General features: G+C 32.6%; 34 protein-coding genes across 70 annotated transcripts; 15 read left to right on the forward strand and 19 right to left on the reverse strand.

Moving 5' to 3' along the window:
• Positions 1-25,365: 25,365 nt before the first annotated feature.
• LOC112782359 (probable calcium-binding protein CML11) lies at positions 25,366-25,866 on the reverse strand. The gene has a single exon (XM_025824717.3). It carries the CDS (start codon positions 25,864-25,866, stop codon positions 25,366-25,368), a length of 501 nt encoding a protein of 166 aa, XP_025680502.1.
• LOC112784782 (ABC transporter B family member 2) lies at positions 25,810-42,709 on the forward strand. 7 transcript variants are annotated; one of them, XM_072229971.1, is made up of 12 exons: positions 25,810-25,943; positions 26,020-26,174; positions 36,923-37,251; positions 37,864-37,918; positions 38,054-38,690; positions 38,767-39,307; positions 39,397-39,776; positions 39,975-40,378; positions 40,679-40,920; positions 41,004-41,251; positions 41,343-41,755; positions 41,873-42,709. In XM_072229971.1, exons 3-12 carry the CDS (start codon positions 36,964-36,966, stop codon positions 42,433-42,435), a joined length of 3,771 nt encoding a protein of 1,256 aa, XP_072086072.1. In that variant the 5' UTR covers positions 25,810-25,943; positions 26,020-26,174; positions 36,923-36,963; the 3' UTR covers positions 42,436-42,709. The 7 variants fall into 7 exon arrangements, with proteins under 7 accessions (XP_072086072.1, XP_072086071.1, XP_072086073.1 ...); XM_072229970.1 differs by lacking the exon at positions 25,810-25,943 and adding an exon at positions 29,737-29,858 and having other exon boundaries at positions 26,045-26,174; positions 36,926-37,251; XM_072229972.1 differs by lacking the exons at positions 25,810-25,943; positions 26,020-26,174 and adding exons at positions 29,532-29,665; positions 29,737-29,858 and having other exon boundaries at positions 36,926-37,251.
• An 837-nt stretch (positions 42,710-43,546) lies between these two features.
• LOC112785068 (RING-H2 finger protein ATL29-like) lies at positions 43,547-44,410 on the forward strand. The gene has a single exon (XM_025828478.2). It carries the CDS (start codon positions 43,547-43,549, stop codon positions 44,408-44,410), a length of 864 nt encoding a protein of 287 aa, XP_025684263.1.
• Positions 44,411-46,250: 1,840 nt separating this feature from the next.
• Positions 46,251-47,469, forward strand: LOC112782287 (protein TORNADO 2). The gene has a single exon (XM_025824633.3). The coding sequence runs from the start codon at positions 46,411-46,413 to the stop codon at positions 47,215-47,217; it is 807 nt and encodes a 268-aa protein (XP_025680418.1). The 5' UTR covers positions 46,251-46,410; the 3' UTR covers positions 47,218-47,469.
• Positions 47,470-49,435: 1,966 nt separating this feature from the next.
• LOC112786910 (protein WEAK CHLOROPLAST MOVEMENT UNDER BLUE LIGHT 1) lies at positions 49,436-52,468 on the reverse strand. The gene is made up of 4 exons (XM_025830289.3): positions 52,014-52,468; positions 51,687-51,761; positions 51,463-51,591; positions 49,436-51,358 (listed from the first exon to the last, which is right to left on the reverse strand). Exons 2-4 carry the CDS (start codon positions 51,711-51,713, stop codon positions 49,619-49,621), a joined length of 1,896 nt encoding a protein of 631 aa, XP_025686074.1. The 5' UTR covers positions 51,714-51,761; positions 52,014-52,468; the 3' UTR covers positions 49,436-49,618.
• Positions 52,469-52,672: 204 nt separating this feature from the next.
• LOC112786911 (plastidal glycolate/glycerate translocator 1, chloroplastic) lies at positions 52,673-56,775 on the reverse strand. Its single transcript, XM_025830290.3, has 8 exons — positions 56,230-56,775; positions 55,829-56,144; positions 55,496-55,757; positions 55,299-55,414; positions 54,422-54,531; positions 53,790-53,967; positions 53,324-53,453; positions 52,673-53,035 (listed from the first exon to the last, which is right to left on the reverse strand). Exons 1-8 carry the CDS (start codon positions 56,506-56,508, stop codon positions 52,885-52,887), a joined length of 1,542 nt encoding a protein of 513 aa, XP_025686075.1. The 5' UTR covers positions 56,509-56,775; the 3' UTR covers positions 52,673-52,884.
• An 8,012-nt stretch (positions 56,776-64,787) lies between these two features.
• On the reverse strand, positions 64,788-68,082 carry LOC112782253 (uncharacterized). The gene is made up of 2 exons (XM_025824597.3): positions 67,587-68,082; positions 64,788-66,267 (listed from the first exon to the last, which is right to left on the reverse strand). Exons 1-2 carry the CDS (start codon positions 67,910-67,912, stop codon positions 64,956-64,958), a joined length of 1,638 nt encoding a protein of 545 aa, XP_025680382.1. The 5' UTR covers positions 67,913-68,082; the 3' UTR covers positions 64,788-64,955.
• Positions 68,083-70,912: 2,830 nt separating this feature from the next.
• On the forward strand, positions 70,913-82,144 carry LOC112783544 (DNA (cytosine-5)-methyltransferase CMT2). 5 transcript variants are annotated; one of them, XM_025826527.3, is made up of 23 exons: positions 70,913-71,440; positions 73,450-73,484; positions 73,585-74,272; positions 74,519-74,550; positions 74,654-74,756; positions 75,305-75,409; positions 75,490-75,609; positions 75,723-75,816; positions 76,095-76,237; positions 76,333-76,398; positions 76,483-76,728; positions 76,983-77,041; positions 77,119-77,185; positions 77,280-77,609; positions 77,748-77,816; positions 77,899-77,985; positions 78,054-78,141; positions 78,960-79,075; positions 79,152-79,253; positions 80,332-80,375; positions 81,131-81,200; positions 81,286-81,389; positions 81,545-82,144. In XM_025826527.3, exons 1-23 carry the CDS (start codon positions 71,087-71,089, stop codon positions 81,729-81,731), a joined length of 3,309 nt encoding a protein of 1,102 aa, XP_025682312.1. In that variant the 5' UTR covers positions 70,913-71,086; the 3' UTR covers positions 81,732-82,144. The 5 variants fall into 5 exon arrangements, 4 of the variants coding, with proteins under 4 accessions (XP_025682312.1, XP_025682313.1, XP_025682315.1 ...); XM_025826528.2 differs by having other exon boundaries at positions 71,007-71,440; positions 73,453-73,484; XR_003193448.2 differs by lacking the exon at positions 81,131-81,200.
• An 843-nt stretch (positions 82,145-82,987) lies between these two features.
• On the forward strand, positions 82,988-86,642 carry LOC112783545 (uncharacterized). The gene is made up of 9 exons (XM_025826534.3): positions 82,988-83,406; positions 83,549-83,614; positions 83,763-83,943; positions 84,293-84,489; positions 84,624-84,674; positions 85,394-85,485; positions 85,692-85,756; positions 86,075-86,166; positions 86,285-86,642. The coding sequence occupies exons 1-9, from the start codon at positions 83,194-83,196 to the stop codon at positions 86,525-86,527; spliced, it is 1,200 nt and encodes a 399-aa protein (XP_025682319.1). The 5' UTR covers positions 82,988-83,193; the 3' UTR covers positions 86,528-86,642.
• Positions 86,635-92,060, reverse strand: LOC112783546 (isoflavone reductase homolog). The gene is made up of 4 exons (XM_025826535.2): positions 91,515-92,060; positions 87,438-87,678; positions 87,157-87,360; positions 86,635-86,996 (listed from the first exon to the last, which is right to left on the reverse strand). The coding sequence occupies exons 1-4, from the start codon at positions 91,842-91,844 to the stop codon at positions 86,833-86,835; spliced, it is 939 nt and encodes a 312-aa protein (XP_025682320.1). The 5' UTR covers positions 91,845-92,060; the 3' UTR covers positions 86,635-86,832.
• Positions 92,061-94,224: 2,164 nt separating this feature from the next.
• Positions 94,225-95,477, reverse strand: LOC112782427 (isoflavone reductase homolog). The gene is made up of 2 exons (XM_025824794.3): positions 95,029-95,477; positions 94,225-94,952 (listed from the first exon to the last, which is right to left on the reverse strand). The coding sequence occupies exons 1-2, from the start codon at positions 95,356-95,358 to the stop codon at positions 94,344-94,346; spliced, it is 939 nt and encodes a 312-aa protein (XP_025680579.1). The 5' UTR covers positions 95,359-95,477; the 3' UTR covers positions 94,225-94,343.
• Positions 95,478-96,863: 1,386 nt separating this feature from the next.
• On the reverse strand, positions 96,864-99,907 carry LOC112782428 (MOB kinase activator-like 1B). Its single transcript, XM_025824795.3, has 7 exons — positions 99,710-99,907; positions 99,146-99,194; positions 98,879-98,987; positions 98,654-98,747; positions 97,809-97,942; positions 97,546-97,709; positions 96,864-97,274 (listed from the first exon to the last, which is right to left on the reverse strand). The coding sequence occupies exons 1-7, from the start codon at positions 99,847-99,849 to the stop codon at positions 97,200-97,202; spliced, it is 765 nt and encodes a 254-aa protein (XP_025680580.1). The 5' UTR covers positions 99,850-99,907; the 3' UTR covers positions 96,864-97,199.
• A 657-nt stretch (positions 99,908-100,564) lies between these two features.
• Positions 100,565-102,599, reverse strand: LOC112782429 (cadmium-induced protein AS8). Of its 4 annotated transcripts, none has more exons than XM_025824801.3 (4): positions 102,335-102,599; positions 101,769-102,015; positions 101,320-101,580; positions 100,565-100,788 (listed from the first exon to the last, which is right to left on the reverse strand). In XM_025824801.3, the coding sequence occupies exons 2-4, from the start codon at positions 102,007-102,009 to the stop codon at positions 100,778-100,780; spliced, it is 513 nt and encodes a 170-aa protein (XP_025680586.1). In that variant the 5' UTR covers positions 102,010-102,015; positions 102,335-102,599; the 3' UTR covers positions 100,565-100,777. The 4 variants fall into 4 exon arrangements, with proteins under 4 accessions (XP_025680586.1, XP_025680584.1, XP_072086257.1 ...); XM_025824799.2 differs by having other exon boundaries at positions 102,262-102,542; XM_072230156.1 differs by having other exon boundaries at positions 101,359-101,580; positions 102,335-102,504.
• A 2,440-nt stretch (positions 102,600-105,039) lies between these two features.
• On the reverse strand, positions 105,040-110,857 carry LOC112784758 (mechanosensitive ion channel protein 10). The gene is made up of 5 exons (XM_025828077.3): positions 109,352-110,857; positions 106,238-106,361; positions 105,846-106,139; positions 105,565-105,767; positions 105,040-105,487 (listed from the first exon to the last, which is right to left on the reverse strand). The coding sequence occupies exons 1-5, from the start codon at positions 110,587-110,589 to the stop codon at positions 105,214-105,216; spliced, it is 2,133 nt and encodes a 710-aa protein (XP_025683862.1). The 5' UTR covers positions 110,590-110,857; the 3' UTR covers positions 105,040-105,213.
• Positions 110,858-111,848: 991 nt separating this feature from the next.
• LOC112782543 (uncharacterized) lies at positions 111,849-116,446 on the reverse strand. 7 transcript variants are annotated; one of them, XM_072230556.1, is made up of 6 exons: positions 116,219-116,446; positions 114,850-115,235; positions 114,223-114,536; positions 113,404-114,120; positions 112,257-112,707; positions 111,849-112,151 (listed from the first exon to the last, which is right to left on the reverse strand). In XM_072230556.1, exons 2-5 carry the CDS (start codon positions 115,193-115,195, stop codon positions 112,639-112,641), a joined length of 1,446 nt encoding a protein of 481 aa, XP_072086657.1. In that variant the 5' UTR covers positions 115,196-115,235; positions 116,219-116,446; the 3' UTR covers positions 111,849-112,151; positions 112,257-112,638. The 7 variants fall into 7 exon arrangements, with proteins under 7 accessions (XP_072086657.1, XP_072086658.1, XP_025680767.1 ...); XM_072230557.1 differs by having other exon boundaries at positions 112,257-112,703; positions 116,223-116,391; XM_025824982.3 differs by having other exon boundaries at positions 116,223-116,391.
• A 48-nt stretch (positions 116,447-116,494) lies between these two features.
• LOC112782544 (uncharacterized) lies at positions 116,495-118,525 on the forward strand. Its single transcript, XM_029296179.2, has 5 exons — positions 116,495-116,587; positions 116,669-116,891; positions 117,092-117,267; positions 117,439-117,730; positions 118,295-118,525. Exons 1-5 carry the CDS (start codon positions 116,542-116,544, stop codon positions 118,356-118,358), a joined length of 801 nt encoding a protein of 266 aa, XP_029152012.1. The 5' UTR covers positions 116,495-116,541; the 3' UTR covers positions 118,359-118,525.
• Positions 118,526-118,815: 290 nt separating this feature from the next.
• On the reverse strand, positions 118,816-124,402 carry LOC112782542 (probable methyltransferase PMT21). 9 transcript variants are annotated; one of them, XM_072230551.1, is made up of 11 exons: positions 123,935-124,197; positions 123,739-123,827; positions 123,398-123,486; positions 123,013-123,220; positions 122,539-122,835; positions 122,295-122,443; positions 122,002-122,197; positions 121,558-121,768; positions 120,211-120,883; positions 120,028-120,105; positions 118,816-119,472 (listed from the first exon to the last, which is right to left on the reverse strand). In XM_072230551.1, exons 5-11 carry the CDS (start codon positions 122,809-122,811, stop codon positions 119,250-119,252), a joined length of 1,803 nt encoding a protein of 600 aa, XP_072086652.1. In that variant the 5' UTR covers positions 122,812-122,835; positions 123,013-123,220; positions 123,398-123,486; positions 123,739-123,827; positions 123,935-124,197; the 3' UTR covers positions 118,816-119,249. The 9 variants fall into 9 exon arrangements, with proteins under 9 accessions (XP_072086652.1, XP_072086655.1, XP_072086653.1 ...); XM_072230554.1 differs by having other exon boundaries at positions 123,925-124,117; XM_072230552.1 differs by lacking the exon at positions 123,398-123,486.
• A 4,753-nt stretch (positions 124,403-129,155) lies between these two features.
• On the forward strand, positions 129,156-133,287 carry LOC112782501 (protein NPG1). Its single transcript, XM_025824909.3, has 6 exons — positions 129,156-129,410; positions 129,842-130,004; positions 130,546-130,786; positions 130,876-132,086; positions 132,288-132,432; positions 132,621-133,287. The coding sequence occupies exons 2-6, from the start codon at positions 129,852-129,854 to the stop codon at positions 132,938-132,940; spliced, it is 2,070 nt and encodes a 689-aa protein (XP_025680694.1). The 5' UTR covers positions 129,156-129,410; positions 129,842-129,851; the 3' UTR covers positions 132,941-133,287.
• Positions 133,288-134,019: 732 nt separating this feature from the next.
• Positions 134,020-136,453, reverse strand: LOC112782502 (probable polyamine transporter At1g31830). 3 transcript variants are annotated; one of them, XM_025824913.2, is made up of 2 exons: positions 136,151-136,453; positions 134,020-135,792 (listed from the first exon to the last, which is right to left on the reverse strand). In XM_025824913.2, the coding sequence occupies exon 2, from the start codon at positions 135,742-135,744 to the stop codon at positions 134,329-134,331; it is 1,416 nt and encodes a 471-aa protein (XP_025680698.1). In that variant the 5' UTR covers positions 135,745-135,792; positions 136,151-136,453; the 3' UTR covers positions 134,020-134,328. The 3 variants fall into 3 exon arrangements, with proteins under 3 accessions (XP_025680698.1, XP_025680697.1, XP_025680695.1); XM_025824912.2 differs by having other exon boundaries at positions 135,890-136,330; XM_025824910.2 differs by having other exon boundaries at positions 135,953-136,233.
• Positions 136,454-137,117: 664 nt separating this feature from the next.
• On the reverse strand, positions 137,118-137,624 carry LOC112782505 (RING-H2 finger protein ATL52-like). The gene has a single exon (XM_025824917.2). It carries the CDS (start codon positions 137,622-137,624, stop codon positions 137,118-137,120), a length of 507 nt encoding a protein of 168 aa, XP_025680702.1.
• Positions 137,625-138,583: 959 nt separating this feature from the next.
• Positions 138,584-147,253, forward strand: LOC112782503 (LRR receptor-like serine/threonine-protein kinase FEI 1). 2 transcript variants are annotated; one of them, XM_025824914.3, is made up of 14 exons: positions 138,584-138,938; positions 140,195-140,428; positions 140,656-140,791; positions 141,568-141,639; positions 141,747-141,818; positions 141,951-142,022; positions 142,282-142,353; positions 142,457-142,528; positions 143,645-143,724; positions 144,066-144,227; positions 144,327-144,659; positions 145,421-145,666; positions 146,158-146,291; positions 146,573-147,253. In XM_025824914.3, exons 2-14 carry the CDS (start codon positions 140,332-140,334, stop codon positions 146,789-146,791), a joined length of 1,767 nt encoding a protein of 588 aa, XP_025680699.1. In that variant the 5' UTR covers positions 138,584-138,938; positions 140,195-140,331; the 3' UTR covers positions 146,792-147,253. The 2 variants fall into 2 exon arrangements, with proteins under 2 accessions (XP_025680699.1, XP_025680700.1); XM_025824915.3 differs by having other exon boundaries at positions 138,589-138,938; positions 140,661-140,791.
• A 2,422-nt stretch (positions 147,254-149,675) lies between these two features.
• Positions 149,676-153,302, reverse strand: LOC112782504 (uncharacterized). The gene is made up of 7 exons (XM_025824916.3): positions 152,865-153,302; positions 152,634-152,779; positions 151,775-152,023; positions 151,427-151,561; positions 151,171-151,353; positions 150,614-150,775; positions 149,676-150,414 (listed from the first exon to the last, which is right to left on the reverse strand). Exons 1-7 carry the CDS (start codon positions 153,229-153,231, stop codon positions 149,989-149,991), a joined length of 1,668 nt encoding a protein of 555 aa, XP_025680701.1. The 5' UTR covers positions 153,232-153,302; the 3' UTR covers positions 149,676-149,988.
• A 3,562-nt stretch (positions 153,303-156,864) lies between these two features.
• LOC112783401 (aspartic proteinase CDR1-like) lies at positions 156,865-158,139 on the forward strand. Its single transcript, XM_025826337.3, has one exon. It carries the CDS (start codon positions 156,865-156,867, stop codon positions 158,137-158,139), a length of 1,275 nt encoding a protein of 424 aa, XP_025682122.1.
• Positions 158,140-159,690: 1,551 nt separating this feature from the next.
• On the reverse strand, positions 159,691-161,976 carry LOC112782508 (protein NUCLEAR FUSION DEFECTIVE 4-like). The gene is made up of 2 exons (XM_025824918.2): positions 161,508-161,976; positions 159,691-161,007 (listed from the first exon to the last, which is right to left on the reverse strand). The coding sequence occupies exons 1-2, from the start codon at positions 161,844-161,846 to the stop codon at positions 159,814-159,816; spliced, it is 1,533 nt and encodes a 510-aa protein (XP_025680703.1). The 5' UTR covers positions 161,847-161,976; the 3' UTR covers positions 159,691-159,813.
• Positions 161,977-170,099: 8,123 nt separating this feature from the next.
• LOC112782512 (pectin acetylesterase 8) lies at positions 170,100-174,269 on the forward strand. 2 transcript variants are annotated; one of them, XM_072230558.1, is made up of 13 exons: positions 170,699-170,833; positions 170,957-171,120; positions 171,468-171,589; positions 171,997-172,079; positions 172,172-172,301; positions 172,397-172,476; positions 172,577-172,663; positions 172,730-172,854; positions 172,928-172,988; positions 173,063-173,116; positions 173,201-173,278; positions 173,494-173,599; positions 173,674-174,269. In XM_072230558.1, exons 3-13 carry the CDS (start codon positions 171,469-171,471, stop codon positions 173,946-173,948), a joined length of 1,200 nt encoding a protein of 399 aa, XP_072086659.1. In that variant the 5' UTR covers positions 170,699-170,833; positions 170,957-171,120; position 171,468; the 3' UTR covers positions 173,949-174,269. The 2 variants fall into 2 exon arrangements, with proteins under 2 accessions (XP_025680710.1, XP_072086659.1); XM_025824925.3 differs by lacking the exon at positions 170,957-171,120 and having other exon boundaries at positions 170,100-170,833.
• Positions 174,270-176,654: 2,385 nt separating this feature from the next.
• LOC112782511 (pectin acetylesterase 8) lies at positions 176,655-180,326 on the forward strand. Of its 2 annotated transcripts, none has more exons than XM_025824924.3 (13): positions 176,655-177,120; positions 178,039-178,185; positions 178,280-178,362; positions 178,483-178,612; positions 178,694-178,773; positions 178,856-178,942; positions 179,021-179,145; positions 179,216-179,276; positions 179,379-179,432; positions 179,516-179,593; positions 179,673-179,778; positions 179,860-180,005; positions 180,081-180,326. In XM_025824924.3, the coding sequence occupies exons 2-13, from the start codon at positions 178,062-178,064 to the stop codon at positions 180,207-180,209; spliced, it is 1,203 nt and encodes a 400-aa protein (XP_025680709.1). In that variant the 5' UTR covers positions 176,655-177,120; positions 178,039-178,061; the 3' UTR covers positions 180,210-180,326. The 2 variants fall into 2 exon arrangements, with proteins under 2 accessions (XP_025680709.1, XP_072087676.1); XM_072231575.1 differs by lacking the exon at positions 176,655-177,120 and adding an exon at positions 177,195-177,390.
• A 1,257-nt stretch (positions 180,327-181,583) lies between these two features.
• On the forward strand, positions 181,584-184,779 carry LOC112782510 (pectin acetylesterase 8). Its single transcript, XM_072231576.1, has 14 exons — positions 181,584-181,845; positions 181,972-182,054; positions 182,174-182,303; positions 182,384-182,463; positions 182,542-182,628; positions 182,712-182,836; positions 182,907-182,967; positions 183,063-183,116; positions 183,188-183,265; positions 183,345-183,450; positions 183,516-183,661; positions 183,727-183,814; positions 183,942-184,010; positions 184,550-184,779. The coding sequence occupies exons 1-13, from the start codon at positions 181,722-181,724 to the stop codon at positions 183,983-183,985; spliced, it is 1,206 nt and encodes a 401-aa protein (XP_072087677.1). The 5' UTR covers positions 181,584-181,721; the 3' UTR covers positions 183,986-184,010; positions 184,550-184,779.
• Positions 184,780-184,951: 172 nt separating this feature from the next.
• Positions 184,952-191,151, reverse strand: LOC112782509 (rop guanine nucleotide exchange factor 14). The gene is made up of 8 exons (XM_025824919.3): positions 190,908-191,151; positions 189,901-190,025; positions 187,328-187,720; positions 187,046-187,200; positions 186,880-186,954; positions 186,528-186,797; positions 185,823-186,176; positions 184,952-185,438 (listed from the first exon to the last, which is right to left on the reverse strand). The coding sequence occupies exons 2-8, from the start codon at positions 189,980-189,982 to the stop codon at positions 185,067-185,069; spliced, it is 1,701 nt and encodes a 566-aa protein (XP_025680704.1). The 5' UTR covers positions 189,983-190,025; positions 190,908-191,151; the 3' UTR covers positions 184,952-185,066.
• A 1,998-nt stretch (positions 191,152-193,149) lies between these two features.
• LOC112783776 (NDR1/HIN1-like protein 13) lies at positions 193,150-194,298 on the reverse strand. The gene has a single exon (XM_025826844.3). The coding sequence runs from the start codon at positions 193,985-193,987 to the stop codon at positions 193,370-193,372; it is 618 nt and encodes a 205-aa protein (XP_025682629.1). The 5' UTR covers positions 193,988-194,298; the 3' UTR covers positions 193,150-193,369.
• Positions 194,299-196,495: 2,197 nt separating this feature from the next.
• On the reverse strand, positions 196,496-198,491 carry LOC112783775 (pentatricopeptide repeat-containing protein At5g15010, mitochondrial). Its single transcript, XM_025826843.3, has one exon. The coding sequence runs from the start codon at positions 198,184-198,186 to the stop codon at positions 196,711-196,713; it is 1,476 nt and encodes a 491-aa protein (XP_025682628.1). The 5' UTR covers positions 198,187-198,491; the 3' UTR covers positions 196,496-196,710.
• An 18,823-nt stretch (positions 198,492-217,314) lies between these two features.
• Positions 217,315-225,580, forward strand: LOC112784202 (long-chain-alcohol oxidase FAO4A). Its single transcript, XM_025827328.3, has 4 exons — positions 217,315-218,165; positions 218,257-218,526; positions 223,551-224,016; positions 224,129-225,580. The coding sequence occupies exons 1-4, from the start codon at positions 217,827-217,829 to the stop codon at positions 225,466-225,468; spliced, it is 2,415 nt and encodes an 804-aa protein (XP_025683113.1). The 5' UTR covers positions 217,315-217,826; the 3' UTR covers positions 225,469-225,580.
• An 873-nt stretch (positions 225,581-226,453) lies between these two features.
• On the forward strand, positions 226,454-228,858 carry LOC112784969 (protein MODIFYING WALL LIGNIN-2). 2 transcript variants are annotated; one of them, XM_025828359.3, is made up of 4 exons: positions 226,525-226,666; positions 226,746-226,963; positions 227,150-227,331; positions 228,167-228,858. In XM_025828359.3, the coding sequence occupies exons 1-4, from the start codon at positions 226,603-226,605 to the stop codon at positions 228,390-228,392; spliced, it is 690 nt and encodes a 229-aa protein (XP_025684144.1). In that variant the 5' UTR covers positions 226,525-226,602; the 3' UTR covers positions 228,393-228,858. The 2 variants fall into 2 exon arrangements, with proteins under 2 accessions (XP_025684147.1, XP_025684144.1); XM_025828362.3 differs by having other exon boundaries at positions 226,454-227,063.
• Positions 228,859-231,426: 2,568 nt separating this feature from the next.
• LOC112783627 (uncharacterized) lies at positions 231,427-236,176 on the forward strand. 4 transcript variants are annotated; one of them, XM_025826657.3, is made up of 9 exons: positions 231,427-231,833; positions 233,285-233,606; positions 233,727-233,795; positions 233,887-233,916; positions 234,116-234,148; positions 234,956-235,026; positions 235,372-235,453; positions 235,646-235,738; positions 235,846-236,176. In XM_025826657.3, the coding sequence occupies exons 2-9, from the start codon at positions 233,463-233,465 to the stop codon at positions 235,894-235,896; spliced, it is 573 nt and encodes a 190-aa protein (XP_025682442.1). In that variant the 5' UTR covers positions 231,427-231,833; positions 233,285-233,462; the 3' UTR covers positions 235,897-236,176. The 4 variants fall into 4 exon arrangements, with proteins under 4 accessions (XP_025682442.1, XP_025682443.1, XP_025682445.1 ...); XM_025826658.3 differs by having other exon boundaries at positions 235,849-236,176; XM_025826660.3 differs by lacking the exon at positions 233,727-233,795 and having other exon boundaries at positions 231,473-231,833.
• A 7,416-nt stretch (positions 236,177-243,592) lies between these two features.
• On the reverse strand, positions 243,593-246,613 carry LOC112783178 (abscisic acid 8'-hydroxylase CYP707A2). Its single transcript, XM_025825987.3, has 7 exons — positions 246,249-246,613; positions 245,823-246,138; positions 245,104-245,493; positions 244,844-245,018; positions 244,445-244,551; positions 244,197-244,315; positions 243,593-244,103 (listed from the first exon to the last, which is right to left on the reverse strand). The coding sequence occupies exons 1-7, from the start codon at positions 246,443-246,445 to the stop codon at positions 244,007-244,009; spliced, it is 1,401 nt and encodes a 466-aa protein (XP_025681772.1). The 5' UTR covers positions 246,446-246,613; the 3' UTR covers positions 243,593-244,006.
• Positions 246,614-257,149: the final 10,536 nt, after the last annotated feature.

Consider the following 257,149-nt stretch of genomic DNA (forward strand, 5'->3'; position numbering starts at 1 on the left):
TTCTAAGGCTTTCTAGGGTTATCTAGGGTTTTCTAGGTGTTTATAGAATTATCTAAGGTTTTCTAGGGTTATATAGGGTTTTATAGGATTTTCTAGGTTTTCATACGTTTTCTAGCGGTATCTAGAGTTCTTTATGATTTTCTAGGGTTTTTAGGAATTTCTAGGGCTTTCTAGGGTTATCTAGGATTTTCTAGGCTTATCTAGGATTTTCTAGGCTTATCTAGCGTTTTTAAGGATTTTCATGGGTTTTCTAGGTTTCCTAGGGTATTCTAGGTTTTCTAGGGTTTCCAAGGATTTTCTAGGTTTTCTAGTGTTTTCTAGGGTTATCTTGGGTTTTCTAGGGTTTTTTCTAGGGTTTTTAAGGCTTTCTAGTGTTATCTAGGATTTTCTACGGTTATGTAGGATTTTCTAGGGTTATCTAGTATTTTCTAAGGTTATCTAGGGTTATCTAGGGTTTTCTAGGGTTATCTAGTATTTTCTAGGGTTATCTGGGGTTATCTAGGATTTTCTAGGGTTATCTAGGGTTTTTTAGGATTTTCTAGGGTTATCTAGGGTTTTTTAGGTTTTCTAGGGTTTTGTAGCATTATCTTGGGTTCTTTAGGGTTTTCTAGGGTATATAGGAATTTCTATGATTTTCTAGGGTTATCTAGGATTTTCTAGGGTTAACTAGGGTTTTCTAGTGTTATCTACGATTTTCTAGGATTATGTAGGATTTTCTTGGGTTATCTAGGGTTTTCTAGGGTTATCTACGGTTTTATAGGATTTTTAGGGTTTTCTAGGGTTATCTAGGATTTTCTAGGATTTTCTAGGGTTATCTAGGATTTTCTAGGGTTATTTAGGGTTATCTAGGGTTATTTAGGGTTTTCTAGGGTTTTCTAGGGTTTTCTAGGATTATCTAGGTTTCTTTAGGATTTTCTAGGGTTTTCTAGGTTTTTAGGGTTTTCTAGGGTTATCTAGGGTTTTCTAGGACTTTCTAGGGTTTTCTAGGGTTTTCAAGGATTTTCTTGGTTTTCTAAGATTTTTTAGGGTTATCTAGGGTTTTCTTGGGTTTTCTAGGTTTATTAGGGTTTTCTAGGGTTTTCTAGAGTTATCTAGGATTTTCTAGGGTTATCTAGGTTTTTCTAGGATTATCTAGGGTTTTTTAGGGTTATCTAAGGTTTTAAAGGATTTTTTAGGGTTTTCAAGGATTTTCAAGGGTTATCTAGGGTTTTCTAGGGTTATCTAGGGTTTTCTAGAATTATCTAGGGTTTTTAGGATTTTTTAAGGTTTTCTAGGGCTTTCTAGTGTTATCTAGGGTTTTCTAGGATTATATAGGGTTATCTAGGATTTTCTAGGGTTATCTAGTGTTTTCTAGTGTTATCTAGAGTTTTCTAGGGTTTTCTAGGGTTTTCTAGGATTTTTTAGGTTTTCTAGAGTTTTCTAGGGTTATCTTGGGTTCTTTAGGGTTTTCTAGAGTTTTCTAGGGTTATCTAAGTTTTTCTAGGGTTATCTAGGGTTTTCTAGGGTTATCTAACGTTTTATAGGATTTTTAGGATTCTCTAGGATTTTCTAGGGTTATCTAGGATTTTCTAGGATTTTCTAGGATTATATAGGATTATCTAGGGTTATCTAGGGTTATCTAGGGTTTTCTAGGTTTTCTAGAGTTTTTAGGAATTTTTAGGGCTTTCTAGGTTTTTTTAGGATTTTCTCGGGTTATCTAGGGTTTCTAGGGTTATCTAAGATTTTCTAGGGTTATCTAGGGTTATCTAGGTTTTTCTAGGGTTATCTAGGGTTTTTTAGGGTTATCTAAGGTTTTAAAGGGTTATCTAAGGTTTTTTAGGGTTATCTAAGGCTATCTAGGATTTTATAGGGTTATCTAGATTTTTAGGATTTTCTAGGGTTATCTAGGATTTTTTAGGTTTTCTAGGGTTTTCTAGGGTTATCTAGGATTTTCTAGGGTTATCTAGGGTTTTCTAGGGTTATCTAGGGTTTTCTAGGGTTATGTAGGATTTTCTAGGGTTATCTAGGGTTTCTAGTGTTATCTAGGGTTTTCTAGGATTATCTAAGGTTTTATTGGATTTTTAGGGTTTTCTAGGGTTTTCTAGGATTTTCTAGGATTTTCTAGGGTTATCTAGGGTTATCTATGGTTATCTAGTTTTTCTAGGGTTTTCTAGGGTTATCTAGGGTTCTTTAGGATTTTCTAGGGTTTTTAGGAATTTCTAGGGATTTCTAGGATTATTTAGGATTTTCTAGGATTATCTAGGGGTTTTTAGGATTTTTCTAGGGTTATCTAGAGTTTTCTAGAGTTTTCTAGGACTTTCTAGGATTTTCTAGGGTTTTCTAGGATTTTCAAGGGTTTTCTTGGTTTTCTAGGGTTATCTAGGGTTTTCTTGGGTTTTCTAGATTTATTAGGGTTTTCTAGGGTTATCTAGGATTTTTTAGGGTTATCTAGGTTTTTCTAGGGTTATCTCGGGTTGTTTAGAATTTTCTAGGGTTTTTAGGGTTTTCTAGGATTTTCTAGGATTTTCTAGGGCTTTCTAGGGTTATCTAGGGTTTTCTAGGTGTTTCTAGGATTATCTAAGGTTTTCTAGGGTTATATAGGATTTTATAGGATTTTCTAGATTTTCATGGGTTTTCTAGCGGTATCTAGGGTTCTTTAGGGTTTTCTAGGGTTTTTAGGAATTTCTAGGGCTTTCTAGGGTTATCTTGGATTTTCCAAGCTTATCTAGGATTTTCTAGGCTTATCTAGGGTTTTCAAGGATTTTCAAGGGTTTTCTAGGTTTTCTAGGATTTTTTAGGGTTATCTTGGGTTTTCTAGGGTTTTTAGGGCTTTCTAGGGTTATCTAATATTTTATAGTGTTTTTAGGGGTTTTCTAGTATTCTCTAGTGTTAACCAGGGCTTTCTAGGGTTTTCTAGGGTTATCTAGTATTTTCTAGGGTTATCTAGGGTTTTCTAGGGTTATCTATGGTTATCTAGGGTTTTCTAGGGTTATCTAGGGTTTTTTAGGGTTATCTAGGATTTTCTAGTGTTATCTAGGGTTTTTTAGGGTTTTCTTTGGTTATCTAGGGTTTTTTAGGTTTTCTAGGGTTTTCTAGCATTATCTTGGGTTATTTAGGATTTTCTAGGGTTTTCCAGGGTATATAAGAATTTCTAGGGTTTTCTAGAGTTATCTAGGATTTTCTTGGGTTATCTAGGGTTTTCTAAGATTATCTAGTATTTTCTAGGGTTATGTAAGATTTTCTTGTGTTATCTAGGGTTTTCTAGGGTATATAGGAATTTCTAGGGTTAACTAGGATTTTCTAGGGTTATCTACGATTTTCTAGGGTTATGTAGGATTTTCTTTGGTTATCTAGGGTTTTCTAGGGTTATATAAGGTTTTATAGGATTTTTAGGGTTTTCTAATGTTTTCTAGGGTTATCGAGGGTTTTCTAGGATTTTCTAGGGTTATCTAGGGTTTTCTAGAGTTATTTAGGGTTATCTAGGGTTATCTAGGGTTTTCTAGGGTTATCTAGGGTTATCTAGTGTTTTCTAGGTTTTCTAGGGTTTTCTAGGGTTATCTATGGTTATTTAGGAATTTCTAGAGTTTTTAGGAATTTCTAGGGTTTTCTAGGGTTATTTAGGATTTTCTAGGATTATCTAGGATTTTCTAGGTTTTTCTAGGACTTTCTAGGGATTTCTAGAGTTTTCTAGGGTTTTCAAGGATTTTCTTGGTTTTCTAGGGTTTTCTAGGGTTATCTAGGGTTTTCTTGGGTTTTCTAGGTTTATTAGGGTTTATTAGGGTTTTCTAGGGTTATCTAGGATTTTCTAGGGATATCTAGGTTTTTCTAGGGTTATCTAGGATTTTTAGGGTTATCTAAGGTTTTAAAGGTTTTTTAGGGTTTTCAAAGTTTTTCAAGGGTTATCTAGGGTTTTCTAGGGTTATCTAAAGTTTTCTAGGATTATCTAGGGTTTTTTAGGATTTTTTAAGGTTTTCTAGGGCTTTCTAGTGTTATCTAGGGTTTTCTAGGGTTATATAGGTTTATCTAGGATTTTCTAGGATTATCTAGGGTTTTCTAGTGTTATCTAGAGTTTTCTAGGGTTTTTTCTAGAGTTTTCTAGTGTTATCTTGGGTTCTTTACGGTTTTCTAGGGTTTTCTAGGGTTATCTAAGTTTTCTTAGGGTTATCTAGGATTTTCTAGGGTTATCTAAGGTTTTATAGATTTTTAGGATTCTCTAGGATTTTCTAGGGTTATCTAGAATTTTCTAGGATTTTCAAGGATTATATAGGATTTTCTGGAGTTTTCTAGGGTTATCTAGGGTTATCTAGGGTTTTCTAGGGTTATCTAGGGTTATCTAGGGTTTTCTAGGGTTATCTAGGGTTTTCTAGGGTTATCTAGGTTTATCTAGGGTTTTCTAGGGTTTTCTAGGTTTATCTAGGATTTTCTAGGTTTTTTTAGGTTTTCTAGGGCTTTTATGGATTATCTAGGGTTTTCTAGGATTATCTAGGGTTTTCTAGGGCTATCTAGGGCTTTCTAGGGTTATCTAGGGTTTTTTAGGGGTTTCTAGGGTTATCTTGGATTTTCTAGGGTTTTCTAGGGTTATCTAGGATTTTCTAGGTTTTCTAGGATTTTCTGGCAGTATCTAGGGTTCTTTAGGGTTTTCTAGAGTTTTTAGGAATTTCTAGGGCTTTCTAGGGTTATCTAGGATTTTCTAGGGTTATCTAGGGTTTTCTAGGGTTATCTAGGGTTTTCTAGGGTTATCTAGGGTTTTCTACGATTTTCAAGGGTTTTCTAGGTTTTCTAGGATTTTCTAGGGTTTTCTTTAGTTTTCTAGGTTTTCTAGGGTTTTCTAGATTTTCTAGGGTTTTCTAGTGTTATCTAGGGTTTTCTAGGGTTTTTAGGGTTTTCTTGGATTTTCTAGGGTTATCTAGGATTTTCTATGGTTATGTAGGGTTTTCTTGGGTTATCTAGATTTTTCAATGGTTATCTAAGGTTTTATAGGATTTTCAAGGGTTATCTAGGTTCTCTAAGGTTAACTAGGGTTTTCTAGGATTTTCTAGGATTATCTAGGATTTCTAGGGTTATCTAGGGTTATCTAGGGTTATTTGGGATTTTCTAGGGTTATCTTGGTTTATCTAGGATTTTCTAGGGTTATCTAGGGTTATCTAGGGTTTTCTAGGGTTATCTAGGTTTATCTAGGGTTTTTTAGGATTTTCTAGGGTTATCTAGGGTTTTATAGGGTTTTTTAGGTTTTCTAGAGTTTTCTAGGGTTATCTTGGGTTCTTTAGGGCTTTTTAGGGTATATAGGAATTTCTAGGATTTTCTAGGGTTATCTAGGATTTTCTTGGGTTATCTAGGGTTTTATAGGGTTATCTAAGGTTTTATAGAATTTTTAGGATTCTCTAGGGTTTTCTTGGGTTATCTAGGGTTTTCTAGGATTTTCTAGGATTTTATAAAATTTTCTAGGGTTATCTAGGGTTTTTTAGGTTTTCTAGTGTTTTTTAGGGTTATCTAGGTTCTTTAGGGTTTTCTAGGTTTTTCTATGGTTTTTAGGAATTTCTAGGGCTTTCTATGATTTTTTAGGATTTTCTCGGGTTATCTAGGGTTTCTAGGGTTATCTAGGATTTTCTAGCGTTATCTAGGGTTTTCTAAGGTTTTCAAGGGTTTCTAGGTTTTTTAGGATTTTCTAGGGTTATCTAAGGTTTTCTAGGGTTTTTTAGGGCTTTCTAGGATTTTCTAGGGTTTTCAAGGGTTTTCTAGGTTTTCTAGGATTTTCTACAGTTTTCTAGGGTTATTAGGGTTATCTAGGATTTTCTAGGGTTATCTAGGTTTTTCTAGGGTTATCTAAGATTTTTTAGGGTTATCTAAGGTTTTAAAGGATTTTTTAGGATTTTTAAGGGTTTTCTAGGGTTATCTAGGGTTTTCTAGGGTAATCTAGAGTTTTTTAGGATTATTTAGGGTTTTCTAGGGTTTTCTAGGATTTTCTAGGGCTTTCTAGGGTTATCTAGGATTTTCTAGGTGTTTATAGGATTATCTAAGGTTTTCTAGGGTTATATAGGATTTTATAGGATTTTCTAGGTTTTCATGGGTTTTCTAGCGGTATCTAGGGTTCTTTAGGGTTTTTAGGGTTTTCTAGGATTTTCTAGGGCTTTCTCGGGTTATCTAGGGTTTTCTAGGTGTTTATAGGATTATCTAAGGTTTTCTAGGGTTATATAGGGTTTTATAGGATTTTCTAGGTTTTCATGGGTTTTCTAGCGGTATCTAGGGTTCTTTAGGGTTTTCTAGGATTTTTAGGAATTTCTAGGGCTTTCTAGGGTTATCTAGGATTTTCTAGGCTTATCTAGGCTTATCTAGGGTTATCTAGGATTTTCAAGGATTTTCAAGGGTTTTCTAGGTTTTCTAGGGTATTCTAGGTTTTCTAGGGTTTCCAAGGGTTTTCTAGGTTTTCTAGGGTTTTCTTATCTTGGGTTTTCTAGGGTTTTTAGGGCTTTCTAGGGTTATCTAAAATTTTCTACGGTTATGTAGGATTTTCTAGGGTTATCTAGATTTTTCTAGGGTTATCTAAGGTTTTATAGTATTTTTAAGGGTTTTCTTGTGTTCTCTAGTGTTAACTAGGGTTTTCTAGGGTTATCTAGTGTTTTCTAGGGTTATCTAGGGTTATCTAGGGTTTTCTAGGGTTATCTAGGGTTATCTAGGGTTTTCTCGGGTTATCTAGGGTTATCTAGGATTTTCTAGGGTTATCTAGGGTTTTTTAGGATTTTCTATGGTTATCTAGGGTTTTTTAGGTTTTCTAGGGTTTTCTAGCGTTATCTTGGGTTCTTTAGGGTTTTCTAGGGTATATAGGAATTTCTAGGGTTATCTAGGATTTTCTAGGGTTATCTAGGGTTTTCTATGGTTATCTACGATTTTCTAGGGTTATGTAGGATTTTCTTGGGTTATCAAGGGTTTTCTAGGGTTATCTAAGGTTTTATAGGATTTTTAGGGTTTTCTAGGATTTTCTAGGTTTATCTAGGATTCTCTAGTGTTATCTAGGGATTCTAGAGTTATTTAGGGTTATCTAGGGTTATCTAGGTTTATTTAGGGTTTTCTAGGGTTATCTAGGGTTATCTAGGGTTTTCTAGGTTTTCTAGGGTTTTCTAGGGTTATCGAGGGTTCTTTAGGATTTTCTACGGTTTTTTGGAATTTCTAGGACTTTCTAGGGTTATTTAGGATTTTCTAGGATTATCTAGGGTTTTCTAGGTTTTTTAGGATTTTCTAGGGTTATCTAGGGTTTTCTCGGACTTTCTAGGGTTTTCTAGGGTTTTCTAGGGTTTTCAAGGGTTTTCTTGGTTTTCTAGGATTTTCTAGGGTTATCTAGGGTTTTCTTGGGTTTTCTAGGTTTATTGGGGTTTTCTAGGATTTTCTAGGGTTATCTAGGATTTCTAGGGTTATCTAGGTTTTTCTAGAGTTATCTAGGGTTTTTAGGGTTATCTAAGGTTTTAAAGGGTTTTTTAGGGTTTTCAAGGGTTTTCAAGAGTTATCTAGGGTTTTCTAGGGTTATCTAGGATTATCTAGGGTTTTTTAGGATTTTTTAAGGTTTTCTAGGACTTTCTAGTGTTATCTAGGGTTTTCTTGGGTTATATAGGGTTATCTAGGATTTTCTAGGGTTATCTAGTATTTCCTAGTGTTATCTAGAGTTTTCTAGGGTTTTCTAGGGTTTTTTAGTTTTTCTAGAGTTTTCTAGGGTTATCTTGGGTTCTTTAGGGTTTTCTAGAATTTTCTAGGGTTATCTAAGTTTTTCTAGGGTTATCTAGGGTTTTCTAGGGTTATCTAAGGTTTTATAGGATTTTTAGGATTCTCTAGGATTTTCTAGAGTTATGTAGGATTTTTTAGGATTTTCTAGGATTATATAGGGTTTTCTAGGGTTATCTAGGGTTATCTAGGGTTTTCTAGGTTTTCTAGAGTTTTTAGGAATTTCTAGGGCTTTCTAGGGTTTTTTAGGATTTTCTCGGGTTATCTAGGGTTTCTAGGGTTATCTAAGATTTCCTAGGGTTATCTAGGGTTGTCTAGATTTTTCTAGGGTTATCTAGGGTTTTTTAGGTTTATCTAAGGTTTTAAAGGGTTATCTTAGGTTTTCTAGGGTTATCTAGGGTTATCTAGGATTTTCTAGGGTTATCTAGAGTTTTTTAGGATTTTCTAGGGTTATTTAGGATTTTTTAGGTTTTCTAGGGTTTTCTAGCGTTATCTTCGGTTCTTTAAGGTTTTCTAGGGTATATAGGAATTTCTAGGATTTTCTAGGGTTATCTAGGATTTTCTAGGGTTATCTAGGGTTTTCTAAGGTTATCTAGGGTTTTCTAGGGTTATGTAGGATTTTCTTGGGTTATCTAGGGTTTTCTAGGGTTATCTAGGGTTTTCTAGGGTTTTCTAGGGTTATCTAAGGTTTTATAGGATTTTTAGGGTTTTCTAGGGTTTTCTAGGGTTATCTAGGGTTTTATAGGATTTTCTAGGGTTTTCTAGGATTTTTCTAGGGCTTTCTCAGGTTATCTAGGGTTTTCTAGGTGTTTATAGGATTATCTAAGGTTTTCTAGGGTTATATAGGGTTTTATAGGATTTTCTAGGTTTTCATGGGTTTTCTAGCGGTATCTAGGGTTCTTTAGGGTTTTCTAGAGTTTTTAGGAATTTCTAGGGCTTTCAAGGGTTATCTAGGATTTTCTAGGCTTATCTAGGATTTTCTAGTGTTTTCTAGGGTCTTCTTGGATTTTCAAGGGTTTTCTTGGTTTTCTAGGGTATTCTAGGTTTTCTAGGGTTTCCAAGGGTTTTCTAGGTTTTCTAGGGTTTTCTAGGGTTATCTTGGGTTTTCTAGGATTTTTCTAGGGTTTTTAGGGCTTTCTAGGGTTATCTAGGATTTTTTACGGTTATGTAGGATTTTCTAGGGTTATCTAAGGTTTCATAGTATTTTTAATGGTTTTCTAGTGTTCTCTAGTGTTAACTAGGATTTTCTAAGGTTTTCTAGGGTTATCTAGTGTTTTCTAGGGTTATCTAGGGTTATCTAGGGTTTTCTAGGGTTATCTAGGGTTATCTAGGATTTTCTAGGGTTATCTAGGGTTATCTAGGGTTTTCTAGGGTTATCTAGGGTTATCTAGTATTTTCTAGGGTTATCTAGGGTTTTCTAGGATTATCTAGGGTTTTTTAGGTTTTCTAGGGTTTCTAGCGTTATCTTGGGTTCTTTATGGTTTTCTAGGGTTATCTAGGATTTTCTAGGGTTATATAGGATTTTCTTGAGTTATCTAGGGTTTTCTAGGGTTATCTATGGTTTTCTAGGGTTATCTAAGGTTTTATAGGATTTTTAGGATTTTCTAGGGTTTTCTAGGGTTTTCTAGGATTTTCTAGGGTTATATAGGGTTTTCTAGGGTTATCTAGGGTTATCTAGGGTTTTCTAGGGTTGTCTAGCGTTATCTAGGGTTATCTAGGGTTTTCTAGGTTTTCTAGGATTTTCTAGGGTTATCTAGGTTTCTTTAGGATTTTCTAGGGTTTTTAGAAATTTCTAGGGCTTTCTAGGGTTATTTAGGATTTTCTAGGATTATCTAGGATTTTCTAGGTTTTTTAGAATTTTCTAGGGTTATCTAGGGTTTTCTAGGGTTTTCTAGGACTTTCTAGGGTTTTCTAGAGTTTACTAGGGTTTTCAAGGGTTTTCTTGGTTTTCTAGGGTTTTCTAGGGTTATTTGGGTTTTCTTGGATTTTCTAGGTTTATTAGGGTTTCCTAAGGTTTTCTAGGATTATCTAGGATTTTCTAGGGTTATCTAGGTTTTTCTAGGGTTATCTAAGGTTTTAAAGGGTTTTTTATGGTTTTCAAGGGTTTTCAAGGGTTATCTAGGGTTTTCTAGGGTTATCTAGGGTTTTCTAGGATTATCTAGGGTTTTTTAGGATTTTTTAAGGTTTTCTAGGGCTTTCTAGTGTTATCTACGGTTTTCTAGGGTTATATAGGGTTATCTAAGATTTTCTAGGGTTATCTAGGGTTTTCTAGTGTTATCTAGAGTTTTCTAGTGTTTTCTAGGATTTTCTAGGGTTTTTTAGGTTTTCTAGAGTTTTCTAGGGTTATCTTGGGTTCATTAGGGTTTTCTAGGATTTTCTAGGGTTTTCTAAGTTTTTCTAGGGTTATCTAGGGTTTTCTAGGGTTATCTAAGGTTTTCTAGGATTTTTAGGATTCTCTAGGGTTTTCTAGGGTTATTTATGATTTTTTAGGATTTTTTAGGATTATATAGGGTTTTCTAGGGTTATCTAGGGTTATCTAGGGTTATCTAGGGTTTTCTAGGTTTTCTAGTGTTTTCTAGGGTTATCTAGGGTTCTTTAGCGTGTTTTAGGGTTTTCTAGAGTTTTTAGTAATTTCTAGGGCTTTCTAGGGTTTTTTTTGGATTTTCTCGGGTTATCTAAGGTTTCTAGGGTTATCTAGGATTTTCTAGGGTTATCTAGGGTTTTCTAGGTTTTTCTAGGGTTATCTAGGGTTTTTTAGGGTTATCTATGGTTTTAAAGGGTTTTTTAGGGTTTTCAAGGCCTTTCTAGGATTATCTAGGATTTTTTAGGATTTCTTAATATTTTCTAGGGCTTTCTAGTGTTATATAGGGTTTTCTAGGGTTATATAGGGTTATCTAGGGTTTTCTAGGGTTATCTAGGGTTTTCTAGTGTTATCTAGGGTTATCTAGGATTTTCTAGGGTTTTTTAGGTTTTCTAGAGTTTTCTAGAGTGATCTTAGATCCTTTAGGGTTTTCTAGGGTTTTCTAGGGTTATCTATGATTTTCTAGGTTTATCTAGGATTTTCTAGGGTTATCTAAGGTTTTATAGGATTTTTAGGATTCTCTAGGATTTTCTAGGGTTATCTAGGATTTTCTAGGATTTTCTAGGATTATATAGGGTTTTCTAGGGTTATCTAGGGTTATCTAGGGTTTTCTAGGTTTTCTAGTGTTTTCTAGGGTTATCTAGGTTCTTTAGAAATTTCTAGGGCTTTCTAGGGTTTTTTAGGATTTTCTCGGATTATCTAGGTTTTCTAGGGTTATCTAGGATTTTCTAGGATTATCTAGGATTTTCTAGGATTTTTTAGGGCTTTCTAGCATTTTCTAAGGTTATCTAAGTTTTTCTAGGGTTATTTAGGGTTATCTAGTCTAGGGTTATCTAGGGTTTTCTAGGATTATCTAGGGTTATCTAGAGTTTTCTAGGGTTTTCTAGGGTTTTCTAGGGTTATCTAGGGTTTTCTAGGGTTATTTAGGATTCTTTAGGATTTTCTAGGATTTTCTAGGGTTTTTAAAAATTTCTAGGGCTTTCTAGGGTTATCTAGGATGTTCTAGTGTTATCTAGGGTTTTCTACGGTTATCTAGGATTTTCTAGGGTTATCTTGGGTTTTCTTGGGTTATCTAGGATTTTCTAGGGTTATCTAAGATTATATAGGGTTTTTTAGGGTTTTCTAGGGTATTTTGGAAATTTCTATGGTTTTCTAGGGTTATCTAGGATTTTCTAGAATTATTTAGGGTTTTCTAGGATTTTCAAGGGTTTTTTAGGTTTTCTTGGGTTTTTTAGGGTTATCTAGGGTTTTCTAGGATTTTCTAGGGATTTCTAGAGTTTTCTAAGGTTTTCTAGGGTTTTCTAGAGCTTTCTAAAGTTTTCTAGGGTTTTCTAGGGTTTTCAAGGGTTTTCTAGGTTTTCTAGAATTTTTTAGGGTTTTCTAGGGTTATTAGGATTTTCTAGGATTTTCTAGGGTTATCTAGGTTTTCTAGCGTTATCTAGGTTTTTCTAGGGTTATCTAGGGTTTTCTAGGGTTATCTAAGGTTTTATAGTGTTTTTAGAGTTATCAAGGGTTTTCTAGAGTTATCTAGGGTTTTCTAGGGTTATCAAGGGATTCTAGGGTTTTCTAGGGTTATCTAAGGTTTTTTTAGGAATTTCTAGGGTTATCTAGGGTTTTCTAGGGTTATCTAGGATTTTCTAGGGTTATATAAGATTTTCTAAAAGTTTCAAGGATTTTCTAGGGTTTTCTAGGGTTTGCTAGGGTTTTCTATAGTTTTCTAGGGCTTTTTAGGATTTTCTAGGATTTTCTAGGATTTTCAAGGGTTTTCTAGGGTTATCTAGGATTTTCTATAGTTATCTAGCGTTTTCTAGGGTTAACTAGGGTTTTCTAGGGTTAGCTAAGGTTTTATAGGGTTTTTTAGGATTTTCTTGGGTTTTCTAGGGTTATCTAGGGTTTTCTAGGGTTTTCTAGGGTTATCTAGTGTTTTCTAGGATTTTCTAGGGTTTTCTAGGGTTATCTAGGATTTTCTAAGATTATCTAGGATTATCTAGGATTTTCTATGGTTATCTATGGTTTTCTAGTGTTTTCTAAGTTTTCTAGAGTTTTTTAGGGGTATCTAGGGTTCTTTAGGGTTTTTAGAAATTTCTAGGGCTTTTTAGGGTTATCTAGGATTTTTAGGGTTATCTAGGGTTTTCTAGGGTTATCTAGGATTTTCTAGGGTTATCTAGGGTTTTTTAGGTTTTTCAAGGGTTTCTAGGTTTTCTAGGGTTATCTAGGGTTATCTAGGGTTTTCTATGGTTTTCTAGGGCTTTCTAGGGTTTTCTAGGGTTTTCAAGGGTTTTCTTGGTATTTTAGGATTTTCTAGGGTTATCTAAGGTTTTCTAGGAATTTCTAGGGTTATCTAGGATTTTCTAGGGTTATCTAGGGTTTTCTAGGGTTATCTAGGATTTTCTAGCGTTATCTAGGTTTTTCTTGGGTTATATAGGATTTTCTAGGGTTATCTAAGGTTTTATAGTGTTTTTAGGGTTATCAAGGGTTTTCTAGGGTTATCTAGGGTTTTCTAGGGTTATCTAGGATTTTCTAGGGTTATTTAGGATTTTCCAGGGTTTTCTAGGGTTATCTAGGGTTTTCTATAGTTTTCTAGGGCTTTCTAGGATTATCTAGGATTTTTTAGGGTTTTCTAGTATTTTCTAGGGCTTTCTAGGATTTTCTAGGGTTTTCTAGGCTTTTCTAGGATTTTCTAGGGTTATATAGGATTTTCTAAAATTTTCAAAGATTTTCTAGGATTTTCCAGGGTTATCTAGGGTTTTCTATAGTTTTCTAGGGCTTTCTAGGATTTTCTAGGATTTTCTAGGGTTTTCAAGGGTTTTCTAGCGTTATCTAGGATTTTCTAGGATTATCTAGGATTTTCTAGGGTTAGCTAAGGTTTTATAGGGTTTTTTAGGATTTTTTTTTGGGTTATCTAGGGTTATCTAGGGTTTTCTAGGATTTTCTAGGGTTTTCTAGGATTTTCTAGGGTTATCTAGTATTTTCTAGGGTTTTCTAGGGTTGTCTAGGGTTATCTAGGATTTTCTAGGATTATCTAGGGTTATCTAGGGTTTTCTAGGGTTATCTAGGATTTTCTAGAGTTTTCTAAGTTTTCTAGGGTTTTCTAGGGGTATCTAGGGTTCTTTAGGATTTTCTATGGTTTTTAGAAATTTCTCGGACTTTTTAGGGTTTTCTAGGATTTTTTAGGGTTATCTAGGGTTTTCTAAGTTTATTTAGGATTTTCTAGGATTATCTAGGGTTTTCTAGATTTTTCAAGGGTTTCTAGTGTTTTCTAGGGTTATCTAGGGTTTTCTATAGTTTTCCAGGGCTTTCTAGGATTTTCTAGGGTTTTCTAGGGTTTTCAAGGGTTTTCTAGGTTTTTTAGGGTTTTCTAGGGTTATCTAAGGCTTTCTACAAATTTTTAGGGATACTTAGGATTTTCTAGGGTTATATAGGGTTTTCTAGAATTTTCAAGGATTTTCTAAGGTTTTCTAGGGTTATCTAGGGTTTTCTATAGTTTTCTAGGGCTTTCTAGGGTTCTCTAGAGGTTTCTAGGGTTTTCAAGGGTTTTTTAGGGTTATCTAGGATTTTCTAGGGTTATCTAGAGATTTCTAGGGTTATCTAGGGTTTTCTAGGGTTAGCTAAGGTTTGATAGGGTTTTTTAGGGATTTCTTGGATTTTCTAGGGTTATCTAGGGTTTTCTAGGGTTCTCTAAGGTTATCTAGTGTTTTCTAGGGTTTTCTAGGGTTATCTAGGGTTATCTAGGGTTTTCTAGCATTATCTAGGGTTATCTAGAGTTTTCTAGGATTATCTAGGATTTTCTAGGGTTTTCTAAGTTTTTTAGGGTTTTCTAGGGCTATCTAGGGTTCTTTGGCATTTTATAGGATTTTTAGGATTAACTAGGATTTTTTTAGGGTTATCTAGGATTTTTTAGGGTTATCTAGGATTTTCTAGGGTTATCTAGGGTTTTCTAGGTTTTTCAAGGGTTTCTAGGTTTTCTAATGTTATCTAGGATTATCTAGTATTTTCTATGGTTTTCTAGGTCTTTCTAGGATTTTCTAGGGTTTTCTAGGGTTTTCTAGGGTTTTTAGGGTTTTCTAGGGTTATCTAGAATTTTTTAGGGTTATGTAGGGTTTCTAGGGTTATCTAGGGTTTTTTAGGGTTATCTAAAGTTTTATAGGGTTTTCTAGGGTTTTTTGGGGTTATCTAGGATTTTCTATGATTTTTTAGGGTTATCTAGGTTTTTCTAGGGTTATCTAGGGTTTTCTAGGGTTATCTAGAGTTTTCTAGGGTTTTCTAGGGTTATCTAGGGTTTTCTAGAGCTTTCTAGGTTTTCTAGGGTTTTCTAGGGTTAACTATGGTTCTTTAGGGTTATCTAGGGTTTTCTAGGGTTATCTAGGGTTTTCTAATGTTATCTAGGGTTCTTTAGGGTTTTCTAGGATTTTCACGGGTTTTTAAGAATTTTTAGGGCTTTCTAGGGTTATGTAGGATTTTCTAGTGTTATCTAGGATTTTCTATGGTTATCTAGAATTTTCTAGAGTTATCTAGGGTTTTCTAGGGTTATCTAGGATTTTCTAGCGTTATCTAGGTTTTTCTAGGGTTATCTAGGATTTTCTAGGGTTATCTAAGGTTTTATAGTGTTTTAAGGGTTATCAAGGGTTTTCTAGGGTTATCTAGGGTTTTCTAGGGTTATCTAGGGTTTTCTAGGGTTATTCAGGATTTTTTAGGGTTATCTAGGATTTTCTAGTGTTATCTAGGATTTTCTAGGGTTTTCTAAGGTTAACAAGGGTTTCCTAGGTTTTTTAGGGTTTTCTAGGGTTATCTAAGGTTTTCTAGGAATTTCTACGGTTATCTAGGGTTTTCTAGGGTTATCTAGGATTTTCTAGGGTTATATAGGGTTTTCTAGAATTTTTAAAGATTTTCTTGGGTTTTCTAGGGTTAGCTAGGGTTTTCTATAGTTTTCTCAGGCTTTCTAGGATTTTCTAGGGTTTTCTAGGGTTTTCAAGGGTTTTCGAGGGTTATCTAGGATTTTCTAGGGTTATCTAGAATTTTCTAGGGTTATCTAGGATTTTCTAGGGTTAGCTAAGGTTGTATAGGGTTTTCTTATGTTTTTTATGGTTATCTAGGGTTTTCTAGGGTTTTCTAGGGTTATCTAGGATTTTCTAGGGTTATCTAGGGTTATCTAAGGTTATCTAGGGTTTTCTAGAATTATCTAGGGTTATCTAGTATTTTTTAAGTTTTCTAGGGTTTTCTAGGGGTATCTAGGGTTCTTTAGGGTTTTCTAGGGTTTTTAGAAATTTCTAGGTCTTTTTAGGCTTATCTAGGATTTTTTAGGGTTATCTAGGGATTTCTAGGATTATCTAGGACTTTCTAGGGTTATCTATGGTTTTCTAGGTTTTTCAAGGGTATCTAGGTTTTCTAGGGTTATCTAGGGTTTTCTATGATTTTCTAGGGCTTTCTAGAGTTTTCTAGAATTTTCTAAAGTTTTCAAGGGTTTTCTAGGTTTTTTAGGGTTTTCTAGGGTTATCTAAGGTTTTCTAGGAATTTCTAGGGTTATCTAGGATTTTCTAGGGTTTTTTAGGGTTATCTAGGACTTTCTAGCGTCATCTAGGTTTTTCTAGGGTTATCTAGGGTTTTCTCGGGTTATCTAAGGTTTTGTAGTGTTTTTAGGGTTATCAAGGGTTTTCTAGGGTTATCTAGGGTTTTCTAGGGTTATTTATGAATTTCTAGGGTTATCTAGGGTTTTCTAGGGTTATCTAGGATTTTCTAGGGTTTTCTAGGGTTTTCAAGGGTTTTTTAGGTTTTTTAGGGTTTTCTAGGGTTATCTAAGGTTTTCTAGGAATTTCTAGGGTTATCTAGGGTTTTCTAGGGTTATCTATAATTTTCTAGGGTTTTCTAGAATTATCAAGGATTTTCTAGGGTTTTCTAGGGTTATCTAGGGTTTTCTATAGTTTTCTAGGGCTTTCTAGGATTTTCTAGGGTTTTCTAGGATTTTCAAGGGTTTTCTAGCATTATCTAGGATTTTCTAGGGTTATCTAGGATTTTCTAGGGTTATCTAGTATTTTCTAGGGTTAGCTAAGGTTTTATAGGGTTTTTTAGGATTTTCTTGGGTTATCTAGGGTTATCTAGGGTTTTCTAGGGTTTTCTAGGGTTATCTAGTATTTTCTAGGGTTTTCTAGGGTTATCTAGGGTTATCTAGGGTTTTCTAGCATTATCTAGGGTTATCTAGGGTTTTCTAGGGTTATCTAGGGTTTTCTAGTGTTTTCTAAGTTTTCTAGGGTTTTCTAGGAGTATCTAGGGTTCCTTAGGGTTTTCTAGGGTTTTTAGAAATTTCTAAGGCTTTTTAGGTTTATCTAGGAATTTTAGGGTTATCTAGGGTTTTCTAGGGTTATCTAGGATTTTCTAGGGTTATCTAGAGTTTTCTAGGTTTTTCAAGGGTTTCTAGGTTTTCTAGGGTTATCTAGGGTTATCTAGGGTTTTCTATGGTTTTCTAGGGCTTTCTAGGGTTTTCTAGGGTTTTTAAGGGTTTTCTAGATTTTTTAGGATTTTCTAGGGTTATCTAAGGTTTTCTAGGAATTTCTAGGGATATCTAGGGTTTTCTAGGGTTATTTAGGATTTTCTAGGGTTATATAGGGTTTTCTAGAATTTTCAAGGATTTTCTCGAATTTTCTAGGGTTATCTAGGGTTTTCTATAGTTTTCTAGGGCTTTCTAGGGTTTTCTAGGGTTTTCAAGGGTTTTCTAGGGTTATCTAAGATTTTCTAGGGATTTCTAGGGTTATCTAGAATTTTCTTGGGTTAGCTAAGGTTTTATAGGATTTTTTAGGGTTTTCTAGGGTTTTCTAGGGTTATCTAGGGTTATCTAGGGTTTTCTAGGGTTATCTAGGGTTTTCTAGGGTTTTCTAAGTTTTCTAGGGTTTTCTAGGGCTATCTAGGTTTCTTTAGGGTTTTCTAGGGTTTTTAGAAATTCCTAGGGCTTTTTAGGGTTATCTAGGATTTTTTAGGGTTATCTAGGGTTTTCTAGGGTTATCTAGGATTTTAGTTTGTGTTTCAAGATACCTCACTATAGAAGGAGAATCATATTCAACATATATTCCCAATTTTCTTTGGGGTCCCATTTTGGTGCGAGAAGGTGGTGCAATGAGAACATATCGCACACCCGAATATTCTTAAAAGCAAAACATTTGGCTGCTGGCCAAAAGCTAATTGCACAGGAGGGAACTGATGGTAACTTGTTAGCCTCAAATGAATAAGTGTTACAGCATGTAAAATAGCATGTCCCCAAGTAGGGCTGGCAATTCATACCCTACCCGCGGGTACCCAACCCGGTCCAATCCGTTCTGGTAGGGTAGGCTACCCTACCCGCAGCGGGTATGGTAGGGTATGGTCCGGGTATGCCTGCGGGTAGGGTAGGGTACGGGTGTACCCTACCCTACCCTACCCGCACCTCAAATATATAACACATATTTTATAAAAATTAGGTATATAGTGAAAGAAGTGAGAGTTGAACCTACAACCTCTCTTATGTAATGACTTGCAATAAATGAATAACCACTAAACTAGTTAGTTAATTTAGTAATTTAGAGTATTAGTTTGTTATTTTTTATGTTATTAATATGTATAAAATTTGAAATGATTGAATTTTATATTTACTTTGAAAAAATTTGATATATCTGCGGGTAGGGTAGGGTAGGGTATGGTAGGGTTTAGAACTTTAGGGTGCGGGTAGGGTTAGGGTTAAGAGATTCTCAACCCGCGGGTAGGGTAGGGTAGAGTTTTAATAGAATTTTTAACCCGCGGGTAGGGTTAGGGTAAGGTCCAAACCCTACCCTACCCTACCCATTGCCAGCCCTATCCCCAAGTCGAGGTTAGGAGATTTGTTCTCATAAGCAAGGGTCTAGAAATTAATTGAAGGCGTTTAATAAGTTTCTACTAACCCACCTTGTGTGTGAATATGAGCTATTGGATGTTCAACTCTTATTCCATTAGCCATACAATAAGCATTAAAAGTTTGGGAAGTAAATTCACTAGCATTATCAAGACAAATTGCTTTGATTGGATTTCCTGGAAATTGTGCTTTTAATTGAATAATTTGAGCAAGTAATCTCGCAAACGCCAGGTTGCGAGAAGACAATAAGCACACATGTGACCATCTCGAAGATGCGGCTATTAGAACCATAAAATATCTAAAAGATCCACATGGTGGATGAATAGGTCCACATATATCGTTTTGAATCCTTTTTAGGAGTTCAGGGGACACAAATCCAATCTTTACTGGTGATGACCTTAAAATTAATTTTCCCTGAGAGCATGCAGCACAACAAAATTTACTAGATTTAAGAATCTTCTAGTTCTTTAGTGAATGTCCATGGGAGTTTTCAATAATTCTTCGCACATTGTTGTTCCCGGATGATCCAATCCATCATGCTAAGTTATGAATTCATTTGGGCTAGTAAACTTCTGGTTTACAATGGCATGTGATTCAATTGCACTAATTTTGGTATAATATAACCCATATGAAAATGAGGATAACTTTTTTAATATAATCTTTTTATTTGAATCATGAGTTGTGATATATAAGTACTCATGGTTTCCCTCATTCATAATTTTAATATGATATCCATTTTGGCGAATATTTTTAAAACTCAATAAGTTCCTTAGAGACTTAGTAGACAATAGTACATTAGTTATTATGATTTTTTTTCCTCCAAGAAACAAAATTATAGCTCTTCCAGAGCCTTCTATCACATTGTCTAAGCCAATAATAGTATTAACATATTCTTCTTTTGGCACAAGATGGGTAAAATATATATTACTTTTGATAATGGTCTGCGAACTTGCACTATCCGCAAGGCATACATCTTCATTATATATCATTGCCATTTTCTTCAAAGATAAATAATAATAATAATAATAATAAAATGAGTAGTAGTACATGCACATTCAAATTGAATTCTTGATTGAAATTGTTTTTTTAAGAAGTATAATATATACTAAAAATTTTATTATTATTATTATTATCTTGGCACATTCAATAATTTTAAAATTCATAAATATTTTATTATAAATCATACTTGAAATTCATATGCTTAACAATTATTTGTTTACATGAATACTCACATATTAGACTATTCCACCATTGATCAAATTACCAATATTTCCTTCGAGATTCTCAAAGAAATCAGATACATCATAATGAGTAGTGGAATTTTTAGCATCATTTGAAACGAAATTTGTCTCCTTTCCTTTGTCGTCCTTTTTCAAAGATGCTTGATAAAGATAGACTAGGTGTCTTGGGGTACGACAGGTACGCGACCAATAGCCCTTTCTAACACAACGGAAACATTTATCATCTATTGATTTATTTTACCCAGTGTTTCTTTCTTTATCCCACTTCTAGTGAGATCCTTTCTTGTGAATATAATTTTTCTTCCTTCCATAATTTTTTTTGTTACCAAAACCTTGTCATTTATCTCTTCTAGAGTAATGATTTGCTGCATTTGCTTCAGAAAATGGGGCGGCGCCAACTAGGCGTGCTTCATGATTTTTTAAGAGCAACTTATTGTTGCGTTTAGCAACAAGACGGTAAGAAATTAACTCAGAATATTTTTTAAATCCTTTTTCTCGATACTGCTGCAGGAGCACATTCGAGGCATTGAAGGTTGAGAAAGTTTTCTCTAACATATCATTATCAGTTATCTTTTCCCCACATAATTTCATTCGTGAGGTGATTTGAAACATTGCTGAATTATATTCATTTATGGATTTAAAATCCTGTGAACGCAAGTGCGTCCATTCATATCAGGCTTGAGGAAGTATCACTGTCATTTGATGATTATACCTTTCTTCAAGGTTTTTCCACAGATCTGCATGATCTTTTAATGTGAGATATTTATTTTTCAATCCTTTGTCAAGATGACGACGAAAGAAGATCATGACTTTGACTTTATCCTTTTGCGATGCATTATTTTCAGCCTTAATGATATCTCCAAGATCCATTGAATCAAAATGGATTTCAACATCTAGTATCCATGATAAATAGTTGTTTCCAGATATATATCAAGAGCATTAAATTCACGATGAGAGAATTTCGACATAATGAAAATTTATTACCTGAGTCTTTCTAAAATTTGATCAGAGTCTCGTGCTAATAACGTGTTGTAAAATAAATAAGGAAGATGTACTAAATATAAAATAAGATGTGTAAATAGAAGACTCTAGTATTAATATAATTAACTCAATAAAATTATTTATATATTTATATGCAGTAAAGACAGAGCGAGAGAAATTATTAATAGTGTAAAAGGAGAAAAGAGTGTTTTTATTGCTTATATGTGTATGTTTCTTTTGCATCGGTTCATGCCTATTTATAGGCGTACAAGAATATTGCCTTTTAATTTTATTAATTTCAATCTATTTTGAGAAAAATGAATTCTCATCTTAAAAAGAATAAACCGTTCATTAAGCGCTTGTTTGTGCGTCATTATTTTAATAAAAAGAGATTTTTTTCAATGAAAAAATATCTTTTTAACGTATTTGGCAAATTTCTAGTAATAAAAATAAAAACATTAGAAAAATAAAAAATATCTTTTTTGAGAAATTGTAATTTACATCTTTTTTTAAAAGATATTTTTTCTTTAAATAAAAGATATTTTTCATGTAATAAATAGACAAAAAAATACTTTTATATTGTTATATCCAAACATAATTAACAGATAAAAAGATCTTTTTACATGAGAATATGAGATACCCAAACATAAAATTACTTTTACCTTTTTATAAAATTTTTTATAAAAAAATAATTAAAAAAAATCTTTTTTAAAAAATTCACCCAAACAAATCCTAAATAAATCCTAAATAGACATCCACATCATTTATCTCAACAATTTACTTATTTTCATCATTTTTCCAACCACCCACCCGGAGGCAATCAAACTTTCTAGATTGGAATAATCAAACTATTCATAACAAAATAATTAAGTTTTTCCACCGTCGCATAATTAAGTTTTTTATAAATATAAAAATAATCACTATAAATTCATTCGTAATTACGTATTTATTTATTTTAAATATTATCTCCATAAACTGTTTCTGCAAAAAATAAATACATGATTTAAATTTCTTTCTCAAATAGTAATATCTTTGTTTATTTTATTAAAAGTTAAATAATTGACATATTAAAATATAACAAATTTAATTAAATTATGTACGATAGAAGAGAACAATATACTTATATATTAATATTTTAATATAAAATTTCATAGTATTTTTTTATAGAGTAAAATATCGTTTTTGTCTCCAACATTTAGGGTAAGTCCCAAAGTTGTTCCTAACGTTTCAATCGTCCTATTTAAATCCCTAACATTTCAAAATTAACTAAATGTTGTCCTGCCGTTAGGGATCCGTTAACAGAATTGACGGCGGGACAAAATTAAGACAATTTTAAAATGTTAGGGACTTAAATAGGACGAAAACGTTAGGGACAAAAATGATATATAGAAATAAATTTTTGTTTTATCCTTCAATAATATTAATTTTTTACCGTACATAGTATTCAATTATTTTTTAATCACATATTCACATTTAAGTAAATTACACTTAATCACATTACTTTCATTCCAAATAATTTTTTTTATATAATTTTACACTTAAAGTTATAAGTTAATATAAAAATATATAAAAAAAATTGTTTAGAATGAAGGTAGTATGATTAAGTGTAATTTATTTATATGTGATTAAAAAATAATTATATATTATATACAGTAAAAAATTGATATTATTGAAGAATAAAATTAAAATTTATTTCTATGTATTGTTTTCGTCCCATTCCTAACGTTTTAAAATCATCTCAATTTTGTCCTGCCGTCAATTCTGTTAACGGATCCCTAACCGCAGAATAATATTGAGCCAATTTTAAAACGTTAGGGACTTAAATAGGACGATTGAAATGCTAGGAACAACTTTAAAACTTACTCCAAACGTTGGAAACAAAAATAATACTTTACTCTTTTTATATATAATGTTGACAGATAACATAAATTAATAATTAATAGATAGATAATATACCTATGGATATTTTTTATATATATGATTTATAATTTATTTATATAAATTTATTGATTATATTAATATTATTTGAGTTCATTTATGAAGTTTTGGTGACTCAAATTTGAACTTTACAAATAAATAAACTCGATTATTAATGAGTTAAATTATAAATTAAATTTAATTTTTATTAGTCAAACTTAAATTTGACAAAACTTAACTCAATTCAGTTCACTTTCTGCCATAATTATATAAGACTATTAATGATAATCTATAGTTATATATTAATTCAATCCATTTACAATTATTATTTCATTTGTTACTTAAAAAAATTATAAGTTTAACAATTTTTTTGCTGAATTAATTAAATTTTTACTTTCATTTTATTACTAATTTATGTTTCTTAATTAGTTCATTTATGTTTTTTTAAGGTGTGATTTAAAAAAATATTATAATTATATTTTTAAAAGGCATTCCAAAGCAATAAATTAAAAGAACTCAAATCATAAGAGTCTAATATATTAGTCCAGTCCATGTCAAATTTGCATGTTACTGTTTGGCTAATATAAAACCTACAATTCACCTAAAAAAAACATTAATTTTATGTGTCCAAAAATTTAATAAAAATGCTAGATAATTAATACTTTATTTTTTTTTCCACTAAAACGATTGATTCTCTAATATTTTCCAAAACTTAATTCATTCAAAAGTCAAAACTATTCAAATAAACTAATTATTTTATTTTATATTCTTTTATTATTTCTGAAAAAATTAAGTAATATTAAAGATAATAAATATAATATTACATACATAAAATTAAAAATACTAAGATAGATAAAATATTTTTGAATTTTTGTCAGTCTACTGCTATGAAGTACGGACACTTCGCTGAGTTATCATGTCCGTGAGTCGGACACATTTTGGACACGATACTCACCGATACTCGTCCGACACGCGTGTCTGCTGTGTCCAACCGTGTCTTAATAAAAAATAAAAAATTCTTCTCCGGACACGCTTGGACACACCTAAATACCGTTACGTGTCCGCGTGTCCATTCTTATTCTTAACATATATTTTTAAAATAAATTTAGATATAGTATATATTATTATTTATTAAAATAAAAATATTTTAAATACTTGATATAATTAAAATAAGATATTAAAAATAGTTAAAATTTTTATTTATATTTTAATATCAATAAAATATCAAAATATCATTACAATTTATCTAAAAAATACTTTATATTTTATATATATGCGTGTTCCCGTGTCATGTAAGATTTTAAAATTCACGTAACGGCGTGTCCTATGTTTTTTCGTGTCCCGTGTCCGTGTCAGTATCAAAATACTGTCTCAATTCATCCTATTTCATCAGATTCGGGATGAGATATGGTTCCGAAGGTTGAACTAAACAGTTCCAATAAGATTTCATTCTTGAACAAAAATTCATTTTTTGGTTTATTTCATCTATTCCATGAACGGAACAGGGGGATATACGTTACACCACGATTTTAAATCAGAAGAGAGATCTCAAAAAATGGCAGATCTATTCACTCTATCAATAACCGAGCCGAATCTGGTGTATCATAAGGGATTTGCTTTTTCTATTGATTCCTCCGGATTGGATCAAAAACAATTCTTGAGGGGGGTATTCAACTCCAGGGATGAGTCGAAAAATAAATCTTTATTGTTTCTACCTCCTTTTTTTTATGAAGAGAATGAATCTTTTTATCAAAGGCTCATAAAAAAATGGGTCCGGACCTCTTGCGGGAATGATTTGAAAGATCTAAAACAAAAAATAGTGGTATTTGCTAGCAACAACATGATGGAGGCAGTCAATCAATATAGATTGATCCGAAATCTGATTCAAATCCAATATAGCACCTATGGTACATAAGAAATGTATTGAATCCATTCATTAAAAATAATCGATTCGATCGCACCTTCGAATATGAAATTCAAAGGTATCAAATAGAAAATGATACTATGAATCATAGAACTATAATGAAATATACGATCAACCACCAGTTATCAAATTTGAAAAAGAGTCAGAAGAAATGGTTCGATCCTCTTATTTTGATTTCTCGAACCGAGAGATACATGAATTGGGATCTTAATGCATGTAGATACAAATGGTCCAATGAGAGCAAGAATTTCCAGGAACATTTAGAATAGCCGTTTTCAAGTAGTGTTCAATCGATTACGTATTAATCAATATTCGATTGATTGGTCTGAGGTTGAGGTTATGGAAAAAAAAAAGATTTGTCTAAGTTACTTTGTTTCTTTTTGTCCAAGTTACTTCTTTTTTTGTCCAAGTCTCTTCTCTTTTTGTCTAACTCACTTCCTTTTTTCTTTGTGAGTTTCGAAAATATCCCCATTCATAGGTCCAATATCCAAATCTATGAATTGAAAGATCCGAATGATCCACTTTGTAATTAATCAGTTATTAGAATTAATAAATTTTCAAATCGTTCATTTAAAAAAATTGAAATCCTTCTTATTGGATGACCCTTCCCAAAAATCAAAATTCTTGATCAATGATAGCTCTACGTTACCATTCTCATAATAAATACATTAATTAATTAACGCCCATCCCTAAACACAGACAGATCATGAGATCATCTACTCTATCCACATAATTGTCCGATAAAGACTAAAGAGGACCTTTTAAGCCACCGTATGAGTGGCTTGCTTCGTACAAATAGATTATATACAGTAGATTATTAAAAAGAGCAATTAATTAATGGTGGGTACTCCCATGAAGATATTATAATTGTCTTCATGTGATGATTTTTTTTTTTGACCCTTAGATGATGGAGTGTAGGGTTAGATTTTGATATGTTATAAAAGTGTTGTTTTTATTTGAAGTGTGGCCAAATCAATAAATCACACTTTTATACAAAGCATCTTCATAAAAAGATGTTTTTTGCATCTTCATTTGAGTAGCTCCCTTAATTAATACCATTTGTCATGAGCAGCTGATTCATTTATGAATGAGTACGTAGTTGGGGAGAACGAAGTTAGAAAGAATAAACTGAGGTACGATGGAATCATTTACACACCTAGGGAGAAATTAACGTGAGTGGCTAGGCCCATGAATTATCAAAAGCAGCAGAAGTGATAGCGTGAGAGAACTCCTGAAAATTGATGCGGCCATCACCATCGGTGTCAGCCTCCCGGATCATGCCAGTGAGCTCGTCGGCGGTGAGGGCATGGCCGAGGCGGGCCATGGAGTGCGCAAGCTCGGCCGCGGTGATGAAACCATTGCCATCGCGGTCGAACATCTTGAAGAGCTGGCGCAACTGCTCTTCTGTGTAGGGGGACTTAGCCGGGAGGATTTCAGGGGCTACGAGGGCGACGAACTCAGAGAACTCGATGAGCCCGTTGTTGTTGGTGTCGGCCTTGTTGATGAAGGCCTCCAGCTGGTCCCCGCTGGGCTTTAGCCCCAGCGACCTCAGAAGGGAGCTCAGCTCCAGCTGTGTCAGGCTTCCGTCGTTGTTCCTATCGAACGAACGGAATATCTCCCTCAACTCTGCGATATGCTCCTCGTCCAAACTCGTTCCTTGATGCTTCTTGTTGCCGCTCATTCTGCGATTGATTTCCACCTGTGCCTTTCTATCTATCTATCAATCAATCAATCAATCAAATCAATGATAAATTAATGGTCTTTCTTTTCTCTCTGTCTACTTTATTATTAATTAGTTTGAGGATGCAAATTAAAACTAATTAGCCATGACTAGATCAAATCATCCAATTCCAACAGGCAAGGACGGGATGGGATCGGAGATCAAAGCAAGTGCTTAGATGCAATGCGAGGTGATGTGATGGGATGTGGTTGTTCTCTCTCTTCCCTCCCCGGCCATATCCTTCTCCGACGGCGTCTCCGAACTCCCAGGTATGTTTGACCCAAATGTCGGATCTGTAGGTATTGTTTGAATCTTCCAAACAAACACTTTACACATGATTTTACCATCTATCGCGTCAAAATTCGTACTTATCAATTTTTGTTTGGTATAAATTTGTACCGAACTTAAATAATTGACAATTGGATTTAGCAAGAAGATGAACACTATTATAAAAAATTAAAAACCAATTTATTGCATATCAAAAATCAATTATTAAATTAATTATTTATGTAATATATATAAAATATAATATATTAAAAAATATAAAATAATACATATATTTATACATGAATATATTATGACTTATATCGTAGGGTCATAGATACATGAATTTTAATTTTTTTTAAGGTATTATATATAAGATAATTTTTAAATAAATTATAATAATATCATATTATTAATATTAAAATATAAATTAATATTTTAAATAATTTATTATTTTTTAAAATTATATAAAATATATTATTTTTAAATTTATTTCAAGAATACATATTAAAAATAATATTAAACAGATTGATATTTGATGATATTTAAATATGTCTAAATAAATATATTTTTTTATTTTTTATTAATACACAGTTAAACACGCAAAAAACATATATCAAACAAATATTGATTGAGTGTTGTATTCAAAATGTGTATCATATATAAATACCATGACTAAATAAAATATCCATACTTTAAAGATTGTGGCTCATTTTAACTTACAGGGACGGACTTAGGGGGGAGTAGTGGCCTGGCCTCGGCCCTCCAAAATTTTAAAAAATTATATAAGATATGTGTTTAAAAAATAAAAAATATTAAATAATTTAGTAATTTTATATGTATTATTTTTTACTATGTAATGAATTTATGTCTTAATTATTTAATTCAATAATATTTTTTACTTAACTAATTTGATATCATACCTTCAAAAATTTGTACCTTTCAAATTAGTTTTTATATAATAATCTCTATATTTATTAAAAAAAAAATCATTTAACTTTTTATATTAACATATTTAATATTTATATTATTATATTAATAATGACTTACGTAGTTATATTTTAATAATCACATTATGTACTTTGATATTTTTTTCTTGTAAAAAATACTCATTTTTCTTTTAAATTTACGTTGTTAAAAGAAAAAATATAGTGGTTTTCAAACAATTAATAATTTATAATTTATTTTAAATTTTTTAAAATTTTTGAAAGAATTAATTTTAATTAATAAAATATGTGGTAATTTTTAACTAAACACGCTATAACTTATTGGTATTTTATAATTTTATAATGTACTATTGATATTGTTATATTTCTTTTATGTAATATTAAAAATAAAATTATGAAAAAAATTTATAATTATATATATTGATAAATCTTTTAAAAAATTAACTCTAATAATTATATGTTAATTATTTTTATAGAATGAAAAAAATAATCTAAAATTCGACCCCTTCATATTAAAATTTTTAGATCCGTCTCTACTTACATATAATATAATATTTTTATATAAAAATATAGTTGATCCGTTAAATAGTTTGACTAAATTATTTAATATAATATATGTTTACATAATTACATCTACCATCTTGACAACATCTTGGTAAGGCTTCTGGTATGCTTTTAGACCTGCTTTTCATTTTTTCTACAAAAGGAAATGAAAGGACATCAATAAACAAGTCAAAAAAACAAATAATTATCTACAAAATTAAAAAAAAAAGGAGGTCACCTAGCTCGGTACAGACATAGTTCGGGGGTCCCGATAAGAAATTTTTTGGTGTCGAGGTTTGGAGCTCATCCCCAAGCCTCTCGGAAGAATTCAGCTACAACCTCTTTGACTTCATCCAAATCCACCAAATTATATTTTTCAACAGAGACTGCCTCTACCTAGTATAGTGCGAAGCGAGGCTCATCATTCTCGTTTAGAAAAAATGGATGGTGACCCTCTACGGCTTGGACTTTGAAAAAGAAATTCTTGAAATCATGGAAGGATTCGTCAAAAGTAGAAAAGACTTTCCGACCTTAAATAGCTCGGAAGGAAACCCATTGTTGGTTATTTTTATTAGAAGCAGTGCTGAAAGGCTTGGTAAGATGAAACAGAAAGAAAAATACCCGTAAAGAAATCAGAAAATCAAGCTCGCGACTGGCAAGCTGTTAGATTTTCATGAAACCCCAAGAATTTGGGTGTAGTTGGGAAGGAGCAACTATACAGTAAGAAAGGACTTCTGTTTCAAAATCAGAAAAAGGAAACGTCACCCTAAGTCAAGTGAAAAGACAATTATACATAAAAATAAAGGGGACTCAGAATCTACAACTCTGCCAAAGCAGACTCGGTCTTTTGGGTCAGGGGCAACTAACTCGTACTTCACCTTGTCCTCCCCAGAACTATAGAGCCTATGGTGCTTTCGAAACTCATCCACAAAAACACTATCTACTAAAAGAATTTCACAAAGAACTGAGGCATCTACCCATCTCAACAAATTCTCAGGAACCCTCGAAGACATTTTGAAAACAGAGGGACGAGACATATAGATGGCATACCTACATTACACAAAAGAAAAAGAATCATTACAAACAAGTTCGAAACAGAGACAGTTTCTTTAAAAGAGCAACCCACAGCCACAAAGAAATAATCTTTTGAAGAAAAAGCGAAGGTCCCTAATAGATACAACACTGAAACGACAACAAAGATACATAAAAACTACATAGAATTTCTTAACAAACACCTAGTCCATCAAGCAGAGATCACGAAAACAGTGGAAACACTATAAAAAGTATAGCAGTAAGAAACTAACCTTTCTTTGGGGAAGGACAAAGGGAGGAGAGTTTTCAACAAAGGAGAAGCGAACGTCTTGAGGCACCAAATGCTGAAGAAAGACGAAGAAAGCGCGAAAGAGAGAAAGAAAGTTTACAGAGGAAGACGAAAAAGAAGAAAGAGAAAAAGGGAGAAAGTATTTTTAAGGCACTAGGGGCAAAACTGTAAAAAGCCCCACTCATTTAAAGAGTGTGCCGTTACCAATGTAACTGCCCCCCACGTGTTAATGCGAAAAGCCAATGGACGCGACGGTTGGCAACTTGAAATCACATTGGTTTTTACTTCGAAATCACGTCGCTTTCCGACTTGAAGGAAGATACCGACCTGAACATCTCCGACTTACTCTATACTTGAATCTGACTCACAGCGAAGAGGCCGGACTCAAGTAGGACCACTGTTCATACCCTGACCCAAAACATAAGCCAAGCCCAATAAGGTTGAAAGGCCCAACTACAAGGATGGCCTCTAACACTCACCCGACCTCCTATAGAGGGCGGATTCGACGAAAACGGACAGCTCATGCTTACGCACGAAAGTAATTACTTCCTCGAATCTCTCACCCACTTCTAGAAGAGAGATCTCAACAACCCTAGGATAAAGGGGCAGTTATCCACCATAAGAAGTGGAACTATTTCAGCGGTAGTTATTGGCTCATCTCCTATAAATACCCTGACACACTCAGGTACAGTCAAGTTCCAATATACTTAAACCTGCTAAAATCCTTGTTGACTTAGGCATCGGAGTGTTTTGCAGGTACCACCCCCCACCTTCTGACAAACAACTCGGACGACGGGCACCGGACGTGGGACAAGTTGGAACTCACTCCGTTGAAGATTTGGGCCTCACTTACAAGACCTAAGGCAACCCAGTTTCAGGTAACTCTCGGAACAATTCCTATTTGGCATTAAGCCTTGTATCCTTGTAAATTTTTTTTTCAAAAATATTATTTGTACATTAAAAAAAATATAAAATCAAATAAGTGCGTCAAAATAAAAAAAATTAATAATTAAGAGAGAGAAATACTTATTTATGAAATATAAAAAAGATAATTAGGTTTATTATTTAGTCCTTTCAATTATTTTTTATTTCTTTAATATCTATAATAATGTATTAAATATTATTAATTAGTTTATCTTTATTATATCATATAATGAAATATTTATTGAAAAATTACTAATATAATAAGAGTATCTTCAATGTCAGTTTCAATTTCAATTTTATTTAAAATATTTGTGAGATCATTTGTCATAAATAGTGATTTAAAATTGAAAGTGAAATTTGTCCCTTTAATGCTTAGTTTCAATTCAATTAGAACTTTATATTTTTTAATTATTTTATTAACATAATTATACAAGTGGCAAAATTTTATTGGTTCTCTGTTAAGGTGATACCGTACAGGCGTACACTAAAGTGATAGTTCCAATGCAGATTTCAATTCTAAATCAATTCACTTCTTGAAAGTATTAAAAGTGATACTTTAAAAATATTCCATTAGAGATGCTCTAAATATCACAACAATAAAAATTTTTGAAAAAATATTGAATCAAATTTTTTTAGGACAAATAGACTTCTCACTAATTTGGTGTTAAAACTACGTCGTTTTGTACGAATAAATAGGGACAAATAGGCCCTGACCGATATAAGTTTTGAGACAAATCGGCTCCTGTCTTTTTCTAACCATCCATGTTGATACTTAACGTTCATCTCACTATCTTAACGTGCCAAATCAACAACTTCTTTTAGTGTTTGACGGCGAAACTCAAAAAAACTAAATTGTCTCACGAAAATCAAAAACAAAGATCGAATTGACTCTTTTTTGTCAAAAATCACATTATCCTTCATAAAAAAAAAGCAGGATGGTAAAACATTCAATATGACCAAATTAATTTATTTCAAAATTTAGAGATCAATTTGAATATAAGATAGAGACGTAAGGAGTAAATTGATTGTTATTTTTCTGAAATTCATTTTTATAAGTTGTTCGAAAGAGAAATGTACACGTAGTGCGGTAGTGGCGCTCATAAACTAAAATCTAATAATTGATGAGCTGCTGTTGTGATTTATGATATTTTAGACTACCAAAATCTTTTTGGAGGCCACTCAAATAAAGACGCCTAAAACGTCTTTTTTTAAAGATGTTTTTATGTTGTGTTTTAATTGGTTTCTGTATAATTTATTCGGTGTTCCTTATTACATATTATTAAATTCCTCAAAAGATTTTCTTTTCAAAAATAATAAAAAATATTTAATTTGGACTAAAACAAAAAAAGTAATAAATTAACTATTAGATTTTTTTAAAAATTATTTACATAAAAAAATATATCACATTCATCAATATATATATATATATATATATATATATATATATATATATATATATATATATATATATATATATATATATATATAACAAGCTCTTAAAATTTTAATAAATAAAAAAAATTAATTTATATTCGTACAATATATAAAATAATTACTATATTATTATTATATTATAGATTAAGATTCACTAATTTAAATTTTCTTTTTATTTTTAATATAAGCATTAGAAATAAATAAATTTTTTATAACTAAATGTAGTGTAACAAAATATATATAATATTAATTAGTTCTTAAATAATTCTAAAAAAATAGTTTCTTTCATTTTAGTAAAATAACTATTTATTAAAGTAGACAAATTAATTATTTTTTTTTCATATACAGTTTTTTTAAGACATAAAAGTAATTAATTAGGACATTGGTTAAGATAATTAAAATCACTATTTCATTAAATTTTTAATTTAAAGAAAAATCCTAGTTAATTTTGGTTTAGAAATTTCGAATTTGAAAATATTGATAAAAATTATGTTGAATTTTGATTTATTTGATTCTCATTTAAATTAATCACTACATAAGTTAAAGTTCTGTTTTGAAGTTATATTCGAGCTTTAATCTGATTTTTAAAGTTTCAATTTACTTAGTTTGATTTTTTAACTTAGGTATCTGTGACTCATATTAGGGTTTTAAGTGTTTAGTTGAAAAAAAAATAAGGTAAAAAAAATTTCAATTGTCACATCAAACAGTTGCTAGAATGTATAATGTAACAGTCGTTAGTCTATCTCAGAATGTTGTTAACGATTTTGTGAGACAGTGACAAAAATAAGATTAGGAACCAATGTGAGTCATAACTATTAAGCTAGGAGACTAAATTGAGTAAATCAAAATTTTTGAAATTAGATTGAAACATAGTTGTTAGAACCGAACCAGTGATCGAACCGGTCAAGCTACTGGTTCACCTGTTTATTGGTTCAACCGATAAATAACTGGTTGAACCGATAAAACCGGTCTCACGTAAATATAAAATATAAAATAGTTAAAAACTTAAAATTAAAATTTGAAATACATATCTTCACTAACATTTTATGAAGAATCAAGTCTCAACTTCTAAAAATAACTAATATAAAAAAATCATAAAATTTTAATTCTACAATAGTATCTTATTTTGACACAATAAAAAAATAATTAATTCACAAAGCCTATCATCTAACTATAATATCAGTAGATTTTAACACTAACATCAAAACAAATAACCTTAATCACAATACTAGCAATAAAATAGATCAAGTAAATTAATAAATTTTTAGTGAAATTTATATTTATATTAATAATGGTATATAATTAAAATATAATTAATTTTAAAAATAGAAAAAACAAAAATTAAATTAAATTAGATATTTATGTATACTATATAATTAGTATTTATCAAATATAGTACTTAGAAGTGCAATGGTTAAGTAGCAAGTAGAGGTTGTTTTTGCTCCAAGGTTCTTGGTTCGAGACCTTGTGGAGACATTTTAAAAAATTTTTCAAGCAGACCAGTTTGGTTAGACCGGTTTGTATCGGTTCTTATTGGTTCACATCGGTTTTATTCTTTAAACGGTCCAAGGAGTAAACTGAACCAGACTAGAATCCGGTTTAGTCTGGTTCACTAGTTTTCCGATCGAACCAGCCGATCCAGTTCGGTTTTTATAACTATGGATTCAAATACGAACATAATTTCAGAGACCAATAAGTATTATCTCTTTGTTGACAATTAAGTTGTTTTAATGGTAATTAAGATCTAATAATGGTTTATAATAAAAGAAACATTCTTTTGCAACAATGAACCTATAGTAGTAGTTAGAGGTGTTCATAGATTAGATCATATCCATATAAATTCACAGTATTTATCCGTATCTGATCTGTAACTTGAGGATATGATCTGATCTGTAAGATGATCGGATTGGATCGAATCAGATCCACACTCTAATCAGATAGAAGTAAATATGTTTACAAAAGTAAACAAAAAAAATTATTGACTTTTTTTATAAAAATAAATTTTTTTAATATTTTTCATTTTATGGATATATTTGATATCTGATCCAAACATAAAAAGTGCGAATATCGAATTTGATCTAATGAGTTTAGTGCAGATTGGATCAAAATTTTAGCCATATCCCATCTGTAAACACCCCTAACAATAATAACTAAAAAATTATAATGATTATATTTTTAACTAAGAGGAAGTGCCAAAAAAAAAAGTACTAAATACAAGAACATTTAATCAAATATTAAAAGAAAATTTTACTTTAAAACAGTTGGACTTTTTTTGCTCATATATATATATATATATATATATATATATATATATATATAGAATGTAATAATAATAATAATATGATAAATTGTTTTATATATCACACAATATAAACGTTTTTTTTCTATGATCTTAAGAAAGGTTTTGTAAGTCCCTAACCTTGTTATCAATTTTCGTAGTGTTAGCCCTCATATTATCAATTTGATTCATATATAATTCGGATGATAAATTATTTGGTGAGGTGCTTCCTTTTTTATTGTGATATACTTGTTTTTATTATTATTATTATTATTATTATTATTATTATTATTATTATTATTATTATTATTATGTACATTAAAAAATAACAGGCCAAATTATTGCCATAACATAATAGAAGTATGGAAGTTTATCATTCTTCTCTAATGGAGGAAACAAAATTCTTTTCAATAGTTTATTTAACGTTTAGTAGAATAAAAATAAATTTTATTAGAATAAATTTTAGAACGAATTTAATATTTTATTCATCATAAAATATTTATAGAATTACTCGTAGATAAATTTTGGAAAAAAGAAAAAAAAACATGATTTTTAATTTTATTTTTAAATAAACTTTATTTTTAATTTTAAAATAAATTTTATTTTTATTTTTTAATAATATTAATTTTTTACCGTATATAATTATTCAATTATTTTTTAATCATATATAAATAAATTACTCTTAATAAGACTTTTTTGTGTTATTCAATTATCTTTTTTTAAAAAAAATTAATTATTAGAATAATTAAACTTTTCACAAAAAAAAAATATGAACGAAAAAAATTAACCATCCTGATAATTTTTTATATTTTTATTCATATTTTAATTATAAACATAAATATAATTTAATTATATTATTTATGAAATATGACTATAGATGTAGATAAAATTTAGTTATATTACTTATATATAGTTTTATTGTATTGTATTGCTTATAAAGTTAGATTATAATTATGACAATATAATTGTTCTTGTATTTTTATGTGTGACTAATTGGTGGTGTTAAAACATTACTCTTAATTATAAATAAGGTTTATAATTTAAAAAATAAAAAACTCAATTAAAACGATACGAAAAAATGATGTTAAAATATTTTAACTCTTTAAAATAAAAATATTCGAAATTCAATTAAAAATCATTTAAAATTTAAACTCAATAAAAATTTATATTCAATGTGTTTTGTATTAAATATATTTAATAACCTATTATATCATATTGGTTGAAATTAGTTTTTATAGTGTTAATTTTTTAATAACACTTTATTAAAAAAAATCATCTTTTCAGAATTTTTTAAAAACTAATTAATATTATATATATTTTGTTACATTATATCTTGTTATAAAAAATTTATTTATTTCTAATGCTTATATTTAAAAAAAAAATTAAATTAGTAAATTTTAATCTATAATATAATAATAATATAGTAATTGTTTATATATTATACGAATAAAAATTAATTATTTTTTTATTTATAAAAATTTTAAGAGCTTGTTTTATATATATATATATATATATATATATATATATATATATATATATATTTTTTTTTTTTTTTTATGAATGTGATATATTGTTTTATATAAATAATCTTTTAAAAAAATCTAATAGTTAATCTATTACCTTTTTTGTTTTAGTTTAAATTAAATATTTTTTATTGTTTTTGGAAAGAAAATCTTTTGAAAAATTTAATAATATGTGATGAGGAACACCGAATAAATTATACAAAAACCAATTAAAATACAATATAAAAACATCTTTAAAAAGAGACGTTTTAGGTGTCTTTATTTAGGTGGCCTCCAAATCTTTTTTATTAACTACGATTTCATGTAGTTTAAAGATTTGATTTAATCGCTATCATTTTTACCTATAAATTGAACAAGACAAGCAGCTGTATATTAGCATATTTTTTAAAATGCTACATTTGGGTTTGAATTTTGGCAAAACCAAGTAGTAAATAGAAATCTTTAAAAATATTGGGTGTATGAGTGGGTAGTGTGGATGAGTTTGTGATGTAATATTTAGGACTGAAGATTGTTCGATCTATCCAGAAAAAACAAAGACAAGTATTACGTGTTTTTTCTTCAAAGTAAACATGGAGAGATGAATATGATTTTTATTGAAAAGCCAACAAATGTTTTAAACAAGTTAGAATTTTGAGAAGATGCCACATCACTGTTTTCACTACATGTCCTTGTTTTTGCAAAATCAAAAGTCACATTATTTTTAAAATTTATATTATTTTCATAAGAAAAATTTTAATACGATGAAATCATTTGATCAGATGATCTCTATACCGATGGTGATCGAGCGATTCTGTAGTGTATATGTGGCTGCTGTGTTTAATATATGATAGACGATTCGAGGCAATATATGATAATCAGATAATGTATGACATGTGATTATTATGCGTTAGCAATAAGTTGAACCAGGGTCATAAATTATTGCTTAAAATTTAAGAAAGAACGCGCAAAAAACGACAATGGTACTTAAGTGTTGCATGAATCATCTAAACTTAATTTCGATCTTTCTTACCCATATGATTTTCTTCTTCACTAAGTATAACTACGTACGTACAGACAAATTAAGCGGCTATGGTTAATCCATTCTCTTATATATGTAAATGCTCTGCTACTAAAGCGAATTCCATTCATTCCTTTTTCTCAATGCAAGAGGGAGATGGTGTAAATCTGCTCGCTACAACAATAATAATGGCTCGTCATCACTAATCCTCAAGACAAATACACAAACATAACCTCTTAGCTTGTGCCTCGTGTCTTGTGGTTCGCCAGAGAAGATCAGAGATCGAAGGCACCGTAACCACGCTCAAACATCAAACCTTTTTTCAGATTGAGTTCGCTTAGTTTATTTTGCATTTATATACTACCATTGATATCCTCAATCACATATGGCATTTAATTTTAATCTATATGTAGGTGTCCCTCTCAAATATAGGTGGAGATGGACACAAGTTGTAATCTACTCTCAACATATATATGTTTAGTTTATATCTCTAATGGTAAAAGTAGTTGATATTTTCGACCATAATTGGCGTGTGTGTGTATATATGCATATAATACTTAGTTGTCGATATCATGAAAAAATTTACGCAAAATATGCAAAATTAAACTCTGATCCCTTCTTTTATTCAACCTTATATTATGAACTAATTACCCACTACCACAGCCTCTTCTTCTCCATTCTTTCTATAATCCTCATGTTAGTTTTTTCAGTACATACGTTCGTAGCATGAATTTAAGAAAATCTTCTTCTTCTGCACAACTGATATAGTCACATTTGTTGTCACAGCAGCCTCTTGCAATTGTACAAGTTTATAGCGCTCAATTTATATGTCAGAGCAGGAGGAATCGTTCTCTGGTGCCTCGGCAATTGATGAGGCAGCAAATGAAGAGATAAAGAAGGAAGCAGGAAAGAGTAGAAAGGAACAGAGGGTTCCTTTACACAAGCTCTTCTCGTTTGCTGACTTCTATGATTGTGTCTTGATGGCTATTGGATCCATTGGGGCATGTGTTCATGGTGCCTCTGTGCCTGTCTTCTTTATTTTCTTTGGAAAGATGATCAATGTGGCTGGCTTAGCTTACCTTTATCCCAAAGAAACTTCCCATCGAGTTGCCAAGGTTTGTGCTGAACTATAATATATCCTTGTGTATATTCACGTTTTCTATTTTGGACATCATGTTAGTTACTATAGAAGGTCAGAAGTTAGCTGGTAGTTATGTTAGTTACATTTTCAGAATTAATAGTTAGTTATTTCAGCAATGCCAGCTGGTAAAGTTTGTTAAAAGCTGAGTTAACTTAAGCTAACCAGAGTTGAAGGTAGTTGGTTAGCTATAGTTAATGTGCAGTTAGTTGGTATAAGCAGCTGAAAACTGGTTCTGTAGTTGAGGCCTTCCATGATTTCAATGCTCATTTTCAGATTCACAAACTTCACTATCAATTCTCTCAGTTCCCCTTGAAGCTCAAATTCTGGATTGCCAAAGCAGAATATATCACATACATCATCATTACATTCAATATCTACTTTAATTTTTCATCATTTGAAGTGGTTAGCTAGCTAGTTAGTTGGTTGGTATCACTTTGCAGACCTTGTCAAACAACGGTTAGACTTCACTTAGAAGTGTCTGTTGGTCTTTTGCTAGTGCTAAACATGCTTATTTCTTATATGTATCAATGTATGTATATGGAAAATAAAAATAATAATAATACTTGTTTGCTGCGAGGTTTTGCAGTACTCATTGGATTTTGTGTATCTAAGTATAGTAATACTGTTTGCGTCTTGGACAGGTATGAACTTATTTCATGACTTCATTGATACCCAAGTAAAGTGCAATTCTAGTAGAAGTTGAAAAGTTACGTAGATCTTATTTGCTTAATTCTTTTATTATGTTAATTTTGCGTGCCGATGCTGAGTATATGCAGAGGTTGCTTGTTGGATGCACACCGGAGAACGTCAGGCAGCGAAGATGAGGATGGCTTATTTAAGATCAATGCTGAATCAAGATATTACTTTATTTGATACAGATGCATCAACCGGAGATGTTATATCTGCCATTACAAGTGACATTATTGTTGTCCAAGATGCAATATCCGAGAAGGTAGGAAATTTGATGCATTACATAAGCAGATTTGCAGCGGGGTTTGCCATTGGATTTGTGAAAGTGTGGCAGATCAGTTTAGTGACACTTGCAATTGTACCCTTAATTGCACTTGCTGGAGGTGCTTATGCATATGTCACATTTGGGCTAGTTGCCAGAGTTCGCAAAGCCTATGTAAAGGCTGGTGGGATCGCTCAAGAGGTGATAGCCAATGTGAGAACAGTACAAGCATTTTCAGGAGAAGAAAGGGCAGTGAGATCATACAGAGCGGCTCTCATCAACACCTATAGAAATGGCTATAAAGCAGGTTTGGCAAAGGGTCTGGGACTAGGCTCCATGCATTGCGTCCTTTTCCTCTCCTGGGCTCTGCTTGTTTGGTTCACTAGCATCGTTGTTCACAAGAATATTGCCAATGGCGGCGTCTCTTTCACTACGATGCTCAACGTTGTTATCTCTAGCCTGTAAGCCTAAGTCCAGCCTTTTTGTTTTGTTCCTTGGTAGATCGAGATCATTTTTATGTATGTTTTGCTCTTTCAGATCACTTGGGCAGGCAGCACCAGATATTTCTGCATTTGTCCGAGCAAGGGCAGCTGCTTATCCCATCTTTGAGATGATAGAAAGAGACACAGTGAACAAGACCAGCTCCAAGTTTGGTCAAAGATTGAGCAAATTGGAGGGTAACATCCAATTTAAGGATGTATGTTTCAGTTATCCTTCTCGTCCTGATGTACCCATCTTCAACAACCTCTGTCTTGAGATTCCTTCTGGCAAAATTGTAGCCCTTGTGGGAGGAAGTGGCTCCGGAAAGAGCACTATAATATCGTTGATTGAGCGCTTCTATGAACCACTTTCTGGTCAAATACTACTAGACGGGAACGATATTAGGGGACTTGATCTCAGATGGCTTAGACAGCAAATTGGGCTAGTTAATCAAGAACCTGCACTCTTTGCTACAAGCATCAAGGACAACATACTGTATGGAAAAGATGATGCAACGCTTGCTGAAATAAATCATGCTGTGACGCTATCAGATGCTCAGACTTTCATTAACAATCTTCCGGATGGATTAGATACAAAGGTAACTATGCATGCATGTAGACCTGGCTAGAGGCTGGAGGAAGCTAAGAGTAGGATGTTTCTAATATAATAATGAAATTAATCTTGCAGGTTGGTGAAAGAGGGATTCAACTATCAGGTGGACAGAAGCAAAGGATTGCAATATCTCGAGCTATTGTCAAGAATCCATCAATACTTTTATTAGATGAAGCAACGAGCGCTCTGGATGCGGAGTCAGAGAAGAGTGTACAGGAGGCACTTGATCGAGTGATGGTTGGTAGAACAACCGTGATAGTGGCACATAGGCTTTCTACCATTAAGAATGCAGATATTATCGCGGTTGTTCAGCAAGGAAAGATTGTGGAAACTGGCAACCACGAGGAGCTCATTTCTAACCCAAATGGTGTATATGCATCTCTTGTTGAAATCCAGGAGTCGGCCTCTTTGCAACACCACCCTCGTGTGGATTCTAGCATGGGACAAACATCCAGGTACCTACGTAACTCATAGCAGTTATAAGAATTTAGGTAATTAAACCTTAAAAACCCGCTACGCCAGATAGTATTAAGTGGGGTATCTATTTCTCAAGTCATTGTAATAAAAGATAATGCAACTCTTTTCTATATTCCACTGTCCACCAGGATAATACCTCAGGTCACCTACTAAAGTTTATTATTTGTTGTTTATAGCGTTTCCCGTACAACAAGCTTTGGTGGTAGTTTTCATTCGGATAAAGAATCTGTTGGCTATTTTGGTTCTAATGAAGCAGAAAGTAGTATTAGAAACAACTCAAGCCATGTCTCGATAAGGAGACTATATTCCATGGTTGGTCCTGACTGGTATTATGGAGTTTTTGGAACCTTGGGTGCATTTATTGCTGGTGCCCTGATGCCACTTTTTGCTCTCGGAATAACTCATGCACTTGTAGCATACTACATGGACTGGAATGCAACGCGTCGTGAAATTAGGAAAATAGCTTTCCTCTTCTGCGGGGCAGCAATTTTAGCCGTTACTGCTTATACCATCGAACATCTGTCTTTCGGAATCATGGGCGAGCGGCTTACCCTTCGTGTCAGAGAAACAATGTTTTCTGGTACTTGTGATCAACTTCTTCTTGTCATTCAAGTTTATCGCTGAAATGTTTCTTTTTACACTTCTGACTGGTCTGAAATTTGTTATACATGCCCAATCTGTAAAAAATTGAATTCTTAAACGTAGATTTATGACTTTACTTTAACTGTTGAATTTTTTAAGTTAAAACCATGCATTGCAATCACTTTACTTTATATAAGTCCTACACATTTTTCCTCTTGAGGTATGCAAAGATCAACCATATTATTTAGCAATCATTGGTTAAAACTTCATTTAACTTCCCTCACTCATCTGGTTGCAGCTGTTTTGAAAAATGAAATTGCCTGGTTTGATGATACTAGCAACACAAGTTCTATGCTTTCATCACGTTTAGAGGCTGATGCGACTTTATTAAGAACTATTGTTGTTGATCGATCTACAATTCTCTTTCAGAATGTTGGTCTGATTGTTACTTCATTTATTATTGCCTTCATTTTGAACTGGAGGGTTACGCTTGTTGTCTTGGCTACATATCCTTTGATCGTCAGTGGTCACATCAGTGAGGTTTGTTAATCTTGTTCCATGTTTTTTGACATTAAGATTTTGGTTCATTTCTTGGATCTCCATAATTTCTTCTATGATTTCAGAAACTTTTTATGAAAGGCTTTGGTGGAAACCTGAGCAAAGCATATCTAAAAGCCAACATGTTGGCGGGGGAGGCTGTGAGTAATATGCGTACTGTTGCAGCATTTTGTTGTGAAGAAAAAGTCATCCACCTTTATGCTCAAGAGCTTGTTGAACCATCCAAGCGTTCATTCAAACGAGGCCAAATTGCTGGCATATTCTATGGCATATCCCAGTTCTTTATTTTCTCTTCTTATGGCCTTGCCTTATGGTACATTATTTAAATATCTTCGATGTTATGTGACATGTAATATGTTAAAAGTGGGCTTTATGCTGACATTTGCATTGTATACCTTTTTCAGGTACGGATCAGTTTTGATGCAGAAGGAGCTTTCTAGCTTTAAATCAGTTATGAAGTCGTTCATGGTTTTGATTGTAACCGCACTGGCCATGGGGGAGACTTTGGCATTGGCACCAGACATGCTAAAAGGAAATCAAATGGCTGCATCAGTTTTTGAAGTGATGGATAGAAGGACAGGAATAAAGGGAGATGTGGGAGAAGAGTTGCATACAGTGGAAGGAACAATTGAGCTAAAAAATATCCATTTCCGATACCCTTCAAGGCCAGATGTGGTTGTTTTTAATGATTTCAACATGAGAGTTCCTTCAGGGAAGACTGTTGCCTTGGTGGGGCACAGTGGTTCCGGGAAAAGCTCCGTCATCTCTCTTATACTCAGATTTTATGATCCAACATCTGGAAGGGTGATGATTGATGGTAATTATACAAAATTTAATGTCTCATCAGTAGTCTTTCTGCTGGTTACTTATCATAATTGCTAGTGAAATCATTATCCTAAGTTCCTACAATGATGATTCATTATCTATCTTGCAGGAAAAGACATAAGGAATCTTAATTTAAAATCTGTTAGGAAACACATTGGTTTTGTGCAACAAGAACCGGTTCTTTTTGCAACATCGATTTATGACAATATTCTTTATGGAAAGGAAGAAGCGTCCAATTCAGAAGTAGTTGAAGCAGCTAAGCTTGCAAATGCTCATAACTTCATAAGTAGTCTTCCTGAGGGATACTCCACCAAAGTAGGGGAAAGAGGAGCTCAACTATCTGGTGGTCAGAGACAAAGGATAGCTATTGCGAGGGCCATATTGAAGAATCCTGCAATCTTGTTGCTGGATGAAGCCACCAGCGCACTAGATGTGGAGTCAGAACGTGTAGTACAACAAGCTCTAGACAAATTGATGAACAACAGAACAACAATTGTGGTGGCTCATAGGCTATCCACAATAAGAAATGCATATCAAATCTCTGTTGTCGACGATGGAAAAATAGTTGAGCAAGGGACTCATTCGAGTCTGATACAGAACAAGAGTGGAGCATATTATAAATTAGTTAGCCTTCAACAACAACATCTACATTTACATGAGCAACAAAATTAGTCATTTGTCCTATCCATAATATGATAATATATTTGATGATATTAACTTCTAACGGTCGTAGTAGCACTCTGGTCAATTTACAATTGTAAGCTACTTCTTTCCCTAAGTTGTGATGTATAATTTTGTTGTTCATTGCTTGCCTACTCTAGTTTCCGCGTTAGGACTTATTACGATTGTTTTTGCGTGGTATATGTATGTAAACGTAGTAATGCATAGTCATGAAGAACTAAAGATGGCGTTAAGACAAATATTCCCAGTTATTGTGTTACACTAACCAATTGAAACCAACAAAGGAGTGTATACTGTGGATTACTGAATGGAGTTTTTTTTTTTTTTTTTTTGGTTGACTTGAATGGAGTAATTCTAGTTGTTCAAGTCATATTTAACGCTAAAACGATTTATGCAACTATATTTATAAATATTAAATTATTATGTTTTAATTGCGAGTGATTCTATGTATAGTCACTTTTTCCGTTTTTCGATTATACATATACACGAATAATATAGGAAGACAATAATACAAATTTATTTTATTTAACTTAATATATATATAATTCTTTTTTATATATATAAAAGAAAAACAAATAAAAAAGAGTAAATTATGAGTTATGACTTTTAGTATTTAGTTTTCAAATTATGGCTCCCAAACATTTTGATATGTACACACGAGCGCATACAAAAGGCTACATTGTCGTGCACTCAAATATAATCCCTCCGGCCTCTCCTACTCATTAGGACTCCATAGAAACCAATCCTTCTTATTGAGGACGAAAAACCAATCCCTCAACATACAGCATCATCTCTCTGATATTAACCCACCATCTAGCTTAGCTATATTACTCATATAACGTACACCATGACATGTCTCCTTGATTCTCGCTATACATCTTTCTTCTCACCAATCCCACCTCTAGCCAAAGAATAAAAAGAAGGCTGGAAAATAAATTAAAATTAAGAAAGAAACAAAAATCATCACCTTGTATGTATGTTTGCGCGGGATCGAAGTCCTCTCATCGATGCAAAGAAGAATTTATAAGAATGGAAGGTCCGGAATAAGCGAGTCTCCGGCCGCCACATTTGCCGTGTTGATTGGTGTCTCATCATCTTGCCAATGTCATCGTCGGAGGCGGGCTACAAGACGCCCGAAGCAGAATACAATACCCCACCGGCGTTAATAGCATTCACGTTAGCCATCCTAGTGTTATGCTTCATGGCCTTCAGCGTTGTGTACTTGTGCAAGTACTGCCTTGTAAGCGTCCTCCACTCTTGGGCCTTCCACCAGAGTTTCTCTGGTTCATTGCTTCGTCCTTCATCAACAAATAGGTCTTCCTCAATAGGCCTTGATCCTTCCATGCTTCAAACGTTCCCAACCTTTGTGTATTCCTCCGTAAAGGACCTCCGCAGCCTAGAATGTGCCATTTGCTTGCTCGAATTCGAGGACGACAGCTTGATTCGCCTCTTGACTATTTGCTGCCATGTTTTCCACCAAGAATGCATTGACCTTTGGCTTTATTCCCACAAGACTTGCCCTGTTTGCCGCACAAACCTCGAGGAGCATAAATCAGGAGAAGGAGAAATCAGTGGTAGCAGTGGTGGTGCTGACATACGCATTGACATAATAACAGACATGGCCACCCAAGGTAGTGGGGGTCATCAGGGTACAGGAGGAGAGGATCATTCGTGTAGTGATGAACATTATCATAATAATAATGGGGTGCAGCAAGAACATAAGTTTGCAAGGTCACACTCAACGGGCCATTCCATAGTTTTTAGAGGAGAAGAAGAAGAAAATGATGATAAATATACCTTGAGGCTGCCGCAACACATTATAAGAGGGCGGCACCACTATTCTAAGAGTTGTACAAGTTTTCAAGAGATGCAGATGACGACTTCGACTAGGCCTTGTAGTAATTGTGGCTTTGTTGAATCTGTATCTAGCTGCTCCACCTCTCTCGCTCATATCCAAATTTCTTGAAGCTAGCATCTTAATCATTGTCCAATTACTATCTCTCTCCCCCTTTTGTTCTTCATTGATTTAAATTTACCTATACTTTAAGAAGGAACATACTAGCTAGGTTTTCTCTATTCTGTTGTAGTGTATATATGTGTTAGATATATATTATTGTTTATCATTATTATCGTGCATTTGGATTTTTTTTTGTTTTTACACTTTATTTTCCGGATGAAGAATGACTTCAATCTAAAATGGCCGGGTAAACGAAAACGAGAGATATAATCTTGGCTTAACGAAGAAAATAGTACATTATTAGTACATTACCATTGCAAATTAAGGAACATCATACCACCACTACATTTCACAGTTCACACTTTAAATTAGTCCACCCATTCAACATTGCAATCAAAGACCACCCAACCACACTTTACAATACACACCTAATAATTGTGTTATTCATGGTAAGTATGTCCTAATTAATGAATAATAAAGCATAATAATATAATGAATTTGTATGACAACCAAAATAAATATAAAAATAAAATTAACGAATAAATATGTAATTTTATACAATTCTAATATAAAAATTTTATGGTTTTTTTTTAAATAAATAAATTTAAATTTTAAAAATAATAAATATATTTTAATTTATATTATATTTTAGTTGAATAATTATATGAAATTATATATAAATTATCAAATAAATATTCTACAATATATTTTTAATATAAAACCATTCAAATTTAACATTAGAATACACTATATAGCACAATTAATTTACCTCTTTGCACATCGCGCAAGTCTCACTTTAATATATAATTTAAAATTAAAGTATGAATTGATATAGATTCTATTTTTTTTAATAATTTCAGGTGTAATTCAATTCATTTTAAATAATGAAAGATTTGGATTAATTTTTTTATAAGAATATTGAAGATAATAAAAGTTTTTATAAAATTTTGTAGAGATTCTAAACTAAATAAAAAAGGATTTAAAAATTAAGATCTAAAAAACGATACCATCACAAGAATATTATTGATTTGGAAGATATGATAATTGATAAGCATAACTGGAGAGTGTGCAATTTTTTACTCCATAAAATCTATTATTTTTTCTTACTTCTCTATAAGTTGCTAATTTTTTTTTAATTTTCAGAATAAATGAATTCTTTTAAATTGTTCTCTTGAATTTTTGTTCTTGTTCTACTTTTCTGATTTAATGAATTATGTGATTAGTTAATTATTTTTAATGTTTTCCATGAACCTTATAATGATTTATATTTCTAATTCATAAATGCGAGTTTATAAGTTAGAATAAGCTAAACAAATAATTGTCGTAAGTTAAAATATAACCTGTCAAATAACTTATTACGGCCTAGTTACCATGTATCCTAGAAAACTATTACGGAGAGGCATTTTAACAGCGAATGCTATAACTCATTCTAATTTGCCTTTTGAATTTTTATAGAGCTCAAAGCTGATGATTATATCAAAACTCGAAAAGGAAAAATATACAAGTGCGTCAAAGCCTCAAAGGAGGTTTGAAAGACACATGGACACATGGATTCTTCCTTCTGATTTTAATTTGTCCATGACGTGCACATACAACCCAAGGTATTCTTTGCTTTCAAAAAAATAAGCCTCAAAGTAACGCGTCCTAAATAAAGGATGAGAAACTGCAGAAAATCAATTTTTATTAATTAATTATTTTTTTGAATTATAATTTACAATCTAGAATTAAAAAATTATAATTTAGAATATAGAATTTAAGAGAAATAAAATAATTAAAAAAAATAAATTGAGTTAGCTTCTAAGCATTGCTTATATAATATATTCGAAACCAACTTTAACAAACTCATTCTTCATTATTCTAACTAGCTGGCTAGCTTTTGGGTATTGAAGGTTAGGAACAAATTTGAAGAAAAGAGACCTGTACGTGGCCTCATTATTCCTTTTGGTTTAATTTAATTAGCAGTCGATTAGACCATTATCAGCAATCAAGTACGCTGAGCTGTTGCGGATATGGCACTGAGCAACAATGTGATAGGAGGCATCACCTTAGGGGCGGTGCTGCTGTCGATTCCAATAATTGGGGCCGGGATATGGCTGAGCACAGAGGTAGCGGAATCGTGTGTGAAGGTTCTAGAATGGGCGGTGCTTATGTTGGGGATTGTGATGATGGTGGTGGGTCTGGCAGGATTGGCGGGAGCATTATTGTGGAGAGTCCAGCAGGTGAGGGTGATGATATTCTACCTGGTAGCCATGCTGGTGCTAATCGTGTTGCTGGTGTGCCTGGTGGTGTTGGTGTACACGGTCACCCTTAGAGGCCACGGCAACGTTCAACCCAACCGCTCATACTTGGAATACCACTTGGATGACTTCTCGCTTTGGCTTCGTCGAAGGATTAGAAGCTCTCGTATCAAAACCTGCCTTTCCAAAACCAATATGTGCGCTCGCTTGAACCAAAGTTACCGAATGCCTCAGGACTTCTTTAATGCGCATCTGACACCCATGCAGTCAGGGTGCTGTAAGCCACCAACAGAATGCGGTTACACCTTTGTGAATCCAACGTACTGGATAAGCCCCATCAGCACGGCAGCAGATGCTGACTGCACACGCTGGAGCAACGACCAGATGCAGCTCTGCTACAACTGTGACTCCTGTAAGGCCGGTGTCTTGGCCGCCCTCAGGAAAGAATGGAGAGCGGCCAATCTCATACTCCTCATTTCTTTGCTTCCTCTCGTTGCACTCTACCTCGCTGCCTTCTTTGCCTTTCGGAACGCAAAAACTGACCAACTCTTCCGCAGATACAGGCAAGGATACACCTAGACGACTACTTTTCCCACAAGAAACGCATCTTTGGTGCGTGCTCCTCAACTAAATGTATCATTTTGCTTCTAACATATCATTATTCCATCATATTTACTTATTTAGCATAATGATTGCATTATTATGTATTCTTAAAACAAAGGAAATTGAAGAAATGTTAATCATAGTCAATTAAATGTTAGAATCAATTTTAGGATTTAAACCAAACATCAATTTTCGACTATATAAATAAAAGCAAAATTATTAATTTTAGACTATGACCTATGTTGATATGCATGCTCTTATATATGCATAGACTATTACTCTGCAACTTGTGTCTTGGATGACAGGATGACAATGGGATTCTGTTAAGTGTGGGTATCAAAGACAGTAATGGGGATTGGACAAAAAATTACTCTGTAGAATAGGGGCGAGGAATTAATTTTTTTCTTTCGAAATTCATGGAAGAATAAATCGAGAAAAAACTTAAAAGTGGGACCTCTAAAAGAAAAAATCTCCTGGAAGTCAATATAAAACCTCACTACCCATAATACATGGTGTTCTTCGACTTATTGTTACTCTAAATGGTAAGGATGTTATTGATTGTGAACCATTATTAGGTTATTTACACAGAAAAATGAAAAAAATTACAAAAAAATTGAACAATTACACGATATATGCCTTAATTTTAGAGAGGGAGATGAGAAATGGACAACAATCGTCTCCGTCCCTGCTCTCCTATATTAAGATTGTCATCTCTATCCATGGCCATGGTCTCAAATTTTAATTGTGGGTCCGCGATCGAGCATTATGTACTAGGGATGGTAACGCAGGGGAGTATAGTGATTTTTCGATAAAAAAAATTTATGTAATTAAGAAACGAATTATCTAAGATAATAACGCAATATAAATATATATCTAAATATTAAAATTTTAAAATTAAAACAAACATTGTATGAAAATTATATATTAATATTAAATACTAATATTATTTAAATTGATTATTTTATGTATAATTATCTTTAAGAAAAGAATTCTCACGAAATAGAAATAATTATATTATGTATACACTAAATGTTAACCATTAAATTAGTTATCGATTTAAAGTATATATTAAAATATAAATACATATTAAAAATAAATTAAATAATACATATATTTTTTAATATATAATAACTAATTTAATAACTAATTTTTCGTATGTATATAGAATTTTTAAAATAGGAAATATTAATTGTCATCCCCACTCCAAATTCATGTTAGGAGATCTTTATTCATTTCCAACTCCACGAAAAAAATTTTGTTTATATTTCCATTCCTATCTTCAAATATTTCTACGGATACCCTAGTTGTGATGTGTACCCCTGCTATGGTTGCAGTGTGAAAACTGTGTTTATATCTAGAAAATTAGTTTGTCGGATATTGCACAACCTTTATGCAATTTCGTGACAGTATACAATGGTTGCATTATATTCTATTGACGTAAATAGTTGTTTCACGCAATAATTGATAATTTGATATGCTTTATGCTTCAATTTTAGAATTATAGTTATAAATATAAATAGAATTTTATTTCTTTTTCAAATTGTATTTATATTTTAATATATTTTTTTGTATATGAATAACAAATATTAATAATATCGATCTAACTAATTATACTTTTTTAACGGTTAGGGACTAAGCTACAAAATACCAACAGCATAAATAATAATTACCTTTGACTTATAAATATAAGCAATAAGCAATTAGTTAATCAGTAATGCTAAGAAAAAAGAATAATATAAAGTTATCTTATTTAAGTTAATATATATATATATATATATATAACATCTAAAATTACATATTTATTATATTTAATATTATGTATTTATTTTAAAAATAATTAATAAATATTAAATAAAATCATTTTAAATTAGTTTGAGCTTATTTTTATTATTTACCAAATATGTCTGTTAACTAATAATATATACAAATAATTCTAATTGAATACAACTTTTTCAAATAACTTAAAAAAAAAATCAAATTTAATATTAATTTTAAGATTTTTTATTAGATTTTTTTCATACATAAAAATTAATTCATTTTAATTCTACGTCAGGAGTCTAAATCTAGTTTTAAATCAAATGGATATGGGAAATGGGAAGTAGTTACTAGTTAGCATGAGGCAGGTATAGGTTATGTATGCTTCGTTACAGTATGAGTTATGATCATAACTGCTATTTGACTGAAACAGTCATGGTTAGCAAACTTTTTCGATACCTTATATACAAATACAGTAAATGATGATAATTAATTTGTTGTTGCAACCAAAGAATGAATACAATTGATCAGAAATGAATCGCAGGCAATACAGAATCCCTTCATCAATAAGGACTAGGTTAAGGCTTAGCTCACTAGTTTGACTGGAAGGATGAGAGACTCATCACTTGGCTGGGTGCGTCTTCCTCTTAGAAAAGAACATGACAACTTTTGTTGGGAATAGTGACTTGAGCTTCTTCTTCTTCTTGGTCTTTGTATCTGGGGCAGGGGCTGGAGCTTCTGGGGCAGAGGCAGGGCCGGTGCCTGGCGCTGATTCAGTTAGGACTGAGGCATCGTTACAGTTGGAGCTTGACAAATGTTGGTCGGGAAGAGGAGTTGCAGCATCAACAATAGCTTCAACCTCGGTATCAGTATCGGGACTAAGTTCATCAGCCTTTCTCTGCTGCTCCTCCTGTTCAGTAATCCATGTTCTCAACTCATATTCGATAGCTAGCTTTCCTTCTTTGGCCCTATCAGCGTTCTCGGTGGCAATCTTGAGAGACTCCCTTCTCACAGACAACTCCTCGTTAAGTTCTTCCAGCTTCTCCAAGCTCCTCAACTCCAACTCCTTTGCCTTCTCAATTTGAGCATTAGCAGCTGCAATCCTAGCATTGGCTTGCTCCTCCGCTTTGTAGGTTCGCTTGCTCAGCTCCTGGTATTCGTCCAGTGTCAGGGTCACCTTGGAAGGGTCGCTCTCATTCCCGCTTTTGCCTGTTTCCGTCTTTTCCAGTGCCTTGATTGCATCTCTTGCAAACTTCTCGGAGACCTTGGCCGATTCGATCTCCTTCTCTGTTGACAGCAGCTTATTCTCCAATGTAGTTGCCAGGGCCTTGGCCTGTTCAGCCTCCTGTTCTGCTTCCATAAGCTCTGCCTGAGCGGCCTTAAGAAGTGCTCTGGCCTCCTCAGCCTCTTTTTCCACTTCCTGAAGCTTCTTGGGCAGCTCTATCATCATCTCTCTGTCTTCTTGCTCCTTCATCCGCCGGAAAGCTATCAGGGACCGAGTCTTCTCCAGCTCCTCCTGGAGCGTTGTCACTGCAGTAGCTGCCATTTCCTCGCTCTGCCTGAGGCCGGAGAGGATCGACTTCTCATCTTCCAGCTCTGATTTTAGTGACATGGAAGCCTCCCTCAAGCTGTCAACCTCAGCAGCTGCCTTCTCAATGTTGAGTTTGACTTCCTCGAGTTCCTTCTTCAGCTCTAGATTGCCTTGCTCTTTCAGCTTTGATCCCATATATGCTGCTAATTCAGCCTTCAAATCGAGTAGTAACGAGGAAGATGCATCCAATTTGGATTTCAGTACCCGTGCTGACAACACTTGCTTGTTGAGCTTCTCTAGCTCCTCCTCTGCCTCTTCTAGTTCCAGCCTACACTTGTGGAATTCTTCATCAGCGATGCCCGACCTCTTTTCCTCTGCTTCCAGGTGTGCAGCTCGGGTGGCACTCAATGACTCCTTTGTTGCAATCAACTCATTAGTCAGATTCTCCAACGCCTTTTCAGCCTCCTTGGATGCAGCAACAGCATCTTCTGCCTTTCGGGCTGCCACATCCCTTTCACTCACCATACAAGTGTACTCCTTATTAAGTGAGTCCAGTTCCCTTTTGACAAATTCCAAGTCCGAAACCGCGGCAGCATGCCTGGCCTTCTCAGCATCGAGTTGTGCCTTGGCTTCCACACTGGCTTCACTCACAATATCCTCCTCCATCTCCTCAATCTTAACACTCAAGAGATCTGCCTCTTCTTTTGCTTCAAGCTCTTCTTTTTCTATCCTCTCTAAGTTAGTCTTCAGTTCTTCTATAAGTTTCTTTGTGTTCTCCAATTCCTCTACTGTTTCCGTCTTTGAAATTTCTTGTCCTACAAGTTTGCTTCTCTGTTCAGCCACAACAAAACCAATAGTAATTAATGACATCCATCCAAAGCATGCAAGGGAGAGAGAAACTGAAACAGAGACGGGAAAGGAAAACATATGTTTACCTCCAAACTCTGGGTTCGGCGGGACTTCCAATCAACTCTTCCTCCAAACTTGGATACAGCATCTTTGACAGATTCAAAAGGGGATGCCGTATCAATGAAATTCTTGTTATTGGCAGGTTCATCATAACCCTGATTGTCACAGTGAGCACGCATTACCAATATTAGTACCCATTAATAATATAATTGTTCTTGGCAAGTAATATCAAATATGCTAAGCAATTTACCCTTGGGGATTCTGGATGTGGCTCCATTATTGGAAGACTCTGAAGATGGTGACTCCTCCGAATTTCTCACAGGACCTGGTTCCACACAGAAAGCGGTTAGTTTACATGCAATAATGTGCCACGTCAAGCAGACATATTTACACACATTTATGGCGGTACACAAACATATGTATCCACACACATGAAATTTTAAATGGAGTTTGTCATTTTCACATAAATTCGACAATCCGTTGATGGATCATCAAGAGATGGGAAGATGAGCAATATATATAATATATGGCGATGAAAATAAAAGCATAAAGAAGGAAATGAAGAAGAGAATGAAACCTTGAAGAAGGCGGAAGAGGGAGAGGAATGAATGAATGAGGAGGAGCAGAGGAGAGGAAGAAGGAAGAGGGTATAAGACGATTGGGGTTGGGATTGGGATTGGGGTTGCCGTAGAGGCAATGAAGGAGGAAGGGAACGTACAACTCAGGATGGCGTCCTCCTTCTTGTGCATCCAACTCATGCCAACCTTCCCATTAAACTCCCACATTCTGTTAAACTAAATGACATTCAAACACGTGTTGGAACTACATATCTCATCATTTTTCCACCACAACTTTCCTCCCCACCTTACTACCACACGTCTCTCATCCAATCCTAAATATGCTCTAAAAGTTGACCCAATGCATGCTGTTTCTCCGCCTAGCATCTATACAATCTTCAATTTCCCATACCATTTCTTAAAATTTACAAGATAAATATAGTCATGCTAGTGTTCCATTCGATTTTGTTGGTTTTCTTTTTCCTTCTTATTTTTCATTTCCCAAATCTATAATTATAGAAAAAAGTACAAAAATCTCCTGTTCAAAACATTGCATTATTGCTGTGTCTAATTCCATTTTAATTAGGCAGGTGATCCATTAAGCTAGGACTCCATAACAAATTCAATATGACAATTCACCCAAGCGACGTACTAGTGACTAATGAGTGACGACATATCAGACGTTCAAAGTTGTATATATTGGAAGAAATTAAATAAAATAAATAAATAACGTTTGCTGTAATAACTAATAAGCACAACTTCAAAAAGCGCAACCCTCCCCTCGTGCCAAGAAGAGATTCTCGCCATTAGAGAATATTACATAATTCATTGCTCTATACAATTCTTTTCGTGCAGCCATAAGATGTGCAAGGGAAGTTGACATGTTCGGGTTCAGCCCACAAGTGCAAGCAAGCTTTGTCTTACTGCAGGAATTGAGCAGAGTATGGATCCAAATATACCATTCAGAGCATAAGCAATGGCACAAAATGGGAGAGCCTCCGGTTCCTTTGCTGACAATGCAGCTGTTCCAAGCCCATGGGCACTGAAATTTGATTCAAGAGCATGTGAAGAAGAAAATAGTTCGGGTGCTTGTAGGTTGCATATTAATATACATAATTTAGTATTAATATTGGTAAACTAAAACGGGGAATCATAAGAGGAACCCTTCCAAAAGCAAACCCAAAAGGAAAAAAAAGAGTAGTGCAGTGATTTACAAACGAAATTACTTCACATTAAACTATTCAAGTAATTAAAAGAAGAGTGCATTGAAAAAATGCAAATGAATTCTTGGTCAACAGACAACAAGTAATGAATGGTTCAGGAAATGTACCTAGATGCTGTTGCTATTCCTCGGGCAATTGGATCACGAAAACCAAGTTTATCAAGTGTTGCTTGTACAAAATTTGCTCCAACCAGACCAGTTACTACAACCACAGCTGCCGTAAGAGATGGATTGGTACCTGCAGGCATAAAAGGAAGTTTCAGAGGTGGAATTACAAGAAATACTAGAGGACCAATACTTTAAGAGGGAAAGAAAAAAGAGAAATTAGTTGGTGTTGGCTCAAATGCAAGGAAAAATGGTTGGTTATCCAACATTCGTGTTAAATTATGCAAACAAATGTTTGTTTAAGAGCTTCCCCTTCTTTGTGCGTTCATATAGGTCGTGTGACAGTATCTAAACCAAGTTTTGCTGGATAATCATTAATCTCTGATTTGCTCAATTAACTTTCACTGTGTTCTAGTGCAGGAAGATTTAATTACGTGATAAACTATTGCAGTGCAGATATAACATTTACCTTCAAACAAAGATACAATGCTGAGTGCCAGTGCCACTGTTATACATCTGGGTAGAATGGACACGGTTAGAGATTGTTCTAATCCAACGAGACGTCCAACAAGGGCAGTAGAATACAGTGAGAACACTGTTGAGATTATGACAGAGGTGAAAATCTCAGCTGCATGCCTTTTCACAAGCTGAATATGGTACACAAATCATTAGTTAATTATTTAACGGTTTAGCCATTATTAGATTTCAGAAAAAGTTACAAAGCATGTTATACAGTTGCCCATATATCTTGCTTATGATTCGCAACCTACAGTTTTAAGTGTATATAATCAAATCAATGAATTACTACACAAGTATAATTATACTTTACTTCTTGAACTGCTCTTTAACATCTCTTAATTATTCAGAACTGAATAACAACATATGAAATATTGCCCAGATAAAAGGTAGACCACAACCTGTCCAACAGTGAAAGAAAATCCAACCCAATTGCGAGCACTAAAACAACAACTATGCCTGTCCCGCTAGATAGGAAAGCCATTGAAGTAACAGTAATAACAAGATATTGTATTCATCTGGTTTACTATATAATTTATATTGCGGCATTATAGTACTAATGAACTAAGAAACCAAGATGGATACCTTTCTTTGTTTGAACATAGAGAAAGCAAACGAGAGAATAACAGATCCTAAAAATCCCATTAAAATATCACCAGCACCAGGATCAGAGGCTGCCTTTGTAAGGTAATGCCCTGTAAACAACATAAGGAGAGAAAAAAAAAACACAAAAAAAATTATTGATATTGAAATGCCATTAATAAAAAGAACAGCATAAGTTAAGGAATTGACAGAGAGAAAAATCATGCTGTGGATGAGAGAGCCAAAGAAAAACAGGTGATTTAAAATTGTTTTCCAAGCAACAATTTCTCACCTGAGTTACTGTAAGATCCTTCCTCAATAACCAAACTGGACTCGCAAACAGTCTTTAATAGATTTATGAGCTTGAAAGCAAATATTTTATTTTTTTTCAAAAAAGCAATCAGAAGGATAAATCATAAATGGGAGTCCATGAAGTGTCTAATATAATACTTGTGTGATGATACCAGTATGGGGATTATTCTGAAGTATAAACATTTCCATGGTTCCAATTTTCTTTCTGTTCTGTCAAAAACATATACTTCATCGAAATCAATGCCTTCCATCATCAAACCCTTAGAATTTTACTATCAGACCAACTATGTCCTAAATTTTACCGGTACCTTTTGATTTATGAAAAAGCATTTCAACTCTGCTGGAAAGCTTAGTAATGATTAGCAAACTCTTTGGATGTGAGTTACAAAACTCTAGAACATAGATTTGTTATGAACTTGAGGCTTGTTATGCCCCCTACGCATGTTAGTAACTTTGCACTGAATCTATTTTCCTAATTGAAGTTAGAAGCCAAAGATAGACAGACTTGTAGAACATAGTAGTAATTAAACAGTTCTACAGCAATCAAAAGACTGTCTCGAAGTTGTACCAAGAACAGGTTCAAACCCAGACTTGGATAGATAGCCAAAAGCATATGCTACGAGATCAGCTGATAGTGCACAGCAAATTATTGGATGGAAGACCATCTTCACAGTCGATGGTAACCTGTAAAAAATAAATAAACAAGAATAAGAGTAGTTGTAGTGAAAAGAGAAAGTGCAAGTGTGCAAGCTTTCGTTTATTTACCCAGAGCCAACCATGTAGCCTAAGACAGTTGCAGCAAGCAAGAATGGAAGGGACGTTCTGGCAGCTGTCCCCAATGCTGTTGGGTAGAACAATGCACCGAGGAACGAAGCAAGGAGAACCCCAGACCATATCCACACTTCAAAGGTAGAAAATGGGGAGGGTTTTCCCATAGGCTCGGCATCTACCATTTGTGTCTTCACTGCTTTTCTCACTGCTATAGCCGTGAAACCGGCAACACAAACCGTAGCTAGCCATCCTCCAACTGCAAATGAGAGTCAACAAGGTGCATAAAGAAATATGAATGATGAGCAGTTGTTGAGAGAAAAAAGGGACCTATAATGAGGCAAATTTTGATGCCAGAAGCAGGCGGAATATCTCTGACAGAAAGAGGCAGGACAACCAAAGATGGAACATAGAACAAAGGGAGATATCTCTGTATGAACATGAAGGCAGGCTCAAAGAAGTTCATCAAGGCAGTAGCCGCAGAAGGCAGGGTGGAGTCAAGAACAATCAGAAGCGAGAATATACAGAACATCCCGAACAATGCGCTGGGGAACTTAATGGCAGCAGCTACGAACGCTTTCTTCAAATACTTGTCCATTGCAAGAATAAGCCCCAGGGACACAATCAAATGGAAGAGCCCAACTACCTGATCATTGATCAACAACAAAATAAGGAATGATTGCCTCTTTCCTGTTTGTAGTGGTTCAAATAAAAATGAGAAGCTGACTGACACTTTGGGTAAGTGTGGAAGAGGAAGTGCCGCCAGATTCAGTGCCAGCTGATTTTGCTGAAATTTCTCTGCTTTTGCGAATTCCATCACCATGAGAGGCACCCATTTGCCTTTGGAGGAGGCGGAGGCCTTGGCCTTTTCCCTTGATGGCGAAGGGGATGACTGTATTGTGCGAAAAGGAGCCTTTCTGGAGGCCATTGGGAGCAAGAAGATGGTTTGACCTGGGGGCGACTGAGAGAGACGGTGGTCTCAGAAGCACGGTGGGTAAAAGGGTCGCCATACCTGCAGTTGGAGCTGCTTACTGAACAAGAGCAAGAGAAAGCATCGCACTTCACATACTGTGTGGGGCCTAAAAAGAGAAATTGGATGGACCAAAAGAAATGCTAAATTGCTCATGTTATCATTATCAAACAAGTTTATAGCCATAGATCGAGGGCACAGATACACTCTTCTCTGCTTGCTCCGACCTCACATCTTCTCTTACACCAAACTCCCACCCTCTTTCCTCTCCCTTCGTTGCTGCTGCCTCCTCCTCTTCTGTACCCTCAACCTCCCATCGTTTTAATTACTATTTTATTCCGGTAAATTTCTTTTGTAATTATTCAAAAAATCAGTTATTAATATATTTGTATATATGTTATTTAATTTATTTTTAATGTATATTTATATTATATATATATATATATATATATATATATATATATTAGGGCAAGTTACTTAAATAAATAGAATAGAGAAAATATTTATCCAAATGTGCAAAACTGGTTCTTGTTACCTGCATGTGCAAAAAGTCATTTCTATGTAATCCGTGGCAACCCACTACTGTTTCAAAACGTGCATAAACCGTGGCAGGTCCCAGCGGATTATGGCCAAAAGATATAGAGTGTAAACCGTGGTAGGTCACCACGGTTTACTAAGGAGAGATGGCGTGCATAAACCGTGGAAAGTCACCACGGTTTATGAAGAAACTTGTTTGCACATAAAACCTTGTGGGTCACCACGGTTTATGTGTGGTAAATAATGGCCAGAAAACCTTGTTAATTTTATGTCCAAGAGACACAACTTATTTTTTATTTTTTTTATTATTCTTGTTAATTTTTTATAATTATATTTTTTATTATTATATTTTTCATCTCAAATTTTTTTAATGAAAAAAATGAGAATAAATTAGATTTTCATAATTTGTTCTAGTTTATCACCAAGCAGAATTACAATAACATAAAATTTTGTGTCTCTGTCCATCAGTGTCTTGTCCTATCCTATTTTCAGTGTCTTATCCTATTTTGTTGTTGAAAACAAAGGCAGCCTAATAAATACACACTATATAGTACATTTTATAAAAAAAAAAATAATCTATTTCTATTGAATATTTATAATAAAATTTTTTCGTTTTCTTTATGTATTATTGACTAATATATACTATAAAATTTTTACATGTATTATCAATTATTTTTTCATTATGTTTATCCCTATTTTTCATTTTACACTATATTTAAATATTTATTATACTATAAAAAATATTAATGAACATAATAAAATAATTACTTATTAATAATTTTTAGAGTACTCATTAATATTCTTATAATATAATAAATATTTTTTATTTTAAATTTAACAAATACTAATGTATCAATATACACTTATATGTGAATTTATTAAATCTATATAAAAGATTTAATCAATAAGCATGTTAATGAATATTAATATACCAATATTAACAAGTAATTATTTTATTGTACTCATTAATATGTTATAGTGTAATGAATCTTTATTTTATAAATGAAAAAATAAAGATGAATATAATGAGAGAGGTCACCTTAAGCTTAAACGAACTTTTGAGTAGTTTTTATAAGTTTGCCTAAGATTTTGAAAACTTCATAAAAATTTAAAATAAAAAATAAAAACACAGATTTCAAACATTAATGTTAGTGTAATTTATTTTTAAAAATATTTTTTTATTTTATAATAGAAAAAAATCCAAAAATTTCATGGTATTTATTATTGGAGTCTAATTTTTTTCTAATTTATTTTACATAAAAAATTTTAAATATTTTAAATTTATTAAATTTCATCATTTTAAATTAAATATTACTTTTTTATTTTTTAGTAAATAGACATCAATTTTTTAAGCACTATAAAAATCATTTTCTTAGTATTATCTGATTTTTTTTCTATTGTACTCTTTCTATTATAAAAAGCTGTTGTTGATAAGACATAATTTAAGATTCTGCTCATAAATTTATTGTGCTAATAAATTCATTTTCTATTGGACATAAAATTAACAAGGTTTTCTGGCCATTATTTACCACACATAAACCGTGGTGACCCACAAGGTTTTATGTGCAAATAAGTTTCTTCATAAACCGTGGTGACTCTCCACGGTTTATGCACGCCATCTCTCCTTACTAAACCGTGGTGACCTACCACGGTTTACACTCTATATCTTTTGGCCATAATCCGCTGGGACCTGCCACGGTTTATGCACGTTTTGAAACCGTGGTGGGTTGCCACGGATTACATAGAAATGACTTTTTGCACATGCAGGTAACAAGAACCAGTTTTGCACATTTAGGTAAATATTTTCTCTATTCTATTTATTTAAGTAACTTGCCCTATATTTTATATTAATAATTAATTTTAATAATTAATTTTGATGTATACGTTGTATAATTTATAATTTTTTATTTGATTTATCTATTCCTCGCTCTACAAACATATATTAAAATTTTTATTAGAAATATAAAAAATTAAATATTTAATGTATTTATTTTATGTTTATTAAATAAAAAATTTAAAATTTTTTAATAATAATAAATTTATCATGTAGTTTAGAATATATATTACTCTTATTTATTATTTGAAAGAGACTAACTAAGATGCTAATTCTTATAATTTTATTAAATTTTTAATTAGATTTTTATATTTTTTAATTAAATTTTTATATTATTTTTAATTTTATAATTAAATCTTGTTTAGTATAAAAAATATTAAAATTAATTAAATATTTTTTTATAAATTAAATGTATTCATAATAAAAAATTTAGTTAGATATTTGATCATATTTTTTTGAATATTTTTTTTGTTAATTTTATGGTTTGATATAAAAATAGACTAATTATAAAATTAAAAATAATACATAAATCTAATTAAAAAATATAAAAATTTAATTAAAATTTTAATAAAATTATAAAGATTAATATAATAATTAAACTATTATTTTATTAGTAGTCGAGTATTTTGTAAACCAAAAGAAAATCTTAATTAGGAAATTTCTATGCCTTTATAAGATTATTTTAATCAAATTTCTATTAATTAATAAGACAAATATTAATCAAAATCCAAAATAGTTCAATTAACTAATTTAGAACATCTATTTGACTATAGGGGTGAGCATGGGTAGTGGGTACCCGATTATCCGTTCGAATCCGAATTGAACCAATTAAATTGGTTCTGAAATCAACGGGTAATCGGGTCTAATCCGAACCAAATCGATAGCTTTTGTTAGTGATTGGTTTGGGTATTGGTTTTGGGGTGTGGAATCCGAACCAACCCGCGAACCCGATCATATATTAATTAAATAAAAAAATAAAAAAATATATATAGCTTTTCTATTAGACAATGATTATTCATTATTAATATGTTTAGATTTTAATGAGTTTAGTTTTTAATGTATTTAGTGTTTAACATGTTTGGATTATTTCTATTAATATTACATGTTTATTGTACTTGTTGGATTTTTAAGATAAAAATTTGGTTTTTTTTATAAATTTCAAAGTCATTGGGTACCCAATTATCCGAACCGAACCAATCCGTTCTTAATCGGTTTGGTTTGGTTCGGATACATGTACAAAAAAATGCAAATCCGAACCAAACCGAACAAATTATATTTTAATCGGTTCTATTCTTATTTTACCATAAACTCGAACCAAACCGACTCGTACTCACCCATATTTGACTATATTAAAGTCTTAACTATGTCATTTTATAATTAAGATTTAACGCTCTATTTTTATACTACGTTAACGGCCGTTTAATTAAAATTAAAAGATATTCTCTATATATAAATTCAAGTATTAATTTGGTTATTTTTAAAAGTTGTGGATTGTTTTGAGCTGCACTCAAATTTTAGGAATCAAACTATGTATTATCTCTATTATTATATAAAGAAAAATAATTAATTTTAAATTTATTATTTAAAACAATTAAATACATAAATCTAATTATAATACTATATAATAATATAATTATTAATAAATAAACTACCATTTTTACTCATCTTAAATTTGAATTCAAGTTTTAAAGTGGACTTGTTAAGATTCGGGCTCAATTTTATCGAAATGGAACCTATACGTGTGCTTTTCTTGGATATGGAAGCATGGGGGACTAGACGTATATGTGGGACAGCTTTTTGTCAGTGTCACAGAGAAGAACTCGGACCGTGCGTTTTCTTTGTTTATAAATTTTGCTTATCAAATCGCACGGTCCGATTTGTATGCTAATGAGAAATAAAAATTTGGGGTGCTCTAAATCGGACCCTCCGTATTACCTTAACGTGGTTTTTTAATATGCAATGTAGTACAAGTCGCATGGTCCGAGTTCCATGCTTTGATTTTGAAAAGAACTCGGACCCTCCGTTTTGAGTACAAATAGAAATTATTTTGGTGAACTGAGAGCTGAAATCACATGGTGAATGAAATCGGACTGTCTGTGTGAGTGGTGTCAACTCGCAGGGTCCGAGTTGTTCCCTCCTAACACCACAAACATGTTAAGCACACCCCTTTTTCATAATGGAGTCCAGCACGTACTCTAGCGCCATATGTAAATTAAAAAGCGTTAAGATTCGTGGTTCAATTAATGTTTTGTGAGTGCACGTGATGTGGTTCTATAGAGTGTGATAGTGTTGATGGTAAAGAGCAGAAGGAAAAGGTTATATTGACCGTGGTAACTGAGGATACGAATTAAATGAAAAAGTATTTGGATGATGCTAAAAGATTGATATTAGAGTGGTGATAATGAAGACGATCTCCAAGGACAATTTTTACTTAAACTCTATAGTTTTTGAAAATTCGCGTTAGATATAAAAATTTGAGCATTCAAAAATGTTTTTGTTATTTTCAATAATAGAGCCCGTAAAAGTTACTTTTTCTAGGATAAGAAATTCTCTTCCTCATCTTTTTGATTATCATTGTTTTTTTACTATCCTTCATCAATATAAACCTAAGTTATTCAGAAAAGCCTCCACAAATTCAAATTGGCAACAAGCAATGCAAAAAGAAATATAGGCACTTGAAAAAGCACACACTTGGAATTTGGTTGATCCTCCTTTTGATCAGAAAATTGTGGGCAGTAGATGGGTATACAAGATCAAGACTCGCTCTGATAGCTCTATTGACCGTTATAAGGCTCGCCTGGTTGCTCAAGGTTGTACGCAAGAGTATGGTATTGATTATAAAGAGACTTTTACTCCTGTCGCTCATCTTACGTCTGTTAGAGCTCTTCTTACCATTGCCGCGGTTAAAAAATGATCTCTCAGTCAGATGGATGTGAAGAATGCATTTCTTAATGGGGATTTGAAAAAGAGAGTCTATATGAAACCATCTCCAGGATATCCTTATCCTGCTAGTAAGGTTTGTCTCCTTCGCAAGGCACTTTATGGACTTAAGCAAGCTCCTCGTGAATGGTTTGACAAGTTCAGCACTACCATATGCTGTCTTGGTTTTACTTCTAGCCCTCATGAGAATGCTCTCTTCATTTGTAAAAGCGACCATTGAGTTGTTCTTCTACTTTTGTATGTTGATGACATGATCATTATTGGAGATGATGTTGATGGTATCTCTGATCTTAAGGCCTCACTTCACCGTACCTTTGAGATGAAAGATATTGGTTCTCTCAACTATTTTCTTGGTCTCGAGGTCATCTCCACCGATGATGGCATCTATCTATCTCAAGCTAAGTATGCTTCAGATCTTCTTGCTCGCTCTGGGATTATAGATAGTCGCACTGAGTCTACTCCTCTTGAGCCTAATGTTCGATTTACCCTATGGATGGCACTGTTTGGATAATCCGACTATCTATCGACAGTTAGTTGGGGTCTCGTCTACTTGACTGTCACCCGACCATATATCGCCTATCCGGTTCATGTACTTAGCCAGTTTTTGTCAGCTCCTCGTACTACTTACTATGCGGCAGTTCTTCGCATTCTTCGCTACATCAAAGGTACTCTATTTCATGGCCTTTATTTTTCTGCCCATTTCTCTTTGTCTCTTCAGGCTTACTCCGATGCTGATTGGGCTGGTGATTGATGAACTGAAGATTGATGGTTTATAATTCACAATAAATTCTCGTTACAAGTATAGTTTCTAAACCAAGCAATAATCCTTTCATACAAAAATTTGTTTGTCACTTAAGCAAACCCAATAAAATTGATAACCGAAGTATTGAAACCTCGGGTCGTCTTCTCAAGGAATTGCAGGGAGGTATAATTTATTATTGGTTGTGTAAAGAGATATATTTTTGGGTTTTTGAAAATAGGAAACAAGTAATTTAAATGACAAGAAAAATAAATTAATAATTAATAAAATCTCTTGGCAAGGTATGAGAAATTGAAGTCCTATCATAGTTATCCTTATCAGATGTGATGAGAATTGGATTTTTGCTCCCACCTTATTAACCTCTAACTATGAAGGTAATTTAAGTGGATGAATCAATTTGATTCCTCAGGTCCTAGTCAATTCCTAAGAAAAGACTAGAGTTATTGGAATACAAATCAACTAGCAAAGATAACAATCATCAATCACAAGGAGTTTGATAACTCGAGTGTCTCCAATTACTTAACCAAAGCAAAAAGGGAGAAAATCTACTTGAATAAAAATGCCTTCAGATGGGAAGCAACAGTAACATAAATAAAAGAAAGAAATCTTAAATCTGAAATATTTCAAATTATATTAATTAAGAAAATTCAAATCTTAACATGAAAAGGTTCATAAGCTAAATTGGAACATTAACAAGTAAAAGCATTGGAATAAATAAAAATAAAAGAGAAATATTAATTAAAGGAACGTTGAACCTGGCATTGAAGTAGTAATCATAAAATAAAATAAAAGGAATCCTAATCCTAAAACTTAATCCTAATCCTAAGAGAGAGGAGAGAGCCTCTCTCTCTCTAAAACTACATCTAAATCTTAATAATTGTGAATGTGTATGTCTTCGTTGTTTGGGTGCATTCCCTCACTTTATAGCCTCTAATATGTGTTTTTTGGGCCGAGAACTAGGTCAGAAACAGCCCAAAAATCGTTGGGGGCATTTTTTGCAGATTCCTATACGTGGCATCTGTCACGCGTTCGCGTCATCTGGGAGTTTTCCTTGTCACGCGTACGCGTCGGTCACGCGTACGCGTCATTTGCGTTCTGCTCAAAGCACGCGTCCGCGTCGTCCATGCGTTCGCGTCGCTGAATTTTCGCGCTAGGCACGCGTTCGCGTCGCTGCCTTTTCTTCAAAACTCCATTTTTGTGTTTTCCTTCCATTTTTGTATGTTTCCTTTTTGTTCTTTAAGCCATTCCCGCCCTATGAGATCTGAAAATACTTAACACACAAATAACGGCATTGAATGGTATTAAAGGATAATTAAAATTAATATTTTTAAAACATAGGAAACATGTTTTTCACATATATCATAAAATAAGGAAGAAAAAGTAAAACCATGCAATTTACATGAATAAGTGGGTAAAGGATTGAATAAATCACTTAAATTGAGCACAAAATACATCATAAAATATAGGTTTATTAGTGATCCCACTGATCGTCGTTCTACTACTGGTTACTGTTTGTTTCTTGGCGACGCTCTCATTTCTTGGCGTGCTAAGAAGCAAACGTTCACTGCTTGCTCAAGCATAGAAGCTGAATACCGTGCCTTCGCTGACACCACTGCTAAGGTTATCTCGGTTCGTTGGCTTCTCGAAGATCTGAGTGCTTCTCAATCGTCTCCTACTGATGTTTTTTGTGATAATCGCAGTGCTATTCAGATTGCACATAATGATGTGTTTCATGAACGCACCAAACACATTGAAATTGATTGTCACTTTGTTCGGCAACGCATCCTTATTGATGCTGTTCGTCTCATTGCTATTGGAACACTGGATCAGACTGCTGATATCTTCACGAAAGCTCACCACCCGACTCGTTTTCGGACTTTGTTATCCAAACTCAAGTTGGTATCCTTAGCTCCACTTGAGTTTGAGGGGGATGTTAAAAAAACATTTAGACACAATTTAGATCAATTAGTATCGTTTATATTTATATAGCGTATCTGTATATTAATTATAGAATTCTATGCCTTTATTACTTTGATTCATTTAGCACCTATAAATACCCCTTATATATTGTACTTTTGATCAGACTGAATATACACAAAATACTTTCTTTAGTTTGGTCTCTTGTTTCTAACAATTAGAACAATTAATACAATTTTTTTTTTATATTATAAAATATATGAAAGAGATATAACAATAATCACATCCTTTTCTCAATATATATCATTCAAATTAATCAAGTACAAGCACCTTGGGTAATATAGATACGTCTAAAACAATTTAACAAGAACATTGGAATCATTTGCAAAGAATCATGTAATAATCACATATATAAGACGCAGAACATGAGGGTGTAAGCAAGTAAGCTTCATTCTTGTCTTATAAATGGGGCCGGGATAGGAAGGATGATATAGGAGTTTCAAACACTAACAGATTCCTTGGAATCTAAGCCGCTTGATGCACCGACATGGGAACGGGAAGGTCTCTCGCTGATGTCACCACTATTATCCTCAGCGACATGGCCAGCAGCAACAGCACCTCCGACATCACTCACATTCCCAAACAGAAGAACAACAATACCAGCAATACCAGAGCAAAATGCGGCCCCCAGAGAGGCCCTAATGCGTCCTGCAGCCACCGACCCCACCGTGAACCCCACACAGAGCCCCACGGATTTCACCCATCCGTACCACGCCGAGAACGCACCTTCTTTCCCGCAAGGCGCACAGTTTAGCACCAACACCCTCCCAAAAGCGTGTAGCAGCCCTGTTGCGGTGCCCTGAACCGCCCCAAATAGCAGCAAGTGGCTCCATCTCCAGCGGCTCTCCCAAAAGTAGAACCCTGACCCGGAAGAGAACATGGACAGCAGAAAACCGAGTATTTGCATCTTAACGGAATTCACCCTCATAAAGTGCTGCATGATCTGAAGCAGCGGCAGAGAAACCAAAGGGAAGAGGAAATACACCAACCACAAATAAAGCAGGTGCAGTGGCCTCATGCAGAGTTGACCCACCACAAATAGCACCCCTCCGGTGAATATGCTCATCGTGGCAAAAGAAGACAGAAAAACCCCAACGAGGCCTCCAATTGCATGCGGGTATTTGAACAAAGAAAGGGAGTGATAGAGCCTTGAGGAGAGAGGTGAGACGGAGCAAGTGGTGGTACTTCTGTTGGGAGAAATGAGGACAACATGCACCACCCCGGCGAGCCATATGAGGCCACTGAAGATTGAGACAACCCAAAGGCTCAAGAGGTTACGGTCGCTGGGTTCTCTAAGCATGTGGTAGGTTAAGGATGAGACGATAGCTGCACCCAATGAACCGAAAGCCGTGGCATAGAGGGAGAACCAGCTGGAGATACTTAATCTTGGGAAGAACCTGGTTCTTCTCCTAAGGGCGGGTGTTGGTTTTCCATAGGGACGAAGCATGAGAGCGAGATAATGGGTGTGTGCTGTGCTGGCGACGGTGGCGGCAAGGGCTATCCCAGCGATGTAGGGAATGAAGATCTTCGTGGTCTTGAAGAATCCGGCAGGCAGGCAAAAGAAGACACCAACCCCTGTGGCTGCAGCTGTGATAATTGCGTAGAACTGATTGGCATCCAGGTGGAAAGAGATGAATCCCAGAATTGGAGCAGCTAGGAGTAGGCCTCCTCCCCAAGCAATTGATGTCCATTCCAACGAAGATAAGTGTGAGCCTGTGATGTTTATTGTCCGCTTTGTCAGCTTGCTATACCTGCATTCAATTTCATCATCTTTGTCAACACACTTAAAGTATCTTTGTCAACACACTAGAGCATAATGTTCGGCGAGGAATTTTATATACAAAGTTTTGAAAGTTAATATTGCACCCTTAACAAAGAAAAAAAATATTTAAAATTGAATTTAAAATCTAAAATTTAAATTTAACAAAAGTTCATTTTTAGTAGATTTTATATTTGACTTGTTTCACAATTTTTTTATTATATTAATTAAAATTGAGTACTATATTATTATTTTTAGTACTATTTTATTTTTAATATTAAAAATTATTTATAAAAAGATAAAAAATTATATTTTATACTAAATAGAATGACTTTTTTTTTTCATTTGAAAATTACAAGTTTACAACACAGCCTTTTGTTTACTCTTGTTTCCCAAATTCGACATGGTAACACACATCATATTTGATTTATATTTTTATGATATAAAAATAATTTTTTATTTTTTCTATGCTATCAATTATTTTTAATATCAAAAATAAAAAATATATTAAAATGTATACATAAAAATAATACATATAACATTGTTCAATTAAAAAAAAAAGTTATTGGGAATTTCCAAATGATCTTGTTAGAGACACTTTTTACATTTTAAAAAATACGAAAATGAAATGAATATAAATAAATGGTGACATATGCAAATCAATGGCAATAGTGGCTATACTTCAACATTAAATTATTATCATGATATCTAGTGTTTAATCTCATCCTTCATTACTTTCTCTCTTCTATTAATTTTTTATACCATTTATAAAATTAAAAGTAAAAAATTACACTTTATTCTCTCAAATGTTAAGAAAATAGAGAGGATCTATCTCCTTCCTTTAATGAATTCAAACATTGTTTAAACCAGATGAATAAAGTCCACATGTTATACTCCGATTTGAAGAACACTCATAACCACTATAACTAACTAATTTACCGTAGACCTCCCCGAAATAAAATTGTTGTTCTTAGCATGTATTTCGTATATTAGCATGCAAATTAAAGTTTTCTTTAATTTGTAGAAGACGACTTTCACCTTAAGAAAATTTCAGATTAAAATATAGCAAAAGCCCCCCCAAAAAAAAGAGAGAAAAATATGAAAATATAAAAGGTCAAGTAGTTCCAGAGACAAAAAGTCTAAGGAGCAGCTGAGTTACTTCTTTTGGCCTTGGGTTCAAATTAGCCTGACAGCCTATTTTTGTGCATTGGCCTAGATTTTGTTTGAGGCAAGCAGCAGCAGGCCAGGCCTGGCTGCATGCATATATAAACGAATGTATAGTGTAGAGAGTAGAGAGACTTATTAGCTTACAGAAGAATTTGCTTTTGAGGACACGGCATGCCATGGTGGTTATTGATCCATTGGTGGCGAAGGGTTTCGTCATCAGTGGAGAGCTGCTGTAGCTGACTGATTATGAGGGGAAACACCACAGGAATGACAAGACTCTGAACCATGTAGGAGCACAACTCGTACACGTACCATCCCCATACCTCCAATCTTGATGGCTTCTCTCCTACTACTATTTCTTCATTATACTCATCATCATCATCATCGTAACTGCTTTTGGTTCCACCATAGTGATGAGGATGAGAATTCGCTTCCACCGGCCTTGTCGTCACTACTTCCTTCTCCATCATCAGGTTCAGGTTCAGGTTCTTGACAAAAGCAAAACAAGATCAGAAAGGGAAAGGCTAAGCAATGACATACAGTTCATAGTTACGTGGGGTGCTTATTATGAAGAAAGGTCAGAATAATAACACAGCTGTGTCAACGAAGCTTTCGAGGCTGCCAAGAGCCAGTAGGAGCTTTGTTTCATTTGTTAACTAAACATTACTTCATTGGAAGAATCATTCTCATCGCATCTGCCCTACGTTTCTCCTTGTTTTTTTCTCTCTATCTAACTTTCCTCGATCGATTTATATAATAATACATATTAAAAGTTAGTATGTCCGCCAATAGTGTTGTAGCTGGTACCAGAGCACTCATCAATTTTGCTTCATTATATTATTGGACCACTCGAATTACAATTTTAATTGTCTATCTATCTTACCGACTTTTTACTGTCCCATGCCCAGGTCTTCACTATTTTTTCCTTTATTTTAATATGATGGCTTATACATTTAATTTGTTTTGCTTAAAAAAATATAGGTAGACAATGAAAATAGCAAACAAGAAAGTCTAGAATTTGGCTAATATTTAACTATTAAAAAAAAAATGAGTAATTCTATATTATTAGATATTATTTCATGAGGAATGCTAGGGGATGATTTGTAGCCATCAAATAGTCATCAATGATAGTTTTAATAGTGTGAGATTGGTGTGAGATTTCATCCAATGGCTCACTTTTCTTTGTTGGTTACATGCTGGCCAAAATTTAACAAAATTGTTGGCTCCTAGACTTTTCCTTATTTCATACCATTAAAAATATGATAGCTAATTAGCACTTTTCATACTAAACAATGTGAATAATGGATATATCGGATATTCAATTCGCTAGGTGTACGAATGGTTATCCTAATATTAAGATTTAAGAGGATAATTTGGGAGTGCAATATGTTTTTACTTTATATATTAGGTCAATTTTAAAATTCATTGTTCATATTATTTACAAAAATCATTCTTTACCTAACAAAGTCCAGAATAATGTGAACAATAAATTTTAAAATTAGCCAAATAAAATAAAAATACACTACATCCCAAATTACTCACTTAAATCTTAATATTATAATAATCATCCACACATATATATATTACCCCGTATTTAATTTGTTTTCCTAGCTAGCAATGATTTCTCACTTGAGTTACCGTAAGATCCTCCCTCAATAACCAAACTGATGTATGTATGTATGTAGTCACAAATAGTCTTTTTATTAATTATTTATTTATAAGCTTCAAAGCAATTTTGTTTTATTTTGTTTATTTTTCCTTTAAACGCAACTACTAGAAGAAGCATATAAATGAGAGTCCATTGAGTGTCCAATACAATTCTTGTCTGGTACCAGTATGGGGATTCCTTATTCTGAAGTGTAAACATTTCCGTGGTTCCAATTTTCTTTACGTTCTGTCAAAAACATATAGTTCCTTGGTACGTAATCAATGCCTTCTACAGTTCTAACATACCCTTAGAATTGGAACAATTTGGTTGATATATATTTTTTTTCAAACAGCATTTATTTTTACTTGTTTGTATTCGTTTTAAGTAATTATTATTTTTCTTTTATTTTTAAGAAGAAAAAACTATTATAAACTAGAAGTTTTCTTTTTAAAAAAAATGCATCATCCATTATCCGACCTTTAATTTATTGCTATGGTGTAAGTCTAGTTAGTTACCACAGTTGATGATGGATGGTCTTGGACAAATTAAAACAAAAATGCAACAATCTATAATACAAATTTGAGTGAGAAAATAATTATGATACTATATATTTTTCTTCTTTTAAATTTTTGTCAAAATCCAGATAACACATTAAAATTCTAAGAAAATTGTTAAACGATGTGCGTGCTTAGAATATTGTATGAGACTATGAATCAATAAAATAATCTTTATATAAAATTATTGTTTTGTCGGACATGGATATAAAAAGATAAACATTGTCTGTAAACTTCAAACAATCGTTATATAGCATAAAGGAACCGAATTCGATTTCCTACTTAATAACGGTTACAAAAGACAATTTTTTATCTTAAGTATAATAATAATTATTTTTCTCTATTATTTCTTATGTAGTACAAATTTATAAACGTATAACATTAACAAATGATAAAAAAAATTGAGAAATATAATGCTATGTAGATATTATATAAACAAATATTTTATAGTGTTAAATAGTAAAAAGATAAATACAATCAAGTTAAAGAATTTAATTTTAATGCACTAAAAATATAAAAAAAATTATACAATCAATTAATAATTAGATTTATATCTTAAAAATAAATTTTAAATAATAAATATAAAATTAATTATTTTTATTGATATGATAATATACATAATTAATTATCTATATAAATAAAGTATATTATAATAGATAATATATTTAAAAATATTTTTTGGTACATGTAGAAATAATATTAAAATATTTTAATATGAGAAATGAGATAACGGACGAAATAAAAATATAAGAAATTTTAAAATTATTTAGTATTTTAAAAATAATTTGGTTAATAAGTGCAGTAGTTGTTAAAAATGCAAAAATAAAGCTTTTCTTATTAAAAAATGTTTAAATTTATTTCATATATTTTGAATTCACCTTTAATTTGTTAAATAAATAAAAAAATAAAAAATAAAAAATAATATTTTTTTTAGAACAAATTTTTTTTTATTAATTATCAATAAATTATAGTTCAATTGGCATAATCTTCTTATACTAATATGGTGGATTCAAGTCTCTTATAAAAAAAAAAAAAACCTTTTCTTAGTTAAATCTGAAAAATAAAAAAGCGAGAAAAATGTGGCAGAAAAAATTGAGAGTGACTCAGTGAACTGAACTGAGGTCTAACTGTCTGAGTGTCAAGTGTAGAAAAAGGACAAAGTTCTGTGCGGTAACTCAACGCCACTCTCGCTTTTTACATTTTCAGCTCACTAACTGCTATTGACCAGGAAAATAATATGTAAATGAGTAAACTAAATAATTAAATATAGCATTTTGCCAACAAAGAAATTATGAAAATTAGCAATAAAAGATTTTAATAAAAATAATGTTAAAAAACTTTAAAATTGTTTTTATCAGGATCGTAATCCATTAAAAAGAAATAGTGTAGCGGCTGCATTTATGTTGAGAACTTGAGATTTGTGAGCTGCTCAGCAAAATGGGATGGCAGATGGCAGGCAACAGAATGAGATGAGATCCGCAATGGAGACGGCGGCGTTGTTGAAGTCAAAATCCGAAAGCTTGAGCTTAGCCTTCACAGAGTCCGCGAACGGAGAGCTAGCTCCCTTGGACATGTCGTCCCCGCCTCCTTCAGACATCTCCCCCCGCACACACCTGAGGAGATCTCCCAGGTTCACCGCTCTCAATGCCACCGTGCCACGTGTTCGAATGCGGAGGCTCACCCATGCGGCTGAAATCCGGCGCTCTTCCAGGCTCAACGCGGTCGCCGTTGGGGGCTGCAAAAAGAGAAAGCCGGGGTCTCATTCTCAATCTCAATCTCATGCTCGCCTTCTTAAGGTCTGTCTCCCTCAAATCTAATCTCTCTCTCTCTCTCTCTCCTCTTCCCCATTCCATGCAAATTGCCTTTTACCCTTCTTTTTTATTTTTGGTAGTAATGTTCTTCTTAGTAAGAAATTATAGCAGGATTACTTGTTTATGCTCATGTTTGGATCGGACTTCAGAGATAATAATGCTTAATTAATGTTATTAACAAAGTGGGGGTCTGCTATTCGACGAAGATCCAGCAGCTGTACTTAACTCTTCCACTTTCAATTTGACCTCATTTTGGGTCTGGATTTCATTGACTATAAGATTTCAACCTGTGCTTAGTATCTGTCTTGGGTGCAATTGATTCATGTACTCCGATCACTTTCATGTCCTAAAACACATCTAATACACATTTCATGAACAATTATAGAGTTTATTTTTTATGTAGTCAATAAAATATTTTACACATTTAACTAATTTAGTTTTATTTGTTTTTTCTCTTAGTTGATTCTTTATGTGATTGATATGAATTATGAAAAATAATTATTTTTCTTGATGTGATCATATATAATTGTTTGTTTGTATACATTTTTTTTGTACTGACAATATATAAAAATTAAAAACATAATTATAATCACTTAATATGTTTAATTCTTTTTCCATATATCTTCTAAATAAGATGATATGAATGAATGGCTGCACCTATAATTGCTTTTGAATCGCAAGTGCTCTGGGAGCATGTAAAAGGGTCTCCTCCCTGTTAAGTGTTTAAGGGTGTAAAAAAAAAATTCGATCTGCCCAACCTCCATATCCAATATGTATCTGCTCCAGATTTGTTGATTTGTTGGGCTATCGGATATTATCTTACCCGCAGATACATAGGTATCACATCTACAAATTCAATCTGATAAAAAAAATAAAAAATAAAAAATAATATTATTTGTTAGGTTGTCTTAATCATTTTTTTGGTATTGATTGTCTTATTTATATTATTTCAGAAAATTATATTGAATAATAGTTTTGAAGTAAACAGGCTCAAAAAGGAGAAAAAAAAGAAGTATTTCATGAAGAAAGAATATAAGCCCAGGATGTATTTTGAAATACCTGTTATATCCGCATGTTTGGTTAGAAAATTCTCGGGATAGGATGGAGGTTAGAAACGTGTATATCCGATTTCTTTTCTTTGTGAATCGGATTGAGATTTTGACCAAATCCAATTGTATCTATGTACACCCTTTCAGTGTTTATGTTTAATTTTTATTTGGCCTAAATAAGTGCTATGTTAGACAATATTAATCATCAACAATCCTATTAAATAAATGTGTAAAAATAAGTGGAAAGATAGAGTAATATAAGAAAAAAAAAAGGAAATAATAAAAATAATTTTGTAATATGTTCTAAAATCATGGTATGTACAATCTTTTCTTATATATAAAACATTCACATGTTAGCTAAAAGTATGAAGAAAAAAGGAAAGCAAACACAAAAGCTCTACTCAAATACTACTTTGATTTAATATTTCACTTGTTAGGAACTTGATCTTAGTTTCGTTTAACATTTACTACTATAATCGTTAATCTGTATTTTGGACTAATATCTGTAGCTGATTGTAATGTGCGTCTATTTAGTATTTACAAATTTTTTTGGAAAAGAAAAAGCCTATGCCTTTTTGACTAAGCTGCATATTTCAGAATTTAAAGCATTGCATTTGACTTAAAACTGTGAGTTGTTGAAGCTTTTAACTCTGTACAACCAACTTAACTACATATTTAGGCTGCAGAGTTTCCCACCAAGGACAGACACAAGGAAGTCTCATCCCCATTATTTGGGTTGGTATATTGTGGGTTTTGCAGCCATTTATGCTCCCATTTTTGAATTTCTAATTTATGTTTTGGTAATTTCAAACTTGTTGTTTTCCTTGTGTTATAACCAAATAATACAATTTACAGCAATGTTGACCGTAGCTTATTTTGGTTTTGTGTTCGTGTGATCGTATCTCATGGTTTAAAATATTGTTGATTGATTCTTGAGTTATGCAGCAGCAAAGATCTAGGGGTCCACAATTACTATCGATGTGAGTGAAAACCAGAAAGCATGTTTAGTACTTCACTCTCCCATCATTGTATTTTCTTGGTTTCAATTCCAGGCCACGTTATGCTTCTTGTTTTCTGTAGTGCTGACACGAAGGACCAGAAATCAGTTTTGGATGGAAAATGCATTCAGGAAAAGAGCTGTAGGAGATCTCCAAGGTTGACACCAACTTCTCATTCTGAATCATCAAAGGCAAAGGACAACTTTGGAGCTGCATCAAGCAATAAGGAATTCATCAAGCTTTTCAAACAGTGTCATGCGAAGCCATTGAGGCAGTCTCCAAGATTAAATCCATCTGGTGAGGCATGTCTGCAACTGCAAGACGTGAAAATGTCTGGTGGAAACCTTAGGAAATCTCCAATACTTCCATCTTCAAGTGGCAGTGAAAACATGGACGTCATTTCGTTTCCAAGAAAAGAAATTTCTAAAGTAGTTCACCAAAAGGACAAGGACACCGAACTTCCGATTGAATTTAATTCTGATTCACTAGTTAAACCGAATTCTGAAGTTAAAACCATCACAAGAATCTCTCTTGAAATTGATGATACAGATTGCTTGAGAAGTTCCTCAGAGGTGGTGGAAAATGGCAGAACGGGTCCTGATTCCCTTGCCTTGCTAGAGTTTGATGACAGCCCACCAAGAAAGAAAAAAAAAAAAGTGGCTTCTACAACGATTGAAATAATGGACCATAAAAGCATTCCTTCATTTGTTGGCAATCCAATACCAGATGATGAAGCTCAGAAAAGATGGGGATGGCGCTACGAATTGAAGGTTAATGATCCAATGTTTTTGAGATTCTTTTCATGCTATCAGAATTTCAGTATGCTGTGGTATAAAAGAAAGAAATTGTTAGCCATTTTTGTTTCACATAACATGTTCATGAGTCCATCTTTTTTGTTCTTCACCTTTTTTTTTTTAAATTTTTATGAAATGGAAAACTTTGTTACTTTTAGTCTGAGCAAATTTGTTATTCTTTAGCTTTCCTTTTTATCTAATTTTTTCTGCTCAAGCATGCAGAACCAAAATAAAGGCCAAAAGTTCAAAATGAAGTAAGTTTGAACTACTAATTCACAAGCTTATATGTTGCTCCTTTTAAACTCGTAACTTAGATTAGATTATATAATTATTTCTTTCAATGTTGCTGATTTGTAGCGAGGATGAAGAAGACGAGATCATTGTAAATGTGAAATGCCACTATGCTCAAGCAGAAATTGGTAATTGCGTTTTCAGTCTTGGTGATTGTGCAATTATAAAAGTAAGTGCATAGAGTTGAAGACATGCATATTCCTGCCATCTTTGTCCTATTAAAATTTGTTGTGACTTTTAATTGAACTGTGTAACATCCTTTTTTTTTTCTAATTGGCATATTTGCATACCTGATAGTTTGTCAGATGTGACTGAACCACATTAAAATCTGTATCTTATTACTTCTTTCTTTATTTTATAAAGTACAGTGCTTTTTCTTTTTGAACAGGATATTTCCTGATTTCCCCTAAATTTAATTTCTAACTACATCATAATAGATTACGGTCTAGTAAGTAGCCTTTTATACTGTTATCTCCCCCTTTGATAACTTGGATTTAGCTGGGACATAGCAAGTGTACCTTTTGACATCTGAATTACTGATATATTGCACTGAGGAAATAGTTTGCTTAATTTATAACACCATATGAAACGGTTGCTTCTGCATATGGCTACTAATAGTAGTTTTTCTATAGCAGTACATTGTACAGCTGGTGAACCTTAAAATTTCAAGTGGACAAGACAAGAATTTATACTTATGTTCAAATGATTCTTGTGCAGGGTGACATAGAAGAAAATCATGTTGGCAAGATTATTGAATTTTTCCAAACAACTGATGGTCAAGATTATTTTAGAGTCCAATGGTTTTACAGAGTTCAAGATACAGTGAGTATAGAGTATGTCATGAAGTTTAATTGGTAATGTCAAAGGATGCGCCATGAATGTTGCTTCCATTTGCCTTTCAGGTAATCCAAGATGAAGGCAGCTTCCATGACAAGCGGCGTTTATTCTATTCATCAATAATGAATGACAACCTAATAGACTGCATTATAGCAAAAGCTAATGTAACACTTGTAACACCTAGGGTATGGCACATTTAAGGGACTTTCTCTATTGCATTTCTCTTATTGATTGTGACGTTTATGCTATTGCCTTAGTCATACTAATAACCAAATATTTTCTGCATGAGTTCTTACAGATTGATCGGAGGTCGATTTCTGTTTCACCATCTGACTTCTATTACGATATGGAATATTGTGTGGAATATTCTACATTCCGCAACATACCAGCAGGTGTGTCTTAGTTGACCCTAGGAAGCATTTTGGTTTTATTTTTTGTTCCATATATTACTGAAAAGAGGGAAAAGCATGTAGGATGGAGAGTCTTACTGCTGTTTAATTGTCACATGCATACAAGGATCCATGTTTGTTAATGGTCTCCAGTTTTGGCTAAAAGTTTTTTTATTTCATTCCCACTCAGCTTTTCAAAATGTTATTTTTTGTGTAGATTTGTAATCCTATTAAGAATAATTATTTATCATCACCTATTGGCCTTGAGATACTCTCAACAGAGGCCTTGGCAGTTTCCAAAAGTCCACCCGAATCTGAGCCGCGGAAGACAGAATTATTACTACTAGATCTTTATTCTGGCTGTGGTGGCATGTCAACTGGATTGTGCTTGGGTGCCAAAGTTTCATCAGTTAACCTTGTGACGGTACTGTGAAGAAATCTTATCTTTAATGAAATTCTGAGTATCCATGAACTCATCCATGCCACACTGGTTTTACTCTTGTTTTCTGATTTGGTCAGAGATGGGCTGTTGATAGCAACAAGTGTGCAACTGAAAGCTTGAAACTAAACCATCCAGATACATATGTGAGTGATGACTATCCCGTGCTACAACAAAAAGATATTTGATGTGAACTTTTCACATTCAACATTGCTTTCTTCATTGTATAGGTGAGAAATGAATTGGCTGAGGATTTTCTGGAACTTTTGAAGGAATGGGAAAAGCTATGCAAACGGTTTAAAGGAAATGATACAGAAAGGACATTACCATTACGGTCAAAAGGCTCAGAAGGAGTAAAGAAACAAGTAGATTCTTTAGCTCATGATCTTCCTGCTGATGAATATGAAGTTTCTAGGATAGTTGATATATGCTATGGTGATCCCAATGAAACAGGGAAATGTAATCTATATTTGAAGGTAATGAATCCGATATCAAAATTATTTTGTGCTTTTGTCTTTTTTTTATTAATAATAAATTAATAATAACATGCTTCTGATACCACCACCCCCTATGGTGGATAATTATAAAGAGCCTAATAATGCTTCATGCCTTTACATTAGCAATGAAAAATCGTTACTATCTAATCTCTTATCCATGTTGCTTGTTAAGTCTCTAGTAATGTAAGGGATCATAATTTGGTAGTGATTGCTTTCTCATTGTTGTTCAATAGGTGCGTTGGAGGGGTCACAGTGAAAGTGAGGATACATGGGAGCCACTTGAAAACTTAAGGTATATCTCTTGATTTTCTCTGTGATAGGTGATGTTACTATAGTTGGTGCCTTAGTACTCACTTCTTTATATCTTAGTAATTGTAAGGAAAGCATACAGGAATTTGTGAGAAAAGGGATGATCTCCAAAATCTTGCCTCTTCCTGTAAGTTGTGTAGTTGATAATGTAGATTTGATAAAACTCTTAAAGTACTTTTTCGCACTTTTAAATAGAAATCTGTGGCTTGAAATTATTGCAGGGTGAAGTTGATGTTATTTGTGGGGGCCCTCCTTGCCAAGGAGTTAGTGGATATAATCGCTTTAGAAATGTTGCTTCACCATTGGATGATGAAAGAAATCGTCAGATTGTAGTTTTCATGGACATAGTAAAGTATTTGAAGCCTAAGTATGTTTTAATGGAAAATGTGGTTGACATATTGAAATTTGACAACGGTTCACTTGGAAGATACGCATTGAGTCGTTTGGTACATATGAATTACCAAGCAAGATTGGGAATGGTTGCTGCTGGATGTTATGGTCTTCCACAATTCCGGTTGCGTGTTTTCTTGTGGGGTACTCATCCCAGTGAGGTCGGTTTAAGAATCTGGAATTTTGTTTGGAAAGATGGGATTGTTGCCAAAACATTAATCTTCCGTCTCTTTATCTTCAAATTCTTGGAAAGATGAACTTCTGTTTTATTTTGTTGATGATCTGTTATCCTTGAACAGGTTCTACCTCAATTTCCATTGCCGTCACATGATGTCATTGTTAGCTATTGGCCTCCAACAGAGTTTGAGGTACTAATCCTCACACTTCATCGAAAATAGTTCTTTCAGACATCATGTATATTCTTCACTAGCTTTTGACTTTTATTTACAGCGCAATACTGTTGCTTATGATGAAGGCCAACCTCGTGAACTTGAGAAAGCTATTGTTCTTCAAGATGCAATCTCTGATCTTCCTGCTGTACTGTTCTTCACTTGCTTTTGCTTTTCTATGTTAGCATGGTTTTAACCTAATTCAATGTTATATAGGTGACAAACCACGAAACTTGTGAAGAAATGCCATACAGAAATCCTCCAGAAACAGAATTTCAGAGATATATAAGGTCAACTAAATATGGTAATAATGTTACCCCTTCTGTACACTCTGACTAATCATAAAGTGACTTAAAAATTTCACTTGCCTCTTCATTTCATTCTGTGTTGTTGATTTATGCTGAACTCCCTTCTGTGCACTCAGTCAATTTTTGAAATTAGTTTTCAAAAAAATTCCTGAATGAAATAACCTAGATATTTTGTAGGATATTTAAACTGCATGTAATATGTTGGATTGTAGAAAAATCTAGTTGAACTCTGGGGTTTCTAGATCTTATATGGATCCTGGGTTTTTCAGTCGTGAAACCCAATTGTGTGTAGTTGGGTGGCCTGGCTATTTTATTTTATTAAATGGTAAGTGTCAAAGGCGAAAGCAAAGAGGTTTTTTTTAGTCTTAATTTCTAAGTTAAATGTATATGGTAAAAACGTTTTGAATGAACGATTGGTTGAACTCAAGTAGTTACACTAGAATTTATTATATATACTATAGACATATCGATTACAATTCTAACTGGTTGAATAAAAACGATAAAACCTAAACCTAGTCCTGGTTAAATAAAACAACTTAAATTTAAAATAATAACAAACTTGTATATTCTGCAACATATGGTATTTGATAGTTTATTCTTATTCATTTGTGAAAGAGTAATGTTAAGTAACCAACTTTTTCTGAATTCAGTTCATCTTAAATGTTAGGGCTCCTGTGCTTTGTTTATAATCACTTCATTTTTTTCGCTGTCTGCCGTTTTTCTTCGTTTTATCATTATATTTGTGTTTCTGGCCTGTAAAGCTCTGCAGCAAAAATAGCTCATCTATATTGTTCTCATTATGCATTTTGAGTAGAGATGACTGGGTCAACATTGAATGGAACAACAGAGGAAGGTTTACTACATGATCACCGACCCTATATTTTGGGGGAAGATGACTACCTACGTGTTTGTCAAATTCCAAAACGGAAGGTTGTAATCTTGATTAAGTCAATGTATTATGCTTTTGATGGATTCCTTGTCAACCCTTAATTTGATGCTACTTTAGGGAGCAAATTTCCGTGATCTTCCGGGTTTAGTTGTAATTGACAATGTGGTTAGGCGGCATCCAACTGAGAGTCCAACACTACTACCATCTGGAAAGCCCTTGGTAAAGTCTTTTTGTTGCCTTCACGCAGAAAGTGGTCTACATTCTTTTTCAGCTATTTCTATTTGCATTGAAATTATAAACATTTCAAATTTGTTTTTCACTACGGGTTAAAAATAAAATGATAACAAACTATTGATGCTTAAGTTAATCTGTTTTTATACTGGTTAAGAAATAGCTTTCAAGTTCCAAATCATATTTTAGATTAGGATATTAGGTGGGTTTCTAATTATCAAATGGTTCGTCTACAAGGAAATTACATGAGTGTATATGTTCCTGCCTATAGGATATAGGCTAATTTTTAGGCAAGCTTCATTCTGCTTGACCTGGATCCCCGGGGGAACATATATAGACGTAGCAGGCCTGATTGGCCATTATGTGGTCCACAACATGACTCTCAAGCTGGTTACACCGCCACATTAAAGTTAAGCATTTTACTCTGAGAAGGTCGGGTGAACAACAAGCAGGTCAGAGGGAACAAACCCAGATGCTTGATCTGGCCCACAAACTCCTCAGACTCAGGCATAATGACAAAACCTTATGTCACTCCAAGTCATACAACGGCCTGGTCTGTCCCAGAACCATATTTAGTTTCGTAGATCAGTGCAATATATAACCATGAAGCTTAGTACAAGTGGTAGTTAATTAGTTGTTTAAGCGTTACATTCCGGGGTTGATTCTTAGGGATGGCATGGAATGTATAGTCACATTATTTATTTAGCTATAATTTTAAATGTTATTAAGGTATAAACTAACTTTTTTGTTTAAATGTTTTAAATGTGTTGGTTCTTCGCAGCTTGTTATGCTTGAATTGTTATTCTCCTAGTTATGCTTTTCTATGGAAGTTTAAAAGAAGTGGATGGAAATATTTGCAGCATATATCACAAATTCTCGCATATAATATCACATGTGAATAAAAAATTAGCTTAGTAATTAGATGCTTTTGATATCTCCAAGTAGAAGTTGCTGGGTTTAAAATAGGCCAATCTGTGTTCCATTTTTCATATTTTATGTTCTTGATTCATGCCTATAGTGAGACAGGGTTAAAAACTATTCTTCACTGTATCCTTCTTGGTTTCAGGTTCCAGATTATGCCTTTACTTTCGAACAAGGGAGATCTAAGAGGTATATATTCAGTTCAGTTCTCTGTAGTATATGTTTTTATTTTCTTACTTCACATTTTCATGAATGTTTACAGCCGGTTTGGATGGATAAGGAAAACAGCTTAAATTATCCAAAAAAATAACAAAATTGTTTTTCAAAAAGTAGATGCATTTGGGTGGCTTCAATCAAAATTGTACTTTGGACAAAAGTGTTATTTGTACACTAAAAGCTGTGTCCATTTAGATACTAATTGTACTGCCTTTGATTAAAGTGTGGACTCTGCTACTCCTCACTCATCCCCTTTTTCCATGCTTGGATTTGAAGGGTAACTAAGTGGGCACCACCTTTTGGTGTGCAAAATATTTTTTTGTAATCTGAATATGATACCTTAAGTTGTCTTGAGGGAAATAATTTTAAGCAACTTTTTGAAACGGATGGTTACAATTAGAAGTTGACTATTTTTAGAATTGATATCATTTAGACGTTGATTATTTTTTGCAGTGTTATAATTTTACTAAATTATCCACAAGTATCAATAAGAACAATCATTCCCTATCCATTGTAGTAATTTTATCATAATGCAACATTTTCCACACAATCTAAACAGATTATTTTAAAATCACATTTCAATCAAACTATCCAAACATTATTCTCACATGAATTAATTTTCACACAATCGAATATATAAAGAGCAAATGTACAAATTAGTAACTATTGAAATAAGTTTAATTTTTAACTTCTTCCAAAAACATTTTAATTTGTATGTATATATGCAGGCCATTTGGACGGTTGTGGTGGGATGAGACAGTTCCTACGGCACTGACCTTCCCAAGTTGCCATAATACGGTCTTATCTTTGTCTTAGTTTTTATATTCTTATGTGTGTGTGTATGTGTATAAATTGATTTCTTATTTATTTTAAACTCTTGCAGAAAATACTACATCCAGAGCAGGACCGAGTCCTAAGTATACGAGAATTTGCTAGGCTGCAGGGTTTTCCTGATTATTATAGATTTTGCGGGACTGTTAAACAGAGGTTTGAAACTATTATTTTGATCAATATTATTACGGATTCATTTTTTCATAATTGGTTACTGGGTTTATACTTTGTAGGGAGCATATACATTGTGATAGCAGACACATACTAAGCATTATTATCATGATATGATACGAGATTACTATTATATGTAGGTACCGGCAAATTGGGAATGCGGTTGCTGTTCCTGTTGGAAGGGCTTTAGGATATGCTCTTGGAATGGCATATATGAAGAAGCTCAGTGGAAATGAGGCACTTATGACCCTTCCTCCCAAGTTCTCTCTCTCCAATTATCTTCAGTTATCATCAAAGGATCTACTCGGCAAAACTGACGCTGACTAGCATTCATCCTTCTGTAGTTCTGTTACTATTCTTCTTCTTCATTGATCGGTTTCCCGTAATTGAGCGGCATGCTGCCATTGCCATTGATATTTAAAACTCCTTGCTCAGCAATCTTTGTTTGTCTGATGTATCGGCAAATTCACTTGAGTTGGCTACGTAGTAGATTCTCATTAATTTTGCATAGCTGATGAGCTATTTGTTAAGTAACTTTATTCAGGATGTAACCTGAGGTCATTAATAGTAACTTTTTCTTTTGTAGTAGTAAAATAAATCTAATCTCATGTAAGTAGACACGCGATAATAGATTTGTGAGACAAATCACGAGTGTTATGTATTTTATCTACTCCCTTTTCATTGGTAACCCGTAACCAGCACTTTTTATTTTATTCTTTTAATATATTATTTTCTTCCCAGAGCATGCTCTTCGGGTGCTTGGTATATGTGTGAAGTGGAGTAGACATATTTCTCATGTTGTGTACTGAGTTTGATTTTCTAAAGAGCAGGGGATTTCCATATCCATGTCAAACTCACATTTTCAGTCCAAGAAATTTTCTAATCTGCATGAGGGGCTAAGAGTAACATAAAGAAGCTGGTGTATGGAGACATTGTTAGGCATTGCCTATTTCCATTCCACATTATGAAGAATGATGATTGTTATCCCAAATATATTCCAACAATGATGATCGAATACAACACTGTTCTTGATTAGTCAGGCAAGATAATGCTAGAATTGAATTATACTCTCTGATGTGCCTCATCCTTGAATAAAACTACTATGTTCTTGAGTGACTTCGGATCAAAAGCACCTAATTTCACTGCCTTGTTGTCAACTTATTTATCGACGAAGTATAATTCCTATTTTTTTTTTACAACATTAAAATATTTAAAAAATACTATTTATACACCAAATATTCTTGATACCCGTATAAAAAATACAGTTGTTACTAATGAATTGTGTATTTAAATTTTTTTAATTAACAAAACAAAGAAAATACGTGTTTAGTGATTAAGAAAATACTGGTATCAAAACAATGCTAATTATAAAGGGTGAAGACGTAACGGGATTGAAATATTTTTATATACATTAAAAGAAGAAATTGCGTAGTTACTAATATTTTTACTGGACACGAACTAATGATGTTAACAATATTGAGTCTATTTGAACTTTTTTCAGTCGATTAAGCAATTTTCTTAAGATTTCACTAACTGAGATTGATTTGTGAGTACATAGTAGTATAGGGATCCATTAACCCCCTTTTTGAAAAAGTTAGAAACATTGACAGAATAATTTAACCTGAAAAATAAAAAATAAATAAGAAAGTGCATAGGGCATGCCATAACAGAAGAAAAGAGAATGCGGTACTGCGGTTGCTGTACTTGTAGTGATAAATAAGACTAAAACCCTTGGTAAGTGTTAGGGGTTAAAGAAGGTGAGCGAGGGCGAGGAAAGGCAGTTACATACATGAGCATGATGAGGGCGAAGAGTGTATTAACATCATCTGCTAACACCCTTTTTCAGCTTCTCCGTTCTAATTCTAATTCCCATCTGGCGACACTGATGAGTAGGAGGAGGACTGGACTGACCTCCTTTTCTTCGTCTTCGTCTCCTTCTGCGCTCTCTCCTGACCATCGCGTTCCTGCTACTGTCATTACTGGTTTTCTTGGCTCCGGAAAGGTAACCCTCTTCCTTTTTCCCCCTCTTCGTACAATATAATACCGTAATAAACAATTTCTTCACTTTGAGACAGCACCTGCTTTGTGCATGAATAATTTCTTCTTAAATTATATATAACTTGTGGAATGTCGAATGCTTGCAGACTACTCTTCTCAATCATATTCTCACATCTCAACATGGCAAGCGCATTGCCGTCATTGAAAATGAGGTATCCACCTCCCACATATTTATCGTTTTCTAATCAAGTAATTGCTTGGATATTTATAATTTATCACTATGAGCTTTACAGAAGCTGCCCTTGTATGTATCATCGATTATGCTGTTAATTTGTGAAAACCATCTTCTTGAAAATGCAGTTTGGTGAGGTGGATATTGACGGATCCTTGGTTGCTAGTCATTCTTCCTCAAGCGAAGACATTATCATGGTTAACAATGGCTGCCTCTGCTGCACCGTGCGAGGAGATCTGGTTAAAATGCTCTTGGAGTTGGTCACCAAAAAGCGACACAATTTTGATCATATCGTAATTGAAACCACAGGTATGTAAATTGTTCATGATTTTTGAACGACTTATGCAGCACTCGGGATTGAGGCATTAGAGGCTCGCTATTTACTTACAAGGTGAAAGCTAAATTCACCATGCGTTAAGTTACTAGAAAGATAATTCTAGAAAGACCAAATTTTCTTTGTTCGTGACTTCTAGGATATAGTTGGAAAAAATAAGCAAAAGAAAATCAGTAAATGAGATTCTGCAAAATGGAGAACGTTTGGAGAAGCACAATGAGTCTTCTATAGTCCACATCTTTTCCCAGTTTCTTTTAACTGCATCTATTAGGTGTATGAAAAGGTTGAATGGAGCATATTGTTTCAAGTTTAAACCCTTCTCAGGTCTTGCAAAGCCAGCTCCAGTTATTGAAACATTCTGCATGGATGAACTGGTTTCTCAGCATGTGAAATTGGATGGATGTGTGACTTTGGTTGATTGCAAGCATGCTATGCGACACTTAAATGAAGTGAAACCAAGATTTGTGGTTAATGAGGCAGTAGAGCAAGTTGCATATGCCGATCATATTATTTTGAACAAGGTTATTGTCTTAAGATTCTGCGATCCTATTTATCTGCATTCATCTACTTTTTCTTTTGTTTAGTATGACATAGTTGTGGCTCTATTTCTGGATTGAGAATTGAGATTATTTATAAAATTTAATTGCTTTTGCAGATAGATTTGGTTACTGAAACCGAGTTAGAGATACTGACCAAGAAAATAAAGGTATGTTTTTGTTACGTATGGATCCTCTAGATATTTTATTTCTTAATTGAACTAGGATGGTAATTGAAATCTAGGGAGAAAGAGAATGATGTGGTCAAACATCAATCTTAGTCCACGAAATGAACATGTACGTCAGTTTTACTACAATTTCCTATTAAGGCATACCATGCTGATGATGACCCTGTGTTCTGTTATTTTAAATAAAATTTCTTTTTCTGAATGGATATGGATTCATAGTTGATTGGATTTGTCAACATTGATGTATTACCATAAATATTTAAGAGAAGAGAGAGAAAATATAATACAAAAAGATAGAGAGATAAGTGAGTCGTCATGAAATGATATGGAATAAGGATTTTTACTCCATGGAGGAGGATAGAATGTCTCATTTATCATACTGTTTGCACCTGTCCTTTTGGTTTGTTGAATATGGGTAGAACAGAGCTGTAGTTCTGTGTTGACTTTTGAATCTTGATCTAAGGCGAAAACAAATTAACATTTGGTGCTAGATGATTGAGATTTCATGCCGTTATCATGATACGATGAATGCTTTAATGATAAAGGGATTCCATTTAATTTCTATGATTAGATCAGACTGTTGTCCAATAATTTTGTTGTCATTTATAAGCTTCTGTAGATTTTTTTTACAGAAGTTCTTGGGTCAATGAGAAAAGTAATACTCGTGGAAATATATATCTCTTTTTGTGAATTGTTGCCAGCACATCAATGGGATGGCACAAATTAAGCAAGCTACATTTGGAGTTGTGGATGTGGACTTTGTTCTAGGAGTTGGAGGATATGATCTTGAGAGGTAATAAGTATCATGTTAATTTGTATCTTTGAAATATTGGTACTTAAATCTACCTTTTATGATCCTGTTTTAGTACTTAATACATTTCTTGTTCCCCTTTTTCCTACAAAATAATGTGGCTATTGGTATGGTTATAATGAATATCTATAGATGCATATTAGCTGCAACCTTATCTGTTTTTCAATCAAAATGCCTTGATATTTCAGAATTGATTCTGAGGTGCATGGAGAATGTTCCTCTTCCGCATGCCATCAAAATGATTCTGGACATGGTACTCTTTCTAAACCCTTTATTATCATTTTTAAAAGAGGTTATCAGAGTCTGCTGCAATACAAGGTCAATTATTTTCTAATGGAAAACAGAGGCATTACTTTTTTTTTATGTTGTAGACAGATGTTGCAATTGCATTATTCCATAACGTTATATTCTTAAAATATTTACATTTCTTTTTTGTCTGAAAAACTCTACCATTTTGAAGTAATAACAATGCCTCTCTGACTTAATTGATGAAAGTATTTCCAAAGTCCCCCTCCCCCCTCATTACTCTTGTGGTTCTGCATTGTTTCGTGATTCTAAAATTTATCCACAGATCACAAAGGGCATCATCATGATGATCATGTGCATGATTCTTCTGTCTCTAGCGTTAGTATTGTTGCTGAGGGAACTCTTGATCTTGATGAGGTGAGTCAATAAATTGTTTTAAACTCTTCATGAACCGTGTGTTTGTTCTCAAAAGTCACTGAATTGCTTTGTGTAGATTTGACGGTTAATGCTTCAAGTTTATGCTTTGTTGACGTAGGTGGATGATTGGCTAGAGAGATTGATTGAAGAAAAAGGAGAGGACCTTTACAGAATGAAGGGTGTGTTATCAGTGGATGGTTCTGATCAGCGATATGTGTTTCAGGGGGTGCATTCCATGTTGGATGGCTGCCCGGGACAAACATGGGAACCAAATGAGAAGAGGCTTAACAAGCTTGTATTCATCGGAAGAAACTTGGATGAAACTGCCCTCAGAAAAGCCTTCAAAGGTTGTCTACTATAGTCTAGTCTATTTTGTGTGTATGTTTTGTGTGTATGTTGTGATTTACGAGTTTTGATAGACAAATATATATTGTATCTTATATTTGAATATTTAGGTAAAAGCAAAAGTTAGATAAGTAGTATTCTTTCCATAAAATAAACCATAAGATGCTTTAGTTCCATCTCTATTGGTAACCACTACTTATGTCTCATTATTCAATTGAGACAAATGAAAATCACCTACAATACAACAGGCGGTCCTCATTGGACTTTTTGCATACTATTGCTCGTGGAATAAGAATACCATGTTTGAGGCCTTAATTATTATTATAGGTATAATTTTAGGTATTCATTCATGCGTGTGTATGTCACCTCTGGATAAAGCTCTGAGCCTTCTACTCCCTCATCTCCTATTTCAAAGTTTGTCAAACACCCTTCATAGAATATGTGGTAGTAATGGCCCACTCCCACTTGGCTTGCATAATCCAAACCTGCAATTTTAGCCAATCAACTATGGTGAGCTAGGTTATTTCTTGAAAGAGTTGTGTTATACTATTATAGCCTATAGGTACCAACTCTTGTCAAGATCAAAGAGTCATGCACCTTCCTCTAGTATCAAAAGGTATTAAGAGATTTTTTAATATATTTGACCTTCCATAGAAGAAAGAAGTTCTTGCTTGGATAAGAAAGACTTGTTTAGTTTCCTTTGTATGAGTTTCTCCCACATGTCAATGAGCTCTCTCTGGGTGAGAATGTTTTCTGGCGACCTTAGGTACACCGTCTTATTCAATGTTCGAGGATCATCAATTGTCTTTATTGTGTATGTCGCAATATCATCTTCATCCATATAAACAACTGCAAACATACATAGAACCAAGTATTAAATAGATGAGTATTTGTGGTTATTCTTTTCTGTCGTGGTTAGTGATTACCTTTAACATTGCCATCTCCATAGATAAGGACCTTGTCTTTTGGAGGTAAAAGAGTTCCCATCTGAGAGAGATTACCAGCAAAATATCCCGCAAAACAGTTGGCAGAGATGTAAGTAAAAGGGATGTTGGCATCCTCTATTGCTTTTCTCACTGTCATTTTTTCGTCAAAAGAGACTCTTCCTGGTTCCATTGCATTTTTCATACGTGCTGGGTCCGTGCCGAATTCCGAAGGCAGAAAACGCTACAGGAAAATTTATAAAACAATACAAGTTAAATTTTATTCGAAATATATTATTATCAACGTGGAAAATTCCTTAGAGGAAAAGTCGATGAATTAGACTTTTATTGCTTCTACAAAAATCCGGGCTTTTGTGCCCTCGATATGCAGCTTCAAAATACATTTTCCCTTAGCCATCTCTTTGGACTTGTTTGGTTTAACTTCTAAAAAATATCTTTTTTCGAGTTATTTCTTTTTAAAAGATCTTATAGAAAAGTAAAAGTAATTTTATGTTTGAATATCTCATATAAAAAGATCTTTTTATTTATCAATTATGTTTGGGTATAACAATATAAAAGTACTTTTTTGTTTATTTATTACATAAAAAATATTTTTTTTAAAGAAAAAAAATCTTTTAAAAAAAGATGTAAATTACAACTTTTTAAAAAAGATATATTTTTTTTTCTAGTACTTTTACTTTTTTTTACTAGAAATTTGCCAAACACGCTAAAAAATAAAAAAAGATCTTTTTTCAAGATAATGACGCTCAAACAAGCACTTTAAATAATAGACTAATTCGTAGCTTGTTTTACACGAGGTAATTTATATGGTAAATGCTACCATGCCCTCTCTAAAATAAAGGGTAAATTATCCCCTATGATTTATATAGTGCCTATAATTATAATTAAGTTGAATGTTAATTATAATAATTAGGTATATATTCTCTACTTTTTTTTTCTCTTGTGATTATTTAAATTTAGTTTAGCACCACCAGTCTATGGTGGTAGTGGTGGTGGTGGCTGTCACCGCTAGAAAAATTTTTTTGCGGTGAACTTGCAAACCCAGCAACAAAGTGCAAGTACGTATTCAGCTCGTTACACGTGGCAACATTTGTGCTACCGAGGTACGGAGAATTTCTGCTACATAGGCGTAACTCCTTCCCAACCTCAGCGTACACCCACTGTGCCTCCTCCACCCTCTTCTGTATGGTGATAACATTTTCGGAGTTTACTATCCGCAAAACTTTTGTCCCATGAAAGTGAGTAAATTCTTGTGCATAATTGTCATTTCATCTTGCAAATCCTATTGATCTCCACCTCATCGACAACAATGTCTTTAATCTCATGAGGATTCGAATCTACAATCCCTTAAAACTTGTATTTGACATCATCAACAGCAATGTCTTTAACTGTGTTTATGACTTGAGGATCTAAAGAATCTTTCTAAATATCTTTATAACTTCTATCATCACGGACCATAAGCTCTCCTCTACTTTTAAGTGCATCAATTGCATTCGTAAAGATCTCTTCCACGTCATAAAACTCATCTGATGAATCACTTTTACACAGAATTCACCAATTTATATATTCAAACAAAATAAAACTCAAAATTATGCATTTGCAACATTTACAAAATGATTATACCTTTTATTGTGCATAAACAGTTGTAAGTTTCCAGAGTTTTTATATTCCCTTTTTTATGTGCGTAAACAGTAATATTCTCTAGCAATTTATGTTGTCTTTTTTTTTTTTATTTGTAAACAGCGACACCCTAAAGTAGTTTTGATCTACTGAAATATACACGTAAACTATTATACTCTATTGCGATTTATGCAGCCTACATAGATTACATTTAGGACTGAGAGTGAGAAAACCAGAAGGTGGGTAGAAGACTAGTAACCATGCAACATAGAATAGAATCTTTCTCTATAAACAGGAGAGTCAGAATTTCAAAAAGACTTGATTATTTTCAAAACCTCATATTAGAGTAAAACCCTGCAAATTTCCGATCACAAGAAATGCAAGTGCATGTAAACGTTTAAAGTCAATTTATTTTGTTATTTTTTTTTAAGTATTTTTTTTTTTCATTTGTTTACTTTTAATTGTCTTGTTTTTTCAGTTTTTTTCTTTGCTTAATATTCTTTTGTCCAGGTTTGCTCATTTAATTTATATCTTTATTTAAAAATATTTTAATGACATTTTTCAAGTTTTATTTGGTATAGTATTTAAAATTGTATCTGCTATTTAAATTGAGATCTTAAATACAGATTTAATCAACCCCTCTATAAACAAAATTAAGCGAAACAGGTACATGTGGAATAATTTTTCTCTCTTTTTATCATGTTGATTCTCATTCTTTTCTTATGCTACCTAAATATATTAAAAGAAAAGTATAAAAAAACAATAAATTTAATAAATAATGCAATTACGTATATGGTAATTTCTCTTCTCCACTTATGATTTTCATAATTTTTATAAGGATGTAGTGTATTTTTATTTTTTTAATTAATCATGTTCCTTATTTGTAAGGAGCCATTATTATTTTTATTTAATTTAAATTTTATAATTATTCAAACTTAACACTTAAAACTTGTAACTAACTCCAATATACTGTTTTTTCACAAAAATCATGGTAATATAACTAGTTGTACTAAAAAGAAAAAAAAAAGTGCCACTCTACAAATTTTCTATATGTCCTAAAGTAACTAAATACATTTTATGCAAGGACGTAATGTGATTTAAATTGATTTCTCGATAATTAATATTTAAGAGTTCAGTTTAATTTCAATCTTATTTATACTTTTTTTATGCACAAATTTAGCTATTTTCTCTTCTCTCATTTCTTTCTGTATATCTATGAAAATTTAGTCCACCATATTAATTCCTAAAACGTATAATTCATTGTCTGTATATCTATGAAAAATATGTTCTAATTTTACATAATAACAACATAACGTGAACTAAAAAAATAACTTTAACAAGTTTACTTCAATTTCTTTTGTTTCCAAAAAACGTGTATCAAAGCATTACTTGATAAATCTCTTTTAATAATTTTATTGACCATTTGTTATAAAAAGTTATATTGTATTTGAACTTTACTTTGTCTTGTGTGATTAATTTGTTGGTATTTTTTGTTACTTTATATATATATATATATATAACACATTTAAAATAATAAGATAACACACAAAATATTTTTGATATATATCCAAAATTCGTTTAAATTTATGTTTATATTTTTCTTAATATAAATAATTTTTTAACACATTCAAAATAATAAGATAACATACAAAATATTTTTGATACACATTGTAGGGGTGTTTATGGATCGGATTAGATCCGCATATCCGCGGTGTTTATCCAAATTCGATCTGAAAATTGTGGATATGGATCCAATTCGCAAGGCTATCGGATCCGATCCGATCCGCACACTAATAGGATCGGATTGTGGATTTTGTGTAAATATCCGCGTATCCGCAAAAATAAAGAAATAAATAAGTAAATATTTTTTTTATGTTTTATTTCAACCAATAATTATCATATATATTGTATTATTTTAATTTATTATTTAAGAAAAGTATGTTTAATATTTTAAAAGTAAACATATCTAAAAAATAGAAAAATGAATTTTATTGATATTTTTTTAATAAAAATAAACTTTTAAAAATATTTTTGTGTTTTGCAGATATATCCGATCCGATTCACAAATGTGCGGATCGGATCGGATCTAAGTTTAAAAGTTGTGGATATTAGATCCGATCCGATCTAATGATTTTAGTGCGAATCAGAATCGAAATTTTAGCCATATCCGATCCGATTCGACTCGTGTTTACCCGTATAAATTTGTGTTTATGTTTTTGTTAATACAAATAATGATTCAACACATCTAAAATTATAATATTGTTTACTGAATAACTTCTTAACACATTTAAAACTCATTTAAAATAATTATGTTCATTACTCATGTCAAATAATGATGCAGATCGTAGAGTAGTTATAATAATGAAATCAAATGAAAGAAATGAAAACCAACTAGTACACACGTGTGACGTGTTAAGTTGGTATAAAATTGACTCGTACCTTAACGTTGCCAGCATCCTTGATGGCGTCAACAAGTTTGAGCTGCAGGAGCAAGTTGTGAGAGCGGAAATGGACACCTGACATGGCGCAGATGACGACATCTGCAAGCTTGACGGCGTCAACGAGGCTTCGGTGGTCTGAGAAGGAGGCCTCGACGAGATGGGCGCCCTGCTTCTTGAAGGAGAGGAGCATCTGCAGCTTGTCAATGTCGAGGCCTATCTCCGGCCTCTGAAGCACGTACGTCTCATGCCCCTCTGCCAGGCTTGCCTTCACTACCCTCCTCCCTATGTAGCCGCTCCCACCCACCACCAAAACCTTGCTCTTTTCCATTGCTCCTTCAATTTTCCAACTTGTCTACTTTTCACCCTATAGTCAATATTTCCAATTTATATATATATATATATATATCAGGCGAATAATTCAGCATTATTCTTTGACCCTGTACCTGGGGGGTTAATTTACCAATCTGTCGTTATTTCGCAAATTTATTGTCAAAAATGCCATCTTTTAATAAATTATTTACTTGTGTACTACAATTGCTAATTATAAAAAGGTGGGAGTCTGGTGCAGTCAAATTATTTAATGATTTTTAGTTATTAATTTTACATAAAATTAATTTTATTTGAATTTTTTTTTCTCTAAAAGTAGTAGATTATATTTCATTAATTATCAAAAAATAAAATATAAAAATGTCCAAAAATAAATGATGGCTAACAATTAAGGATTACGGTCAGTATTTTTCAATGAGTTAAGTATCTCTATTGATGCAACTTACCATATTAAAAAATCGTTAGGGCTTTGACAGTTACGAAGATAACTCTAATACCATATTTCTTTAATTCTAGAGCAATCGATCAAACAATGAGTAATTGTTTCTGTTGCTTCATGACAGCACGGGCATATTGGCTATATAGATGGGATGCGGCGGTGAATTTGAGCAAGCACAGAAAGCCGACTATGGAGAGCTCTTCGGATAAATAACTTAATTTTGTGAGGCAAGTTCAACTTCCATAGATCCACGACCTTTTCTACTGCATATAATTAAGACAAAGTTTTAGAGACGGATGGTGAAATAAATAGCCAATTTTATAACCTGAAACTGTATTATATTGCTTGGATTTGTTCAAATTTCATTGCAATTTGTCTCTATTCTGCTAAATTTTGACTGACAAAATCCTGTCTGCAACGTCTTAAAAAAATAATTCTTAAATGAGATTCTGATTCTAATTTCTGTTTTCAATAATTAAGTCTTTAACTCTTAGAACCAACTCAGAAATAGCATGTCTATTTAGCATGTCAGAAATTATTAAAGGATACAAAGGAGGCAGCCAAAGATCTTCAAAGGTTTGAATATTCTTTTCAGTACCCACAGCCTAGTTAAGACAGTTTTCGACAATATTTCAACCTTCTAGTATGCTCCTCTATCTCCAAGAAGGTAAGATTCTAATTTCTGCCGTTATAGCATTACCATTACTAAAGTATTTACCTCTTCGGATTTTAGATAATAGAGAAGTAGGCTGTGTTACTAGCCGCCAAAACTGTTTGCCTAAAAGCGCTAGATTCTGAATTCTAATATCTTAAAATCCAAAGCCTCCTTCTCTTCGTGGGCGGGTCATATTGTCCCAACTAATCCAAGCCATCAGCTTTTCAGAATCTTTTTATCCCCACTAGAATTAAAAAAGTAGAAAGTGAATTTTCGAAATTAAAACATCAGGCAACTTGAAACAAGACAATGTATAAATAGAAATAGTTTTTCCCATTGTCTTAAGTAGTTTCTGTCTACCACCCGACGATAAAAAATTGCACTTCTACCCTTAGATTTTTTTTTAAACTTTCTTTTTAATCATACTAAAGAAAATTTTTTTTGATTTAAAGACTGTAAAAGACAAACTAAAATATTTATCATGAGTCTTAATATAATTAATATTTATAGAATTAGCTAGTAATATGAGTAGCAGAAGAAATGTTGTCACTAAAAAAAACAGTACCTGAATCTTCTCATAATAAAAAAGATAAGAGTAAGTTAATAACTTAATATGAAATTTAGTATAAAGATTCATGGAAAAAAAAATCTTGCAATAAGAACGCAACATGTATCCCATCTACATGAGCGGAATGTTGAAAGATTTTTTAAAGTATAAATATTAGACAATTAATTTAACCAAGTTAAATTTATATACGTATTTTTTTTCTATTATCATTAATATTATTTTTTTTCTTCCTTCTTATTTTTTTTTATTCGATAAATCTTTTTTTTATCGTTTTTTTATTTATTTTTTCTTTTTTTTCGTTATTATTTTTGATGTCATACAATTACTTTAACAATAGCAAAAATATATTTTTTAGTTATAAATAACAAACAAAAAAATTTAATGAATGACACAAAATTTTAAAAATTTATAAATTTAAAATTTTGATTTTTTTTACCGAAAATAGAGAGGTTCAGGTTCAAACTCCATCATCTCAAAAAATTATTAATTGGCCAATAATATTTTTTATCAAAAATAGAGAAATTCGAATTCGCAACCTCTAAATAAATATAGAAAGACAAAAATACATTTAAATATATTTTAAATTTAAAAGATATATCAAATTTTCGTAAATAACACAAAAATATCTAAATCTCTTATATATTTAGTGTGTATGATTTTTTTTTTAGTGACTATTTAGTGTGTATGATTGAATATATTATAGTGGTACTCATGAATCATGAGACGGAGATTAGTAATTTATTTTTCCTACTGAAACTGTAAATTTGGTTACAGGATCGGAGAATGAAGGGTTGCTGCGTGCTTAAGTTTATTTAATTGTAAGGAAGGAAGAAGAAAATTAAACATATATCCTGAGGTAGTGATCCATGCGTGTGTAGTTGACCTCTGGGTAAAGCATGGAAGCTTCTTCTCCATGGGGTCCGATTTCAAAATTGGTTAAACATCCCTCGTAGAAGATGTGATAGAAGTGGCCAATCCCGACCTGAAGCTTATAGTCCAAGCCCTTGAGTGTTGCGAGGAATCCCTCGGGAGATATGTAGGTCTTGTGGAGCTGCTTTCCGATGAGAGACTCCCAGATTGCAATGAGGTCTGCCTGCGAGAGAATGTTGTCGGGAGGCCTCAGGTAGAGAGTCTTGTTGAGGGTCCGGGGGTCATCGATGGTCTTTATAGTGTAGGTGGCGACGTCGTCTTCATCGACGAAAACGGCCTTGAGTGTGCCATCTCCGAAGAGGTGGACCTTTTCCCTGGGAGGCACAAAAGATCCCATCTGAGACAGGCTGCCCGCAAAGTAGCCCGCAAATAGGTTGGCGGAGATGTACGTGAAAGGGATGTTTGCTTCCTCTATCGCCTTCCTCACAGCCATCTTGTCCTCAAATGTCACCCTTCCTGGCTCTAACGCGTCCCCCATCCTCGCTGGGTCCAGTCCAAACTCCGACGGCAAGAAGCGCTACGGACAGACAAGACTAGACTATTAATTCATTGATGATGAAATTAGAAACTAAAATGAATTGAATGAATGAAACCTTGACGTTGCCGGCTTCCTTGATGGCGTTAATGAGGTTGAGCTGCAAGCCAATGCTGTGGCTCCTGATATGGACACCGGAGATGGCACTGATGACAACATCCACCTTCTTGACGGCATCCACAAGGCTCTGGTGGTCGGAGAAGGATGCCTCTATGAGGTGTGCCCCCTGCCTCTTGAAGGATAGCAGCATCTGCAGCTTCTCTATCTGCAGCGCCAACTCCGCCCTCTGAAGCACATACGTCTCGTGCCCCTCTGCCAGGCTTGCCCTCACTATTCTCCTCCCAATGTACCCTGTTCCCCCTACCACTAGCACCTTGCTCTTCCCCATTTTTTACTATCACAATACAAGCATCACTCCCTGCTGAATCAATGCTTTTATAGATAATTAAGAACAAGAGCCAGTAGCCGGCCTTGGATCCTTGCTCAGAACTGGGACTAAGTTGCTCAAGTAGTCAAACACCAACCTCTACTATTACTAGTCTAACTTGTACGTACATTATATTATATTGTTTTCTCGTCATGTCACGCCACATATTTTTCAACGACCCAACACATGCAGCTGAATCGCTCTTTCTCGCCCAACACAGCTACCGCAATGCAGAAGCCAGCACGTGACTCCACCTACTCTTTTTATTGATGATCAATGGCAATCTGTTTATTTATAGAGTTATTTACCCTTTTGTTTTAAAGTAGTCTCTTTTCAACTATTGGTATATCTTGATTAAACCTTGCTTAATGAAATTGACACAACAGCTCCTTGCCTTCTTATAAGAAAACCAGTATTACTTAAAAAAATAATAATAATAATACACATATACTATCAATTATCAAATGAGCTGTTGAGAGATCCAAACTCAATGGCCGAAGCTGCCAATTATACAAACGAAAGACGGGGCCATGCACGTAAATTCACTTGTGCTATTCATGAATATTAGCTGAACATACACAACACAATTTCTTGTTTCCCAGTTTGCACAGCCACCCTCCCTTTCTTCCCTTGTTACTCTGCTTCTTGGGAGAACATTACCATCTCACCCCAGCCTTCCTCAATCCTCATAGGCCTCTGCATCCTATCCTCCATTGCTGGGGTGTGGCCCTCTTCCCGACAAGCTTCCCGCTTGATCTCTGCACAGTGCCATCGCCATAACACTTCAAGGGATGACCGCCTTAGTTCTTTATGACTGAGTTTCTTGCGAATGTTCAGTTCTTTGTTGCAACTCTAGTATGCAGTATCCCTTGCCTTTGCAGCTTCAAGATATGAGAAGAACGATCATGCTAACAGATGGAACTCAATTTTAGGGTGAAAGTGAAATTGAAAGTGAGAGTCTACATAATTAACCATGAATTTTTAATTTTCTTCCATTTTTGCTTTCTCCACAGCCGACACGCTAGCTAGTTTCTTGTAGGATATATATCTAAGTAAAAACAAGTCCACTTGTATGATGAAATGGTTTCTCGAAATCAAATGTAATAAAATGAGCAAGCAAATTATTCTTTTCTCTTCCATACAATTGTTGTATAATTGTAAGGAGTTCCCTCAATCATACACAGTAAAAGGCAGTTCCTTAACATACTTTATTCTTTCCTTCATCAACCAATTTTAGAATACATTAAGATTAATTGAATAGTGAAAACTAGAAATTTGTCACAGATAATTTGCGACACATACCCATATTACATATAATGTGCGTAATCTTCCCCTCATCTGAAGACACTCTTCTAGCTCCCCCAAAATTCTTGTAGTTCCTATATTGTAATTGTAATATTTTACACATTCCTAAAACAATTCTGATTTCAGAGGGCAAAAACAAAACAGAAAATTACACCAATAAATAAATCAGAGAAATTACAGCATTGTTCTAGTTATTATTGTGATTTCTTATTTTTCAAATCCATAAATTCATACACATTACGTATTGCTATGTTAGCAATGAGATTTATTCCGGCAACAAGCCTTGCAAGATCAAAGTACTAACAATATTTCGGTAAGAAACATACAATCAGTAGTATGCATAATCCATTGCCTATTTCATGTTTTGTGGCAGTGAAGGATAAACTAGACCTGCTGTATCTCTGCTAGAACATATCTAACACAAAAATACAAGTAATCATTAAGTTATGTTTCTCAGTAATGATTTATCAAGATGCGGTTCAACCCTCTTCACATATCTAGTATGGTACGACAATGGATTCTATGAGCTCTTGAAGGGGAGCCAGCTCCTTCTTGTCAATCAAACCAAATTCCTGCCAAGGAAAAAAAATACCCTTAATAACCTTGTGATGTTAACAATTAGAAACAGTTTCTAAACCAGATGACGATAAACCAATAACAACTAGCTGATGAACATTAATAATATTATCATATCAATTTGCTGATTAACTCTATTAATACTATCAAGATGGCTACTGCAGTAAAAAATAAAAAATAAATAAATAAATAAAATGCTCGGCAGTTCACACCTGTGATCAAATGAAAGGCCAGCCAAAGAAATATCTCAACATATAAGAGACTTACACAGGTAAACAGTATAAAATGCTTGAAGCAAGTGTTTAGGTGGGCCTCTTCCTTGAGGCTCACAATTTTCTGAAAGTGAGAATGGTATATGTGAGCATATACTCGGAACAGTCGCTTGAATATTGTCTTCACAACATCCTTGAAGTTGGGAGGAAATGGTGCACCTACATGAATCCATGGGTTATTACAACACATGAAATGAAAATAAATAAATATTGATTATGAGAACCTAAGAATCTGTTGGAAAGAAAATAAATATTTACCAAGCTTCTGGGGGAATATGGACTCGTCATCAAGCTGTCCTTCAATCCAGTCCATTAGATATTCTACATATTTTGGAGCAGAAACTTCAATAGGTTTCTTGATTTGTACACCATCTGCCCATCTATACTCATACCTGGAGTTTTCATGTAACAGCGCAACATGAGAACTAAACATATGATTACAGAATGAATACAAGTTGCGAGAATTGCCATTAGCATTAATGGAATGATGCTGATTAATTATACGAAAAGTACTTGTAAATGCAAAAAATTGATATAACCCAATAAAGATCAAATCTAAGCCCAAAATTCACGGATGGTAAACTCCTCTGCATGACGGAATATAGTTGAAAAATTATATTGCTCTAAAGTAGGGAAAAAAAGCCGACGAGCACTAAAATCTTGAGCAATGGAAGACAAAACGTGCCTAATTAGCCTGTTCAGCTGCAATGAGGAGCACAGGGATATAGGATCATACATTTCCAGCTCAGTTCCTAAAATCATGTCTATGTTTACTTAACTAGTTATGTTGATTTCAATTTATTAAATATTGGGTAGATTCTTAAACCGCAGTTGGCATGAATAAGAATAACAATACATAATGAAAAGGTATGAGAAATATAGAAAAAAAATTACTATTGGCTGATTTTTCACCCAGAAACTTATTATTAGGATTAGAAGCATACAGCAAGGAATGGAAACCTCAATAGTGGTAAGAAAGTGATACTCAAATTCTCAATTTTAAGACGTGATCTAAGCTCATAACAAATCCAATATTCTAATCTTAATTTTGCATTTTACACAACCACGTTAGTTGAATGAGCAGTCAGTTAGCTATAACATACTTGGGACCAGCAGACATTGTTCGACAATTCTCAGGAGTGCAAAACTCTGTGAGGGTGCCATAAAGAAGATTGACCTGGTTGAAGAAATCAACGGCTGCAATGTGACGTATTTCAGAATAGTATGAGAGGTAAATCAGGAAAACAAGGAACCAATGATAGGCAATAGGAAACTGCAAAATAAATATACTGCGCCAAACGGTGCAACAGAGAGAGAACGATAGTTACTGTTAACAGCAAGCCACTCATTTAAATCCTCCCCAGGTGGTAGCTTTACTGCTTCCCTCAGATTTCCACTACCTAGTGTAGCATCAATGTGCTGTCTAAGCTGTGCTCCCTGTGATACAAAGAAAGAGAAGAATCATAATTCATAAATTGTGTCCTAACGACCTAAGAAATATGCATTTCAATTTTGATCAGAGTCAGCATCATCCAGTTCCGAAACAGTTCTAAAGAAAAAGAGGAGATATTACTGCTTCAACATAAGGGACCAACCTTACTCCCAGAAGGTGCACTTTTCTTGGGGCGGAATGTTCTCTGGTTTCTGTTGCAATTTGTTAGATCGAATAATATATGAGTAAAACATCGAGGAGAATAAACCTAGATTGAATTAATAGAAATATTGATTGGCATCTTGTAAGTTATAACTAACTAACTAACTATTCATGCTTACAACTTACAAGTTAACAATTCCAGCTTAATCCGAAACGACAAAGAAATCCTTAGAAAGCAGTAACATTTAAAGAGGAAGAATAGAAATTGCAGGTGGAATTGGATTGCGTTGCGAAATTGGGTTGTCAGATGAGATGAGAGTGGATTGAGAGAGAGAGAGAGAGAGAGAGAGAGAGAGAGAGAGAGAGAGAGAGAGAATGGAAGACAAGAGGATCCGAGAGACAGAGAGAAGATCAATGGTAAAAGTTTGAAAAGGAGGTGATAACTAGAACAGATCAGATCATAGATGAATAATAATCCATAGATTCGAAAAGATGAGAAGGGGGAACAGGGGAAGGAAACGTGAGAAATATGAACCGGAAGTAGTTGGGAAGAGGCATGACTCACCTGCCGAGACCAAAGAGGCTCATGGCTGGGCTCAGGCTCAGGCTCAGGCTCAGGCTCCGAGAGATGTTGTTTGCTCTTCCTTGACCGATTGCGTTCGCCTGATGTTGCTTTTGGAATCCTCGCCTCCCAATAAAAACCATTCACAACATAATCGCTATATTATGAGCATTTTAATCACTACAAACAAAACTTGATTATGGAACATAAAATATTAACTATTATTGAACATAAAATATTAATTTTCTTTCATTCAGACTTCATTTCTTTATACATATATCAATCTCATATACGGACACACGTATTTAGTATTTACACGAAAAATCTTTAAAATGAAAATTCAGTTTTTTTTTTTTTTTTTTACAGAAATAAATAAATAAAAAGATAATTTAATTTCTTTTTATTCATATAAAAAAGTTTCACCTCCCCTCATCCTACTAATTGTCAAATATGAAATATCCTTTAAAGAATAATTGCTAATGTGGACTTGGGATATCAAATGCAGCATACTGCTAAATCCTAACTGATTCCACTTAGACGAGAGTGGGAATGAGGCCATCTCCTTCAGTTGTCTTGAAAGTAAGTTTCAGATAGGCTAATCTACCACACCCACCTATGCCTTGGCAAATATAAAATCCATTTGGTTAATGCATAACATTCTTGTTTATTCTTCAATTTGTCCAAGTTTGAATCATATTTTGGGTTGGGGGGAACGGGGAACCCCACTGTTTACTTCTTACTCAAGGTATAGTAAGTATATACTGGGTCGACATCCGACTTGATAAATTTAACCTTATATCATTTAGTCTTGATGGAAAGTTGGAAACGAATGCTAGTCCCTTTACCCTTCTGGATATGTTGGTTGAAAATTTAGGATCATAGCCTTCTATAAGAAATATATTTGACAACAATATTAAATATACAACTTGAGTTTGTCAAACAAGACAGTAAACATAATAATATACCTCAAAATAAGACATTTGGTTTTCCTGCTATTAAGTTAAAAAAAAAAATTGAAATGATCCATCAAAGTTGTAACCACCATGCTGAGAGTTGTGGAACTCGAACCAATCAATCTTTGCCTGCAAATAACATACGCAATTGGTTCAAGTTAACTCTCTTTAGCCAACAGCAACTACTGAAATTACACATTTAAGGTTCAGGGGCAAAGAGATGAAAGGATCATATGCAGACGCTTCTTGTAAATCCACAAAAATATACAACTTCCCTTCAAACCAGACACTTGAAGAGTTAAGACCACATCATATGACAGAAATTCTCCAAGTTATACTATGTCAGCAGGAATATATGATATGCCTAAATTACAATATTGCAGCAAAATTCCAACAGAATCTTCTACATAAGACAAAGTGTGAAACCATAAATTCTGATGTATAAAATCTGAAATTGCAATTCAAAGTCACTCCAGCTAGCATCCAGGAAGTGGAGAGATTTATAAGTCCATGAAAAATGGAAGTAAGAAAAATGAGCAATGAAAGAAAGGCATAACTAACATGTAACATCAATGCATATGACCAAAGTTCCAAAAGGAGGACAAATAAATGAACAATCAAGACAAGAAATGAACTAATTAACTAGAGGCAACGTGATACCCCTACGAGAAGAAAGCTGGTCATGGAATGTGCGCATACTGTTACAGGCAGATGTAGCAAGCAATGATAAGTCATTTTTCATGCTCAAGAAATCAAATCCCTTGACTGATAAACGCCTTTCCCTAAAGTGACGTAATTTGTCACTAGCTTCCCTTTGGAGGTCAAAGACACAAGATAAGTTTATAGTCCAGCCATTGCATGGTGCATTAAAACCCTTAGATCGTGCTATCTCTAATGCTGAATTTCTTGTTGCCATGATAACTGCATTAAAAAGAAGTTCAAGTTTTCTGTACATGAGTCTAAGACTACAGTTTATTTGCATCAACTAACTGAGAAAATGATGATACACAAGTGCATACAGCAAAATTATAACTCTTTAGACAACTCATGCATGAAGTTGCAATTTGAGAAAAAAAAGCAATGGTTGAACATATTGACAAAGGTTTTACCATTATAAGGAGCTTCAAAGATAAAGTTTGCAGGAAGGCCAATACCAAAGCCAGCGAGAGTGAAGCCTACATTGAATCCAATGCCACAACCAGATCCAACATAGCCTATCACTTCAGGGCCGAACCCCGGACCCCATCCGACTCCACAACCAACACCCACTCCCATTCCCCAAAAGGCACCATAAGTTGGATGAACAGGGTTCCATCTCTTATATCTTCTAAACAATCCTTTGATAATCATTTGGAGCTGAGAACAGAGGCAACGTAAGAAATTACTAAGCCTAGACCATAAGTTGGAATTGGAAAAATAAATAAGAGTCTATGAATACAGATGTTATTTTTGTAATTTGCAATTAAGGAATGGATCCTTACAAAAAGCCACTTAGGTCATTGATCAAACAGCATAACGACATAACTGAATAACTCGGGAAATGGGTAATGATTGGCAGTAATTATGAGGAGACATATTAGAGAGTAGCAATATAACCAAAACCTTATATTTCCAAAGTGTCTTAGGTAGCCATAGCATCAACTGAAGGAAGGAAGGAAGAGGTAGTAGCCATTACCAAGAAATTGAAGTTTGAAGGAAGGAAAGCGTTGCAGGCGCAGTGGTTTATACTTTATTCGTCGCTTATCTGGGGCATTGGGTTCTTCACTTCTTCCTACAGCCTTACAGCATACATCACAGCTAAGAGTAGTTTACTAGCTTCGGGGTTCTGCCTAAAATTAAATGGCTATGTTTTTTGGATTTTGCTCTTTATTTATAATAACCGTGAAAACTAAATTAAACTTATGCACGTTTCAGTAGAAAAGTAAAAAGACAAATGCACTGGGGACTTGGGTTCAGCCCGTTTATAACTTCATATAAGCCCACTGCCCACCACCCCCTCCCACTGTCCCTTCCCCCAAGAAAGAAACACTTTATACCAAAAAAAAAAAAAAAGAAAATACTTTTTCTTCATATTAAATATATTAAAAATTTTAAATTATTTATTTTGTTAGATTATTACCATGACGAATAAATAAAAATATTTTTTTTTTGTTAGATCTTAGATATTAAATTAATCATATTACGTGTATAAAAAAATATATTATATATTAAAAGTATGTAAAGTAATGTGTGTTTTAACAGACTAACAGAATTAGAAACTAACTAGAAAGCTAACAAATGCTTAACTAGGTCTAACTAACCTTTATCACTTGCAATTACGTTTATACCCTTAACAATCCTACTCCCTTTCAAATTTAAGTGGGAGTTATCACACACTGTAAGTTCGATGTTAAATTTGTCAAACAAACTTTGTGATAAAAAGCTTAATTACTGTATCTGCTATTTGATCTTGTGAGGGGATATGCACAATGAATAGCTTTGAAGCTTTCCCTGAGTTACTAAGTCCCTTGAGAAATGCAAATTCAATTCCAAATGCTTACATGACATCTACTATATAGAACTAAATTTGCAGCAAAGAGACAAACCTTTTGGTTGTCATAATAGCTAGTTAAGTGGCACTTGTTAATATATCTTCAGCTCTTCTTGTAGCTATTGGATGAACATGATCTCTGTTTGTGCTGAGCAGAGAACACGATATTCAGCTTCTGTTAAACTCCTACTTGTGATCATCAATGTCTCTAGTCCAATCTACATCAGCAGTTGCAAGAATTCAATAGTCAATACATTTGTTAAAAATCACCGCTTAACTCACTGTACATATGAAGAATCTGAGTATCCTCTTCACTGATTTCCAATGCAATTCAGTTGGATTATGCATAAATTGTTAAACTCTATTCACAACATAAGATTAGATCTTGTAGTTGTCAAGTATTGTAGTTCACCCACAATGAACTTGTACAATTTAGGATTCTCACAAAGTCTTGAATATGAAGAGCTTTTAAGCTTAGCTGAACTCATAATTAGAGTTGGCATATGGTTGGCAATCATCATGGCCCATCGTTCAAGGAATTCAATGACATATTTTTCTTATCATAGATAGTAGAGTGAAAACCTATCCTGAGCTTCTGATAATTGTTTAGAAGGACTACGAGGCCCTAATAAAAAAATCAATTTCAACCCCTAATATTTATTTTCGTGAGATTGATTAGTCCTTTTGTTAATAATTTCTTTTCAAAACATGTTTATGTACTACATTAATCACTAATATATCCTTCATTTAATTTTTATAAATAAAAACAATTTAAAAATTACTAATATTTTTTAGGTTTGCACAATAAATTTACGTACCTCCAGTCATTACTAATAATCTTTAATTTAATTTGAAACTTTTAATTCTTGAACCACCAAGAAAGAATGGATCCAGAATGTTTGTTATGATGATTAGAATTGAGGATCCAAAGTATACTTTGTATGAAAAGTCTTGTTCTTTCCATTAAAAAACTAACCAATTCTAGTTAACTAATAAATTTTCTTGATAATTACAATATCACTCAGACTAATTTCTATATTAACAAATTGGACGATGGTTGACTGAGGCTCCATTCCCAGTGTCTGAATCACACCATGTGACGCCATGTGTTGAAGTTACTATTTTCAAGTTTCTCAGAAATCGGACGGGAGCAGGCTTGGTCGATTGAGACCCAGCAACGATGATTGCCATGATTGTGGCAGAGAAGAAAAAGCTTAAAGAATGAACAAGAACGAAAAAAATTCAAAGAGATTCACCAAGACTGGCTCTTGATACCATCTTGTAATGAACAATACTGATGAAAACAGAGAAAGAAGAGTATTGAAACAGAAATTGAATATGCATTGAGAAGTAATGAGAATACAAGTGAGTGAGCAGTAGCACAAGCACTACTATATATAGTTGGGAGCTAACAGACTTAAATTATAGATGGAAAATATCTCTAACAGAGTAACAGAATTAGAAACTAACTAGAGAGCTAACCAATGCTTAACTAGGCCTAACTAACCTTTATCACTTGTACTTACATCCATACACTTAACAAGTAGTACTTGCATGTGTTAATTCTAGTTTTTTTCTCCCGCTAATAGCAGGTTCAATGCATACATGTATCAAAGTACGGAAAGAGAGCACAATACAGTAGTATATATAAGATAGGAAACATTTCAAGTGCACCGGAGAGTACCGGTGCACCAGTTGTTTTAACTGTTGATTTCAATTAATATATATTATATATATTTTTTATAATTCAGATCAACGGTTAAAACAACTGGTGCACTGGTACTCCCGATGCACTTGAAATGTTTCCTATAAGATAAGATAAGCGAGTTGTATTGATGAACTACTAATAATAATAAACAATGTACAAAGTACCATTTTAATGATGAGTTAATACCATAACATGAAGTGAAGCACACAAGATTTTATGGAGTTTGAAAGGAACATAATTTGCAAGATTTAGAGCAAGAAATACTAATGAAACGAAAAGAGACGGAAGTTGGTATGGTATGTCCGATCTCATCAGATCATGATTGAAAGACAAGTCTGCCATTATTTTCCATGTTCATCTGGGTAATGTGGATCTCCTGAGGGAGGAGATTGTACTTGACAGCATGGATCTCAAAGATCTTTTTGAGTTCCAAGAGGAGCTCAGTGATCCTAATGCTCCTTTCGCCATAGTTCTGATGATTGATTGTGTGTTGCACACACAAGCACAGCTTCAGCTTGTCCACATTCTGTATTTCTTTTGCTATCACACTGTGCTTTGGATTCCAATACTTTGGCTTGCTCTCAATGTAACTGTAACACCACAAATTAATTAGCAATGATAATGTGATTATTAAGATAGAAGGAATAACATACATTGAGATACGTACATTTGTATTGATTTCTTGAGTGCAATGATAGTCTCCATGGGAGTAGAAGCATCAATGGTGAAATCAATTGAGTCCCACATCTCCGGACTCCTGTAGAAATTGCTGATTGGCTTATTCAGCAGAACTGCATTAGGGTAGTATATTTTCTCGTTGTCGTATCTGAGAAACACTGTTGACAAGATATTCATCTCTTCCACAATCATCTGCATGCACATACATATAGTAAGTATATATATATAGTAGAAGAATAATAATGAAATGACGATGATTACGACATATACATGAACACCATCAATGACGCAGCGGTCTCCAATGTCGAAAGGATGCATGACAGAGACGAAGATGATGGCCTCCAAGACGGTCTTGCAGGTACCTTGGAAGGCAACCCCAATCAACACGATTTGCGTCATGCAGAAGAATATGATCTTGAGCGTAGCCACTCCCATCACCAAAAGGATCACAATGATTATTATCACACTAACTATCGCGCTTGCTAGTTTGTGAAGCTGCTGCACTGCTGTTTTTGTATCATTCAGTGATTGTGCTAGTGCCTTTCGTTCGTAGTATGCTCGAATCTGAACATTATTAATTATATATACATACGTACTATTCTTCATTATCAACTTAATTTATTATTTATGATAATTAATAACAACACGCTTCTAATTCTTACCACCCAATTTCTAAATGATGATCTGCTGATCTTCCCTGTTTCAAGGGCACCTTCGAAGAGAGGGAATATAGTATGTATCTCAACCCTCTTCAGAAATCTCATCAAATCCTCCTCTTCAATGTACCTTCAATAAATTATGAAGACCAATCACATCTCATCGTGTATATATAATAGTTACATCCATAGCATGCAGCTAATAACATGTTGGGATCCCACGATACGTAGTGCAAATACAGAGATCAAGTAAATCCCTGGCCCCTTTGATGGATGGATTATAATGCTTATATAGAAAGAACACGTTGGACTGGAATTATTTGTTGAATTAGGCACAAAAGTCAACATGATGATATTAGGATATCTTGTCATGTCATTTGGAGCGAACTAGGACTAGTGATGGATCATATGCAAATTAAAGTGGTTCAGCGCACTAAGGATTAAAAAGAAAAAAGATTGGAAGAAGTCAAGGGTTGATGCTGTCTGCTGGAACCATGTGGATTTAGGTCCGTTGACATGGATCATATTCATATATTCATAGTGGGCTTTTATATATATACACACTATATAAGATAATGTTAGTGCAAAATTGTGGATTAGATCAGAGTATGGAATGAAGGTGACAGAGCACTACGCCTATGCTGTCAATTTCTGGGGTTAATAAGATGGTGGATACTACTATGAAGATGTTACAATTGTCTTTATGTGAAGATGTATCTTTTCTACCATTAGATGATGAATTGAAGGGTTTGATTTTGATATGTTACAAAAGTATTATCTTCCTCGATACTCTTTATAAGAAGATGTTAAACATAAGAAGATGTTTTTAACATCTTCATTTGAGTAGATACCTAATAAGATTTCAGGGGATTATACGACAAAATAAAAAATAAGGACCACAGGAGTAACCAGTAAATTAAACTTTGAAGCCACCAAGAAGGTTGGTTCTCTATGATTGTGCTCCAATAAAGAGGCAATAGCAAGAGCAATTCACCCTTTTCTCACATGTGATGTGAGGTGAGCCTCATCACAGTCTGGCTAGCACAACTAGTTCCACCCTACACTTTTAGTCTTGTCCTCATATCACACACCACCTACTGAATTTCACCACGTTTTCCCCAAGCTTCAGCTCTCTTCCCCCATCATATTTATCTACCATACTTAAATTTTACCTACTTTTTAGATTTTAAGATTATAAATGTATATAGACAAGTAAAAATTAAGTAAAATCTACAATTACTTTGATGTAAAAGTGGTGTCTAATTGAAATGTACCCTTTTAAGTGTATAAATATCATTTTCCACTTAATTGGCCGATTAAAATAAATAGGAATAAATATTTTTTTATGAGAAAAGTTTAAGGAGAAGTAAACTATTAATCTAATTTTTTTAATCTAATAATCTAATAGTATACTTTTAGTCCATATTTTTAAATATTAATGATTAACTGTTAGTTAAAAAAAAATCTAAAAAACCAACTACATCACGAGTGAACTCAAGTCAATTTTTTGTATTTTTAGTTTTAAAATTCGAAAATTAGGAGTAGTGTGATTGTTTTTTCTTTTTTATAACAAACTTCCTATTTTAGAATCAGTTAGCTCTAATTGATTATACTTCTAATTGATTCTCTAACAAAATCGGTTAGTAAAAAATAATAAATTTTACTGACGTTGTAATATTTCTCTTTTACTGTTTATTTATATTCATATTCATATGATTGAATCTTTACTTTATATATACTTGTACTATTTGTTGATTAATATATCATTTCTTATTGACATGTTAAGAAGAAATGACTTTAACCTTCTATATAAGATTATATTTTTCAAGTAATTTTAATGTTATATGAGAAGAAATATTTATTTTGAATAACTACATCAATATATTGTTGGATCAACACTTATTTTATCATTATTATAGAATTTTGTCGTAGCTTCTTAATTTAATATATACTCTTATATAATACTTTACATTTGAATTATTTTAAGTGTTCAATTAACTTTTGTTTTTTTAATATTTATCTACAATCATATTATGTACACACACAAAAATTAACTATTAAATTAATTATTGATATAAAATATAAAATACAAATATGTATAAAAAATGAGTTAACAAATACATATATAAATAGTAACTAATTTTTTATGATCACATAGCATTTTTTATTTATTTAAATAATTTGATAGCCTAAAAATAAAACTTTTGAAAAATGGTAAAAGACGACCACTTTTTAGATAAAATAAAATGAGGGGTAATGTTGACCAAGGCAAAAACCCTAAATGCCTAGCATTTTCTCAAGGCAATTGAATAATAATAATATGAAAATAAATAAATAAGCATAAATATTTATTAGTCTAACATTTTATATATATATATATATATATATATATATATATATATATATATATATATACATAAATAAAGAAGTAATCATGAAAGACCAAAATTTATTATTAATATATACTATCAAATATTTAGTTCTCCCAGGAGTAGTAGGCTAAGTTGCACGATAATTCCATTGACAAATTAATAATCAATATCAAAGTAGTAGTAGTTTGAGAGTACTGAATGTATGTAATCTTCACAAATTAATTGTCAACTATGAACTGAAGAAGCATATTAATGCTGCATTGGAAGGAAAAGCATTTATGAGATCATCATTTATTTGAACTTTACTAATGTGGTCGAAGGAAGATTATTTATATAGAAAATGTATGTGTATAAAGACGACAAAAAATCATAATAATTAAAATGCTGATATATTATATTAAATAGATTAATTAAATATATTAAATTATATAATATTTTTAATTATTATCTTTGAATAAATTTGTAAAACGATAATATTTGATGAATAATAAAAAATGATTTAAATAGTTTAAAATTGTTTTATTTATTATTGATTTATTATGGTTAAAATAAATTTATTTTTTCCCCTAGGATTGGCGTTTATAAAAATAGAGCATTGAGGTGTATATTTATCTTGTGTTACGTAGTTTTTAGCATGTAATAGGTTTAACATACGTAGATTGATGAGGTTAGTGATGAATTAGTTGTTTGGGGAGGTTGAGATGGAAGAAGCAATAAAGAAGAAGAAATGGCATGATGAGCTTATTACTTGGCAGCAGGTTTGGCGACGTTGTTGAAAATCCGCTGAGCGCAATTTCTAGCTTCCCATTCACTGTTGATCTCAGACTCGGCGGTGGTGAAATCATCGACGGTCCTGGAGATGGTGGAGAGGCCGGAAGAGCGAACATAGTTGACGAGCCTCTTGACGCTCCAGGCGGATGCAGTGCTCTCCATGCTCAGCTCCCTCAGCTTCTCCATGTCAATCCTCCTGGAACCCCCGAACCTCTCCTGCTTCTCCTTCAGCTTATTCAACCTACTCCTGGCAGGCATCGACTTTGATCCGCCTCCCGTGAGCAGGCGGTGCTGCTGCAGTATCTCCTCCGCGTCCTCCATGGGCGGACCTGAGAGAGTGTCGAGGATGTAGTGATGGAAGACGCTCTCCTTCATCCTGTCGAAGTAGGTGGCCACATGAAAAGAGGATGCCAGCATCTTCACCAGAACAATCTTGACGAGCCATATGATGGCCCCAACCAGCACTGCCACCAGTCCCTGAAACACCTTGTTCAGGAACATGTGGTTCTTCTTCTGCACGTCGTCGAACACCACGCTCCAGTATGAAAGAAGCACCAGCCCTAGCCACATGCAGTTCCTTATGCTCTTCCTCAGCCCGTATATGAAGTACAGCACCTTCTCTCTCAGCATGAAGTTCCTCTCTATCACGAACACCGTCACCCCCACCACCCACCCCGACACCAACCTCCCGCTGAATGTCACCATCACCATCAAGCACCACTTCCATATCTCCAAACCCACCATGTGCATCTTCTTTATCCTCGTTATTGCCAGCGAACACACCAAGCATGTTGCTATGCTCAGGAACACCACCCACTCCACCACTACCCTCCACCTCACCTTCTTCCTCCTCCTCCTCTCCTGCAACTTATTCCTCTCTCCCTCACCCTCCTCCTCGATCTCTTCTTCTTCGTCCCACCACTCCTCCTCTTCCTCTTCATCTTCGTCCACGTCCTCATTATTATTGTCGTTGTTGTTCTCCTGCGAAATGCTTGATAGCTTTCTGCCGAGATGGTGGTGGGGATAGTAGTTATTGTACTCGAGGATTCTGGATTTGGGCTTCGAGAAGCTGAGCCGATTAAGGGTTTTGACCCTCAAGGGTTGTTGTTTGGGGGGCTTGTTGTCCACGGAGGAAGAGGAAGGGGTTTTCGGATGGTTATTGTGCTGGTCAATGGTGACAGCAACATGATCTGAGGACTTAGCTTTTTCATCCATGTGTGTTGAGGTAAGGGAGATAGAAGAAACAAATAGGAGTAGCTGCGTATAAGTGGTATGAAACTATGAATACACTAGTTACCCAAACGGACGTCTATTTATAGAAACACAATTTCAAATATGGAGCTTTTAGTTTAGCAAAATTGTTTGGACACTAATGTTGTCACAGATAAATTAAGCATGTGAGCAACATGATCAGCAGAAACGGTTTGCAACTTGACTTGTGTTACTGTTTGCATGAGTTGGGGCTTTCAGAAAGTGCCATTATACCTTAGTGCGCGCATTGGCATGATATGATAAAGAGCTTCTGCAAGGAATAAAGAAAACACCACATTGGACACTAATGTCTCAACACATATCATCATGCGCATGATGAGAACCTCCATAATGACATGATGCAGAAATTCTTAAAAAGTGGCAAAGCAATTAACACACGCACATGTCACATCAACATCATCTATCATATATATTTGAAGCCTTAAACTGTTAAACAAGCATATATGTAGACCGGTTATTGTATGACCAATATGTAATTAACACCCACACAATGGGTCAAATCATTTAGAATTATAAGTAATTGAATTATCTATATTTAAATGTAATCGGTTATACTTGCACCAATTATCAGGTGAATTTTATGGTATCTATAATTTAGTATTTAATTTTTGTCTAATTTATTTTTTATAATAAATTTTAAATATTTAATAATTATTTATATTTATATTTTTAAAATTATATATTAAATTTTAATTTTGCTACAAAACTAACAAAAACTCTACTAACTCCTGTTAATTTTTGTTGAGTTAGACTTCAAAGTCCATTGAAAAAAAATACACCTCAATTATTCAAATTTATCATAATTCATAATTATATTTTACCACTTTCTCCTAATTTTTTTTTTACTACTGCTGTGCTTGCGGCTCCAGCAATAAATTAGAAGATAGTATATTGATACCTATATTTTTTACAAGAGAAATAACCAATTATGTTCTCTACTTTTAGTGAACATTCACATCATGGAGAAGGTACCAATATTCTCTTCCAACATTGACACACTTGCAACCTCAGTCTCTCATACTACACACGTCATTCAGATCGCACTATATATAAGCATTAATCTTTGCTGGTCTAGAAAATTGGACCAATACAACGCAAGCGACATACACAACCAAAAGATTTACGTGGTTTTGATTGAGGTGCTGACCTAAGTGCCAACCTAATTGGAGTTGGTCGGATTACAGCTAGTAATACATCAAAAGTGCAGACTACGAATTAACATCATATACAGAGCTTTTGATCTTACAAGTCAATAGTCACAATACAATAACGGTACTCTTTACTCTTTAGTATTTAATTTATCTTAAAAAGCAGACATCATAAATCAAAGGGATATTAGTTGGTAATGCGTTCAACAAAAAAGTTAGTCGTCGCTTTCTGAATAGGAAATTAGTTCAAGCAATCAAGGTTCTGAGTCCATCGTCTGCTTCACACCAAAAAGGGAACAGAAACTTGCTATCACAAGGTGCATTAACAATGTCTTGCTTGCATCCGTTCTCTTGCATCTGCAAACACAAATGACTAGAAGTTGTGGTATGCATGTATAAAATACACATATAATGAAATATAGCTTTTGAAAATAGTAATAGACCTCAGGAATTAGAACTTGCCTGCATACACTCATCACACCCTGAATGAAACCCTTGCAATGTTGATGCTACAGTGATTTGTGATGGGGAAACTCAGCAAGGTCTTGCCACTTCATGAACTTCCCAAAGAACCCAGAGTTTAATAATCTTGATAGATTTCTCAGGCAAGCTTTCTAATCAAAAGAATTCTGATCTTTCCATTCTACAAAAAGTTGAGTTTGTATCTTACGAATTTCAGCCCCAAAACAAAAACAAAAGGGGACCGGAAGGGCATGCTTGATATCAACTGAGTGAAAATACCACAAGTAGACAACTGATCAAGTTAACCCTTGCCCACAGTTTATAATGATGATAATGATGATGATGGCACAATACCCCGGTGGTCCACTGAAGCAACTTCACCTCATTTTTCTAAAAGCCATGTCATCCACCTACACAAGCAATGCCTATGTAGGTGTTCCGGCAAATCTGCCTAGAAAAATTAGTGGTCACAAAATCAGTATAGCAGAATAACTAGTTTATATCATCACTACAAAAAACTGCATATTTTCTTATTCTAAATGCTCTACAGGATGTACTCATGTATCTGAAATTATTCAAAAGCTAGAACCAAAAAAATTATACATGAACTAAGCATGTCTCAAACCAAAATATTTTCCAGTTCAATCGCTTAAAACTCTCCTAATAAGAAAAACAGGTATTATACTTATAAAATAAATATTCAGAGATTCAGAATCCAAGTTATTTCAAATGGAACAAACTGATTGATCTATATCAACAACTAGAAGACAACCCAAGTATCCAAATATTCAGGAGATTTTAATAATGAAATATCAGGTAAGAACAATTTCAATTGCAAAGCAATCTTGCGATTCTCTGCCCCTACACAAGTCAACCGGTATATCAAGACAAAGAAGCAGACCTGTTTTATGTTGAGCTCATATATTTGTGGTGAGATTTTTAGATAGACTTAAGCACTTCAAGTTCTATTGTTAAAATTAATCACACATTGTTGGGACAGAAAAACCCACTTAAATGATACACATCTATATTGCCTGAAAGCATATCCCAGATGAAATTTTGGATTTCTCATTGCAACTGATGCAAATAGAATGTTTTAACTTAGGTTACGGACGATTGCTTGTTTATTCAAATTTAAGGAACGTACACTACTCCATGCCGAAGTGTATCCATCAGTTGAAAGTAGCCAGCTTCTAGTATTTTGCAGAAAGTCCAATTCCAGGCTTGTAGAATCAAAATCCAGCAGCTCATCATCATTACAATCATCACTATCATACTTCCTCCTCCTCTTCTTTTTGGCCTTTTGTTTTTTATTACGTTTCAATCGAACTGAAGGACTCTGATCAAAACCAGAACAATCTTCTTTTAACAGTCCATCATGATCTAGCAATGCATTCTTGTTCGAGAGGCGGAAACCAATTTGATTATTCATAAAGACAGACTCCCAGGATTCAGGAGTTTTGCATTCTTGTGACAATCTATAGTAAAGAACCCAAGACTGAAGTCCCAAACACTTTATTGCTTCAACAGTTGTCATCTTGCATGTATTCTTAAAGATTGGGGTCAAGCTATTGCCACTACTTGAGATTGCAGATATTTTTGACACAGTGTCACCGATTTTTGCTTGCAGCTCCGGATCCTCCTCATCCCGTAAAAGGCGTAGAAGTTGCCTTCCCTGAGTAATGACAGCATTCAACAGTAGCATCAGGTCAATAGACCCAGTACCACCACAATTTAAAAGTACAACCACAAACAAATCAGTGACATTATCAAAATGTTGAAATTCCACTTTGCGGTTGAGTGATTTACGAAGCAATTCCAAAAAGTAGCACAGGTCCTGCTCGTCAAGAGTAATAAGAAGGTGCTGGCACAAAGAAGAGAAGGGATGCTCTGTGAGAAATTCATCTATAACTTGCCATACATCTCCTATATCCTCTTTATACATTAAGTTAATGAAATAACGCACAAAGAATGGCCTGTCAATGAAAAAAATATCACCATCTTTGACCGACTCAACAAACTCGTCAGATGACCAAAATTCAGGCACATTCTGAATAAAATTTTCCACAGTTCGCTGGATATCCAAGTCAAGGAAATAATGTGGCTTGGTGGCAACCATGGCTGGTGACTGCCCATGCTTTCCCTTCCACTCTAGCTCCTCCCAGCAAATATCCCTGTTTTTAAATGCAAACTGGGACAACGCCTTGAGACCTTTCCCTTGCTCTAGTCCACTGCCCGCGGAAGAATATGAAAACCACTGCAATACACGATTAGGATTACCTGCATTTCACCCGCAAGATGCACAAAAGGAACATGTTTTGTAATAAGTAACATCTAAAGTGATTAATATCGCACCAATTATATATAAAAAATTTCAACACAATAGTAGAAAATCAACAAAAAGAAGCAGCAGCCTAATAAGCATGACATGGGGAGCAGCAAGATATTGGCACAAACAGCCTGCACCGTAGATAAGAACAAACAAATATATGAATATAAGAGTACTTTTAATCCTTCACACATATATAAATACGAATCCTTCAAATGTCACAGCCACAACAGCGTTTACAAGAGAATATAAAAGTCCACATACCCTGGAAGAATTTCTGGAGCATGCGACTTGTGTGAGCTAAAAGGGAACCCCCTTTATTGGGGGACTTGTCGAACATCAAATGCAAAAGATGGGAGGCAAGGCCACACTTCTGACCTCGACTTCTCACCAAATTCCCAAAGAGCTCTCTCTGATCGCGTGGAGCCACGCACATCACACCTGCGATGCTACTGCACAGCCATAGCCGAACCTCCGCACGACCCCCAGACAGCATCCCTGACCAGATATCGGATTCCAGCTCCTTCAACAAAGAGATTCTCCATTTTATAGAATCACTGTCATGTGATTCATCGCTCTGGTTGGGGTCTGACAAGAACAAGTCTATCATTTTTGCCAAAACCTTAACGCCACAGAGGAAGCAAATAATCCTGATTCCCAAACATTTCAGTTATATAATAATAATAATAATAATAATAATAATAATAATAATAATAATAATAATAATAAATATTAGAAATACAGTGAAGTGAACAATCAGACTCTACACAAAGTAAATACTAATATATTTCCCAATGCCTCACTCCCTATGTTTCTCACAAACTATGGTTAAATATACTTTTCCTTTTTTAACTTTCAATTCTCCTCCACTTTTGGATTCATTTTTGGTTTCAGTCTTAACTTCTTACGTTTCTTTGCACTGTCCACACCCAGAGTTTTCTTTCTTTCTTTCTCATTATGCAAAACCAGACTTCTGGAATTTTCTCTTCAGTCATTGCCCATTATTACTGAGAAAAATGTATAAATGCTATCATTGCCATGCCTCAAAAAGTTTATTCAAAATTGATATAGATCATAAGCAAGTACTTGAGGTATGTGCTTATGGACACAAGTTATGACTAGAGGCCAATTTGAAACTTTCAGATCTTATTTTTATTCTATTCGTACCTCAACCTGTACACGTTACTTATCAAGCTTATTACATGGTTTAGGATTTACTTGGTCATTTCAGTAATGAAAGTTCACATTCTCTACACCAACCTCTACTTCACAAAGGAGAGGCAGGCCCATTTGATCATTTTAGATCGGAGAACAACTTCAAAGGAAACAAGAGTTTGAAGGGATTATGAAGAACTAGAAAGCATGGAAGATGGCACATGTTAATTGTTACCATACAGAGCGTACACAGCGAGGCAAAGTCGAGTTAACTATTACTTAAAGAGTAGTGTATTAGTGCATTAATAATAATAAATATGAAATTTACTACATCCATCTGCTATACTGAGCTCTTATATCAGAAAAAAAGCTCGTAGAAATGCAGAATATGAATTCACAAACCATCCATCGAATAAACTCAAGCAAGAACAAGTAGCAAAAGCGAGAAATAGAACAACAAGATGAAGGAGCAGCGCACCAACCTACTGCCGTGATGGCGGCGGCGACAGCGACGCAGAGAGCAGAGGGCGACGCACCGGCAGCGTAAAGAGGAGAACAGCGAAGCAGTAGAGGTCAAAATTTTGATTGAGGGTGACAAACCCTAACCCTTTAGCTCAGTTTTCTCTTCTCCCAAAATATTTAGATCGAACAGATAGATATTTGATGTCTCTGGATCCTTCCTTTTATTTGAAGTCAGAAAAAGCACAACATACACAAAACACAGTCGTTTTATGTATTAAGTATTTGCGCATAGGGTTTCGTTGATGGAGTGGAGGCAGAAGAAGAAGCTGCTGACATAGGATGCATATTCGGACAAGAATCTCAGCACTGCCTCTCTTTCTCCCCTGTCAGTTCCCTCTCACTCTCACTCTCTCTCTCTCTCTGTTTGTCTTCAGAGAATAGTCACACTTTTTCTTATTATCTTCAGGGACTCGCAAGTCATCATTTTCACCTCATTTGCAACCCAGTAGTAGAAAGCTGAGAAGGGCTTTTCCAAAGAACATGGCCTGTGGTTTGGATAACAAGACAGGAACTGGTTTAGTTCGCCCTGCAACAGATGCTTACGCACCTGAGGCTGTTGAAGCGTTGAGAGCTGGCAAGGTTATTGCGGTCCCCACTGACACACTCTATGGATTTGCTTGTGATGCTTGGTATGAGCTGCTTCTTTTCATATCTGATTACTTCTCCCTTATTAAACAAAGCATGTGAAAATAATCACTGCACTTATTGGTATCACTTCACCACATTCTTTTATAATAATATGTCCATCGGCAAAGACTACACTGCAATGGAGACAGATTTATGAATGATTGGTAATTACTTATTGCCTTGTATTGGGGCATGATTGTAGCTCGTTGGAAGCAGTTAATAGGATTTATGAGATCAAGGGTCGAAAACATACAAGCCCTCTGGCTATCTGTGTTGGAGATGTATCAGACATATATCGTTTTGCCGTGACTGACCACTTGCCACATGGCCTGCTTGATTCCCTCCTTCCGGGGCCTGTTACAGTTGTATTAAGTCGAGGTTTGTAAGTTAAAATGAAAATTATGGACATTTGCAGAATACCCTTCAACACTGCATTAAAATTTGTTTGAAGCTGTAGCCTTATTTTGTTCTGTCAACGTTTATTATGTAAACATCAAATTCGGTTCTCTAGATCCTACATATGTGATGGTATGCCTTCATATTTTACAGGCGATTCAAGTGTTCTTGAACGATCTTTGAACCCGGGATTTGATAGTATAGGAGTTAGAGTGCCTGATAGCAATTTCATTAGAGTCATTGCTCGCGGTTCAGGAACTGCCTTAGCACTTACAAGTGCAAACCTTAGTGGACAGCCAAGTAGTGTTTGCATCAGAGATTTTGAGAATCTTTGGGAGCATTGTGCTTTTGTATATGATGGTGGTGTGCTTCCATCAGGTCGAGCAGGTTCAACAGTTGTGGACCTCACTACACCACACAAATACAAGATACTGAGACCTGGAAGGTAGATATGTTTGATCTAAATCTTTTAAGCTGCATTGCTCAAATAATATGATTATGTATTTCACCAATTGTTTGTGCTATGTTAAGGGTCAAATACTATGTGTGATAGAAAGGTGGTTTGTGATATAAAAGGTTTTACATAACCGAGAGACCCTTAACGGACTTGGTAATGAGTTTTAACCCAAAAAAGTATAATTTTTATGTTTTTAAACATTGACAATTCAAAACTTCCTTTTCCCAATTTCTTAAACAAGAGTCTTTATGGAGTACTAACTTAAGAAAACCCTATAAAAACTAATGATACTAAATTCATATCAAATTAGGGAGAACTTAATAGGCTGCAAAATGCATACAGAAGACTATAATTATTTTACTGTCAAGACTTTTTGTTTTCACTTTTACATGGTGAGGTGAAAATGATAATTTCAAAACTACCCATTTCTGTGGTTTAAGATATTTGGTTACTTTTAAATTTTGTTTTCCTGGTGAATTCTGTTATATGGACCAGCTTATATGGAATTACAATATGCATTATTTATTTATTTATTTATTTTGCAATGTGCAGCGCAAAGGAAGAGACAATTGCCATCTTGGAAAAGCATTCTTTAGCTGAATCAGCTGCCCAGTAAATAAGGGGTGATCATATTTTATTATTTATTTGTATGCAATGCCACGTTCAAGGCCTCAATTGTATTTGCTTGGATATGTGAGAAATTATGAGTTTATGACCAAACACACTTGGCTCGCATATGGCATCCTTTGAACAAATATATAGCACTGGCACGTATTCTATTTAGTTATCATTTCATTAATCTTCTTGTTAGGTTTAATGTTAATGGATTTTACTCTTCACATGATTTCATGCTGTGTAGATTTTTATTTTATTGTTGATAAGATTTTCTCCTATGCTTAGGGATTTGATCATGTAAAACAAAATATATTGAAGGATTGATTATAACTCAAGTGTTTTTTTTTTTTCCAAATGAACTTAACATGTTATGTCAATGGAGACTATCAATATATCGTTGTTCGCATCTATGGATGAAATGATGGGAAAAAACAGAAAATTGAATATGTACATATATATTGGGCACCAATAACATTATGAGTATTACTTTATCATGCTCAATAATGATACAAGTACTATTTTCTATTTATGTGTAAAACATTCCCCGAGTGTTAAATAAAATGTCAAAGTTGTAGCACTGGCACTTGGGAAAATTACATACTTAGGGGCTTTGAAATGTTCACACCTTAACATGAATTCACTTTGATATTACACAAACAAACTATTAGAGAAAAGTAAGGTGGCCTTGGGGATCAGAAACATTTCAACACATATAAAGAATATATATATCTATATTATACCTATAGTGTATGAAAATTCTCTCTCTATAAATGAACAAAACCGGATTATCGGAGTTAACCATCCATTTGTACTAGAATCAATCATTGGATGCATACCAAAGCTTTGAATTTGTTTCCCTCCTTGGAGGTATCACATCACTACTACTCTAACATCATCTTGAACCATTATTGGATGCATACCAAAGCTGCTTCTGACATATCAAAACCTTCACCATCTCATCACCTTTCTCAGAGTTCTCTTTGTGACATTCCCATCTCATACCCTTGCCAATGGCTTCAATGCTATCCACAAAGTAACCGTGCTCACGAATGATTACATACCCATTTGGCCTTAGAATCCGGTCCATTTCCAGCAACACATACTTCATTTCACATCTGCCACATACCAAGACAACTATAACCATCAGCCCATGTTTGAATTAACTTATCTTGTGATAAAAAAAGACAATCAAAATGTCCAAGAAACAGATTTTTTAAGACAAATCAAACATGCAATCATGTATTTCCTCTCTTCCATTTATTGCATGAGAACATTGTTAAAAGTGGCGTGTGGAAGCAATTTGGAAAGTGCAAGAGAAGGAAGGTTCAGAGGAATTGAGAGGAGGAGGGTTCTGGAATCAGAAATGAGGAACTAATTCATATGATTGGTGAATCTCCCCGTTTACACTATATATAACAGGTTAGTTAAATATCAAACTCTAATCCCACATGGGCATAACTAACCAGCCACTTGTATTGCCTGCTGCACTAACTATAGTTAGTTATCTAACTAAACTATACTAACTATAATTGTAGCATCATCATTAATCATTCAACTAACTACAGTTATATTGAGTGTACACTATCAGGTTACAAATTTATGCAACTAAATACCAAAATGATAGATCGCTCTAAAAGCATATTCATGAGCAAATCAGCTGAGAATGTCACCTGTGGCTTTCTGCAGTGAAGAGTCCATCAAGATGAAGCAGGTCATATGTACGAGGATATGTTGAAAACGCTTCGCACCTATACCACAACAAAAGCCAAATCAACACACCATATAAGATGAAATATTATATATAATATTCATGAATAACTTAAGGCTCATATAACATTTCAAAATCACTTTACCAATCATGGAAGGTTCCAATAAGGCCTCGATCATAGACCACGGGGAGCGTATTGGTAGAATAAGATGAGACAACATTCATGACCCACACAGGATCATTAATCAAGGCTGCAGCAAAACCTCCATATACCGTGTTCATGTCCATCACATTTCTTATCTTATCTGTCCCAAGGTCAGGGAGCAATTTCTTGTAGTGCTCGATACGCTTTTTCCATGTACTGTCGTCATGTTTAAAAGAACTAGCACTCCCACGGTGAACCATTGAAATCCGCTCGGGCATCGTGTGCAGCCGCTCCGGCCACTTAGGAATGGAAGTTAAACCTGATTTCTTAAACTTTGAATTGGGAACCACAATACAAGCTCGAAGTGGAGTATACCATGCTGAATCTGGCTCGAGACTATCATCACATTTTGGTGGATAAGTATCTCTGGCCAGCTTATTATAGCAATTATTATCCAGAGACTTCTGCCACACAGCAATGTCACCCTTTTTATTATACATTTTAAAGCATAAGGATTTCAGCAACTCCTCCAATTTCTCATAATCTGATCTTTGCTCTTCGATAGTTGTGTTCCACCCTCGCCACCTGCGCTGATAGTTGATTGGTGGGCCAGACAAGACCCAAAATCCTCCAGGACGAAGAATCCGGTGGATTTCAAGGAGATAAACTCCACCTAAAATCAGTAATACCATCAACTTGTGAATGAGAATCAGAGATTAACAGAAAACAATTACTGATTTGTCAAAGCAGTGAAAATACTGGAGTTAAAGCACAATTGATAGCCAAAACCAAATGTGTAACCTAGTTCAAGGGTGCATAGATGATTTTATAAAATGGTCACATTTATTGGATCAGGAAGGGGGAAAAAGACTCATTAACAGCTATGGCTTCACAATATCAAAAAGCAAATTCTAAGATATTGCTGATTGAGATCTGGCTTCAATACAATATAAGCCTAATAGGAACAAACTCTGTTTAATTCATCATAATCTATAGAAAACTGATAAGATAAAAAATCTAGCAGAATTAGGGGATTTTATTGATGAACTAGGATTGCAAATCACAATCCCTAATTGGAGTACACTGTTGGAACTACCAACTGTGGAGAGAATTTTCCCTCTCCTGAGCTAACAAACTTAACAGAATTTTCTAACTAATTAAAAACTAACTAACCCTGGTATTTATAGGCAGCAGCTAGGCCTAGCACTACTGGTCCTAAACTAGTTTAAAAGAATAACAAATAGCCATCCAGCAGCAAATTAGGAATTAAACAGTGAAAATCAGTCATTCAACTCCTTACCTTTCCTCTTGTAAACTAAGCCAAACCTGTTTCTATCAAAAACTTACCAAATTCTGTCCATGGGATAAGGCATCTGGAGCAATGAGCCATATCAAAGGAGTTTGATGGGAATGGAAGTCTCTGGGTAGAAATGACGCCAAGAATTGCTGGAATACCACGCTCCAGAGCAAATTGCACCTGAGCTTCATGGTTATCTCTTGGTGCAAGAGAAACGGTAAGAATCCCGCGATCAAGCAAGTCCCCACCCCAGCTAGCAACCTATATTGACAAGTGTTGTATAGATTAATTGATGAACTCCTTTGTCTATCACTTGTTCATGAATTGCAACAGAAACAGGTACAGGTACTAAAATATGTACACACAAAAAGTTAACAGAACACAACAAAAAGGTGAACTAAAAATTTAATGTTTTGGAAGTGATCATGAGAGACATAATTTGCATACCTATTCATTGGATGAATAAAGAAGAAGAAAATATCAGCAAAACTCACCCCACAGCCAGTATCAATGGCAGTTCTAATAGTCCCATCTTTCATTTCTGGGATAAGATCTTGCATTTTATCAGCATATTCACCAACTCCATTGGGGAACATGGTACCTCCGCCAGGAAAGAGGAATTTCTCGCCTTCCTTTTTCAACCAATGCTGATTGGACTTCTGCTTGTTAATCCAATCATATGGAACATTTCTGCCATAAAATATACCAGAAAGCATGAGAAGAAAGCCACATTAAGCCAGCCTTTTATATTGTTAATTCATAAAGCATAGATTGGCTATGATTATACCTGTACCAACATTCATCTCTGCTCTTTGGCCATCTAATGGGGGGCTTATACCCATCTGGGGGAGGAACTAAGCATTCCTTCCTCTCAAAAATCGGAGGGCAATGGCGTTCCAACAAAGTAAGCCGGTAGGAGCCATACTTCCTCCATCTCTGTAAAATCAATTAATCAAGTAAACATAATCAATGAGGAAACTATTTTCTCAAATCATACACCATGAAAACAGAGCAACCATTAGTAATATTACCCTTGGATCGGTGCATGGTGTGTAGTCTTGATAGTCAACGCCACATTCGGGAAAACTGATGGACTTCATCTGCACAGAACCTACTGAGGATAAATCCTTGGAGGGTTCAAGGGACTTCTGGCCGCTGATGAAGAGAAATCTATTCCTCTCAGAACAAAAGATTCCACCCATATAGAAAGAAAATCCACATATCAACACAAATATTATTGCCATTGGGACAATCCTGCACTTTTCTGGCTGGGTTATGATTGATTTCCCATCACTACCCTTCATCGTGACCAACAAATAATCAACTACCTGCACAGGTTTTAATAAATCAACTTCACTAAACTATGATTATGCCAGCTGTGGCCAAAACTTTTTTCTATTTTATTACACTTAAACACCGATAATTTATGAGAAATTGTCAATGATCAACATAACATTTATCATAGATAAATAAAGCACCCAAAAGAGGGAACACTAGGAACTCACAAGAGGCACTCTAACCAACAACCCTCATACTAAGAACTCCAGTTCCTGTTAGTTCCAACTTGTACATTTGACCACAGATGATGACAGTAATCTAAGAAATGCAGAAACAAGTGAAGATAGCATTTGTTTCCTATCTATTCCAGGAACCAAATAAGCATGCATTATAATTCAACTCTACAGGAGCACACCATTTGAATAACCAAACCATCTACAGAGAAGAAGGACAAGGCATCATCAGCTTAAGATCACGTAGCTTGCAATGAGAATGAGAACACACATTCCTAAATAGTGGATTCGTAAAATTGCAAAAAATAAAAACAGAAAATGATGACTAAATTCCAGCTGAGTTATCCGAAGGAAAAGAGGCAGGGTAAGGTGTAAATACAAAGAAATCTGACGGTTTTTCTCTTTTTCTACCGACACTTGGTGCTTTTGTAAGGCGCACTTTTGTCTTTATGATGATGACATTGGGCCCTAAACACACAACAAGGTGAATGCAAAAAGCGGAGCTCAGTTCAACATCTTAATTCATACGCTATTGACAAGGAAGAACAGAACAGAACAGAACAGAACAGAACAGAAGAAAGGCATCAGTTGTTGTCCTTAATTAGCTTGTTCCAACCAATGAACTCCCGTCCAAGAAGAATAGAAGAGAAAGCAGATCTGTGACACAACAGAAAGAAAAGAGACGATGATGAAAGAAAGAGAATAGGGATTAGCGCTTACCCTTAAGGTTATGCTGTTTCAATTCTCTGTGGAGCTGCTTCCTGGTTGAACTAGAAACAATGAGCTCTGAGAAGAGAAGAGAGAGCGCGCTAATGGTAGGTGGGAAAAGGGACCATGAGAGTTGAAAAAAATGGTCAGAAACGTACCTAAAAGACTAAAAACTAATAAAGCTAAACAAAACGAAACTTATTTATACTTCACTTCATCTTCATGTGCTAAGCTGTCTCCTGCTTGTCTTCAACTTCAACTTCAACTTCTTCCAAATTATTTTGCCCTCTGGTTTATGACTTTTTTTTTTCTACCTTTAGTTATTAGCTTATTACTCTCTCTCTCTCTATTTTGTTTAAGAATTTCTAGCTTTATCTTTTCTTTACCCTCTTCTTTTTAAAGAAAAAAAAATCTTTTCTTTTGTTCTTTATTCGCCGCTTGTTAGTAGTGATGAGCGAATCTTCAATCTTCAATCTATTTCTTTTATCTCTTCGTTTATATACGGTGTATTATTTTGATATTTTTTAATATAAATTGGAATTTATATAGCATAAGTTCATGCTATATTTTATTCAATAATAAAAAAGGTATTTTGCCCCATACAGAATCTGATAACTTACGTGGAAAAGAACACTGAAGGCTGAAGCTCTTTCCTTATTTACAAGAATCTTGAGTTAAAATGAAGTAAAGTACAATAATGATGATTTAGGATTGATAGGTCACTTGAAATTTGTATTTGGCTGAAAGAGAAGAGCGATCTTTACACCGTTTCGCTTGTCTTCCTCTCACAACGAAAATGAAGCACTTATATTGATATGCATAAAAGGTAAAAATTCAGATGAAGTTGACGTAAAGTTAATATTTAGGAGTCGTTAGACGAAGATTTAGTCAAATCATTTAACGACTCTTAGGTATCAACTTCACGTGAAATCGACTGCACCTGAATTTTCACCAGCATAAAAACATTGCGGAAAAGCTAATATGAATAACAATAATGAGAAGTAAGAGAGAAGAAAAGTGTGTATATTGCCATTGGCATTATAACAACTAATCGGGGAATTGGGTATTGTAACTTTTTAATTAAGTGAAAGTTGAATAAGCATTATAATGTATGTTTGTACTTTGTATATAGGCGTTAGCGTTAATAATTTAAGCAGTTAGAGAAAGAAATGAGGTCCACATGTAATGTACTATGTTCATTGAATAATGAGGCGGTGGGTGGCACGCACGTCAAGACTAAAGAGTGAGTAATGACAAGTCAGAAGAGCTGATACTGCATCAAAGTCTCACACGCTTATTAATTATGATCCTCTCTTTTTATTTTTTTGTTTTTTAGATTTATTGTCATTTTTTAATTTCAAAAGTTCTTCATTTATATTTAGATAAAAATATTTTTATCTATTTCTTTCTCTAAACCGAATTTGTTATAACGTATGCATAAATATAATTATTGATTCAGCCAAAAAATTATTTCTGATATGTCATCATTGTTAGAGCTGTCATGAGCAGCTCCATCGATTTGTTTGTCAATAGTTAATACTGTCAGTTCTCTTTTTTGGGGGCTTTTCGGGTGGAAGTTTTCGTTTTTGGGTCTGTCTGTCAAATCTAGCTCCTCTTTTGAACGACTGTCAAATTGAATTTGTCTAAAGGCCCAAAGAGAATTCATACACAAATAAAAAAAAACCATGAATCTACACACACAAAAAATATGAATTAACAAATTTTAATTGATTGAGTGGTTAGCTTCACTCGTTCGCTTAGGCTTTGTTTGGATGTAAAAAAAAAAAAATGAAAGGAAAGAAAATAAGAGGAAAGAAAATGAGAAGAAAGAAAATAGAAGGAAAAATAGAGTGATTTGTATGGTGTTTGGATGAAGAGAAAATAAATGGAAAGAAAATTTTCTTTTGTTTGAATGGAAAGAAAAGTGAAAAGAAAGAAAATCATAATAGTATAAAATTACATTAATACCCTTATCTATATTATATATAAGTTATAATTTATTAATAATAAAGGATAAATATGTAATTTTATTTATGTTTGTAACATTTCTCATCATTTTCATCTCATCCTCGAGATGAAAATATTTTAGTGGGTCCCACATAAATTTTTTTCTTTCCACTCTATTTTTTCTTCTCATCCAAACAACAAAAAACCTACTTTTCCATCAATTTTCTCTCCTTTCATTTTCTTTCCCTCCAAATTCTCTTGATCCAAACAATGTGTTAAAGTATCAAACTTTTAAATAGAATTTAGGTCTATGACTAATTTGCGATATACCCTTAAATAAAACTTATTTTGATTTGAACATTGGTTTATTCCTTACAAGCTATTATTTTTTTTTTATATTTATGATATTATATGTTGAGTTGCATGCATTTGGCTTTAGCTTCATCGTATCAATTATCAAATTGTGTTTAATTAGTAATATGGCAGTTACAAATATAAGTTATAATTCGGTCTCATACGTTATAGCTCGGCTTAACGAGCTATAACTCGGCAAGGTGATACCCACAATCCTAACGTCCGACCAAACGGTACAATAATCGGATACGTTACCAATCATCTCCAAACCAAACTAAATGCTCGGACCGTAATTGACGAAAATCTCACCATACAAAAAGCAATGTAAAGTATCTTCTTCTTTCACAATTAGAACATAACACTGACTTAAGCATTGGAGTGCCTTTGCAGGTACATTCTTCTTCTTTTCATTGCTCACACCTCATATCCTGTAAAAAAAAAGCTCGGATTAGCAGGACCAACAATTCAACATCAAAGACGACAGCTCGACAATCGATCGTCACGAGAGCCGACTTGTTTCCGAACACACAGGCAAGAACAATTAGTATGATATATTGTATTTTTATACGAATCATCAATCATATATCTGTTAGTGTTGCAAGTGTGAGGAGTGTTGAAGTTAATTCCATATCAAAGAAAGGAAGAAAGAGTGAGGAGTTTATAAGATGAGAGACACATTAACTTAACACGTTAAGGTTTTGAGTTGGATGTGATGTCTTCTCATTTTATATTTTCTCGCTTAATTTCTTCCCGAAATCTCTCCAGTGGTCGAGAACTCCCCTCAGTTCGCCGAACAATATCATGGTCTTAATTAAACGCAATAATTACTACAAAAATAATCTCTTAGATTCCACTATTTTTTTATTTGTTTGTCTATGTCTTCTTCTACAACCTGTTACCGTTTAATTAGGTACTAATTATAGTGTGTTAGTATATGTAGTATTTATCTTTATCTAGAACTTTATTCGTACTAAATTTAATTTAAAGTATTACTATTAAAAAACTTATGCATCATAAATAAATAAAGCAAATTAAATAGCAATATTGACTTGTATTAATGATTAATTGATTAAAAATGACAATAAAAAATATTTTCAAATCTCAGCCCTTGGCATGTCAAAGGCGGCAAATCTCAAATCTCATATATTTGAATATCAAACAATAAAACATTGAATAAATATTTAGGGTGATTATTATAGTGTATATATTACCATCATAAAAGCAAAAAGCTTATGTTGAATAATTATCCTCTATTTCACAAGTTCTGTAAATAAATTAACGTCCTGTGATTAAAACGAATACTAGAAATGATTGCCATGCTTCTAGAATTTTGAAGGATATGTGTCTAAAAGAATCGGATAAGAACAAATTGTTTTATAAAAAGATTAATTTTTATTTTCGCCTTTTAAATGGATTTTATTCTATATATACATGCAAGTTCCTTGTGATTTGTAAAGATTAATCAATGTATGAATATTAATTTTTTTTCTATAAGTTGATTTATTAAAACACAATACGTTTACACCATGACGACTAATTAAGTATATTTTGGCCATTCATTCAGCAAATCGAAGAGGCATTATCAGTCCAGCTTCTTTTGCAACATTCTACGGGTGGGTTTACATTGTTTTAGTAGAAAGTGTCTCTACATTTTAAAAAAATAAAATAATATGATTAAATAAATTTTGGTAATAAGTATTTTTAGAACATTTATTCAGACTATAAAAAGGGAATAATTATGAAACAAAGTAATTTATATTCATTCAAAATTTAGAATTATATCTTTCCTATAAAATTGTTTTATTTTTGAATTTTTAATAAGTTTTTAAAGACATTTGCTAACAAAATTCATAATTTTATTTGATAAATTAAAAAATTGTGTGCTTATACTTTCAATACTTTTTAAAATTAACTTATATTTTTAAAATTAAAAAATTTAAGATCGAATTATATATTAACAAATATGTAAATAATAAAATTGTTCTTTAATATAATCAACTTAAATTTTAAAAATAAATTTTTCTTAGTAAAAATAATCATCCTAAAAATAATCATCCGTTTATCTAATGAATTGAACATCTAACATATTTTAATTATATATAACTAAACTCAATCCAGTCAAAACAATAATCTGCATAAAAATTAAAATAACAATACCTACTAAAATTACCATCATAAATTGATCATTCAAATAGAAGAAGAAAGAGATGAATAAATAGAAGAAGCAACTATGATCATCCAACAATTTAATTTTTATTAAAAAAAAATGTATAATTTGCCACGTAAATCTTATGATTTGATGTAACCATAAAATAGAAAAAAAAAAAAAAAGAGTTTGAACAGATGAGGAGAAGACGATGACAGTAAATGTGAAGGGGCTGTCCAATGATCCGCCTTCAACGGCTGACGAAGGAGGTAGTAGTCAGGCAAATGCGCACACCGTGCAGGGTACTGCGTGGAGACAGGCCGACGAAGGCGGTTGAGTGCTGCAGTTCTGATCGGCGTTGATGAAAGCTTCAGGTCATGCAGCGCCGTGGCGGTGGATGTTGAGCAACAACCATGCACCGGGTTGGTGATGAGGGAGGATGAGAGAGAATAGAGAAAGAGAGAGAGAGTGAGAGAGAGCGGTTGGAGGTGTTGGTAACTATTTAGAATTCTTATTTGTTTTGGATTTAAAATTGAAAATAATTTTATAATTAATTAATTTAATTATCATTTAATATTAGAACAACTAGGGAACCAAAAGCATATCAGCCAAAAACCAGCCAAAATGTGTTTGGGCTTCATGAAAAATCGGGTTTTGGTTTGTGCTCCGTGATCCTAGGAGCAGTTTTCAAACATATTATTCAAAAAGTGATTCTAATTAAACGGTTTTGTTTACTTTTTGGCTGATCACCTTTTGGTTTCATATACTTTTCCTTTAAAAAATATTTTCATTATACACATTATACACTAATTACATTGGCTCCTTATACTTTCTCATCCTATTATTATAATTTATAGTCATTAAAATTTTTGAAAAAATAGTAACTTTTTGTGTTGACCCGACCAACTCATCACCCTTCCCATTTTCCTTTTTAACTTGTTGTCACTCATTATTATTTATTAGTACTTCGGTATGGTACTTTGGTTTGTTTTTCTTCCGTTTTTTTTTTTTTTTTTTTGGTAATTTTATTACTTTTATTTTCGTTCTCTCTCACAACAAAAGACAAAACAAAACTAAGGCAGCTCCTCTTCCCTTGGAACACATTTTTGATCAAATCTCAACAAAACAACAAACAACAAAGTCCAATTCCGAAGGAACCCAAGATCGCGTTTCAGAAAACATTGTAGCATTTTTTCCTCAACTTTCTTCCTAACCTGCATTGGTTTGTTCTTTTTCGGTGAGTTCTACTACGGTCGTTTTTTCTTTCTCCACCATTTTCTTGCATTTCCCACATTCCTCTCTAGATCTGTATTTTTTTCCCAATTCATTTTGACTCACAAGTTTGATTCCTCATAGCCTAAAGTTTCATTCTTTTAGCATTTTCTTAATCGAACCTAATCACACCAAGAAACGATCCAGCCTCGAATGGCATTGTTTTCGATCCGTTCCGAAGCAATGTCGTGGGAAACGGTGTCGTTTCAGACAGGGTTCTTCCCTGATTTCGTTATATTTCTTCTGAAACCTTTTCTTTTTTTTTTTTTTAAAATATATTTGGAAGTTTGATGTGTGATGTGAGGAATGAATGGGTTGAAGCTGAACGGGGTTTAGGGAACAAATAAAAGAGACTTATTATGAGGAAACGGTGAATGAATGTGTGTGTGTGTGCAGGAAATGATTGATGGAGTCTGGTGAGAGTGGGGGTTCGTCGGTTCGAGAGGTGCGTGCAAATGGAAACAGCATTAAAACATCAGAAGTTGAGGCTAAGCTTGATGAAGGGAATATTCAAGAAGCAGAATCAGCATTGCGAGAAGGCTTGTCTCTCAATTTTGAGGTCAAATTTTGTTTTCTAATTCTATGCTTTATGGTAGTTATTTGGCAAGACCTGGATTTTGTTGCTTTACGATTTTGTATTGTAAAGTAGTAATTTCAGAGAACCATGGAGAAAGCTGATATTTGATGTCATGCCTTTTTTGTTGCCTAATGATTGCAGCAATCATTTCATTACTTTTTCAAAGAACACTTGTTTTATTTTTAACCATCTTGTGTCACATCCGCAAGTGTATTGTGTAAATGAGATGTTACTCATTAGCCTAACTAATTGTCTAAACAAGAATTCTGCACTTTGTCCCCCTGCTATCCCCATTCTGGAGCTAGCTATCGAGACAAGTGATTTGTCTTGGGGTACAAGACTCTGATGCCAGGTCCCATTCTTACATTGCATATGGCAATACTTGTCAATTACCATTATCTTTAGTAATTTAATAAATATGAAGATCTTACATGCCCTGTTTGTTCTTGTATTCATTTATTTTTCCTTCAATAATTCAATCACATGCTTGGGCTACACTATATGATCTGTTAAATTTTAACAGGAAGCAAGAGCTCTTCTTGGAAAGCTAGAGTATCAACGAGGTAATGTCGAAGGGGCTCTTCGTGTGTTTGATGGGATAGATCTTCAAGCAGCCATACAGCGATTGCAATCTTCCCTTTCTGATAAACCAGCCAAGAAAGGAGGTGGCTCAACTTCCACGAGCTCTCAGCATGCTGCTAGTTTGGTGCTCGAAGCCATCTTCTTAAAATCCAAGTCTCTACAAAAGCTGGGAAAGTTCACTGGTAATTTTTTTCTGAACAGGAATAATTGCTCCAATCCTTCTCTATTTTTTTTATTTATTTTTGAAATTTGAGTCACATTGATAATGTAGATGCTGCTAGTGAGTGCAAGCGTGTACTTGATGCTGTTGAAAAGATATTTTCTCAAGGTATACCTGATGCTCAAGTGGACAATAAATTGCAAGAGATAGTTAGCCATGCCGTAGAGCTCCTTCCAGAGCTTTGGAAAGAGGCCGGTTGCTATCCCGAGGCAATATCTGCATATAGGAATTCCCTTCTTAGTCAATGGAACCTTGATAATGATTGCTGTGCAAGAATTCAGAAAGCATTTGCTATGTTTTTGCTGTACAGCGGGGTGGAGGCAAATCCACCCAGTTTGGCAGTTCAGACTGAAGGGTCATATGTACCTAAAAATAATCTGGAAGAGGCGATTCTGCTTCTAATGATTCTTGTGAGAAAGTTTTGTCTTGGAAAGACAAAATGGGACCCCTCGGTAATGGAACACCTGACATTTGCACTTTCAGCATGTGGCCAAACCTCTGTTTTAGCAAAACAACTTGAAGAGTTGATTCCTGGTGTATATCATCGTATTGACCGTTGGAATTCATTAGCACTGTCTCTCAGTGCAGCTGGACAAAGCAAAACTGCATTGGATCTGCTAAGAAAGTCTCTGCACCGACATGAACGACCGAATGACATGATAGCATTATTATTGGCTGCTAGAATTTGCAGTGAGGATCCTCATCTTGCTGCAGAGGGTGCAGGCTATGCCCAGAGGGCAGTCAATAATGCTCGGGGTCTAGACGAGCATTTAAGAGGTGTAAGCCTTCGGATGTTGGGACTTTGCCTGGGAAAGCAAGCTAAGGCTGCTTCCTCTGACTACGAGAGGTCTCATCTTCAGGCCAAAGCTCTCCAATCATTGGACGAGGCAGCTAGATTGGAGCAAAAGAATTCTGATCTAATTTTTGAGTTAGCTGTTCTATATGCAGAGCACCGAAATCTGCCTGCAGCTTTACGCTATGCGAAGCAGTTCTTTGATGAAACTGGTGGATCTGTATTGAAAGGATGGAGATTGCTGGCTCTAGTTTTGTCTGCACAGAAAAGATTTTCAGAGGCTGAAGTGGTGACAGATGCTGCTTTAGATGAGACTGCAAAATGGGAGCAAGGTCCACTTCTCAGGTTGAAAGCGAAGCTGAAGATTTCCCAATCACGACCCATGGATGCTATTGAAACTTACCGATACCTTCTTGCATTGGTTCAAGCCCAGAGGAAATCCTTTGGACCTCTCAGAATTAGTTCACAGGTAATATTCTGTGTGCCAACTTTTTGTCTCTTCCAGCCCTTAGTTTATTTAAATTTGATAATAGCTAGTCACATTATATCAAATTGTTGTTTAAAATGATTGAATGAAAAATTGAATCGGTTTTCCCCAACAGATATGTGTGAAGCTTTGTATGACTAATCATTGAAATGATTTTTCACCTTTATTATTAACTCTTCGCAGGTGGATGACAAGGTAGACGAATATGATGTCTGGCATGGCCTCGCAAATTTATATGCAAGCCTTTCTCACTGGAAGGATGCTGAAATATGTTTGCAAAAGGCCAGAGAATTAAAGGAGCACTCAGCAGCTACAGCTCACACTGAAGGCAAGAACAGAACCTTTTTGCTGTTAGATTTTCTATTTTGGCATGTTGAACATACTTTGTGAGGCAAGAACAGATCCTTTATCTGTTGGTAGAGCATAATCCCATCAGAAGCTGGAATCAGTCAGAAGGCTATAGAATAATATTTTTTTTTTTATCTTGTGATGGTTTCTATTTTGTGATTTCACCAGGTGTTATGTTAGACGGCCGCGGACAAGATCAAGAAGCTCTGGCCACTGCAACAAATGCTACAGTACTTGAATCAAGCCATGTTCCAAGCAAGATATTGATGGGTGCTTTGATGATGAAAATGGGTCCGAAAGCTTTGCCTGCTGCTAGAAGCCTGCTTACCGATGCACTCAGAGTCGAACCAACAAATCGTATGGCTTGGTATCACTTGGGACTGACACACAAGTCTGATGGCCGAATGGCCGATGCTGCTGATTGCTTCCAGGCAGCATTCATGCTTGAAGAAACAGATCCCATTGAAAGTTTCAGCACTCTGCTGTGATTGCATTCCGTCACTAAATGCTATGCTATGCTTTCATATATTCTCACCCTTTCATTATCAGTTTTGAAACTGTATCCTATTTCTTTTAACTCCTTTTTGTTATGGATTATTCTCATCACAAACTAGGTTCAAAGGAGGGAGAAAAAAAAAAAAAGAGAAAAAGAGGATTGAATTTAAACATTACTTAGGCGAAAATAAGTTGAGGGATATTTGATTAATCCGGTGGTAGGATGGATGAATTGTAAAGTACTTAGGGGAGATTTTAAAGTTGTTCACTTTGTGCAGTCTTGTAAATGTATGATGCTTAACCAAGATTTATCATATATATAATTTTTTTTTCACGGTCATGACCATATTTTGTTTCAGTTGAAGAGAGTTTTCATTTAGTAAGAATTTAAATCAATGCTAACCAAATTGCATAAATAAAGAAGGAAAGGGAGAGAGAGAAAGAGAGGGGGGGGGGTTTAAAGTTCAAGTATTTTAACAAGTAGTTGTTATTGTTATTATTATTATTGTGTTGTTCTTGGATATTAAATCCATTTTATTTTTTAGAATATGAGATTGAGTAGAACAGAGAATAATGTTGATGTGTATTTACATGTGTGTATACAACAAGAACAACGAAGCTACTTTTAGATTACAGTGAGCAACAAAGTCAAGGAAAGTAAGTATAAATGGTAGTTGGAGGTTAATTGTTGAACTGGAAGCTGGTGTTATTGTTGAACTTCATTTATACAGGCTTGACTCTGACATCCTCAAACTCAAGTGGTAGGGTATTGAAAGCAACTTGAGTTTGGAAACTGAAGTGTGAAACTGTCAAGGATTACAAGCTTTGGTTGGTCCAGGGTATTCATGAGAAACATCATTAAGGGCAATTTTTTGCGAGCATTCACTTAAAACCTATGGATACAAGTTCTTTGGTTAATAAACCTTCCGTTAATGCACAAGTTAAGTCCTCAATAACGGTTGATTATTTCCCCGTTCAATAAACTGATTTGCTAGAACAGGTAAGAAACATTCTTATATATTTGGTGGAACCAAGAGATATTAACTACTGAGTTCGAGTGTCTGGGCAAATATTAGCTTAATCCCGAAATCTGATCAGGGAAACCAAATAAAATTAATCTTATGAAACAATCTTAAAACTCATATTCAGGTTTCTAACTGCTAATATAAACATAGATAAACAACTTAGTGGAGACAACATATTGTAGAAGATGAAAATGCCAACGGCAGAAAGAATGCAAAGTTGCTCTCTCTATGACTATGATCATTGAGCTTAGAAAATGCATGTATTATCGTCTCCTACTTTGGTTTGGACAGCACGTAACACATGGTGGTGGAATACTGGAGTCTGGAATCTTCTCAGCTCATCTCTTTGCATAAACTCAATGAACCAAAGGCTGAATGTTGTCCTCGTTGTCAAGATCGGGAAGCTCAGAACTCACTGAGAATTTCATCCATCTCTTTTTCTCCAGAAATTTGAGGCAGGGCTGCAACACAAGGCCAATTGCCGTGGCAACGAGGCTTATAACCATTACTTTGAAGGAGGAGAATGCCAGCACCACACAGATCAATATTGTGGGAGGAATGCACATGATAATCATTCCAGCTGTTCCCCCCGGAATCTTGTAAGGCCTAGGTGCATTTGGCTGCTTGATCCTCAACACTACAAACGCAATAAACTCCAGGATCATTCCGAAGCAGTACAAGAAATTCTCGGCAGCCACAATCTCCTGAAAGCTCAACCATGACAGCAGGATTACTCCAGAGGCTGAAAAGAGGATTCCAATAAGAGGTGTTCCATAGCGTGATCTCTTGTTGAAGAACTCGGGCAACATTGCCCTCTCAGCCATCCCTAGAAGTTGGAAAGAGTCGCTGCTCATTTCGGCAACAAACATTCCCATATTTGACATGGCGGCAGCAGCCTGAAGCCACCATCTCAACCAAACTCCTCCAACAATCATCGCAATATCTGAGAAGTATCCATCTGTCCACAACTCCCGATTGAGGGGGACAGCACCAGTGCCGACTAGAAGAGGGAGAAAATACCCCAGAACCACCAAGATCAAAGCATAAAAGAGAGCCTTGGGAAGAGTTTTCTTTGGATTTTCCACTTCTCCGGCAAGAGTACTTATGGAGTCCCAATAATTAAGGTTCCAAAATAGAGTATTCAGATACAAATTCCAATCAATATCATCCACATTTGCCACATACCATCTCGAGGGTTTCAAGTCAGGAATGGCCAGTAATCCCATAAAAACGAATGGAAGGAGTGAGAAAATCCCCAAGAACACGGCAACCCAACCAACAATGGTTAAACCCCTATAGTTCAAGTAAGTGAGAACAAAAGTCAAACCCCATGTAGCAACAACCCTTGGAACTCCATTACCTAATGCAGGGATTCCTGATTTAAGATAATCAAGAAACAGCACTGGATACAAAGCATTATCAATCACACCACTAAGCCATTTCATCCAACCTTGCTGAAACCCCCAATAGTCCCCTAAAGCAGAAGAGACCCAAACCACATAGCCACTGTTCTCAGGGAACATGGTACCCATCTCAGCAGTGATGAGGGCCTCAGGAACACTCCATATGAGTGGGAAAACCAAGAATCCTACAAGGGACAAGAGAGGACCTGCTGCCTTCACAGTGTCCTCAACCCCAAAGGGTCCACCAGATACTTCATAAAATATGAGGAACACCAAAGGAAGAACTGAAACTTTCCTAGCATGGTTTCTTCTCTCTGGAGAGGGTGACTCACCAACTGCCACATATTCATCACCATTGGAGACCCCCATAATTGCTTCAGAACCTTGTTGCCTATTATCAACTGCAATTCTCAATTTCTGCACACACAACCCACACACAGTAGGGGGGAAAAAAGTGTTCTCAATCTCAGAAATTAAACAAAAACTAAAACATAATTCTAAAGGTACCAAATACCTTAAAGCCAGTCAAATACATGGCAGTTTAAGAAAAAGATCAGGCTTGGACAAATTTATTTACCATCAAAATTCGATCCATCGATTCATTCATTCATTCATGCAGAGGCTAAAAAGTTGAAGTAAAAAAGTTGAATTTTGGCTGTAGCAGAATCGCATGGATCAAAACCGCATGAAATATCAATTGAATTGGTGAAAGCATGAAAGAAAACGCGCAGAAAAGAGAGGGAAAGAAGAAAAGGAAATGGGAATAAGAACAAACCAGGGAAGATGAGGAAAGCGTTGGAGGGTGGAAAAGCTAAAGGAGAAGGGTTGTTCCATTGAAGAATCCAAGGGTTTAGGAGAAGATGCCAAGTTCAGCTGCACAGTCACCATTCCCAAGAACATACAAAACAAAAGCAAACTCAGAGCAAAGCAGAAAGCCTACGTTCATCGAATCGATAGTGAAAATTAAGCTCAACATTTTAATCTTATCCAAAATTAAATAAAATTGTCTGCTGTATATAACGAAAATTGAAAAGTAGTTTGTGGTATATTATTTGTTTGAATGATTTGAAAAAAAAAATGGTCGCTCTATCAATATGGATGTATTATATAAAGGGTTGAAACTCAGGTGCAGTTGATACTTGAGAGCTATTACATAATTTGACTGATTTGACTAAAGTTTTATCTAACGCCTCTCATATATCAACTTTACGTAAAGTCCACTTCACCTGAATTTTCATCTTATATAAAATATTTATTTAACCTCAATTTTGCCAAATTATTTTTTGGCCACGAATTTAGAGATACTATACTTCTCTGGAAAAAGTATTGATGAATTCAAGTTGTATAAATAAATAAACTAAAATTCATAACTCTTAAATAGAACTATTTTAGCCAACAAATGATAATTCAAATGGTATAGTTTAAGAACTATTTTAGCCAACAAATAATAATTCAAATGATATAGTTTTTTTCATATTTATCTAGAGATAACAAAAACCACCAAAAAGTATATATATTGAATTGTTACCGTAGGAAAGGAAAAGGTCAGTTTTTTATTTTTTTCTTTCTGAATAACCAGTTTCACAGTAAAAGAAAAAAACAATCTCAAATTAAAGATCCTATAGCTAAAAGACTTTGATAGTATATATGCATGGTTGTCTAAAACTTATTTATTACAATTTACAGAGTATGAAGAGTATATGCAATTGGATTAAACCAAAAATATTATAGATGACATTTGACTACATCATGAGCATGGGAGCATGGCCACCTTGGAGAAGAATACGTTGCATGAAATCCATATCAATGGTGGTGTGATTGAAGTGATGGTTAGAAGAGGGTGTGGCATGAGCACGGCAAATGGGACAAGTTGAATGAGAACGGAGCCACATATCAATGCATGGGACATGGAAAGAGTGCATGCACTCTGGCATCCTCCTCAACTCATCACCCTCCTCGAACTCTCCCAAGCACACTGCACATGTTGTGCAATCATCATCTTTCTTGTCGTACTTGTGGGATGGGATCATATGCGCCACCGAATTCATCAAAGTACTAGATTGGGTGCCGGCCGGCGGGGACCGAGCCTGCTCTTGTTCAGTTGTGAGAGGATGGCGGATGCACAAGAACATGGACATGCATCGGTATAGTAGCAGCACAATCAAAGCTGAACCCATGCCAGCTAGCACGGAACTAACATTGCTATTGAATAAAAAACCACCACCCCCACCATCATCACCATCCGCCATGTTTAATTCCCCCACTTTAATTTGCGGGGATATAGGCGAGGGTGATGATCTTGGAGTAATTGGATTAGATCAAGGAATACATAGCTGGCCGAGGAATGCGAATTATATAGTATATCATATAACGGTGAATGCGAGTGCTTTTTTTGTTGTTTTTCCATGTGTCTTCGGCATTTTGCTTATTTTATTGTCCTTTCCTTTTATTAATGTTTTCGAGTATATATGAAGTCTAGTTTATTAAACTTAATAAATTTTGGTATACCCTGATACAGTGATATCCATTTAGTGATTTATTTAGGCTCAGGTGCAGTGAAGTTGACGGCTAAGAGCAATAGCCATCAGTTATTAACTTCACGTGAAGTCTTGATGAATTTCTATCATATTACAATATTAGAATCATATTCAAAATTAAATGTAAATCTTATTAGGTATACAAATCTAAATTTTAATGAAAATAATTTGGTTTTTTTAGATAAGTTTGGATATTTTATTTATTTTTAATAAAAAATTTAATTATTAATTATTTTTGTCTAACAAAATTAATCTTTTATAAAGATAATTTTGGTTTTATTTTTTATGATCAATTTTGTCATCTTTTAAATTTTTTATAGTTAGAAATAATTATTTTCTGATGTTAGTATTTAATAAAGAAAATTGATGATAACAATTAAGATGTTTAAATTCTATGGATAACAAAAAAATTATAAAGACAAAAAAGGTCATATTTTATGCGATGAAAGACATACATAATATCATTTCTTATTTATTTAGGTTAACGGGATAAATTACACGGAGTCGACGATAGTAAGACACTAAGACTTAAATAAATGTAGAAATGTAGAAAAGGGTGAAGGGGGCGTCGGTGGCAACTGGCAAGTAAGGACACGTGCCAGTGGCACACAACCTTTGGGTTTTGCTTGCTACCATCTGAAATTGCTTAAGTATGCACGGCCACACATTCTCACTTAGTAAATAGTAACAGTACTTATGAGTGTTGGGCACCCACTCACACTCTCTTGCTTCTTCACTTGGGAGTTGGAAAGGGGAATCAAGCAAACCAAACAAAACAAAACAAAACAAGCTTCTACTTACTACTGCCTCATTACTTATTAGAGTAACAGAGCGAGCGAGTGAGTGAGTGTTGGTTTTGTTGTTATTCTCTCTTTACAGCTCAACCACAACCTCAACCTCCACCTCCATTCTCATCGCAGATCGAAATCCATTCTCTCCCCAAAACAAATATCATCGCCGATCCAAATATCTCTTCCGCCTCACCTCTATCCAACCATTGCGCATTCGCATTTCAACTTGTAACTGGTAATTCTCTCTCTCTCTCTCTCTCTCTCTCTCGTTTTGCTGAATTTGTATTTACAAGTAAGTAGGTAGGTCTTCGAATTTAGTTTCTGAGGTCTGTTTTACTCCGATTGTCTTCGATTGGGGATTTATGAAATGAGAAGCTTCAATAGTACATTTTAAGCTCAGGATGAAGAAGATATATTACTCCTTGTTATGATTTATCAAATTTCAATAATAACGTATAGTGAGAGGATAATGTTGATGCTTCTGGTGCTGCATCAATCAACTTTACCTTATAAATAGCTCTATCGGCGATTAACTGGCTCAGATATTGTTCACAGATTTCTACGGTGTATCTAGTTTAGTCACATTTTCTGCTTTACTTTTATGGTCGGAATAGTATGTTTGTTTGGTTGCAGTATTTTCTTATCATACAATAGATTCTGTGATGAAGCTTGATAAAAATCTCTTCTATCCTGCTCTACTCATCTGTTGTTTTTAGTTAAATTCACTGTTCGGCAAAACCTGTGGATTTTCCTTTTGTTTGTTTAGTTTTGTGTGTGTGATCTTCAGCTCTTTATTGGTTTTCTGTGTTTAACTATGTGTTTTCCTTTTCCAATAACATATTACGATGACTTGAAGTGGTCCCTTAATAATTAATTATTAACCAGTTTGCATTTTTGAAAAATGACTACTGCCTTGATGAATTCTGTGAATGTGATCATAATTTAATGATTTTCAATTCTTAAGGTAGGTTACCCGACCACAGATGTGGGAACGTGGTGTTTTATCCTGTTATCTTTTACCTTCCAGATTCTTTGGTGTTTTATCTCATTGAAGTTTGGATCTTTAAGTGGGGGTTTCGTTTATAAGTTTTGAGGAAACAGTATGCCTTATGGCCATTTTTTTGGTAGTATACTATTTTCCAAATAATTCAGTTTTCTGATAGAGCTGTACTGTTCAAAAGTGTGAATTGAAACTTTTGTAACGTACATCCAATCATTTGCTTATTTTTATTTTGTATTTGCTAAAAGAATCGAGGATGCTGACTTACAGTATTTTGCATGTCTTAGTTTGACACTTTATCATATGAAACTGACAGAACACTTGTCTCGTGTAAGATATGATTGTTGAGGTTTCATGTATAAGCAATTTAAACTGTTTCTTATTTTAAGTTACATAGAAACTGCTGATATGCTAGGCATAATAGCAAAAGTTGATTTTTCTTTCTCATCTTTCTTGCTTAATTTGTATCTAATAACATTTGTCTTTTCAAGTTTGCTGCATTCCATAGCAGGCAGTGTCTTCATTCTTCTCCAATTGCTGGTATCATAACTACCAAGATAACTACATGGTGGAATACTTCTCTCTCAGATGACTCTTGGTAGCTATATTATGCTTGGACAGTGTTGCTATGGGCATTTGTCTGATGAAACGGAAATGGCTATGGCTTCTTTATGGTCTGATGATAAATATTCTGATCAATGAAAATGGTGCACTCAGTCCTGATGGTATATAGTATACTTCTTTTTACCTCCCATTTGTGACTAAAAAGTCAGCTATTCCTTGTTAGGTTATAGCTTTTTACTTCCCCGATGTATATGGCTTTTTAATATGCTTACCTGAATTTCTTCTGGTGTGGGACTCGGTTGAAATTATCATTGCCTTAGTCTTTTATGGGAAACTTCCTGACTCCTGGGTTGTCTTATTGGTAGTACATTGTTTTTCATTGTTTTAGGTCAGGCACTTCTCAGCTTCAGGACATCAGTTGTTAGCTCAGATGGTGTGTTGTTACAGTGGAGGCCAGAGGATCCTGACCCATGTAAATGGAAAGGAGTGAGATGTGATCCAAAAACCAAGAGAGTAACCCATCTGTGAGTTCCTAAAATTATTCTAATCGTTATTGCTTGTTTTTCGTGTCATTATATTTTAAACTTTAAGATACATACTATCAGTGCTGAAGCCTAACAGTAAAAGAAGTATACCTATCTTGTTTCAATTGAATAATTATTGGTTATCTTATCACATCTTTCATTTAGAGCAATTTATTTATCCTATCAGATAGTTAGATTTAAGATACTAATACCCTGGTTCTTTTAAAAAAAAAATTATATATTATGTTGGTTTATCATTAAAGAAAACCAGATTACACTGGCAAGTAGAATGTTTATGACCACTCATCCACAACTTCTATGAAGCCCTCTATCAGAAGTCTTTTTGCCATTACCATGTGGGGAATTTATATTGTGATTTAGAATATTTTTCTAAAGAAACTTTTTATCCTTGAAGCTTTTACTACTTGTGAATCATTCATAAAATTTAGGCCTTGTCCAGATTCCTATTGTTTTAGTTTACAAATTTTATAGCAATGATAACTTGAATTTATGATGCATTCTAACCTATTGAGTCTACTAGTTTTATATAATTAATTAAATATCTATTTATTTTAAATTCTCTCTTTTGTCTCACGGGCCAGTTTCCAAGTTAAGAAAAGTTGCGCTATACTCATGTTATGGAACTTTTCTATGCTATATCATGTTATACAAGTTTTTTCTCCAGAAAACTGTACTTTCAAGGCATTACAGGAGGCAGTTTGAAAAACTTGTCTATGATTCTATATTTAACATAGTTTTGATTTGTGATATTCTAGGGCTTTATCTCACCATAAGTTAAGTGGGTCTTTGTCACCTGACCTTGGAAAGCTAGATCATTTGAGGGTTCTGTAAGTATTGTTTCCATTTTGATTGTATATCTATATTTTTAAATGTTGTTTTCAACGTTTTCTTGTTTGCTTTATTTGATGAACTAGTAACTTTTTTGGTATTGCAGTGCTCTTCACAACAACAACTTCTATGGGACCATTCCATCAGAACTGGGAAACTGCACTGAATTGCAGGGATTGTAAGTGTCACCTTTGAATCATATGCCAAGTTTTTGGCGCAGCATCCCCACTCCCTTCCCCTTCTCGTTAAGATTAAACTGAGTATCCTAATTGTTAATTGTTGGTAATAGCTGTTGATTTGAATTGTACAGATATCTACAGGATAATTACCTTAGTGGCATGATTCCAGGCGAAATAGGAAATCTTTCACAGCTTCAAAGTTTGTGAGTTTCTCTTTCTGGTTTATGCTCCCTGTTTTGCTTTGCATTAAAAATTGTTTGGGTCAGAAGGAAGCACTATGGTCATTGTAATTTTTATTCGTTGTTTTCATTTTTTGAAGAAAAAATTACCTAAGACCAAGCAGAACAACTATAAAAAAAATTAAAAGGGAATATACAAGTGTTGTCTAGTGCCCGAGTTGCATAGTCATAGATTAAGATGGTCCAGTGTGACAGATCAAACTCATGTTTTTCTATTCTGCAGGGATATATCAAGCAACTCCCTCAGTGGAAACATACCAGCATTGCTTGGAAAATTGTACAACATAAAAAATTTGTATGTAATCTTGTTTTCCTTATGTGGTTCTTGTTTCCTTATTCAAACCCTTTGTTGACGTGATGTTTAAAATTGAATTATGGTTATATTTGGTGCTCTGTAGCAATTTATCATCCAATTTTCTGTCCGGACCAATACCGTCTGATGGTGTGCTTGCCAACTTTACTGGAAGCTCGTAAGTGTATCTTTTCCTGTCTTCAGATCTATTTAAATTCTTTAAAATTGCAGCTTCTCTTAACTTATTTTGGCTGTCATTTTATCTTTTGTTATTAAGAACACATTGTCAAAGAATGAACTTACCTGGAAGCAGAAGTTGTATGGTGGAATCATTGGAATGGATTTATCAAATAATGCAAAATACATAGACCTATTTACCATTTGTTAAATTTGCACTTATTTATGAAGAAGGAGGGTTAAAAGGATTGAACATTTGACCACTTGGTCAAAGAGGATCTATTATCATCTCATTAGCATACTCTCTCAAAACCTTAAGTTCTTATGGAGATCTTGGAATGCTTTTATATATTTAAACTATGATTGCTGCATGAAATGTGTGGCTAATTATGCATGCAATATAGTAATTCGTGCGTAGGGTCTACTATAAAGTAAAATAAGAGATATATGTTTGCAGAAAGTCAGGCATTTATCAACACTTGGATCCACTATTCGAAAATAATGAACTGAGGCATTGATTGTGGAGAGTTATCATCCTAATTTCTGGTCAATTTTGGATTACATTAATTTTTGGCTTTTCCTTAAAACTTCATATATTTCTATTAATTGTTGGAATGTCATCTATTAAAATCAACCATATTTTTATCCAGAAAAAAAAAAGAAAAAGAAAATCATGTTCTTCTGATGACTTATGCATCACTAACTTTTCCCCTTATTTTGATTGTTGCTATAAAATTTCACTTTATTTTGTCCGGTCAAAATAAAGTGAAATTTTATAGCAACAATCAAAATGCAGTCAACCTGCAACTTACGTTTCAAAATTCAAAATTATGTTTCTGGTCTATTTATGTTTTTTTTTTAAAGCAATGTGACTACTGTATTGCCTTCTGGTACAAAAAGATGAACATAAAGTAGAAGTTTTTTGTTTGTTTCCTTCGTGAAACCATCCTATTTGATATTTGAAATTATATTGTTCTGGTGAAATATGTATATTGAATGATCTATCTCGGAGCTTTGTGTTTATATATACATAATCACTGATCAGCAGTTTAAACTATCCTAATGCAATAGTCTACCATCGATATTCCAATATTTTAATAAGTATGGCTTATTGCAGCTTCATTGGAAATCGTGGTCTGTGTGGGCTGCAAATTGATGTAACATGTCCTGGATCAAACCCTCAATCTCCAACCTCAGGTAACGAGGCATATTTATGCCGATTTTTACCTATATGTTTTTCCAATTTGATATTCAGTTTTCTGAACAACATGGCGTTATCTTTGCTTGAGTGAAAAATAGAAGGTTGAAAGAAATGTGGTTATAATACTATTTTCCATTTGTGTAACCAAGATACCTTTTCCATTTTCAACAGTATTATTTAAACAATGGGAGGCAAATCCAACTTATTTGTCTGCCTCTTGATATGTTGGCACTGTCCTGAGTGAACTAGATAATTTTGGCTTGTATGATTCATGTTGGATGATATTGCATGCTAAACTGGGTCACATTGTGGACTAACATCGTTTTACTGCTTGTAGATCAAAATGGAAAGAAGAAATATTCAGGTCGGCTACTTATCAGCGCATCAGCAACTGTGGGTGCTCTTCTTTCGGTGGCACTGATGTGTTTCTGGGGTTGTTTTCTTTACAAGAAGTTTGGTAAAAAGGACAGAATAAGTCTGGCAATGGATGTGGGTGAAGGTGTGTAGACCTTTGTGTTTCTTTTAGGCCTATTAATCTGACTTTATTATGCATTGATAAATCCTTGACACTTTTGACCCCTGAATTAATATCTTGTAGGTGCATCAATTGTGATGTTTCACGGAGATCTACCTTATTCTTCAAAAGATATCATTAAGAAACTAGAGACTTTGAACGAGGAACACATAATAGGGGTTGGAGGGTTTGGAACAGTCTACAAACTTGCAATGGATGATGGGAATGTGTTTGCTTTGAAAAGGATTGTGAAGTTAAATGAGGGTTTCGATCGGTTTTTTGAGAGAGAACTTGAAATTCTGGGAAGCATAAAACATCGCCATCTAGTGAACTTGCGGGGATATTGCAATTCACCTACATCAAAGTTGTTAATATATGATTACTTACCTGGTGGCAGTCTTGATGAAGCTCTTCACGGTAAGATCGTCATATTTGAAACACTTGTATATTTCTCTTCTTATTTAATCTTTTAAGGTGGAGATGTTATGATTAGAAATCAATGCTTATATATGTTTGTTTGTGTCATTTTATTTGTTTGTGTGATTTTGTGTGTGTGTTTTATTGTCTATCTCTGATGATAATCAGCTTAACCTTTAAATTAAGTAAACATAAAACTTTCCAGATAGGTCACACTGCAGAATCATCCATGTTATTTAAGCATATATATTATTGACATTTTTCTGTTTCCGGAGAGATTGAACATGTGAATCAGCAATGTCTTTTGTCATGAAACACCAACTCAAATGTGTCCTTTCTGAGGATTATTCTGATGCATTTGACACAAGTTATTATAAATTACAAATTTTCACAATCTTCCCTTGTTTACACTAAAACAAAGAGTGGTGCTTAAAAAAATAATGAGTTCTTGCTACCTCAAGATAGCCAGTTCTTTTCATGTTGCCCTTTATAGTATCATTTGCGGCTGATAAACCTGAAAACATTTGCCAACAGACAGGATGAACGTTGAAAACTTTATATAATTCCAAGATCTGAAAAAGTATATTGTACATTTTTTGGTATTCAAATCTTGCTGAAAAATAACCTTTTAAGGAAATACTTAAATGGTAAAAGCTCTTTTATGCAATTTGTTCCTGAACTTCATGTTGGAGCTTAAGATTGTCCTCTTCACTGTTAAGATTTATTGGGGTAAACGATATTTTTGTGCTGCCACTACACAGAAAAATCTGAGCAACTAGACTGGGATGCACGCTTGAATATAATCATTGGAGCTGCAAAAGGGCTTGCCTATTTACACCATGATTGCTCCCCTAGGATCATACACCGTGACATAAAATCAAGCAACATTTTGCTTGATGGAAACCTTGATGCTCGGGTGTCTGATTTTGGACTTGCAAAACTTCTAGAGGATGAAGAATCTCACATCACTACTATTGTTGCTGGAACGTTTGGTTATCTTGCACCAGGTAAGCAATGTAGGATGGATATGCTGTTTGCATGATCATGGTTGATAGTATTTATTGTAGTGTATGTATAAGATCTTCAAGATCTACAACTGCATGAATATTACTCTGCAGTCTTGGCTTGTCTTTTTTGTGTTCTAATGCTCATTATTATTATTATTATTATTATTATTATTATTATTATTATTATTATTATTTTAAATCAAGGTGGGTAATGGGCTCACACACCATAATAACATGGATTCTTTTCCTTTCATGATGTATTAAATTATGAATTGCACTTCTTTAAAAATCTATGCAATGATGTTAATCCTATGTTCTTCTGACCCTTATGTTATGAAGATTGAACTTATTGAAATGTATTCCAATCATGATCAATTGTAGATTATGACTGTAGATTTTACTTCTATTTAAGTTGGTAAAAAAGTCGCTGTACTTAATTTTATTCTATGGTTTTCTTAGTAGTCTGACCAAGCCTCTGTATTTCATGGCAGAGTATATGCAAAGTGGTAGAGCAACTGACAAGAGTGATGTTTATAGTTTTGGGGTCCTGACTCTTGAAGTTCTGAGTGGAAAGCGACCAACAGATGCATCATTTATAGAAAAGGGCCTCAATGTTGTTGGTTGGGTAAGGCATGCTCCGTACTAGAAATCTTCATCTGACAATATTCCCTGAAAATTGAGACTACATTGCCCTATGTTGTGAAACAAGCTTGTCCCAAATGTAACTAGCAGAGTTGGTTTAAAAGAAGAGTGGGTGGGGGGGGGTATTCGGTCAACTCCTATGAGTTAATTATGCATGTTTATCATCTGATATAGTACACAAGTCATGTAGTTGATTTGTAATAATAAGGCAAGCTAGTAACTTTTATTTGGCTTTTTAATGCAATTTATTTTCCATTGCTGCAGTTGAATTTTCTAATTTCGGAAAATAGGCGACGGGAAATTGTGGATCCACTATGCGAGGGGGTGCAAATGGAGACCCTTGATGCCTTGCTTTCTGTGGCTATTCAATGTGTTTCATCAAATCCAGAGGACCGACCGAATATGCACCGAGTGGTCCAGTTCTTTGAGTCAGAGATCATGACCCCATGCCCAAGTGACTTCTATGACTCAAGCTCTGACTAGGTGCTTGCAAAAACAATAAGATAAACAAAATCGAAGTGATGTATTGAGTATGCACCCGTCTCACAATGACTAGCCTGCAGTGAAACCCTGAAAGAGGTTCAGAATCAGCAGTGTTAGTTTCTCATCTTAGGTGCGTTTATCAAAGCAGATTTGTGACGAATGATGGATGTTTCATTACTCGACTTTCTGACAGAAGTTAAGAAACAAACCTTTTTTCAGAGAGAACGGATTGATGCATTTTTTTAGATCCAAGTTCCACCATTCCTTGTGAGCGGATTTCTGCTAGGGTTTGTAATTGTCATCGCATTTATTTACCTGAATTAAAGTGTATATGAAATATGTTTAAATTGATTGATAACTCCCAGCTTTGGAAGTATTCATATTTTTGTAACATATGTTCTTGTAGAAGAATTTATTTATTGAGAGCTGAGACGTGCAGTGATTTGTACGTGCCTTATTGTACATTGTTTGTTGTATGTCTCCTTTGGGATTGTTATTACTACTATTCTGGGGTTACACTGCACTGATATTAACAGCTGGAGCATAGTTTCTACTTTCTAGCCTCAGTACCTGCAGGAAATTTAAAAGGTTGTCTATGCAAAAGTCTTAATGTCGAATTGGAAATGCTTTCCTACGCCAGTACGCCATGTGATCAATTTCTTAATAGGCTTATGATTGTATTAATTCTCTTCTAAATTAGGGGTTGAATCTGTTTCTCGGCGTTAAGAAGTTAGACCTGCAACTTTTCGCTTTTTGTTGTTCCTCCCAAACTTTCGATGGCAAAACTCAAAAGAATCATGATCTGACCGAACGCCCGCTTCAATTTTTTCATTATAATGTTCCCGTTTTTTGTTGGTTTGCCAAGCCAAGTTTAATTATAGAATGGCTCTTAGTTCTTGACTTTGGTTAGTGTCACAACCCAAAATAAGTTGGCGCTTAGGGAAATAATTCCCTAGCAAGCCTAACAGATACGAATATAAAATAAATAAGATTACAAATATTTATGATAAATTTACCGTTTTTAAAATGAATAATTACATATTTCTAACAAACAAAAATAAAATAAATATGGATGGATCCTGCTTGTGACATGGAACAGATGACGTTTAAGAACTCAACAACGAATAGATACTCATTGCATATCATTATTTTTGAATAGAAAGGCTTACATAATCAAATATTTTTTAAAAAACAGAGTGAGTTTTGCAACCCAGTGACTAAACAGTACATTTATAATTCACATGAGATCATATAAACATTATTATAAAATAATTTTAGTTAGAAGATAATAATTTATATGAATAAGTGAATTAATAAGGAAGTTCTCATACAGAAATTAAATCAAAAGTTCACACTTGGGCGGCTCCACCTCTATGGGTAGCTTTTTCCTCCTGTATGTCCTAACAGAATAACGTGTGACCTACACGTTAGGCTAGCAACACCCCTGCTAGCTGGAGTCTGAGTCAGATGCATCTCATAACCGCCGTTAACTACGATTTTCTAATACGAGCCTCCCAAACTAATTCAAAACATATAGTTTCAAGTATAATAAATATTTAATCTTTCATATATATAAAGTATCAAATCAAACCAAATCAGATAATATTTTCTCGTCAGAAATCTTTTCCAATCATACTTTTTCAATCATAAAAACAAATTTTACAATTTTAAAGTGAGTGTCAACAAATACTTTAATACTTCAAAAGTATATATTCGAATAAAATCAAATATTCTAAAATAATATAAAACTTTATCAAATATATATATATATATATATATATAGTCTCATGTAGAATTTCTAAGATATGAACATCATAAAAATAATTATCTAACTATAATAAATCAATTATTTTAATCAAATCAAAGTTCTTCGGCAATAGTTTTATAAATATAATTAAAAACTCAATAGCATAAACTACAAAGTTAACGATTATAAATTTAAAGCCTACTCACAACTTAGTCCTAAGGGACCGAAAAGACTGAGTCCGAAGTGCCAAATTAAAAGGTGAGAAAGGTTAGAATAGAATGGAACGAAAGAGCATAGAATTTGGATTGAGACAGTGGCAGCAACTTCCACAGCTACATCGCAGATGTAATCGTAACATCAACAGCTCCAACCGTTCCATGACAGCACCAATACCAATACTCGAGATAATTTCCAGCAAAAATGCAACAAAAGTTGAGCGATAGTACTAAAACAGAGACATATATTATTGCAATTAAAACAAAAGCATGTAAGAAAAGAACAAAATGCAGCAGACTAAAGGCGGAAGCATTACAGTTTCACAAATGGAGTCAGAATAAGGGAAAATGGTGCTGATTCAGAGACAAGAATGAAGGGAGTGTGGAGCTGGGCAAGACCAAAACAGGGAGTGAGATGGTTCATTAGTAGTGACGTCGGTGATGACAACAGCAGACGCGACGATGGTGAACGGCTCCTTCATTGCGACCCTCTCTTCCTCCCTTCTCTGGCCAGCTCAAACTCTCCTTCATTCAGCAATGACGGCGGCCCCCCAACAGAGACAGCGGCAGCCTCAATGGCAATGGCTTGTCTGTGACGGAGGCGGCCCTCCCTTCTTCCCTCATCGCGGTTCTTCCTCCTCCATGAACCCCTTCTCTCTCTAAGAAGCTCCCTCATTCACTCTCTCAAGCTTAGCAACGGCTCCCTTCGACGATGACCCAAGCAACCACAGCGACGATGGATGCTTCAGCGACGGCAACAAGGCACGGCACACCTCCTTCTCTTTCTCTCTCTGGTGTCTTGGTTCTCTTCTCTGTCTCTTTTTCTTTCTTTCATTCTCAGGGGTGTGTTGTGTGTGTTAGAAGAGGATTAGGGTTTGGCTTGGAAAAAAGAGGAGTAATGGAAAAAAGAGGAGTAAGGGTATTGTAGGGATTTTACAGTTAGTTGCATTCACCTATCAATGAACCTTGGTCAAGAACCAACAGCTCATGATTGTGTTCACTTGACAGTATATATATAAAAGTAACATTAAGTGAGAAAAATTACATTGAAAGAACCCGATGTACATCTAAGAAAAATATAACATTACTGGGGCTTGACCACAACCTCTAAGCCGGTAATACTGAAAATGGACTTCCACGATCTTCAAACTAAATGGCCAGCTTTGGAAATTCCAGACCATTCACCATTAAGATATATATCCTCTATAGCCATTCCACAGCTAGCAGCTCCGTATTCATGTCTGTTTTGAACCAAACCACCCAGAAGATTTAGCCACCATTGAGATGTACTGATACATTTTGTGTACCAACCCATTGCCAGGTTCTTGGATAGAGGCAAGCAACCAGTGATAATCCGACAGTGTTGAGTCAGATAAAGGCTCGAGAAACTCGCACCTTTTTCTAATGTCCAGAGGTGGTGCTCCATCAATGAGATTGGTGTTTAGCCTTGGCCTACCCTTGGTAAACTCCATGTTCACAGGCATATTGGCTGAATGATCTTGAATTTGAGAGGGAGAGGCACCTGGGATTACCTCCTGCTTAAAAGGCAGTGCTCTTGCAGCCTGAAGACAAAACTCTATCCACTGATGGATTAATGGGGATGGTCCCCTGATGCGCCCACCAATCTGATTTGTTTGAATCCTGGAAGCAGCAGGAATTGCCTAGAAAAGTGGGAAACAAAAAAGAAGGATAACAAAAGAAAAACAAGATCATATATTCCTAGTGACCTATTGTCTAATGGGAAATAAAGTTCATGATTAATGATATTTTTTCGAATTAGATCAATACATCAGAATAGCATGATACATTTGCTAACAATTTTTAAGAAGATATTGGAGACAAGGCATATAAGAGACATACCCAGAGATCCGCCCATAAACTTGCTCCAGACTTTGGAACAATAACTGCAACATCAGACATGCGCTTAGCAACAGGGATAACATCACTACTCCATCCAACAGCTACCCACACGTCTCCAACTCCAAAAGCTTTTAGGTAGTTTACACTATCAAACAATCGGACCTACAAAGACAAGTTGTCTTCACTTAATAGATAACTTTTGAAAGAGTGGAAATTTTACACAGCATCAAAACCTCCTGATCAACAAGCCTAAAAATTAATCCTTTCCATCCCAAATTTCTTTATTGAAAGCTGAATTTGAGTACAAGGAGGCTGGTCCTCTATACTTTCTATACCTTAAGCTCAAATAGCTTTTATAAAGGCCATACTGTCCATACTCCGCAAACATTCATGGACTTTAATCTAATAACTTTTAAAAGTGCTAGTCTTAGACTATAGTAACTTTTAACTACACTGTCAAAAAAACCTTTTAACTACTAATCTGTACAGCTCTGCATCACTATCATAATCAGGATAAAAAGACAGCAAACAGTTGATTGATTATCCAGTACAGATACCTGTTTTGCAAGCAATGCCAAATTGAGCTTGACAGCATCTCTCCCACCATTGACTTCCAAGTTGATATTCTTTGCATTGTAGGAAGCCCCCATATACTTCAAAACTGCACCAACAACTTCTCTAGGAGAATCAACCATTGCAATTTTCCCTGCAAGATCAGGCCGCCACAGATCTTCCCAATCCTGTAATTGAAGTTTATATAAGCCCATAAATGCCTTGCAAGAGTTTTAACGGGTCCATTAAAAGACAACTCACCTCTATAGGAGCCAACTTATGGTTTTGAAATTTATTTGTCTTGTATGCTATTACCATGCAGCCCCATCTATACGGAGCCGCCCATATGTCACCTTTAGGATCCATTTCTCCCTCACAGTTCCTGCGTAGATATACCTGGAATTTTGTAAGAGGAACATAAAACTATACTTTCAAGAGATTTACTTATGGAATAAAGGTACTCAGAAATTTTTATTTATGATTGCAGAATCATTATTTCACACTACAAAGCTCAGAAAACAAAAAGTTTGCCTTCTAAAGAATAACTTTGCACAACAAGTCAAGGGTGGCACAGCATGATTTAATAAGAAACAGATAATTTATTGTTACCTTCCATTTCTCATCTAAGCCTTTAAACCAATCCTGATCTTCTACATCCCTTATTGGCTCAATTATAGCTTTTTTAATGGCAAATTTAAGCCATGAATCACCAATTCCAACAATATCTGCTGCCAAAGCAGAGGCAGGCCCGAGATTTCCTTTAGTAAAAGGAATTGATAGCTCAGAAAAGATACCATCAAGACTGGCATGATACTTCACATTAAACTTTAATCTCTTTCCTTGAGAATTTATGAAGTCCTATGAATGAAGAGGAAAAAAATGACACTACAGAGTAAGTTATTGACATCCAGTATAAACAACTATGAATTATTTGAAATGAAAAGAAAGAACAGAAGGAAACTTCATCACGAACTAGTACATTCTCAGCAGTCAGAAGATGAACTGTAAATTGAATATAGGAATGTTTTAGAGAAACATCCTCTAAAGATACAAGTGTTAGACAACACCTTGGTCCTTGCCTCCTTGGAACCTTTTGTTTTTCTTTTCCAAAAATTTTTCCCCTTATTTATGCAAAAAGGTCATGCAATGAATCATTCTCCATCAAAATGACAGAGATTAGCGTAGAAAATGAGATCCCTAATTCAGAGATTAATCCATGAGTTATATATCGAGGGACCGAAGCAATGAGACTTTGTATGTTTGCGGGGCATAATTGAATAAAAAGTATTTGGAGGACCAAGGTAAAGTAATAACAAACAGGGATTCAAACAGGGATTCAAACACTGCATTATTTGGGGAGTAAAGTAAAGTAATAACAAACAGGGATTCAAACAGAAATGTTGTTCTGAGGAAGCAGCAATGGAGATAAAGGAAAGCAAAACAGAGAATAGGCACAGAAAGGCCAGACCTTGATCCACGAAGGAGGCAGAGAACCGCGTAGAGCAACAACTTTCAAAGGAACAGTCAATGCAAATGTTTTGGATTTCCAAGTATTAAAAGCTGCTTCTAGTTCCACATTTTCTTCATTATCATGTTTTCCTTCATCGCCATCATCTGCAGCCGCAAAAATTGAAAATGTATGTATTAATCTATACGTATTATCTCGGGTTTCCAGAAAAGTAACTACATAAAAGAGAACCTTGAACCGTTTGGTCCTCGTTAACGGAGGAAGCAGCGGTGGCAACAGAGGGCATAGATGCCGAACAAGCTCGAACGCCGCCGAGGCAGAAGCTGAAGCAGAGAAACAGCAGCACCGAAACGGCGAGGCGCAGAGCAGCCCCCGGCAGCTGAAGAGGGGTTGTTAGTAAGGAATGACGGCAGGGGATGGCAGGGGAGGGCGATGGAAGCAGACGATGGTGAGCGGAGAATCGAAAAGCGGCATTATAAGTGACGGGAATGACGAAAAGGAAGAAACGATTGGGAGCAGAGTTAGGGTTAGGATTCGGGTGGAGATGTGAGCGGGGAGAGAGAGATGGGGGAAAGGGAGAATGCAGCAACAAAGCCATCCTTGCCTCGTAGACTCACCACTTCCCTCGCTTTCCAACTTCTTTTATCTCATTCCCATCTATTCATCTAATATCCAAAATTTACTTTGCAAAAAATACGACATTTTGAAGAGACAAGTAAACTTACTTTCCAAAATTTTATGTCTCCTAACTAAAATATGGAGAGTTAAAGAATACATAGCACATAAAGTTTTGGATAAATCTCAAACTTATTTTTAAGGTTTTTTTTGTGACTTAAAAAAAAATAAACAACAACTAAAAAAGAAAAAATAAATAAGAAACTGCTTAAGAAAGACAGTTTCGTTGAATAGTACTCTTAAACTCCTTCTAAAACAACGGAAGTTCCACTTTAGGAGAAAGGGTCCTCATTGCAGTCTTTGTCACGATATCTGCTACTGTATTTGCATCTCTCAAGATCAACCAAAGATCAGTACGCCATTTCCAAGACATGATATCTCGGATTTTTAACATCAAAGGATCAATAAACCCAGAGCAATCATGTAAATTATTGACAATAGTAAAAACCTCCACACAGTCTGTCTCACATATAATGTCTCTTTGTCCCGAGTCTCATGCTAAAAGAAAGCATCTCCAAATAGCAAACAACTCTCCTTGCAAAATGCTACGACTCTCAATTGTTCCCAAACAGCCTCGTTGTCACCTTCCCTTCCAATCTCTGCTAACACAAGCAAAACCAACTCGAGCACCATTGCCAGGATAGCTAGCATCACAATTAATCTTAAAGGTACCCACTAAGGGGGGAATCCAAGAGCCACTAATGGTGGAGGGGATAGACAGTCGTTGCAACTCAAAAATATTTCGGAGCTCCTTTTCCAAGGACAAAGCCATATCAATTACCTTGCCTGCTGTGGTCCAATGCTCGTGAGGATGAAAGATCTCGTTATTTCTCGAACGCCAAATCCACCAGAAACCAGAAAAGAATCTAAAGGGGCGCTGTTTGCCAAACTAGTTGGGCTTTTGTACAATCCCGAATACAATGTAAAACCGATTCCTGACCTGAGAAACATCGTGGACAGCTATCCGTGTGCGAAATGCCCCTCATAAAACGAAATGCGCAGTAGGAAGAGCCTTCCGAAGACATAGCCAGGCCAAAAACTAGAATTGCAATGAAGAAATGCTTGCTACAAATCTTAACAGGAACAAGAATATAACTAATTATTTCATACTTTGAAGTATGGGCATCCAAATAATAGCCTATTAGGGTTCGACTATGTTGATGACATGAATAGAATTGTATGAATTCCACAATTGCATTTTGGGGTAACGAATCTTTTCTTCTTCCTCGCTCCAACAATGTCCAACAGAGCTCACAGAAATACTCCTACCCTCATCGTTCGACGCATCTCTTCCACTCCCACACTCTCTGCTATTGCTCACGGTGGTCTGGGTTCCATACACGAAATAAGGAAAAGAGACGACCAGACTTATCTAATAAAAACGCTTGAAAACCTCAAAACGACGGCGTTTGTGTGTTGTTGATGAGAATAAATAGGCCCATGTCCTTTCCACCAAGTCACGTGGGCTTCCATCTTCCACGTAACCACTTCAGTCATCCATGTCATCCACTTGCCTACATACGTCAGTAATTTTTGTCAAATTTTTGCCGTGAAAATACGTGACAGAAGGACTGCGTTAGAAGACAGAGCACAGGATCAGGGACCGAAATAGATTGTATTTTAGGTTAAGGGTCGCGTTGTGATTCGAAGAAATGGACAGGGAACTCGTTGGTGTTTTACTCGCAAATTATCTAGTAATTCACCTGTCTTATGACACGTGTTGTCTTGTCTTCAATAATTATGTTTATGGGCCGGGGATACTTCCCTCACTTGAAACCTGAAGGGCCGAATATCACTACTGCCCATTTCAATGTCCAATTATCTCTTTTTGCCAACTAGGCACAGATCAACTTCTTAGTAGGATATGATATATCATGCTCCTACTCTCTCTTTTAACTTTTAAGTCTACCGATTGTACCAAACACCACTCACTAGCTAAGCTAGCCAGTTAACTTTAACTTACATAGCTATGCCAATAATTCCGGACCTATATATCTTTCTCATCTTCAACTTAATTATCGAATAATCAATCAATCTACTATATATTTTAATTTAAGTCTTCATTGCGCTCACTTAGTTAGTTAGTTACTTTTGCTTTCACCTTCACGAGAATGGCAAATTATTAGTTTCAAAAGATAGCCATGCATGCATGTCTATCTGAACGACGTATAATACACAATATCAAGTTTTTGTTTTGGACTTCAGATAAAAAATAGTATGTTTTGACTTTTGATATCTTGTTATTCTCCTTATTTCAATATTTCATACATAACTTGGCTCTTTTTTTATTTATTTTTATTTTTTTTTGCATTGCGACTGGCAAAAATTCATTTCTCCACTCTTTTGGACACTCCATATGTATCCACTTTTATTTCTCACTCATATTGATTCAAGCATCTATGATGCGTATTTTCACCTTGTTTTGCAAATGTAAATCCTTGGATGAATTTGGCCGAGGTGTCAATCGCTACAAAAGGAATAGATAGATAACGTATATAGGGAAAGATATATGAATTCATGAGTTTGCCAAAAATATATATGGCATAAATTGATATTATTTTATTCTCTTCACAAGATATAGTTATATTACACGTGCACGTGGGACTTTTGCATACCCATGGATCCAAAAGTCTTACACATTGTTTGGTATAAAAGAATTTGAAAAAAAAAAAATAGATGAAAAAATAAATTTTTTATTGTTTGAATCGAAAAAGAAATTGAATTAAAAATACAAAAGTATATGTGGAGTTCATATTAAAGTTTTCTCTTTAAAATTGTAAAGAAATCTAAGATTGAAGTGTATAAATGGGTAAAAATACAAATTTGTCCTTTCAATTTTTTATGCATAATTTCTATTAAATAATTTAATACTGATTTTAATCAGATCAAATAAATAAATAATACATTAAATAAATCAAATAAAATAAATCAAAAGATACCTTTAAAAATGTTATTTCATGTCAGCTATAATTTTAATAAAAAAAAACCCCGATTTTAATAATCCATAATAGATAGATAACAAATTTGAAGGGATTTGAGTCTAGCTATAATTTAAATTCTTGAGATTTACAAATCAATTAATTCAATTTATATTTTGTATCCATCCTCAAACAAAGTAATTAATTGATTTCAAAATCAAATCAATTTCAATTTTGTTTTGTCCTATAAACATACCATAAGTAGTAATAATAAAATATCACATACAATTTAAATGATGAGTCAATGTATAGTATGAAATCACAAACAATAATAACATGTACAAATTGAACAATATTCTATTTTGTAGACATTTATATTACACAACACATACGTGAATAATAACTATGTGTTTAGACTAATTAAGAACTAAAAGATACAAAGTAGCATAAAAAGGAATGATATATATTAAGAATACACAAAAAAATAAAGAAACAATAGTGTTACCAAATTAAAACGATCCTATCGATCTCTAGGTAGCTAGCTGTGACCAGGTAATTGACTTAGATCGATCTCGTCATTATAAATTGAAGAATGTTAATAGGTTCTCATCAAGCACTACACTACTGAATCTTAAAAAATGGGCGGCAGCAGCAGATTTCAAATTGCAGTGGTGGTTGTAACGGTGGTGTTGGTGGTGTTGGGAATGACTGTTGATGGGTTCAGCACGGAACTGATTCCCCGGCATTCTCCCGCGTCCCCGTTTTACAACCCATCAAGAAGCCACTACGAGCATTTGCAGGATGCAATCGAGCGATCACGGAAGCGACTGAACCATTTCGAGAACAAAATAGAGGCCCCTCTGAGTCCGGGCGATATAGAGTATCTGATGCGGATATCCATTGGAACTCCACCGGTGGAGTTTGTGGCAATAGCAGACACTGGCAGCGATCTAACATGGACTCAGTGCCTGCCATGCACACAATGCTATAAGCAAAACTTCCCCATCTTCGATCCCCGCCGTTCGTCCTCTTACAACACCATCTCATGCAAGGCTGACGTGTGTTTCGACCTACAAACCATAAGCTCAGGTTGTGACCGAAGCAACGGCACATGTGAGTATCTTTATGGATATGCCGACGGTTCCCGAACCCAGGGAACGCTATCCATTGAAAGTATTACCATCGGCGGAGCTGTCATTCGCAACAATATATTCGGATGTTCACATATAAGCACGGGGACTTTTCAGAAAATAGGAGGGAGCGGCATCATAGGGCTTGGTGCTGGCAAACTTTCCTTAGTTTCTCAGTTAGGTGAGTCTGGGAGAAAATTCTCCTATTGTCTAGCACCATATTCTTCTAAATCCACCAGCAAGATAAGCTTCGGTTCCGATGCCTTTGTTTCTGGTGTCTCAACTCCTATTCAGAGTGATCCTGCCTACGACGCCTTCTACTTCCTCACACTTGAATCCCTCAGCGTTGGCAACAAGACAATCCCACTCCCGTCATCAAACGGTGTAATTCGAGGAGGAGGGGGGAATATCGTCATTGATTCTGGCACAACGCTCACATTGCTACCACAAGAGACAGTTCTTCGATTGAGTTCGGCTTTGGAAGACGCCATAAGCCTTCCCAAGACGGTTGACCCTAGCAGAACATTTAACCTTTGTTACAGGGTCGAGGGGGAGACTGAATTTCCGAATGTCACTGCAGATTTCAAGGGGGCTCGAGTGGTGCTACGCTCAATCAATACCTTCGTAGAGGTTGCAGATGGTGTGGTGTGTTTGGCAATTTTGCCAACACAACAAGAAGTATCTGTTTTTGGGAACATTGCTCAGACCAACTTCTTAGTGGGATATGATCTTGATGCTCGCGCTGTCTCTTTTAAGCCTACCGATTGTACCAAAGCCAATTAAGTTCCGATCCATGCCTATATATAATAATACGTATCCTTTATATTTTTTAACAACTTCATGTATATCGAATAATCCATCTGCTATATATATTATTCAGCTTAGTGAAGTCTTAATGATTATTCAAGAATACATGACACCGTGGTAATAATCCTATTTTATTTACTCAGATGCATTATAATTTTTTTAATGGTAATGGTGAAGAGAGATGAATGCACAATTCTCTTCCTCATAATTACTTCTCATGTTGTAGTTTTTATGATTCAGTGTAAAGAGCCAACTAAGTAAGTCAACATTTTTTTTATTTTTTATTTTAAAATTTAAGAATTAGGATAATGAAAGACTTTTTTATAATAGACTTATTTTTTAACTAGTTGATTGGGCCAAGTTCACTTTTACTTTTAGTTGATTTTCTAAAGAAATTCTTTTATTTTATATGAAGTTTCTAAGTGTTATATATACGATGATATATTTAATCTAATAAATATTACAAATAATAACATACATAACATGAAAATATTATTATTTAACTATTATTGTGTATTTAATCTAACGAATATTGTGAGTTGTAAAATAGTATTAAATAGTATTACAACTCTTACTTAAGAAAAGAAAAAAAATGAAAAAAAAAGGCTAAAAAAGGTTATAATAGTATTAAATAAATATATCCAATATTTTACCTTTGGATATTTATAATCCTGAAGAATTTATTACATATATATTCATATAATACTAGAATTTTCGAAATAAGCCTTAATTTATATATGTGTCACTTTTCACTGTGTGGATTTAATATTAAAAAATTAATAGTAATACAAAAAATATAGTAATAATAGATGACTATATAATAATACAGGTGTTCATTTTATTTGTAATTATTACACCATTATATTATAACTTATTAATCTTTATTAATCATATATAAATATGTAATATATTTTTAATAATTATTATTAAAAAATAGTTATATAAAATAATAAAATGTGAATAATATTAATTAATTAGAGACTTAATTCATCCTTCTAATTATTCTCCTAATACTTAAATAAGTAAGAATCTAAATATATGTTACTTTTTAAAATATTGAAAAGATAAAAAATAAAAAATTTATTTAAAAAATTAAGATAATTATAAAGACGAATTAAATTTTTTAATTAATTTTATATAAATTAATAAAAAATAAACTTAAATAATACTAACAAAAATATAGATTGAATAGATGTTTTCCGCAAGTAGTACATTTACATTAACAATCAAAAATTGTTATATATGATTCAGTCAACTAGAGAAAAGAGTTAAAAATAAGTGTATTTAAGAATAATAGATGAGAGCAAATACATAGGATAAATTTGATAGTCGAAAACTAATAGATAATAATTTAATAAAATATATTAAACTTATATTAAATTATCTAATAATTTTATATAAAAACAATTTGATAGAAATATTTACCAATATATAATAGAAAGAAATGTATATTATGATTAGGCATAATAAGAAAATGCAATAATATAATAGCTTGAGCATTATATATTGAACTAAAATGATGATATCTATATCTAGCGAGTGGTGAGAGGGTTGTGTTGTTCTCATGAAAGAGTATGATTTCATTAGAAATTGCAGTGATTCTTGTAGTCATGCACACATTGCTACAACTAAACCCTCCCCCTTATTGGTTCATCCTCTTACAAAGCCATCATGTAATTGGTATGCATGTTTGGTTCTGAAGAACAAGAGGAGACTAGAAAGCAGTCCGAGGACAGCTGTGCAAGCCCAGCACACAAAAGTCCAGAAGTAGCACTGCCTGCCAATGCACACGCCGGAGTTTGTGTTGGCGTCGTAGAGTAAGGCGGACAGGAAGCCGTAGAGCAGGGATCCAATTGGGATGTTTGTTATGAGAAGGTTGTGATTGACGGCAACACTGTTGGGACCAAAGAGTTCCGACGTGACGGAGACGGCAGCAGCGAATATGAATCTGGAACTGAAGGCTATCAACGCCGTGCCTATGGGGAGTGCGAGGGGAGTTTGTGATAGCGCCATGAATGTGAATGCAACTGGGGTGGGTATTAGTGCAATGCATAGCCAACCAGTTCTTGCAAAGTACAATTTGCTACCAATATAGTCGGGTAGACCCGAAAGCAAGCGACCGAAGAAGGAGAAGGAGGCATACACCATCACAAGTGTAGAAATGTCACAACTCGTGCCCACTGACTCCGCAATCTGTCCCAGGTTATTGCTATACACAAGCCCAATAGTTCCTCCGCAAATGTAGGTAACATAGTAGAGCCAGAAATCCAGCCTTCCAAGAACGGCGCCGCCACACTGCTCTTCTTCCAGCATCCTTTTGCAGCTAATGATGAGTTCCTTATGCAGCTCGAGGTCGTCGTCATGAACTGTTGGACGAGACCACGAGCTGGCATAAGCAACGAATAAGGGCAAGACAAGAAGGAAAATGGCGCCCCCCAAGAAGAGCCTGTTGGATGCCACATCGCCCGCGGATGCATGGGAGGCAAAGAGGAGGAGGTAGAGGCCAGTGAGAGTGGCCAGGAAGTTGAGTACTAGGAACATGATGGAGTCGCTGTTAGAGTGATCATGATGAGCAGGAGAGTGGGGCATAACTGGGGCCAACAAGGCGGCGGCGAAGGAGACGAGAAGGGGAAGAAGGGCATTGAGAAGGAGATAGAGAGTAGGAGATGAAGGGTCTATTGAATTGGCGGCCAGCGTGTAGAGTGCCCCGCTCACACCATTGAAGCTGACGGTGAGGGACAGTGCCAGTGCTCTCTTCACCGGAAAACTCCTTATGCACAGAACAAAGCACACTGTGTTGAACCAACATATGCTCACCCCTCCTAACACACTCACAACAAACACCTGAAATCAATATTAAACGCATATCAAAGCTTCGTATGAGCTGGACACGTGCAGCATACACCCATTTTCCACTACGGACAAAAAGCTAACATGCAATTTCTGTATATATTAATTTATAAACTAGCTAGTGGCGTCCTCTTTCTATATATGATATTAATCAACACTACTAATCCTTTAAATTTTCAGTTTAGTCAGCATTTTAATTTAAATAATATTATTTTTAATTTGCTTCAATAATATCCATATGATTGATCAACAAGCAACCATTTAACCAGAAAACAAGTGTAATGTATGTATCAACGTAAATTTAATGTGCGATCAATTTTAAGCGGCCAGGGAGAGGAAGAAGAACTGGCCTGTATATGATATAGTGCATTTAGCAATCGTCTAAAGATGCTTGCGGTAACAAATTAAATTAGCTTATAAACTAACCAATATTTTTACGACTAATAAAATAGCATAAGTCATGTATGTGTTTTGATTTTGGAGATAGGGTTTACCAGAAAATAAGGGAGGTGGATGAAGCCTTGGAGAAGGAGCCACTGGAGGCCGTAGCTGACAAATCCCATGGCGGCGGCGATGAACATGACGGCAGGAAGAGGGAAGTAGATGAGGGCGAAACCGGAGGACCAGCCAAAGAGCTTGCCCATGTCGTTGGCGGTGGCTAGGTAGTTGAGCTGCATCTGCGATATGTTGAGGGCGGATTTCATGGCGGAGGAGTACTGCGAGAAATCGAAGTTGGTGCCGGTGAAGGCCTGCAGCCATATGGTGACCACCACAATTATCCACTTCCGAGAATTCCCCAGCATAATCTCCCTGCCACTGTTGCCTCCTTTCATTCTTGAAACTTGTTCTCAGAAGAAACTAACAGAATCGTTAATTGTATTTTACGTTATGTTATTGTTTGCTTTAATTTCTGATACAGAGAAATCAATATGTTATATATATATAGCTGTTCTTTTATGCTTCTTTTCTTCTTTTTGTATTACATCTGCGCCCCCACCTTCGTGCATGTGTCCTCTTTCTTTCTCTTTTTTTCTCTTTCATTATTCACAACTTCAATTTGTTTAATTTCTCCTTTCTCTTAATATTCTATATACATTTGTACTTTTTTATTCAATATTGTCTTGTATATCTCTGTTGGATTTTGCATTCCCGGATTAGTTTTAAATAAATGCTGATGATGATGAACTACAGTACTAATAAAGTAAGAATTCATTATTGATCAAATGCTACTTTGAAGGTTGGGGGATTTTATTGTTTCTGCCACTACACACATATACAAGTATAAAACATGAAAATTTCTTATTTTCTCCCCAAACAAAATGGATTTCTTTAATTCTAAGTTCAAGTAAATAATGCAAATATATATATTTATTTAAAGTTGAGGAACCTCACTATTATATATATTCATGTATGTTATCATGCTGGCATATATATATATATATATATATATAACCCTGATGATTATATTGCACGCTAGATTTGAGTTTGTGATAAGGCTGCGCGGTCTGGGATTTAGATAGAGATATTGATTGATTAAGAAATGACGATTTAAACGATTTTCATGCCACATGCCTGCGTTCAGAATCTGAGTGCATGGCAGTACCATGTTTGGTGTCTTGGTGAATTGATTCCATTATTAATCATAATTATTTTCTTAAGTAACGTGGAATCGTATCATCATTAATCATCATATATATAATCCTTGTCGTTTTTCTAGGGTTCATTATAATAGTAGAGAATATAATTATTAATCAACTAGTCCAACTGTCCAAGGTTTAATGTCTCCCCTTGTTTCTTCCGTGTTGTGGATCGTGTTAGCAGAATATACAAATTTGTTATTATTTTATTTTTTAATAAGTTATTGTTGTAATCACTTTCAATTAAAATTATAACGAATTTATCCATCTATAATAAATTATAATATAATTTATAATTGAATTCAATCAGTTTTTTATGAAAAAAAAAATTAGATCGGACTATAATTCTAAACTATATATTGTTATTCGGTGAAAGAATTGGATGAAGTTTCCTATGTCTATATGGTCCATATAGGACATTGAGAAGCTTCATTTCATAAAGTTTCAGGTAGTGGTGAGGAAAAATTACTGTATACATATATAAAAGAAAATGAAAGTTAATTAAAAAAAAATATTCATCAGATCCTATCTATATCAATCATATTAAATTTTACGCAAAAAATAATTATCAAAATTCGTCATCAATATAAAATACATATTAAAATATAAAATACACATTAAAAAAATTAAACTATATATATATATATATATATATATATATATATATATAATAATGCTTCATATTCATACAATAATTCTAACCAAATCATCCAAATAATTTTTCATTCACATGCACCTCCTTCTTCCATATTATTTTAGTAATGAATATTAATATATAGATAATATTTTTTTCTTAAATAATTTTTAAAAAATCACTAATAATTTAAATTGTGTTTAGTTAAAAAATTAAATTTTAATTTAATTATCAACTAATTAACTAATACAATGAAATTAATCATCATTATTTTTTTAGTTTATTTATTTATTTATTATTATTATACTTACTCAAATTTAATAATAATAATAATAATAATAATATAATAATAATAATAATAATAATAATAATAATAATAATAATATTATTATTATTATTATTATTATTATTATTATTATTATTATTATTATTATTATTATTATTATTATATGTAAGTTTAACAAAAAAAATTTAACATAAAACACAAAAAATTATTTATATATTTTTTAGGATAAACATAATATAACAAAAGACATATATATATATATATATATATATATATATATAGTATTAGTATTTTTTTTAAAACTTTGTAGGGGCAAATATCTTTTTTTCATTGTATGTGTATACATATATACAAAAAAAAAGAAAATTAAAAATAAATATTCAGATCCTATCTATTTCAATTATATTAAGTTTTACATAAAAATCAGTTATCAAAATTTGTCATTAATATAAAATATATATAAAAGTATAAAATACACATTATAAAAATATATATATATATATATATATATAATAATTAATTTTAATTACTAAGTTTAGTATATTCGTAATATTTTTATATCTATATATAAGAAGTTAGGAATTGAAATTTTTAAAAATCTTAAAACATTATATTTCGGATTATGTTTGTTTTTCAGATTTTTTTTTAAATATATTTCAGGTAGTGGTGAGGAAAAATCACTGTATACATATATACAAGAAAAAGAAAGTTAAAAGAAAATATTCAGATTTTACCTATCAACTATATTAGGTTTTATGCAAAAATCAACTATCATAATTCATTATTAATATAAAATTAAATACACACTAAAAAAATTAAACTATATATATATATAACTTTGTACTAAATACAATTTTTAATTTTATCATAAACAATATTAAATTATCACAACATTAAAGTAATGTGTGTATGAACATATATTCAGATTCTATTCCGATCCATTCATCATGATTTTTTTAAAATAAATGCAAAACAAACTTGGCTATTTTTAGTCTCAAAGTTGCATAGAAAATTTTGGGAAAAGAAAATCAAGTTGGATTCTGGACCTTTGCAAAATAGAAAATAAAGATGGTTCGATTTAGTGGTGGTTTAAAGTGTGATCACAGCAAAACAGCCTCCATTAACGGCGATTTGATTAAAACCAACACTAAATATGATATGACTGGTTTGACTGCAGACTAAAAAAGCGCCTCTATCTTCCGGGTTTTTTTTTTTTTTTTTTTACGTGAAAGAACTCTAGTCAATAATGCGGCGTCATTAGGATTTAGGATAATCTAAACCGCCTCTAACTTCCGGCTTTTTTTTTTTTAGTGATAGAAGTTGTCAATGTAGCGTCATTAGTATAATCTTGAAAATGTGGCTTGGTTATATTTGTCTAGCTAGCTAGCATCAAAATTCAGAAGAAAAGTGCAACCTAAGCATATCACATGCGGCTAAAAGTGAATCGAACTGAGTTGAGCTAGATCAAACTCAAACCGATTCACGAAAATTAAACTTGATTTACGATTTAATTTATTAACAATTAAACTTATTTTTTAAGTTTAACCTTGATTCACCGAAAATTTATGAACTAACTCGAGTTCACAAATTGGTTTAAATAATAAGAACATAATTTATATAATTCTATATTAATAAATTATAAAAATATTAATTTTATATATTATGTGTCTATTAATTATGAATTTTTTATTTATGTCCTATATATATATAATTGAACCAACTCACAATTTAATAAGCTTATCTTATCCAAGTTTAAGTTTGTTCTATTTAATTTATGAACTCAATTTTAGATTCAAATTTGGCTCATCAGCTTACGAATTCAACTTATTGAACTATTAACGAGTCGAGCTCGAGTTGGCTTATGAGCTAGCTTGACTCACTTCCAGTCCTACATACTACTAATTAATTGTAAATTTGGTGCACAATCACATATAAGCTTTCAAATCAAATTAATATGCTTTTTTCCATTTGTACACAATGCACTATAAGCTGTATGTAAAGAGCTTTGTTAGGGAGGTCTCTCTCCATCAAAATCGAACCATCACCATCCAAGTAGTTTATATATATATTTCATCGATCTCGTCCTTTCAATAATTAGGGTAGTTGGGAAGACTTGTTTCCTTTGTAATCCTTATCTTTTGAGTGAGGATTGTATTGTCATTTTACAACAAGTAATTGGTACTAGAATTCATCATGTTTATTTACATACAGTTTAAGGAGAAATGTTAGGGACTTGTTTTTGTTTTATGCCAAAGCTTTGTTTTTATATTAACTCACCAGCTAATTCACTGACTCCTCCTATTATTAGCTAGCATTATTATGCAATAATGTGCATATATATAGTAGCACACAATTAGCAAATTGAAAAAAAAAAAAAATCCACATGCTTAGATTAGCCGACACTCGGAACAATCAACAAGCTAATTAATTGGGGAAATTATTTTAATAAAAATTGTCCAAACCATCAGCTGATCGATCGAACTGTTAAATATATAGAATTATCTAATGACTGATTATATATATAGGCAGACCCATTAATTATACCCTGAAAACCATAGGCTTTAACCACATAAAATTTTAGCACCGTTAGTTTGGGTTTATTTGCATTTCTAAAATCCATTATTGGTACACAGAGATGAGGGGACAAGGATTTGTGATGGGCCAACATTCTTAGTTGGTCTTCTGTTGGTTCATGTGTTGAAGTGGCACCCAAATACATTGCCAGAGGAAATGAAGAAACCGCACACTACTCTATTCTTCTTCTCCACATTTATTTTATTTATATATTCACATGCATTACCCAGAAGTCCATTCAGAATGGCATGATTTTGAGAAAAAAATGTAGTTATATTAACATTTTAACTATTATATCATATATATTAAACAAGGAATTAATAAGTAATAGAATTTTGTTCAACATTCATGAGTCATCACAATTAAAAACTAGGTGAAATTAATAACTCTAGTATGTTTCAAGTCATTTTTTCGTTGTTCTTAATTAGCATCGACAATTTTTTTTATTAATTTTAAATTAATGATTTTCTTAATTAACTCATTCATTTCATCTATCACTTTTATGTGGTCATCATCAAATTGTCTTTTAATTTAGCTAAATTTAGACTATTTTTGCAAACTATGCTGCCACAGCTCTTATCATTATATATATTATTTACGCAACTGATTAGTGCCTATATTATTTACCCTTTAATTATTTGATGAAGAGCTGTAAACGAAGCAAAGCAACTTTCATCAACTCTATTGTATGAGGTTGGATATGAAGGAAAAAAGATTTGAGGTAAAGTAGTACAAGAACTAAAAAAAACAAATTGAAGGAATGTGAAAGAAATTGAATATTGTGTTTTACATCTCAAAAAAAAATAAAAAATAAGAAGCTGCTAATTATAGTTATAACTACATATATATAGTGATTACTCTACTAGATTTTAATTTACAAATTTTCTAAGTTATCGGTCACAATTATACTTCTAGCATCTTCTAACAACTTGATTATGTAACATCCTCTCTCAAACTTGGACTATGTATATCTAATAATCCTAGTTTGCTTTTACATACACAAAACATATTTGGTGCTAGAGCTTTAGTCAATATATCAGCAGTTTATTCACTACTTTAAATTAGCATCAATTTTGTTACCCCCTCTTGCCATTTATTTCTCACAATATGGCAATTGACTTCTGTATGCTTCGTCCTCTCGTGATAAACCAGATTTGCAACGATGTGTAAGGCAGATTGACTATCACAGTAGATGATCACTAGCTTAGCTTGTTCGACCTGAAGCTCCTTAAGCATGTAAGTGAGCCATTGTGCTTCCCGAGTTGCTGAAGCAAGTGCCCTGTATTCGACTTCACACGAGAATGCTGGACGGTGTCCTGTTTTTTGGCTCTTCCAAGAAATGATAGAAGTCCCAAAAAAAAAAAAAAATAATAGCCCGTGACTGCTTTTATAGAATCTGGACATGTGCCCCAATCACTGTCAGAGAAACCAAACAGGATGAGATCAGTGGTGGATGAGAAAAACAACCCCTTTGCTGGTGCTCTCTTTAGATACTTTAGAACTCGCAAAGCAGCTTCAAAGTGTTTATCAGTGGCACAATTGAGGAATTGGTTTAATTTGCTTATAGCATAGCAGATTTCTGGTTTGGTATCTGTAAGATACAACAGTCGTCCAACTAGTCTTCGATACTCAGAGTTAGAAGCGAGTAAAGTTCCTGAGTCCTTCGATAAGTGGTGAGTGTAGTCCATTGGTGTAGAAGTTGGTTTTGTTCCCAACATGCCATAATCTTCGAGAAGATCAAGACAATATTTGCGTCGAAAAATGTCTCCCTGATAATATATATGCCTAAGATCCTTCCATAATTGTTCTACTACAGTAATCCACATTACACTATGTGCAATTTCAGGACTCAATGACAGATTCAACCAAAAAACAACATACATATTACATCTTTCCCAAACACTAAACAATGGATTTTTTCTTGCTGGTTTAGGTATAGATCCATCAACAAACTGCCACTTATTCTTAGACATAAGAGCTCGCGACATAGCTATTTTCCAGGCGTGATAGTTATTAGGTCCAAGAATGGTAGAAATTAAAGAAGTTCCTGGAGTTTCTCCAGAATACAAGAAGTAAGGACTCATTGAATTTGAAATTGGACTCACATTTGTGCGAGTAGTCATAAAACTGTAGTTGATTCACCTGATTCACTAGGTTTGCAATTGTTCGAATATCAAGATTCCCAATCGGATTCGCCATTGTTGGCTCTGGTATAGGATTCATCCCTTGCTTACGCTTTCTTGTAGCAGAATTTTTGAGATGTTGACCTTTCACATCCAATCTCGTGATTGGGGCCTCTGCTTCCTCCACGCTCATCGCACTATAATGAAGAGCTGTAAACGAAGCAGAGCAACCGTCATCAACTCTGTTGTGTGAGGTTGGATATGAAGAGAAGAAGAATTGAGGTGAAGTAGTACAAGAACTCAGAAGAGAAAAGAGAAAGGAAGAGAAGAGAAGTTGAAGGAATGTGAAAAGAAACTGAATATTGTGTTTTACATCTCAGAATAAAATGGAATCAAGAAGCCGCTAATTACAGTTTACAACTATATATATAATGATCACTCTACTAGACTTTAATTTACAAATTCTCTAAGTTACCGATCACAATTGTACTTCTAGTACCTTTTAACAACTTGGTTATATAACACTCTCTCTCAAACTTGGACTATGTATATCTAATAGTCCTAACTAGTTTACTTTCACATATACAAAATAGATTTAGTGCTGGAGCTCTAGTCAATATATCAGCAGTTTGTTCATTACTTCGAATTGGCATCAACTTTATCATTATTTTGCGATCCTATTCATCCTAGTATGTTTGGGACCAATAGCCCTAATATATAATAGATAAGGTTTCGAGTAATGATATTTGTATTATTTTGACGAGTGTAATAATTTTAATACATCCATTATGTAAAATATTTTATATTATTATTTAATTATATATATTTTTTAAATAATTATTTATGTGATTAATAAAAATGTTTATAGTTTTGCGCATATAATTAAATTCATGTATAAAATTATTTTATATTAAAAATATATCAAAATTAAATTTGTATATATAATATAAAATAATTTTTTATTAATTATTTTCAATATTTAAAATAAAAAATATTAAAAATTACAAAACAGAATAAAAATAACAAGTCATCAAGAAGAAAGGTCAATGGATGACAGCTTAGAATGTGATGAGGGATGAGAGAGACTGAAGAGAGAGAGAGAGAAGTGAAAGGTTCGTCGGTGATGGTGATGATGTCATGTCAAATGGACAACGATGGATGCATGCATCAAATATGAAACCTAAGGTGTATACTGTATTCTATATTATTAAGGAATTCACCGACAAATGTCCTATGCTCAACTGTCAACAACATGGTCAACCTTGAAGGAATAGAATAACAATAATGCAGGGTAACATAACCCTCCTCCGCGTTCTCTCTTTTCTTTATTTTTTATTTTTTTTTATTTTACCAAAGATAGGAGACTCGAACCCGCAACTTTTTAATTGAGTATGGAGAGACTATGTCATTTGAGTTATTACTCATTGACTAAAATTTGAAAAGATAGGATACTCAAACCCGCAACCTTTTAATTGAATATGAGGAGTCTATGTCATTTGAGTTATTACTGATTGGTGCGTTCTCTCTTTTCTACTCGCTATGTCTGCGTGTTTTTTTATCTCAGTTTAGATTTTCAGACAAATTGAATAATATTATGAGAATAAAAGCAGAAGAATATAATCAAATTTTGAAGTGTTTTTTTTGCAGTGCATTAAAATATCAAATATTTTAGTTATGCGTTTTAATTTAAGATTTTATTTCAAGATTAAGGAAGTTCGTTGCATTAAGAAACCTTAAAGATTTGATTGCTATTAGGAAACATCTTTACACGTCTTTACAGATGTCAATCCAGCCATAGGCTAAGAAAAGAAAAAGGATATGCCAAAATAAATAAACAAATCAAATAAGGAGAGGAGAAAAAGTAAAAAAATGCGGCAAAAGTTCCACTCATGCTAGATTTGTAAAAGACTTTTGTGAAATCTAAGTAAGATGCCTAGTTTGGTATCATTATTAGCACGCAAATCCATGCAACGAAAGTCGATTCACCTTATTATATATTTAAAAAAAATGCTAACACATATTTTAAAATACATAATAAAATTATTACTAATAAATTTTTTTTTAATAAACATAAAATAAGTATATTAAAAATTTAAATTTTTTTTAATTTATAATCTTAATTTTTTAATACATAAATTAACTAAAGCGATTAGAAAAAAGGTGTTTCCAATATGTCCTATCAACTTTAAAAACAATTAAACTAATTTGGGTTGGTCGAGTAGTCAGTTCACTCGTCCGCTTATGCAAGTTTCGGGGGTTCGAATCTCGCCTTGTGCATGCAGCAACCCATTGGCTAACGGCAGATCCTTAAATGAAGCTCAAATCTGCGACGGATTAGTTCTTGACCTGTCGGGTTGGGGGATACCGTGGGCAACAAAAAAAAAAAAAACTTTAAAAACAATTAGATTAGAGAGGCCCACTTTTTAATTTTATTTTTCCAAAGGGTTGTCGGTTGCCAATGCAAAGCTAGCATGTTAGAAGGGGTATCAGGGGGCTGAACATTTATTATTGCAACACACCTTGGTTTGTTCCAAGCCATTCATCACTCCATCTTCTTCCATTTCAGGTAGTGACATCAACTCAGCTTCATACCCATATACTTTCTACATTTTGTTATTGCTTTTCACTTCTCCTATTTGTTGTTTTTAATTGTGTTTATTTTGGACATCTATCTGTTTGCTTGTGGAAGGAGAGTTTATGGCTATTTTTGGGAATTTTAGAATAGAGGAAATGTTGTTGGAGTTTAGCTCCCTAGTGAACAAGATGGTTGTTGATCTATAAAGTACATGCAGCTGGGTTGGAATGACATCAATGATTTGGTTTCTTATCTAAGTTTTGAGGGGATGATTGCAGGTTTATATCTTTACTTTTTGTGATTTTATTTATTGCCTCATCTATGTGACTATGTCCCTATGAAAATGCCATAGTTTGTGGCCTTCTCTATTTTAGGTACCCTCAGGAAAAGGGTCATTGAGGTGCCTCAGCTAAACTCAGTAATATAATATTTTTTTTTAGTCTAATAATAGTTGACTCAGTCCATCATGATTTCTGGTTTTTTTATTGAATAAATTAATCTTTCAGGCACCAACAAGATAAAAATATAGTTCACTGATTCTAAGATTGTTATATGGATGTACCCACAAAAAAAGGATTGTTATATGGATTTAAAATATTTCATGTTCCATGTGGATTTGATGCAGAATGAAGGGCACAAGAATGGCAAAATGGTTAAGTCTTCTGGTTTTTGTAGTTCTATTGCTTAAGACAGAAGGGGTTGATGTAGGACTCACTTATGTTCAAAGTGCTGTACCAAAAGGAGCTGGTGAGCATTTTTTCTTTCTTTTTGTTCTTTGGCTGGTCATAAGGATCATCTCTATTTGTTTTTTTATTTTCACCTGTCACTATTCAAGATATCTCCACATTTATATGTCAAATAAAAGGGATCATAAGGAGTATTATTTACTAAACTAACATCTCTTAAAATTTAGTAATATCATATAGAACACCCCTTGAGATTTATGCTGTATGACACTATATATATATCCTAGTATTTCATAATATTTGACATTAACTTCCCTTGTAAATATAACAGTGATTATAAATCAAGAGGTGTCATATGTAACAAGTAATAGCACACAATATCAGAGGAAGACACCTGAAGTTTATAGTTTTAGTTATATTGAATTGTTTATAACAGATGGAAGATTGATGTTTAAACATTGTGTGCAGTTTGCTTGGATGGAAGTCCACCAGCTTACCACTTTGATAAGGGGTTTGGAGCAGGAATTAACAACTGGATTGTTCACTTTGAGGTTGCAAACTCACCAAATAAAACCGTGTTTCCTTCTTTTGATTTCTTTGATCTCTTCTTGATATTGATCTTCAAGAGACATTTTCTTTCCAGGGAGGAGGTTGGTGCAACAATGCCTCTGTTTGTCTCGATCGCAGGGACACTCGCTTAGGTTCATCTAAGCAAATGGATCAGACAGCTTCCTTTTCTGGATATTTGAGCAACAAGCAAAAATTTAACCCAGGTATATTCTTCACTAGTCACAATTTTGATTCTTTCTCCTCATTAACACAAACATTTTTTAATTTTATGGATCTTAACAAGTGCTGCACATTTCAGATTTCTACAACTGGAACAGAATCAAGGTTAGATACTGTGATGGTTCATCGTTTACCGGTGACGTCGAAGCAGTTGATCCTGTAAGTATTGCAACATTGAAAACTCTGTTCTAAGTGATAAGATTTGTTATTTTGTAATTTCCATTCTGATGAGATTTGCACAACATGATAAATAAATCAGAAAACCAATTTGCACTACAGAGGAGGAAGAATTTTTGTTGCTGTCATTGAAGACTTGCTGGCAAAAGGAATGAGAAATGCTCAAAATGTAAGCGACATTATTTATTTATGTTCCAAATGATTGGGGTTCACTAATTGAAAATTGTAAGTACAGGCTATTCTTTCAGGATGTTCAGCAGGAGGATTGACAGCAATACTACAATGCGATCGCTTTAGATCTCTAATTCCGGCAGGAGCTAAAGCCAAATGCATTTCAGATGCTGGTTATTTCATCAATGTGTATGCTTCCTACTTGAACTTCTCTTTCTATTTATTCCATGGAACTTGTTACCTCATTGATTGAACATAACAGAAAGGATGTCTCTGGAGCACAACACATTCAAGAGTTCTACAGTCAAGTTGTTGCAACACATGTATGTTTCTCGATTGACTCCCATGAACCATTTACTCCAACAGAGTTTGATTGTGTTTTTGTTGATTATCTCAGGGATCGGCGAAGAATTTGCCTGCCTCGTGCACTTCAAGACTGAGCCCAGGGCTGGTTAGTTTGTGACTCATTTATTTTTCATTTTGAGCAAGCGAGAGTCATTAGACATTATTTCATACATATGTCTTCATGATGCAGTGTTTCTTCCCAGAGAATGTGGTATCACAAATCAGGACACCAATTTTCTTTGTTAATGCAGCATATGACTCATGGCAGGTAAGATTGTTGTTGTTGTTGTGTTGTGTTGTGGTGAAGAAGGAAGCGTTAATTAATTAGTGTTAGAATATAAATAATACTAATTGATCCTAATTATATTCTAATATAATAAAGACGTAATCTCTTATAATAAATATTCAGATATACTAAATAATACTAATTGATCATAATTGATCTTAATTATATTCTAACAATCAGGATTATTGTGTGTTCAGATAAAGAACATATTGGCACCAGGTGTTGCTGATCCGCACGGGCAATGGCGCGATTGCAAGCTTGATATTAAGAAATGTTCTTCTGCTCAGCTCAGTGTAATGCAAGGTGAACATACATAAGAATTGTGAGTGATGTTAAAAAGTATTACTAAGAATAATAATGATGATGATGATGATCAGGGTTCAGGACGAACTTCTTGAGCGCATTGAGTGGAGTGGGGAGCTCGCCAGCTCGGGGGAAGTTCATAGACGGATGCTATGCTCACTGCCAAATGGGAACCCAAGAGACATGGATGAGAGCTGACTCGCCTCTGTTGGCCAAAACAACAATCGCCAAGGCTGTCGGAGATTGGTATTATGAGAGAAGGCCATTCCATGAGATTGATTGCACTTACCCTTGCAACCCCACCTGCCACAACCGTATCTTTGATAACAACCGTCGCTCAGATGATTAGACACTTATTTATTAGTAGAGATTCACATGCAGTTGTCTTTATGTGAAGTTGATAGTTCAAGACTGTTAGATGATAAATTAGTCAAACATATCAACTCATCTAACAGTTCTTAAATATCAATAAAAGACAACTACATGTGAGTTTCTACTCATTTATTATTATTGAACGTCAAAATATATGATTTGTAATTTATTAAACAAGTCAGCCAAGGAAAGGCGGCACTCTCCAGTCTCCATGCATAGTAATTACTAGTTGAATGTCACAACTACTTATGATCTGCTATATATACGCTTAATAAAATGGAACAATAAATTTGGGCCTCTTTATATTCTTACTATTTTTTTTATTTTCTAACACACATGGCCTAGTCTCATGGATTTCCCATCAAAACTAGCCCATACTTATCTATACATAGCTTATATTGGCCTCGTTTCTAGTATTAAAAACTATTTTGTTATGTTCTTTAAAAAGGTAGTATTTACTATTTAGGGTGAATGAGGTCCCGAAGTTTTCAATGATGAGTTGATGATGAATAATAATGCAATATGTCTAGTCTGGTGAGTGAAGATTAGAGGCCACATAAGTTAAGCAACATTGCGGGGCCAGGCCACTAATCATGCTTTAATTTATTTGGACCACTGTCTACAGGCAAATCCACTTGCATTCCTTATCTTAATTAGATCCCCGTTTCCAGTAAAACCTTCTGTGTGCAGGAAGTGAAGCAAAATATATTTAGTGGACAACACAATTATGGTGGCAGTGCTAATCCCATTTAGTAATCTGATTAATATTATGTATGCTTCAAATGCAAATTGAGTCATAATCCTATATGATCTGTCACTATAATTTGCTGGCTACAAGCTATATTTCGAAGATTAGGGCAAAAAGATATTAGGATTTCTATGACTCATAAATAATCACCACTCATATTATTACATATAATTTGACAATATTATTCGGTAATTGTCACCTATTACAATATGATAACACTCAATATAATGGCATGATGACTCCATCACACGTCATCACCAACAATTCAATGAAATAGTCAAAATTGATGCTGAGACTATCACGGTAACCATATTGTAATTCTCATCACAACCGTAACTTATAATTTGCTAACTTAGCATATTCGAAATGCATATTCTCTATTCAGTCTATATAAAGTAACATTAAGTCAAGAGAAAGGACATCTAAAAACCTAATACTCACTCAAGTCACTCTCACTCTCTTCTTTAAATTATTACTGATTTGAGCGTTAAAGTATCTTTTATAAGTATCAATCCCATTTGATATTCTTTAAAGTTTGGCGTATACCTCATCCGTGGAGAAGACAGGACAACGTCTCCCTTTCTGTGACGAACTATATATATATACCTTGATAGAACCTTTAATAGCAAGAACTCTATATATTGTAAATAAATATCTTCCACCATCCAAAAGTCTTTTTTTTTTGTTAAATCTAATTATAATATCATTTATATTCTTTATTGGTTATAGGAACCAACTTCATAGATCAATACTAATATCATTAGACGAAGATGACATACTAATCAAAAAATTAAAAAGAAAAAACAAATTCAAGACATATATTCACATGAAAAACATACATACAAAGATGAAACAAAAAAAAGACAATAATAGAAAATACATGCAAGTTAACAGCTCAGAAAGAATATATCATTACAAAAACATATGACAAAAAAAAAATAACTCTAACAACAACCCAAAATAAAAAAAATCATATAAAAAAATTAAGTCCATCAATTAAAATAAATGTAAAAATAAAAATAACAAATAAAAATATAACTTTATATAATTCTAATATCAAAAACTTTTATACTATAAAATATTTTAAATAAAAACTATCAAATTTAATATCAATTTATATATATTTTAATTAATTTCTAATTAATATAATACTTATTAAAGTATATTATATACAATATACTATCGTTAATTTATCACCTCGCGTATCGTACGAGTAACACTCTAGTGCTAATTAATTAAAAGTCATTATATATATATATATATACACGTAATTGGAAGTAACCAATTAGGTTTACGGCGAAACCTAGAAATCGATCACTGATCCAATTTGAGTACCTCCACAGGATAGACCTCAATAGAAAACTGAAGAGTAACGGCAGTAGCTACAGATACGATTCTCAATCAACAAGGACAAAATGTAATATGTGTTTAAAGAACAAAATATTTGTTATGCTTAATATCTTTAGTTTGGTCTGTATCGCCCAGGGCATAAGGGGCATGATGACTTGACGTCATCCTCACCTTCCTCCGGCTTATAAAATAATTCTATTAAATAAAAATTTTTACTTATAACTCATATATATATATATATATGTTGTTTTATAATTTACGGAACACCAATAATGTTTTCTTTTTCTTTTTCATTGAATGAAAAGAATCAAATATGAACAAGCTAAGCTGTTGTTTTCATAATGAATATTATTAAGAGTATCTTAGCTTGTTGAGTGTTGACAAATATGTACATTTGTTTTGTATACAATTTATTCAAATATGCCCTTATTTAATTGTAGATTGTAGATAACAAGCAAATATGTATGGCACAAAAGTACTCAAAAGAAGCATGCATGGGTCCATGGCAAAGCCACTTGCCTTCGTTTTTATTCGGCGCCGTTTACATAATAACAAGTTAATAACCCGTCAGAGCTAAGAGCAGTTATATTCCGTGCATGCTTTTTCTTTGCTTCTTCCCATACATGTTATTGTTTTATACACAGATAAACGCATGTGAATAAATTTGTTTAGAACGCTCATTGAGTTTAATAAATTATATTAAAACTTTGTTAAAGGAATAAAATACACTACTGTAATAGGAAAGCATTAAATAACACAATTATTTTAGTGGTTTGAACTGAGCAGTGAGCAAAACATCACCTTTCAGTTTCACACTTGACACTATACACTCACAGCTCAACTCATAAGAAAGAGACAAAATCCAAAACCAGAATCTAAGCCCAAACACTCCCTCCAATTCCATTAAACTTTGCCTCACAAGACCTATTTCTTCATACTGCATTAACCATTTGCTTCAATAAGCATTCAGTTCCACTCTTTCACTGTTGGAGCACTATATAAAGTCTCCACCCTCACTCACATTCCTCCACAACCCCATCTCTCATTACAGGTCCATCTACTTGCCTACCCTTCATACAATATTCATGCTCATATATATGCTTTGCTTTCTACACAATAATACTTCTCTTTCTCTTTTTCTTTCTCTAGTTGATATTATATTAATATGGTGGTAAACTGTCCATGAAAAGAAATGGGAAAACAAAACCATATTTGCTTTTAGCATATGTTAGGAGGTTGCATGCAGGGGCAGGGTGTGATAGTAACTCATATTATAGAAGAAATAGCTCTATCTTGTGTATTTTCCATTGGTGGCAAAAAGGTGGCAGTTGGGGTGCCTCTATTAACTTGCATTAATATCCTTATCAATGGAGCCTATGTTTTCTGGGATAGTTTTTTTCTCTTTTCTGTACTCAGTTGAGCTGAACTTTGGTTGGTTCTTAGATTATGATATTGATTGATATGATTTTCTTTTTCCCGTGACATATTAATAGGAATTTAAAATGTATAATCTTCATTTGCAAACAAACAATAAAAGGAAAGATATACTGTAGTTATCTTCTTGTACTTGATTCTTCCAATATCAATATTGTCCACAATTCTCTTTCCTTGTATGTTCTCTTATTCCATGTTCTTTAATCTTCAAGAAAGCTGAAGGGGGATTTCTAAAATTCCAGAACAAAAAAAAATCTTTCTGCTAAGTGCCAACTATGACAGTTCACTATTCATATATGATTCAATCATTCAAGGATGTCCTCTATGATTTTCGTTCTATATAAATTGGTTGACTCATTGGTTTCTGACATTAAAATGAGAAAATTTTGATTTTTTGGTAAAGGGTGAGCAGAAGAGAATTGCTGAAAAATGATATAAAATTCACTTTGGCCAAAATCGTTTGGTCTTATGATAATTATATATGTGTCATGATACTTGTACTTAACTCACATTGTTTTTGTTTTCAAATGCATAGGTTTTGTTATTTGATTTTTCTGAATGGAGATACCAAGAATTTGGCAATGGTTAAATCTTCTAGTATGTGTACTGTTATTAATAAAGTCAGAAGGATCTGGTTTTGTTCCAATCACTTATTTGGAGGATGCAGAGTCAAAAGGAGCCGGTAAGAAACAATGTTTTTGGTGATTGATTATAGGGATCATCTTGATCTTGAGCATTATAACTGTTTTTAATTCAAGTTAAGCATTTCTGTGCAGTTTGTTTGGATGGTAGTCCTCCGGCCTACCACTTTGATAAGGGATCCGGCGAAGGTGTTAACAGCTGGATTGTTCATCTTGAGGTATATCCCTTCCGAAAAAATTGAAATGTTAGGATGATTGGAGAATAGGAAAATGAATGCATGATTTAAGTTGAAGTGAAAGGCTCATATTTTAAAGCAGTTGTGTTTTGTTGCTAATAGGGAGGAGGATGGTGCAGTGATGTGTCTTCTTGCCTTGAACGCAAGGACACTCGGTTAGGTTCATCCAAACAAATGGATACACAGGCTGGATTTTATGGAATACTTAACAACCAACAAGATTATAATCCAGGTTGGTGTATCCAGAGTTACACTACACATGTTCATATTATGTTACTGTCACAAATGTTTGCATTATGAATTTTGTTTCCAGATTTCTACAACTGGAACAGAATCAAGATTAGGTACTGTGATGGATCATCATTTACTGGTGATGTGGAAGAAGTTGATCCGGTAAGTGTTTTCAAAATTTTGAATGTATTTGGAAATTCTATTACATTTTTATGACATGATGTTATTTATATTGTGAAATCAGACAAACAATCTGCACTTCAGAGGAGCAAGAATTTTTGAAGCAGTCATTAAGCATTTACTTGCAAAAGGAATGGAGAATGCTGAAAATGTAAGAATGACACACACATTACATTAAGGCTATTCCTATTCTATGATTCACTCACTCACTCAATTACTTATTACACAGGCTATTCTGTCTGGATGCTCTGCTGGAGGATTGGCTGCTATATTGAACTGCGATCGCTTCAAATCCTTCCTACCAAATGGCGCCAGAGTGAAATGCGCGCCGGATGCCGGCTATTTTATCCATGTGTATGACTCCTTACTTAGATTTGCTCTGCTTCTTCATACTTGATACTTGCTTAAATATGTTGTGTAACAGACCAGATGTCTCCGGAACAAAGCGCATTGAAAATTTCTACAAAGGAGTTGTTGAAACACATGTACTCTACTCTACTCTACTCTTGGCCTCGTTTAACTTTTGAATTTATTTTCATACTTTTCACTATAATAATGAGTAAGATAAGAAGTGTCCATTGTTATAGGGATCAGCAAAGTATTTGTCTAAATCCTGCACTTCAAAATATGGAGCTGGCCTGGTAAGCCTATGATTGATTTGTGTAACTTAGCGAGCAAGCAACTCTTAGGATCGATGTTACTTATACATCTGCTTCTGGTGCAGTGCTTTTTCCCACAATATGTGGTACAAGATATCGCCACGCCCATTTTCGTTGTAAATGCGGCCTATGACTCATGGCAGGTGACATGATTATATTATTCTGTTACATTGCTGATCATAGTAGGAAGATCTCAACATTATCTGTGTGATTTTCATTCAGATTAGAAACATTTTGATACCGGGCATGGCGGATCCACACGGCAGCTGGCAAAACTGCAGGGATGACATAGGCAATTGCACACCTGATCAACTAGATGCTGTGCAAGGTGAAAAAGAACAGAATCAATGAATGTGTGTATCAGTGTATGTTAATAATGATTAATGAGTAATGTGTTTGATTTGTGCAGGGTTTAGAGAGGATTTCATAAAGGCACTGAGTGGGGTGCAGAACTCTCCATCAAAAGGAATGTTCATAGATTCTTGCTACATCCACTGCCAAACGGAAATGCAAGAGTCTTGGTTCAAAACCGATGCACCTCAGCTTGCAAATACTGTATGTATTACTAACACAACATGCACTCACTCTTTCTTTTTGCTTTGCTTTGCTTATCTTATTACTAATTTGCAGACTATTGCTAAGGCTGTTGGTGACTGGTTTTATGATCGAAAGCCTTTCCAACACATTGATTGTGCCTTCCCATGCAACCCTACTTGTGGTAAACCTGTCTTAAATGTCAAAGTCCACCCTGAATTCTAGATATTTATGATCTTATATTTCATAAAGTTGTGGAAATAATGCAATGTAATGAGTAATAACTGTTATTATTGTTGTAATCTTCTCTTAATGATATATCATATTTTATGTTTGTAATCATCTTATCTTTAGTAGTAATGTTTCAATCATCTTCTTGTTTTCGACCAGAGCTTACAGTGATCAAGAAATTAAAGTAAGTTAGCCATTTCAGCATCCAAATATTCCATAATTAGCTTTATTCTTTCATTTCACTAATAAAAAGACAAGCAAATACAAAACATAGGGATTAGCTGTATATTTCAAAGAGAGTAAACAAACAAATCAACTCGGGTGCTGCAAAATATCTCTAACCTCAGAAATGATCAGTTTAATTTACACTTAAAAAGAAAGAGAAAAAGATTGGATTTGAGTAATAACCAGACAAGTTTATCATTCCTGTCTACCATGGAATTCAACTATTTTACTGGAACCATTTTTGTAATTCAGAAAATCATTTTGCTTTTGGTCCTTTGGTTTTTTAGTCAACCCTCTAGTAATATCTTCCAAAGTATTAACCAAACTAGAGCATATTGCAGAGTATGGAATGGGTTATGGTCTTATGGAGGCGTCCAAAGAAGGCGACATGTATAGCTTTGGGATTCTTGTTCTGGAAATGCTGACTAGACTGCATGTATTATGCATATCATCACACCATTTTCTATTTTTGTGCTTTTTCTACTTGATTTGATATGTCTTTCCCTTTTTCTTTTAGTATGCTCAAGGCTAAACTTGCAAGAACTCTAAAATATGCTTCCAGAATGGAATCCTGCAAAAAGAAGCAGCTAACATTACCTCTTAATGTTTCAAAAATTTCCACACCTTCGATAAGGAGAAACTTTTGGACCTCAACTAATAATTCTCTCTTTTCATTCTTCTAGGAAAAAGATCTTCATTTTATAACACAAAAAAAGATGTTCAAGATAATCTTTCCAACCAAGACCATTCTAAAAATGATCTTCTCTTATTCCTTTCTTATCTCTATATCTGTCAATAAAAAAAATTGGAAGTGTAGGAAATATTTTATTCCTTGCTGTTTGCATGTTCTGTAATCTTTCAGAGAGCTGAAAGGGAATTTCCAAAATTCCAGAAGAAAAAAACAAAAAAAAATCTTTTTGCTAAGTGCCAACTTTGATGGTTTCACTATTCATACATGATTCAAGGATGTCATTATGGTTTCACTTTGGCCATGTTAGAAAGGTAAGAGAAAGATTGGTGTGTATTCAAGTGGTGTGTAATGATTCAATATACAAGGATATTTATAAATGCCAAGAGAATCAAAATAATAAAAATGTAATATCATATAATAAATATTAAGATATGCTAAATAATTATAGTGAATGTTGATTGATCATAATATATTCTAACATGCCAAAATCTTTTGGTATTATGTTAATTATGTATGTATCTTGATACTTGTACTTAACGCACATTGTTTTTGTTTTCAAATGCATAAGTTTTGTTATTTGATTTTGCTGAATGGAGATATCTAGAATTTGGCAATGGTTAAATCTTCTAGTATGTGTACTGTTATTGGTAAAGTCAGAAGGATCTGGTTTTGTTCCAATCACTTACTTGGAGGATGCAGAGTCAAAAGGAGCTGGTAACAAACAATTGTTTTGGTGGTTGATTATAGGGATCATCTTGATCTTGAGCATTATAACTGTGTTCAATTTTCAATGACATTTATTTAGTTTGGGAAAAATTCAAGTTAAGCATGTCTGTGCAGTTTGTTTGGATGGTAGTCCACCGGCCTACCACTTCGATAAGGGATCCGGCGAAGGTGTTAACAGCTGGATTGTTTTTCTTGAGGTATATCCCTTTCCAAAAATTGAAATGTTAGGATGCTTAGGGAATAGGAAGGTGAATGCATGATTTAAGTTAAAGTGAAAGGCTCATATTTTAAAGCAGTTGTGTTTTGTTGCTAATAGGGAGGAGGATGGTGCAGTGATGTGTCTTCTTGCCTTGAACGCAAGGACACTCGCTTAGGTTCATCCAAACAAATGGATATGCAGTCTGGCTTTAATGGAATACTTAACAACCAACAAGATTATAATCCAGGTTGGTATATCCAGAGTTACACTACACATATTCATATTCATATTGTGTTATGTTATGTTATGTTAAGCATTTGTTTCCAGATTTCTACAACTGGAACAGAATCAAGATTAGGTACTGTGATGGATCATCATTTACTGGTGATGTGGAAGAAGTTGATCCAGTAAGTGTTTTCAAAATTCTGAAGTACATGGAAAATATAAATTCTTATGATATGATATTATTTATGTTGTGAAATCAGACAAACAATCTGCACTTCAGAGGAGCAAGAATTTTTGAAGCAGTCATTAAGCATTTACTTGCAAAAGGAATGGAGAATGCTGAAAATGTAAAAGAATGACACACACATTACATTAAGGCTATTCCTATTCATCTATGATTCACTCACTCACTCAGTTACTTATTACACAGGCTATTCTGTCTGGATGCTCTGCTGGAGGATTGGCTGCTATATTGAACTGCGATCGCTTCAAATCCTTCCTACCAAATGGCGCCAGAGTGAAATGCGTGCCGGATGCCGGCTATTTTATCAATGTGTATGATTCCTTACTTAGTTTTGCTCTGCTTCTTCATACTTGATACTTGCTTAAATATGTTGTGTAACAGACCAGATGTCTCCGGAACAAAGCACATTGAAAATTTCTACAATGGAGTTGTTGAAACACATGTATTCTACTCTACTCTTGGCCTACTTTAACTTTTGAATTTATTTTTCCTACTTTTCACCATTATGAGTAAGATAAGAGGTGTCCATTGTTATAGGGATCAGCAAAGTATTTGTCTAAATCCTGCACTTCAAAATATGGTGCTGGCCTGGTAAGTCTATGATTGATTTGTGTAACTGTGCAAGCAAGAAGCAAGCACTGATACCTCTGCTTCTGGTGCAGTGCTTTTTCCCACAATATGTGGCACAAGATATCGCCACGCCCATTTTCGTTGTAAATGCGGCCTATGACTCATGGCAGGTGACATGATCATATTATTCTGTTACATTGCTGATCATAGTAGGAAGATCTCAACATTATCTGTGTGATTTTCATTCAGATTAGAAACATTTTGATACCGAGCATGGCGGATCCACACGGAAGCTGGAAAAACTGCAAAGAGAACATAAGCAATTGCACACCTGATGAACTAGATGCTGTGCAAGGTGAAAAAGAATAGAATCAATGAATGTGTGTATGTTAATATGAGTAATGTGTTTGATTTGTTCAGGGTTTAGAGAGGATTTCATAAAGGCATTGAGTGGGGTGCAGAACTCTCCATCAAAAGGAATGTTCATAGATTCTTGCTACATCCACTGCCAAACGGGAATGCAAGAGCTTTGGTTCAATCCTGATGCACCTCAGCTTGCAAATACTGTATGTATTTCTAACACACACTCACTCTTTCTTTCTGCTTTGCTTATATTATTACTAATTTGCAGACTATTGCTAAGGCCGTTGGTGACTGGTTTTATGAACGAAAGCCTTTCCAACACATTGATTGTGCCTTCCCATGCAACCCTACTTGTGGTAAACCTGTCTTAAATGTCAAAGCCCACCCTGAAATCTAGATGATCTTATATTTCAATGTAATAAGTAATAACCATTATTATTATTGTTGTAATATTCTCTTAATCATATATCATATCATATGTAGGTAAAATCATCTTATCTTATCTTCTTGTTTTCAACCAAACATAAAAGTAACAATAATCAAGAAACTAAAGTAAGTATTCCACAGTTAGTTGTATTCTTTCATTTCACTAATAAAAATACAAGCAAATACAAAACATATATTGGGATTGCCTGTATATTTCAAAAAGTTAATAAGCTAAGATACTTGGTACTGCAAAATATTCTCTGCTTATCTTCAATTAATCCTTGGGGGTTGCCTCTCATGTAGACCACCAATGTTGCCAATGTATATACTTTTTATGTACTACTTTTTCTTTTCAAATATGAGATGATCTCTTAAAGAATAAAGTTGGCTCATATTTTTTACTTATCTAAACTATTTACGGTTATTTAAGCAACGGTTAAATTGTCTCCGTCTGATTTTAAGATCACGGATTCAAACCATGGAAATAGTCATTAATGTAATTATCAGGTTAGAATGCATATATTACACCTTTTGAGTGCGGCCCTTCTCCGACCTTGTATAATCACTTAATCAGAAAGATCAAAGCAAACTGAACAATAGCTATGTGAAGATGGCGTTGACAAATAAAATCTTTCAGATCTTAGACCCAGTTATTCTGCATGCAGAATAGATGGAACAGCAGCAGCAGAAAACAGCAGGGAAACTAGAAAATAAGACGTTCTGATGCAGAGAAGTGTTTACATTCACTGTTTAAGATTGGACTTGCTTGTTCAGTGGAGCCATCAAAAGAAAGAATGAGCATGGAGGATGTCATCATAGAGCTAAACCTGATAAAGAATTCCTTCAGGATTGACTAGACTGCATGTATTATGCATATGATCACACTATTTTTTTTTTTTTTTGTGCTTTTTCTACTTGATTTGCTAGTCTTTTCCTTTCATTTTTCTTTTCGTGTTTATGCCTAATTGCCTACTTGTTCCAAATACAATAACTGAGATGTTCAATATTTTATTTTAGCCTAGTCAGAAAGAAACTCTTATATACCACCATGGTACATAACAAAAGAGTTTATGAGGCAAAATCTATTAATTTGCTTGCATTAATAATAAGCATATGTTAACAACAATTATCAACATTTAGTCATATACAAAATTAGGCTCCAAAAGCCTCCTATGGGGATACTCAGGGAGACACACTTTTACAAGCCTCTCTACCAATGCACCAAACTCGATTACGGCTTGGTGTGCTAGTTACAGAGTTGGCTTTGGCCTCTGCAGATGAAAGCTCTAAATCAGAATTACTATCGCAACTAGATTCACAGTACTGTCCATCTGCCTTGTTCATCTTATCAATCAACGAGTGCTTGACATGTGAGCTAGCCACCCAAGATTCTGAAAGACTTGTCCCAGGAGAGTAAGAATTAATTGATGCCATGGGGGAATTCGGATTGCTTAAAGCATCCTCCTGCAGTATATCCCCTATTCTAGATAGTATGCTTAAGGCTAAACTTGCAAGAACTCTGGAATATGCTTCCAGAATGGAATGCCCAATATCCTGCAGAAAGAAGCAGCTAACATTACCACTTTAATGTTTGAAAATTTTCCACGCCATTGATAAGGAGAAACTTTTGGACCTCAACGACTCATAATTCTCTCTTTTCATTCTTGTAGGAAAAAGATCTTCATTTTATAACACAAAAAAATATGTTTAAGATATTTTAGTATGACATTCTAAGGTAGATTAATTTTACAGTTTGAAAAGATCTTTCAAACCAAGATCAATCTAAAAAGATCTTTGTAGACAATAATTCAATATGACATGGATTTTTCATTTTTCTTGGGGACAAATATCAGTAACATGCTTGTTATTGAAGCAGATAAATGAAAGCGTATGTAGGAAACTTTCCAAACTTAGAATAAGTAACATTTAGAAACTCACCTTGCCATACTGAACTTTGGCAGCATCAAGAAATGTTTGAGGAAGGTTTGGGTATCTACTTTTAAGCAGTTTTAAAAGAGTTTGTGCGCGGTCCAACCACAGCCCCACCTTTTCGGTACTTGGCATGGAGTCCTTCATGAAAGGCCATGAGGTTCGTAGTGGGGACTTGCCACTATCTTCTTGTGTAATTCTCATTCTTTCTTTCCATGAAAACATAGCGGCTTCTAATTTATTAACAGTCTCTAAGGCTTTATGTTCAGTTTTTAAATTAAGATACTTGAGCATTTCTTCTCCACTGCTTGATTCAGCTGTCAAAACCATGTACAATTCCTCTCCCAGGCTTGCCTTTCCAGACTGAAAATGCAGAGATTATTTTAGTCGATGATTCAATGAAGATTGCATTACCTATGATTCAATGAAGATTGCATTACAGTGCACAGAAAGTTTATCTAGCATTATGATTGCATATTTCTTGATCCAAGAATGAAAAAACTTGCAAATTTTCTTGTGTTACCAGATTAAGAATTAACAACCAATACTATTCCTTATAATGGAATGTTCTATTCATGTTCATACTTTATACATTTATACCTAACCATAGATTCATCCTATTTTTCTGGTATCTTGAATCGTCACTATTGGGAATATAGTGGTTGAGGTTAACAAAAACATATAATTCCAAGTCTCCAGAGTTCCAAGTCTCACCTTTAGAAGTGCATCTTTAATAATTGTTGGAACAGGCATTTCAAGCAAAATATTATCATTTATCGATTTGGCAGCCTTGAATATTTGGTGTACCACCCTTCCCCGGTGAATCAACCTCTTTCGTTCAGTCTCCGAAAGCCCAGTACTTGGTACTTGGGGTGAGGGCAACCACCATCTTTTGCTTTGTCTTACACTCATGCTCCTCCTTTCTGCCCGGCTTCCTCCCTCTTCATACCAAAACTCAGTATTCACCATGGATTCTAGTGTCTCCTGTCAGTCAAAACATTAAGATGTCAATACAGTCTACATAGTGATTCTACAGGATGTTTATAAAATGAAGATTTTGACCTACAATAAGCATAGAGTCCAATTTCTGAAGTGCTGGAAGATTCATGTGGACATCAGAACGAGCTTTCGGGGTCATTATCTGTTCAAACACGATGACTATCTTATTGTACTGCAGTGTGATTCATATAAAATGTTAAATCATTTCCATTCCAGATCAAATGAAACAATACCTCAAAGATTCCACCATTGGCAGCATTTTGCTTTGCAGGAACCAACTCAACCATATAGTTTGTAGGAGACAGCAACCAGTCCATTTCTCTTTGCCATTTGCTCTTCCGTTCTTCAGGTAACGGTTCCAATTTCCACAACTCACCAAACACCGTCACTGCATATTTTGGGATTACAAACTCATATTAAATTCAGAGACAAATTTTTTTGAAAATATATGTAATTTTCTCATATATAAATGGAAGTGAGAGATTGAAAAAAGGTAAAATGCATCGAAAGCAAACCTGATAGGCTAAAGATGGCATTAGACAAAGCTAAAGCTGTATTGAGGCCCTTAGTTCCTCCTGTAATATCATCACCTAGCAGCAACTTTGAGAACTTTTCTCTCATGGCTTCCACATCCGAACACTGCATAGCATAAGCAGGCTTCTCTTTGACATAAAAATGTTGAGGACTCTGAGAGAGTTCCCATTCTTCCGATCCTTGTTCGTCATCCCTTTTCATTTTCAAACATTGTGAAGAGAATGATCTGAAAGTATCTTTACTGGATGAACAACTGAAGTCATCGTCATTGAATGAATCGGTTATACATCCATCTCCTCTGCTAGTTCTGCTTTCATCTTCAGAAGATTGGTTGTCATGAATGCAACTCTCAAGGCCATCATATGTCATAATCCCTGAAACATTCCAGTGTTAAAAGTTGTCAAACAATTAATTGGGTGGTTTGCTGGTTGTTGCTATTTTTAACAAAAGCTACTCAGCAGCATTTTACAAAGTTATTATCAAGCTTCTTAAAAGCACGAGCTCATAAGGAGTCAGAGTTATACCAAGGTCATTATATTCAACATCAATAATTATTTAGCAGGTCAAACATCTCTGCTGGACGATTTAGAAAACATTGACAAGGGACAAGAAATATAGAACATGTGTTAGTTATCCTGTCCTCTTCAGTCTTAAATGTTGAGAAATTGTTTATCTAAAGACATGTGAAGTAATAAAACTATAACACAAACATAAGCGGTTGGTTATAGTTAATACTTAAATATGTTTAGACAAAATAATCTTAGTACACAATTGTTGTATGAAATGCTTCCACGAAGACATGCCACACAATAAGGCACTCAGGTTCAAAATCACACAAGAGAGCATTAGTCAAGTTTGTCACATGCAACTAGATTTGAAGAGATTGGACGCTAATCCTTTTTATCAATTCGTGGTTAACTTTTTGAATAAAATAAAATAGCACTATGAGAACTTTTCATTTTAGGAAAAAAGGAAAAACATATTAAATGTTCCAACATTACTAAAAGTTTTAATTTTATTCTCAAACTCAAAGTATAAAATCTTTTGGTGTTGCCCAATATTTTTAAATTAAATGTTCCAACATTTACCAAAAGTTTTAATTTAATTTATTGATTAATCAGGAAGTAATTACTAATTACCCGTATTTATTTAGAAGTGATTTTATCTATTTCTGCAATATTATACTTTATTAAAATCTATGTATTAATTTGGAACTACATGTAGCTCTTGAAAGGTAGGGAAGAAAGAGGTACAATCCACAATCTCCATCCCAATCCAAATCCGAAGATACAGTACAGTGTATGCATAGTTTTCAATTTTTGAAAGTCCTCAATTGAATTTGTATTTGCCTGTGGCAGGGGGAGTTGCAGAGGAAGTAAGTAGGCACAACCCAATTAAATAAATGTACATTTGACCCAGAGACCAAGCTAGTAACTAGTAAGTGGGGTACACACACTACACCCTTCATTCGCTTCATTCATTGTACGCTGTATACTTCTAAAATTTGCATCTATAGATGCACCTAATCAATTGACGTGCAACATCATGAATCTTTGAAAATCTTAGGCGCTTATAGGTCACTTAGGACCTGTTTAAAAAGTTTTAAAAGTAATTTTTTTGAACTTTTGATTTATGAAAAGTAATAGTATTAATGTTTCGTACAATTTTTAAAATTAAATTGCAGCTTTTTAAAAAGTTATTTAATAATTTACAGAGAAGTTAAAAAAAATTACTTCTCTCATAATACTATTACTTTTTATCACATTTCTATAAAATAAGCACTTTTAGAACTAAAAATCCAAATACAAAATAACTTATTTATAAGTTACTTTTAATATAGTCATTTATTATTTAAGCTATTTAAGCTATTTATAAGTTGTTTCCTCAAACTGGGCTCTTTTTGACAAAATAGCTTAAACAATAAATGATTATATTAAAAGTAGCTTATAAAAAAGTTATTTTGTGTTTGGATTTTTAGCTTTAAAAATACTTATTTTATAGAAATGTGATAAAAAGTAATAGTATTATGAGAGAAGTCATTTTTTTAACTTCTCTATAAGCTCCTAAATAGCTTCTTAAAAAGCTGCAATTTAGTTTTAAAAATTGTACCAAACATTAATACTACTACTTTTCATAAGTTAAAAGTTCAAAAAAACTACTTTTGAAGCTTTCCAAACGGGCTAATACTCTCGTATTAAACTGACACTAAGTAGTCATTTATTTATTTATTTATTTTACGTGGGAACTTAGTATAGTATCAGGTAGTGACAGTGATATATAAACTCTTTCAGTGAAATTTTCTACTATAACCATTCAAATTTTTAGGAGAGATTTCATATATTTATTTTTGAGAAATCATACTAGAAATTTTCTACTATAACTTTTTATATTTTTTCTTAATACTAGAAAAGAAAGATGTACGTGTATATGCAACATTTATCGTCCCTTGATTTAATTTGGATTGTCCCGCCCTGATGATATGGTTATATTAACGATAAACATTTTTTTTTTTGAATAATAATAATATTTTATTAAGAGGAGTATGGGAACTTACTGGCTTGGTGGTCACGATCAAAATCAGTGCTAATTTTGGGTGTCCTGGTGCAGCAAGCTAGTCTTTTCTTCATCACTAACATCCTTTTCCTCCTTCAAAGAAACGACACTGTTGCTTCAAAGAAACTGTTGCAAATATATGTTATCCAAATAAATTTATTTCCAACAATTAATTGTATCCTCATATCAAATATCTTTGTCTAATTAATAATTATTAAGAAAACAGCTTTTAGCTCAAGCACCGATCCAATACAAAAGATACACATACAATTAGAGACATTAATCAATTCAAATCTAAGGCTACGCAAAATGTTTGGTTTGATCATGCATTCATGTGAGAATATTATATTTCTACGTAACTTTATTATTATAAATCATATTAATCTTCATCATCAAGTACACGGATGTCACGTGTTATGTTAAGAAGGGATTAATTAATTAATTATGCAATAGGCAAAGTTAGGGGAAAAGAATACGGGAAAGTAAAATAGAAAAAGCAGTGTGTTTGAGCGGAAAAAAGGCACTACTTATGGAAACCTTTTGAAGGTAGTAATCAAGATGAGGTCAAAAAAGCCAAGAAAACAGGGATCTGCACCATCCATGTGCCCATCCCAGATTTACACGTTACAATTACACCTTTTCCTTCTGGAAAAGTCTAAGGCGAACAACTTTGTTAAATTCTGGCTAGCAGTATGTAACCAGCAAAAAAAGTGAGCCATTAGATGAAATCTCACACCAATCTTATACTATTAAAATTATCATTGATGACTATTTAATGGCTACAAATCACAAAAGTTACTGGTCTCATAGCATTCCTCTTTCCTTCTTCATTTTCTTTTTATAATAATATTTTTTTATTCAAAATCAAAATGTTTCAACGGATACTAAAAAATTAAATCAAAAGAAAATGGAGAAGCTCAGCGAAGATGGAGCTGAAGTTATAGTAGAACACTTGGAGAGATAAATAAAGAAGCGTAAAACGTAACAAGCATTAAGAAAATTTTATACCTGAGCACACCAAAATTATTGTTCAAACTTCACTACTTCTTCAATGGCGTTTTTAATTTTCTGAAGGTGCTTTGTTTCAAGTTTCTATACGAGCTTATCGAGGATAGAGGAATGAAGAATGAAAACGAGATTGAATTGAATTCAAGAAGAAATGCAGTAATGGAGCGATGTGAGTTTGCATTTAATAGTGAGAGAAACAACAAGAGCAGCATATCAAGCATTCAAAGTTGATGTGATGTGATGTGAACGTGATGCCACCCAATGCATTCTTCTCAAATAAATCTTTATCGTCAAAGTTTCTACGGTCACGATTGTAGGAACACCGACCGCGAGAAATCGGGCTCAAGTGGGCCCATTTTACGTTTGGGTCCAAAGTGGGCCCTATTCATGAGGGGGCTCAACGATAGCGCCGTCATTACCATTCCATGTATGATGTGTCTACATCTTAAGCTATGTTGCCACATATTCTCATTTCCTTGGCCCAAACAATTCAATTCTTAACGTTTACATTTTATAATTTTATTTTTAGTGGCCTACACTACAAAATCAAGGGGTAGGTTTGTCTTTAACTTTCTTATTTTAAAAAGAAAGTTAAGAATTTGAATTTGAAAAAGGGCGTTATCGCAATAAATATTTATATCTCACTTTTGTTAGGTTATTAATGTTTTGTTATACACTTATACTTGAATTTCAATTATGCTTTTTTCATAAATAAAATAAGTGAAGATATAGCTATAGATATTTCAATAATAATGATTTTACTCTTCAAAAATAAAAAGTCACAGATAGCAATAAAATATTAAAACAAAAATGTTAGAGGATGAATAAAATTTATTATTTTGTGCTATCATTTAGTCATCAATATTTAAAAGTGTAGATTAAAAGTAGGTTCAGACTAAAAGAATTAAATTGATGATTAAAAATGCTGATAAAAAATAATAAAATTTGTTGTCTCTTGAATCTTGAGCTTTTTTATTTTAAAAATATAAGATATGATACGTTTTATGATATACTTTTGATACATGCTTCAAATGTTCGTGATATAAAGAATTTAAGTATTATTTAGTAGTTATTAGTTTATATTTTTAAGTATTAGAATATTATATTTAATTTTATATATTTTGATTTTATTTATTTAATTACTAGATTAGATTTTATTTTAATGAGTTTAAGATTTCTTTTATTTTAATCTAATAAGATGTTATAAATACATTTTAAATTATTATTATAGCCGTCATTGAGTGATTAGAGGTGTGAAAATCCCCCTTTTTAATTTCGTGATAAAATCATAGTGTAGATAAGTGAAATTGAGTGAGTGATTGAGTCTCTCTTATTATATCAAAAAAATAGGTAGAATGTTTAATGAGTCCTTTTGATTCAGTTATGAACTAGATGTGAATAAGTTAAGTTTAGTGAGTTTCTATCTTATTGTATCAAAAAATTAAATAAAAAAATAAAATAATTCTCTTTGTATTTAATTTTAAACTTTTTTTATTTTAATTTATCTTTTCTTTTTCAATTTCAGTAATTATCTTTTTGTTTATCCCTTATTTCATAACAACTTTTATTTTTTCATTTTTTTTAATATATAATACAAGCTTGAAAGTTGAAATATTAAAATACTAATATATTAGAGATATCCAAAAAGAGGGAAATGAATTAAAAACAATATAGGTGTTACCATTAAACTTAACAACAAAGGTATTGCCAAATACCTAATACTTACCCTACAATATGCTCGAGAGAGCAAAGCTTCACTAGAAAGTTTCCAAAAAGAAGCAAAAGGTGCAAATCATTGACACTTTTTCAACGTTGAAGAAAGGATTTGGATTTTACTTGTCTTTTCCTTACGGATGAATCTTTCACTATTAACTCTCAATTTGAATTTCGTAATATTTTCCCTCTTCTTTGTTTGCTTACTTTTTTTTATCAAAGATAGGAGACTCGAACCCGCAACCTCTTAATTGAGTATGGAAATACTATATCATTTGAGCTGTAACTCATTGACCCTTGTTTGCTTACTTGGGTGTAAGTTGAAAACAAAATTAGTGATAATAAAGTTTGCCAGCTAAAATTAACTATAAAATAAATTAAATAAATAAAAGATGAACTTATTTTGTAATTTCTGCAAAATAATATATCAAACTTTCTCACTTTTAAGTACAACAAAAAAAAAATTTCTTTTCTGTTTTCACTCTATTTTATTGTTAGTCGACCACCCAAATTAGTTAAAATATAAAAATAAAAGGAGAAGGGTTTCATGCCGGAAATATATTATGAAACACTGAGACATGTTTGCTGAGTTACACATGAAGAAATATTAAGACATGACAATCTACTTGAAAAGCAAAGAATCTAAGAATAGATACTGAATTTTATTAGCTGAAATAATATCTACATAGGCAAGAAAAATAAGAATATGTAAGTTGAATTATGAAAGAAGGAGGAGAATAAGAAGAGATTCATTTTGATTTTGAGGTGCACCTATTTGGAATATAGCTGCCATTCAAAGGATGGAACTTGAGTTGACAGTTCAAGCGGCACAAGAACTTAACAGATCCTACAGGCCCTATCCTCCACCGAGTCCTTGCATTTCCCTTGAAATCGAAGGCAATCTCATTCTTCTTCCAAGAATCATCCACTTTCTCCATTTGATCAGGAGTCAAAGGAATGGAAGAAGACTGAATAACATAGTTAAGATCCTTAGTACTATTCTTAGGAACCTCCAAAGAATCCGCAACGAGCACGGCTATGCCTTGGCCTTGGAAGCTGATGTTGAAGCTTATGTCAGAGAAAGTAGCATGAGCCTTGGCATTGCCATTGTGAGCCCTCACAATGACTGTGAGCTGTGTCTGGAGGAGGCCGGCGTAGTCGTTCCGGAGAAGGTCTAAATGAGCATTGGTGATGCTGATCACAGGTACTCTTGGATGGATGACCAAGTATGCAATGAAAACTACTATCCCTGCAATCACAACTGCTATGGCTATGATGGTGCATAGGATCGCTGCTAGCCAGATCAAGGGGTTCGTTCGGCCCTGCCGCCGATGGAGGTCGAGTTTTCTCTTGAAAGCCGTAGGCATAGAGCATGAATCAATCAGTCTTGAGGGACTAAAACATTCTTTTTCCCACTGCTCTGCTTTCTCTCTGTTTTGCTCTGTGTTGTGGTGAAAAGAGAGCAGTTTGGCTTCAGAACATGAAGCACATAAACAATTTGGGTTCTTTATCTCTATTTACAATGGGGTTTTAGTATCTTCGTTTAATTCCTTTCCCAACTTTAAAGCATTTGATCCTGTTAAGAATATATTCAAATTTTGTGAGACTATGATTTCCCTACTGTTTATATGATTAGAAACTTCAATTGCCATATAGCAAATATTACCCATGAACTGGGAATCTTGGTTTATATGTTAATTGTGAAAAGGTAAAATACCAAACTTGCATTGCTAGATGCAAAATCCTTCTTCTTACTCTGCCTTCATAGCAAATTCTGTTCTCAAGTATAAGGGGGTCCACACTTGCATGCGTAAAGCATATATTAACTAGTACATATTCCTACTTGGGGAGAATTACAATTTACAACCTTATACACACTTCTAGATTAGCAAATAACATTTTATCTTTACGTCTTAGTAGTAAACACTAGCATAAAAGATTATAAAGAAATAGTAAATATACATTTTTCCCCCTTGCTTTAAAAACAAACTTGTTGTAAAAGAACGTTTTCCTATTTTTAGGTGACTGTATCCAGAGTTACACATTCAAAATAAACACTGCAAATCTTATGTCTAGGATATGTAACGCGTATGAATCACACTCAGTTATATACTGATTCCCCCTCTTATTTAAACCTGATTAAGCACTCTATCAAGTACAACTTATGTTTTATAAAAATATATATACATGAATTTAGTTAGACCATTTTTACATAAAAAAGCAGCAACTGCTTTATCAGACGCATAAATGTTAAGGGTACAAAACTAACAGAATGATTCGCAAACTATGAGAAGCCTTAATAAGGTCTAGAAACGAATCAGCTTTATCCATGAAATTTTTCACAAGTGCAGTGTAATAGAACAAACCAAGGTAACTAATAACAGTTTGCTTGCAAGTTTGTACTACATATTCAATCATACATTACAACGATAGCTGCACGCATTAAGCGATGAATGTGTGAACTATAGAACAGAATCATAACATCGTACAAACACTGATAATTCCTGTGCATAATTTGATACTGAAAACCGAATAAACAGACCGCACTTAACATTAGTTTAGTGCACTAGTGCCTCACGCTTACATTTGGTTTAAGTAAAGCTTTCATAAGAATGACCACCGTTCCAAACATTCACAAATCACAAGAATAACTAAACAGGAAACCTTGAATAAAATGTGAGAATTCAAACATCAACCCTTGCGCCAACTGTTGGCCATCTAATGCTGCTCATGCTTGTCAAATATTTGCAACGACAACTGCCGGGGCTTGGCATTTGCAGCACAATCTTGCGGACGACTTTCAAAGGTAATTGAAGATCAGAAAAATAGAAGATAAACACAAACTAACCAAAACAGAGACAAGGACTATTGTTAAGTCCTGTGGCTCTGGAGAAAGATTGCTCCTGTCAATCAATTCTTAATCTCTTCAAGAGCATGGCAAACTTGCAAAAATAAATTGATGATCTCTCCAAATTGAAGAACAATATCACAGGTATCCACCTGGTATTGAACTTTTCCTTCTAAGTTTGCCAAACTTAAAAGAAAACAAGACCCTCAGAGTGGCATGCAGACCACTAAAGGAGCTTTTATCCTTCAACTATAAAAGTTGGATCCTCAATACCATGTTCCCCATTTGCATCACCAAGGTGATGACAAAAATGACAGGACATGATACATGAGGCGTTTGCATTCAAGACCCACATATAATTAGTAAAAATTCCATATTACAAATAGTAACCAGATATGCTGCTACCCCTTTGTAACACTCAATACTTCATGAGTATTAGATCACAGTACTTCTGCAATCTGAACTGTAATGGAAGGCAACCAAAATTGCCAAGCTTGGTAAGCTCACATATTAAAGCATTTTGAGCAAAAGAAGAGGGGGAAATTGCTGGAGAATGAAAATATAGAAACTCCACCATGGTTGTACGGGTGATACAAATAAAAAAAGCCAGAGAACCAGAGTGTGAATGAGTGAAAGATAAAGCTGGGCAGAACTGTAAAAGCATTAGGCTTTCCCAGTGGATGGTGTTTAAGGAAGGTAGGCTTATTTGCAACCTTACTACCACAAGTGGAGAGATTATTTCCAGCATTCGAACTCGTGATTACCACATCACAAGTCATCACCCGTACCATTGAGGTGAAGACTTAACCTCCAGCTAAAATACTAACGTTATTTTCAAAGCAAATTATTCACGCATACAAAGCAATTCATATTATGGTAACTCCATAATATGTGGAAACTCAAAATCCTCACGCACAAAGAAACTACAATTCAGGAGCCTCAATGAAGTTCATCTCAATTCTCAAGTAGCACTGTTGCCAACTTCAAAAATACCAACCTCATGAACATGAAATAGAAGACAGAAGAATCAAGAATAATGACCACCTGTAAACATTTAACATAAACATGTAATATGAATGGAAGAAAGACTATAGACAACAAAAATAACTCCCGATGCAAAAGAATTTCAAAGGGAAAGGCTTACCGCGAGGGAGTGAAAGGATAAAACTCATTTAACACTATCTCAGTCAGTGATGGCTATATACTGAAAAGTTCAACACAAAAAGAAAAGGTTTGTCTAAATTACAATTTGCCATGAGCTTTCCACCTCCTGGACAGACTGTCATATCTGTCCCTCGCAGTCCTACTATCTCTATAGAATGCATCCTTCAACTTTGCCATTGTGGACTCATATATCATGATCTTCCTATCCAGCATGTCTTCTGCTGACCTTTTCACCTCCGAGAGCCGGCCCAGCTGACAAAGACCAAGTAGCACCTCATTGGCAGCATCACTGAGCGGCTTAATATGATTCTCAACCATGTAAGTCCAAATCGATTGCGCTGCCTCAGGATCATCACGATCAAAGAACATTGCAATGGCCGAGGTACAGTTGGTACTGGTGGGCGGGCACTCGTTCTTCACCATCTCGTTGAAGAACCTCTCGGCCACATGAACCTTCTTGTTCCTCACCAAACACTCAAAAACAATGTTATAAGTGAGGGAGTCAGGGAAAACACCCTGAAAGGCCATCTGATCGAGCAGGCGAAAGGCGTGATCTATCTGATTGTTATTGCAAAGCAAGCCAATGACAGCATTGTACATTACTAAGTTAGGGACTACCAAGGCACTCTCAAGCATGACATCCCACAAAATAACAGCATTAGCGGCATCGTTTTGCTTGATGATAATATCAAGAGCATTGGTAAAGAATTTCAAACCTGGGAAGCAGTCATGGTCCTTCATCACCTTCAAGAACTTGACAGCCTCATCAACCTGCAATGCACGAACCAATGTCATCAAGAAAGCATCGTAGGCAGCCATGTTCTTCCTATCCCAACCAATTCTAACCACCATCTCGCCGAACGTGCTCTTGGCCTTGGCGGCATTTCCTTCCTTCTCCCAGCCCTCCAGCAAAATGGCGAAAGTATCCCCGTCGGGAGGAATCTTGCCCTTGATCTTGTGGAAGAAGTCCAATGCGACGGTTGTCTGATTATCCTCGCGGCAGATGGCGCTGAGGAGGGAATTGACGGCAACAACGTCGGGCTGAATGCCGTACCTGTCCATAACATCGAAGCTCATAAAGGCTTCATTGAACCTGCCAGCAGTGCAGTAGCTCTCGAAAACGGAGACAAAGGTGGGCAATGCCAGCTGCTTTTGCTGCTTCATGGACCTGATGGCGTCCCACATGTACTCAAACACCCCGTTCTTCCCCAACAGGTCCACCATCAAGTTCCAGGCGTGGCCCGAGTGCTTTTGAAGCTGCCCGGCCCACCGGAAGAACTTCACGGCCGACGACGGCACGCTGTAGCACAGCCCGAGGACCTCGTGGACCTCATCGTGGGAAGGCCGGATCCCGCAGTTAGTTAGGGCAGTTTCGATGTCGTTAGGAGGGGTTCGCGTCAGCAGCTCGCACAGTTTTCTCGCATTTGGGGACACGTGCACCGCGTCCCGGTGTGATGGGAATTGGTTCGGTCGTTGGGGTTTCGGAATCTTCGCTTCTTGTTGCTGTTTGTTGGAGGCAGTGCTTCTTCTGGGGTTTGACGCCAATGCCTCCATGATTGGGTTTGATTTTGGGTTTTGAGATAAACCCCAACTCGAGAGAGGATCACAGATTTCTTAGATTGAATTGGAGAAACCAATATCGAATGTTTGAATGTTTGAATTGAGATAATTTCGGGTCTCTGTAGACTGGCAGAGGCGGAAGCACAGAAGGCTGGCGACGACGATTGCGGCCAGTCCAAACTCGCCGGTAACTGGGAACACTGCAAAATAAGCACAACTTTTTTCTGTTTCCGTTTCCTTTTCTTTTTCTTTTTTTATATCAAATTTATAAAATACGAGAATTTTCGTTTTGAAAACTAGAGAAAATGAGAAAGAGCTTTTGATCGGGGGAGATTTAAATTTTTAAGAATTTGAAAATATATTTAAATTTTTTACTTTCTCAAAATCTAATACACTGATTCTATGTTTATTTGGATTTAGTAGACTAAATGAAAAAATTAAATATGATTTTCGTTGTACTGATTTGATTGATATATAGATGCATTTATGTATAAGTATGAGAATTTTTAAAATAGGACAAATTAAACTTAGAAATCGATATGTTCAGATTTTGAAAAAGTCAGAATTTAAATGTATTTTTTAATCTTCAAGAATATAAATATCTACGGACAAAAAAATCAAAGACCTATTTATCATTTTCTCTAAAAACTATTATATGGCGCTTTAGTTACTTTGTCCTAATTAATTTTCTATGTTCTAACAAAGTAAAAGGTTAAATATATTTATTATTTTAATATTTTGTTTATATATCTTTTATTTTTAATTAATCACCATTTGAACCATATTTTGATCATGACTAAAGAAGGCTCTACTAGAATTTTTAAATAGAAAAAAAATTTGGTGCAACGCAATACTAAAAAAGTTAGAATTAGATCTAACGTTAACTTAAATCAACCAAATAAAGACGTGGAGATTGCTACTCCATGTGTTGAGAAGAATCAACCAACCAATATAAATATGGTCATCAAACAAATATATGTACTGATAATCTGATGGAGAAGACAGTAAATCAGGAGACCGAAAGTGAAGAAAAATAAATAGACTCTCGAGACCAAACCTCCACTGAAAAAAATAACCAAAATGAAAAGAACTAAGAAATTGGAAGTGATCCTTGAGGAAATGAAGCTCCTCCTGATTTTGGGCCTTGGATATTGGTTGAACGCCATATTAGGCGAAAAAATATCCTAAATAATTAAGGAAAGATCGGAGGTATGATTGATCAAGATCTTCCTATAAATCAGGAAAGAGATGATGAGGGAGATATGGCCATTAATGCTAACGGCTCGCGATTCAATACCTTGCACGAGGAAAAAACAGACATGACGTCTAAGAATTCCATGTCATCGTGGCCTTGAATATGTCTAATGGGCTTGGTCCTGAAAAGCCCATGTTGTGAACAATAAAAGTTAATCTACTCAAAAAAATATTACAGATTGGGGCCGGTAAAAACTCACAAAGTAGTAAAAAAGGCCTTCATAACAAAGCTGGTGCCCACAGTGCTGACAAAGGAGTGAAACCCACCTCTAATAGCAAGGTTCCACCTCCTTCTCTTGAAGGTTCTAAGATCCCTATTCTTATGACTCCAAAGAAGAAATCTCCAAAAGCAAAAGACATGGAAGGGTAGTGATAAATTATATATGACATCTTCAAAAGGAACAATATGAAGCTTATGATGCTATGAAGCAAGTATTTTCTGGTCAGGAAAGTTTTGCAGTAAGGAATAATCATTTAATGTTAAATGCAAGTTCTTCTGGCTTTCAGCTGACTCTCGTGACGGATCATGATGCCAGAAAATACCTTGAAAGACCTACGGATGTGATTATGCTTGATTCTAGTGACAAGAAAGTAAAAAGAGTGATAATTTCCTGGGTAAGCAACACGACAAGTCGGGGCCTCATGCCCAGGTTTGATTTAGTCGTTGGTGACTTTTTTCCTTTTAGTTTGTTATCATGAATGTTATTGTTGGAATTGCCGGGGTGCTAATAGCAAAACTTTCCACTCTCTCATCAAAGACCCCAGAAAGGAATATGATGCTAATTTCAGGATTTTGCTAGAATCTCAAATTAGTGGGTGCATGGTTTACAGATCAAAAATAAAATTGGTTTTGATAGCTCCTTCATTGTCGAAGTCAATGGACGTTCTGGTGGTGTCTAGTGCCTTTGGGACTCTAGTACATAAAAAGTTGATGTCTTGGAGCAAAATTGCCAGTTAGTTCATCTCAAGGTTATTGGTGTTGATTTGATTCCTCGGCTCCTCTTTGTGGTATATGGAAGCCCCCAACGCATTAGTAGAGAGAATCTTTGGAACAAGCTGCGATCCCTGGATAGAAATATAAACCTTCCTTAGTGTTTATTAGGTAAATTTAATGCTATCTTTCATGACTATGAGTGTCAAAGGGATTTTGTGAATGCTACGCATAATGTGTGCTCTGACTTCCAAAGATACATCTCTGAATGCGAGCTGGTTGATATGGACTTTGTTTGTTGGTCGTTCACTTGAAAAAGGGAGAACCTTGTCGAGAGATTAGATCGAGGCTCGAGTAATTTAAATTAGCAATTAACTTTCCTGGAAGGGATCTTGAAGCATTTGCCGAATTACTGCACTGACCATACTCCCATCTGCCTGCAACCTTATGCTACTTCTATACATAACAGGAATCGGCAAACTTTTCACTTTGTGGTGGCTTGGCTGTCACACCCGAATTTCAATAATTTGGTCATAAATTTTTGAGATGTCTCTTCCTCTTGGACTAGTAGTACTGTGAGTTTCAAGAATTCTCTTAGAGACTAGAATACTAATGTGTTTGGGGACATTTTCAAGAACAAAAGAACTATATTAAGAAGACTTCAAGGCATTGCTTTTAAATTGGCTACTAGCAATAATTATTTCCTTGAGAATCTTCAAAAACAGCCCTGAGGTGAATATAAAGAGGTGCTGGCCCATAAAGAACTTTTGTGGTACCAAAAATCTAGGTACAAGTGGATCGAGTTCGGAGATCGTAACATGAAATACTTTCACGGATCAACTATAGTTAGAAGAAGATGGAATAAATTATCTTCTCTTGTTGATGATGCAGGCAACCTGATCACAGAACCTAGTCTCTTGGAGGATCTAGCTAAAACTTTTTTTTATGGATCTTGATAAGGATACTTTGTCTGGAGCTCCTTTTGTCCTATATAATTGTTTTTCCAATCTTAACGCTGAGGAGATTAACCGTATTGGCAGCATGGTTACTAATTTAAAAATTAAGGAAACCACATTTAATATGGGGAGTCTTAAAGTGCCAGAGAGAGATGGCACTCAACCCATTTTTTATCAAAGCCAATAGGATTATGTTGGAATGGATTTGTGTTTTCTGGTGCAACATATTTTATTGGATCCAAGGAAGGTTGGAGAGATTAATAAAACCCTTATCACCCTGATTCCTAAAATTGACCATGTTACTAGCCCCAGACAAATGCGTCCTATTAGTCTTTGTAATATTTTTTATAAAGTGATTACCAAGATTCTTGCTAATCAATTGCGCAGGTTTATGAATAAGATTGTCCAGCCTACCGAATATAGTTTTGTCTCTGGCAGACATAGTTCTAATAATATCATTATTGTTCAAGAGGTGATTCATTCTATGAGAAATAAAAAAGCTCAAAAGATTGGATGGCTATTAAGATTAACCTTCAAAAGGCCTATAATAGGCTTAAGAAAAATTTTGTGGAAGACACCCTCAAAGACATCGGGTTCCCTACCCATACCATTAATCTCATTCTTCACTGCATTTCTAATGTTAGAATGAGAGTCTTATGAAATTGTGAGGATCTTGATGAATTCACTCCTGCGAGAGGTATTAGATAAGGAGACTCCATTTCTCCTTATATTTTTGTCCTTTGTATTGAAAGGCTCTCTCAGCTCATCAATGCGGCTGTCGGTCACGGGTTTTGGAAGCCCATCCATATAAAAAGAGATGGGTCGGAGTTATCTCATCTGTGCTTTGCAGATGACCTCATTCTTTTCTCAGAAGCTAGCCTTGATCAAGCAGAGGTCATTAATAAATGTCTTGCTGCGTTTTGTGCTGATAGGACATAGACACTGAAGGTTAAGCACTTGCTCAAATTCATATTCATCGTCGTTTGCTACTCCCTCAGCCATGACAATCTCTTCTTTTCCGACTCCGGCTCTACCCTCCTCCTCCCTCCTACCATCCTCTACTACAAATTTTTCTATCGTTGGAGTTAGCCATGGCCTTGTTTGCATCATAGTCGGCCACTACTATAACTCCCTCGTCATCTGCAACCCTTTTCTCTGTCGCTATGTTAGCTTTTTGCGATCCTGCCACTATTGCTTTCTCTACACTGCCATTATTGTTGTCTCTTTTGATTCTCTCAAGCAAGATTACAAGGTTGTCAGAATTTCTTGTTGCATGGTCGATGATTAAAAAATTATCAAATCAAAACAAGTTTTTTAACATTTAGTTCTTTGATTGAATTAGTCTTTATTAATTTTATAGCATTATTGTATTGCTTGTAGTATTTGCATTGGGGATAGAAAAGGAGTAAGAAAAATTAGGGTCTAAAAAAGGATAATTTAAAGATTTTAAGTAGTCTTTTAAGGTTTGGATAGTTTTGTCATATGGAGCATATCTTTCATGGGTACAATTTTAATTTCGTTTTTTTGTGAGTAAATTTATCAGTGTTAAAATTCTACCGATTTCTATAATTTCATTAAATTTGTAATTAAATTCTTATATTTATAGTTTTTAATTGACTTCTTACATCATTTTAAATTTTATAATTAAATTTTATTGTAAAACAATTTAGAATAAATTAAACATAATATTCTAAAAACAAAAAGATGTACAAATTTAAAAATTTAACTCTTAAATATGGGTGTTTTAAATTTGAAAAAGAATAGTCTCTATTAATTTTAACATTTTTAGTATAATAAAAATTTGATTATAAATTTCATAAAATTATAAAGACTGCTGGGAGGGACGGATCTACTTGTATTGGTGTGGGGTCAAGCGCCCCACTATAATTTAAAATTTTTTTGAGTAGTACATGATAATAATATTTATTTGCTCTCATTAAATTATTTACTTTGACTCCACAATAATATGTTACTCGACTTTTAGAATTTGATATCCAATTTGAGAACTTCATATTAAATGTGTATTATAATGATCTATTCTCAAATTTAAATGAGATTAGTGTTCTTTCTTAAAAATTAATTCGAAAAAATATTATTTATTGATATTTGTTTTTTTTAAATTAGTTTTAGTTTTCCTATAATAACTGCAGTAATTGAAAAAAAAAATTAAACTATAAATATCATCAATAACTAATTGTATGGAATGTGAATTTTTAAATTTTTTTTGGTGACTATGTGAATTTTTAAATGATCATTCAGTAACATATATATATAAAAAAAGAGATATTTCAATTATATTGTTAAAAAAAAATTATTCAATTTTTTTAAATCTAAAACTTAAAAAAAAAAATAGAATTCTAAATTATATGTTATTATTTAAATAAATATTTTAGTATTTTAATTTAATAACTAAACATTTTAAAGATTAATCATATTTAACAATAATAATAATAATAATAATAATAATAATAAATATTATTATTATTATTATTATATAAAATATAACCATTTATAAAAATACGTATTGAAATATAAAATATATATTAAAAAAAAGTTAAATAATATATATATTTATATATAAATACATAATAAATAATTTTTTTATTTATATATAACTTTTTTATAAAAATTATTAATATATTATATATATTTTACTTCATTATCAAAATTTTTTGAATGTCGCACTATAATTTAACACCTAAGATACAGAGAATGATACGCCAATATATAGCTACCACATTCTCCAACATGCCTATATCTTGCATAACCAATTTAACTCGACTAACTTCTCATCTTATTCTTAAGTTCATCCTATGTTGATTTGACACTTTTGTGTTAATTACTTGTTATAGTAACAACCAACGCAAATATATCTTTCATTCTTTTCTTCCCTTCAATATATACGCATTCATTATTCCTCGTAACCTGTAGAATTCAAGAAACCATAAATCAAAATACATCTATCATGATATATATCATGGACACATTAAGAATAGATATTCTACATCTGTATATCACAAAGAACTACTTATGCTTTCTCCTCATACCATAAATAAAATGCATCAAAAGCAAGGAATGTTTCAATAGGGCAAACTCTTGAGTTCGTTTCTCTATTCCAACTTGCTTCCCGGAAATGGTTAATTATTAAGGTACGGAAACCATTAGTGGGGAGATTAAGGAATATATATGTTAGTGGTAAAACCATGGGTATTATATTCTCCACAACCAAAACCATCTTTGCCCTTAAGTGGTCGACATTACCACTCCAACTCCACACTACATCAACGCAAAAGAGAAACAAATGAGTATTCCCTTCAATATATATGCAACTAATTAATTAAACTAAAGCCATAATAATGTCACGGTGGATCGATAATGGCCTATGAAGTACGAACACTTCGCTGAGTTGTCGTGTCCGCGTGTCGGACACATTTCGGATATGACACTCATCGATACTTGTTCGACACACGTGTCTGCTGTGTCCAACCGTATCTTAATAAAAAGTAAAAAATTATTCTCCAAACACGTTTGGACACACCTAAATACCATCACGTGTCAGCGTGTCCAATCTTATTCTTAACATATATTCTTGAAATAAATTTAGATATAGTATATATTACTATTTATTAAAACAAAAAATATTTTAAATACTTGATATAATTAAAATAAAACATTAACAATAATTACAAAAATTAATTTATATTTTAATATCAATAAAATATCAAAATATCATTACGATTTATCTAAAAAATAATTTATATTTTATATGTATGCGTATTCCTGTGTCTTATAAGATTTTAAAATTCGCGTGTCGACGTGTCTCGTATCGTGTTGTGTCCCGTGTCAGTGTCTGTGCATTATAGATAATGGCACTTGTCTGGTGAAATCATTTTTCCAAACAAGTTTGAGAATTCTTTTTTTCTTTTCTAAAAGAAATTATTTACTAATTAGCTCAAAATATAAAATATCATAAATAAACGTTTTTAATTAATAGAATATATAAAACTTTTAAATTTTAACATATTAAATACATTAATAATATATTTAAAAAAGAAAAAAAATTGTCAATCAACTAATAAGAATTGAATTTTAAACTTTTTAATCATATATATAAATTTTGATATTATATTATAAAATTATTTATTTAAAAAATTTAAACTATAAAAATATATAAATAATTAAATCGATTAGCTAAATCTAATAATACTATGTAGTTTATGATCATCTCATTATTATTATAATTGTTGATGTTGTTGAACTTGATGATCAAGTTGTTGTAGAAAATAGAAATAAGCATCACTCATGATGAATGCAAAACACATAAAAGTTCGTTGCAGCCTAGATAGTTGTTATCCTAACTAGCTATTGCTACTTTATTGCTTAATATTTATGCTGCTTTAGTAGATATTTTATTTTATTTTTTTAATAATTACATTATAAAAATAAAATTATCGGTGTTAAACACATTTTTAACCAATATACAAAGATTTTCAAGTGAGAGAGAGATTGAATTAATAAAAGTCAGTTTTGGTGTTTAATAATTCTAATTGTGCATACACTAAATTTAAAAGATTATTTTAATTTTTATTCTATTCTATAATAATAGAATAGAATTGATTAAATAGAAGTTGTAGAGACAAGCGAAATAAAAGAGTAACACGGCCACGATATATCATAATTTTATCATAAAATATAATGTGACCTCACTATATTTAATAGTAAAATTTTTATTATATTTAAAAATAATTACAAATACCAATTCTAAGAAACTCATCCTCTTATAATTCACTTAAGCTAACTAAAATTTAGTAACATCTAGTGCTAACTTAGTTTAGATAAGAAAAACCAATAACACTCTAATTCTAGTATATTTTCGAAACCATTACGCAAATAAAAAAAATAAATAATTTTTATGTGATAAATTCGATCTCTTTATTTTTTGTATCTCTTAATATAAGCTTAAACCGTAAATCTTAAACAATCAACTCTAAACTCTAAAATTTCAGTTTCGAGACTCAAAATTCCAGTTCTTTTAGTACCTCCAAAAAATAAGGATATAAGAGATTAAATTTTTTTTAAAAAATATTTTCATTAGTTTTTTAAACTCCAAATCTATCTTTCAATTTTTATATTTATCTTAAATTAAATATAATACTAAAATATAACACAGTGAACGAGGATAAACCAGGAGAGGGCGACGCGTTTCGCCCTACAGCTCCTGGTCATAGCCCTGGTGTCGGACATGAATCGCCACCGACCTATCATCGTCACCCGTAAACCCTTATATGGCCTTGAAAAATGTTGTGCTTTAATTTATTTTTATTTTGTATCCCTTCTTTAAATTTGTTGGTGATTATTGGGTTTTAGGGTTATTGAAACGATTATATTTTTGGTTTGTTTTGTGAGCATAAGAAGATAGTGGATTTAATTTCTATGCACCGGTACTTTATTTTGTAATATTGCTATAAACTTTATGTTCATTGATATTTATTAATTAGGTATTCTTACGTTGTTTGTTTTTTGCTTTTGAAATAATAAATATGAAAAATAAATTTTTATTTACGTGACAATATCTTATTAAATATTAAAAAAAATGGCAATGTAAGAAAGTTTACCATACATAGATATTGAGTTATAAAGGGAATAAATAAATGACTATTCTTCTTCTCAGCAGTGAGGAATATATAGTTTGGTAAATAATCGTAATCACGCGATTACGTTTAGTTTGATCTGGATTGTGTGTACGTATTATGGTAATTTGTATTAATTAATGGTAATCGTCTATTTCTTCTTCTTTTACTCTATATATATATATTGTCAAAAGTAGTAGTGTATGTGTGTGTATATAATATATAAATTACTTAGCTCATATTAATAAGCTTATGTCAACTCATATATACTCTCACATATATATGTCTCGTTATGACGTAAAAAAAAAAAAAAAAAAAAACCTCAAATACTTTGATTTCTTTGTCAAACTTTACTACTATTATTATTATTATTATTATTATTATTATTATTATTATTATTATTATTATTATTATTATTATTTGCCCTTCTTTTACTTACATGATTGTCATAAGTTTAAGATATAAATGATTATATATTTAAACCTTTTTTTTCGGATTTGAAGTATTATTATGTATAGAAGACATTTTTTTTAAAAAATTTATCTTAACTTAAATTTTGTTCTTTGAACGTAACAAGGATCAAGTTTTAACTTTTTTTTTTATGACAAAAGATTTTGATATTATTTATAAAATTATTTATCATAAAAATTTAAACCAATACAAAAAAAAAATATAAATAATTATATTATAATTTAGAGAATATCACATTTTCTGTTCTATAGCTAGGTAGTAGATGGTTCTACGTTCTTTTATGCACTTTTATATGACACTTAAGTTGGTGTAAATTAATGACGAAAGTATGACTGATAAACCCTAATATTATAATTTAAAGATCAGCAAAATAGAAATTTTATAGTGAGTCCATCGATCAGCGCAGCAATTGAAGTCAAATCACCAACATGCGAAAATGAAAGTAGGAATTATTTAAGCAACATGTAATTATTAATTAATAAGGAAGTGAAAACTCGGGTGAAATCGACTTTATGTGAAGTTGATATCTGAGAGTCGTTACATAAAAATTTAGTCAAATCAGTCAAATCATCTAACAGCTCTCAAGTATTAATTTCACGTGAAGTCGACTGCACCTGAGTTTCCACCTAATAAGGAGTTCCAAGATTGATGAGATGATATTTTGTTAATTTATAATACCGTAAAGATTGTTATTGCTCCATGGTTAGTGCCTCTACTAATAGATTACTACTCCAGATAACCCTTTTTTTCAATTTTATTCAAATAGATTGCCAGTGTACAGTGCTAAAAATGGGTCAACTTAAGACAAGCTTTTGTTAGTTATAACTGTAAAGTATTTTAATCGCATGCTCCAAGTGCTTCATTATGATTATTTTATATTGATGATCTTAGCCTTCTTTAACATAATTGATTGTGGATAAACATTATTTATTTAAGTAGTGGACCACGTTAAGGAATATCCTTGACATTACTTTGATCGTTCCATTGTTCAAAACTTGATCTTTATTATTATATTATTATTTTTTTCTTCGTTTTCTCTTGTTTATCATGGGAAAAATTTTAATTTTTTATAATCATTAAATTAAATCTAATAATGATCACTTTAAACAAAGCCTTGTAGAGTTGTAGTGTGCTTCTCGTCTAGAAGTTGAATATTTTTTCACGAGCCTAATAACACTACTTTTTTTTTAAGAAAATTAGAAAACCCAATCCAATCTTCAATTGATCCAAGCCCAACACATGGAGTTTTAGGTTTTCTTCCATATTTGTGAGTCATGGTCTAGGCCTAGGGGGTGGCAAAGCGGGCCGCCCCGCCCCAATCCGTCCCGCCTGCTTAGACCCGCCCCATAAACAGGGCAGGCTGGCCTGCTCCGCCAACAAAGATGGATTCAAAATGCTAGCCCGTCCCATTTTATGGCGGATTGGTGGGTCGGTGAGCTAGCCCGCTTGACTCTTTTTTTTTTTTGAAAAATAAAATTCATTAAAATTAACCAAAAAATAATAATTAAAAAATCAAATACAAATAAAAAATAATTAAATTATAATATATTTTTTCACTATATTTTTTTTAATTTTTAACTTCAATAAAATTATTCAAAATAATATTTGTCAATAGAATCATTTTTGTTTTAAAAAATAAGTCACATAATTTAAGCAAATATACGAATTTATAAAATAAAATAAATAAAGTTAATAACTAAAAAAAGAATAAAAACAAAAACAAAAAAAAAAGTGTTTGAAAATTTTATAATAGCCACTCTTTTATTTAATAAAAAAAAGAAAAATAAAAATCTTCGCCTCGGTGGATCGATCCGCCTAATTTGGTGGTGCGAGTTTAGCAAATTTTTTTAATATAAAAGATTCCAAATTCTAACCCGACCCGCCTTTTTAAACGGATTCGACCCGTTTTACCACCCATATCATGGTCTGTATTAGTGAGGATAAGTTGCACCTGTGCCAACAAGAAAGGTTCACACCTTATTATTTACGTCTACGCTAGCTTCTTGCTTCAAAATTCGATTATATTGGTGAATTAAGTTTCTAATTATATTTGGAAGATAAATAAAATCCTCATGATATCTACTAGTAACAATTATTGGTGGATTAAGCTTCTAATTATTTGTATCATTAGACAAACAAGTTCTAATTAGAAGGTATTTAGTATTTACTGAGAATCTATTTGTGTTACTAAAATACAGTGTTTCGAACAATTACTAAACAATGTCATTATGTGTGTTTTGGTAGGAGACTTTTTTGTCTGTTATTGAGACATGCCACATGGTATCATCATGACCATATCACTCACTTAACGAAACAAATTTTTTTTATCAATAGTCAATGACTCTAATAACTAATGAAAGGATCTATTTATCTTACGAAAATAAAACTTAAAGAAATTACACGTAATAAAATTTATTTAAAAATAAAAGTGTCCAATATTATAAAATTCTTTGAAAACCTACAGTTACATCTATACATAGTGATATTACATTATTATTATTATTGCAAATGCATGCTGGTATATATAATTTAGTAGTCATATATACCAACATTCATTTAATATATGATACGATAATAAAAATAATCATTAATATATTCATGAATAATTAGATATTAATTAGGGTAAAAAACCTTAATAAGCCAAGTCAAGAATCATGTAACGTAAATACGCCAAAGCGAAAATCGTTTCAGCAATAAGCCAAATGATATTTTTATATAATTCGAACCATGCTGGTTCGAATTCCATTTCTACATAATTCGAACCAGCTTGGTTCGAATTATACACAAACACATGCACACACGTAATTCGAACCAGCTTGGTTCGAATTACACACAAACACACGCACACACATAATTCGAACCAGCTTGGTTCGAATTACACATAGTAATTCATTGTATAATTCGAATTATGATGTTAAAAAATTAATAATTTATTTAAAAAAATTTATTAAAAAAATTAATAATTTAAAAATTAAAAAAATATATATTTTTATTTCATACGTTAAAAAAAGCTAACAAAATATTTAATTACGAGACTTCTTTAAAATATTAATGAGCTATCAATTCGAATTCCATACAATACTTTTCTGTCCATTTTTAATAGTTCATGAATATTTTTTAATAAATTTTTTTAAATTATAGTACAAAAAATATTTTATCCTATGCAAAATAATTTAAAAAAAATGGCTTAAAAAATGTTAGGAGTACTATAAAAATTTGTAATGTTATAATAACTTAGGTAAATACATGCATGTACTCAAATTTTAAATAAAATACTCTACATAGTCAATAATAATTTAGAAATGAAAGAAAATATTTTATTCCATACAAAATAATTAAAAAATATATTTTATTCTATACAAAATAATTTTAAAAAATGGCTTAAAAGATGTTATGAGTACTATAAAAGTTTGTAATATTCTAGTGATTTAGGTAAATAAATGATAAAAATATTTTTTCTTTAATTTCTAAATTATTAGTGACTATGTGGAGTATTTCTTTAATGTCCTAAGTCATTTGGACATTACAAATTTTTATAGTACTTCTAACATCTTTTAAGCCATTTTTTAAATTATTTTGCATAGAATAAAATATTTTTTTGTGGTATAATTTAAATAAATTTATTAAAAAATATTCATGATAATTTTTTAATAAAATTATTTAAATTATATGGTGAGATATTACATGATTCGAATTACGCATAGGGAAGTTCGAATTACTCTGATTCAAATGATATAGTGAGCAATTCGAATTCTATACAATACTCTTCTGCCCATTCTTGATAGCTCATGAATATTTTTTTAAAATTGTTTTGCATAGGATAAAATATTTTTTGTACTATAATTTAAAAAAATTTATTAAAAAATATTCATGAACTATTAAAAATGGACAGAAAAGTATTGTATGGAATTCGAATTGATAGCTCATTAATATTTTAAAGAAGTCTCGTAATTAAATATTTTGTTAGCTTTTTTTAACGTATGAAATAAAAATATATTTTTTTTTATTTTTAGATTATTAATTTTTTTAATAAATTTTTTTAAATAAATTATTAATTTTTTAACATCATAATTCGAATTATACAATGAATTACTATGTGTAATTCGAACCAAGCTGGTTCGAATTATGTGTGTGCGTGTGTTTGTGTGTAATTCGAACTAGCTTGGTTCGAATTACACTTCGAACCAGCTTGGTTCGAATTACGTGTATGCATGTGTTTGTGTATAATTTGAACCAAGCTGGTTCGAATTATGTAGAAATGGAATTCGAACCAGCATGGTTCGAATTATATAAAAATATCATTTGGCTTATTGCTGAAACGATTTTCGCTTTGGCGTATTTACGTTACATGATTCTTGACTTGGCTTATTAAGGTTTTTTACCCAATTAATTATCTCATGCATAATTATTAAAAAGTTTTAGTGACATCGATAAATATATAACTATTATAAAAATATAACTTAAATAAAATATATAATAATCATTATATAATTGTGACTAAAAATTTGTTACTAAAACTAATTTTTGTCGTAGTGCATAAATATGCATATGCATGTATGTGCACTCTATGTGGTGGTGTGTAGGAAATTGATGAGTTTAATTAATGACTTATTCTTTTGACCTATAATAAGGTATATGCAAAAGTGATTAAGATGTTGGAACTTGGAACGTGTCCTCCATGCATGGAGAGTAAATTATATGTATCGAGCAAGTACATGCAATGATCATTTATTCCCATCATCCCTCAATTGGAAACGTACCCTTTAATTATTCTTCTTACTACTTCCTATTCATAATTATTTGTCCTTGTAAACGATCATGATTCAGCTATATATATATACATAGGGTGGCAGCCACACTACTAGCTACTATTGCTTAGGTGGCCATGGCAACTTCTCCATCAATATTAAATTACTTCTACGAGGTTGCAAACTGCACCTTCCTCTATATGTGCTTTCACCATTCTCTTAGCAAATTAAAAAATCTAAGATATGCAGCTTTTCATTCATGAAAAACAAGTGTTGAATTTCCTCGATTTTAGATTATTGATGGTGACTTGTTTTGGTTTTATTATATTACAACGAGTTTAATGTATATATAGTCTAATAGTTTTCTTGAAATTCATGTTGTTTATCAAAATGCATGTGATTTATTACGGGTTTGAAATTTATCATGTTAACTAGATTTTATAACACGTGCCTAAATTCATTGTTTAAGATTAAAAAAAAAAAAAACACTAAAATTTGTCATGATATAAAATACACACTAAAATAAATTAAATTATATATATATTTATATATAAATATATGATAACTAATTTTAATAGTTAAATTTAGTATACACTTAATATTTATATACAACACTTTTGAAGATTTGTCATTTTTTTCATGTTTAGTGATAATTTTAAACTATCACTAAATAATTTTGTGGTAGATATATTGCAGGTTGTTAAACGGGATAATTTTCAATAAATTTATGGATTTCAATATTTTCTATCTTTACTTTTAAGTAATTTAGTAAAAAAATAATAAATATTAAAAGATTTTCTTAAATATAATCAAGAGAATATATATAGTCATAATTTTTAAGAAGTTGATAAAAATATTATTTATATATAAAATTAATTATTAAAATTAGTTATTATATATTTATATATATATATATATATTGTTTAATTTATTTTTAATATATATTTTATATTATAATATATATTTTATATTAATAATTGATTTTGTAGCTGTATATGTATCTGATATAGCTAGAGATAGATATATATAATTGTCAACTTCCAACATGGACATATACCGCGTAGCTCACACTAATGAAAGCAACAACATTTTCTTTGAAGAAATATAATCCGTTTCTTTAATTGTCTTTCTAATCGCCACCTAGCTAACAATAAACTTTGAATAAAATATATACAATAATTATATAGCATTATATTCTTTTTCTTATTTATGGAATAAATATCCAATAATGTAGGCAACTAGGCATGGTAGTTAGCCGATGATAATTATAACCATTATTATTTATTATATTTGGTTGATCCGTTATGATTCTAATAAATCAATGAAATATTGGATTGACTCGATCAGCATATATTGAAATTATTTGTAGGTTCAATAAATGCTGTAAAATCATATAGTGAATTTGGTGATAACATAAATTAAAATATGTAAGGAAAAGTCTAAGTGATATTTATTGTAGTGAATATATATATATATATAATATGAGAGAAAGTGTGTTACTTGGCATCATGTAATGTATATATAACGCCCAACAAGAACTTGAGTGACAGGTCATAATAATCGTCACAGTGCTCCAATTTAGATATCATATCATCATACTCATACAATTAAATAAAAGGAGTAGTGTCCTTCCAATGGATTATGCATATTGGATGTGATTTAATTTATAAACCGTAGTGATGAAGAGTTATATTAATGGCTAAGTAGTTGGGAGAATTCTGGACAGGGAAAAATGACCAAATGCATTAATATCATGTTAGATATATAAAATCAGTTATTAATAAAATTAGTTAATAATATAAAATATTTATTAAAATATAAAATATATATTAAATATGAATTAGACTATATCCAAGGACGGATTATAGGGAGCACTTGCCTCCACTCTTATTTCAATTCTTTTTAAAAAATATATATACATATATAATATATTTTTATTTTAAATTTTAAATAATTACACTACAAATAAATTTAACTCAATTATTTAAAGTTTTAAATTCATTTTATCTTTTTATCATTTTGACTATTAGTTAACCTAATTAAATTTAGTCTTCTCTTATTTTCAAATCTCAACCGTCATCACTCATTTATTCTCTTAAATCATCTTCTTAGTTTCATATTTTTAACTATTTTTTTCTAGTGGTCATCTTCTTTTCATCAAAAGATAAATTTTAAATTCTCTATATTTTTTATATGACTCTCTATGACTCTATGTATCTTTTAATTTCATTGTTTTTTTTATATTTTCAATTACAAAGTTTAATTCAAACAATTATAAATTAGGTATTAATCTAATTTTTTATTCTCTTCATGAATTTATATGTTTTATTTTATTCACAATTTAGTGATCTTTATTATTTATTTGTTTATCTTTTGTTCTATTTTATTATATGTAACTATGTTGCATATAAATTTTTAAAATTAATTGATCAATTTACTAATTTAAAATATATTTTTTTATTTTTAAAAATAATAATAAAAAATATTTCAAAAGATATCTTTCGTTTTATTTTATTATATGTAATTTTTGGGTTTTTTTTTATTTGAATAATTAATATATATTTTTATTTTTTTTAAATTTAGATTAATATATCTTTTGATAGTAATTTATATTATTTTTGTCCTCCACATAAATTTTTTGGGTCCACTGACTATATATATTAATTAATTTTAATAACTAATTTTAATATATAAATAATATTTTTATTCCGTATACATATAACTATTGTACTAAAATTATAAAAAACCAAATTTTAATTTCAAGAATGTTAATGACCAAACGCTTTCATGAATTGACTACTTGACAATCACCATCAACTTCCGATGTTAATTGTACTTTTTCTTATTATTAATTATTTTCATGTTGTGAATTTATATACTACTAATTTGCATGCAATACAAGTTAAAGTCATTATCATCTATCTGTATATAGCATACAAGTTGTGATGATACCTAACTTATCCTAGTCAATTAATTAGGACACTAATTTAATAGCCGAACCAACTGAAGAATCATGAGCCAAAAATTATTAACATAATTGGTGCCTAGGAAAAAAGATGTGCCAAACTGCCAATAGCTGGAAGCCTAGAAATGTTCTAATGAATTTTGATGGAGGAAAGTTTCTAAGGATGCATGTACAATTGTACATACATCAAAACAAATTATTGAAAATTATTCTAGTTGTATATGAATTGTGAACGTTAAGTAAAGGGAAAAGTATATATAAATAATTAGTCTCACATCAGAAAAAATAAGTTTAATTATTTTGTTAATTCTTACAATTTTAATAAATTTATAATTAGATTTTTATATTTTTTTCTATCATAAAATTATTCATTTCAAAAATTTAAGTTGATAAAAAAAGGTAACATTAATGATTATATCTTTAACACTTTTATTTAGGTTTTTATATTACTTTTAATTTTGTAATTAGATATTTATCAATGTAAAAAAGATTAGAATTAACAGAATATTTTTTCACAAATTAAAAATATATATAATTAAGAACCTAATTAGATCTTTGACTACTACATAAATTTTAAGAAAAATATTTCATTAATTTTAATATTTTTTACCAAAAAAATCTAATTATAAAATTAAACAATATAAGAACTTAACTACAAATTTAATAAAATTATAAGGACTAACAGAATAATTAAATAAAAAATAATAAATAAAAAATTTATAAAATAAAATATCTATTAACTTAATATTTTAAAATTTTAAATTAAATATAAGTTCTTTTTATTTTTATGTTCTCTCATTTAATTATTCCTCACAAATTTTTCAATGGTCGAGAGCTTTCTACAATAATAACAGTTAAATTGATCATGTAGAACTCAAAACAAAAGAATAATCAAACTATGGATGGATGGATAGATAGATAGATAGATATCCAAAGTGTATTTCATTCAATAATCAATTTATCACTCATATTATCTCTTCAATATCCACTCTTTGGAAACCTAATTTAATAGCGAGTTAGATTTTCCAAAAAATATAAAATAAATAAAATTTTGATTTAGGCCAACTTATTCATTTTTAATTAACTAATAAACCAAATGTCAAATAAGAACCTATTTTTATACAGCAAAACCGAACTTAAATGACTTGTGTTGTAATATGTTTCCATAAGCATATATTATATATATAGATAGTACTTCATTTTTACCGGTAACAAACGCCATCATTTGTCCAAATTAACCAATGTCTACTACAAGAGTTAACGCCATTGGCATAACATCATTGTCTTTATTGATTGTCATTTGTGGTCTAAAATAATAAAAAAGGCAATATCTTAAATTGGTTCAACAATTTTTGTTTCGAGAAAAAATATGTTTTAACAAAATCAAACAAATTCGTTTATGATATTTTAGAATTTTAGACAACTTATTTTTTAATAAAATATAATAAAAATTTATCCCTAAATATTTTTTGAAGTGACAATTATTTTTTTTTATAAAAATTAATATAGTTAAGGGACTAAATTATTTTTAAATTTTAAAATATAAAAGATGATTAATTTGTCTTTTTATTTTATTAAAATATAATTTTGTCTATATTATTCTAAAAAATTAAAGTGTCAACGAGAAAGGCTATATTGAGATTTAATTAATTAATTAAGTTCTTTGTTGTAATTTGTCCTAATTGAAAAACATTTAAATAATAAAAATATCTAACATTTATTATTCTATTTCTACATTTGTATCAAATAAAAAAATATTTGAAAGATAATATAAAACCAGCTTAAGCAGTCTAAATAAAGTTATGGTGTTTTACTTTTTTTTTTAATTGTCGTTTATTTTATTTTACATTCTTTAATAATTATTTGAATAATTGAACAATATTAAATATAATAAATATATAATTGTGAATGTTACATATTTAAAATTATAAATTTAAAATTAAGTAAAATAATTTTATGTTATTATTATATTTATGTATCAAAAGAATTTAATTTTAATATATTAGTAATATATAATATTTTATATAATTATGTAATTATATTAGTCATTTTAAATAATCATTCATGCTATCAATAAAAATAATAGATATTTTTTTATTGAAGTGGATGCATGAGGTATTTGAAAAAGTTCTATATATATATACAAATATGACAAGTGATATGTTCTTGGTTTTTTGGTTAGAGCAACGTTGTTAAATTTTGACCAGTATGTAACCAATAAAAAAAAATAAATTATTGAATGAAGGAAAAGTCTAGGGACCAGCAGCTTTGTTAAATTCTGGCCAGCATGTAACCAGCAAAGGAAAGTGAGCCATTGGATGAATTCTCACACCAATCTCACACCATTAAAACCATTATTGATGGCTATTTGATGGCTAAAATCACAAAAGTTGCTGACTCCTAGCATTCCTCTTGGATGAAATCTCACACCAATCTCACACCATTAAAACTATTATTGATAGCTATTTAATGATTACAAATCACAAAAGTTGCTAGTCTAGCATTCCTTTTTTGGTTAATAACTATTGTAATTTTGTTAATTCTTAAAAAAGTGAGCCAAGTATGTTTATCCCTTTTTCAATTTTTAATGTATGTATGATATTTTGTAATTTAGTTAAAGGTTATATATATGTATCTGAATTGCAAAGAACGGCGAGCAATTAAGTTGTAAGAGTAAGGATGGAAGAGAATGATCGTAGAAATGGTAGCTTGAGGTTGGGAATGGGAATGGGAATGGGGTTGATGAAGAAAGTGCACACAGAAGATACAGTGGTTGTTGAGCTTGATGATGATACGGATCAGATACTCCAAAAAACAAGAAGAAGACAGAGCCTCCATGAGCTTCTAGAAGAAGACGATCAGAAACTGTGCCGCCTGTCGGAGAGGCAGATGAAGTCACTGCTTGCTCTCACCGACACCATCTTGCCGTCAATAAAACCGCCGCCATCTTCTCAATCATCATCATCACTTTCCAACTTCTACAACACTTCCGCTTCCATGCCTCCTACACCTCACCGTGTAACTTATATATATCTTTTATCATCTTCGTTACATGCATAATAATAATGTACAATTTTGTTTAATTATGGTTCAAATTAAATTTTTGCAGCTTGGGGTTTTGATAAGTGAGAAGCTGAAACACCCAAATACATGGCTGCTAAGGTTAACGCTGTGGCTACTATCCACATGGTTTGGGACATTCATACTCTCTGGAATTCCCAGCATCACAACCACCTTCCCATTCTTCCACACCTTCCATCAACTTCCTCTTCACAATCGCCAACAAATCATGCAATCTTGGTCTCTCAGTTACTTTCGTCTCCTTAGGATGTTGTTTAGGACCATCAAGCTCCTTACCCTCCTTGTCTTCTTCACTCAGGTATATACCATGCTATCATCTTATTATTAAGGTTTGATGTCCCTATAATTTCGTGGGATTTTCAATTAGATTCTTATATTTTTTTTTAATTGAATCTCTGCACTAAATTTTTTTTCTTTAATTAAGTCTTTCTTAGTAATAATCGGCTAAATTTTATAGGGACCTAACTAAAAAAAAAAAATTAGTATAGGGACCTAAATAAAAGGAAAAAAAAGTGTAGGGACCTAATTAAAAAAAAATTTGGTGTAAGGATTCAATTAAAAGGAAAAAAAGTATAGGGATCTAATTGAAAATTTCGCAAAACTATAGGGACCAACAGAGTAATTAAACCTATTATTAATTAGACTTTTTACACAAAATCAATCAATTTGAATCCTCTAAAATTTGAATTTTTACTTTAGAGGATAAAGTGCGATTTCTCGCCCTTAAATAATTTCTCTCTCATATTTTCTCTTGATTCCACCTATAAAATAAATGGTGAGAGATTACACTTTATTCTTTAAAGTGAAATTCAAAATTTAGAGGATCCAAATCCTACATCAATTACTCCACAAATAAAATTAATAAAAATATTTGATAACTAAAAAAGTTATTTAAAAATAGTCAAAAAAAAATTTATTAGTATTTATTAAAACACCCATAAATAATTAATAAATATTAAATAAGATAAATTCTATTTTTTAAAAATTTTTTTAGCATTGTCGTAAAATTAACTCATATCTAGGGAAGAACAAATCTATATACAACTTCAAAATTCTATAGTTTAATTTTTTACCAAAATACAACACAAAACACATTTTTAATTAATACAATCTACTACTATTCTCTCGTGTTTTTCTTCTTGGAGTTTTAATTTTCTTTCTTCCCCCACTTCATTAGTATGCTTTCAACGGTTTTTTTTTTTTTTTTTTGGTTCCTCTCCTATATATGGTCACTCTTTGTGTTGGCATCTTGATAATCAATTCGTTCGGACATGCTATAAATTAAAGGCGTGTGCAATTAATTTTATACACATAAATAGAGAGGCATGCAAAATATATAGTTGAAAATAAATACAGAGTAATAAATAGTCATGTATACATATACGTACGCCATCTGTACATGCAACTTTGTTCAATGATAGGCGTGGCAATTTCATGTTTTCAATTGTCATTGCAAACATTAAATACGAGGTCAATCTTATGAGGTTTATTACTTAGTATTTAGTTTTTGTTTAGTTTATTTTTTATAATAAAATTTAAAATATTTAAAACTTATTCATTTTTATATTTTAACTTAAATATTAGTTATTTAATATTTTTAATAATTAAATATTAACTTTTAAAATGCCATAACATATACCTAAATAGAAATATGTGATCTGCCTTTGTTTACAGTACTTTGTACGTAGAATAAATAGAAGGACCCACCTTCAATTTTTTTAACACGTACGATAAAACGGTAATGTTTGAAAGATAAAAAATAATTAATTTATTTTATTTTATTTAATATTTATTTATTATAAGATATATTAAATAAAATTAAAAACAATAAATTTTAACAGTATATAACTAATATTATTTTGTTATCAAATATTTTTAACAATAAAAAGAAATTTTTAAAGTTAGAAAAATGTTTTGATAATGTCTCTCTTTACCTGATTTTACGTATTATATTTAATATTTATTTTGTAAGAAAAGAATGGCATTGATTATCATCTCTCCTAGTATATTTAACAAATATTCTTACTGATACGTGTTAATAAAACTGTCATTAAAAGAAATTAAGTAGACTAATAATCGTCTCCATTTAAGAATCTTATTTACAATAATTAATAATATTAATTATAAATTAATCTTTTGTACTTGTTAAGTATGATAGTGCCATTGTGTTATCTCAAAAATGGTAGCCTGTTAATTTTCTGTTTTTCTGTTTCACTTCTCGGATGATCAATTTTAAATGACGTTGTCAACAAAAATTAAATTCCAGTATTTATAATAAATTAGTAAAATTATAAAATTAAATTAGATTTCAATATTTAAAATATTTATCAAATAAATTAAATTTTTATAGTGAATGTTTTTATTATTTATTAATATAACATCATAATTAAATAATAAATATATTTATTCATTAAATTATATAAAATAATTAAATAAATTATATTTTTCAATTAAAATTTTTTTCAACTAAAATTTATTTTATCTCTTTTCGAAGAAAAATATGTTGCATCCTTATAAAGTAGAAGATCAAAATCAGAGCCTACAATTAATAAAGTGATTGACACAAAAATAAAATAAATTATCTACTAACAAGTAACAACTCATAAATATTTTTATTCAAAATTTATATATATATAAACACGTTTATATATATAAACACGTTTATACAATAATTTATATATATATAAACACGTTTCTCAGATACAACACAGAAAATTAATGCACACACATATTATACAAAAATAAGAACCAGTCAAGAACAAGAACAATACCTTTTAATGGTTAAGGAGAAAAAATAAGAAGAAATTAAAGGTGCTGCAGGCACCAATAGAGATGTTGAGGAAGATGGTGTGTGTTGAGGAATGAGAGGTGTTGAAAAAAATGAATGAGTAAATAAAAATAATTAGGTCACTTGGATATTTTAGATATTTTATATTTTAAGTGAAATATTTTAATAAAATAATATTTTAAATTAGATTTATTTAGGTGAAATTTAATTTAAAAAAAAAAGTTTAGGGGCCAACAACTTTATTAAATTCTGGCCAGCATGTAACCAGTAAAAAAAAGTGAGCCATTTGATAAAATTTCACACCAATCTCATACAATTAAAACTATCATTGATGGCTACAAATCACAAAAGTTGTTGGCCTCTCTTTAAAAAAATAATAGAATTAAATTAAATTAAATTTCGTCCTTCATACTCAGATATATTATAAAATCAATAAATTGATTTGATATTTCATTATCAATCTTTTGATTAAAAAAAAAAGAATTGATATACCGTAAAATTAATTTTGGTCAGAATAAAAAAGATATATATAATAAAATCATAACCATAGAATACGATCCTAATAAAATGCATACATCTCTTTCGTACACTATGTACTAGAAAGTATGAGGTAGCATTCTTGGCTGGACAGCCTCTGGAATTTCATTTAAATTAATTTTAATTTTTTTTATTTCTAACACAGTAATTCAATTCAAGTCTACATGGTCCCACCAATACACACACATAACATAAGATATTAATATTGAGTGCAGTAGTAGCTGGGTTAATTCACCCAAGGCAACCACCCACACATTGATTTTCTATTCTATGGGCATCGCACGTCCCTTTCATATAAATATTTTTCAAGTAGACTCTCCTTTTCATAAGCTGCTTTTGGCAAAACTGAATTTCTGGAACCATGCATCTTAAGTTTCTCTGCCTCTTCTTAATTGTATAGTACACTGCTTCCAAATAATAAATGTTGTGTCAGTACATGAAATACTATATGGCATTGAACTATCAAAGTATCAAACCAATATTGGAAACCTCTTCCTTCCATCCCTAAGCTTCCATTTAATTTTCATGAAAGTTATATACATCTTCCATCAAAAGAAAATGTGATAAAACGGTTAACATGACAATATAATAACGTATGAATGCTAGCTACATTAAGATAATTTTGATGCATTATGCACAAAATGATATCACTTTGGGTATAGTTTTCTATTAATAGTTTCTACTTTCTACTTTGCAGACAGCTTTTAATTAAACCTAAACTGTTTACAAGAAGATAAGATATACTTACACAATAATCTTAGTCTATCAAACAATTAGTTTACACGGAGTGGAGGCTTAAGAGTAGTAAGTTTGAAAGAGCATCATTATAATTTTTTTTTTATCTTCTATAATAAAAATATTAGGGGATAAATATTTTTTATTAATGTTAACTAATAGTTTAGATTAATATTTTATTTTATACTATAATATAAAAATATATTTATTAACTAAGTATTTATAAAAAATAATAGATTTTATTAATTAGGTAGCATTGTTCTTTCTATGATAGCCCTATGCAAGAAACGATGCAAGTGACCAAGAATAGGTAATGGCTTGATCATATGTACATACATTTATAGTACTTATAAAAAGAGTGAATATCTCATTCGGCCCTGAGACAATTATCTCGAAAGGGCAACGAGGCCCCCAAGAAAAAAAAAAACACCCAATTCGGCTCTTTATCCTTTTTTTTTGGGATGGATTAGTTTCTGTGCCAAAAAAATAAACATTAACTTTTTTTGGCACAGAGACCTCGTTGTCCTTTCAAGGTAATTGTCAGAAGCCGAGTTGAGTTTTTTTTTGTTAAAAATCTCGTTGTCTTTTGAGGTAATTGTCAGGAGCTATTTTAGATTTTTCTCTTATAAAGATGTAGACCATTCTTACACACTTTATAATATCTTCCTAATTACTATATAATAAAATATTAAATTACTTTATAAAAGTTCAAAACATTGAAAGTATATACTTTTTATTGGCTAAGATGATATGCAATAACTCACTGGTGACTGGTGAAAGCAATATTCTTCCATTCTCCATATATTATTTATGGATTATACTATGTGTATACTAAAATCAGCTACCAAAATTAGTCACCAGTATAAAATACATATTAAAATCTAAATATACATTGTAAGTAAATTAAACTACATATGTATCTATACATAAATACATTGGTATTTGATTTTAGTAGCTAATTTTAATGTATGAATAACATTTTTTATTATTTATGGATTTTTTGCATGGTTTCTTTCTTTCTATTTTTTATTTAAAATAAAGGGGTAAATAGTAGCAGCAAATAGAATTTCTAAAAGGACAGTGGGTTAAAGAATGTCCAAGATCCAAATTAAAGTCCAAAAGCCATAGACATATTTTCCTAAGGTAGAAGCCCATTAAGGAGATGACATGTTATTATATTATGAAAGGTCCATGATCATGTCCAAAAAATGAAAAAGAAAGGTCCATGACCATGACTACTACCACCTCTTTTATTTGTTTAGGTAGATGAATCAGGAGAAAATCAATCATGGAATGCAATTGGATATAGTGGACCTGATCCTGACTTCAAATCATCAAAAGAGGATGATACTAATGTGGATGGTGAAGAAGCTATGGGACCCCTTTACAAAGGCGTTGTCCATTTGAACTCCCAAAGAAGAGAAACCATTGCAGAGTCTCTAAGAACATTTGGGTTCTGTGTCTCGTTATTGAGTCCTAGGAAGGAAAGTAGCATATCATCTCCATCTCTATCCATTGAATGTGATGCAGTTGTTATAGGTTCCGGTTCAGGAGGTGGCGTAGTAGCCGGAGTGTTAGCAAAAGCCGGTTACAAAGTTCTTGTTTTGGAGAAAGGAGGCTATTCTGCTAGGAACAATCTTTCCCTTCTTGAAGGCCCATCCATGGATGAAATGTACCTCTCTAATGGTTTGGTTGCAACTGATGACATGTCCGTGCTAATTCTAGCAGGTAAATACGTACTAATCAAGTAACTAACTTGTGCATCTTCATTTCATTCTACTTGCATTAACTTGCATGTCAAGTTACAATACTATCTAGTCACTTGATTCTCAACATGCAGGTTCCACAGTTGGTGGAGGCTCTGCAATAAACTGGTCAGCAAGCATCAAGACCCCAAAACATGTGTGCAAGGAATGGTGTGAAAAGCACGAGCTAGAGCTATTTGAGAGTGAACTATACAAAGAAGCCATGGAAGTTGTGTGTGAGAAAATGGGGGTGCAATGCGAGGTAGAGGAGGAAGGTCTGAACAATGCAGTGTTAAGAAAAGGGTGTGAAGAAATGGGATATCCAGTGACTAACATTCCGAGGAATGCGAAAAAAGATCACTATTGCGGTTGGTGCTGCTTTGGATGCAAGGATGGAAGGAAGAAAGGCACATCAGAAACATGGCTTGTTGACTTAGTCAAATCAGGTAACGGAGCAATTCTACCAAGCTGTGAGGCCATCCAAGTGCTCCATAAGAAGAAGAGAGGAGGTGCAAGAAGAATAGCAAAAGGGGTAGCCTTTCAATTTGTTGATCACAAAGGAAGCAAAGAGATTTGTGTTGTGGAGTCTAAGGTCACAATAGTTGCATGTGGAGCACTCTGCACTCCTCCATTGCTCAAGAGAAGTGGCCTCAAGAACCCCAACATAGGCAGACACCTCCACCTTCATCCCGTCGTCATGGCATGGGGCTCTTTCCCAAATACGGATCCTGACACGGACACAGAAACCTCCTTCTCCTCTAAGAAGAGCTACGAAGGAGGAATTATGACAGCCATGTCAACCGTGGTGGCTGATTTCGACAAATCCGGATACGGCGCATTAATACAAACACCTGCCCTGCATCCTGGCATGTTCTCAATCCTAATGCCATGGACTTCAGGAGCAGACGTGAAAGAACGGATGCGCAAGTTTTCAAGAACTGCTCACGTTTTTGCTCTCGCCAGGGATCAAGGATCAGGAACGGTGAAGTCAGCAAGCAACATAAGATATGAAATGAAAGACGTGGACAAAGAGAATCTAAGGAGAGGAATGGAGAAAGTGCTGAGAATATTGGCGGGTGCTGGAGCTGAAGAAATAGGCACACATCACAACAAGGGAAGGGTGTTGAATGTGAAGAAAGTTAGTTACAAGGAGTTGGAGAAGTTTGTGAGGGAAGAGAGTTCAAGAATAGTGGTTGATGATGAAATATCAACGCCGTATTGTTCGGCACATCAGATGGGGAGTTGTAGGATGGGGAATGATCCAAAGGGTTCAGTTGTGAATCAAATGGGTGAGACATGGGAAGTTGAAGGTCTTTATGTGGCTGACACAAGTGTGTTCCCTACTGCTTTGGGTGTCAATCCAATGGTCACTGTTCAAGCCATTGCTTATTGCACTGCTCAATCTCTTCTTCAACTCCTTAAAAGAAAAATGTAATCTAGAGAGTGATATTAGTTACCATCTGTTATGAAGCTATGCTGAGCTGGCACCTTTCTGTTATGAATTCTGTCAGTTAGTCACTATTTTATTGAAACATAAATTTAGTTTACAGCTTGTTATTATTTAGGGTAAAGTATATTTTTTGTCTTTAAAGTTTGACAAAAGTTTTAACAATACCCCTAAGTTCTATTTTGTTTCAATTTTGTCTTAATAGTTTTCGATTTGCATCAAATATACCTTCGGAGGCTGAATTTTAAAAAAATTTAAGACCAATATAACAATAATACATGAAAATTATACTTGATTTGCTTGTATTGAGGAGTTGTTTTTATGAAATTGTTGTTGAATCGATCTTAAATTTTTTGAAAAATTAGCCGTCAGGGGTATATTTGATGCAAATCGAAAAGTTTGGGAACAAAATTGAAACAAAATAAAATTTAGGGATATTTTTGAAACTTTTGTCAAACTTCAGGGACAAAAAATATACTTTACTCTATTATTTAATTAAAAAAAGAAATGAAACCCTCTCAGATGTGACAAAAGTTTCTTGCACGTAAACAGTGATGCGTAGAAACAACTGAATCAGAACCAGTTTTGGGAAAATTCCATTCCATGCAGCTCGTCATATCAGAATCACAGATTAGTCTAATGTCAAAACTATTACATCAGAAAAGAAAGAAACGTTGCTTGATTGACCAGTTCATGTACCCACAAATTATCTTTATAATAATTAATTACATCTAATCTAAGAGTTAATTATTTAATAATTCATGTGACTTTTCTGCAATATAATAGATAAAGTCAATAGGAGTGACTGTTGAGTGTTGAATTACTCGTGTAGATTTATTTGGTGAAGTGCTTACTGGTGTAGATAGAAAAAAAAAAAAAAAAAACCTAAAAAGCATATCCTAATCATATTCCATTCTCCAATTTTCCAATTTTCACCGTACTTGAACGTAGCGTAAATCTGGAGGTAACATGCGAGGAAAGAACCTCATAATTTAATTATACATAAACATATTATAAAAGTATTTAATTGTTTATAACAACTTAAATTGGAAAAGATAAAGATTATCTTGTATATATATAAATAAATAAATAAATGGTATTTTATTACCACCAGTTTTGGGGATGGAAGATTCCTTTGAAGGAGGGACATCTCAAAGCATTGCTGAAGTTGACCATCTACCAATTGGTATATGAAAGGCTCTATATTCTTTTTTTCTTTTTTAATTTATTAATATGATTCCACTCAACAAGTTACAATTTGGAAGGAAAAAGTGTCAACCACCACAAAGGAATTGAAGAACAACAACAACAACTTCATGGCAGTACCAAGTTATGTTTCTGTTCCTTGAGTACCTTATCTTACCTTAGCCTCCAACACAACACTTTTGTTCCTTCCTTATTCCCTTTTCTCAAGTCTCTTCATACAAACAAGTTTGTTCTTGCAATCAACAACTTGTTCAACCATGGAAATTCCTACTCCAAGGTGCAAATTCTCATTGATAATCATCTTCATCATCATTTCCCTCTCCCTTGGCTTCGTTTCCTTCATCTTTTGCATAGCTGCTGAGTTAGTAAGGAATAAGGTATTGCATATAGTGCTTCATAATAATTAATAATACTTGGCTTGCTCTGTTCATTTGTTTGATACATTGATCATAAATCAACATAGGAGGGTGATCTCAGGTGGAATGGAAAGCTGTGTTATCTACCAACAAGTCCATCATTTGGATTGGGAATTGCAACTTTGGTTACTCTCTTCATTGCTCACATAATTGGGAATACTATGATGTTCAAGAGCTCTTGTTCTTCTAAGATACCTCCTCTTGCAAAGATTCTTTGGTTCATATCATGGTAACTTCATTTTTGCACTAGTTGTTGTTACTTCACAATCACAAACTTTATTACTATTGGCTGCCTTGTACTTGATCATATCATTTTCCTGTTAAAATTGAACTAATTAAAGTTGATTTCTAGCCTCAAAAAGATCTGGAAAGTGGACACAACACCAAACCAATTAACTCAAATCCAGTTGTCAAATACCACTTTCTTTTGTTTGGTATTGGCTTTAGTTTTTGGTTGTAAAAGGCCAAATCATTTTAGGAAACTGTGTCCCTCGGTGCCCGCCACTATTATTGCCCACACCTAGGCACAAAAATTATTATAAATATGCAAGCTATTATTTGGCATGTTAAATATCATTATAATAAAAGTATAGTTCTCATTAATAAAGATTAGGGAAAGTACGAGGAGCCAATAGAATATTTATACAATGTGTACAATGGAGGTTTAGGAAGTATTAGAGATATAATCATTAGTGTTACTTTTTTCCATCGGCTGAAGTTTTTGGGATGAGTGGTATCATGACATAGTATTAGAGCGCTAAATCCAAAATGTTAAGAGTTCGATCTTTGGTGAATCCCAAAATTAGTTTAAATTTTTGGGAAGATGTTTATTATCGCTAGTACTCAGATGATTATTCTAGATAGTATGGGAATATTTATTTTGTAACTCAATAGCCCATTGTACACATTGTACAAATAGTCCATTGTCTCCCTAACGGGATCCGATTAGATTATTTCACGAATATTAGTGATATCTGATAGATTGTTATTATGCTTCATACATAAGTAAACACTTTTCCAATCTAAAGTGCAGAAATTACAAAATCAAAAGTGATGTTTGGCAGGCTCAGCTTTGGGATTGCAGTAATTTTGTTGATAGCAGCTACAAGCATGAGTAGAAGGCAGGTCTATGGAGTGGGATGGTTGAATGGTGAATGCTACTTAGTCAAAGGAGGAACATATGCTGGCTCAGCCATATTGGTCCTACTCACAATTGGTTCTATAAATGCTTCAGCATTCTCAACAAGTCAATTTCATCTCACAAACAAAATACACAAACAAATGGGGTAACATATGTTATATATACTGATGTGGAATATTCAAACACAAATTAAAGAAGCACAAAACCATACACCATATTTTTCTTGGTTTAAATCAAACAAGAGGCAAAATTCCAAGGTCAACATTGTCATCCCAAGGAAGAGGCTTCTTTTCTTTTTCAATGATTACAATTCTTTTATTGTAAAAATATTTATTCTGTCTTGTATAGCAATTTAGATGAGATGGATTTACACTTCATCTAAAGATTGAGAAATGTATATTTATACAAAACAGAATAAATATACACAATTTTTTTTTCTTATTTTAAATGAAGGAAACAGGTGACATAGCCCCGCTAGAACTAGCTTATCCAAAATGCAATGTCTCCAGAGGAATAATATTTTTTTGTTTTGTTTTGTCAACTTACACAAGAAAGAGACATTTCATTTGTACACATTCTATTCCATCATTCAAACATGGCGCCTACCTCACATAAGAACTCCTCTTCTTATTGGATCCCACCAACTATCTATAGATTAATTGTTTTTGTTTTTCAAATCAGTAACGTTATTCAAATACACACACACAAAAAAAAAAAAAAAAAGAAAGAAAGAAAGAAAAAGAAAGAATACAAAAAGTACCCTACTTGGCACTCCAACTCTCTAAAGACAGAATATTTTTGTCACACGGAAGGCATCTTGCGTGGGTACAAGTTTAGTTTCGATCTAGTGTAGATGCATATGACAGCGTTTTCATCTTTTATGGGTACAAATGGTCATTTATTCCAAGTAGTTTAATTAGACTTGTAGTTTATTGGCGGGGCCAAAGTTAAAGTTTGTACATCTTTCTATCGTGTTTAATTAGACTTTATTCCAAGTATCTAAATGACATTATTCTTCCCAAACTTTTTCATTTCTTAGTTGCACCCATCACTTTATGCAATTGCACGGGTTATTATCAGAAAAAAGTAACAGTTCCAAGATTTGTCAAGCAAGGCAAGGAATCATAATTTCACCCACGAAGAATAGGCATCATTCAAAAGACTAGCTCACAATAATAAAAATAATAATTTGAAAACTCTCTTTTACGAAAAGCTTAACTAATGGGCCATGGTCAACATTCCGAGCACAAGATTCAATTCTCAATAATGCTAACATGTTACATTTCATTTGATCACCTCTTTTGTAAATTTTCTTTTCGCAAAAATAGACAAGATGTTGGTAATATTTTGAAAAATTACTTACAAATCATCATGGTTTGAGTAAAAACTATATGTGTCATATAAGTTTTGTCTGAATCCATAATTTTGAAGTTCTGAACTTTGAACCGAATATATTAGTAAGCTGCTCAGTGGATACTCGATTATGGAACAGTTTAAAAAAAAAATTAAGCTTCTTTATTAAAAAGAAGTTAGTGATTTCTTTTTAAATAATATTTTTTACAAAGAAAAAATAATACAAAAATAGATAGATATATAGATCATAGATATAATATCCAACCGAAAAAGAAAAGGAAAGATAGAAATTCTAGCTAATGCAACCATAAGGTGCCGTGACAATTGAGTGCTTAATTTAATTGTCACCATAACTTTCAATCACCTTCTCCCCCTCTTGGCATTTGGCAACTTATAAGAAAGCAAAATTTTAAGGTCAGAGAGGACAAAAAACCCTCTTTCGTCGAAACTAAACATTGATAGATACTAGAATCTATGCGCGGAACGGCACGGTAAATTAATAATAGTATATAATAAATATTTAAAATTGTTATATTTTATAAAATTAAATTAAATATGTGTAAATTAAAGTTATATTTGAAGATGTTTTATTTAAAATAATTTATAATACAAAAGATTTGGATATTAAAGTTGTACAAAGTGATATTTTTATTTGGTGGTTTGATTTTTGCATTTGTTTTAGTTGATAGACTTAGTCTTTTTATGTGGCTCTCGTCCTCTTTTTTTTATTGGTTATTGTTAGAGTTGTTGCTTTCTTTTTTCTGTCGCAGGTTCTTCAGAAGACTTCTTTATGAATTGTTGAGTTGTATGCACTTTCTATTATATTGTTTGTTCTATCTTTACATGTATGTTTTTCTTTCGAAGATGTGTCTTGAATTTGTATGATTTTCTTTTTCCTTAATCTCTTAATGGGTATGTGATATTCGTCTATGATATTAGTGTCACCAAAGTTGGTTCCTATAATCAATAAATAATTTAAATTAGAAATAAAAATGATGTCTTGAATAAGTGATTTTTTTTAGTATTACCTGTTTTATTTGTTGTAATGGGTCTTGAGGTTCAGTGTTTTTGATTGGAACAAATGTCTTGGTAACCGTATATTGTTGACAACTTTTTTTTGAGATTAAAATCATTTACTTTGACTTCAAATATAAGTGTAAGGTTACACAAATTTTTCAATTGGGGTAGTGCTTTAATGTCATTACTTTTCTGGTGTGTCATTAGATTTGAAGGGGCTGAGCCCAACAATTTTTTTTTTCTTCACCATCAAATAGTACAAAAAGTGTTGTAGCACTTTGATCTGAAATAAGTATTGGGTTAGTAACTAATAATTTGATAGATGAGATTATGAAAAGTATATAGAATTACCTTATGTACCACAATTATAGTTGTCACCTTTATAAATATAGGAATTATTTTTTTTGTATATTTTATTTTTTTTACTAATCTAGAAATAATAGGTGATTTGGCAAAAATTGAGTGGTTGATTCTAAAATTTTGCCAAATAAGCGATGTCGCTGACATGACATTAGTAGAAAGAAAAACATGTCTTAAAAGTAATATGAGTAAACTTATGTATCTACTTTTATATATTATTAAGAATAGATAGATGGCCATAATATTACGAGGTAGGGGAGTTCAAAATCGATCTAAATCGAAAAAATCGAAAACCAAAAATAAAAAAACCGAAAAAATAAGTTTTGCTATTTTTATTACGGTTCGGTTCGATTTTCGGTTTTGACCATAAAAACTTTAACCGAACCGAACCGAACCGAACCGGCTTATGAAAAAAACCCTAAAAAAACCAACCCCCTACCCCCTCCCCCCTCCCCCCTCCCCCTCCCCCCAGATCCCAAACGCGAACACCCCCCAAGTCGTGACCTAAGTCACATAACCCCCCCACCCCCAATTTCGAAACCTAGCTTCTCTCGCTTTCTTCTCTCAGTTTTGCCCTCGCAGAGTCGCAGTCGCTCTCTGCTGCTCTTAGGCTCTTCTCGAAGCCTTTTACTCTTCCCAGTTCCCACTAACCACCAGCACCGAAGACTTCTTCCCAATTCCCAGCAAGCACCGACCCAACAGGCAGCAGCGTTCTTCCCAGCAGAGCCCAGCGTCGCCAGCGAGCACCGACCCAGGAACGTTCTTCCCAGCAACGCCGAGCCACCACCCAGCACAGCACCAGCCAGCAGCCTTCTTCCCGCCGATTCAACTGAGATATGGAGCCCGAGCCTCCTAGTCAGGTATGTAATTAAGTAATTTAACTAATTTCTGTTCAATAAATCAATAATCATTGATGGATTGCTGCTGGCTGTTGACTTGTTTATTTCATTGTTGCTGCCTTGCTGTTGTTCTGTTGAATTACTGAATTACTTTTGAGTTTTGAAGTGATTTAGTATGATTTATCAAGCGTTGGAGGTTCTGGATCTTGATAGGGTTAGATTGAAATCAGTATGGTAAGATAAATTTGAATAATGAGAAAATGAAAGCAGATTTGAAGTATTAGATTACCTCCGTCATTGTATCTAATGATTTAGTATATGTCATGAAGAACAGGATATTGTTGAATTACTTTATTGTTGGTATTGTTTCTGGTTGTTTAATGATTTTGTAAATTGCTTGATTTTGCAATCAGGATCTTGATTTTGTAAACAGGATCTAGTCCCTCCTACCATTTGAGATTCATCATCCAATCTTTCAAATTTTGCAATATTATTCCTTTATGTTTCAATTTTGTTTCATCACGTATATGTTGATGTAATAAGATTTCCCTAGCTATACAGGGAGATAAGCCTTCAATTTTATTATGTTATTGTGTTAAAAGTTGCCTCTTGCTATGCCATTGGTATGAACATGAGACCTTAAACCTACTAAGTATTTTGTACTATTCAATAAAAGTTCATTTCAGTTAATTCATCATTTTTTTCCCAATAATATCTCCACTTTTATTTTTTCTTCACATCGGAATTCATTTTTACAGTACATTATTCATTCATTTTCTCATGGAATGGGTATTATGCATGTGAAAAGCTTTATAGGTCACGCTTGTAGAATTGTAGCATGTATTTGTAGAGATAATACTATTACCAATTTTTTTTTGAATCGATTGAAAAAAAACCGAACAAATCGAATCAAACCAAACCGATTTTAATTGGTTTGATTTGGTTTGGTTCAGATAGCTTCGATAAAAAAATCAAACCAAACTGAACCACAATTTAATTAGACGATCGGTTTTTTTCTTAAAAATCGAATCAAACTGCACCGCGAAGATCCCTTACGAGGTGCAACAATTTATGTGATTTCAGCAAAAATATAGAAACCGAGCAAATGCAAATGCGGATGCAGATTATGTTTAGAAATAACCTTTTAATTATGCATAAAGTTATCTATTATTTTGATAAGAGGGCACTCGCAGATATTTATCGACATCAAATAATAGATAAGTTATGTTGAATGATATTAAATATTAATTTATCTTCTTGATCATTTTATCAAGGCTTTCACCTGAGATATCTCTGTCAAAAAAAAAAAAAGGCTATGAGATATCAATAAACTCTTGTACATATTTGTTTAATATTTGTATTCCTTTATATTAAGCTCTTGTATTTGATTTTACAATTATATTACATATACATCAAAATTAGTCATAATCAGTCAAATAAAGAATAAAATAGCTATTTTTTTTTTTGGACAGGAGCTATTTTTGGTTATACAGTATATTTTAAATAGAGGGATAGCATGGGCTTGAAGTTCCTTTTCAAAGGAGCCCAATCTAAGCCCAAAAGCCCAAACCATCAAAATTTCAAAAAAGCTTGTCGTCCAAAAAAGAGCGGGGGAAAAGTCATAGCTTTACGGGAGCAGAGGACAAGGCGATGGAGAAGTCGAAAATGGTTGAAGCAGGTGGCAATAACAACCATTCTTCTTCAATGGAAACGGGATTCGGAAACAACTTCTCCGATTTGACCAAGTCCTTCAGTTTGGCCCTTCGTTCTCTCCTCACTTCTTGCTCCAACCAGGTACCCTACTCTCTCTCTCTCTCTCTCTCTCTCTCTCTCTCTCTCTCTCTCTCTCTCTCTCTCTCTCTCTTTTCCATCCCCAATCACAATCTCTTATTCTTTCTTTCTTTCCATCTGTAGGAGTTCAATCAAGCTTTCTCAACTTTTACTGATACCGAAACACAATTTCTTCATCGTCTATTTCTTCAGGTATCACATCCTCATATTAATTCTTTCTTTGCTGTTACAACTTACAATTTTGCCTCTCACTCTCACTCTTTCGCAATTCTGAACCTTTCAGCTCATCACTTCTTTGCATGAAAACATAGAGGTATGGTTATAATTTCCTGCTCTAGTTATTATGCCAGCTATGCCATTATAGACTAGACCGTTAATTGATTAGAACGCAGTAACTGCTTCTTTCACATAAATGTAGTTCTATACACATTGCAAGAATTTTAAGCATATAACAAGTTCCTATTATCATGATAAAAATTCCAATTCTAAATGCTGTCATTCAAGTTTTACAGGAAGAGTTTAAGTCAATCTGCCTTCGAACAAAGGTACAGCTGACTATCTTTCCTTTTGTTTTATTTTATGCTTTCAGGAAAAAAAAATTATAACTATTTCGGTTTTTTAATATTTGCTTAGTGTCATAGAGTTTGGATATTTTTTTTTTCAAAAAAATAGGCTTGTTGTTTATGGCTTTATCTAATGCCAAGGATCCCAACAGAGACAATGTGTGTTAGCAACCTATATTAAAGTACCAAAGTTCCAACTAGCCATAACGGTTGCCTCCAACAATTTAAAGGCTATCAATTTGTTATTTTGTTGCATATGGTTATCTAAATTGTCTTATAAATGTATGAGCTTTTGCTTTGAAGATGTTCTTTTCATAAAGATTTGCAACACATACATAGTCATTGTTTCACTCAGTTCCTTTAAGTCAAGTGAAAGTTTTAAACTCTCTTATGTAACCTAATCGGGAGCCTAGGCGAGAGTCAGCTGGAAAAAGTTGTTAGCATGCCAATTTGGAATTTTAGATTAAAATAAAGAACTACTTTAATAGTTTAGGACAGAGCAATATGCCATTATCTGATCCATGTAATTCACTCCACCAAGAGGGATAACCAGACATGGTTTAATTGTTGCAGAAAGGTTCTTAGTTTGTTTTGACTTGAAATAGTATTGTAGTTTCTGTATTTTTTTAAACTTCTTTATGGTGTGGCCTAGTTTGGGCGTGAAATACATTGGGCTGTTGCTACCCTTACAATCTGGCTCGTTGTATAAGGCTTAAATGTGCACGCAGCCGCACATGCAATTCTTTCATTTGCTAGTTATTCTGTCATTCAATTTCATCTTTCATGTAGGTAGGAGCCACCCTCGATGCGGTTGAGGAAGTCATAGAAGAAAGAGATCTCGATCCCTTATTTTCAGAGAGGTATTGTCTGTTTTTGCCTATAACTGAAGTAGCTTATATAGGATGCATATATTTTTTATATATATTTAAAAGTTAAAATCATGTTATGCTTCAATTTAACAATTAGTGAAGCTTAAGTTGAATTAAGAAGTCTTCAATGTCAATTAAGTTCTCTATGTGCTAGTCTTGTCGACATTTTTGCTTATTCTAGTAGAGGGTTTGCCTTAAAATTTGGGGATTATGATGATTTTTTCCCCATAAGATATTTAGTCAATTTGCATTCATATCTTATCATTCGTTCCCCATTGCAATTACAGTATAATTATTTTTCATTTGAACTCAATAGAAGCATTGATACAAATGCAGGAGTAACATAATGGATGTTGCTGAGGATCTGTCTGCGGCAAAGAAGAATGAAATTCAACATCTAAAGGAGATGGTGCAGTTGGTAAGTGTACTGTCGGTGTCACTTTATTTGGAATGGTGAATTGACAAATGACAAGGGACAAATTATCATTTCAAATTCGAAAACATGATTCTGTGTTTTGTTTTTGGTCAGGAATAAGGTTGGAAGTTTACACCTTTTTCTCCCTTTGGCCTTGTATCCACTTTCTCTAATCACCATTTGCTATTTTATTAGGGAGAGGAAAAGAATCAAATGCTTCGATCACGATTACAACTCCTTAGGGAAGGCAGACAAGTCTCGTCTGGTGCTTTCCAAGCTGTTGAGAAGGTTGAAATTTTCTTACTTTTTTAGATCTTACTCTTTTGATTTATAGGGAGATTTTGTGGTTGACATGTTGCCTCTTTTTTTTGCATGGGTATATATTGTGTACTTAGCAGTTCAGAAGCATGAATTTGAGCTATGGTGCTAACATCAGTGACAAGTGATGGGATCCATGACATGATGTACTATGTTTCATCCTCTTGTAGATCATTCCTATAAGGTTGTGTAGTTTTTTTGAAGATTCAAATATTCAGTGTTAGCAAAGTACCTTTCTATAGAATCATTACAAGTACTTAAATCACTTCACAGTGCTTGGAAGTTTAGCAAACACTCAACCAGTTTTTCTTATCCATCTGACATTATTTCATTTAAAAATTCCATACGATCTTGTCATGTATGGGCTTTACCATTGATTAAGAAAGCGGAGCATGCAACCCACAAAAATATCTTATCTTTTTTGTATTCTGCCGTGAAGTTATTGTCTGCGTGTAGTGCGAAGTGCGATCTTTGTTTTATGAAATGTAGGATTTCCTTCCCTGCAATCCGGTACTCACGTGGCACACTCAATTGGTCTTCTTTAAATGGACCTTATGCATTAAGTGGCAGGGTGTATGATGATGACGATGATGGATTCCTAATTTGTACTTTGTACTTTGAAATGCAAGGACATGATTCTGACCCAAAAAAGTGAAACAAAAAATAAATGGACATGATGAACGTCATTGCTTTGCATATTTATGGATGAGTATGCGGTAACATCTTTAAATTGTGTTGGTACACGAATGCTTTGATACTTATCTGTATTCACATTAATATATTAGTAAAATTTTCAATGGTTAAAATCACTATAACACTAATATTTTTGAAACATTTGCAATGTTTCCAATATACTATCAATACACAATACGAATTTGGAAATATTTTTTTCTATCAAAGATACCTGAAGATGTATAATGATGTGAGCAATATTAAAGACACTTAAACATATGATTTTAAAAAAACTATTTTCATAAATATTTGAAAATTTTAGATTAACAAACTAATTAGTTTTTAACTAAATTTATTAGTCAAATAATCAATTAATTTGTCAGCAGTTAGTCAAATTTATGGTTATTGACACACGATGAATTCTTACTAAAATTATTAATCTTAGAGTCAAGTATTCTTTTGTTACCTAATATTTAAACTAAGTTTTAGTTTTGTCCTTGAGCTTGAAATGTCTTATTGTTACAAATATATTATTTTGTCCTATTTTAATTTCTTGACAAAAATAAAAAATTTTAAAATTACCACATTTCATTCTTTATCATTTTTTTTTCTAGGGAGTGAAATTTAGTATTAAACGTGACAGAAGAATAATTCTAAAAAAAATTAAAAAGATAAAAAATTATTAAGAATTAAAATATTTTATCTGAAATTTATTGGAACTAATTTGAGTGTATCCTAGAGGAAATATATATAACACAAATCACTGTTACGGCTGCACTAGGATTATTGCATCATTGCATGCATCTGCGTGAAGTGAAAGATAAACTAATTAAAAAGCTTGGTCATCCATGACTCATTTTTATTTCAGTATCCAACAAATTAAACATGAAAACTTAGGACCATATACTATTGTTTCAACGTTTTTCAGACGCTGCACCTTTTCTTCCTTAATTTCAAATAAAGACAATTACCCTTTAATTTGAACAACAACCAATTCCCAACTAATTCTTCCAACCTCTCATGCATGGATCTCATGCATGCATGCATGATACATTGCATGCATCATGATAAACCAATCAATTATCATCACATCATCATCATAATGTACATGGTTTTAAACCACAAGTATAGTTATATACCATACATACACACATTTAGAATCAGATGAATTAATGGACAAGATACAATTATTTCGATTCTTAAATGTTAAATTAGGCTCTGGAAGGTATATATTAATTTGTATATGGATAGCCCCTGTCAACCCTATGAATAATAAATTAAATAAATGCTTTTCCTAAAAAGAAAGGAAGTGTTATTAATTATCCTGATATTTACAATTTATGCCATTTTTTCTTAAAAATTAAAAGCAGACAAGGTTATCTTATCATACTATAGGTTTATATTTGACGTTATTAGAAGTAATTTTTATTTGAATGAGTGAGATTTCATAAAAATTTAACTGTTTTAGCTCTAATTACTACTAGCTTGTTAAGAGAGAGAAAAAGAAAAGAATATGTATCATTTCAATCGACAAATATGTTTTGATTTGTATTTAATAATATTATATAAAAGTATAGAATTTGATAAAATTTTATCATACCACAGCTCTAAGTTTAACATTTGTCCAAGCTTCAAACCCCACATACATAGGACCTAATAATAAGTTAAGTGGATAATGGTCAAAAATAGTTATTCAATGTCTAAACTCTCCAACTGCCACATGCCTAATTCTGAACAACAGTCATATATATAGAGAGAAGTTTTTCAACCTAATTAATATATATAATATATAGAAAGATTTTCAAGTGTACCGTCATACTGGTATATCAGTAATTTTTAATCGTTGATCTTAATTATATATATTATATATATTTTTTATAATTAAGATCAACGATTAAAAATCACTGAAATACCGATACGACAGTACACTTGAAAATTTTCCTAATATATATAGATATTTCTTTTTTCTCGTTTCATCATCTGCCTTGTTCTTTGACATTCAAATAATTGAATATTCAACTCCATATATCCATCTTAAACCGTTTTATTTTTAACAAGAAACAAAATGATATATAATTGACTTCTTAATAGAGTTCATTCCATGATTTAAAATCTAGAACCTTGACCATAATGCAATTTAAAAATTATGAAACAAAAGTCACTCTTTATCAATATTTTTGTCAAATATATTTACCGAAATATCTTTTATTTGTCCATTATAAATTTAAATTATTTCAATAACTATTGGAAAAAAAAAATAACAGAACAAAATATATTGTGGATAAGCTAAGCTAAGAATGGAATCATTGTATATAGGTGTCACGGATTTGAAATTTATGTACCTCCAAAGCATATATATCTTTCAACATCTTAAAATTAATACACAACAGCACAAATAAACATAGGTGAGACACTTGTGCTCTTGTTATGAGAGATGAATAACTGAGTCAGCAATTTTGGCAAAGCTAACACTTCAAATTTATGAACAAGTCTAAACTATGAACCTGTTTTTTTCAGCTCTTGTAAAAAGGTGTTGAATTCTTATTAGGAAAGTGACGTGTGATTGAAATCCAACCACTTCATGAAGCTGCAAAATGTGGCCATGTGTAACTGCATTGTGGAAATAAGAATACACAAACTTCGTTTTCTCTTGATCTTCTGCTAGATTATGATTTACTCCATCTTAACATTTCAACTATAAACGTCAAACTTTCACGTCAGATACAAATATATTAATAAAAGATATTGAATCTTGTTTTTTTTTTTTTTTTTACCAAAGATAGGAGACTCCAACCCGCAACTTCTTAATTAAGTATGAGAAGACTATGCTATTTGAGCTATTACTCATTGGCAAGATATTGAATCTTGTTATATTTACATCGTTTATAAATATTATTTTTATATTAGTATTTTCTTAACTTCTTCTTTGTTTTCTTAATTGAAATATAATTTAAATATATAATTAATTAATAATAACTATATTTTTAATTTTTTGAGAAACATTCCGATAAAGATGTTTAAAACGTCTTTTTTTAAAGATGTTGGTTATTAACTAAAATTTAATACATATAATTGATTAAACTATATTATTTTTATCAAAATTAGATCAGACAAATTGATTTGGTCAAAAAATTGATAAACCAAATCTTAAACCGATTTAAATTAATATTCTTTTTTATAAAAAATTACTATAATAACTTTATTATAAAAAATGAGTAAAATATGTTTATTATATATTTTTTTTAATTTTAAAAATCTTAAATTCTAACCCTATAATAACACAAAGAAAAGAAAAATGTTAGAATTTAGGATTTTTAAAAAAAAAAAAAATATATATATATATATATAGTCATTTTTTATAATAGAAATATTATAATTATTTTTTATAAAAAAATATTAATTTAGACCGGATTAAGGTATAGTTTATCGATTTTTTGGCCAAATTAATTTATCTGATATAATTTTAATAAAAATAACGTAGTTTAATCAATTATATGTATTAAATTTTAATTACTTAAAAACATCTTTAAGAAAAGACGTTTTAAACGTCTTTATCTAAATGGTTCCATAATTTTTTATAGACGTATCAAAGTGTTTGATGTATAACTGAATTAATAAAATTAGACATCAAAAATTTTTTAAACTAAGTATTCAACAAAGTTATAATGTGCTTTTTTTCCGAACATATTCTTCTATTTTTTTTTCTTATACATGTTCAGCAAAAATATTAAGTACAGAAATTTTGATACATAACATACAAAAAATTGTACATAACAAAGAAAAAATTATTATATTAATAAATTTTTGTATTATATGTAAAAATATTTATGCTATATGCAAAATTTTTTGTTATCTATAAAAATTTATATGCTCTGTAATAAATTTTTTGTATTTTTATAATACAATTTTTATACCGAAAAAATATAGAGACAGAATTACGTAATAGATGCACGTGTTTTTTTTTCAATCGAGTTTATATCAATTTAATTAAACTTAATTATTAAAAATATTTGTACTGAATAAGGTTATTGAAAGATATATAACATTAGAAATTTGTAAATTTTTTTATTTTAATGTTTTAAAGACTAAAATGTATGTGACATTTAATATAAATTGTCGTATTTTATCATTTAATTCATTGATTTAAGTCTTGTTCGACTTTTTCTTATCTTTATCTTCTAACTAACCTCATCAAACTAGGTATACCAAGTTTGTTGCAAATTAAATATTGATATCTCAGCAGTTACCTTTTTGAAAATTGAAAGTGACTTAGAATTCAGCATGTTTGTTTATGAGTTATCATTAGAGCATAATGACAAAATTGAAGATTCAATCTGTACGAGTGTTAATGATAGTAGAAAGTATTGGAAAAGATGCCAAAAAGTTGATATGAAAGTTAATTGTCTTGATCGATTGAAAATTATATATAACTGAAATATTATTATCTAGTTTTCAATTTCGTTTTCTTTACTTCTTTTTTTTTTTTTATTAATTTTCTTTTCATCAATATCTGATTCATGAAATTTTTAAGGATATATATTCGTTGAGTGAAATATTGTAAATAAATTAAACAACTATGCCATCTTTGGCAAAGGTTTATTTTTATGGTTAAGTCCACAAACTAAAATACATTATGATTTATTTTTAAGGTTGATGATTTAAGTATTTCATAATTATTACTGAGGTATATATATTTAGAGTTATATTACGTGTACACTAAAATTGGTCATCAAAGTCGGCTATCAGTATAAAATACATGTTGAAATATAAATATATATTAAAAATAAATTAAATCACATGTATTTATACACAAATATATTAATAACTAATTTTAGTGGCTAATTTTGATATACAAATAATATTTTTGATATATATATATAAGCTCATCAAAACTCGGATTGTACCTATTTTCCAAATGATACTTGTATATTTAATTAATAAATTCAAATAATTGAGTTGAATCTGATATTTTTATTGTTACTGTTACGGTCCAATCCAATAAAGATTCCATCTAAATACCATTTCTGATTTAATAATGTCCGGAGAACACTTTGACCTTAAAAAGAGAAACTACTTAGATTATTTGAATCTTAATCTTTAAATTTGTTAGACTCATATCAATTTGAATATCAGAGTCTCTAACAGATATTTTTAGTTTTTTTACCAATTAATTCGAAATAAAGAACTTGACTAGGTAATTCCTAAAAGAACAATTATTATTATTATTATTATTATTATTATTACGGTTTTGCTACGTTACCAACAATATTTCTGCCAACTTCTGCCAACTCTTAGTTATAACTGTGTTTAATGGAAGTGTCTTCGTGGATGTGTCTAATAAAAATGTCTTTTTTATGATTGTATTTAATAGAAGTGTCTTTATAGATATATTTTCTGGATATGTCTCTTTATATATGTGTTTAAAATATAATAATTAATTATTATTGGTAATAAGTTAGCAGATAATATGTTGGTACCCTATACTTTTCTTTTTTATTATTATTATTATTATTATTATTATTATTATTATTATTATTATTCACTTTTGATGAGGAAGCATTTATGCCAGATGTCTATATCTGCAATGCTTTCTTCATTAAATTTGCAGCAAAATTCGTATTGAATAATTTTCTTTTGGCCCTTTCATCATTTTCATTGATGCATGCTTCTTTGCGGTGCCGTGGTTTGATTATACAGAAATTAGTGATTCAAATTCACGACTTTCAAATGGATGATGAGTTGTACAATCTCATGTCATAAAATACCAGGGATAATATCGAACTCTTAACCTTTCGAATCTATAACTCTAATATCATATCATAAAACCACTCATTCCAGAAGCATAACCTGACAAGATAATATAACACTAATAGTTATATCTCTAATACTTACTAAACTTCCATTGTACACATTGTAGGCTTAAGCCATTGGTTTCTATACTTATTCAATTAATAATAGCATTACATATATAATATAACTATATCTACATACGGTCATTATTCACTATTAGAATCTTAGTATCTTTCGGATTTTAGTAACGGATAAACTATTCCATCGCAATATCTTCATGTTATAGCTAGAGTGAAAATTTTAGACTTTAGAGACGTTTAGTGAACGATAGAATTAATTAAAAAATTTTCAGATTCAAGTTAGGAACTGATACTGTAAAGAAAAAGTATAGAAAACAATACTTTTTTTGAACAATGTAATTTTTTTTTTAGATATAAAAGTTACTAATATATTAATGAAATTAGTAAAGTGATTAAAATGAGTAATTATTGTTATGAAAATTATTTTTTAACTTTTATAACATTAATTATAAAAAATGAAAAGTGAATACTTATTTGAAAACTGATACAATATATATAGGAATGATGTGTAGGCCTGTATTAAACGACATGTGTTAAAATCTTATGAAAATCATAAAGTTGATTGATTTGCAATAACATGACCAAATGCAATACTCACTTTTTTGAATCGTTGAATGCATGTTTCGAAGATGGGAAACACGTATACATGATCCCCAACTACTACTATCTATTAATTTCAGCAGTTCCTTCAGCCCCCAAATTAAAACAAAAATGATATTGTTTATTAGTATATAATAATCAAAATTATGTTCTAATTTCTCATTTGAAAACATCATTAAATCCTTTCTTCTACTTGATTTTCAAATTATGTATTATATACAAGAAATTGATGAATACATACTTATTTTTTTTAAATCTGTTTTAATTTTCTATATAAAGATATTGACATTTGCTTTATTATTATTTAAAATTAAAGGATCTTCAAGAGTAGTCCCAAAACTTGGTATAACTTTATACATACTATCACCAAATTCTTTGCTACTAAATCTATACTAATGACTTTCTCCGAAGTTGATTGTTTAATATAGCAATTACATTCTTATATTATAGAAGTAGGTTAGTAATAAGAATAATATGCAATTATTATCTAAAGAATGAAGATTGCTATCCTTGGAATTGCTTGTTATTATTATTATTATTATTATTATTAAAGATCAAGGTCATTTTTTTTTTAATCTTTTCTGAGTTTGCCATGTGTTTTGTTAATACATTATTGCTAATGCTAGCCTATATAATTAACATTTATTGAAGAGATAGAAATGTAAAATTAAATATATGGAGATAAAAAAAAATACTTCATCAAATTTTCATTTCCCTGCCTTGCGGCATCTCATGCCTTCATACAAAACTAACAACTTCAATACATCAATTCAGTATTTTCCTCCAAACACTAAAATAAAAAAAATAAAAAAAAAACTTAGCACTATTTTCCTTGGCTATGGAAACCTCTTCTGTACACTTGACTTGCCTATTTTTTTTCATGATGATTCATCACAAGACTTCCCCTTTGGGTGTCTCTTAATCATTGGTTTATTTTTTTGTTTATGTGGAACTTGACATATGGTTTCTGTGATCAAAACCAGATCTGGTATTATTTTGAACCTTGGAACCATTGTTGCCACATTTATTAGCTTGCTCCCATGCCATATGGTTGACTTGACTTGGCTTACACCTTATGCTTATGTTGACTTTGTCATTATTTATATTTTGGGTATAAGTTTAGGGGCAACCCATTTAAGGGAAGGGCAAAAGGGCCATATTGGATCCCATTTTTGTCACCTACCACAGACCACCTACACAAAATTGAAATAGAACCCATTAGTATCATTCTAAACTTTATGTTTGGAATAAATAAATGAAACTTTTAATAAGGTTTGAATATGAACCTGTATTTTGTGGTGAGATGATGTAGAAGCACCAACATCTCCAACTTAGCTAATTCATTGCCAGGGCATGCATGAATCCCATTGCCAAATGGCATGAAGGTATTGGGTTTGGGAGCCACCTGGAAAAAAAATAAATAAATGTGTCAAAATTCTGGATTTGGAATCACATGAAAAGAATACCAAGAAAAAGAGGCCAAAAGGGCATGCATTGCATAAGTTCTTTGTTCTTGTTCACAACAATAATTTACCTCAAATCTTGAAGGATCAAACTTTTCTGGGTCTTTGAAATTGTCAGGGCTATGGTGTATGTTTCTGAAAAGTGGCAATACTTTCCACCCTTTTGGTATAAGATACCCTGAAACATAATAAAGCAGTCAAAAATATGTGAGAATTTTTTTTTTTTTTTTTTTCAGAAAAGTATATGGAACCAAAAGGTGATCAGCCAAAAAATAAACAAAACCGTTTAATTAGAATCACTTTTTGAATAATATGTTTGAAAATTGTTCCTGAGATTACGGAACACAAACCAAAACCCAATTTTTTATGGAGCCCAAACACATTTTAGCTGGTTTTTGGCTGATATGCTTTTGTTCATTAGTTGTTCTCTTTTCTTAATAATAAAAAATAAAATGAAAATGGTTATTGACCTTGATACTCAACATCTTCAACTGCTTCTCTGAAAGTAAAGGACAATATTGAAGCAACCCTTAGAGTCTCTTGAATCACCCTTGAAGTCATTGGCATCTTCTTTGTATCTTCCCAATTCAATCCTATCTCTTCACCATTTTTCTCCTTCCTCTTTACTATACATTCCTGCTCTTCCTGCATTTAATCATTATCATTACCTTTTAAGTTATGTTTAAACAGTTAAGTTAAGAATCATGTAGGACCCATGTTAGATACTTACAGTTACTGCTTGCAGTACAGTTGGATTTTCACCGAGGTATTTAACAATCCACGTCAGCACAGAGGCAGTGGTGTCACGAGCAGCGAAAATGACACCAATGATGTTATCTGTTATTTGTTCATCTGTGAGTCCTGCTTTCTCGGCCATGAACGAACCCAGCAAATCATTGTAACTCTCTTCTTTCTTTTCTCTCCTTGTTGCCATGATTCTAGCAACTATCTCAGCGATTTCCTTCCTTGCCTTCATGGCCTTGTGGAACAGTGTTCCAGGAACATTTATCGGCATTGAGTTGTATCCTTTCTCCAAAGTGTAGTAGCACCTTTTCAAATCTTCTCTGTACTTAACCTCGTCTTTTCCGAAAATTGAAAGCAGTGCAACGTTGAATGTGTACTGAAAACATCGAAGAGCCAGAAAACAAGAAAATAATGAGAATTTGATTGAAAAAAAAAAAGATTATTCATTTAGTTTAGTTAGTTTATGAAACAGAGAAGAAAAAACAGAGTACTCTGTTTTGCATTAAATCATTACTCTTTATTCTTGATTTACACTCTTTTTTTATTTTCCTCCCATTTGTAAGAGCCAATATTTTAGGCCTCTCTAATTGTACTTACTTGTCCATTTTGAGTTTTAAGTCTTTTTTATTTATAAGGACAGAGAGATAGAAACAGAGTGCTCTGTTTTGGAGGGATGTTCTTAAGTATAGTTACTTAGTTGCTTACGGTTTTGAATTCGAGGAAAGTGGTGATGGGTTTTCCTTGGCAGGATTGAAGGGCATGGACGGCAATGGACTCGATGTCCTTGACGATGTTCTTGATGGCTTCGGGCATGACGGTGCGGAGGACAAGCCTCCTGAGGTTGGCATGGTACTCTCCTTGGTGGAAGAATATGGCCTGCTTTCCCAACATCCTCTCTTTGCTGGCTGGGAATGTTGGCTTGAACAATTGTGCTTTGTTTAGCACAAATTTTGCAGCTTCTGAGCTTGATATCATAACGCATGGACATCCCAAAATGTGGGACTTGAATATAGAACCATACCTATGAACAGAGCAAAAGCAGAGCAATTGGTTAGTTAATATATGTATTTCTGTTATTTTTTTTCTATCAGCTTAAACTTTTAGGAGAAACAGAGTATTCTCTCTAGGTACCTCTTGATTTTGGTGGAAAAGAAGACATTTGGGTCTTGAGAGTACATTTGGAAGGTTTCTCCTATGTAAGGCCAACCCATGGAGCCAGGAGGGAGTGGCAATTCTCTGCCTCTCTTGGGAGAAGAGAAGAATTTGAAGAGAAGAATGAAGAAGAAGAAAGAAGAGGCAAGGAAGTAAAGCATGGTGGTGAGTTCCATGGCTAATGAATAATGAGATTGAGAGAAGAATGAGGAGGGGAGTGTTAGAAAAGAAAGGGAACATGGTTGAGGTATTTATAGGGTGGAAATGAATGAGGTTAAAAAAACAAGAGGGAGGAAGAGAGTGAGAAAGAGGGAGAGAGTTTTCAATTACAGCTCAATTTCCACACACGGAATCCGTTCCAGCTCATTATATGTTTTTGGATTAATTAAACAAAAATTGTTATTTGTATTTTCCTCAAGAGGGAAAGACTAAAGAAAGAGGGAACAGTGTGAGCACGTGTCTAGAGAGTGTATCTACGGATACATGTAAGGAGTTAAGAACTTGGTTGACCATCCACTCGGGTCATGGATGCATGCTTTTCTTTCTTCACTCCTCATCATCATCATCATCATCATATAATTCATTTTCATATATTGTGCTTTATCAACAAATTTTACTTCTTATTCAGTCATTTATCATGTATTGTTGTATTACAAGTCTTTAGCTTAATTATTATTCATCATCTTACAAGTCCTTTTACATGTATTTTTTTTAAAGAGTCACTCAAATAAAGACATTGAAAACGTTTTTTAATAAAGATGTTTTTTAATAATTAAAATTTAGTATATATAATCGATTAAATTATGTTATTTTTGTCAAAATTAGACTAGAAAAATTAATTTGACCAAAAAATAGTAAATTAAATTTTGAACTGGTCTAAATTAATATTATTTTTTATAAAAAATGACTAAAATACTTCTGTTATATATATTAATTTTGAGAATCCTAAATTTTAGTTTTTTATTTTTCTATCGTAGGGTTAGGATTTAGAATTTTTAAAATTAATATATATATATATATATATATATATATATATATATATATATAATAAGAGTATTTTAATCATTTTCTATAATAAAAGTATTGTAGTTATTTTTTATTAAAAAAAATAATATTAATTTAGATTAATTCAAGATTTGATTCACCATTTTTTCGGTTAAATCAATTTATCTAGCCTAATTTTGACAAAAATAATATGATTTAATCGATTATATATGTTAAATTTTAATTACTGAAAACATCTTTAAAAAAAAGACGTTTTAGGTGTCTTTATCTAAGTAGCTCCTTTTTTTATTGAGGAGTCAACATTTTTAAAGAAAAATACTATTTGATTGTTGGTTGAAAAAATTAGTTTTTGATATTTTTGAATTTTTTATTGAATTATTCTGTAAAACTTATTATTTTATTAGTACATATATAACAAGTAAATTAACTTACTCCTTTAGATAGATAAAGCGATTAGGGCTCCAAAATAAAAGGAAAAAGAAACTAAATAAAACTCACATGTATAAAATATGTAGGTGTGTATAATACTTTTGACATATTATATTAAAATATAAAAGAATACCTTTACTAATATATGGATGATATATGCATGTGTTTGTGTGTTTTTATATATTTACAAGTTAGTCGCAAATGCTATTATATAATCTCAATGTCAAATAATAATAATAATAATAATAATAATAATAATAATAATACATTACTGTTGAAAAACATTGAGAGAAATAATGTTTAATATTTACATAAACAGTATAACTAAGTATCCTTTAAATATTATTCTTTTTTCAGTCTTCAGAAAAGAAAAAAAATAAAAAATAAGTAACTCTCCTAATTTTTTAAACAACTAATATGTAAAAATAGATATTTAAATTAATTAAATAATAATATATCTTTAAAAAGATTAAAAATTAAAGAACAACTAACATTTTTTTTACACAAAATAAGCAAGACAACTAACAATAATTTAGTAATGAAAAATTAAACTTAAGTTTGGAATAAGACTACAGAAATAAGTAGATTTTGAATGAAAGTCTATTTGTATATGAATTATATTATATTTTATTATATTTGTGAATAAATTAGTTATTATTCATTTATTCTAACTAAAAATTATTATAATTATAATTATTACTTGAATAATAAAAGGACATATGATTTTTATGTATTGTATTTCAATAATTCTTGTCATACTTTCTTTTGCCAATATACTTCTGCCTTAACCATTGCATGTTACCATAAGAAAGTAGTAAGACTAAAAAACCATTTCACTACATAAAAATTGAGAAGAGAAGAAACTACTTTTTGAAAATCTCTAACCTGCATTTCGGATTAGTGACTATTAATTACACTCTAAAAAGTTTAAGATTATTTGAACTAATTGTTATTTTAAAACTTCAATCAGAACATAATTTTTGTACTACTTTTACCTTTACATTCATTTTGAGATGAAAAAAATAGTTAATTATAAATTATGATAGTGAAATGGAATAATAACAAACGACATTCTAATTAGGGGTGTTCGCGGTGCGGTTTGGTTCGGTTTTAAGGAAAAAAGTCATCCGATCCGAACGCTTAATTTATGTGCAGTGTGGTTTGGATTGGATGAATTTTTTTTTTTGGAAATCCGATCCGATTACAAGCTGTTTGGATTGGTTTAGATTTGCAGTTTTTTAAATAAAAAAATTTAAATACATATAATAAGTCTCAACATCAAATTTTAAATAATCAACAATGACATAACAAGTCTTAACAATATCTTAAAAAGCTAACGATAATATAACAATAGAAATATAATTAATAAAATTATAGGTTAGTTAAAATAAATAAATAAATGACATTTTGAACATAAAATACTTATTAAATAATAATAATACATGGATAATAGAAAAATGTATAACAAATTGAACATGTTATAAGTATAATTGTAAATATAATAATAAACTAATAATATTATAACACATTCTGCGGTTTGGATTGGATTGGATCGGTTATGAAAAGTAGATCCGAAATCCGATCAAATTCAGCGGTTTGCAAAAAATAGAATCCAATCAAATCCGAATTAGTGCGGTTTTAATCGGTTTTCGGTTTAAATCAGATTAGATGAGCGGTTTAATTTGGATCGGTTTGAATTTGAACACCCCTAATTCTAATTATTTATTTTTGTAAATATAATATTCAATTATTTTATTAATCCTTGTGCATAATATTAAAAGACAACAATCTGATGAAAATTATAGAATACATGACTCAAAGAATAAACACAAATTATACAAAAATGTTAAATATTATCTAATTATTAAAACTTTTTGAGAATATCTTTTAGTATATATGAATTGATATTCATGAATTTATTTTTCTTGACACAGTAATGGTGTTGTGCGACAGTTTCATGAGTAGGTTTACAGTTGAAGGCTGAACATTCACATTAATTAGACTGCAGCCAGCCTTTAATGATTGATTCATTCATTCAAATTGTAAATAGAAGGTTGTCCCTCAATTCAGTAAATATTTTTAATTGATATTGAAAAGTTCTTCCCACTGTGTTACAAATGTTAACCATTTATAAGTGTCACTATCTTTTTTATTGTCAATACTGTAAATACTGATGTGTAACTATTTAATTCTCATTAAAATTTGTATCAAAGTCAAACTAGATATACATGAGCACTCTCTTTTCTATCCCCAATTCTGATACTTAATCAATTCTCGTTAAAATTTGTATAGTCAACATTATAGAAAGATGAGGTGTTCAGAATATATGCAAACAGTTTAATTAAAAGCACTGTAATTTTATGGTCCCCCAATTTCATAAATATTTTTACAAATGTTAAATCATTTATAGAAGAGCACTCTTATAGAAATATGAATCATTTATATCTAAATAAACCTTGTAGAATGAACATTTTTTGCTACTTTTATCAAGAGTAATTATTATTAATTTTTATATTTTTATATAAGTTAAAAAATTGAAAATATAAAAATCAAAAGTAATAAAAGAATTTCTTCATCAATCCAACACTAGGGTAGTGTTTGTTTTGAGGTACTGAGACTGAGAGATTAAGATTCAATATTATGTTTGTTAGTTTAGAGACTGGTACTAAAATTTCTGTCTCTATCTCTAAAATTTCAGTATTTCAGTACCTCCAAAAAGTAGGGACACAGGAGACTAAAATTTTTAGAGATGAAGACTGAAACTTTAATAACATTTTATACCTAAAATACCCTCATTTTAATTAATTAATTCTAATTTTACATTTTGTACAAATTAAATTAGAGTTTCATTCTTGTTTCAATTTCTATCTCCCACTTTGCACCAAACAGACTACTGAGATTTATTTCAATCTCTGTCTCTTAGTCTCTGTCTCTCAGTCACAGTTTTTTCGTCTCTGTCTCCCTACCAAACACTACCTACGTGTCGTCATTTTTTATTTTAAGGTTCTATCTCATTAATTTTAGTTATATATAACAATAATTCTATGTAATTCTAAAAGAGTAAATTATCATCATTTTTCCCCCTTGTTTGTAAATGCTTTTAATAGGATATATGTTCTCACAGTAATTTTATTGACACAAATCAAAATTGCTTGTTAGATAGTTAGCACACATCATTTCTTGCGCATTTATTACCTGTATTATGATATTTCAATACCATAGAAAGTTTATGCTCTTATCATCTAATGAATCATGCATAATAGCATATGCTGTGCAAAGAAAAATAAAATCATTTCTTCATGGACTAAAAAGAATAAAAATATATGACACTTATGGATAGAAATTTCGTTACAAATTAAATTAAATCAGTGTTAAATAAAACTAACCCCTATACCACATACTCCACATAATAGAAATATAAATTTTCCTAATAAAATTTAGAGTGAAGGTACACTAAGAAATTAATTAATAATACTAATAAAAACACTTCTACAATATTTATATCACAATATACTAATCATCATGTTATAACTTTATAAATATATTTATAAAGGGAACAGAGTCTAAATAGGTTAGTACTATAATGATTAAAGCTAGAAGTGAGTCGAGTTGAGTTAAGATAGACCAAACTCAAGTTTGACTCACGAAAATTGAACTTAGTTCACGGTTCGACTCATTAATAATCGAGCATATTTCTTAAGTTTAAACTTGACTCACCGAAAGCTCACAAGCTAGTTCGAGTTTACGAGCTAACTCAAATAATAGAAACATAATCTATAATTTTATATCAATAAATTATAACTTATATATTTTAACAAATATTTAAAAAGTTTAATTTTATATATTTTTTATCTATCAATAAATTATAATTTTTTTATTTATGTCCTACATTAAAATTATATATAAAAAATAAAAATAAAATTTTAAATAATTAAGATCATTAATATATATATATATATATATTAAAAGTATAAATTAAATACATATAAATTATGTGTACTAATAATTATATATATAATCGAGTCAGCTCACGAGTTAATAAGTTAAGCTTATCCAAACTCAAATTCGACTCATTTAATTTATGAGCTCAATTCCAGGCTCAAATTCGGCTCACTAACTAACGAGTTTAGCTTATCAAACTATTAATGAGTCAAGCTCGAGTTGGCTTATGAACTGGCTTGACTCACTTCCGATTCTAATAATGATAATCAATTACAAAATTATTTAGACCAATTACTTTAATGATTAAAAATTCGATTAAAAATTTTTGATCTGTGAAAGAACATTTTAACTTTTAAACAAATAATTTGATATCAAAAGAATATTTACTCTAATTTTTAAGTATAATAAATTACTTACAGTGTAAAGTCAGTCTATTAGGCTTCATAGATTTCGCAAATAGCCTAAGCCTAGCTTCTCTACGACTTTATGTTAATAGATTTATATATATAAAAGTTTGAACCTAATTTAGGACTAATTTAAATAAATAACTAAATTAAGATTTTTTGAAAAATCAAATTTAAAACATAAAAACCTATATTAAAGTTACTTATAAATAATCTATTTTATATTTAATTTTTTAATCACATAAATATTTATTTTAAAATTGTAATGAATAAAATTATTTTTTCATAATAAAAAGTGATATACAACGTAAAAAAAAAAGTTACTTTTTTATCTTTTTCACAAATATTTTAAATATTTTTGTAAAAATTACAAATTAATTTTTAAAAATTATACTAAATGATAATAGTGTGATTTTTTATAATTTAAAAATTTTAAAAAAATAACTCCTGAAACCTTTTAAACGGGCCTTAATTGTTAAACAGTCAAACCTAATGCAAACTAGGCCACACACTCTAGTAGGCCACCTTTTGAGTTTCCACCTCTAACCATAATAATTCATAAGAGAATAATACAACATTTAATTTAATAATTTATGCCCATCAAACTCAAAAATTAAAATGTATGTATTTGACTTCTTGAAGGGACATATGTATCATTGATTGGCATGGCAAAAATGGTCAACCCCCTTTATATGGAAGATCATTCTCTACATTCACAGTTGTCAACAATAATGTTAACCCATTCCCAACTTCACACAACAAAGGCAAGTTTGAGGATTTGTCTCACATTTCTATTATTCTATACGTCTCAACCTAAATCCATTATTGACTCTTTATTTTTCCAAATAAATATCTTAGGTTGATTGGTTCATATTTTGTGGTCTTTTTTATTAGTCAAAATTGAAGAATTGCTTATCTAAGTAAGGAATATATAAAACAATCATATTGCGGGAAAAAATCAACTACTATATATTAATAATAAAGCTCCTCAATAAGAATACATAGTTTCTGGAGTTAACAAGATAAATCAATCCCATGCCTAGTTATTTATTTATTTATTTAAAATGACTTGAGCACAACATATTTCTCTAGTTTTATATATCAATAAATAATATGTAAACTAATACATAAATAATGTGAAAATAAATAAACAAATTAATGTTAGTGATGAGCTTAGTTGAGTTTTAATTAAAAAAAGAAGAATGTTAGGGAGCCAGCAACTTTTGTGATTTGTAGCCATCAAATAGTCATCAATGATAGTTTTAATGGTGTGAGATTGGTGTGGAATTTCATCTAATAGTTTACTTTTCTTTGTTAGTTACATGTTGGCCAGAATTTAACAAAGTTGCTGTCCCCTAAACTTTTCTTTAAAAAAATGTAGGTTAGGGTAATTTAAGAAACTAAACAATCATGTAACTAATAGGGAGTGTGGATAAGTAATTGGGAGTGCTAATAATCCTACCCAATTATGAATTAAATGATAATATATCATGCATGATAACAAATGTATGTCTAATAAATATGACTAAGCATATAAACAGTCTAATATCTCGGCAGCAGAATGTGCTGGTGAAAGCATTAATCAAATGAGACCCTAACAAGGTAGTAAGACAAAACTTAGAAAAACAAAAAAACACCATATACACATATAAGATAAACCTCAATAAAACGAATCTTTATTTGATAAAAAAAAATAGAGAAGAAACAGTGTCCAAGACAAGTTTTATATGAATTAATGAGACACAAAACTAAAAATATTAAAATTAACAATAAATATTGTTAATAAATAATTTTAATGTGGTTGATTTTCTCTCATCATCAATTTGGCTTCAATACTATTGTTTTAGCTTAGTTAGAACTTATTATCATCATTGTTATAGCTTAGTTAGAATTTATTATTATTATTATTATTATTATTATTATTATTATAATTCGTTCATGTGCTATAACTTGACAATAGACATTATAAGATCAATTAACAGTAAACTTTATCGTCTAAATAAAAATATCTTAATATATCATTATTTTCTATTAAAGGAGAATATTTAAAATATAATCATTGGATACTCTATTTTATAAAAGTGGAGATAAAGCATTTTTAGAGATATGACTACAATTCGATAATTTATTCACTAATTTGAGTATCAGAGTACATTTTGTAAGTACCTACACCTTTTGTTTTACTTAAGTCGAGATATTAATCTTCCGAAGAAAAAAATTCAGTCATTTATTAAAAGACGAGATATATCCTGCTAAATTATTATTATTATTATTATTATTGACGAACGAGAAAGATTATCGTCTAAAGAACCGTGTATAATTATAATAGCTAACCCATTCAGAGTTATTTATTGAAAAACGAGATATATCTGTCGAATCTCATTTAAGAACCAAGAAGATTATCATCTAAAGAATCGTGTAGAAAAATATTCACACTGGCATATGTATATGTTAATTATTAGTTTTCATAATGTATCAAGATTTACAAGATATATAGAAGTAATTTGAATCAAAGATGTATTGATAATATGAAAGATGGTATATAGCTAGCTATGGCTTAGGTTTGATTTCTTTATTTTTTCAATTTTCCTGTGTGCTATTGTTCATAATATTTTACAAGTAAGGCACTGCTTAGTCTTTCTCTTTTTTTTAGTAGGAAGCAAAAAGCACAACGCAATTACAAAGCTTATTTTAGAGAGGTTTTGGATTATAAAACTAAATAGGTGCCCTTCAAATCTGGCATGTCCATAGTACTTACTTCTTTAAGTAAAAATGAAGTTTATGTTTTCTAGTAAGATATGGATGAAGTGTTTATTATCTTACTATTATTTAATATAAGTTCTTAAAAAATGAACCATGAAATAAATGACATTTGGCATCTCCTCTATCGTTAACTTTTGCTCTATTGGCATGTGCATATCCAGATACAAACTTTTAATAAACAGGGGAATAACAATTTATATATACATATAATTAAATATTGATGATGGAGGCGTAAGAGAAGGGAACATATCTTTGATTATTTTTTCTACTTATTTAAAGAAAAAATATACCAATAACAACAAAAATTTATTTCACTGATTGAAGTTAACTATATAAATTAGATAATTATTGTAATACTATTCATTTTAAAAATTTAAATTGATAGAAAAATACAACGTAAATAATTATATTTATACTCTCCCTCAATAATTTCTTTTGTTTATTTATTTTTTTATTATTTTTTTACTTTTAAAATTTACTAAAAAATTAAACTCAAAAATTTTTAAATATAAAATTTTGATATCATATTATGATATTATTTATATAAAAAATTTAAATTAATAAAAAAATAATATAAATAATTATATCTATATCAATAAAATTATTGAATCTTATAATATATAAAACTATTCATATATAGATTTTTTTACAATTTTATACATAGTCTTTTTAAATATTTTTATTTTTTCTTTTTGTTTATCTTCATCTCATCTATTCTCTCAATTCAATGTTCTCTTGAAATTTTATAAATTATTAAGAGAATTTTTTTTTATTTTTTTAATATTTCATCATTTTTTATGAAATTATAATTGTGTACAGTTCCTGCGCAAGGTGGAACACATGTGTTTGTGTTAAACAATTGATTACTTTAATTTGTGCAAAGAGAGAAAAAGTATATATTATAATAATGATGAATATCTTATTTATTTTTTGTAGTTTACATATTGATAAAATACATATTTTTCTAGTTGATTATATAAAAAAAATGTAATTTGCTCCTTATTGAATTTTTTTATTATTAGCAAGTAAAATCTTAAAAATTAAATTAATTATCTCTAAACAAATATTTTTATTATTATTATTATCATAAATAACCAATATATAAAAATATCTAATTTAAAATAGAAAAAACATTAATATATAATCATAAAATTTAATTAGCAGGCTTTAGGTTTAGGGTTTTAGACGTGGGTCTTCATTTCCTGTGGCACAGGCCGAAGAATTTGGACACATTATGATACAAAAATGATTTAGAATGATAAATGTATGTAGAATTTCTATATAAATTCATCGGATATAAACTAAGGTTTGTGTTTCATTCTTTTTTCCAGTTATGTTGGATACATGTGGTCCAAAAGATGACAAGTTGAACAGAGTTATATATAATAATGTTGGTTGCAATTTAAAGGCCCAAGGAAAGAACCTTTCATGTACATTTAACTTGGTTAAAGCTATAATAACTACACCTTATTATTAACAACAATAAAAAACAAGAAACAATAATTACAGAATGGCACCACAAAACTTATTTTAATTAATTATTAACCTTAGAATTGGTTTGTATATATATATATATATGCTATGAGGCAATAAAGTCCAGAAGAATAATAAAATTTTTTTACCGTTTATAAATTCAGCTAAATAAAATATATAAATTCAATTATAAATTTATTTTTATTATTTTATTTTTTTTATTTTATTTTTATATTATTTTTTATAGACAAATATTCTATATATATTCAGTTTTTATTTTATAAATTTTAATCAATAAAAAAATATATAACAAAATATTGTTTAGTCATACATATTCTTTATGTACTCTTTCAGTTTTATTATAGTATAAGAACTTCTCTTAAATTCTATTGACATTCATGGATAAACCAACTAATTTAAATTCTAAATTTTTTTCAATTTTCTTATCGCTATGTTATTTTTTATTTTTCATAAACAAATATATTATATATATTTAGTTTTATTTTTATTAATTTTAATTAATACAAAAAATATATAACAAAATATTTTTTATTTTTATGTACTCTTTATATATTCTTTTAATTTTATTAAATATTGTGATTTAATTTTTTTTTTATTCCATTTATCTTTTTATTTTTTCTACTTTGATGATGTACAAAATCTTCCTAATATTTGATTATAACTTTATCTGATTTTTTCGCTCTTCCCCATAAATTTCATTTTTATCCGAATCATGTATACATATATCACAAGATTTTGCAACAGAGGTGGGCAGTTGGCATAACTAGATGAAGTGCTAAAACGGCGATCCATTGCATTTCACCTCTTTTTCAATCACCATGTATATTTATTTTAAAAAATATC

The sequence above is a fragment of the Arachis hypogaea genome, chromosome 20 (genome assembly GCF_003086295.3).
Source record: "Arachis hypogaea cultivar Tifrunner chromosome 20, arahy.Tifrunner.gnm2.J5K5, whole genome shotgun sequence".
NCBI classification, from domain to species: Eukaryota; Viridiplantae; Streptophyta; class Magnoliopsida; order Fabales; family Fabaceae; genus Arachis; species Arachis hypogaea.

Excerpts from the sequence above, each read along its gene's own strand:
- LOC112782359 (XM_025824717.3), bottom strand. The coding sequence starts at position 25,866 with ATGAGCGGCAACAAGAAGCATCAAGGAACGAGTTTGGACGAGGAGCAT.
- LOC112784782 (XM_072229971.1), top strand. The coding sequence starts at position 36,964 with ATGTCAGAGCAGGAGGAATCGTTCTCTGGTGCCTCGGCAATTGATGAG. Across the intron at positions 38,691-38,766 it reads AACGTTGTTATCTCTAGCCT|ATCACTTGGGCAGGCAGCAC; the intron begins GTAAGCCTAAGT and ends TTGCTCTTTCAG. Across the intron at positions 41,756-41,872 it reads TGGAAGGGTGATGATTGATG|GAAAAGACATAAGGAATCTT; the intron begins GTAATTATACAA and ends TCTATCTTGCAG.
- LOC112785068 (XM_025828478.2), top strand. The coding sequence starts at position 43,547 with ATGTCATCGTCGGAGGCGGGCTACAAGACGCCCGAAGCAGAATACAAT.
- LOC112782287 (XM_025824633.3), top strand. The coding sequence starts at position 46,411 with ATGGCACTGAGCAACAATGTGATAGGAGGCATCACCTTAGGGGCGGTG.
- LOC112786910 (XM_025830289.3), bottom strand. The coding sequence starts at position 51,713 with ATGGAGCCACATCCAGAATCCCCAAGG. Across the intron at positions 51,592-51,686 it reads CACATCCAGAATCCCCAAGG|GGTTATGATGAACCTGCCAA; the intron begins GTAAATTGCTTA and ends TGTGACAATCAG. Across the intron at positions 51,359-51,462 it reads GCCGAACCCAGAGTTTGGAG|AGAAGCAAACTTGTAGGACA; the intron begins GTAAACATATGT and ends GTGGCTGAACAG.
- LOC112786911 (XM_025830290.3), bottom strand. The coding sequence starts at position 56,508 with ATGGCGACCCTTTTACCCACCGTGCTTCTGAGACCACCGTCTCTCTCA. Across the intron at positions 56,145-56,229 it reads CTTCCACACTTACCCAAAGT|GTAGTTGGGCTCTTCCATTT; the intron begins GTCAGTCAGCTT and ends ATCAATGATCAG. Across the intron at positions 53,036-53,323 it reads GGAATAGCAACAGCATCTAG|TGCCCATGGGCTTGGAACAG; the intron begins GTACATTTCCTG and ends ATCAAATTTCAG.
- LOC112782253 (XM_025824597.3), bottom strand. The coding sequence starts at position 67,912 with ATGATGGAGAAGGAAGTAGTGACGACAAGGCCGGTGGAAGCGAATTCT. Across the intron at positions 66,268-67,586 it reads CCTCAAAAGCAAATTCTTCT|GTATAGCAAGCTGACAAAGC; the intron begins GTAAGCTAATAA and ends AATTGAATGCAG.
- LOC112783544 (XM_025826527.3), top strand. The coding sequence starts at position 71,087 with ATGGCAGATGGCAGGCAACAGAATGAGATGAGATCCGCAATGGAGACG. Across the intron at positions 76,238-76,332 it reads CATCAGTTAACCTTGTGACG|AGATGGGCTGTTGATAGCAA; the intron begins GTACTGTGAAGA and ends TGATTTGGTCAG. Across the intron at positions 81,390-81,544 it reads TGCGGGACTGTTAAACAGAG|GTACCGGCAAATTGGGAATG; the intron begins GTTTGAAACTAT and ends TATTATATGTAG.
- LOC112783545 (XM_025826534.3), top strand. The coding sequence starts at position 83,194 with ATGAGCATGATGAGGGCGAAGAGTGTATTAACATCATCTGCTAACACC. Across the intron at positions 83,944-84,292 it reads TATCGTAATTGAAACCACAG|GTCTTGCAAAGCCAGCTCCA; the intron begins GTATGTAAATTG and ends AACCCTTCTCAG. Across the intron at positions 86,167-86,284 it reads GAACTCTTGATCTTGATGAG|GTGGATGATTGGCTAGAGAG; the intron begins GTGAGTCAATAA and ends TTGTTGACGTAG.
- LOC112783546 (XM_025826535.2), bottom strand. The coding sequence starts at position 91,844 with ATGGAAAAGAGCAAGGTTTTGGTGGTGGGTGGGAGCGGCTACATAGGG. Across the intron at positions 87,679-91,514 it reads AGGATGCTGGCAACGTTAAG|CGTTTTCTGCCTTCGGAATT; the intron begins GTACGAGTCAAT and ends ATTTTCCTGTAG. Across the intron at positions 87,361-87,437 it reads TGGAGATGGCAATGTTAAAG|TTGTTTATATGGATGAAGAT; the intron begins GTAATCACTAAC and ends GTATGTTTGCAG.
- LOC112782427 (XM_025824794.3), bottom strand. The coding sequence starts at position 95,358 with ATGGGGAAGAGCAAGGTGCTAGTGGTAGGGGGAACAGGGTACATTGGG. Across the intron at positions 94,953-95,028 it reads AGGAAGCCGGCAACGTCAAG|CGCTTCTTGCCGTCGGAGTT; the intron begins GTTTCATTCATT and ends GTCTGTCCGTAG.
- LOC112782428 (XM_025824795.3), bottom strand. The coding sequence starts at position 99,849 with ATGGTTTTTATTGGGAGGCGAGGATTCCAAAAGCAACATCAGGCGAAC. Across the intron at positions 98,988-99,145 it reads GTGCACCTTCTGGGAGTAAG|GGAGCACAGCTTAGACAGCA; the intron begins GTTGGTCCCTTA and ends TTTGTATCACAG. Across the intron at positions 97,275-97,545 it reads ATTTTATACTGTTTACCTGT|GAATTTGGTTTGATTGACAA; the intron begins GTAAGTCTCTTA and ends TTTCCTTGGCAG.
- LOC112782429 (XM_025824799.2), bottom strand. The coding sequence starts at position 102,297 with ATGCTATGGCTACCTAAGACACTTTGGAAATATAAG. Across the intron at positions 102,016-102,261 it reads AGACACTTTGGAAATATAAG|CTCCAAATGATTATCAAAGG; the intron begins GTTTTGGTTATA and ends CTCTGTTCTCAG. Across the intron at positions 101,581-101,768 it reads CTTTGAAGCTCCTTATAATG|TTATCATGGCAACAAGAAAT; the intron begins GTAAAACCTTTG and ends TTTTTAATGCAG.
- LOC112784758 (XM_025828077.3), bottom strand. The coding sequence starts at position 110,589 with ATGGATGAAAAAGCTAAGTCCTCAGATCATGTTGCTGTCACCATTGAC. Across the intron at positions 106,362-109,351 it reads GTCGCCAAACCTGCTGCCAA|GTACATTGAAGAGGAGGATT; the intron begins GTAATAAGCTCA and ends AATTTATTGAAG. Across the intron at positions 105,768-105,845 it reads GCGTCATTGATGGTGTTCAT|ATGATTGTGGAAGAGATGAA; the intron begins GTATATGTCGTA and ends ATGTGCATGCAG.
- LOC112782543 (XM_025824981.3), bottom strand. The coding sequence starts at position 115,195 with ATGATAGACTTGTTCTTGTCAGACCCCAACCAGAGCGATGAATCACAT. Across the intron at positions 114,537-114,849 it reads GCTCCAGAAATTCTTCCAGG|GTAATCCTAATCGTGTATTG; the intron begins GTATGTGGACTT and ends GGTGAAATGCAG. Across the intron at positions 112,708-113,403 it reads ACACTTCGGCATGGAGTAGT|GCAGATTTGCCGGAACACCT; the intron begins GTACGTTCCTTA and ends TAATTTTTCTAG.
- LOC112782544 (XM_029296179.2), top strand. The coding sequence starts at position 116,542 with ATGCATATTCGGACAAGAATCTCAGCACTGCCTCTCTTTCTCCCCT. Across the intron at positions 116,892-117,091 it reads GGATTTGCTTGTGATGCTTG|CTCGTTGGAAGCAGTTAATA; the intron begins GTATGAGCTGCT and ends GCATGATTGTAG. Across the intron at positions 117,731-118,294 it reads AAGATACTGAGACCTGGAAG|CGCAAAGGAAGAGACAATTG; the intron begins GTAGATATGTTT and ends TGCAATGTGCAG.
- LOC112782542 (XM_025824973.3), bottom strand. The coding sequence starts at position 122,811 with ATGAAGGGTAGTGATGGGAAATCAATCATAACCCAGCCAGAAAAGTGC. Across the intron at positions 121,769-122,001 it reads CCATTGATACTGGCTGTGGG|GTTGCTAGCTGGGGTGGGGA; the intron begins GTGAGTTTTGCT and ends TTGTCAATATAG. Across the intron at positions 120,106-120,210 it reads ATTGGAACCTTCCATGATTG|GTGCGAAGCGTTTTCAACAT; the intron begins GTAAAGTGATTT and ends GTTGTGGTATAG.
- LOC112782501 (XM_025824909.3), top strand. The coding sequence starts at position 129,852 with ATGGAGTCTGGTGAGAGTGGGGGTTCGTCGGTTCGAGAGGTGCGTGCA. Across the intron at positions 130,005-130,545 it reads GCTTGTCTCTCAATTTTGAG|GAAGCAAGAGCTCTTCTTGG; the intron begins GTCAAATTTTGT and ends AAATTTTAACAG. Across the intron at positions 130,787-130,875 it reads AAAGCTGGGAAAGTTCACTG|ATGCTGCTAGTGAGTGCAAG; the intron begins GTAATTTTTTTC and ends TTGATAATGTAG.
- LOC112782502 (XM_025824910.2), bottom strand. The coding sequence starts at position 135,982 with ATGAATGAATCGATGGATCGAATTTTGATG. Across the intron at positions 135,793-135,952 it reads CGATGGATCGAATTTTGATG|AAATTGAGAATTGCAGTTGA; the intron begins GTAAATAAATTT and ends TTGTGTGTGCAG.
- LOC112782505 (XM_025824917.2), bottom strand. The coding sequence starts at position 137,624 with ATGGCGGATGGTGATGATGGTGGGGGTGGTGGTTTTTTATTCAATAGC.
- LOC112782503 (XM_025824914.3), top strand. The coding sequence starts at position 140,332 with ATGGGCATTTGTCTGATGAAACGGAAATGGCTATGGCTTCTTTATGGT. Across the intron at positions 141,819-141,950 it reads TGCACTGAATTGCAGGGATT|ATATCTACAGGATAATTACC; the intron begins GTAAGTGTCACC and ends TGAATTGTACAG. Across the intron at positions 143,725-144,065 it reads CCCTCAATCTCCAACCTCAG|ATCAAAATGGAAAGAAGAAA; the intron begins GTAACGAGGCAT and ends TACTGCTTGTAG.
- LOC112782504 (XM_025824916.3), bottom strand. The coding sequence starts at position 153,231 with ATGGCTTTGTTGCTGCATTCTCCCTTTCCCCCATCTCTCTCTCCCCGC. Across the intron at positions 152,780-152,864 it reads CGAGGACCAAACGGTTCAAG|ATGATGGCGATGAAGGAAAA; the intron begins GTTCTCTTTTAT and ends TTGCGGCTGCAG. Across the intron at positions 151,562-151,774 it reads GCTTAGATGAGAAATGGAAG|GTATATCTACGCAGGAACTG; the intron begins GTAACAATAAAT and ends ACAAAATTCCAG.
- LOC112783401 (XM_025826337.3), top strand. The coding sequence starts at position 156,865 with ATGGGCGGCAGCAGCAGATTTCAAATTGCAGTGGTGGTTGTAACGGTG.
- LOC112782508 (XM_025824918.2), bottom strand. The coding sequence starts at position 161,846 with ATGAAAGGAGGCAACAGTGGCAGGGAGATTATGCTGGGGAATTCTCGG. Across the intron at positions 161,008-161,507 it reads TCCACCTCCCTTATTTTCTG|GTGTTTGTTGTGAGTGTGTT; the intron begins GTAAACCCTATC and ends TATTGATTTCAG.
- LOC112782512 (XM_025824925.3), top strand. The coding sequence starts at position 171,469 with ATGAAGGGCACAAGAATGGCAAAATGGTTAAGTCTTCTGGTTTTTGTA. Across the intron at positions 172,302-172,396 it reads CAAGCAAAAATTTAACCCAG|ATTTCTACAACTGGAACAGA; the intron begins GTATATTCTTCA and ends TGCACATTTCAG. Across the intron at positions 172,477-172,576 it reads ACGTCGAAGCAGTTGATCCT|AAAACCAATTTGCACTACAG; the intron begins GTAAGTATTGCA and ends TAAATAAATCAG.
- LOC112782511 (XM_025824924.3), top strand. The coding sequence starts at position 178,062 with ATGGAGATACCAAGAATTTGGCAATGGTTAAATCTTCTAGTATGTGTA. Across the intron at positions 178,943-179,020 it reads GAATGGAGAATGCTGAAAAT|GCTATTCTGTCTGGATGCTC; the intron begins GTAAGAATGACA and ends CTTATTACACAG. Across the intron at positions 179,277-179,378 it reads AAGGAGTTGTTGAAACACAT|GGATCAGCAAAGTATTTGTC; the intron begins GTACTCTACTCT and ends CCATTGTTATAG.
- LOC112782510 (XM_072231576.1), top strand. The coding sequence starts at position 181,722 with ATGGAGATATCTAGAATTTGGCAATGGTTAAATCTTCTAGTATGTGTA. Across the intron at positions 182,837-182,906 it reads GCCGGCTATTTTATCAATGT|ACCAGATGTCTCCGGAACAA; the intron begins GTATGATTCCTT and ends GTTGTGTAACAG. Across the intron at positions 183,266-183,344 it reads CGGCCTATGACTCATGGCAG|ATTAGAAACATTTTGATACC; the intron begins GTGACATGATCA and ends ATTTTCATTCAG.
- LOC112782509 (XM_025824919.3), bottom strand. The coding sequence starts at position 189,982 with ATGTTAGTGATGAAGAAAAGACTAGCTTGCTGCACCAGGACACCCAAA. Across the intron at positions 186,798-186,879 it reads AATTGGACTCTATGCTTATT|GAGACACTAGAATCCATGGT; the intron begins GTAGGTCAAAAT and ends TTTGACTGACAG. Across the intron at positions 185,439-185,822 it reads CCAAAGTTCAGTATGGCAAG|GATATTGGGCATTCCATTCT; the intron begins GTGAGTTTCTAA and ends TTCTTTCTGCAG.
- LOC112783776 (XM_025826844.3), bottom strand. The coding sequence starts at position 193,987 with ATGCCTACGGCTTTCAAGAGAAAACTCGACCTCCATCGGCGGCAGGGC.
- LOC112783775 (XM_025826843.3), bottom strand. The coding sequence starts at position 198,186 with ATGGAGGCATTGGCGTCAAACCCCAGAAGAAGCACTGCCTCCAACAAA.
- LOC112784202 (XM_025827328.3), top strand. The coding sequence starts at position 217,827 with ATGGAAGAGAATGATCGTAGAAATGGTAGCTTGAGGTTGGGAATGGGA. Across the intron at positions 218,527-223,550 it reads TCCTTGTCTTCTTCACTCAG|GTAGATGAATCAGGAGAAAA; the intron begins GTATATACCATG and ends TTATTTGTTTAG. Across the intron at positions 224,017-224,128 it reads GTCCGTGCTAATTCTAGCAG|GTTCCACAGTTGGTGGAGGC; the intron begins GTAAATACGTAC and ends CTCAACATGCAG.
- LOC112784969 (XM_025828359.3), top strand. The coding sequence starts at position 226,603 with ATGGAAGATTCCTTTGAAGGAGGGACATCTCAAAGCATTGCTGAAGTT. Across the intron at positions 226,667-226,745 it reads AGTTGACCATCTACCAATTG|GAAAAAGTGTCAACCACCAC; the intron begins GTATATGAAAGG and ends ACAATTTGGAAG. Across the intron at positions 227,332-228,166 it reads ATTCTTTGGTTCATATCATG|GCTCAGCTTTGGGATTGCAG; the intron begins GTAACTTCATTT and ends GATGTTTGGCAG.
- LOC112783627 (XM_025826657.3), top strand. The coding sequence starts at position 233,463 with ATGGAGAAGTCGAAAATGGTTGAAGCAGGTGGCAATAACAACCATTCT. Across the intron at positions 233,607-233,726 it reads TCACTTCTTGCTCCAACCAG|GAGTTCAATCAAGCTTTCTC; the intron begins GTACCCTACTCT and ends TTCCATCTGTAG. Across the intron at positions 235,454-235,645 it reads TAAAGGAGATGGTGCAGTTG|GGAGAGGAAAAGAATCAAAT; the intron begins GTAAGTGTACTG and ends CTATTTTATTAG.
- LOC112783178 (XM_025825987.3), bottom strand. The coding sequence starts at position 246,445 with ATGGAACTCACCACCATGCTTTACTTCCTTGCCTCTTCTTTCTTCTTC. Across the intron at positions 245,019-245,103 it reads CTGTACTGCAAGCAGTAACT|GAAGAGCAGGAATGTATAGT; the intron begins GTAAGTATCTAA and ends GATTAAATGCAG. Across the intron at positions 244,104-244,196 it reads CATCTCACCACAAAATACAG|GTGGTCTGTGGTAGGTGACA; the intron begins GTTCATATTCAA and ends AATTTTGTGTAG.